This window comes from Apteryx mantelli, chromosome 10 (genome assembly GCF_036417845.1).
Source record: "Apteryx mantelli isolate bAptMan1 chromosome 10, bAptMan1.hap1, whole genome shotgun sequence".
Lineage (NCBI taxonomy): Eukaryota > Metazoa > Chordata > Aves > Apterygiformes > Apterygidae > Apteryx > Apteryx mantelli.
Window position 1 is genome coordinate 12,650,083 of NC_089987.1, and position 288,358 is coordinate 12,938,440.

Genomic DNA, 288,358 nt, shown 5'->3' on the forward strand with positions numbered 1-288,358 from the left:
CCCTGTTTTCACAGCACTTGGGAGGAAACTGAGGAAAAACATGGATGCAGTCTTCCTTTTGTGGCTCGGCCCTTCTTTTTTGCTTACTAAAAATTCCTATTAAAGGACAATTTAAATACATATATACACATCTCCCATTTGGCAATCCTGGAAAGTAAAATCCTGAAATTGTTTCAGATTAACAAAAGTAAACACATTTCCAACAGTGTGAAGTATTATAAAAAAAAGAATTAATGATTGATGGGTACTTTTCTCCTATTCCTTCTGACAGGAGAGAAACACATTTTCTTCTTTATGTACAGCTGAAAGAGCTGGTTTCCCCCTAAGTTTCTTCCAGATGAAAGATAAATCTTGGGCTCCACATATTTTTCATCTTGCATTTTAAAACTCTTGTTGTACATAGAAACATACTGTAAAAAAGTACATTAAAGTTTACTATAGACTGCTGATTTTAGGATTAGAAAAAGCATACAAGACAGGTGTTACACACAACTATTTCTTAAAACAAACAAAGAAAAAAACAAATATTAGTTTGTTCATTAAAACACTCACAGAACATCTAAAATTTGATTCAAAAAGAAATCCGGAAATAAATGCACTGAAATTAATAATAAAGTTGATAATATAGGTGTTAAGATTGGCTAGCTGGCAATTCTACTACTTAATATAATCGAACACAGAATCATGTCTCAAAAGCTAACTAAAAGAAATCACTTGGAGTTTAAGAGTATTACCACCATTTTTTGTGCTTAAGTTGGTCAAAAAGAAAACCAAAAGAAACCAGACCATTTTATTTGAGTAACAGAAAAAAAATAAATGAACCACTAGAAACAAATCCAGTTAGAGAAATTTTCTATTTTTAGCAGTTACTAAATCTTTCCAGCTCCAGAATTTTGAAAACAGGTAATTCTAAAAAGTGCAATTAAGGAGTACTTCACTGTATTATTTAAGAAGCAAAAACCACAGGGGATCAACACTGGGAGTTTATCAGTACATCTTGTTTACAGGAAATGAGATGCGTTTTTAATTCATCTCCTCCCCTCCACCCACAGTATAGGAGTCAATTTGCTTGAAAATGCCACCCAAGATAGGTGGTAAACTCTTAACGCCAGCACAAGACATGGTTAACAAGCACTGAACACTTATGACTTGTCATTACAATTCGAATGATATGCAGTTATGTACTATTTGAAAACTGGGGTTACAAAAGGGAAAAATTGTCTAGTAAAAGTTTGCTCACATTGGTTTCTAAGCCATTCCAAATACAGCAATAAAATGCCATGACAGAACGCAGTGCCCCCGCCCAGTCGCCGAGCGACACAACAGGATCGCGGAGGCATTAAGTGACATCCGCTGCAGGTGTAGCTAGGAAGGCTACAAGCCCAGCTGGCCTGGCAGAAGCTTTGGTAATACTTGGGAGTTGTGACTGAAGGTGCACAGAACAGTGACAAGCGGCCAGAAAACCCCTCATTCACCTAGCTACCAGGACTGTGTACAGTTTTAGTGAATATGTTTGAATTCATTCAATAAAACTGTTTTTTCCCCCTGTAATTTGGAAATGCGGTCCTTAGTCTGTCCTAACAGAACTAGGAACACAGTTGCGAAGTTTCATTTCATTGCAACTTGAATTAGGTAAATAAACCTGTAGTGAACCAAAGAAAAATACAATCTAGCCAACACAGACACTGAATGATAGATAGATAGGCAGAACTTAATTGTTCCCATGCAGAGGCTCTTTTATTTCACAGACTGCAAAAATACTTGGACTATTTTTTTTTCATATTTTACCAAGGAACACCGGCGTTTATCCAATCTTGATTCAAGCCAGGTCACTGGAACAAGTTACAGAGTACTTTGGTTCCATCTGAAAACAAAAAAATTGCAGTTTTAAATGGGTTAGGTTAGAATCTGGAAAAGAGAACTATTTTTTGTTAAATAATACCAAATATATTTTATCAGCCAAGAACGAGATTCATCCTTTTGGAATGAATAAGCAACACTCCTCTGGTATTACTTTCTCATTACAGATTAATTCAATAAACATGCATTGTCAGTGGAACAATATCTTAATACCATAATATGATAACCAGTGAATTTGATGTTAGTGCTGAAAAGTCTGCTTTGTAACATACTTTAAATTACGATCCAGTCAAGCAAGAGACTGATATAAACAGTGTTTCTGAAACTCATTTTACTTTAGCTGGAGAGGAAAAATGGACAGATTATGTAAAGGAGAATTAGGCAGGCAAGAGTCAATGAACAGATGCACCTCAGAGTGGAAAAATAATTCAGTTCAAGAACACTATAATCAGCAGTTACCAGGTTTGGCAACCAGGGACTTCACGTGAAGTGACTATGCAAGATGGTATAATACCATTTTAATCTTCTTTTTAACTGTCAGATATGACTGGCTTCCTTCCTTTTTTTCTCTTTATGGCCATACCGCAAAACCCAATTCAGAATCACTGCTACCTTGTGCTTCACATCCCACCGATTCTTCTCCACAGTTATATTTTTCTGGTTTTGTTGCAGTAGTCAACAGGAAGGTAAGAAAGAGTGGTGCTACCGAAGTTAAACAGGAAAAGTTAGAACAGGACTAGAACAGGAAAACGAAAAAACAGCTGCTGGTGCATGTTCTTCCCTTTAACACAGTATCAGATTATTGTAACAGAACGGTGTCAAGTAGTCCTTTTCTAAGTGAATTTGAGGTTTAATTAAGGATTAGTTATGGTCAGAAGACCAAAGGTGGTTAGCTGAAAGGAAGGGTATCATTTTCACTACAAAGCTGGGCCTACATTAATCTTCTGAAACTTCACTGTAGTAATGCATACGAACATGTGCAAATATTCCGAACATCTTTAATAATTACTGGTTCTCCCCCTCACTGGTCATATGATTTGAGTATCTCGCAATTCCTAGCAGAAGTACAAACATGTATTTCTCAGATTTTGATATGCAAAATTTTATCATTATATAAAATCTGAAATAAAGCAGTCAGAAGGATAGGGGATCAAGACAGCATTATAAAAAGTAGTTAAAAATTAATCTTTATGCCCTGTATTTAGCAATGACTAGGAATACCTAAGCAAGCCTAGGAAACTAGTTCTGACTACAACTATTAAGCACAGACACATGAACTAGAACTTCCTTGTAATTAGCCAAAATAAAGAATTACGTTAGCATGTCAAAACACACAAAAGATGTAAAGTATTTCAAAAGACCAATTTAAAGCCAGAGAAACCTTCAGCAAATAAAATAATTCATTGTACTACATCTGTTAGAAAACAGATGCAGAGGGTTTTTTTTCTTGTTATTGCAAACATTTCTTCTCTGATACACAAGCTGACTGAAAATCAGCTAAAAAAAACCCTGCCCATTCAAAATAAACCTTCATGTCCATACCAAAGGAAAACTAGTATTTTTATAGTGTTGAACTGCTTGGGCAATGAGATACCAAAGCAGGAGAAAGCCATCTTTGATGGCTAGTTGTACAGTGCATAAAATGACGAGTCTACAGTTATTAGGGATCATTACAGTGATCACAGTTCATTAAATGGTCTTTAAGGCCAAAACCATCAGTTTCCAGCACACGGAGGTTCTCTTTACAACATGATAAGCTTAGAAAATATGAACAGTTTCCAAACTGAGAACTGTTATAAAAAATGAGTATGAGAAAGCACAGAAAATGGGCAAGGGTTACAATACCAAGAAAGTAGCTGTTCTCAATCTGATTTTACTGTCTTTGCTGATTTCTGAAGTTTGCTTGGTTGCAAGAGGATGATGTGCTTTTACTAAGGGAAAATGTGCTCACCAGGTAACAGAGTACCTGACACCTGCTGGTTGTCTCTTTTGCATTTACATTATTTATCAGGCAACAACTGATACATGGTAAAAATCCTGCTAGCACCTGTAAAAGACTGTTCGGCTAACCTGTACCAGCAATACAGAAAGCTCTGCATTCCTCTTGTTTCAGCAGAGTAAGTAGTTAAACAAACAAGTAGATACCAGTGAAAGCAAACAAATGAAGCAAATAAAGGCAGATAACACAGTGCACTGTACTATACAAAATTCTTAAAGAATTATGAAATTGGAAGAGATTATTATTAGACATGATTGTAGTCTGATTTCCAGTTAACTATCAGTATCTGGTTATCTTACCTTTTTCCCCACAGAGTGAAAGAGGATTCCCAACTCGATAACGTATTACTTTTTTAAACACCCTAACCTTAATATTATACAATACTAGCTATTGATAAATTTAATTTTTCCCACTCCCAGTACTACTTGCAAAGATGCAATAGGGCTAAACCACAAGCAGGTGATTATCTGGCAACATTCAGGGTAGATTCAGCTTTGGAGAGAGCCTCAGGAAAATACAAAGTTACAGATTTCTTCTCTAATTAGCATGCGAAAACTAAGGAAAATACAAAGCTTGTAATCATTCTTCACATTTCTGTTAACATTAAGGATGAAAATAAATTACTCCAAGTAACCTTTGAACCAAGGCACTTTAAGTAATGGGATGAAGTTCATGAAAGGAAATAGCATTGGGAAAAAGTATTGAAGGCAAAATCTTTTGAATTGTGAAACAACCACCCAAGGAAAGTCAAAAATCCTGAAGCCTGATAAGAGGCTACATACCCTCTATCAAACACATTGATATTAATTCTGTTTCCTAAATTCCAAGTATTACCAAGTACTTTACGGACATTATATGGCTATTATAAACCATTGAGAACTGTAGCTGCTGCAGTAATCAAATAGACAAACTAAGGCCTATTTTCATCTCTCCAGCTGGCATAATTTGCATAGAAATCACTTCGTACATACCAAAGCACACACTGTGAATCCCGCTCAATATTCACAAGCCTGAACTCAAACCTTTCAAGATGTTTTCTACACACAATATCTCTGCAACCAAGTAAACTTTTCCTGATTCAGTCTATTACGCCTTTGAAGCTTTGTCAGTACAGTACGGACAAAGTAGTTGTTCTGATTTCTCTCGTGCTTGGTGTGGTTTTCAACACAGAATCTAGAATCACTGAAAAATGCCTTTGGAAGGCAGATTAACTGGGTCACTACTGGCAGGCGCTGGTTTAATCTTTCATTAAACGTGTTGAGCAATGGAATCCTTTTAATGTCTTCGGGCAGTATATTCTAGCCCCTTGCCATCCCTACCATTAGAATGGTTCTCACAGTGTTTATCCTAAATCTTTCTTGCTTCAGTTTAGGTGCAAGAACTCTAGTCCTATCCACCACGGACAGGCAGAAGAGATTATTCCCTTTTTCTCTCCAGTTTATGTTCTACCAAGCATCCACTTAGTGTACTCTTTAAGCTAAAGCACTTCAATTGAACAGTTTTGTATGACAAGCTTTCCAGACCAGGGATCATTCTTACTACCCCAGCAGACTATCCCCAATTAGAAGTTTCAAACTGCTAAAACGAAGACGACTTATGTCCAAAACTAGACCCAATTTGCCAGCAGAAGCCCTAACAATGCAAAAGATAAAGAATTTTTTGCGTGTTTTGCAGACTCCACTCCTATTTACAAATACCAGCATAATTGCCTTTTTCACAAAGCACAATGATAATAATCATTCATTTTTGGTGAAATATTAAATCTCTCTTCTCCAATCATGCCACTGAATTTCCTGAAGAACTGCTACCTAACCAGTTGCTCCCATCCCCGACTTGTGCAGTTGGTCTTACCTACACACTGCACCTTGCAGTCATCCTAATCACACCCTTTTTCCAAGCTCCAAGATAATTTGAATTCTCATTTTGTATTACATGATTCTCCCTATTTTTTCCTGTCCACAAATCTACATATTCACAATATTCAAAATTTGCACCTTCACACTATTTTCTGTCAGCTGCAAGACAAACAAGACCACTGAACAGGGCAAACTCCTGCAGAACAGGCCTTTTCCACTCTAAGAGTGAGCCGCTGACTTTTTCTTCTTGAGGTTTTTCAATTAGTTCTTCATCTACTCTATTACAGATTTTTTTTTAATATGTAGTTAGGCCTTGCCCCAGCTTGCTGGTGAGAATGTCATGACAGTCAGCAATAAAAGCCCTGCTAAAACTGATATATACTTCCCTGCTTCTTCCCTATCCACTTGGCTTATTACTTTGAGAAATAAAACTAGATTTAATTTAAAAGGCTTACTGCTAAATCCCTGCTGGCTGCAGCTCACTCCTCTGTGGGCCAGGGTCATGGTTATGACCGCTATGCACTACAGTATTACCAAGAAACAAACAAAATTCGCTTCCTATTTGCATAGGAAACACAACTTTTACGCATCTTTCAAGTGCTGAAATGAAGAATAAACTATCCTGTTCTGAGTAAATTATCACCTTGTAAACAGACACAAGTTCCAAACGCTCTAGTGTGAAAATGCTTAGGGCACTTGTGTTGGAATTTTGTATAATCAAGCAAATAAATGAACTTGGTTAGTATCCGGGTACTTAAGAAAACTGTACCTAAAAAACTCACACCGTATCAAGATATTTTATTCATGTTACTTTGCCTTGTTTCATAGATACTACACTTCAAAATAAACAATTTCACTGTTTTATTCTACTACAAAAACTTTACCCATGCCAAATTGTCTTTTTCCTGTTATCCATCTGACATTTGCAACTATTTTAATTCAACCAGTGCTGATAGAGAATACTAATTTTAAGCACTTTCCTTCCTTTACAGCATCTCTCTGTCTGTAAGCTGAACCAGTGAAGTTCTGTTACAGCTTCCTTCCACAAAACAACCTAAAAACAGGGAAAGGGTTTCAACTCCTATCAAGAAACAGGAAAAACAATTCAGAATTTGTAGAACTGGGCTCAAAGTTTTATCACTCAATTTACAGAGTATATTCAGAGTATGTGATTATAAACTGAAAAACAGGGGAAAAAAAAGGAAAAAAGAAAAAGAAAGGGAAATCTGGAATAAACTCAGTAATTTGGATGCATCTTCCAACTACTGTTAAAATACCTTGGCATTACCTCTTATTCGGTTGTCAAAGCAGAACACCACATACTTTGAGCTTCAGTTACTGCCTAGATAGCAGGGGGATTCTGTTACTCAGACACACCAAGACACACCGTATGCCTTACAACGTGTTGTGAATTGAGGGTCAACCGTTTTCTCTATTTCTAGCCTAACAGAAAATTGGAGACAAGTATTATCTACAGAGTTGATTGCAGATTCTCTGAAATGCTTACCATAAAAATCAAGGTGAAACAGAAGGCACACGTATTTTGTGCGATTTTGTAATGATTTCCAGAAAGCATCTTGTGAGGTACATACAACAGCAAAGAATTCCTTCCTGGAATAACTGTACATGTGCCATTTAAAAGTCATTTAAAAACAGCTATTTTCTTTTTCCCTTCCTCCATTTTTAAGCTAGGAGGATGCTGTATCTTTCTAGCCAGAACACTCCTCTTCATCAGCTCAAAAGAGAAAGACTCCTAAGATTTTTACCCATGAAAATTTAATGCTGCTGCACTGGCAAAGTGCATCAGGAGTTCTAAAAGCTTTTCCTTTGGGACTACAACTCCCTGGCTAGACAGACACAACTCTTCCATTTAGAAGAGCTCTGAGCATTCATCCTACTCTGCAAATCTAACAGAATTAAATGCAGTAAAAATTCTACAGTGTCCATCAGCTTAAATCTAAAAGAGCAGATGCACTTTGAAGGTCTCACTTTTAAAAGTGTGGTTTCTCAAGAAGTGAGCATCTCCAGATTTCTTTAGCTCTGATTTTCTTTCTGCAGCTAAATTAATTTCAGCATGTTTACATGCACTATCTGAAGTACTACTGTAGCACTTAAACCTTGTTTTAAGTATCAAGTGTTTGGTTAATTTAAAATTAAATTCAAAAGTTAAATATTGGAAATGTCAGAAAACAAATCTGGTTCCTAAACAGAATATAGGGTACTACTTATTGGTGGTGGCTGTTAAATATATTCTGAATTTCAGCACAAATACACAGAAAATCTTTATTATGTACAAGAACTTTAAACTAACAAAGAATTATGATGTCAAGAAAAGGTCTCCATATCCTGTGAGGTCAATCATCAGAGAATGAGTGGATTAAGAAAACACAAAACCCCCAAACCTGAAGAAAAAACACTCAAATTTATACAGGCAATTATATAATTGTTCAGGAAATACTGCTCCTAGCTAGTCTTCAGCTTTATCTTTACTATGTTGTAACATCATCTGAGCACTTCCTTTGCTCTAAAAAGATGTTGCTCATCTCCTAACATGATCTATGCTTATATTTCTTAACAGAGTAGAAAGTCTTTAATGAATGTACTACTTAATTCTGCACTATATTAGAAAAATCCCATAATTCACCACAGTATAAGCTACTGGGAGAAAACGCAAATAAATGAAGATCATAGATACAAAATAGCAGGGGTTTTTTTGCTTGCTTTAAAATTTTAAAAGGTAGCTTTGAGAGATTCACATTTGTTAGAAGTTTCAAGCATACCATGCTGTCAAGATGACAGTAGCAAAATGGTGAGTATCTTGAAGAATGAAAACAAGCATAAGAGAGAGCCTTTGCTACAGCAAGAACAAGTGTCTCCAAACACAAAGAAATAAGCTAAACCCATTAAATACCTACCATGATTTACAGACACTTGCATTGACTTACAGACTGAAGGAGTTCAAGAACGTACAAGCAATACACTGTCTGACAAAATCCACCATCTCATTATCTAATGCAGATTTTCAAACTGGAAACATATAGACTGATTGGAAAACTCTGAAAGGTTTCTAAAAGTGCTTTGCCATGTAGAAACAGAAGGATAAAGTTACTCTAAACAAAATGACCCAGTGATTTAGCTAAACATTAGTTTACAATACAAACACTGAAAAGATTGAGAGGGTCTTAAAAATAAAAAAACCCTAACCACTTACTATTATATATGCAAATTACTCTAACATGGATCACTATCTGTGAGAAGTAGTACCTCTTTACAGGATACTTAGTGTTGAAAATACTATTAGCCTTTGCTTTCACTCTTGATTATACCTGATTATTCGATAAGAAACTGAATAAATCCTTGCATAGAGAAGTTTACTTGTGCCTCCATCAAGTAAAGATTTCTTGAAAGGTTTGGAAAAGCTCTGGAATTAAGTCAGCTCCCTTGCCTACATATATTCAGCAGGCTAAAAACTTAAATGTCATTCCATAGAATCCCATTCAACAAATGCATCTGAGGAGGAACATTCATACATACGGAATTCCTTGGTAACGTTTTCTACAAGAACGTTAAGACTATGCCACACAATGAAGAGGCACATGCTGCTGTAACAAGTTTTCATGAAATACATCTCTGAAAAAGGGGAAGATAGATGGTATGAAGGAAACAAATGATCTAAATACAATAGGCAAAACCAGTCTCAAATGTCTGCATATGAAACACCTGCTGAATTATTTGGCCTTCTTCAAGACCATCAAGGAGGTCATTATTGATAGAGGAACGGATATGATCCTTTAGCTGAGAAGTATTCATCAGACAAAAACGTGGGGGCATCCTTTGCACTCTGTTAATTAAGTATATTCTGATGACTCAAGTTCAAAGACACACAGATATTTTTCTCAAGGTATCAGCAGGATTTGGAGAGAGTTTGTAAGAGTGATTGTGGTTTGCCACACGCTCTTCAATGCAGACACCATGAACCCAGGGTGAACCCTTAAAAGTATGAACAATGTTGCTCTCTCCTTTCAGAAACACCATGTTGCCATAACTAGTTCTGTGCTCAGGGATTTTAGTGCCACAAAATCTCCTCCTGTGCTAGATCTCTCAAAGTCTGAGATTTCGGAAGTAGCATTACAGATGCATTATAAGCACTACCGAGACTCCAGTGTCCATTGCTTCCGTTCTCAGGAAGAAATGGGCACACTAGAGATGCAATCCGCCAAGCCAATGGTTATTTGGTAATTCTTCACTGTCAACACACCAGTGAAATGCAACCTGAATTTTAGGTTCTCTTTCTTCAAAGAACAGAAAAAGCTGTGTATTAAGGATGTTTCTAATTTTGAATAGGCTCTGAAAACATGTTAACACTTCAGCTTTCTGAATGCTCTAAATAACTTCATATAGCTAGGCACAATTTTCTTCAGAGGCCATCAGAATTCCTTTAAAATATCCTGGAGAAAGGACTCCTTGAATTTTCGTGTTCTTTTGGATACAGCAATATACTTTGCATTTACAGCTTTATGAAGAGTCTCTAAACTCCTGTGCTCAAGCACCTTACAGAAAAAAATTTCATCTTAATTAAAAATGTGTACTACCAAGGCAGATCTAAAGCAAAACCTTTACCAAACTTTGAGACCTTTTCCACAGCCTTATTCCTTTCCCCACTTTTTTTGTTATGGGAGCAAAAAAATAACTACATTTTAACCAGAAATTAACTAGGAAAATAAATGCAAGTATATGAAAAACACATACTTTGGACATTAAGAACTATGTTGTTATCCCATCTTTCCTACTGAACAGCCACAAGATGTCAAATATCTTGCAACCCATAATCATGACCCAACTGATACAGCTATTCAAGAAGATTATGTTCTCATATCCCACTTGCAGCATGACTGCAATTACTCAAAAAATAACTGAAAAGCATTTAAAGGTGACCTCAGTAGAGAAACAATTTCTTAAAGCATGTCTATTAATGTTAGGATTCAGAGTAGAGCAAGTGCAAATAAACAAATCATTCACCTGATTAAAATTAAGTCATCTGTTAAATGGCAAGATTAGGATGGAAAGTACTGATTCTGAGACACTGTTCACACTGCAACTAAAATCTACAAGTTAGAAGAGTTGTTACAATTTGCTAAAGTATTGTTGTCAATCCAAAGCAGAACACGTGCATTACAGCAAGCAATAAATACCAATCTTAACAAACATTAACCTTTATTATTAGTGACTAATGATAATAAGAGCTGTATTTATACACTCTGTCTTAGTTATTTCCTGAATTAAAGTTGAAAATTACTTTTTATGATTTAATTGGTAAATAACATTTGAAAAGGTTCAAACTACGCTGTTTAGACAGGACCAACCCACACAATGTTTGCTTCTGCAGCCCCTTGGAATTTGAACTGCTTGATCTCTTCATCTACCTATATATTTGAGAGGAAAGAATTCTTCTTCCACAGCTGTGAAACAAGATTTCTCTTGTCCAGGAAGAACACAGCAGTGGAATCCTTGAACTTATTGTTTACTTTTTCCTTAAGCGGCTCAGGAAAAGATGGATTGCTGGTAGAAGTGCAAATCCTTTAACAAGCTTATAGCATCCCCAGAAGATTAACCCCTAAAACAAAACTAGACAATAAATGAATATACTTTTCCATTTCTATAAGGAAACAGGCTAGTTAAGGTCAAGCCACTGGCAGAGATCTAACACCTATATTCAACAGATGAACACTCTCCAAATACATGTCCTAAGCTGACTCAAGAAATTGGTTGCTTTGTCAAAAACTCAAATAATTTTCAATGTTGCCTTTTCTGTACCTGAAGAAACAAAGCAGAATACACGTTTGATGCAGAAGAAAAATCTGAAAACATCATTAGAAGCGTAGGACATGCACCTGCACACAGTACTCTAAAGATTCCCTACGCAATACTCAAGACTCCCCACTCTAATCACTGTAGACTGTCTCGATCACATGAACCCTCATCTCTAAACAGCTTATATTTTTGTTCTTAATCTAAGAAAATTCCTAAGCAAAACCTTCATTAATATGGAATTAAAGATGACATAGTCCATTATCTTTCTACCAAAGTTACCTAAGAATTTGTAATTTGGGGGGGGGGGGGGTGTCTTTGTTTTTTTTTCCTAGAAATCCCAGGCTATGGATTATGTGAAAGCTTTTTTTTCCCCCATTGTTTTTCTTTTCACATTAGCTATTTCAATAGCCTCTGTGGCATTTCGGTAAAATCATAGGAGTGATTACAAGATTCTAACTGTTTAATTTCAAAATAATCAGGCCTAGAGAATACAAAATATATAAAAATATATAGCATTTAGGATACCAAACTCTAATATCTGCAGCTGATGAACAGAGAAAGAGTTTACTTCATCATCATCAAAATTATCATGAAAAAATACTAAAGATGCAGAAAAAATGAGGAAGCTTAATACTTTACTTTCTAATATGCTTTAAATAAGACTATCATTTTAGCACCCTGTATTCTCTTCTCCTTTATCTGTAGAAGAATAAGAACTTTTGACTAACCATCATTCAGATGGCAATAACAATTTTTGTACAAGAAGAGAAAAGTTAATTGAGATGGATTTTTTTTTTTTTTAAAGGCTGTTCAAAATGTTGTGTGAGTACTAATACCAAGCAATGTGCACGTGCATACTTTCAGATGTCTGCTGAACAGTGGGGGCTAAATCTGGAATTTTCAGGCTATGACTTCTATTTTGCAAGTATTTTAGGGATGACTACCAGGAATGAATGAAACTATTTTATTTCAGCATTCAGGATAACAACACATTCTTCCTAGATATGCAGCGCTATAAAAATAGGGTGACATTTTTCACTGAAGCAAGATTTTAAACATTTACAAAAATGAAAAATTAATTGGAACTGCAAGTGAAGGGAACACGGCCTGCCTACTCAGCTGCCTTCAGGTTAATGAAAAACAAAGCAAGGATTTCTGTTCACACTTCTCTACATTCTCAAGATAAAAACAATTCAGCTATTTCTATGGGATGCAGCTAACATCTGGACAGCTTCTTTAATGCACCCACAATAATGCAATAATTACTTCAAGGTTATCTTCCCACAGTGTTTCTGAATGAGAAATAACTTGACATAAAATCATCAAAATAGATTCTTCAAATTATGGTTCACTCTCACTATGTAATATAATACTTAGGTACTGGACAAACATTCTCACAAATGTAACAAAGACTTTTTTTTTTTTTTTTTTTTTTTTTAAAGATAAACTAATTGGACTATTGGTTTACCTGTGGTTCCTATCTCAAAGCTTCTTGGCTGAGAATGGGTTTAATAATTACCTTTTATAACCTCTGTACTTAAGCTGCTGCTGCTTCTGCGTATTCTGGCTTCAGACATGGACGTGTCTTGCTGTCTAACTGACTGGTAAATCTGGATGGAGAAATAAAGAAATAAACTGTACAAAGATTCCTGAAGCCTGATTTGCACCAAACAAAGATAAACAAACAAGGTAAGTGAAAGTATGAGTTGCTAGAAGATAATGATTAAAACATTCTAAATACAAAACTTTCAAGAGAGAAGCTGGGCACCAAGCTTTAACAGAATTCAGTGACCCAAGCCCTGCATTCCTTACATGCACAATTTTCTATTGTAGTTTGAATCTTAAATTGGATTCATGATGGATTTTTTCATCTTTAATTCAAAACATAAACCAGTTATGTATATAGACTAAATATTTCTAAAGACCATCAATACCAAGATAAGCGTTCTGTTAATTTAAAATGCTACACAAAAGCTAAGAATTATTAAATGCTACTTAAGTTGCTTAAATATGAAGCATTCCTGAATTACTGTCTATGTAACTGCAAAATGATCTTCAACATTCTGATTCTAGGAAATATAAATATAGGGTCTGAAAGAGACTTGTGACTGAATCAGCTGTTCAGAACTGGGAACTAACCTGAATCAAATTCAATTTTCCTCACTATCTCAAGTTGTGCTTTATTCCAGTATTGTGGGAAACAAGCAACATTCTGATGAAAAAAAGAGAATTCAGAAGTCTGAATTTAAAGTAAAAAAATCTGTTTGCATTCTAATTCTAATTAGAATGTAAAGTTGAGTAGATACTCACCCTGAGTCAGCACTGAGAAGAGCGATATCCTTTTTTGAGGCAAGGAGCTGTTAATTAGTCAACTACAGGAGATGACACTTGGTCTAACAGATACTTGCATCTCTAAAGAATTGAGATGAGGCCTATTTTAAACAAGATCAGACAGAATGTCTCCTGGTTAAGAAAACAAACTAGTTTCTGGGAGAAAGATCAAATCTGCCTGGACCCCTCGCCTCTGAGGGACTCAAAGGCAGCCTGGGTTAGGCAAGCCTAACTTGTTCCAATGAGTTTTTCTGCAATGAATGCAACCTGAGACTAAGATACAGAGAATCGCTACTAGGCGGGTGTCAGGAATATCTACACTTAAGTCTGATAGATGAAGTAAAGGAGACATAACTCCTCATCAATTTAAACTCCAAGTAAGTAGGTTAGGTGCAAGTCCTCTGCAATTTATTTTTCAACTTTCTGGTAATACCTAAATATGCTGTCCATTATGGGCCACATATATCAGCAAAACTCAAAAAAACACCAACAAAATAAGCTAGCTGAAATTTTGTTTCCATTTCCTTAGAGATTTCAACAAATTACCCAAATGGGTGAAGAAAACTTGAGGAAAAGAAAAGGCAAGGACAACAGAGAAGAGGATGGACAATCCATCCAGAGTGAGAAACCCCAAACTATGAACCTACAGAAAGAGGCAAAGCTTGCTTTTTTTTCTTCTCCTCTTCAGTATGTGTGCGCGCATGGTGCTGGCTGAGGGAGGCAGTAGGGGCAACCTGTGCACATGTAGAAATTGAAGATGTGTCCCAATTAGCACTGACGTACTAATGTATTATCATGACACTGTGGTTGGTTCTCACGTTAAGGAATGACTTACTACTAGGTAAGCAGCTCTGATATAAAGGAATCAGAAAACGAGTTTTTTGTTTTTTGTTTTTTTAAAGTCTTTGAATTATCTTTGCATCTGATAACTTCAAATTTGGTCAAGTGACATTTTATAAATGCTATCATTTCTTACCACTTATACGTCTCAGAGAGCCTGAACTGGGGTGTTCAGCTCACCGCTCCATAAAATATCCACTAGGCAGCACTAGATATTCATACATCTGGTACAGAAACACAAAGGGTAACCCTTCTACCCCAGAAAATTACAGAAAACATTTTGGAAAAAAAATTATGCCCCTTTTAATCTCAGATTTATACTTTATTGCACTGCTCTTGCATTGCCTCAGTTTATGAGCATCTTTTTGCACAAGTGTCTTACAGGAAAAGTTTAATTCCTCTTTCAATTTATGTAAACTGGAAAAAGATTCTCCATGTCATTTGAGTGGATCTCAGAGGCACAGACTAAGGAGATGTGTCTGCAGCTCAGTTTGGTGATAAGAAAAAGAGGGACTGGCAAAATATTAAATCATTAGACTATCCATAACAGGAAAATCTAATCCATTGCATTTTTAGCAGGAAATGCCTGAAAGTTTCAGTAGTTCCATGTCACACTCAGGTCACTTCAAAGTCATGAGGAAAACAAGATATATTCACCAACAGCATCAGAATAATTCCTATGCAAAACTACCTGAAGCAAGAAGAGGAATTGATAAAAGAAAAATTATATACTCCATCCAAGAAAGCAAACCTTTGAAATTCAGAAAATTCAAAAATTGACAGGTGCTCAGAAAAGATTGTCAGAGTCTAATCAAAAAAGTAGGAAGGGGATGTTCAATTGTACAAAATTAGATTTGGACCCACATAATCCAAAGGATGGTTTCATGAAGCCAAACATTCAGGCAGGCAAAGTCCAAGTAACTGCACTTTTGGAAACAGCAGGATTATGCCATAGAATATGCATCTTGGAAGAAAAAAAGGCAAGTTTCACACAGTTTAATATATTACTCAGTAGAAGCTGTATGTGAAAAGCTGAAAGAGAATCAGTAATGACAACTACTCTCATTGTATTAAACTGAAAGTAATTATTACGAATTACCAAAATGTCTCCTTTTATTTAAAGGTGGGCCTGATCAGTGGAATCTGTATGATTGTTGGTACGATTATTGGCTCAGGTATCTTTATTTCTCCAAAATCAGTACTTGCCAATGTTGGAGCTGTGGGTCCTTGTTTAACCATCTGGGCAGCCTGTGGAGTTCTTGCAACATTAGGTAAACAAAACAAATCAACGAAGACTTTGAATCTCTGATTAAATCTTTGTTTTTACCATTTTTACATACCATTCTAATTTCACAGATTAGGTATCGGCACCTAGACCCAAATCCATCATACACTGATGAGTGCAATGTTTAGGCAAAAGTTTAAAATATGTAATGCTGTTTATAAAAGGTAAATTAAATTTTAAAACTCTAAAGCACATTTTCATTTAATTTGGAAACCAGGTTTTACTTTTGCTTACTCTATCCGCTAGCTGTAATAAACAGAATATATTTCTACTTAAATCAATGGCAAAATAATATGAGAAATTTACTGGCAGTAGGCTAGACTTCTGCTGCTTTTCTACCTATATAATTGCATAAACCTTTTCAAGTACAACCCATCCAGCATCTGAAAATTTAGGGCTAAGTAGCCTCTTAAAGTACTTCAATAAATAGAACAAGAAGTTCTTTATGCATCATGTCAGGTACACAGCACTTTGACAAGATACCAGCTACAGTAATAAATTTAGGAATGCCACTGCACTTTAAACAGACCTTAATAGACATTTTACTTTGATTATTGTGCAGCAAGATTTTTTATTATTTTTTTCTCTCTTACACTTCCAAGTGCTAGGTCAGCCAGCGCAGTTGTCATTTGGATGTTTCTAAAAAAATTAAAGAATAAATAAATAAATGTCTAATATGAAGTTGTAGCTTAAACGATCTTATGCTATTCAAAAATTTTTAAAAATCAGAAGATGAGAAAAATTTGTCTTCGCTTTAAAACTGAATTCTGATACATTTAAAAATGAGTTCACTGTACAGCATTTACAATATAACACAATATAAATAACAGATAATTAGGAAAAGAGGTGCTAGAAGTAACTACCCCTTAAATACCGCATTTATTTGCATGCACTTGCAAACAAACAAACCTGCGGGACTTGTGCTTCATTTGCTGAAGTCTTAAGTTAGACACAAACAATAATAAATTCTGGAATGTAACTTGATAGTTTCAGTGTATTTTTTCCCCCAAACTCACACAACTATTTATCACAACTCTAAAATTTTATTTAGCACATGCAGTAATGCTGACAAATTTCATAAAACATAGCATTATGTATATCCAGTTCCTTAACTTCGTGTCACCTATAAAAAAGCTGTTCAAAGCAGTCACAGTTTAAAAGAAGTGTATAAAGTAAACAACCAGTAATAAGCGCATTTCTTGTTGCTCAGGTGCACTTTGTTTTGCTGAGCTTGGTACAATGATCACAAAATCAGGGGGAGAATATCCTTACCTCATGGAGGCGTTTGGCCCAATTCCAGCATACCTCTTTTCTTGGACAAGCTTACTCGTCGCCAAACCCAGTTCTTTTGCAATCATTTGTCTCAGCTTTGCGGAATATGCATCAGCTCCTTTTTATCCAGGGTGTGATCCACCCCAAGTTGTCATCAAGTGTCTTGCAGCAGCGGCCATTGGTAAGATTTACGCTGTTTTAAAAGAAGGGACAAGCTCCCTAACTGCATAGCCAGTTTTGTTTAGCCCCATCAGCAACGGCCTTTCAGGACGGTAAGGCTTCCGTGTGTTACTCCTCACGGGGACATCAGGAAGCAACCTTACGCTGAAGGGGACAGGAAGCTTCATAACACGAAGCAGGGAGTCCTCCCCTAATAGCTAGTTCAGCAACATATAGAAAGTATAGACTTAAAAATTGTTTGTTCTTAGCCTGTATTTACTTTTTTTTTTACACTAAGAATAATACAGACACATAATGAATGCTTACCAGAAAATAAAAATTGCAAGTGTGGAGATGTTATTTCTGTAATTTCCGCATTTATTGAAAACCAACGTCAATTTTCTTTTCTTTTTTTTTTTTTGGCTAAAGGTATTCTAAATCTTTTGGAAAAGATTTTTCCTCACTACTTTTTGAAGTCCTCCAAACACAGTACATTAAAAAATATTAAAATACTGACAAACAGACTGGAAGGAAAAAGCAGTGCAGTAAATAAGGAAAATGTTTTAAAATGCAACTATTGTTTAAATTATGACAAACAATGTGAGAAATATGAATTTATTTCTTCTAGTGGTAATTGCAATAGTGAATGCACTGAGCGTGAAGCTGGGAAGCTACCTCCAGAATATTCTCACAGCTGCTAAAATGATCATTGTCACAATCATTATTGTAGCTGGAATTGTTCTTCTTGCACAAGGTAATTAAATACACATTAAGTTGCAAGTTATTTTAGTTCCTGCTGTAATCATTTTTAAATCTTTCACTGACAAGAATGACATAACAATAATGCTCTTTATTTATCAGTATTTTAGTGCTAGAACCATTATATTTTCTTCTACCAAGGGCATTCAGTTCTCAAGATTAGAGACTGAAAAACAACTCAAGTTTCAAAGCATTCTGTGTGTGTGCACGTGTATGTGTGCACGTGCAGTGGGAAAACTGGCTCATAAAAAACAGTGTAAATAGACTTTAAGAGTAAGATGTTTCAAAAATGAAACTGATGTTGGAATATTCTTTAATCCAGTGGTGAAAAAAAAGGAATTAATTTCAACATCGATCAATAACCAGTCTGTTTTGTTTGCAGGAAAAACGGAAAATTTTAAAGATTCTTTCAAGGACAGTAAAATTTCTCTTAGTTCTATCAGTCTGGCATTTTATAATGGACTCTGGGCATACGATGGATGGTAAGGTATCTTTACGAGTGTTATCAGTTACACTTTAACAGTCTTTAATGGGTTTAGTCTCTCCCTGTAGCACTAAAAAGCTGTGATGTGAAAAAATTAACATCTGACTTGTTATTGAGAATTCCTTAACGAATCCTGGAAAAAGAACACTAGTTTCTTTAAAAAAAATCCTCAAGTTATTGTTTATTAGGGAAAAAAAACACATTAGATCCTAAAAGGGCTACTTATTTGCTGCTGAGGATACTTAAGATTCTGTGGGAATGAGATAAGTATAAAACCAAGTTTAATTTTATCCACAATATGAGTAGTAGTGTTCCTGGAGCCCCTACCTGTTACCCAATCAGGTTCTAGTTTGTGAAGCGTGTATTGATGTTTGATTTGTGGTGTTTGATCAGTACAGGACAACACATAAAAATACATTTCATGTTAGAGTCTGCCCATACAGTTCAACTTTTATATTTTTTCTTGTTCATGTTCATTTGGTATTAATATAAAAAACCTGGAGTCTCCTTCCCCAAGAAGCCTTCCATTAAATCCCCACATCCATTTATCCATTATTTTCTATGGCCTTAGTTCAAAGTAAACATTTACACTTAAAAAATAATCAGAAATACAAAAGCATTTATGTTATACATAAAGCATTTATATTCTACATATATAGGACACTAAGCAGAATGCTTTCAGGGTATTATTTTCCTTATACTAAGCTTATTTGCTGACAGGAATATGTAACTTATCTTTGCTACACTCCAGAAAACACTTTACACATTTCAGACCCTGAAACCAAAGTGAATGTCATTTGCCCTAGGGTTCTGTTGGCACAAACCTATTTGTAAGATCAAGGCTTTAGTATGGTCTGTTTTTGCTTAAGGCACTTTGCAAAAGGCAAGTTCACATTTTATTCAATAATTCCTGATCCATTAAAGCTATTCTTAGTGCTCAAACTTTGAAAGTTTGAACAGAGATATGTATTCCAAAAGGAATTAAGAATACAGATTTTAACTTATCGTTAAGCAAGCCTCACTTACATGCTTAAAACTGATTTTAAATTTAAACTGATTATTCTTTCAGGTTCTCTTTCCAAGCTTGAGTGCCTCAAGTCAGGCATTGTAAGTCTACTGTTCAGACATCTACGTAGAATTTGGGCAGTGTAGAAGAGCTGATGCCTGAATAATGACTTAAATATTTCTCAGGCACTGAAATTTGGAAACTAGCCTGCTGAACTGTAAATACCTACTATTCACATTTTAGGAAGTGGAAGAGTGAAAAAACTGTTTCAGTCTGGTCTACATGGTCTAGCAAAAGACAGTACTTGAAATTTATAATTCTGACAGGTGTAACTCAAAGGTTTTTATGCAAGTTTTGTAGACAATACAACTTACAGAACTACTGTGAAGTGTTAGCAGGCGCGCTTGAATTCTTGCAATGGGTATGCTAGTGCTTTTATTTGAAAAGTCTCAAACATTGCAAAGTTTAAAGGCAACCTCATGAATTTCAGTTAAATGTCTGCCAAATTTGTTTTGTTATTCTAGAGCATTGATCCAAGAACTAAATCTTATTTCAAAATCTTAGATAAAAGACAAATCTAAACTTTGAATTACAAGTGCAGAAGAAGAGAAATGTCATATAGTAAAGCAAGAGGCTGACAGCTGGACAGAAAGGAACAGTTTCTGCCCTGCCATTTTACCATTTAAAGACCTCACCTTTTTTTTTTTTTTTTTTTAAGAATTGAAAAAGTAACAACAACAATACCAGAAATAACACCCAACCCTAAAATATATTAGTATTTCAACATCTGACTGCTAGTGACATGGTATGATTTTTTTTCCTTCCAGGAATCAACTTAATTACATCACAGAAGAACTTAAAAATCCTTACAGGTAAAAATACCTAGGAAAGCACTATTTCTAATGACAAAGTCAAGCATTTAATATTTTTGTACAAGCATGCACGTATTTTGGTTTGTCTTTTAAAGGAATGGTTATTCCCAAGCTTTGAACACTAGCAGACAAAAGAGCTGTTAGTATCTCTTCTGGGTTTCTGGGCTTGTGAATTTTTCTTTTTCATCTTGATTTTCATGGCTCTGCAATTAAAAAAAAAGTAAATATATCTAAAGAGCATATTGGGAAAAGAAAGTAAGAGCCCACAGTTTACTACCATAAAGCTAACAGTGATATAGCAATGCTGATACTGTATTACTTTTGTATTCTTTAGAAATCTACCACTATCTATAATTATTGGAATCCCCTTGGTTACAGTTTGTTACGTTCTGATAAACGTTTCATATTTCACTGTAATGACTTCAACAGAACTCCTGCAGTCCCAGGCAGTTGCTGTGGTAAGCCACTTTTTCTTTTGTAATAAAGCATCTAATAAAAGACTGTGAGCATTGAAGTATCTTCAGCAGTAACACAAGTAAAACAAAGGTTTCTTCTTTCTTAAGACATAACTAATTTCTGTCCATAACCTGTCAGTGTTACCTTGATTTTTCCCTCTGTTATCTACTGTCATTTCTTAACCTAAAATTTATTCCAGTAAAGCTTAATTTAAAAACTAGTTCTATCATACCCCAAGAAAAAAAATGCAAGTGGAAGTAATGGAATCTTCATTTAACATTTTGCAAACACTACAGCTCAGAGGCTGACTGTTTTGCATAAGCGCTGAAAGGATAGAAGGAAATAACACTTGACTGCTGCTTCGTCCTTTTCAGTGTTTCCAATATTTATGGGAGACAAGCACATGCAAAGTGACAGTAGATCAAACTGTCATTCTGAAGATAATGGCAAGCAGTCCATAATTAACTTCCCCTTATTCTTGCTTTTTTCTCAAAGCAAAGAAATATCCTTCTTACATTGCTGCAAGATAGTATTACAGAAGAAATGCATTAAAGATTACATAGAATTCTAAAAATCTTAAGAATACCCACACCTGTCCCTTCAGTTCGCTCAATACTCTTCCAGGCCAGTGGGACACCCGTCTACAACACAACAGTTGACAAGTCATGTAGCAATTTTATGGGAAGTGTCTGACCAGCTGGCAGTATTTGTCCTCATGTCAGTTTTAGGGGAAAAAAACAGTATGTAGCGTGCGCGCAGAATGCAGTGTAAGACAAGAGAGGTGCGCTAATGTAGAAATACTTAAGAACATGAAAAATAGTATCTTGCTTTTAAATTGCAAATTTTGGCTGTATTTCTGCATCTTGTTTGCACCAAGAGGCAAAGCAGTGTATATCTAATTGTATCTTAAATTACGTCAAATTTAAGAACCACTCCTCTTCAGTGTACCAATAAACATATGCTCTCTAAAGAGCATACACGAGCTAGTGCTAAAGTGATCAGACTGAATTAACAAGAAAATGTCAGAACTGCCACTGAGCAGTATAAAGGTGGCACAGCAAATAGACAAAGAAATGGAGGGCACACTATAAAGAGGTCTAATACATCAGAAGGTAGCTTTCTTGCTTAGTGCCGATGAGTGTCCTAGCGCTGGATAAATATATCATACTGTTCATGATGTTATGCTTATGAAAAAAATCTCTTATGCTTCCCTTTTACAAAAACTTAACAACTCCCTACCAGAAACCCCCAAAACCACCTGCCAAAAAACTTTTCAACAAAATTCATTTAACTACATAAACGTACCTACAATATATCTAATCCATCCTGCAGTAACAATAGCCAACACATGGCAGCACAGTAAAAATGAAAACGTACTGAAAGACCTCAGCAAGTTTGTGCTTCGTGTGTTCACCGATGACAACGCCCAGCTTATCAGGCCTTCGCTACTATTATTATTCTTTCTTTATAGGTTGAAACCAGCTTGCGTATGGCTGGCTCTTGCTGCAGTTATCTTTTGTTTTGATTTACAGACACATCCGCAAAGCAGGTGCCTTTAACAGAATCTATGAGAATTAGAATACATGTCTCCCAATGTTTTCAACACATGCTGCATCTTAAACACTAAGACAGCAATATTCCACTTTTCTTTAGAGTGTTGCATGAATTAACTCAGGTGTTCATTTGGCAAAGTATTTTTGGATAACAAAATGTACAACATACAAATATAGATTTAATGATAAAAAGTTAAGTATATATTTATGTATTTATGTATTCCTTTTTAAGAAGCTCCAACATTACTGAACATGCCGAATAGTAGTAAAAATGACTCATTTTAATCCCATATCCCAGACATTTGGGGATAGAGTCCTTTATCCAGCCTCTTGGATAGTTCCTCTCTTTGTCGCCTTTTCTACAATTGGATCTGCCAATGGAAACTGTTTTACTGCAGGCAGGTAAGCTCCCATTCTAAATAGTTTGACTTTTTTTTTTTTTAAACAGGTGAAAAAAATCTATACATACATCTATCTATATACCTCTACACACACACATATACATAGATATATACATTCTTCTGATCTAAACGTACAAGAACTAATTAAAAAGTACTTGCAAATCTAGCCATATGGTATATCCTTTGAAAACAAGCAGTGGCTATGCAAGTTCGAAAAAAAGTTCGAAAAAAAGGTCTCTGATTCTTAACTCAAAGCAGGTGTGGTGCAAAAGTCTTTCTCTGGCTGAGTTTAAAATTAGCTGTCAAAAAGTAGAAGAAAAGAGTTTTTAATAGTAAGAACATGATTTTTCTACCAATGGTCAAGGTCAGAATTGGAGAGAGAAGCTATTCCTTTTTCTCAGCTGTTCAACATCTCCATCTACTATTCTGAAATAGCCTAAAGACTGATTTTGACAGAAGATCATTCAGGTAGCTTTTTGATATGAAGCAAATTAAAAAGGAAATACCTAATTAAAGGAGGATCTAACACATTTTTTCCAAAATATTTTTAGTCAAATGAAATGTACAAATTAATGATTCTAAAACCAGAACCAGTTTCAAGCTCATTGCTAGGCTATTCCTGAAATCCCACTTCATTCCAAAGCAGGCCCGATGTACACAAGAGAAATTCTAGTCAGTCGTAGCCACATAATAAAACAAACCTGAAAAGTAATGGTACTGAAAATATTAAGGTTCTCTGATTTTTTTTTTTTTTTTTTTGGTAAGTAATAGCACCTAAACTTTAAGTACCACACTAACTAGATTGCCTTGTTTTTGTTTTGTCAGACTTGTTTATGTAGCAGGTCGTGAAGGGCACATGCTAAAGGTGCTGTCTTACATTAGTGTTAAGCGTTTAACACCAGCACCTGCTATCATATTTTATGTAAGTATGCATCCTAAGTACAGAAAAATATCAACAACAAAAAAAATCTGAAGTGATATATGCTTTTCAAAATTTCTTACCCGCAGCCTTGACATAGAACTCTATCTTTGCAGGATTATGATCTGTATATGACTATCTAAACAGAAAAAACTGCTAAATACATATTAGAAAAAAGAATATATAGTTAGAATATATAGTTGAAAGTCCAGAACTGGATTTTCAAATCAAAAAGCTTTCAAAAATTCACAGCATGAAAACAAAATTAAAACAAATATTAAACAAACTATTAGTACTGGACAAACCTTTATTCCACAGGATGTGTCTGAAAGAAAGCTATCACTATTGTTTCCTCCTTGTAAGAATGCATTTACATTTCTCCTTAAATAAAAAAAAATCTATAATTTAGTAAATTTATTTTAAATTAAATCTAGAAAATCTTACAACAATTGTTTTATTTATTATCTTACCCATTTATTTTCAAGATGAAACAAGATCACTTCAGTTCTGGAAAATTCAAAATTCAATTGCTTTCCCTGCCCACAATGACTTTAATAACCCCCCCCCCCCAAAGTCGCGTAAATACTCTTATAATCAGCAGATAGACAGTCAACAAAACAGATTAACGCAGCATTAATACTTTTAATGCACACATAATTAAGTCTCTTGACTTCAAAAAAAAGAGTCATGTTAGCAGGATATAGGCGCTATCTTTAAAGATGCTACAATTCACACCCACCCAAAAGTTGAAGCGAAAGCACACACAGAAGCCATTCTGGAGCACTGTAAACATACACCCATACCTATGCATAAGTGAAGTTCACCCACAGATCACTTTCTGGAACATTGTAAACATATACCCATACCCACACATCAGTGAAGTTCAACTCTCTTTTATAATAGCTATACTAATCCTTCTTTTCATTTTAGGCAGCCATTGCTATTATTTATATTATCCCTGGTGACATTGACACGCTCATAAACTATTTTAGTTTTGCGGTCTGGATATTTTATGGCTTAACTGTACTTGCACTCATTGTTATGAGGTTTACACGAAGAGAACTCAGGAGACCAATCAGGGTAAGTTCAGCATTTGACATGGTTTTTCCTCTACTTCCATAAATACTAAAACATGCATTCATCCTAAAAGTTTGGCTATGAGGCAGACTCCTTCCTTTGTACCTTTAGAATTATAAATAAATAAGTAAATAAAGGAAAAAAGGAAACCTAACCATTTATTTGAGGTTCTGGTCTTTGTTAAGTTTTGCACTAGAACAACAATACAAACTCATGATGGCTGGGGAAGACCCAGACAGTGGTGCTTTTTACTTGTACAGACCATGGGCAGAAATTTAGGTGCAGATTTTCAGGTCTGGAAAACTGCAGTCAGAGGACTAACACTGAAAGAGTATCTGAAATAAGACCCAAGGTTCACTGCACTGGAGTCAGGTCCTGGATTCATTAAACTGTACGAGAATTGTTACACTGCAATTTGCAATATAGGCAAAGTGATCTTGGTCAATGCTTTAGCATAAAAGTTTTTCCTATCTGTATTCTTGCTACTTTTTCCAACTGCCTCATCTAATTCCAGAAACTTTTAATGGAAAAAAAACACATCATAAGGCAATGACAATAGCCTTCTACGTTATGGGGTGTCCTTCATATACATTTATAAAAACAGTTGAAGAATTTGCTAAGAATTTTTATGCTTTATATCTTGCAGATACCCATTGTCATTCCGATCATAGTGACATTAGTCTCCATTTTACTGGTACTGGCGCCAATCATCAGTGCACCTGAATTGGCATATTTATACTGCGTCTTATTTATACTTAGTGGACTTATATTTTATGTACTTTTTGTTCATTTTAAATTCCACTGGGCTCAAAAAGTATCAAGTAAGTATACTGCAGATAGCTTAGCAATGTTTTATTGAGTTTGGAGGCTATAGATAACAGTCCTTACCCTAATAAAGCTCATTATATGGTCCATCCCATCTAAATTGCATGGGGGGCAGGGAGGGAGGCAATTTTCCAGATTGATAACACAAGGTACACATAGTGAGCTTTAGTAAAAGTTACATTTTACTTTTGTCCTGTGAAAAAAGTTACATTGACTTAAAGAAAAAAAAAATTGGTTTTCAAAAAGCTTTGAAAAGTAATACATCGCTGTAGTAGCACAAAGAAAGTGAATTTAATGAACAATATTATTTTAACTCTGGAGATAGTTTTTCAATTCTTATTTCAGAAAGTTGTTCTAGCCATTAACTGAAGATCAGCAGACATGCATGATTATTTTATGCCACTACGTACTGTGCTGTCAGCTCAAGTTATCAATTTTGCAGTTTAATAAAGGGAATGTTAACAGCATTAAGAGCAAAATTGATCGCAGTGCTGTTGAGTGAAGTGAAAGAAGCAAGAACAATACCAAAATGTGACTATTTATAAAACAATTTTGCATAAGCTCACAAGAAACTCTTTGCCTTTTTCCCAGGGAACTAACAGGATACAGGTATTGCTAAAGGGGAAAGGGGAACTGGCTGCACAGAATTGACAGAATTAGCAGTTTTACAGACATTAAAAATCGTCTGTCATCTGTTTTTTCCCTGTGGCCCCTAGAGTTCTAACATACTATGCAGTTATGAATTTGAAGCAGTGTAGTCTATTGAGATCAAGATTAAAAACCCTGGAATTTCATAGCTTGGATCTTAATATCATTTTTACCTGATTTTTTTTTTTTTTTAAGTTTGAGATATCAGTACAGAAAAGCAAAATAACTACTTACAGGTTAATTTTCTCATTTACAAAAGTAGCGCAAAACTGAATGGAAATAAGGTTCTTTGATAAAGCCTCTAACAATAACTTCTTCTTCTCAGAACCCATCACTATGCACCTTCAGATGCTTTTGGAAGCTGTTCCAGCAGAGGAAGCTACTGAATAAAATATTTGACTAGTTTGTTATTAAGTACTATATTGGTTGAAGCAGTTTCAATTTAGTTTGGCACACACTTATACTTTCTGAATTGGTACGTTCATCCTGGTGGATATTATTTTTGCAACAGTATTTAGTATTTGAAATATGTTGAAGATATGAGAATAAAAGATTTATAAACCAGATTACTGTGGATGGCAGAGCTGTTTTTTGGTTAATATGCTAAGGTATCTTGTTTTCTGCATTAAAATGACTTAGAATAAACATGAGGAAGTTTTCAATTACAAAGATAGTTACCAGAAACACTTTGGCAGGATGCCCCTTGTGTCCTGCTGCTGAAAGAACTGAGCAGCTACTATTCACAACATTACCTAAAACAGGCCACACAAAATCAGAAGTAAAGACAGACTGACTGTTCTCAGTGTCTCATATCAAATGTTGGAAATCAAAAAAACTAAAGACTGAGGAATTGGGGATTATATAAAAATGGAAAGCACAGTTGACAGGAAGAGAAGAGACTGAAAAACTCTTAGAAGGTAATAGATTAAAGCTTAATTTCTCAGGTATTTGTATTTTTTTCAATGCTATTTAAGTTACAAGATATTGAGTAGGTGTAACAGAAGTTATCCTTAGCACACCTGTGACTTTACAGAGGTAACTTCACATCCTAAATATGCTCTGTTTGGTAGCTGAAAAAAATACAGAAAAAAAGATTAGATGGTAGATTTGCACACAAACGTAAGCAGCTTTTGCTCTCCCTGCCCAGAAAACTGACAGATTCTGGATAATATCTTTCACTTTTATATTCCCTCACTGCAAAGGGAATGAAAAAAAGAAAAAAAAGGAATCTTCAAGACACTTGTCAATATTTTTAACTGATCAGTTTGAGAAAGACTGAAGTGCAGAAAGCACTGGTCCCCTTACCACCAAGTTCTAAGTGCATTCATCCTAAAACAGAATTTTAAGTAACTGGTTTAAGTCTCAGGTTCATACTGACTCTAGCCTAGCAATTCAATTAAAGGAGCCTTTTCTATTTTTCTACAGTTACGCAGAACTGAATAAAACATATGTTCCTATATACTTCACTCTTCATTTATCTACATGGAAAAGCCCTCCCAAAGGTACATATAAAATGACGCGTCTAATTCACTTGAATGAGATTTTGTGGTTATAGTCAGCTCCATGAAAATATCAGCTCTGTGTGCAGCAGCGGCAAAACAAAAACCAAATGAAGGTTAAGAACAGCTAAGGGAAATGACAAAATTACAGTTTTGTTTTGCACTGTTATTATACATGCATACTTGATGAATACTGTGTTTTAGTCCTAGTCCCACTATTACTATATCTACTATAACTTTGAAGTCACATTTACTGCAACTTTGAAGGCTACAAAAAGAGATACCCTTTTGGGAGGGAAGGGAGGGAAGATGATGACAGGTCTATAAACAGAGTCTTGAGTGGCAGGAAAGTGGTAAAAGCAAGCTAACTGTTCCTATTACAGCTCAAGAGGTACTGGGCATCAAGTGGACTGCGCAGTGACAGGTTCAAAAAAACAGGAGGAGGTACTTCTTCACAAAACATGTCATTAGACCGTTGAGTTTCTTATTACAGGGGAAATGTTAAAAGTTGACAGAGGTTCCAAAAACAACTACACAAATTCAAGGAAAAAGTCCACAGAAAATCTCTTTCTAATGAAGAACCCGATCACAAACTGCTAGAGGCCAAGAGAATATTTTAAAACATACTGCTACATATTTTAGTTTTTTGATTGTTCTTTATACATTGGCTCTTGGCAGCTGCTAAGAATGTAAAGTTGAGGGAGTTTTCGGTTTTGTCTCACATATGAGCTCTTAGTTTCCAAACAAAAAATAATGTAATTTTCTGTGCCTGTTGAATAACCCACTGGATTTATCTACCAGCAGAAAAAGCACTTCACATTATATTTAGGTACCAGACAAGTCAAAGAATGTTTTCCTGCCAGGCACATTTTGCCATTCTGCTCCACTAGGATTTTTAAGCTGGTCATTTGACAGCTCTCAGTTTGCATGATAATGTAGAGCAAGATCAAAATAAAGTTGAATTAATGATTTCCATTAAATTACTTCTAAAGCAATTTAAACTTTGCAAATATCTATACTCAAGTGAAGGTTATAATTAAGTTCAGTTGTAATCAGGATCACAATAGTGAGTATTAAACTTTAACCATGCATTTAACAATTATTACAAGCTTTTTTGTTGCACTGCAGTTTTCCATTGGCATCTGCAATATTCTTAAATATTCAGAAAAAAACAGAAAAGCTTTCATTATTTTGCATGAACACTACAAAAAACATAAAATGTTTTTGTAAACATATTACTACAATTTTCCCCCCATTCTTGAAGTAAAGGAATCCAGTGTTTCTTGAAAGAATAATCCCTAACAAGCAAGTACACACTCCCTTGTTAAAAATACAGTAAGGTTAAACCTCTATTCTAAATCACCATGTAGTTATCATGGGAGGACTGTAAAGTCCACTGAGATCTGTGGATGCAAAGAGATCGATACCAGATTCATGTATTATGAATGGCTTTTACATTATTCCTTCAATGTAAAATATTCTTGATGTGTACAAATGTAGCAGTGAAAAATCATTTCCTGAAAGATGGTATATTAAAGGGCTAAGCATTAGGGCTAAGCAGAGATTTCATTGTTTATCTAGATGAGAAAGGAGGGTTAGATAAATTGAGATGGAATGAAGTAAGCAAGAACATTCATGAAAAGTGAAAAAGTCAAACTGAAAACAAATACTGAAACCTCCATCACAGTGCTCGTTCCACAAAAGCTGTACAATTCAACATTTTGTACCATGTCAATACATCTCCAAACAAGTAACAACAAAGGTTGTCAGCTGAGTTGAATCAACACTGGAATGGACACCTTGATGCAGAACTGACAAATGTGATTATCACTAACAAAAGTTATATTGTACGCATGCAAGGGACATGGTAGAAACAACTGACCACCAGAATTTATCTAAAAAAAGAAAGAAAAAAAGAAAAACACATAACCATTGCTAACACTACAAAATCATTCAAATAAGTAAACTAGAAGCTCTGTAATTACAAATATAAGTCCAACTGCTTCATAAACCAAGTTTATTCTTTGCATTTATTTTTACCGTTTGGACAGCACACATTTACATACGTGCACACCAGTAATAAATACCAACAATTTTAAGGTGAAGGCATTGAAAAATATACATAACGTTCTTCTTCTCTGGAACATTTCTTCAGATTCTGAAAGCCAAAAGATAAGGACTTTGTTTACTATTTACCTCCTACCTAATTATTCAGGTTGCAGAACTGTCCTTAATTAGTTCCACCAACTTGACTGGAAATTCTCATACAAGAAGAGAGATGCTATTTTGAAGGATAAATCTTAATAGAGGAAAGAGATTTAGCTCCAAATTAATCATCACTTTCTGTTCCACTGTCTTCAGAAGAGTCCATCAATTCTTCTGTTACTACAGTAGTGCAATGCAACTTTTTAATACCTACAAGCAATGAACAGAGACATAACATTATGAAGTGAGAAAACCAATAGCTTCACAACAAACGATATATAGAAGTATAAAAAAAAAAAGCACCATAGACTACAAACTAGACCAAAACACTACAAACTGCTTTACTAAACTACTTTTTATTGTCTGTGCTTTTCTAAAAGAAAAATGTCTTGCTATATGTGGCTAGGTACCAGAGATACTTTGTTTTCAGAAGACTTCAGTGATTCAGTCAAGTGTCACATATCTGAAATAACTCAATATTTCAGATAAAGTCTATGCAATAAAAATTAGCATGCTTATTATTTTATGCATGATAAACACCAACATGCTTATTTCTTACCAACTGGAAACGGGCCTTTATCTTCAAAATCTTCCCAATGTTCAAAATCAAAAGACACACGAGGATTCTGTTAACAAAAACATTGTTTGAAATACTCATACTGAAGCACAGCTAGTATGTTCAGAACATTCATAATTTTCAAACGAATTTGTTTCACCTTGTTCTTCAGTAACTTGCACCACGATTGTCTCTTCTCTTTTGTGAGGACAATAATAGCCTCTTTATCCTTAATCACACATGCAGACTTTTCTGCAAGTATATGCTGATGCAGCTCCAGGTCGGCCAAATAAAATTTGTCTCCTGAACAAGCACTACACCATCAAAAAAAGTTTTAAAAAGTTAAATGGAAGTTGACAGTCAAACTTTATCCTTATTAAACTTACATTTCTTAAACCTACCTGAAAACCACCTTCTCTTTAGAGAACTCGCATTTATAGTCAGCTATACTTGCTATTTTTACCTTCGCTGTAACAGTCTCTTCATTTTGAAACCATTTTATTTCTGGATAAAAGCTAAAATAAAGTTTAACAGGACTTAATCCAAAATAGAAAACAAGTGAGTTTTAAACAAGCTCTCTTACATACAACCATGGTTTTCCCATTAGGGTGCCAACAAGCAGCTGAGTTTTAGCATCTGTATGGGTACTCAGCCATAATAGTTTGACACTGTAAAACATCAGGAAAGCACGTTATATTCTGTCAGCCAAGCCTGCTACAAAAGCACTAGGGTCTCAGTCTTTGGAGGAGCATATCTATTAGCTAAAGTTGGAAGAAACACAGTGCATTGACTTTGATCAAACATATTGCCTCATTTAAGTATACTATCATAGTCTAATCTTGAAATGACAATGGAATAGATAACAGAAGATAAATCCTATAAGGAGACTGTGATGTCAGTTCATTCAGGTTGCTTCTCTTATCATATCTTCAGGCACATGTGAGCCCTCATGAACCTAACTGATTAGCCATACCTCAACTTACGTTACTTACTGGAAAAGATCTTTCACTGTGGTAGCAAAGCTGCAGAAGGAGATACATGCAGATTCAATCTTCAATCACCCTTTTTTTTTTTCCTACCAAGAACTTTTCCAATAGGCTAAAACACAAAATGAACGTTCTGATATTTGCACAAGAAAATGTTAATCACCCACAGCTAGCATGATAGGTAGAAGAGAAAGAATAAGCCGTCCAAGGGAAGCCCTGTCTGCTCCCAAAGTCTGTAAGAAATTTAAGAACATTTCGGGATCCACTGTCTGCTGGCTTTCCCCACAGACTGCATGTAAGATACCTCAGCATATTCATAATCACAAACACAAACCTTGGCCTAAATAAGCAAAGGATTTAGCATTCATTTCTACTGCATGCTACACAAATTGTCTTATCCACAAAGCACCTTACAATTTCTTCCTGCAAGGCATCTTAAAACCAGCTGCAAATCTGCATTAACTGGATCCACATTTCAAAAAGAAAATGGGCCATAATTCCATGTTGCAGGCATTCACAGTCTCAAAACAAAACCATAACTTTTTTTTCTTTTAAAGAACAGAATCACATTAAGGAGAGACAAACAAAACCAATTCATTGCATTAAATATCAATACAGTGCTCAGATGGGAGGGTAAGTTACAATTAAAAAAAAAAAAAAGGTAAAAACCTAGTAACAATTCACTCTTAATTTCTGTACCATTTACGCTGATGAAGAGTAGAGTCTTCTGCTTCCTTAACTTCAGGTGCACCATCTAAAAATAAATAAATAAAATATCTTTTGGGTGTCTCATCTGTACTGCAGAAGCCAGGCACTTCCAGAATATCGCAGTAGTGTCATAAAAATAACTTGTCAGCATCTGGATTAGTACTGCAAGCATATATTTGTATTTATATTGGGCACTTCCCATTCAGAAATATTTCATAAAGTCAGTAACTCATCTGAAAATTGTAACTAAAAAGAGACTATTATAATTGGTATTTAAAACAAAACAACCCCCTCCTCCCATCCTACTTTTCCAGGTCAGGAAAAGGTTTTCCAGTCTTCAAAATAGTCAAAGAAATCTAAATTAAGTGATAGGTATCATTTAAATTCTTATAACTGCTACATTTAATAGTTTGAAAGTGATACACAAGATTGCAAAGGAGTTAAAGCCTACGTAATTAAGTGCTTTGAAGCCTCCTCTTTTTCAGTAACGAAAGAGACTGTGATGGGTATTTAACTTTGAATTTTAGAAGAACTAGGTCTGCCAAATATTGGTGGTAGAACAATAACCTATTCCCTATTTAAGCTAAAAACAGTTTCTAGGCAGAGTAATTTCATCCTTTTTAATATAAAAGGCTTTTCAGTACTATTTTTTCTAAAGTTTCTTTACTGAAGAACACCTGAATCCCTCTCCTCAGTGAAACAAACTGCATCTTTTTTTTCAGGCTAATTTTGCACTGCCCCTTGTTTTAAAAAACTCTGATCCTTATTACTCAAAATACTCTAAGTGAATTTGGACACTTTCCACAAATCCTGTGGAACTTGCATAAAGATCATCCCAACTATGACTAGAGTTTGCAGCAAACTAATTTCAAGAATACATTTCCTGATATTATCAGACAACACTTCCTAATTGAGCAAAGAGCACTCTCTTTGATTTTTAACTATAATTTCAGATAGCTATATAAACATGAGAAAAGGACTAGGTTTGTGCTGTATGGAGAGGGAACGGGGCTGTGTATGTGTGTGTAGTGGTTCTTTGAGGGAGGCCAAGTTGAAGGTTTTTCCCCCCCCCCCTAAAGACAAAAGGCAAAATCCCTTCACAAAAACCTTGCAATAGAGAAGTAAGACTTCAGGGTGATCACTAACTGCTGTTTAACTCTGTGACTAGCATATGCAGACATTTCCTAGGGAAATTTTTGCAGTATTTATTATTTATTTGAAACATGAAACAACCTCCCAATGAACAATGCTGTTATTCACCTCACATATTTCAACAGGTTCCAGCTTCCTTAAACCCTATGCCTTTGACAGCAAAATGCTCAGAGTCTCCACAGGAGATATTTCCTGCTCACACATTCCATTCAGAGCCAAACAATTCGAGTCTCTCAAAAACAGAATAATCAAAAAAATTAATATAGCTATATTAATAAGACCCACAGCATCTCTAAGTCACTAATTACCAGATATTTGTGGCTCACTGTAAACACTACCTATATGGTTCTATTCTGTATGCGCAGAGAAGCCTGCCTTTGGTAAAATGACCTATAGGTTGACATATAATCACCAAACTTTCATTCAACTTTTTTTTTTTTTAAATGAAAATTTGTTTTTTGCAAGTTTTAAAGTGTTTGGTAAGTTATGAGGACATTTACCATATGGATGATTCTCCAAAGTCATTTTTGAAGAACTACAGCTTTCAGTAGAGTTTTCTTGTATATTCTGCAAGTTCGACACATTTTGTGGACTGACCGTTTCCTCCTTTATGCTTTTGGACATAAAAAAGGCATACTTTTAAAAGAAAAGTTTTAAACACATTTAATAGTTAAAGTATTCCTAATCATACTTGGAAATTCTGCTGAAGTTGAGTTTTCCTTCTAACACATACAAAACCCCCAAAACTTCTAAAAATGTACTTTTAGTATTCAATCAATCTCACCACAGGGTTGCTGAACTTCAGTCCCACAGAAAGAGTATTCATGCAGAAATCCAAGTTAAGAGAACATTTATAATTCTGATGGTAGCAGTACTTCCCCTGAATTGTAATCATAAAAACCTACTGCCATTAGTCTGCATGTTAAGCAGGGGGAGGGGGGGGGAAGGTGTTACTGATAGACCTAGATAGGAAACAATGATTCCCTTTCACAAAGGATTTTGATTTTCATTTTTCAACCTGATTGAGAAAGAAATAAAAATTTCAGAATACTCTGCTAAATAACAGTTCACTCATTAGTAAGAGACCTCTGGCTCTACAGCTGTACAGCTGGGGCTTCACTAGCTGGACTCCAGAATTTAGGAAGCACTGAAACAGAGCCAAGCAACTTGAGATCCCGGAAACCTGTAACCCTCCTCTCTGCAACAGCTGAGGAAGTTTCCATCAAAACACTACTGAGATGAACACGGCCCCACAGAATTTTTGAAATGCTGAGCCATCAGGTCAAATGAAAAATATATTTTTTCCCATTACCTCCACACAGCTAGTACTAGAAAAGGACTGAGGCTATTCTAGTGAGCCTTCACTTAATATTTCATTCCACAGAAGAAAGTATGAAAAAATACTAACTTTTCAATTAACCCATTTTGGAGATTTAGCATTAATATCTATGGCAAGCATGCTTAATCAGAACCAAAGCAGCTTACCTTAATTAGTTCAGAGGTAAATTATTAAGATTAGGCTCATTTTCATCCTAAATGATATCTTTAGGAATATTTTTAAGGTGTAAATGGTTATCAGCTTTCCCAAATATTCCAAATAAACAGCTCTCTGAGGTTAGGTAAAATATAGCACAGCATGTACAACCTAATAGCATTTTTGGGAAATTATTTCTGAGTTATGCAGTTGAACTAATCAAATACTTCTTTTCAAAAAGTCAATATCCTAAGTTTTTCTGAACCCTTTCAAAAAAAACCTGACTAAACTTTCAAGCTTGAATACCACAGTTGTACGCGCACTAGCAATACACTCTCTTGAGGTGGTGTACTGACTGGTAAGCACTCAGAAAAAAATATTGATCTTAAAGACAACAGAAATTGAGTTCAGACTCAAGGTTACCTACCTCAAAGGCTAGTTTTGTGGCTAAAGAATACAGTCAGAGAAAAGCAGACCTACCACAAACACCATTATCTGTGTCTAAATGAAAAGCATATTCAGTAATATTAATAACGTAAATATCTAACTAATTCAATGAAATTTTTTCCTATACTAAAATATATGCTGAAAAAAAAATTGTAAACACTTACAAAGTCTCCAAGTTTTCTTCATGAGCTAATACCTTCATGTGTCTGCACAACTTCTGAAGTTGTTTTATATGTTCCGGATTGTCTGTTCCCAGTCCCATAGACAAAATCTCAGATCGAACATTGTATTCATTGACAGATGTCTTCAAATTTGAAAGCCTGGTAACCCGGACCTTGAATTACAGAACATAATACATGAAAACAGTAGTTCATAGACTCTCTCTCTCCACTTCTAGGCTGTTCTTCAAATTAAACAATAAACATATCCCCATTTATTAATAATAATTTAGTAATAACAATTAATTTTCTCTAATTTTCAAAAGGGAAAATTTCTTACCTATGTTCTGTTGATTTCAAAGAACCACCATCTTTTCCACTCTGATAACAGCTCAAGTAACCAATAGCTAGTTCCATCTAACAGAACCAAGAAGGCAAAGAGTATGAAACCCTGGCCCTGATTACACAGATTTCAGCCAAAACACACACCATACAGTTAAAGTAACTAACTTCTAGGCCCCCCAAAACAATAAAACTGCTGGGGTGGGGGGAACAAAGAAAAACACAGAACACCAAAGAAATAACAGCATAAAAATCTAAGAGAAAATACTGAGATACACCAGATGGGAAAAGAAGCTATCAGTGAGAATTACTTCTAGATGATTTTTTCTTTTCACTTTTTACATCTACAATAGTTGATTGAAAGCACAGACAGAATACCTAGCAAGATACGTTCCAAAACACACGAATACCTTACTGCGCTCTTTGGCAAGACCCAGAAGCCACAAGAAGCACATCACAGATATCATAAAATGAACTTAAGACCGACATCACGACAGTGCAACTAGTTTGATCATGCCCCTGTTAGAAAGACTTAACAAGGCACGTGATTTTTGTTTTTGTCCTTTACTGTGATTTTCAGAATAGATAAAGGAAACCTTTAAAGAAAGGCATAGCCTTAAGGCAATCTCTACCAACAAGGTTTTGGGAGACTAGGAGACTATTTAGGGGAAGCATTACTGCATGCATGACTTGCTCTTAACTCCTCCCTAGCCATTCCCTTCAAGCCAGTACTGCAGACAGGGATACTTGGTCCAGCCCACTCTTACGGGCCAGAGAACTGACAGAAAAACAACACAAACATGGCACTGACCTCGAAGTTTTAATTCCAGGAAAAGCTTAAAAAGTCAGCTTTGAGAGAGAACCAATATTTAAAGCAGTAACGTCATTTGTCTGAGATTACTGCAATGATAAAACTTAACAAAAACTCTTAATCTCTTAAAGGGTCAGAATCACAGCCTTTATATCAAAATAATGGTTATGGGTCCTTTTCTGAATGCTGATAGAAATTCTGTTTATGTCCCAAAAGAGCAAGAAATCTTCCAGATGATTAGCATAAGTAAAAGGATATCAAAAAAAACCAAAAGCACCTCTTCTTGCTACTCTGATCAAGAAAACTCAGGGGGAGGGCTTAAGAGCTTCTTTCAATTTGCAAAAAAGCCAGGAATCAAACTTGCTGCAGGAAAAAGGATTGCAAAAAAACATGAAAAAAACAGAAAGAAACAACAAGGGCATTTAAAAAGAGAGCATCAAATCTAAAAGCCATCTGTGTCTGAATCACTGCAAAAGCAAAAATCACAATACAACTTGTTATACACTGACCATTGTTCTCACAATGTGGACAGGTAAGGAAGAAGCATCACCTTCCCCAATCTCAAGCAGGTGCAAGAACCATAAAAGACAGCAAAGACTTAGAAACATAGAGACTAAACCTCTAGAACATCTCTCTAGTGTAAGAGGTCTTAGACATCAGCACATAATGTTAACATTAAAGGACAAGCTTCATTCTTTCAGAGGAACGTCTGACAAACTACAGAACTAATTTTTACAAGAAAACAATGTGAAAAAAATTGTATTTCCAAAATACATTTTTGTTATTAACTTTTTTGGAATAGTCTGAATGACCTTTAGAATTCATTTGCTGCTCTGTTACTGGTGCAAATTCAGCTCTCCAGATTTACAGTTCAAGATATACTCAATCACATATTCTGTCTACACAAACACAAATATTAATGAATAGTGTTATGTGGATACTGAATAGAATAAAACAGGAAATAACAGAGGAAAAGAAAAGGAAGAAACAACATTTATAAAGGATTTTAGATAAAAAAATCAAATATATTCTAATGCCATAATTTCATACTTACCATTGGGTCAACCCAAACTGTATTTCCCAAAGTAAGCACCATTTTTGCTTCATGTGGTTTTCCTTTAATTTTGTGATAAATATGACTAGTAACCTAAGAAAAACAATTTTGACTCCATTGGAGATGTATAACAACATAATTTTGCAGTTATTTTAAGCTCAGAAAGTTGTTTCATTATAATTAACAATGATAAGTGTATTCAACAAACAAAAAAACCCCAATTTTTGAATTAACTGATGAAATACTCAAAGTATTAACAGATTAAAATAGTATCACTCCTTGAGGAAGGAGCTTCCTTAACAGGAGATTACTCAAACAGACCAATTTACAGAGGTTACCCTTCCCCTGATATTCCCCACAGATTCAAGAGTACCAATAATTTATTTTGGAAGAGGCCATATGCACTCCTCCCCCACTTAGAAAAATTCTGAAGAAAAGAGGAAAAAAGGTTTTCTGGCTTCTCCGAAGAGCTCTTTGGGAAAACATTTCCCAAAGAAACAGTATGAGATTTATCACTTGAATTGTACTGATTAAAGCATCACTTCCTGAAACATCCACAGTTGTCTATTGACAACAAAGAGTAAAGTAGCTGATAAGGCAGAGTATTAAAGATATTTTACTTGATTTCAATTTGAAGAAAACATGATAGCTTACTGTGACTAATATATCATTTATTAAATCATTTGGAAGAACAATCCTATAAATTTCACTTTAGTTTTCTTGGTTTTATGCCTACAGAATAATAACTTCCTAGAATTATCTGGCCCAGCAACACAGATATCTGTTGGTAGTATTAATAAGCAATGAAATCTGAGAACTAAGTTTACACTTCATTAACTGTTTTCCCATAGGAAATAAGAAACCAAGAAAACTTACAGAACTTAAAGGAAATACCAGGAAAAAAATTGATGAACATTACCCTTGGGTTCCATTCAATTTCATTATCAATGGGTTTCACGCTACAAACTATAAATTCCACAGCCTGAGGTGGCAGACTCTGAAATCTTGCAGGTAACTGAAGCAGTCGATGGCTCTCAACTTGACTCATTCTGCCTTCATCTATGTATTTAATTGTAACATTAAAGAATAATTTTTTTTCTTCTTTTGGGGAAATCTCTACCACCTGAACCCTTCACAGGAGTTAGAGAGGAAAAACTGAATTATTGTTATTCATAATATCAGTTGTAAAAAAATTTTATTTTTTAATCTACTCTTTTCTAATCTTTTAAAAACGAAAATTTCACAGTAAGTTAAAATAGAAAACTTTTGTTTCTGTATTAAAATGTTACACATTTTTATAAAATATTACATAGAAATACGTGTGTGTGCACATGTGCACGCATGTGCACTTATTCACTCTATTTTCCATTTGGAAACTTAAAAAAAAATACATGCTGGCTTTTTAAAGATTGTCCTTTTAAAGACTGATTTGAATAGCAGTAGGGTTCTTTCTTTGCTGTTTTCTTTTTTTAAATAGGAAAGGTTTTAGATTATTTTGTATTAAAAAATACACCTGAAAAAATTAATAGTTTTTTTTACCTGTGAAAAAATGTTTCCTCATACAATCCATACCATGCTAGCTTCTCCACCTTTTCAACAGAGACGTTATTACTCGGTTTCTTAAAATACTCATTCATTTCTTCAGCAAGAATTGCATATTGGTCCTTTTGTTTATCTACTATGCGACCAAAGTAGTTTGTTGCATTTACAATATGAAGAGGCACTATCTGAAAACATAATATAGTCCGAGATGAAAGAAACCTAAAGAACAAACATCCCAGAGATACAGTACATAATACAACAATATAAGTGTAACCTAAAAAAAGATTTAGTAATGTGCCAAATATAGCTAGTTATGATCTGTCCTCTTGATACCTGAAAACAAGATAAATACTAATAACTTACTGTCACACACCCAGGTGTCGGTGTAATTTTATCTGGCATATTCCGGGGTCTGTCTGTTTGTACATTAATGTGATGACGATCTGGACACTCTCTCCTATTCCTATGTATTGGAAAAAAAAAACAGTTTAGAAAAGAACCCTTTATTTTCAGTGGTAAGATATTTTGATGCAACTTAAAACACTTTAAACACTAAAAGTTTGCATCAGCCCCAAATGAGACAGAAATTGATTATGGAACATCACCAATGACTCAAGGAGATAGTTTTGACAGTTTTATCTGCCTATCTTAGTGGGTGAAGTTCGTAATAAAAATATCACCTTATTTCAGAGGAAGACAAGCACTAAAAATTAACATTTTTTTTTCATGACTCATAACAGTATCTACACTGAAGTCATACCTGAGAACACTTTAGCTTCCTCCCTCAGGAACTACTTACAATCCAGTTGTACACAGCTCGGAGATAAGTCTTCATCTACTTGCCCACCTTCGAGGGACAGGCGAGCACAGGGGAGAGGGTAAAGCACCCACCAGCCCTGTGGAATTGCGCCTAGAGTACTAATCAAAGCACTGGCTTGAAGCTCGCTCAAATACATCTAGGTAAGAGTTAGGATCAATTATGCTACTGTGTCAGACTATGTATTAGTCTTCACAAAAATATGTTAATATTTTTATATGTTAATATTTTTGTTCTTATAGAAGTACTTAAAGAATGACACAAGCAAAGCAGTGAAGAGAATCATGAGCAAAAACCAATCCGAATGAGAGTATTCAACAGGAAAACTAATCAAGTAACTAGTAGCAGTAATCATTCAGAGCAGATAATGCCTTGTTGTTTAAGTATGGGTGTTGGGAAAACTTGTCATTTCCTTACTTGCAAATCCCAAGTGTTTTAAGATAGGTGCACAGAGGCCTTGCAAGCTTCTTTTCTTCTTCAGCTTCTAGCACCCTGGCAGTAAAATCATGCAGTTCTGGCGGAATTTCAGCTTCAGCATGCTTCAAATAGCGCAGGACCCCAGGAGCATGGCATGCATTGTTTTCTGTTAGTAGTAAGACTGACCTTGCCTTTGTATATTCTTGATCTACAAAAGAACCCTAAAAAAAGTATATATATTTTTAAAACTTCTAATCCACTATGTAAGTATCAAATGTTAATATTAACTTGTTCATGATTTACTCAAACCTTCTCTATCACATTATGGAAGTTGTCAGACATGTTGTGTAGACGCTGACCAAAGATTCTTGGAGAAGAAGGAAAACTGAAATGTATCACGCAAGTTGCATCTGTAATTCCCAAAGACTGCATGCAGTCATCTGTTAAGACTAAAAACATGTTTTATACACACAATATATTTAAGTACTACAATTATCTTAAGTATTACATCATATTTGTCACAGCTGTTTCCTTTTCCCTATTCATTGCTGTAAGAAAAAGGTCTTTTCTAATACACTCACACAAGGTATTAAGTTTTTTCAGTCAAATTTCACAGGCACACGGCAAAGATACAAGATTACACATTAGTCTCCTCTAATCATCTCTTGTGTAATCCTGTATCTTGTATCAGTATCAAAACAAAAAAACAGAAGCGGCCACTGTAAAGTACTTTGCAATTCATTATCTAAGAATAAATAGAAAGTAAAGTCAAATTCAAGTATAAATCCAATGAGATGATCCTCATCTGCTAACATTTGACAGAACAGACTTTTCCCAAGATTTTAAAATCTTCAGAAAGTGTATTCTGTTCAGAGAGATAAAAGTTTTATCAAAACTTAGTATTCAAGAATGAAGCCTTACACTGAACGGGGATCTGCTGAAAGGTGTTGAAGAAAATTTCTGTCACTGTATTTTCTAACTTGTCTGAGTCATTAACAATATATGGGCTGTGCAGAAACCCCTAGCATCTCCAAGGCCTAGAGATTTATCCTGTTCTTGGTACAAGTTCTCCTATCTTGAGATAGAAATGAGGGAATGAAAAAGAAAAACAAAAAAAGAGCAAGAGAAAGACTGAATGAGAGACACTGAAATTCTGTAACTACTTATATACCAGAACAAGAATTCGGGAATTTTTCTTGGATTGGAAGTCCAAGAAAGTGAGACAGTGGCTATGTATGCTGAGAGCTGCAAACTTACGCCATTAAACATTGAGCAACGCAAGAACATGGGTAAACATAAGGTGGTCTAAGGATAATACAGATTAAAAGCCACTAATAGTAAAAATAAGTCCTAGGTACATTTAGACGAGAAATAAGAAGGTTGCTTTGTTTCATTTTTTTAAAATGCCATTTTGTTTTGAAAAAAAGACTTTGGGACCATTCATACCCAAACAGTTTTATAGTCTTGCCTTCTTTCAGTCAAGAGCCAGCACAGAAAAATACAGACAGTCACAATGAGGACAGCAAAGGCAGAAGCAGCTGAGGAAGAGATTAATTACTCAGAAGAAATGACACTTTAATTAACAAAAATATTTGAATTCCCAAGAAAACAGAACAATGCTTAATTAAAAAGAAGAGCTTATCCTATGATAGGATGCTGTTACGTTGGAAATATATCTAGTGTTCCCACTTATGCTTTGAGCCAATTTTGGCAACAGAGAGCTAAAGCAACTCACTAAAAACAACAAAATTTGTCAAAAACAAATACGAATTAATAGAACTTGTAATTTCAAGAAGTTAATCAGCTTCCTTCGAAATCAGAAAATATACCAGAGTTGGAACGGGATGGGTATAAACCCAAAAAATGCAAAAGAAGCGAGGACAGAGGAATAAAACCATGAGTGTTTCAGAAGGGTGAGCCTCTAGAGAAAAATTAGATCTATCTAGACTTTCTAGAGAGTTTCTAAAGGATAATCAGCTACTAAAAGCTATCATGCTTAACAAGGTTCTCTCTAATGAATGCAACCTGAGACTTTAGCTCTAAGGACTGACACATTCCTGGCAAGAGGATATCAAGGAAACATACAGCAAGTAAACTGGATAATGTAAGAAAGAGAAAGACCTTTTAAATTCTAACAGATATAACTTTAGCCATAAAGGTAGAAACAGTCTTTGAGAATCAAGTGTTAAGAATGGACAAGTTGTCCACTGAGACAGAGAAAAGAGAAATTAATCTTCACATTATTTCCCCCTTGCTTCATTTAGGAATTTTATGCCTGTGTTATTTTGAATGCTCTAAATATTTGCATTTTACTTAAACCTAATTTATTCAGTTCATCTTTAAATCACATTTACCATCAAAACATTCCTCACCCAAGGGCAAGAAAAATTATAAAAAAAGCAGAAGTAAAGACTTTTCTTTACAACTGTCTTCCCTGCAGACACTTCTAAAACGTAACAATGTATTAACCCAAAGAATCTGCACAATCTCTGGTCAAGAGCAGGTTTTCCAAGAACCAGAAGAGCAAATATCTCCAAATGACCAGTCTTTACCTAGAAGGTTCTCTGGGATGCTGTAGGTCATTGGTATTTGTAGAAGACCAGGGTAGAGGAGTAGAGGTTATTCAAGACTTGAACAAGCAAAACTCTCCTCAACTGGTAAGCCTAAACTACAGCACCATATAGAAATATACTAAAAACTAGCCAAGATCCTTGCAAGAATGACCATACAGATCGCACCAAAGGTTTGCGGCTTTGCTCCAGTTCGTGTCCTTGTTTGTGACACTGGCTAACAGAGATGCCTAGGAAAACTACAAGACCAGGGCAAGCATGTAGCAATACTCCCACACACCCTTTAGTGGCTTGTGTTTAAGATTCAGCAGGGTGGCGTATCTTTCAATATAACAGTCCAAGATATTATTCTGCTTTTTTTTTTTTTTTTTAGCAGTGGCTGAAATCAGCAGGAATTAAAATAATGAGTGGGTGTGCAGAAACAATGGTTTGACATTGGGCATTTCTATTTCCTTTCAACTTGCTGGGGGAGAGTGGCAAAGGGCACAAGGGAAGGAGGAGGGACAGGGAGAGGTAAGAGGAAACAAGCAGTTGAATCAATTAACAGCAACAAAGCTTGGGATAGTTACTAGAAAATAAGAGACTATGGAAAAACCTGACCAGGGCATTCTCTTAAGAAATACCTGGAATGAGTAACTGTCACAGCAGGTAGATGCCTACTATTACAACAAAAACAGTGAAGAAAGCAAGCACTCCTTTCAGAGTTGTCTGCCTCTAGAAAGACTGAGGCATGTGGAGCCCCTGGGTGACCAAGATCTACTGCTAAAGTGATGCAAACAGAACGCAAGTCTTTCTCCTTCAGTACCTAGCACCAGCCCAGACAGGCCAGGCATGGGTGGTCAGATCTTGGCTGCTAATGTTGGTTTCTCGTGAAGCTCCACAGCCCAGAACCTGACTAGTGATGGTATTTCACTGTCAACATGTAACAGGTTACGAGGTAGGAGGAAAAAAAAAGTTCTCCCCATACTGCTGAGGCTGAATATGAACCATCGTGAAAACAAAATCATCTCATTTTCAAACAATCCTTCTCACATTAAAAGAGCCTGCAAACACTTAAAAAAAAGAAAAAGAAAGAAAAAACATGTAATCACTTTAATCAAGTTTTAATTAACACAGATTATCAGACTACTATGGTATTAAGATGGCCTTGTAACAATACAGGAAGTATGATTATAGCTATTAAGGAAAACACCTGAAGTAATGTAGAAATGCTAACACAAAGTCAGAACAGATCAGATGTAATTAAGTTAATATTCCCGCCTTCAGTGTACAAAAGGAAAAAATGAAGTTTAAAACTGTGTAAGAGTCTCTTGTCTCTGCTACTGCAAGCAGCTTAAAAAATAACATTCTATCAGAACATATGGGAAATGTTTATGCCAAGGCTTATGAGCATCTAAATTGCTTCATACTGAAAGTACCTTTGTATTAGTACACAATTGTAAAATTGTGGAAGTTTTCTAAAAGTCAGTTACAACAACCATTTTTTAGTACTAATATTTCAAAGAACTCCCTTATGCTTCTTCTAGTAAGTATGGCTTACTGACAATTTTCTTCTCATCAGTTGGCCCTGGGGTCCAGAAAAATAGAACCTGCACTAGTTGTAACACTAACAAGTAAAGTGGTAGCTGGAAAAAAAAGAAAAATTCGTAGGAAACTTGCTCTGTGGAAGCAACAGCAAGATAAGCTAGTAGAACATAATTCACCATGAAGAAATAATAGCAAACTGACAACTAAACAGGAAGAAAATACTCACCTAACACAACGTGAGTGCCAGAACTATATTTTTTTGTCCAGTGTTCTAAAACATATTCAAAATTAAACTCGCTTTCTTTATGTATTTTCAAGGAAAATATTGAATTGCTCCTCAGTGCCTGATGATGAAATAAAAAGTGATATTGTCCCAATACTGCAGTAACTGCTCTAATAAACTCTAGTTTTAGTACATCTTGTTAGTCTCTAGCTTCCCTTAGTTACTATGAAGGGAGAGCCAATAAAGAAGTTATGAAATTCTTAGGTTGTTTGTATGAAAAATATTTAAGATTAAGCTTATTCATTTCCTGTATTAAAAGAAAATTAATAAAGCCCAGCTTCTTACAGATTTATGTATCACAGTTGTTTAAGAAGGTGCAAATTCCATTTGAAGTTTTCCCACCATTAAAAGCATCCTCCCTGTTCTAGGTGGATTCTATTACTTAACAACATGCAGGTTCATGTTTTCTCTCTCAGAAAAAGCACACAAATCCCTCAGTGATCTACCCACATTTAACTTGCATGAATGTAATAATCTTAAAAAGGCTCTACACCTTTGTTAAGTTCAAGGTTCACAAATTAAAAGGGGAAATACAAAAGCATTGGTTACTTAGTAAACTGGCATGTCTAATGAACTAAGTTAACACTTAAAAGATTAAACATTCCAGATACACTAATGCTTACACTAAAGTATCCTTAAGGATCACAGGATCTATTCCAGCTTCTGGAAAGGAATATATTCCCATTTTTCAGGACCTCTGACATCTATTCCTATTATACCTGAGCAGTCTAGCCATACATCTTTTCAATCCCTAATCCTTGAAGCCATCTCTAAGGTTTCTAAAGGTTTTAATTTTAATATTCTCACAGCCTGCCTCCCTTAGCAGTAATATCCTCATCATCCACACCTCCCTGTCCAGGCTTAACAGCACTGCTTCCCATTTCCTGCTTCCCAATCAAATCAGACTAAACACCACTCTTACTTCATACCATCTGAGGACCAGTAAAGAGACAAGTACAGAAGAGATTTTTTTTCTGTTTACTGCAGAAAGACTAATTGCAGGGAAAAGTCCTTAGTCTCCCTCTCTGAAATACTCTGTATACAATCCCATTAAGAAAAAGTCATAAAACCAGAGCACGTTCTATGGGGATAAGTTTCTGAAGAAATTTTCTGCCAGTTTCTAAGAAAACCTCTACTGAGCACGGTACCTTCCCGATCCCCCAGGACTTGAAGCTTAGCTAAATTCTGGTAGATTTCACAGGATGACAGAAAATGCTTCTCTCAAATCAGAGCAACAGCCTTCTACAACTTTAACTATCCCAAAGCAGAAAGGCAACAGAATAAAACTTCTAAATGCTGTGGCTTAATTTTTCCCCAAATCACTCTTGTAAACAGTTAAAAACAATAATGGATGCTTTCTATGTAAGACATTCCTGCCAGCTATGCTTTTTTAGAGCTGGCAGAAGGGTGGGGCTGGGAGCTATTTTTAACAGAAAGAAACAGCTAACTTCCAAATGTATAGTCCTTTCTTCTCAGAAGCTGAGATATTTTAACTTGTCATAGTAACATTTTAAATAGCATGTATCTATGTAAACTGTTACCTGATGAACCATTTCTGCTTCATTTATTGTATTAGTGAATATCAGCATCTTTTCAACACTGTTAGATGTAAAATCCAGTATTCTGAGCAACACAGCAATTCTCTCACTGTTCAAGCAAAGTTGCACAACCTAAAAGCCAATACAAAACACAGGGCTGATAATTCATGTAATATATACACATTTTGCTACATAATTCTTCCTTTTAATAAGCACTAAGCATTGTTATGTAATACCACCTAAATCAAAGAGAAACCAGTACACCCTAGCTCTTCTGCTAAGCTTACAGAAGATACAATTCTTGGAAAGGAGATCAATTTAGGATAGCTTTCAAAAGCATATATTCACATAGCAATCAAATTCCCACATTTAAGCACCTAAGTAAAATGCTCTGTTAAAATTGCTAAGAGTTTTCATTTATCTCATTTTTTATCAAATTTATATTGATAAGTTTGGCATTTTCAAGTATCACTCCAAAAAACCATACTGCCCTGCCTGAAATACTCTGTTAATAACTAAAGCATCAAAACTGTGACATCTTTCAACCCTGTCAAACCACAAATTCAACTTATCACAAGAAGGGATAATTTTTCAGGTTTATGCCATGCTTCAAGTGTCTAATCATACCAATTTCCCAACATATTTAATCTCCAACTTATGACAGTCTTGGACACAAAAGAACTCAGGTCAGTCACAACATTTTGTATTATTCTTAATGACTACAGCATATTAACTGGAAATTAAGTGAGAAAACACCTAATAACATTTAGTAACTTTGACCTAACGTTCCCAGAAAGTACGTTCCATGTTGTGTAGCACACGCTACATAGATTAGTAAAACTAGCATTTTACAAGCACTGTCTTAGAATAACTTACTTTGTAGTTCTGCCATTCACAATTAATGACTCCAAACACATTCCAATAAAATTTTTGTCGCAAACTATACCATTTAAAACCACTTCACATTAAATTCAAACCTCTTTGCACTAATAATGAAAATAGTTGGGGGAATATCTTCATCTCAGTGCTACAAACTAAATTAAAAGACCTTCAGCTCATTCAGTGATTAACATTATACAGGTTTTCTAAGAATCACCTCAAGCTGATATATGGGAAATGCATCTGAACAGAGTTTTGAGTTATGATTCCAACACTACCTATTTAAAGCAAACCACCCAACCAGCAGACTTGTATACTGAGCTTAATCAGCACACAAACAGTAAAATATTTTAGTATACAAACAGTTGCAACATTCCCAAATTTCCACCTGTTGCACATTTCCATATATGGAAGCTTCTTCCATAGCGGTTATCACAATGTAAGGATCATTCATGAACTCCTTTAGCAAATGTGTTATATGTTTATTCCAACAAGTTCCAACAGCAACAACCTGATGTGGTGAATACAGCCGTTCTTCTATAATAATAGTTTTCCTGTAATAATCCAGTATGGTAAAAATCTATTGAGAGAGGGAAAAAAAAAAGTTTTTTCTATCTTTTTATTCTATTCCAGTGAATATGTAACCACAGTGAAGAGGACACTGTTTGATCAAACAAGTGTTTGGTTTGTGCACTTTTATCCTACTATTTGAGCACTTTCTGAAGTAAAAAGAAAGTGACAGAAGAGCATGAAGGAAAAGTGCATGCACGCTCACACACACACACATAAACACACACTATCTTCCCTAGAAGAGATTGTAATAACCTATTAAGGGAGGTAGCTAGCACAGATAAAAACACAAAGGAGAAGTTTCAGTAAGCCTTTTACAAAAATCTTCTAGAAAAATTAACATTCCAGTATTACAGTTTAACCTGCTAAAAACCACCAATCTGCTAAACAGAGAAACTGGAAAATATACAACCGCATTTGTACATTTAGCAATGCCTCTGCCTACAATAAGTTACCCCCCTGCCTTGTATAGGCATACGACTGAATAGAAAACAACGAATAGCACCTTAAGACATACACAGTTGCCACAGAATTTTCAGCGATTTAAAAAAAATAAGTTTTCAGTCTTTCTATGAAGTTACAGACAGCATCCCTTCTCCAATATGGTTCCTCTAGACATCCAATTAAGAGCATTGTCTTCTCAAACTCAGTAAAAAATCTTAAAGACATCTTTTGGGATCATTATAAAAAAAATTTAGTTCACAAGACTAACTGTGACCAGGGCAGAACTGTCCTTCTGTGGCTCTCCAGAAGATTTAAGGAGCAGTCCAAGACAATATCTGAAGATCTCCCTCAAAAGACAGGATCATAATGCAGGATTGCCACTGAGAAGGCAGCAACTTCAGGAAAAGGATTTGTTCAAATATGAGAAACACTAAGCAGAGCCGAAAGCAGACCTAAGAGGTCAGAGGCAGTCAGCAAAAAGTAAAGTTAAGAAGATAAGCCCAATTTGCCAAATACACTAATTTGTTCCCCTGCTTCCCCCTCCAAAAGGGCTAGAAAACCATTTATTAAAAGAAAGATCACAAGGGCAAGACAGAATGAATGCGTTTCTAATGACAGCAGCACACTGTACACAAGAGTCAAGCAACCCGGTGGTGGAATGGCATCAGAATTTTTGGCACATAAACCATTACCATAGTAAGCCATTTTCTACAGTTCTGGCACAACTCTAAAAAGCAATCTCTCTCAACCTGGCATTAAACCTGTCCACAGCAGCAATGACATCTCAATATTCTTAACATTTCTGTAACACAATGCTCTGGGAGAGCTGTAATAGCTCAACCATTATCATATGACAGCTTCCATTTGAAACATCATCTCTTATTTTCTTTCCTATTCAAGACCAATGTTTTTTAGCAGCTCAGAAGAGCCTACAAAATGCTACACTTCTACTCTGGAACACAATAGGAAAAAAAAAATACAATTTTTGCAACTGGTTAAGATCAGGTAGATACAAGCACAATATTTTATAAATTATCTTTTCCACAATCTTTATGTGGTACATCTGCACTCTGTCTCAAAAGAAAGAAGGGATATCCCACTGGATGAGGATCATATTTCATCTCATTTATGATGAGATCGGCTGCTACAAAGGCATATTGAAGCAGCTTTGCATACAGCAAACTGGGCAATCTATCCCTACTGAGAGATTTCGCTTACTTTTCATTAGAAATTTGTTTAAGAACTGGAAACGTGGCCCGTTAGTCTCATCACCAAATTTTAAATAGGTAATATTAATAAATCAAGGATTTTTTTTTTTAATCCATGACAGTGAAAAAACAGATGTGTCTAAGCTCTTTCTTGCATGCTGATGATACAATATACTGCAATACTAACAGAAAGCATTTACTCTATGAAGCCTCAAAGCAGCAAGAAATTTCACACGTTCCACCAAAAAAAGTTTTAGCAGGTAAATACAAACTAAACTGCCATAATTCTGCTCTTTTCCTCCCACTGATTAAGACATACTTTCATCAAGAAGAAACAGCAAGACCTTTGGAAAAAATTTACGTGAAGAACATAACTGTATGGCTGGCACAGTTTTACACATAAACTACTATGTGGTTTACTCAAATAAGCCACTGTTTGAAGATTAATACATATTTGTTAATTAGGAACTTAATAATGTTTTTTCAAACAAGATTCTCCAAGTTGGGATCACCTTCTTGCTTGTGCTGACCCTAAAGCCTAAGGCTAAACTTTTATGATTATTTCCAAGAGCACAGATGTTTCGTAAAGCCAACTTCTGCCTTTCTTTGGAGGCTGAGGAGCTTACAGATAAAGACAGTTATTGGACTGAAGTTGCTCATAACAACACTGATGGAAGAGAAAGAGAGGCTCCTAAAGGCAGAAGATGCAAGTCTTCAAATTAGATTGAAAAACAAAACAAAAACAAAAAACCCTACACTGAAGCTACAGCTACCATGCTGAAAGAACACCTCTAAGTCTTTGAGAAATCATCCATGGCAAATGAGACACAATATAATAAAGCAGCAGCATAAGACAGGACAAGACAGAGCACTTCCATTAAATAAACAAACAAACAACACACCTATGGATGGCAGGAAAAGTAGAATAGGTTACAACTCTACTTTTCTTGTATTTCATTCTGCTAGAACTACAGATTTTTCTAATTCTCTTCCCAACTTATACTCTGCCATGGGGTTGAGAAGAGTTGGTTTTTTGAGCATCTTCAAGACTGTTATGGGCACAGAACTGAAATACCATGTCACCATCTGAATGTGTAACCCATTTACCTGTTCACTAGCTTCAGAGAACAGTACCTCAATCTCATCAAAAATAAGATGGCAAAGTCTGAGAAATAATAAACTGTGATGTTCAAGCAGTCTCAAGAGGCTGTATGGTGTAGTCACGATAACTTCACCTACACATTAGAAGAAAAAATTGTTACATTCTTAATTCCTAACTTGAAAGAATACAAGTAAAAATGCTGTAGACCATACTCATTTATTAAAAAGGGCATATCTGCATTTCATATGCATCATCTTGAATATTTATTTACACACACGTGTATACATATACACACACAAGTGTATATGTTATATATATACACACATACACAGCTATATTTATATTTAAAAAAAAAGAACACACACACACACACACACACACCCCACACACACTGAACCCCATTGTCCGACTTCTGGTTGGCAGTCATTTTTGGTCTGCTGGTGCAGTCTCCACCGCTGGAGATTTTCAGGACCTGACTGAATAAAGCCCTGAGCAATATGGTCTGATCTCATAGCTGAGATTGTTAAGGATTAACAAAAAGCCCACACAAGATTAGCAAAACTAAATAAAGTGTTTTTAGTAAATACAGAGTCAGCAGGGCAAGTCTCTCAACAGCTTTTTTGTTTCTTCTACACTACCTCTTCTCTGTGAAGTATCCTCCACATACTACTACAGTTAAATACACAAATTATTTAGAAGTTATTGCAGTAAGCAGATTGCAATAAATGATGGGAAATTGCCATAAAAAAAGAAAAAAGAAAAACTTCAAACAATATTAGATTGGTAATTTATGCAACTTTGTCTTCAGTGAACTATTATCTCCTTTTAATCTTTCACTTTTCCAATACCACTTTACCAATACCTTCACTTTTCCAATTTTTATATTAAGAGTAGAGCAGAATTGCATCCAGTGTGTATGCTGTAAAGTAGCATCAGACTTCATTAGCAACAGATGCTTACACATCAACCAAAGCTATTACAAAACTGGTTGTAAATCAAGGAAGTCCAGGATTAATCCTAGCTCAGCAAGATCTTCAGCATATCCCTACAACTGATCTGACTCAAGACTAATGGTCACGGAGCTTAAAACAAAGATGCTGAGTATACAGGTGTGAGATTCACAGGCAGAACAGCGCAGAATAGCTTTAATAACATTTACTGTTAAATAGCATTACTGGAGCTCCATACACTACTATGGAGTCAGTGTTAAAGAGACAGAACTATCACTTTATAGAACAAGAGACCTACAAACTATTAAATGCTTCTTTCATAATTTCCTGAAATTAAGGCAGCCCACATAGCTTTCAAGTATGATTAAGTAAATAAATAAATAAAATTCTTACATCCTCGATGAATTTTCACGTTTCTAGCTTCTTCTTTGTTTTGCCCAACTATTATCAACATGGGATGAAGCGGTCTGGAACATCTGCTGTATGTTTTCAATAATTCAAAAACAAGTTGTGCCTTCCTCCATCCAGGACATACAATTAATGCTAATGGCTACATACATATACAAACAATTTTACATGGTATTAGACAGCAGTTCAGAATCTTAAATCATACTATTTCAGTATTTAAGGCAAAAATAAAATCTGCAAAACAGGATTTTAAATACTTTTAAACTGAAGCTTTTAGTACTATAATATATCCTAAATGCAGATGTTCTAGACACAAGGAATCATAAGTCAGGCTACCTGGAAACAAAAAGAAGGATGCGTGCAGCAACATACAGTGAAATGTCCAAAAATTTAAACACAGAAACAGCAGCATCTTATTTTATTTGGGGTTGTACTAGACAATCTCCAGAGGTCCCTTCCAACCTCAATGATTCTATGTTTCTATGATCTGATAAAAGTTACAAAAAGAACTCAGATATTTAAAACAGTTAATACAAATCTGAATTTAGTGAGGACAGATTATCACCTTGAGAACAAAACTTCATGGAGTATCTAAGTGATACATTAATCACTTCTTAGACTTTACTCAATAAATGAGTTTTAGACCTCCAGATTCATGCAGTCTGTAAGCCTTTAAGCAGGGAGCTTATATAAACTGCCAAACACTATAGAGCTATACAAAGATTACTTAGGATGCATATATTATAAAAATTCAGCAGTTTTGGGATCATTTTTCTAAATGATGTACTTCTACATGTGTACTTTAAAACAGAAAATCCGATACTACTCTAATATATACATACTCCACTCCTATTCGGCAAGGATTTGTAGCAACTTTCCGATTGCAAAAACGTAAGAATTGGTGGAATATATAAGAGAGGATCATTTCCCTGATGTGAGATGGCAAGTACATCACATCCTCGAGCTATTGGTGGCCAACAATATGATTCTGTGAAGTTAGGGCCTAAAAATTTTTTCTGAGTAAGTTCCTACAGAAAGAGAAATTAAGAGTTCCACATGAAAATTGGGTATTTAAGTGTTAATACTAATAAACAAGACAAAGCAATGAATGTTTTAAAGACTTTTCACCCACCTCCCAATAAACATCCTTAGCATGCAGTATGAAAAAAATTCGTTCAGGTGATGAGTTAAATTAATAAGCTAAAATTAGATTCAAATCCTATAATATGTGGCAGTGGCTGATCTATCAGAAGAAAGCTGTACAAGTCTGACTAGTCTCTCTAAAGTTTCTTCATTTATATAAACAGCTTCCTAAAGATTCCTCAAGCAAAATAACATATTACCACAATGACGTATCATCTGAGGTCTATGTTGGGGCATGATACTAGCCTTAAACATATTCAGTGTGATACTAAATATTAGCATTACCTTTTTCAGATCATCAAAAAGTGGTGCTGTTTCCAGAATTGAAGATGGCTCTATTTTGTTGCTAAGAAAAACAAAGTTTCCTTCTGCACTAACATTTTGAAAATTCTGAAACTGTATGACAAATAGAAGACAGTTTTAAGGGCAACATGTAATAAAAGGGTTTTAGTTTGTATACAATGACACAAAAGCATTTCTTGTATTTTAAAAATGGTATTTTGATGAAAATAAGCAAAACAAATTGATCTCATCATTATACATGGATCATATTTAGTGTATTTACAGTTACACAGACCACAGTGGTGAGACAAATTATTAGCATCCCTTTCTTAATAAAAGATTTAAAGATTGTCATAACACAGCAACTGTCTTAAACTACTCAAAAGAATGCATTATGTGTTCTGTGCACAGTTAATTCTCAACTACAGCATCAAAATACAATTAAAAAAAAAAAATCGACTAGTACAATTTGCACAAGACAAATTAAATGAAAGTTAATGCCTAAAATACCTGCTGGTCATCTTTATTAAAGTGAGTCTTCAGAGGATCAGAATTTAAGAACTGCAGGAGTCTGAGAAATGTCCAGACATGAAATCCAATATAAATGAAAGAGTAAAATATAATTTATAAATACCACCAATATTTCTAAAATCTTCTCATAAAGCAAGAATTCATTCACAAAGTATTTCTGATGTATTATAACTGTCAAAGAGGAAAACCCTCTAACCTAACTGCAAAAAAAAATCAAGTAAGCATCATTCTGAAAATAATATTCAAATTTAACACTAGCTTTTCAACATCTGAAAATAACACAAAGGAAAACTTCATAAAAATTAATTGGCAACTCCCTCAAGTTACAAAGAAAAATAAGATCTGAACATAAGAAAAGGGTTTCTTAAAGTTTCAAGGAATGGGGGGGCAGGGAACCTTCACATCAGTTAGAAACTGAATTAAAAAAAAAAAATCAGTCTTATTACATATTTGTCAGCTGACATGCAGCCTAGGAAATCAGCAAGCATGGCACAAATCAATTCATGTTCTCATTTCATTAACTTTGAAAACATTATAACTTATGCTCAGAATCAACTGAAGCAACTTAACCTGTTTAATGTGCAGAACAGTACCTCTTCAAAACATGTTTGTTAAACTATTTTTTAGAAGGAATTGCTATTTTTGGTGTAGTGTGGATGAACATCAGCAACTTCAAATTCCCCTCTTCCTCAAAAGCATATTTATAAGGTTTTTTTTTTAAACTTCCTCAGAACAGTAACCAAAAACAAACTACAGCTCCTATGAATTTGGTTACATAACTATTTTAAAAATTCTACACATTGAACCATACCTGTCTGTGTGAACAGGAATAGCTGTGTTTTCCTCGAAAGGCAAACCTGGCATTGCTTTGACAATCTAACAAGAAAAGACAAACATTTTTTAAACACTAAAATACTGCTCAAGACCAACATTTCAGAAAAATATTTAAGTCTACAGAGTTAAAACTGGATTTCTTACCAAACTCCAGAATTCTCCAACTATTTGGATTTCTCTTTGTACAAAATTGCAAGCTTGATTGATTATAGCAAAAATTTTGATGAAACAAACTTCAGAATAAAAATGTCTAACTTGTTACACCACAGCATTTTCTTTATTAAGAATCAAGAACAATACAAGAACATCACCCACACAAAGTTAAAATTAGTTTACAGCCACATCTCAAGCTACAGCTCTAAACGGGGACTCAAATCAACATGATTTATAGCATGAACACATACTAATTAGTTCTTACACATATTCTGTGCCTTTAAAACAAAACAAAAAACCCCAAAGCTTGCACACCACAAACTGGAGGAAAAATAAGAATAGGTTGATCTGTAGCTGGATTTCAGAGTAGGCTACCCACACGCGTATTTACAAAGTGAATGTGCCTGGGCTTAAGTTGCATGACAGAGCAACTCCTCAAGGGAGTAAGCTGTAGCAGGTACTAAGTCCCAAGTCACCCCAAAGATCTTCAGTCATCATGAATCACAAGCAATCAAATAGGTACAACTTCAGAAAGACCTGCATCACCCAAGTGGCTAGTAAAGGTAATTCGGCTAGCTGTTTGTGGAAGGGTATAACAGTAACCCTGCTCTGCTCCAGTAACAATCCACACTACCACTTTCATCGTGATTGTCTTCAAAGTCTTTTAATAAGATATTCCAGGGTAAGTCCAAGAGTGGTTGCCATCCTCCAATTCTCAGCAGAGCTAGAAAATAATTTCTGTAAAACTCCTTTTCCTCTGAGTTGAGGGGAGAGCTAGTACCACTGCTAACAAAAAAAGCAAATCTCTCCTTCAAATCTCTCACAGAAGAGGACACGGGACAGCACACGAGATATTTAAAGAGAGAGACTGGATACACCAGTCATTATTTGTCTAGAAGGTATTGGTTCATTTTCCTTTCCTCCCATGGAAGTGTCATAGTTCCAATTGTGTAATTCAGTACACAATTCAACACTCAAGAACAAACGCTGATCTTTTGAAAACGATTCAAAGAAGAACAGTAAGAAAATTTACAAGGTTAGACATCTAATCTAAAGTACTAGAAGACATGGCAAATAAGAGACTCCAAGAACACTTACCAGGGTATAATGTAAGGACTATTTTGTTTACAGAGAAACATTAAAATTTACCTTGCTATATATTCAGAGAACTGAAAATCCTAGTACAGACAGCTACCATCTTCATAAAACTATAAGCAAAGAAGTGCATAAGGAGGGGTAACTTTTTAAAGGCTATGGTGCATTCTTATCTTCTGCAATTTAAAAAAAATTGAAGCAGAATGTTCTGAAATGCATCAAGAATTTGTTTAGTCCCAGACCTATGTTACACAGAAGAACAAGCTAGATGATTACAGTAGTTGTTATCTAACTTTGATAATATAATCTGAAATATAATACTTACAGATTCAGTACCTCCATTTAGACTTGTGCTTGACATTTGGTGACTGTGCAGCCCTTTCTTGAAAAGAAAGGAACTGGAAACAGCATGACCTAGGAAGAAGATAATCAGAAGAGTGTTACTGAATTTTTAAGTTGCCTGAGCACATACAAAACCAGTATTCCAGTATTATTATTTACAGTGGGCTGCCCCAGATTTGTCATTGAGTTTCTTGCATCATTTCCTCTCTAATGAAAAAAATTCTACACAGTTAGCTTTACAGTTCTAGAAGATAACTATGCAGATAAACTAAAATATTGACTAAAGCTGCATATATTTTTTTAAAAGATTTGAATCACTGTAAACAACTTAGCATAAATAATACAGTTTTAAGAGTACCTCTGCTCAAATAATGCCCTCCAAACTCAAAAAACAACCCACTACTGATCAAAGCTAAGAGTAATTTAAATAACATCTAATACTATTAGACATATCAACAAATGCCCACATCAACTCATCCTTAGCTTTCTTTTGTCTTATGCACTACAAAAAGCTTTACAATATTCCTGCATCTGGTGATTTGACTGCTCTTCTGATACATAAGTATCCTTTGTTAGGGGGAAACCATTTGATCCAATTGTTGGACTCAAATCAAGACACTAGGTCCAGGTTCAATATATCCAAGTAAAGATATATGATACATTGCATATATGATTGTTTCTGATTTACAGGGTACTCACCTGTTTCAAGATTCTTGGACACCTTCTCCTGAAACACCACTGGGCTGAAAGCAAGTGCAGGATTAACAATTTTCAGTGGAAGAGGAGACTCAACATTTAATGATGTCTGGCTCTCTTGATCATTTGCAGGATACTCTGTATTCTCTTTACCTTCCTCAAAATGAGCAAAATTCTTTGAGACAAGATCATCGTTAACGCATACCTACAAAACAAGGTATTTCTTATCTAGTATCAACAGGCAATAAACTACAACATTACATACTTTTTTAGTATGTACAGTATTTGAAGCTTTAAACAACAGCAAGACTGAAAAGGTGTCCATGAATGCTTTCCGAAGAATAGAAAGTCAGGTCTTCATACATCTTCTCTAAAGCAGCGTTAGTTACTTGTCAATATGATACTTCTCACTAAAATTCTGTATTCCAGTATCTCTTTCTGTGACCCCCTAAAAATTCAAAACTATTAAGAAGTCAAGCCAATTTAATTCTTTTTGATTCAACATAAGCATAAAAATCAAAAAAATGTCAGGACAAAATACTGCTATACCTAAAAATCCTAAAACCATGTTGCCTCAAACAAGATCACTGACACTACTGTTATTTGGGATTCCAAACCGATAAAAGAGATTAGAATTAGTATGCACCTTCAAAGTTACTGTCTGCAGTACAGACCACAGCTCCAGTGTTAAAAGCCTTGGTAAATCCCAATTCAGAAGCAATGTTTAAATAAATAAATTTATACATATTGAAGGACTGCTTAAGTTACACAGTAGCTACAGTGGAGATTTAGCAAAAGTCAAGTTACCTGTTTTATGCAAGTGGATCTAGTTTTTCCAAAGGGTCGAGGACACAATCTTATGCAAGAGAAAGTGTGGGATGGTATTTAAAGATGCTTCATTAAGACAGTTGTGTAATAATATAAAAATAAGTTAGATAACACAAAAGGTGCACAAAAATAATTCACGATAGCCTTTCATCTGAATTACTGCATATTTTTAAAGTGACATCTCAATGTGGGGTGCAGACTAATTCAATGTTAAGAATTGCAAAAGTTCTTTAAGAACTCAAAGACAGTATTTCACTTTTTTTTTAAGCAAAGACAAATACTCCAATGCTTAAAAATAGGTATTGGGTTCTGAAACATGTACCATTTAACTGAGTATTTAAGAGCTGCAACCTCCAAAATACAAATGCTTATGTATGAATAGCTGTGCATTACAGCTATAGGAATCCAAGGGAAAAATACAAAAAATTCATTCAGGATAACTCCAGATCATTTAAAATTACTTCTAATAACTCCACCTTAAAACAAAAGTGATCTGGTTTTAACATTAATATTAGCTTTCACACACTTTTCTATGTATTTAATATGTTGTCTGGGCAAAGAACCCTTAGTTTTTTATTCAAGTTTCACACTAATAGAGATATCTCTAAAATTCTTGCTTCTCTTATTTGCTCTCTCTCTCTTTTTTCTTCTTTTAAGGCAAGAACATGATATTTTACTTTAAAATTTAACATTTCACTGAAATTAATGAGATTTAGGCAAGAAGGAAATAAAGGCAAAAAAGGCTGGTGGATAAAATGGACCTATTCAGATACCTGCTGCTGTTCAAATTTTTACCAGGCTAAGTCACCGGGAAAACACCTTCTGGAACCTATCACTCTTTTCCTGTGAGCCTCACTTATGGTTTCGTTCTTGTAATCTATTCTGTTCTTTTGTATTTGGACCTAAACCAAGCTAGATCATAAATGATAAATTCATAAAACCAAAGACCTTCATCAGAAGCTGATAGAAATTAAGTAGCTATTTGAAAGGGCAAAACTGCAGAGAGAACTGTATATTCTAATTATTCTACAAGAATGTGTACTTTATTTTGGTTATGCAAGATATCTCCATGCAGTTCTACAGAGCTGTACTTCACTTGTTATTCAATAATTTCAAAAGAGAGGTGCACTGGAAAAAAAGAAGTAGAATTTTTGCCTCTCAAAACTCCTCCAGAAGGTTAAGAGCAATACAAATATAAAACAAAATCTTTAATAAGTAAATGACTTAGCTTTTACTGTACATGACAGAAATTATAAAACTCATTTAGAAGTAATGCTTTTTCAGTCTTATACTGATCACAATTTTATGATTTACATAGTGAAGTGTGTGAACAGATTTGTAGATATAAAATTCTTACCTTTTCATTTTTTATTGTCACATAAAGAAGAACATCAAATTTGTCACCTTCGATAGCACATAACTGGGCTTTGATTTGGGTGGTTGCTAGTGTAGTAACAGAAGCACAAAAACAAGCAAAAAGATTAATCTCTTGTCAAATTATCAATATTTCTACTTGTACTTTCCAAACTAGACAAAAATTACATGACAAAAAACAATCAAATGTGTAACATATTTCTTTGAAGAGAAACTAATACAAGTGTAGTAACTTTTTAATGAAGTAAGAGTTTAACAACGCAATAAAAAAAATCAAAAACAAAATTATAAGAATTAATTGCCCTTGGTTTTGGAAGGAAGACTGAGAGCTGAAACAGACAAACAACCTCGCCACAAAAACTAGTTTTAGTTCTATATTAAAAGTTTTAGTTCATCTTTTAGCCTCAGACAATCTTTAGTACAAACGTATACTTTCCAATCACAAGATTTACTTTTCTTTAAGGAAGAAGTATCTGCACATTTAAATAGTTTGGTTAGGCTCTTTATTTGAACAATAAACTTCGCTATTATATCATTATGCTTGTCAGAAAATTCTGAAGCATTCTTCTGCATACGTTAATGGCGTACTAGTAAAAAAAGTTATGTTAGTTCTCAACAGTATAGTCTGGGGATATCTCTGAAACTAAACTTAATGTTATCATTGCTCCCTACTGACCTTTACTTTACATAATAATCTATGACACTTAAGATGTGTGAAGAAACAGTATAAATCACGAAAAGCACTATGTTCCCAGTAGTATGTGACATTATCAGCCTAAAGACTCTTTATTACTTTCATATTCATCCTCTTCCCCTCAAACACCTCCTTACTCACAAGTAGAACAAACTCCATCTAAAAAATATGTATTTTTTCAGACAGAAGCACATTAGCAAGAAGATTAAAGATTATGTTAGTATATATTTCTTATTATAAAAAGACCAACAGCTGCCTCACACCAAAACAGAAGGTTAGATATGAGAAAGACTGGATGAGCTACTGAAACACTGAATGTGGGAAAGGACAAGAACAGACTGGAAAACAGGTAGTTCTAGTTTACTAAATATCTACTTGAAGTACAATCTATTAAACAGCACAACTATGATCAAGTTACACACCTGAAGGGGTAAACTGGTAAGCCAGACCCTGCCATCTCCATACTAGACTACACAACATAAGCAGCTAGCTAAGATGACTGTGAGGCTGATTCAAAGGTCTAAGTTAAGGCACAGAAAGGTTCCACTGTCCAAAACGGATGTTATACATCAGTGCTACACTATTTAGCTTGCCTGAGAAACCCAGAGCCAGATACCATCTAGTCAACTATCAAAACTTCCGTGGCACAGAAGCCCACAACACTCAAGGTGCAGATTCATTCATAGTTTTGGCTTGGTCAAATGTTATGCAACTATTTTCCCTTCGTTTTTAATTTGTATACTTAAGAATGTTGTGAAATTTAATCAAATACATAAACCCGAGTATTTCATTGCTCTGACAGTTTATTTTTTCCAAAGTAAAAATGCCAATTACGATCCTGACAGGATATTTTATTTACCTTTGAGAAGGCTTTGAAAATACCGAGTAGCAGCAAAATCCCATCTTTTGGCTGGTCTAGGAAAATAAACATAACCAGTTAGATCATAACATCAACAATTAAAATGGTATTATGAAAATCGATGCATATGAAAAATGATTTTTCTCAAATCATGACAAGTCTTAAAAACTGCATCCACCAGAACACATTAGCAGAATCTTACTACTTACAGTACAAGTTCAGTCTTTATAACCATGTTTTACAGTTTATCAATAAAATAAACTCTGATTGAAATTTACTGGATATGGCTTTGTCAAGACACGATGGCCTCCATCCAACATAAAATAGGATACTTAGAAATTAAATAGAATAACAAAAATTTGAGCAAGAATCCTCCTGCAGAACACATTAATTATTTCTAATAAGATAACTAGTGAGCAATTTTGAACAAGCACTTTACAAACATTAAAGTGCCAAAGACTGAAAGGCCTATAACATAACATAAAATTCTTACCACATTCTGCAGCTGCAAATATAAAAATATATTTAAGGAATCAAATAAAGAGCACTAAGAAAGACACATCTGAATCCTTTATATACCTGTTACCTTTCTGATAACTTACAGAGCTAGCCCAAACTAGATATACACTATTCCAGTTCAAACTAGGCTAGTATTTGTTCTGTCAGAGTATCGAAATCAAATGCTCATTTCTTCTTCCAAACAAAAGTATAAAAATAAACTGCTTGACTACATGTCGTTCCAAATATTCTTTAATAATATGCAAACCCAAGTAGGTTTCTTGCTGTTGAGCCATATTCCCCAGTGAACTAATCATGTCCCTCTCAAATTGGCAGGGTCTTCAACATAGCTTCCTGGAACTCAAGGATACAAAAGTATTTTGCATTACCACCAGACTCTAGTGAAAAATTTATTCCAGTCCTTCACAACTGCAATTAGATGAAACCAATAGTAAAAATAAAAGGGAAGTACAACAGGAATTCAAAAAAATCTCAAGTGGAGAAGTAGAATGGCGAAAGAAAAAGCTATCTAAAAAAAACACTGTAGACCTTCAGTTCAGCTAAACATAGAATTACCACAAAAAAGCATATTGAGAATAAGCAGAGCATGTGCAAGAAATAGCACAAAGGCATGGACTGGTAAAGAAGCTCATGTGCAAGATATCGAGAAATACAGTTCAAGAGGGTGGCAGAGGAAGGACAAGAACTGCCAGAAGCTTATCTAAATTTTCTGAAGTGTCTAAATAAATATCAAAAGGTTCAAACAGATCAATGACAAAGCCTTAGTCATTAAGGAAGTGAACAACCTGTACAGCAATCTCTTACTTAACTTACTGCAATCAAATTGGAATAAGCAGACAACGTGCATTCCAGAATTCTGAAACAGCAGATACCTACTCGCTTGTCTAAAAGTAGTATTTTCACCAAGTCTGAGATTCATGACATCATGAAACTGGAATATAAACTGGGGGGGGGGGGAACCAGAACAACTACAAACTTTTTTGACTCCATGTAGATCAAACAGCTGGGGTTTTGTTTGTTTGTTTTAAGGAAAGAATGCATCAAAACCATAAAGGAAGAAAAACTTAAACACAGATAGAACTGTGAAAGTAACCTCCTACTTCTTTTAGTAACTGATTATTCTAGCTATGGGAAAGATGGCAGATCTCCTCTCAGGCTTTTAGAAAATATCGGACCTTCATGAAAAGTTCTGAATTGCGCAGGCAGTTCAAGGCACCTATGTTCAAGAAAATATTAATTTAAATTTCAGCAAGTTCTAAAATCTAGGAAAACAATCAGAAGAAAGAAAAAACAACATATAAGCAAAGATTAGGAGTGCTTTGATTGTTTAATGCAACAAAATAAAGGCTGAAAGCAGATATGATTGTTTTTTTAAGTATCCTGAGGAAAGGAAAATGAAGAAGAGAAATATGTTAAAGAATACGGCTGGCACAAGAGCAAGTAAGTATGAACTAATTATGAATAGTTAAAATAAATGTTACATGATTCTAACTATCAACATTAGGAGATCCTGAAAGCTTCCAATGGGGTACAGAGAAAAACTCAACTAATTGGTTTTAAAGTGGGGCTTGTTCTGTTAACAAACCGCTCATCTGATATAGGAGATCAGATTTGGGAAACTTTTTCTATGTTCTTCCTAAAACAAAATCTCTTCTAAGAAAATTCTGCAACAAAGTTTCACATCTAAAAGATCTGATTATAGTACACTTATTCTTAAGCTCTACTTACACTATTTTTGCAGTATTTTCACAAAAGTTGATATGCAAAGTCACTGGCTTTGTGCGATACAGTCCACATTGTTTTGCTCTATACGGAATTTGCATAAATGCTTCCACTGCAACTCGAATGCTTAAAAACAAAGCAGAAATAATACCATTTTACAGAGCAAATTTTACTCTCCACACATCATTGGTCCCTCATACACATCCTTCCACTATCCTGTACCTGACAGCACAGTTGTTCTAGAATTTTGGCTTCTACTGGCAAACTTCCTGGAACCATTGTTTTATTTTTCTCCCCAAGAGAGGTGCTGTCAGCAGCAATTAGTGAATAGATTTGCTCTGGAAATGAATACACTTCCCATCTACTGGAAAGTTTTCTGATCCTCATCCTCTCCAGTTTAGTCTTTTCATGATATTTAGCCCTCACACTATCACGTAAACCATCTGGTATTGCATATGCCATTTGGCAATTCTTACTTCTGAGTGAGAAACCAGATTTGATTAAGATCAACAAGAAGTAAATTTAATTTAAATACATTGACTTCCTTCATTTGCATTTGTATTTATTTTCCTAAAAACATTACTATTTGTAAAGCTATCACTAAAATGTTCATTGATAAGTAATGATCGCTGACACCCAGTTTGCTGAGAGGCTTTTAATAAACAGCAAGATACAGATCTTAAAAACATGTTATATGTAGTATTTCAAATTTTTATTAAAAAGCAGTAAATTACGCAATAAGTTTAGTTCTATCAGAACACACTTTTAAACTCCCAGCAGTGTCAAGCTGCTCTTTGATAAAGGGACATCCAGTTAAAAACTACCATTTAACTTGTAGGATTTGTTTTAAAATAAGCTTTCTTCATTTTATTGAATACTCCAAAAGATATTTATTAAAACTTCTTGTACTGAAAGCTGCATATTTTAAACAAGGGAACTGTATCTGAAGCTGAGAACTGAAATAGGCTTGTTTGTCATATTTCAAGATTTTAGAAACAGTAGGTTTCATACTGGTTTTATTCAGAACTAGAAAAAAAAAGAGAAAACTCACCTTTTTACACCATGCCAAGTCAGACTGTCAGCTCTTATTAAAGTAAACAAGTTAATAAATTGAATTTGAAAACAACAACAACAAATCACTACAATGTGTGAATGTCAAAGATGTTCAGCAACTGAAACCCTGCTTCCATGTGTTTTGCCAGTGGATCTTCAGAGGTTATCATTTTTAATTTTGGTAGTATCTAATCTCTCAATAAGGAGGAGAAACATTTAAATAATGTTAATTGGCGACTGTACATTTCAAACATAACATAAATTGCCACTTTCTCAGCTTTTTCTTCCCCCTTTTTTTTTAAATTAAAGAAAAGCCCGCAAAAGAAAAGGTTTCAAAAACACAGGACAAAGACTGGTTTGCATACACACTGGCAAGGGTCCATCATTTGCCTAGCAGTCTTTCATGGACCCAACCCACACCTTAATTAAACCAAAGCCTTGTGACAGCTAATCTTTGTGCGCGTTAATTAACAAGTATATTACAGTGACAGTCTCAAAGAAACAACTAACACTTACTCATTTGATTTAACGGAAATATATTTGGCATAATCCACAAGAAAACATTCTGTTAGATAATGATCTGTACAGGACATGATTGACTTAATAACTGCTCTACACCAGCATTTCAGTTCCTTGCTAAAAACCACACAAATCTGAAAAAGAAAAAACAACACAGTAACTTCTTGTAAAGAGAGCTTATTATACTGCTAGGTTTTTTTTCAGAGGCGAGAAAGTCCTATTTATTATGCAGACCTCAATTTTCTTTTTAATCTGCGAACATTGCAGCTTATGTAGCTATGAAGTTTACATTTAAGTACATATAACATACGTGGATGCCACTCTCTACCTTACTAAATACCAATATTCAAAACAGATTAATGCATATCTAGGATACTTTACTCTCAAACCAATGGAAATGCCAATTCTTTCTCTGTACACAATGCAATTTCTCTCTCTGTGTACATAATAGAGTAATGATTTTACCTGGCCTTCTTCTAACGTTAGTGGCTTTATTTCATCCGCATCTCGACAAGATTTGTCATAAAACTGATTCATTTCAGCATTCAGGTTTTTATATTCTATTTCGTTGACTACATAAGGCCCACATCCTTTTACAGTAACCCAAAAGCAACCTGGATCTTCAATCTAATCAAAAAGTGAAATACAGGGAAGGGGGGGGGAAGACAGATTACAATAACAAATAGTATTATCTCCCACCAAAACAATAAGACTTTGTTAAAAACATCTGAGCAGTAAAAGCTAAAATAAGACTTAAAGACAGGCACCTTAAAATCATGGCAACTGACAACATACAGGATGTTAACAAGCAAAACATCTTTCAGCTTCAGATCATTAGTTCATTAAATGATTTCCCACCTTGGAAGTTTCTTTAGCACTCCAGTTAACAAAAATGCGTGTATTATAAAAGATAAAAACATTATTTAAAAAGTTGCTTAAAATGAACACTAAGTAAAGTGCAAAGACAAAGCTTTGTACTTCCAGATTGTCTTCAAGAACTATGCCAAAAAACCTCCACCCAAGAATAAAAGAATTCCACAGATGGACTTTTCTTCACATTCAAAGAGCCTAAAAGACAGTTTCTTTAAAATGTGGCCAAAGGTTTCTGCTCAGGCTTTGTAAACATTTATATCCCAGTATTTCAGCTAATCTGGGTCCCCACTGGGCCGGGGCAACAATTTTTTCACAACGTTTTGCAGAATTCAATAGAAACTAGTACTATACCATATTTAAGATTATGCAGAACATCTTCCATTTCAGATTTTAGTAGTGTCCCTATTGATCTCTTGAAACGAAACCAAGATAAACACCTAAGAGAAATGAGAAAACACATACAACCTATATTTGAACCCGCATGTATAAGAAATGGCTGCTGAAGGGAAATATAGAGGCATCATCTTATTACTAAATCTGTCTTCCATAGAGTTTCACTGAAGTAAACAAACAGCAATTCTTTCAACATTTAAAAATATCAGTATACCTCTAATATCAAGACTTCCATCATTCTCAGCTACTGAGTCTTCTTCAACACTGCTGTAAGAAATCAATAAGCATTTGATTAACCATTTTTAAAACTGCCATTAGTTTTGAAGCATATTCGAAGAGTGTGCATATACAGCAGGCCCAAAGATTTTTGCTACTTTTGAAAAGGGTATTAATATAGGCAGCTGATTTACACACATTAAAGGGTTTAAATCTGTTTTCTTGATAAGGCACTATTCTGAAGCCTAAGACTCACCACCCACGCTTACTCACATACAACCACATCAATTTTCAGTACATCAGAACATATCTATTATCTTCAGTCTATTTTCAGTATATACGCCATTGTCTTACATTCAAAGGTCAACAGAAATATTACAGTTGAAAACAGGGTTGCTACAATCTAGGTACCTGACCAAATGGACAGAAACACCACGGGGAGATGCTTACATCACTAAAAACATGATGGAGTTGCAACCTTGGAAAATATTTTAACATAAGGGAAATTTTACTGATATTTGACATTGCCAAAATGGAATGCAAATTGCTTTAGCTTGCAGATAATACATTCTTCCCTTGTAATTCCTAGGTATAATATGTTGGGTTACAGACAGCAGATTTGCACATCACAACTTCATCACTATAATGTTTAGCCTACCACTTAGAAGAATTTACACTAGAAGCAGGTGCCTAATAAAACATTTGGGGAGAAGAAAGTCAAGACATTGGGCATCCACTTCCAAAGCTAGCGTTGAACAAGTTAGTGCTGAATCAAAAGCAATACAGCTGCACTATGGTTGTATTAGCAACATGCTTTGCTGAGATGGTGCTAATTACTCCAAGTTCAACACTACAACAGAACAGCTAAGCTTATTTTGGAAGCTCTACCTAATAACATACCACACAAGCATACCAATGAAATCTCTAGCATCACACTGTAATATAGTCTATGAAGATACATATCCCTCCCTTGGGCACCTAGGGACACTTTAATTTCAAGAATTACATGAGACACAAATAACTTCCTTTCATCTCTCACTCTGAGAAGCGCAGAACTGATAAAAGAAATATGAAAGTATCACAGATGAAGCACACCCACAGAAAAGGTTAGCTCTCCTAACCTATTTCTAGTAGCCATACACATCCACTTCAGTACTAACAAGTAAATGGAAATAGGAATGTTTGCACAAATTCCAGGGCCATCCCATTGCCATAAAGGCTGTTTACCTTGGAAAGAAGCAAGAACTCACTGACCCTCTCACCCCAAACCACTGCCTTGAGGCAAGCACATGGAAGGAAGTGAAAGGAGGCCTAGCTCCATAACAACATAACTCTCATACAAACACTCCTGGAGAGGGAACTGACTTACTTTCCCAGCCTCTCTCTCTCCTCTCAACCACACCCCATCTCATAGAGCTCTCAGGAGGCACAAGTAAAGGAGAGCAAGGCAGAAAGTGAAGGAAAAGACAGCTAAGACTTTTTTTTTCCTGCTTTATTCCTCCCACCTCCATAGCTTTCTTCACACCCTGCCTTCGTTCTACGTTCCTCCTCAGAGGAACAAAACCTCTAACCTTAAGAGCCAGCAGCATTATGGCCACGAGCGCCCAGACGAACGCCGAGGCCGACGCCCTGGCGCTCCCCCCAGAAGCTTCCAGAAGCAGCCAACTTCCAGAAGCAGCCGACTTTCCCGCGCGCGGCATCGCCCCCAGCGCGCAGGCGCAGTTCCGCCGAGTGCGCACGCGTACCCAGGGAGCGCGCTGCGGGATGAAGCCATTGCGCATGCGCCACCCCGCTGCGGGGCGGCGCGGGCGGGGCAGAGCAGAGCGGTTGGCGCGGCGGGAGGGCAGCGCTGGCGCATCCTCAACTCTTTAAATGGATCGTTGTGGCAGAAAAGCCTTAAGCGAGAGCCCTCCCTTTCTACGGCTCCTGCCCCGGGCGGGGCAAGGCGCGTCCGTGCGGCGCTGGCGGGGCGTGCGACTGGGGAGGAGCGAGACGGAGCAGCTGGAGGGCAGCGCCCGTCCCGCGCCGGGCGGCCGTTACCGCCACGGCCGCTGCGGCACCGCTTCCTGGAGGACCCGGCCTCTGAGGCGGAGCGTGCTCGCAAAAGCTCTGTGAAACTAGGCAGGTAGGCAGAGCAGCGGGCACTTCTCCATTGACGTTGAACTCTACTCTTTAAAAAAAAAAAATTCAGCTGAAAACAGCTGTTCTGAGTGCCTCATAACGCCTAGGTTTCAGAGAAAAGAAAAAACTTCAACTGAAAAGAGCGTGTTGCGAGTGCTTCATAACACCTAGGTTTCAGAGAAAAGGTTATTTCATTCCTACATCTCAAGCTCTGTGATAAAACAGCTATCAAGTTGTTCATTCATTCTGCTGTATTCTGTCCCTGTTTTCATTCGGGCTTAAAAATCTTTCTTCAGCCCGGCTTAGCTTGCTTCCTGCATCTGCGCAGACACCGTGCCAGCCGGGGAGAAGGGGCAGCATGCGCAGCTGGGGAGCGAAGACCACCTTCATTGGCAGCAGCCCTTACTTAGACTGGCTCAATATGCTGAAACTTCAGCCTTAGTCATCAGTATTTTTAACTTAGTACTGCAAGATATTTATTGTACGTACATACCAAGACATTTATGTTTCCATTTAATGATTACCTTCATTTTCTGTGTAGACGTAGCATCTTTTTTAATTACCTTTTTTTTGTCTTTTGACCTTCAAGCTCCCCCTAGTGGATCGTGTTGCTTTTATTAGTGCAAAAAGAACATTTTAAGTTACATGAGACAATCTGAAGGTGGAGAGGCAAACTATTCACTTAAAAAATAGAAATTACAGATTTAGTATTGTACTGTTTTTGACACACAGCACAAGCTAAATTAGAATTAAAGGCTAATACAGAAATAACTTACAGCATGCTGGTGTGTAAAAACTTTCATAAGAAAATAACCTCTATTTAGGTTGCTGAATCGTTTACTTTCCTAAAAATATTTTCTCCTAATAGCCACTTTCTACCACAGAAGTAAACTAGTAGAACACCCACAAAATCAGCAATGACAGATCAACGGGAAAGCTCTCCAACAACTCTGAAAGACTAGATTGCAAAATCAAAGCGGTTGGAGATTACATAATTATTTTCCATTGTCAATTGCCACTTACAGAGACTAAGGGATTTTTTTTTTCTTTTAAGCCTCTGTCTGCAGGAACAGAATTGAGCAGTTGACCATTGTTACTACAGAATAGCAGTTAAATAGAAGTAGTTCTGCCAGTTACCCTAAATTTTATTTTTTCCTGTTTCTGTCTGTCTTCCTTTCCTGGACTGACAGAATAGCATCCATTTACTGCATCACTGTCCAGCAGCTCAAAAAAAGGAGTCTTTCTTTCTACACAGAAGGTGCAAAAACAGAGCCCAGCCAACACTAGTTCTTTATCAGTGCTGTATCTTTTTGTTAGATTTGTGTATCTTTTCAATGTAACTTGTAAAACAGCCTAGAAATTACTCTGACTTATTTTGTCCATTTATAATGATAACTTAATAAATAACTTAAAGATCATGTTGAAGCCAAAATATCTGTTGCCACACACCTCACAAACACTATCATTAACATGCCTTTCCTTTTCATCTTTCTAATACTACAGTGGCCAGTGTTAATCTCTAGAAGCTAAAATCATGTGAGACACTAATAGAGGGTGCTTTCTTTGCTTCCTCTGCCTCCCATTTTTCTCATTTTACTGTCTCCTTCATGTTCAGAAGAATTAGTCAGAATATTCTGAATGAGATTTTAATCGTAATACACTGTTTCATTGGATCAGGAATATTTACCAGAGGTATAAAAATTTCAACAGGGTCTGCAAGACCAAGAATGGTCTGAGCATTTTCAGATATAAGAGAAAGATAGAAACACATTTTTCCAGTTGAAATTAATGCTGCAAACCAACTCAGTTTAGTGAAAATATTGTAAAGTTTTTATTTTAATTGAAATACAGAACACAAAGCTTTCTGGTCAGCTCTACTGGCTAATGTAAGTCATCATTCATTCTTCTTCCATATAAAAGAGATCCCACATCACTGCCCCATTTATTCCACTTGTAACACTGAAGAAATAAAACAGACCAAAAGTCCTGGCACCAGCAAGCAGCAATGCTTCCTCTGAAGTCTTTAAATCTCTTAACAAAGATACATTTAGGAAAATAGTTACAAAGCAAAATGTGGGATGTTGAAATGTGTAAGCAGGTGTTTCCAAGGTAGTAACTCTGAAGTTCTTGGTATCTTTTTTCAGCAGTAAACAATTTATTTTTCCTATTTCTTAATTGCCAACATTTTTAAAGTAAGTATGATAACAATAAAGAGAATGGTTGCACTCAATCTGATAGCTGACTTAGATTATGTCCAAATTATTTCTACCTTTGAAATTTGTATAGTTTTGCATAGATTACCATTAATAGAAACAATTCACATGTATCAAATATAAACATTAAGTTTAAAATCAAAATCAGAAAACAGTCAGTGAATTTTAGCTAACAAAGTTATATATACACATATACATGGGCTTTCCCCAAAATGAGAGAGAGACTAGACTGGAAGACTTCAACAGAAATTGAATGAAGGATTTCATTGATTTCTAGACACACATTACAGTTGTTCAGTTGATAACTCTGGGAAGCATAGTAAAATAATTCTTGAATTCAAAATATATTTGTTCTAAACATAAGTTTACTTTAATTCTCAGTGAGAAAAGAACCTGTGTGACCCAAAGGACCAGTGTTACAGCATATTCCACTATGAGTATATAAGTAGAATAAAGTGGTAATGGTTCAGTACAGTTACCATCTAATCACTTTTAAGTTTAATCAAGTAATTAAGTTGAAGGTTGTGTCGAATTTTCAGTAGTCACATGTATATCATAACTGGCACAACTGTGCAGTTTCAGAGAATCAAAGAATTAGATACACACAAATCTCAAACCTATATCCAAATGAAATACTTTGGCAGAGCAATGAAATATTTTAGTCTCTGTCTAAAACTAGTCTCCTGACTACTTGGCAACTGTTAGAAAGGACCAGAAACACTAACAATGAATACATATGTAATTAAATATATTCTAGCTTTAAACCAAATGCATACTATAATCTGCTGTTGTAATCTGAATTATTAGAGTTTATCATCACTGGATTCATATGTTTATATTTTGCTTGAATATTAACATAAACAGCAAGATCATTGATGTTTTTTATTACTATCCTGTGAAATATACTACCCTCTTTCATTAGATCTTCAACCTTCTTATCTGTTGACAAGGTTATTTTTTTTTCCCCTGTATAATCTGGATCTTCTGGATATAACTCATCTCCTGGGGAAAAAAAAAAGTTTTAGTTATACATTGCCCAGCTTATTTTTCAGCTTTTGACTGAATGATACTAACAAATTTTAAATCTTGAAACTCAGTGGGAACAGATTTCACAATATAAATGTAAATTGCCTCCGAACTTCTCCATATTTAACAATACAGCCACAAATTTTTAAAGTATCTGTCAGTGACACAGCGGAGTACATTTTAGGTGTTGTAATAAGTGTTCCAGTGCTCTCACTAACAAGCCTTAATCACAGTCTTGTGAGACAGGAATTTATGTCACTGGGGAAAACAAGACAAAGACTTTTCCAAATATATAAAGGTAACCTACAGTAGGACTAAGAATAGAAACTGTTATTTCACTCCATTTTGTTGGAGAAAAGAATGCGTTTTGCCATATAAATGTAAGTGACTCTATACAAGAGCCAATATAATAGTACAACACAAAAATTTTAGAGATCAATTGTAACAATAAAAAAAGAGGATAGGAGAAAGCATTAAAAAAAGCAAACCAATGAAGCAGAAAATAATAAACGATGGAAGCAACTGAGACTTCTTTTTTTTTTTTTTAAAGGAGAAGAGGGCAAAAATGCATATGATTCATGAAATGAAAGACATAAGCAGGAGGAAAGGGGAAAAAAAGAAGGAATGAGTCTTTTTAGATCACTACGATTGTGAAAACTGATGCTGCACCTATGCTTGATCTACTTGCCCTTACAAAGTCAAATGGACAACTGAAGTAAATGAGAATTCCAATTAAAAAGGACCAAATAGGAAGAGCTCTGATATTCTGCAGATAAAAATGGAAATAAGTTGAAATGACAAAATTTCTTCATAAATTAAGATATTAGTGGCAACCATATGATAGCTGAGGTTAAATGAAATTATGATTAAGTGCAGAAATAACTATGCTTTCTGTGTGGTTGAATAGCTTGTCTCTGACAGTGGCCAACATGAACTGTATCAGAAAAGACAGACAAACAGCAGGAATAACTTGACTTCTAAGAATATTTTTCTTCACAGTTATAGACTGGTTTATGTCACGCGGCATGAACCCCAGTTTTTATTATATTTAAAAGAACTTTCACTTAGTTTCTTACCTGGTAATAGCTGAATGTAGCCATCTGAAGCAGTTAAAGTCACTGGCATCCAACGTTCACATCCTTCTAGAGCTCGTTCAGAGCTGAACTTATGTAGCTCATGAAGTGAAGAAAAGTTGCACAACCTACACAATTCATAGAACTGAGGAGGAGCAAACCATATTTCCTGAGATTTAAAGCGTTCAATGGCTTCTGGAGGTGATGACCACTGTAAGAGGAAAACAAACCTTGAAATAATTGTTTCATCAGCAGATACTGAAAGTATCAGTAACTTTAAAGTCCTTAGCATTAGCAAGAAAGCCTTCACAGAATAAGAGCATGAAACAGTAACTTTTCTGAACACAGTGAAAGCCACATATAACCTGTACATATACACCAAAATAAAAGCAACAACAAGAAGTGATTCAAAAAGTTTGAAAAAACGTAATAAAAAAATCCGTTAAAATTACATTTTTTTTCTATAGATAATCCTTCATTTTACATGTAAGCATGCCAACTTTGGAACCTAAAATTTAGTCAAGCTCTTAAAGCCAGATTAAAAGTCTACTGAAATAAACAGAAAAGCCAGAACCTCAGTGTGAACTCAGTTAACAGAGGTTGCTACCTATGCTTCAACAATTAATTTAAAGTTATCTCTAAACAGCTGCTTCCTATACCCATCGTTTTCAGAGCAAGAATATCCAATTTATCATATTTAATAAACATGGAGTTCTTCTAGGTGTGTAAACTATTCCTAATCTTGATCTCATCTCCTATGATGACTTTGATAATGTGAAACATGTGAATAAACATTTACAGTAGATTTCTGCCATTATTAACAAATAGAAAGCTATACCAAGCACAAGCATTTTGAAGGTAAGATCTCAGGTGCTTTTAAATTTCTATAGCAAGATCAGTTAAACAAACAAACAAAAAAGTACAGAAGCATTAATGCTACCAAAAACATTAGGTAGAGTTTTACAGAACTGCCTGGTTTGTCATCAACTTTTAACTTGCTTTCAAACTTTTTTCAGAAGCTTAAAAAAAAGTTAGTTTAAAGAGTCTGATGCATCCGACTGTGAGTTGTTTTTAAAAAGATCCATTAATCACCAGTTCTTACTCTGTTTTACCCTTTCCAATTAAAAACATCAAAAATCAATATGGCTCAATCATGTTAGATAAAATATTCCATCTAACTCTACAAGACACTACAATTATTAGCAACTCTTGCAGCCCTGGAAGGCTCCGGAGACGCTACCTGGGTATCTCCAAGCGTACAGAGCGTGAGCAGGGTGAGAACGGCAGCGCCCCGTGGATACCTCAGGAACCGAGCGCATGAACAGTGTTCTGCGCGAAGGTGGTCGTCCACCTTCCAAGCAGAGGGTAATTCAAGGTGTAAACGGTACGGAGGCCAAACAGTTCCTCCAGCATAACGCTTTGTGTAACGTAACCTTCAAGAAACGAATCCTCTTCTACCAGATATTCCAGCAGCACGTTTGATTGAAAGGGACAACTGCAGTTACTGGTTAGAAAGGGGAACGTGCACAAGGGGAGGACTAGCAGGAAGAGGAGCACGCGCTTGCGATGGCTCCCACCGGCAGGAGAGCCGCGAGGTCGCGCAGACCTGCGGGTGACTGCCTGCTCCCCTTCCCGCCTGCAGTGCCCCCTGAGCGCTCTGCGGCCGCGGCAGGAAGGAGGGCGAGCAGGACGGCTGCGCGCGGCAGAAGCCAGACGCCCCGCTGCTCGCCGCCGTTAAGACGCCCGCCCGGCCGGCCCACGAGGCGCGGCACGCAGAGGGGGCAGCGCGGGGGCCGCAGGCGCTCCTACCTGGAAGGCCGTCACCTCCCGGTCGTCCTGCGAGGCGCGGGGCGGCCGCTCCTCCAGGCAGCACAGGTAGAAAGCCGTGTCGTAGCGGCGGCCGCCGCGGCCAGCCCTGCCGACGGGCGTGAGCCAGTTGCTCCACTCGCGCAGCGCCCAGATGTTGGGGGCGCAGGCCAGGCGGCGGCAGAGCTGCAGGAAGCAGCCCGCGTCCTCCTGCACGCGGCGCCGCCACTCGCCCAGCTCCGCGGCGGGCGGCAGGCGCTCGGCGGGCAGCGGGCGCGCCGGGCCGCTGCCCGCCGCCGGCCCGCGCCCCGGCACCACCAGCAGGACTCCCGCCTCCTCGAAGGTCTCCCGGATAGCGCAGATGCGGAAGGCGACGTCCCCCGGCAGCGGCGAGCCCAGCCGCTCCCGGTCGGTGGCGAAGAGCGGGGCCCGGCTGCCGCCGGGAGGCGGCGGCTTCACGAGGCCCAGCCCGCCCCGCGGCGAGGCGGGCAGCAGCCGCAGCCACTCGGCGGAGAAGTCCGCCGCCTCCACCAGGCCGCCCGGGAAGACGTGGGCGCTGGGCAGGAAGCCGCTGCGGGAGCTCCGCTGCAGCAGCAGCAGCTCGTAGTCGAAGGGGCCGAGCGAGGACGGCGGCAGCCGCGCCGGCGCGCCCGCCGCCAGCAGCAGCGTCGCCGCTTCCCTCCAGTGCCGCAGCCGCGAGTTCATCTCGGGGAGGCGGCGGCGCCGGCGGCGATGGCGATCGCGCCCTGGGGCCGCCCGGGCGCCACCGCCGCCTGGGCTCCCGGCGGAGCCACTGCAGCCGCCGGCAGGCGCCCGGCGAGCTGAAGGCGCTCGGCGAGCTGAAGGCGCCCGGCGAGCTGAAGGCGCGGCGCAGGGGTAGCAGCAAGGCGCCGGTGCCGGCCTCGCCTTAACCCCGCGAGCGGCGTCCTCGGAGGGCGAAAGCGTCGGTGAAAGCAGGGGCGCTACCGGCGCAGGGCCTCTAAATGGCGGTGAGAAATGAGCCGCTCGCTCCCGGCCCACAAGCCCCTTTACGCTTCCCGCGGCTTCGAAGCACCCTGTTTGCTACGGCGCGATAAAAGAGGTGCGAACGTCCGCTGGCCGCGGGCCCCTAAATCTTCGCGGGGAGTGCTGAAGGCGCTGTGGAATCATGCCTGGCAAGTGCAGGCCGCGCCAGGAGCTCCGGCTTGTAACGCTGATACGTCCATTGACCCATGGGCTGCTCTCAGAGGAATTTTGCCTCAATTCCGCATGAACACATGTTGATAACACAAATCATTATACTTCCTTAAATCAATTAAACAAATGGAAGAATTTTTAATTCCCATCCAGAAGCTGTTTGACATAAATCTCAAAGAAGTAGTCATCTAGTAAGAAAAGTCATATACCTTCTCCAACTATGTAATGTGAAGAGTATGATTAAATGTTGAGCAGAAAAATTTTTACAGGGAAATAATATACCCTCTTGCCAGACACATAGCAATCCTTAGTATATCTAAACCTTAGATATAGGTCCCTTAGAACTTTAGTATGTCTAAATGGGTACCAACCAGTGAGACTCTATTAGTAAAATACTGAAGATTACAGTTAATTATTTTAACAGAGATTTCTTGCTTAGTTAAAATCAGTTCAAATCTGTGCTTAATTTTTATATAAATTACTGGCATGTGTCATACAGAATCCTCCTGCTATTCAGAATCCTTCTGTTGCTAGTTTAAGGTAAAGGTAAAGATTCATCATTTTAAGTTTCGGTATTTTAAGTAGGAAGTACTCATGTACAGATAATGAACACCATCATTTTCAAATCAACTGTATGTATAGGAAACTCTTGTTATGGCAAAAATGCAATGTATGATATCCCTGGAACATTATTTTATAACGTCCCCTAAGAAAATCTTATAATAGACAGTGGTGCAGATTATGTTGTCATCTTAAAAGAAGTTTCTAAACTTGCTCTGCAGCTTTTTTTTTTTCCCCCAGAGTAGTCCAAAATCTCACCAGTGCTAGTATGTCAGGCAAGAATATCCTGGAAAACAGTTCCCCTGGCTTCATTGGTGTACAGTGGTCCTAAATTTGGCAGATCTGGCTTCGCAGACATTGTTGCATGGGAGGAAACTTTAGAGCGTGGCTGCCCCATGTACTGGTGCTTGCACCCTCAAACATAATACACAGGGTCTGTGGCTAGAGGAGTAGTTGTGTGGTTGGTTATATGTTGCTTATGGCTGTTCTCAGCATCTGAAGCAGTCCTTTGGGATCAAATACCACCAAGAGATTATCCTCCACTCCAGGTCCTACCTTTTTCCAGACAGTCCCAGGGTAAGGAAGGCATCTTTTTCTCATACAAAGAGTAGTCTTCCTTACTCAAGGGTCAGCGTATAAACTGTTCCAGCCTATTGATGGCAATTTCCTCTCAGTATCACCTTACAAAAAAAGTAGTTTAATATCCTTTCATGACAAAGTTGAAACTCCCTCATGCAAAGTTCCAGAAGCATATGAGCATGAGTCTTTAATTGACCCAGTTATCAGGACTGGAGATTGCAGGAGGTCAGAAACTCTACTAACAAAGATCTAGGGTGTAAAGGGATATTTTACCCCTGCCAGTTTCCTACTGAAAAAGGCAAAGCTTAAGCACTGTGACTGTGCAGGGGTTTGCATCTCCTCCGTCAAAGCTGTGTGAGTAGTATCTAGAGCTAACTTGCTGGAGATAGCTCATATGAATATAGAAAACATCCTAAAGCCAAACTAGACCTAAGGTTATCTATAAAGCATGTTCTATTTCTTCATCTCCAACTTAGATGACTTCTTTCTTCAATTTATTCTGCTAAAATGCAGAGCTTATCTCACTTGTACTTAAAACTTGTATAGTATCAAGAGTGATTTCAGGAGGACTGGAAAATCTGAGATATTCTATTCCTCAGGAACATTGATTATAAACCAAGAATACTAGTTTATTCCATTACTGCAGTATAAGCATTCCAGCACAAGGGCAGTCTACATTCATCTGGGCTCTCCTGCACTATGCTTCAAGGCCCAATGCGTAGACGGGGAATACAGGAGACTAACTTGGAGAGAAGTCTCCCCATAGCAAGAGTTAGTTAGAAATATTCATAACTATTCCTGACACTCAGTAAGAGGTAAAAGAGAAGGCTGGAGAGTCAGATCTCCCTCTAGATATAAATGATTTTTAAAAAGTGCTTTTGCTAAAAATTAAGAATTCAAACTGCCTTTCATGCAGCTTGTATGCCAGAACATACAAGTGTCTCAGCTCAATGGACCCTGAATACTTTTTGTATTTCAGTTGGTTGTTTTCAAAAACAGACTGTGCTGTACTGAAAAATAAAGCATTCTGAAGCTATACAAAAATTATATCAAATGAAACACTAAGATTATTACACTGATAATGATTCTTTGTGGGATCATATTTCAGCAATGTAGAGATTATTTCAGTGCTTTTCTCTCCACTTCAATTACTGCTTATGAGACTTCTGAAGAATGAAAAGTATCGATTCCTTTAAAGAAAAAAGACTCAGGTCACTAGAGATATAGAAACGATTGTAAAACTAGCTTTCTATTTTTTTCATGTCTAGAATACTTAGCAATTGAACCACTTAATTCATTTATGTTGCATCATTGCATAAGTTATTTTGCGTGTCTGCTGAATGACAGATCAGTGCAAATCACACCATTGTAATAATTTTAGATGAAAAACAAGGTCCACCATTATTTCACAATTTAATTTGGCTTAAATAATTTCCTGTGAGTTGCATACAATTATGGTAAGTCAGTTCTTGGTTTAATTTAATTGCATCTGGTAAAAGTTTCCATCTCCATGCAGATATAGTGCCTACTAACGAAATGTTATAACCACAAGTATCAAGTATCAAAAAGGAAGAGTTTAATGAGCGTGTCTACAACTTCTTAAACTGACTTATTTCAAAATAGCAGATTTTAAAGCTTTTAGATTGGTTAGCTCATGTCATACAATGAATAGCCAGAGGTCATGAATAGTAAAAAAGTAAATAGATTATTCATAGTACATTTTACCAAGTATTGTTTCCAAAATGTGAATAAATGTCAAATATAGAAAATGCGGGGTTTTAATTCTAGTGTCGTTACGGAGACTGGCTAAAAATGAAACGAATTTATAGCTACCTTCATATAAAATAATATTTCAACAGATCAAAGCAGATCAGAAAACTAGGTTACAGATAGTATTAACAACACTGGAAATATTCTACTTCCAACAGACGCATAATGGATTACAGCTTTCATGCAAACTGAAATTATGGTTCTAATTCTGCAGCCTTTAATTACATGACTAGTCTTTACACATATAATTTCCCACTAAACTGAGCAATGGCTTGTATGAATGAAGATTCAGACTGTTTCCTTTAGGTCCCAGAACTCAAATGCCTGTCTGTCTGTCTGTCTCTCTAAAATATATATGTATATAGTTACACATGCAGTTAGCATACTAGATTAAGTTGATAAGAGGGTATCATGTTTTGTGGGTTCAATAGTCCTCAGGCATTTTATATGGTATAGATACTTAAGTATTTTCTTTTGTGTTCTTTTCCTGTTTCTGTCTTTCTCTCTTTTTTCCCCCAAAGGATTATGCTATCTATATTATAGCTGCTTCAAGATCATACAAAGGAATTGCATCTGAATTTTTAAATTATTTTTTCCTAATATAGCTGTATGACCTAATGTTTGCTACTTTTATAAAGAAATCCCTGATTTTTAAATTCATATTTTATGCTATATAATTTTTTTAATCACAAAACATTAGTCAGAGTGTAGGTATTCTTTGCATATTTGTGTGCAAGTGACAGACTTGACTATTTAAAAACATAGTGGAAAACTGACCAAAAGAAATTCCAAGAAGGTAAAAGGCACAGTTTATACATTTATACTATGATTGGGACTTCCTTTTCTGTGCATTTGAATTAGGGGTAGCTTTTAGAAAATTTATTGGGTTGTTTAATTTGATGGAAATGTTATTAATAAGTATATGATAAATAATGTCATGCAGCAACAGTGTAAATACAAGAAAACATGCAGTTTTGTCAAAAAAAAAAAAAAAAAAGATTGACACTGTGGTGGCTCCAGAAGTAGATTTCTGACACATAATAGAACTATAGTAGATATTCTTGCCAAATTATGGGCTGTGAGTCTAGAACAGAGCAATGAATGTAATTGCTTTTACTAACTAGTTTCTCTAACTCATAGAATTTCAGAGAAGTTGTGATTTTATATGTGGTTGCCCACATGGCTTCTAGTCACACTACTTTCAGCATGAAATGCTGTTTGTGCTTGGCTTCATAAGAAGGTGAAGAAGAACCTTTACATCAGTTAGATGCCATGTGACTTTTCACCTTTCCAAAGGTTTAATCAGCTACTGATTAAGCTACATTTCCAGCTGCATCACAACGCTGCATGGAACAAGGTGTCAGAACGGATGACAGAACCCAGCCTTCTGGGACCACCTTCTTCCAGCAGAAAGTCTCTTGTGCTGTGAAACCAAGAGAAGAGGGTTGTCTTTCAAATAAAATTGACATCAACTTGTGACAAGTCAAAATATTTTTACTCTTAGTTCTGTATTGAGTTAATCAGAGAATGGGTAGACAGTTTCAGAGATGCTATATTCTCTGTCACACCGGCTATAAGACACTACCTTCCTACAGAGAAGCCATAGCTGAACATTCTGATGCCGGTGTACTATATTTAATAAAAAGCATACTTCGCTAACATAAGATTAAGACATATTTGCATACATCTTTGTATGTACACATTTGCATACCTCTACTTTGCTTTTCTTGTCCTTCCCTCAACACAGATAATTTTGTATGAGAAAAAGACATTCTTTTCTAATCCCACTTTTACTGTATGCTTACCATGGCAAATGCTGCTCACATGTAGACTACTATTTTGTCCAGATCTCTTTCCGCATTAAAAGACTTACATAATCGTATTGAGAGAAAGCACTTAGAGATCCATAATCCATTGGTCTTCCTGAATGACTTTTTACATAATGAAAATCTGTGAAGGGTAAATATGTTGGCTAGGAGTTCCATTAACACTTCATTTTTTTTCTGGAAAATGTGAATAAACAAAACACACCTTATATGAGAGGAAAAAAAGCCCATAACCAATCCTTTCAGATTACAAACAATAAGCACTTGTTTAACTTTTAATCCAAAAAGTTAATGACATCAGCCAATTTACTCATTTTTCAGTAATTGCGTTCACATAAAAAACACTTTTCATGTTTACATGAAGAATTTTGAAACTTTAATTTTATTTCATATTCATAATGCTATGAGTTTCATGTTACATTCAATTTACAAGATGAGAATCATTTTAATTATGGTTCTGTGTTCATTTTGTTAATAAATTAAAAATGAGTCTATAAATTTATGCTTATAGACTGTGAGTCCCAGAATAAAATTACAGATTGCTGCATTTAACAGAAACAGTTTTGATAGTTTGATACAATTATTGATAGTTGTTGCTATCAATACCACAGACCAGATTTCACCATCCTTAAGTTGTGTACATCTTTAGTTGCAGTGAATGCAAGCTTTGCTGGATGAAAGAGTGCAGAGTTTGGACGCAGGAAGAATCCAGTGTGTTAGTCTTCTCTAGCTTTCAATCTCCCAAGCCAGAGGCCCACTTTTACCTAGGCAACGATATTGAACAAGCAGTGCTGAAGGCAACATCATATCTGTTGTCCTGAATCCTATTGGTAGCTGTTTCCTAAGGCAAAGATTTCTTGATTTGTCAAGACCAATGATTTCCTTGCAGTATAAATTAACATATATCACTCTATTCAAGTTTGGTAGTTTGAGAGGGGCATGTTTATTTAAATAAAATTTTAATTTGAGGGCTTAGCATATCAGTTCAATGATTTTGGTTGAAATAGGAACTTCTTGTTTAAAGGAACTCTTTGACAAGCTGTATTAATATTACAGTTTTTATTTGATTTTAATTACTGCTGCAATCCATCCAGTAAGTTATATGAACATACTTTATTTTAAGGTAAATAAAAATGACAGTAACAAGTTTTATTCTAAGTGTAGAAAATACCACCCATGTGCAGGCAAAAACCAATGTAATTTAAGTCAGTGATAAGATTTTAGTATATAACAAACTTATACTAAAATGTATATATCTTATGAATACAGACAAAAGAATTGAAGCAGAACAGGACTGAAATTAAGCAATGAGAATCTTCTGTTGTACTGAAAACACAGTAAAATTCTCAGTCACTGATCAGCATCAGAGTATTTGTATTTTTTATCATACTATTTAAGTACGGAGTATTTTGATGTTTGACCTTACATTTTTTTACTTACAAAAATAGTACTTCCAATCTCTTTCTGGTTGCATTCCAATGAGGAAAAAATCTAAGGCTGCAAATCTAGCACATTTATTTATGTCTTTATTTAAAAGAAGCATCAGTTTCTTCCACATAAAATACAGTTTCATTGCTAATTCCAATGTTTTCATGGTTAAATTGATAAAGACATTTAATCTTTTTCATTTTGGATTGGAGAATACCAGTCTCTTGGTATCCTTTATAGTAGAATATTCTGAGATGATTCAAAGCTGTCTAACAATAATAATTGAAGAATAGTTAAGGACAGTTTCTGCTCCCAGTTCAAGCACAGACAAACATTATTTGGTGGAAAGAGTGTCTTGCCCTGTGTAGCCCAAAACGCAGCCGTGAATTGTAGTTAGCAATTATTTATTTCAGAAAAAAACCCCGTGCTTTAGAAGGAAGTTGTCACTGTAGTACAATAAAATAAAATCAATTCAGGGGAAAGTACTTCTGGGCAATGGTGGTTTCACGTTATTTTGAATTTGTGTACCGTTGTGTCTGACCTCTGTCACATTGAGTGTACACTTGTATCAAGTGGGTTTTTTAGGAGATTAATGGCAGGAACATTATCCATTTAGATGGTGCCAATCCTCTGTTAGAATTTTACTTAATCTTTTAATTTCACATAACCTAGATATAAGATAGTACAGATTTTTAGGAACAAATTAATGATGAATATACTTGCAGCCATCTTTCTCTGAAGATTTGAAAATGTATTTTTCCAAGGTCCAGTCCTTTAAATACTAATTTGTATGCATACTCATAATGAAGTAAGACTTACATAATTATAGGCTACTTACATGAAGTCCTGGGGTCCTGTATTATTCAAAATCCAAACAATGCATAAACTGAAAATTTACAGCTCATCAGCTCACTGAGGCTTGCTTTTGAAGATGAAATTACCTATTTTTAAAAATTCTTCTATACAGCTAACCATGGATAAACAGTATACCCACTTCAGGATTTCAAGATACAAAATAATGAGTGCTGTAGGTGTTACCATTTACTTATCCACCCAAAACCAGACTTGCATTACTTGCATTTTCAGAACATTTGGTTAAATCATCCGATCTCAGAAGGAATATGGATTGTTCAAGAAGCACAGAATAGAGTCCAACTTCTTATCTATCTTCCTGTGAACTAAGTAACAGGAGAGTGCAGGCAATGAAAATACCCACTAATCCTTAGTGACTGGTGGTGGCAGTCCAAATCTGTACATTTTCCCACAGCTTTTGCTGTATTTTCCATAAATATGTTTACTTGATATAATTGTGAAGGAGATCTTCACACTTAATACACAGCAATTTCACCATGTCTATGAAACAGTAGCACCAATAAATACAGACTTGATTTTGTTAGAGTGCTGTTTGGTATCTCTAAGAATCTAGATTTGCTACATACTAAACATCCTGTAGAATGATAGAAGAGAAAGGAGTGTGGAGTCTTATTACACTGTGAATCCCCATAAGAAGGGAGCCTAGACTGGATTGATGTGCAGAACTCACATTATCCTTCCTAGTAACGGTATCCTATAAATTCCAGCCTCCCCTTTGCATTATTTTTTCCCACCTACAAGTGACCAGATTCAAATCTGACACACACCTTTTCCCTCCCAAATCCATTTCTCTTAAGTTTTAAAAAAGCTGTTTGCTACAGTTTTTCAAATTATGCTTAGTTCTCAGCTCAAAAAATTTAGCTCTTCAAGAATGCTGTCAACATGATTTTGTTTAACAAGCATAAACTAGTAACTTCACCAGATACATCTGACTTTTTAATAATTTGTCCATAATAATCAATGCACTGGAATAACTACTTATTAAAAAACCCGTATTACAGATTTGTAATTGTAATTGTCTGTAGAGTGCCCCATATGTCTATAGCACTATAAAATATGTAAGGAATATATGTACCCATTCTTGAATGGGTAGTGTGTGTTCACTTAAACAGAACAAATTTCCATAAATTATGTAACAGAAAACATAATACATAGGTTCTTAAACAAGACATTATAAAGCTTCTCTGCAAGTTAGTGTCAGTTCTCACACTTTTACATGTAAACATTTCTAATGCTTCCCCATAAAATTGTCAAAGTTTTATGCCGTTCTTGTATTTACCTCCCAAAACTGCAGTGTATCAGATTAATTGGACCAGTTATGGGTCCAGTCCTCCAGGCTTTCTCTTCCCCAAATGATTAATCAGATAAAACTGAGATATATTTCTTTTTAGCTTTTTCTGGTTTTCTGCAAATAAATCAGGAGCTTGCAGAAATGTGACTGTACATATGTAAAACCCTGCCTGTCAACATGAGAGGGATGTTTTCGGATGTTTTGAAAGGTCAGCTTCTGCCATGGGTAGATTCATTGCTTCTAGTTTCATAGTTAATTGTGAAGTTCAAACTGTTTGCTTCTACAGAAAGAATAATTTGAACCAGTGGTAAGAATTAGCCTTTCTGCAGGGGAAGATAAAATCACGGTAAATATGGAAGAGAAACATGAGGCTTGTTAGTATTTTTCTGAATAAACAACTCCCCGTTTTTTCTCTCTGGATCTGGAAAGCCATTAGTCATTAGCGTATGCTGTGCCAACCCATGCAACTGGGTTCTGCACAATCCCATCTACATCTACAAACAGTATTTGGTATCAAACATTGCTTGTTCTGTTTTCTCCATCCTCCTCCACACTTCCCTCTGCCCCAGCCACTAATCTACATTCTTTTATTGGGGTTTTCATCCTTCCCCTCCTCTATAGTATCTCGTGTATTTGATGAAAAAATCTCCAGTCTATTCATTTCATCAGGCAAAACACCTGTGTTAGCCTCCCAGTTCGTGCTACTCTCAAATACTGTAAACAATGACCAGCAGCAAACATCAGAGCCTATTCACGAACAAAAAATACAGGCCTCTGAGAAGAGTGATCTATTAATAGCAGACAAATCCCTGTTATAGCCAGTAGTGATAATACCCTGATACTTCATAGTTAACCATTACAAGTCCAGCAGATGAATACATCCTATTCTGCAGTCTGATTTGCATCTTTTTTCTTTAAAATACAAGAAGAAACAAATCGTGCATTTAGGATTTTGAGAGGCAAAAGTTTTGTTTTGTTTTTTTCAAGTGCTAGGTTTGAATTCTCGGCTCATCCAAGCGACCTGTTTCAAAATTAATCGTGAGGCATGAAACACTCGAGACGGACTTGAGAGGGATGGCTCTTGTCAGAGCCCACAGCAGCCTAGGAGAGTTTTACCACACACACTGCCAGGACAATAGCGATAATGAGCACAGCGGAGAAGATAATCCCAGCTAGAACTTTGCTGATATCGCAGAAGGATTTATTCTCCTCCACAGAGATCATGCCAACAGAAGAAGCGCCCACGCTCATGGTGGATTTGAGTTCAGCCCCAGGGTCTTGCTTAGCCTCTACCGTCCACTGCGGGACATTGACCTTCATTTCCATCTCGTGCATCATCTCTCCTACCTGGTTGATTTCATTCTCTAGATCTTTCAAATCCACCACGTCTATATTGTGCTCAGCCTCGTACTTCATGTTCTGGACACTCATCGCCCTGGCAGCCACGCCAGAGGTTCCCCCACTCATGCCTGTCTGGATCAGGTACTTTTTGGGAACATTTAGCGGGAACTCGTGGCCCAGCTCCAGGGCTCTCCTCATATCGATCTCCAGGATCTCTAGGCACGTGGAGAAAATCACCCAGAGCCTCTCGAACTCGGCTTTGTCCTCCTTACTCACGGTTTTGTCCTTCAGCACCGTGGTCAGCTTGTTCCTGTTGGCCACCGCCAGCTCCTGGGCTTTCTGCCGGGTCTTCTTGAGCTCCTCGCGCAGGTTCTGCGAGTCCGAAGTGCCGCCGATGGTCAGCACCATGTGCCGGTAGCAGGCGGTCACCCTGCTGAGCGCGTCCAGCAGCGCTCTGCACTCCTCCTTCACCATGATGCCGGGGCTGCGGGGGGCCGCGCCGCCGCCCTCCTGCCGCCCTCCTGCCGCGCCGCCGCCTACCCGCCACCGGGCGCGGGGAGCCGCCGCCGCCCGCCGCCGCCCGCGCGCATGGCCCGAGTCACCGCCGGGGCGCGCCCGCGCTCAGCGCCCTCCCGCGCGGCGCTGCTGCTCACGCGGCGCCTCCGGGAGCGCGGGCGCGCTGCGGGGAAGTTTGGGGCGCCGGCGGCATCGCCGCCGCCGCCGCTGCTGCTGCTGCTGCTGCTGCTGCGATGCGCCTCCTGCCTCGTCCAGCGCGCCGCGGGGACCGGGCGTCTCGCTCCTCGCGCCCCGCCGAAAGGCGGCGGCGGCGGCTGCCAGCGGCCGGGCGCCGCTCTGCCGGGAGCTGCCAAACCCCGCGCGGAAGCCGGCCGCCGCCGCCGCGCTCCCGGCGCCGCCGCGCACGTTAAACGCGGCCCAGCTGCGCGCCGCTGGTCACATGGCGCCGCGCGGAGCGCCGCGGCCCGCGGGCGCGCCCGGCCCGGCCCTATAAGCCCTCGCAGGCTCCGCCCCGTCGCTGCCGACCCGCCGCCGCTGCCGCCTCGCTCCGCGCTCGCCGCCGCCCGGCCATTGGCTTCGTGCGGCGCCGCCGCCGCGCCGGGCCCGCCCTGGATCCCGGTAGGGCTCGAGGGAGGCGCGGCGGAGAAGGGGGCGGCCGAGCGGCTCTCCGGGAGGCCGCGGAGGAAGGGGAACGATGGGGTCGGCGGGAGGAGCGCGGCCGGTCCCGGGCCGCTCTGCAGGGGGGGGGGCAGCTGCCGCGGGGCCCCGGCGGGGGAGCCGGCGCGCGCGCCCCCGCGAGGCCTGCGGGAGCCGCCGCCGCGCCGCCCCGCGCCGCCGCGGCCTGCTCCGCGCCCGGCGCCGCGGCCCGCGCGGGGCGGCGCCGCCAAGTTGCCGCGGAGGAAGTTTGTGGCGCGCCGCTGCCGCTGCTGCGCCGGCGTCCGGCCGCGCGGGCGAGTCGCGCACGCTCCCGGCGGAGCCGCTCGCCCGGCTTTGGCGCTGTGAAGCGACGGCGATACTGAGCACGCTGCTGAACTTTAATTAGCCCTGCTGCCCGCGTTATTTACGCGAAGCCAGTGCTCTCCGCTTCGTGTCGCAGATAAGCCGAAGCGCTGCGGATACTTCGGCTGGTCACTCGGGGGAAGAATGTGCGTTTTTGTTCCTGCTGTCAGGGTTATATAAGAAGGCCAATAGGAAGTGTTGGTCTGCAGTCGGGGCTATCTGCAGTTAGCTCGAATCAAGTACGTGCGGAGGTGCAGAAAACACTGAAGTCCCGTGCTAGCCAAAATGATGCTTTGCAGGCTTCCCTTATGAATGTGTTGAAGGGTGGTTATGATGATCAGCACTGAATGCTAGGATACTCTGTAGTGTGTGTGTGTATTCTAGAGTATATGAGTAATCTAGAAAAACAGATGAAGTTGATAATCTTGAGCACTACACAGCAGACTAAACTATGTTGTCTTTGTAGCACATGGTATATCTTTAGCAAAGACAACTTCTGGAAAACTTAATCATTGTAACATATGCTACCACATATGTCTCCATGGGTAAGTAAATGGCTTCCTGATGCTGCAGTAACTTGAAAAAGATGTGGATACCTAAGAAGGGGAAGAGTAACCCTCTCCCTTAACATGCCACCAGGGTAGTGGAAGGTGAGCTGTAAGCAAGGTAGGTTACTGTGAGGAGCAGACTTGCGACAAAGCGGCTTTCTGCTGCTGAGCCCACCTTGAAGACTCTGTCTAGGTAGCCTTCCTTCTTCTGGCTCTTGGTGGCTTGGAAGTTCAGTCATCTACCCCTGACTCTGTTTTGCTCTGCTTTTACTTTGGCCCTAATAAGTCACGTTCAGCTTCTCTTGTGAGTTTGCTACTTGCAGAAGAAACTGCTTTAACTTTCATAGGTTGCCAAGTTACTACAGAGTAAACTGAGTAGCTCTCTACCAGTTTGCGTGTTGTGTTAGTCTAGAAGTGAGTTGATAATGCATGTTTCCTAGCGGGAATGAAGAAACAAGCGATGATTTTTGACCTTCTTGTAAGCAGAGTCTTGTAATTGCTTAATCATTCTGTCAGGTGGAAAAAGGATTAGCCCTTGGTTTGAATCTGGAGTCTTATGTGACTTGAGTGTTAAGCTTATTGCTAACTAAATTATGCATTTATATATAGTAGCTGCGTTTAAAGTCTGCTGTACATACTGACGTTACTATTCATTGCAGCACATCACACCTTTGAAACTATGCTTCTCTAAAACCAGCTGAAAAGGGGGGCTGTATTGTTTCAGGAACATGTGACTCCTTAAACCTGAAGGTGGCAGCATCTATAATCTGTATCAGATAATGCCTAAATACATCTTCAGATGTACTGTGTGGGAAGAAAGAGACAGTTCATTAGATTAGTTCTAAATTAAGTTAGGTTGTATGCAATTATCCAATTCAGACAGACTGGGGAAACTCTCTTAAAATTTAGTTGTAGCTTGTCAGATAGGCATGCTGTTCTGAAAATCAAAATCTTGATACCAGTTGCAAGCAAGATGGTGACTAGCTGAAGTCTTCTTGTCCTGGAAAAAGTATTAGGATGAAGTATAAAAAGTCCTGAGAAGTGAATGAGGAAGCAGTATAATGGGTAGGAGAAGAAATGCATTTCCTGTTTCTATGGAAAGGCTTAATTATAACGGATGTTAAGAGCATATTGTTCCTATGCTAGTACCTTTAAAAATGTTTGCAAAGTACTCTGCTTCTGGAACATGCTTGAACTTGTTTAATTCCTATGTCTCATTTTAATAGACTTAAGTAGAATTTTAAGTAAATGCAAGTCTGTTTTGTGCATAGTGCATTATGTAGTATCAAAAGACCATCAGTGGTTAAAATCATTTACTTCACTAGTTAGAACAGTTTACCTGTTGAGTTGTTTCTCACCTTCCTTCTCCTCCATTTCCCCCCCCCCCCCCCCGGGAACTAGTGTAATAATACAACATGTTTTTCATAACTAGATATTTTAGTCTGATGTTTAAGCTTTTAGCAATGAAGGGGTAAGACTAGTGCTAGCCAGGAGGCTAGCCAGTTTTTGTGTTGAGATGCACAAAAATCAGCAGTAATAAACAAGGAATGGATAACATTCCTGTCCCCTTGTCTGATCTAAGGGCAATCTGAACTCGGGTAATCAAGGGAGCTCATAACTTCTGGCTTCAAATTGTCTTACCTTTCAGTCTTGCACTGAATTGATATCAACATTATGTAATCTGCTGTGAACAGTGGTGTTCTCTAACTCTGTAGTCAAGAAACTATTAACTCCGAGACCCAGATCTCCAACTGTGCAGCATTCAGGCCCACTGCAACACCAGTGCGTAGGCTGGGGAACTCTGCTACTATCTTGCCTCAGTAACTAAAGGATCAAAATAACTGGCTTAAGTAAAGCATTCTTTATCCTTGTATTTCAACCCTGTAGTTTGTGTTGTGTCTCCCCGCTCAAACTGTGCATGTCCTGACTGCTGATAAAGGTTCTGCTGTGCCAGCTGCACCTTCAGATGCCCTCCCTGACACCTCTGCAAGCCCAAGGAGATGGCCTTATACGAGTACAGCTCGCTAATATATGGAGGAAGCTTTCTTATTCAAAAACCTGTTTTGAGAACTTTATACCTTCTGTGGTTAATATTTTTCCTCTAAATGTGTTCCTTTTAATTGTTTGCTTGGTTCACTGCTCGGCATTCCTGTGTTGTCTGTTCCACTGCTTGCTTGTGAATGGCTCAGGGTCTCCTGTCTGATACCTCAATGCAGCAATGATAATGACAAACAAAATAAAAATAGGTGAAGGCAACAGCTACTCCAGTATTTTTTTTTTAAACCTGTGAGAATTCAGAATTAGAAATGTGATCCTCATTTTCGTGTGAAGAGAAGAATGCTGTTTGTTGCTAAATATGTGGCTATGGACTAGAAAATTTGTCTCCAAATCGGTAGAGGCGACTGGATAAAAGTGGTAAGCTCATCTGAGTGATGAGCTGCTCATTAAAACACTGATTCTCTGTAGAGAAGAAAACTAGGTGATTGTTAAGAGTCAGGCCTGTATGTTCTTTGGCCTCAAGTCTGAGACAAGTAAGACTTTCACATCACAAACAGTGACGGAAGTGCATTATTAGAATAAAGATGAACATTCTTATTTCTTTATAAGAGTAATCTCTCTTTGACAGTTTGCAAAATGGGATTCGTAATACAAAGCTGCCTGAGAACTGATAGATAACTCTAGTTTCCGCAGTGCTCTGCTGTTGCTGACGGGTGCTGTGGTGTCTCTGTGGGAGGCCAGGTTGCGAATGGTGGGAGGGGTGGTAGGAAAGCCTGTGGGCCCCAGAAAGGGAAGTAGGACTGGGGGAGGCAGAGACAGACCGGGGGGGGGGGGGGGGAAAAATCCATGAGATCAGTGTCAGCTCTTAACTCCTCACTGGAAGAAAAGTGTGCATGTGTGGAAGCTAGCATTATCTTCCTGAAATTCCCCTGCCCTCTCCTTTCCAAAATATGTTCTGTTGCTGCCAAATTCTTGCGTTCAGAACTTAGTTTTTCCCAGGTTGCTAGGAAGCCTTGAGCTGACTGAGGCAACTTTGCCGCTCTAGAGTCTGATAATTCAGAGCTGTTACTCTGACATCATTTTTATAGAAAGCAATATAAGCTGCAGCTGAATCCAAAAGGGATGGACGTAAATTGTCTCCTTTATTCCCCGCTGCTGAGCAGAGTGCAGTGGAATTGCCTCAGAGCTACACTTTAAGGGACGAGTGCTGAGCGTCTTGCAGAGGAGAGTTTCTTGTGTACTGATAAACTGAGAAAGGAGCTTCTGTTTTTTGTTTTTTGAGGTGAATGCTGATTTGAGGACTCAAGTCCAGATTGTAACCTTTGCCCTGAAGTAGTGTAAATATGAGGAATAGTAGTCCAGATAAAACAGTGCCTGAAGTGTTAACTAGCTTTTCATTTGGACTAAGACTAGTTAAATTGCACTGATGTTAAATTCCTCTCTGTTGCTCATGAAAGCACTTTAAGATATGCTTAGCTTTCAGCTGTTCTTGTTAACAAGAGATGTTCTTAAAGAGAAAAAAGCATCTCTGTAGAAGAGAAATTCAAGCCCTTTAGAACTGGGGAACAATTACTTCCTCTTGGTTTTTCTGCAGAGGTCTGCAGTTTGGTGTGATAAATACCCATACAAGCTTTGTGTGTCAAAAATGTGTATCTGGCTGCTTTTCTGAACTAAATATCTTATAATTATGGATAATGAGTCACTGCCTGTTCTGCTTTTTCTCATTCTTTTGAGCCTTTCACAAAGTCGCATTCTCCTAGCTGTTGGTTTGCTAAGCCTTAGTTGTTACTGCTGTAGAGTCTACAAGTTAAGATCAGATGTCAGTATGTGAGGTTAAGGAGTAGTAAAACTTCACAATGTTAGCATACAAGTAAAATTCAGTGGATTTATGCTTCTTGAATGGCATGCTAGTGGATGTGATGTTGAGGATTTTGAAGAATTTGGCGTGACTAGGAACCATTCTGTTTCTTTGTAGTTGTGCTCTTGTAGAGAGGTCATGTCTATACTTGATAACTAGCATCCTAGTGTAATATCCTAACTTACTTGCTCTCTTACAAAAAATGTCAAGTTACTGTATTAGGCCAATCATTTTTCTACCAGTATCAGTCTTACTGTCATTGCTCTGCTGAAGTATTATTAAAATGTGTTAGTAAAAACACTGAATCTTGTACTGTTCAACATTATATTCAAACACTGTTTTACATTCAAAGTCCTTAATTCTGTTATGAGAGGTATTTTCTCTGCGGTATGTCTTGTTAGGTCTTTAATTGCGGTGTAGCAGAACATTCAGAAGATAATGTACTTAAGAATTAAGTAAATAGCTGTATAGTTTGACAGTTATATCATGTCCACATTCTTCAAGTAACCATGTAATGACATCTAATCTGTACTTTTATGCCTGCCTGTCTTTTTATTTCAAAATGCATGTTAAAAGGAACTGAAAACCAGACAGGTCTGTAAAAGGCTCAGTGTTAAAGGAAAACTCCAGTAGTGACAGACTTTCACAGGGAGGCCCCACTCACTGTATTCAGTACTAAAAGTCATAAGACTTCATTTCCAGTCTTTTGGAGAAAACAGTGACATGATTAGATTCAATGATATGATTTTTCACTTTAGCTATCTCTTCTGCTAGATGTATCATTAAAAGCTGTTGTTCCACTGTTAAGCTAGAAAGGATTCAGCTGTTTTTTAAAATTGTGATCATGCTTTTTAAAAAAAAAACTAACAATGCTTATTTGATCCTCTGATCAGCTGTGCTCTATTCTTCCAGCAATTTCTGAGCTATTTCTGTGTTTATAGGCATGAAGCCACACACTTAAGTGATAGTTATATCTTCCATTTAAACCTTTTATATGAAATTAGTACTCATGTTTTGCTTTACAGCTCAGCATGATAGAATTTAATAAAGGTCCGAGTGAATAAGGTTTATGACAATTTTTAATGGACTTTCTGTTAAGTATTAAACAGTTCTGGTAATGCATATATAGCTTTGTGCTTTTTCCTCCTTTCTTAATGTAAGTAAATCTAAAGCTGTCCAACAGGAAGGTAGAGGAATAAGCCTCCTCCACCCCACCCCCAGTTAAACTGGATTGAAGTTGGATATTGTGTTCTGCCAGCAAACTCTCAATGGAGTATTCTAATGCATTTCTAGGATTACAGCAATGCATTAGGCAGTATTTTCAGATGCACTTAACTTTTGAGGTGGAAAGAAATTGACTTAATCTTAAATGCCTGAGCCAAAATTTGGGAAACTTCAACGTACTATTTTGATTCTGTAGCTTAAGCTGTTTAAGCACGGTATGGAGGACTTAGTTGGTTTTGTAATTACTTAAATTGTACGTGGCTTGTACCTCCCAATTTCTATTTCTCTCCACAGAGAATGCTGTGGATAGGTGAAAGAGGTCCAGATAAATATAGCAAATGTAACTGTTTCAGTTAACCTTAAACATTTCACTCTTCTACTGCATACCCACATTTTAATCAAGTATGGTAGCCATCCACCAGTGTAGCACTGACTGAGAGTTGAGCAGGTGCAGGGGTAAGGAGAAAATGTGAGAAAAGAGAAGGAAATTCAGAATTGTGATTCTCAAGATAGTACTCATTTGGCTAATGGTTGTTATTTCCTGCTGTGTAGGAACACGTGTGCACTGCTACATGTGTTCAGCTAGCAGTTCAGAGTCCTCACAGTCAGCTTCTGCTCAAGGTGAGTGAGAAACATTCTTATGAACTAACATTTTAGTTTCCTTGTTGAGGTTATAGCAAGTTGATGGCATCTTAGGTACATTACAGTAGCTAAAATGCTAGGGTTCTGTGTTCAAATGCTGTTTCTTGTCATATGACTTTTTGCTGGACCTGTTAAGTACGATTCAATGCAATCAGTAGTTTTGTTTGTGGTAAACGAATCTACATGGCTGCTGCTAAGTAATCTGAAACGAATTATTTGTGGTGTGCACTCTCATGAACTGGGAAGTGAAGAATATCGCTTTGAACTCTTCTTGTAACAATCTCAAACTGAAATCACTTTTGAAGCACTCTAGTCTCTTGTATTTTTTTTGGATGCAGGCAATGACTTAAAAGCCACATCGTAAATAATCGTAAATAAGGTAGCAACTATAAATAAAGGTAGCAAGCTTCATAAGCTCTGGGCTTATGTGGGAGTTTTTTCACCTTCAGTACATTTCTTCCACCTGTTTTTTCTAGGGACTACATAAAATGTTGTTCTTAACTTGCCTGTCTAGACAGTGATCAGTCTTTTGATAGTATGAGATAAAGATTTCTAGATAAAATTTGTGGGATGTCCTTCTTTCCCCATTTTCTCTATACTGCGAGAAGACTACTTTGGATGTAAAGATTCAGTAAGCTGAAAAACTTGCAATATAGACATGATAGATGGAAGCACTCAGTTGCATACTGCAGTCTTGCCTCTACAATCACTAATACTTGGTTGCCTTCCAGTGTCAATGCGCTCTTTTTTCCCATACACTATATGGTGTCCTAGTACATCCTCCATCACTGTCCGGAGTGCTGTCTTGTGGGGAGGATCATAGTCTCATTGACCGCTTGACCAGATACTGAATATAAATTCACCAAATGTAAAGGAAGATGAGGATACCTCAGTGAGCCAACTTCATCAGTAAAACCTTGATCTGGAAGATGTCTTGAGAGATCATCTAATCCAGCCTCCTGGCCTCACTATATCCATATCACTTCATATCACTTCTAGTAGTGGTTTGTCTAACAGGTTCTTAAAGATTTACAACATCAGAGACTTGATATTTTGCCAAGCAATCTAAAGCACATGTTTATCTTCCCTTTAGAAATGAGTTCCTGATCTGTAATCTGAGTTGTCTTAACTTAAGCTAAGGCCTGTTTCTTATGGACAAAATCTTCATTGAGAGGAGCTTGATACATATTCAGGAAAAACCTCTTGTGTTTCATGCAGTTTTTTCAGCTTAAACAACATCTACTTGTCATGTTCTTTTAGGTCCTGCTTCTTAGGCTTTCTTGCCTTTCTCACTTAGGTTCTTCCTCAGTCAGTTACATCTTCCCTGAAGTGCAGCACCCAAAGCAGGACACAGGACTCTAAAGTAAGTCTTGCCACAATTGAGCATTTTGCAGGTTGCACATGTTTGTACAGCCCTCTATGGCATTTGACTTACAGTAGTGGCTCTGATTCTTGTTTGGACTGTGATCTGTGGCCAAGATCTTATTTGGAATTGCTGCCTAGCCAGTTGTTCAGCGGACAGGTTTATGTAGCTAGTTAGTGCTGCTTATTGAGGTCTGGCTTAGCTCTTTTCTGTGGATGTGTGATTAATTATCTGTTCTTGCAGCAGACCCACCACTGGATTGCCTTGCTACCCACCGTCTCTCACACAGGTTGAGGAAGCCCACAACTTGAACTTTCTCTGCAGCTGCCTCTCTGGAAGTGCTTATAGCAATCGTCACTTGGGGAATTGCTAGTGGTAATACTGTGTTTACATAGATGTGATATGACAGATCTTATGCAAAGCTCTAATTTTACTGAATTTGAAGTCCTTCATAATTACTGAACTTGGCTAGTCTTGTAAAGATGTCAGTGAGCAACTTTCTTGTCCCATTTGCGTAAGTAAACTTCAGATCTGTACTCCAAAGCCTAAAGTGTTGAAACTGCTAAATTAATATTCTTTCACAGAAGCTCTTAATCTTATAATTTTATCTTGTTTTTAAAAATGACTGGATCATTTTACCTGGAACTTCACAGGTAAACTCTGCTTGTGTCAGTTATCTGCCATCACTAAACTTCAGTGATTCAGGCTCAGGTCCATGCTTTAAGTAACTGGTGATAATTCTGTCCTGGAAATTGCCTGCAACTTTAACGGATCATGTTTGTATTTAGCTTTCCAGGTGAGATCTCCTTGCACCTAATTATAAAGAGGTACCAGACTGTAGATCAGCTAACAGACTCTAGATCAGTTAACAGCATAGCTGAAATTGAAATACTATCTAGAAATCTCTGGGAGTTGGGTGTACTTTTTTCCACTCTACTAAACTGCCATAAATATTTTCATGTCTCCTTGATCTCCAGAGAAGGACATGTTTCTGCTACCAATACAGCATTAGGTAGTAAGATATTACAAGTAGTACAGAATAAGTGTAAGAAGTTCACACTGAACATGTAATGTGTTAAATGTAACCATGCATTGAAGAAAACATGGAAATACTAATTAGGACAAGGTCAACGTGTTTAAAGTTCTGTTACTGCTGTCACCTTCTCCTAGGGCACATAGCTGAAATTATGTGAGGAAATTGTGCAATTTTTTTATTCCAAAATGGAGCTGGGTGAGGGGGGAAAAAGACACAGGGCAGACATCTCCAGTGTTTGTAAGCCTGTTAATCTCCGTTCTTCTGAATAAAATAATTCTGACCTTGTTCCAGAAAGGGCCTATTGTGGCTGTGCCAGCTCTTGTGTGTCTAGAGCATGTGCCATATTTATTGAGAATCGGAACTGAGGTAGGAAGCAGAGTTTAGTGCCTCTAGAGATCATCTTTTCCTTGTGACACAGCTAGTGATAGATCTGCAGCCTGCAGGTTGGGACTTGTATTTTCAGTCACTTTTTTACTCACTGATTTGTCAAATATTGTGCATCTGCCTTACAGCTGAAACACTTCTGTCCACAAAAGTAGTCCCCGTGGTGATACTTAACAGAAGTGTTCCAGAACTTAGTTTGATTTCAGATCGTTGAGACTGTTTCCATGGGAGTACAGATAACCATAAACTATGAATTTCATGGTGTCCTTTTAATTAAGACTTGGATATTCATATCTGCTTCTTGTATGTCTTTCCTGTAACTTTCTCTGGAAAGTTGAGGATTGCCTTACACAAGGGCTCATGTTGCACTCTCTGGGTGTCTCATTGTGTGCGAGTCTTGCATGAACTTGCTGCAAAAGCGTCAATGTCTTGTGATGCAGTAGAATCTGCTGTAGAGGAGCTGCTAATTCATGTCTCTTAACTTGCATTGCGAAGGTCTAAACCAAGCTATCTTGTGTATCAAAGTGGTGGTAATGTAAAAATCCCTTTGTCCCCTAAGCTTTGTCCAAACATATCATGTGGTGTTAGACTATAGCACTGGGAACAGTTAAGGAGACACAATAACTGTGTAACAGGAAATGTCTTATTGTGAAAACTATTTTTTTCTGAATAATTTCTGAGTAACTATTTTTACGTTCTTATTTGTGAGCTGCCAAGGGCATGCTTAACTTCAAAATCTGAAACTGCTTTTTCTTTTCAAACAAGAGGAAACAAACTGCCCTCTATGTATTTCCAAATACTATGCCTTCACAGATGTAATTTGTGATGCATTAACCATTCTCTATATGCATCTTAGAAAATCTCCTTGGAATATCTGAAGTCCATATGGCTATGTATGATGAAGATCTCTTGAAAAATCCCTTTTATCTGGCCATTCAGAAGCGGCGTCCTGATCTCTGCAGCAAAGTTGCAGAATTTCATGGTATTGTAAGTATAAATATATTCAAAAGCTGCTTATTAAACAGTAGCAATATGTATCTAAAACACATGCCTGCTAAAAACTTGTGTAAAGATTAGTACGAGCCTACACAAAATCTGGACTAAAAGTTATTCTGCTTAACTTGAAGTTGTTCATTATCTACAAATATGGACCTTCTGATATATTGTATGCTGGTAAAGGATCAAAGTGAGTGTTGTTTCTAAACTTTAGAGGAGTCTTATTTTCTTTGCTATTAACTAAAGTTACATATTCTTCCACTTGCTTGTAATTTAAAATGAAATTGACATCTTAAAACCCTGGTGAGCAGATGATTGCTCCTTTCTGACAGCATTTTATATAGCAAAACACTCATTAAACCAGGCTGCTGGAATAAAAACTAGTACTTTAAGATTTCTAATTTGAGTATTTTGCATTTAGTCTTGATCCAAAACTAAGTGTGTAGAGACTCTTAAACTTGGAGCATATCACTACCTGATTATGAAACTGAGTCTTGAATTGGACAAAGCTCTTTGAATTGCATGTTATTTAAGGTGATATCAGCAGAACTGCTAAAATCTGTTCAACGGTCCTGTTTGTTTTTTAAGACTTAGTTATTGTATCTCTAATATTGTTACTTCCCTGTATTAATTATACTGCAGACCCATTATATAAGCTTGATAAGTTTTATTAGGGTATGGCTGTCCCAGCATTCATGTGGAATAACAGCATACCTTAAATACCTATATACTCAGTTTTCTTAAGTATTTGTATAGGGTCAGAGGAATAGACAATAACCTGAACAATGAGTGACTGAGCATTTGTTAAAGCAAAATTTTGTTGAGTATTTGCAGAACTCTTATGTACCATTAACCTTCAGAAACAAGTCTGATCTCTGTATATTGGTGATTCTGGTGCTGATAATGTCATTACTCTTTATGTTTCCGGAATAAGTGTTTGAATTGTAGGTCATGTTGACGTTTCTGAAGAAGGTTCTTAGCTCTGGAGTAGAAATGGTTAAATGGTTTTTTTGAAGACACTTTCTGAAGCTTTCCTAGTACTGAAAGAACCATTTGCTTCATGCTCATTTTCCCCCTTGACAATCAGATGTATTTCTTTTCAGCACATATAGTCTTTCTTGTATTGAAGGGAGTACCAGTCTTCTGTTACAGAGCAGAGACCTCTTGCTTCCTTCATAATTTTTTCATAATTGCATAATATTTTCCTATAACTAGAAAGTACTGATCCATTGCTTTATTCCAAAGCACTGAAGTTTCTGGAACTGAGGAAGTGTAGTCCGAGTGGAAAATACTTGGCTTAAATTCCAAGATTAGATCAGAACAAATTGGATTGATAATAGAAATTTGTGCTGCTTAACTTCGGTAAAATTCTGATGATGATATTACTAATTGTTAGATAGTGCTATTTATTCTGGTCACCTCAATACATAGACTGAATGCAGTTATATGTTAAATTTAAGTGTGTCTAAAAATGTATGTTAATAACATACTTTAACATACACATTTAATTAAAACGTAGCCATGATGCTAAAGTTTGAGATGATGTATCAAAAAGGACTTTAAAAAAAAGAGTGAAGCTTTACTAACCTTTTGCTGTCCTGTTTATTAATATAGTTTGGTTTTGACTATGCATGGAATATTCTTGAATAATTTAGCGCTTGTGAGGTTGTTGAGGTTGAAATTTAGACTAACAGTGTCTACAGATATTAAAACATAATGTGCTGCTTATTAATTAAGAATTCATCTCAAACTGTTAATTTGTTAGTGTACAATAGCTCCAAGATACTGTTTCTTACAGATTTGATTTGTTCCTAGATTTGTTCTTCCTTCAGATAGATTTTAATTTTTTAAATTAAAAATATACTCTGATAAATGTTACTAGCTACCTAATATCATTCAGGTCATTCAGGTGGCTGGTGCTAACTACCTTAAATGGTGTTTAATCTGCTTCTCTTTGTAATGCCTGCTTCAGCTATGTCACTCCTCTTTAAGATAAGACACAAAATGAAACTTCTAGGGTTGAACTGCATGTCTAGCAATGGTCTCTTCTTTTTATTTAAAAAAAGTAAACACCCGTAGTTGCTATACAAATATTTACCGGCTAGTGTAAGCCCGATGCAGTTGTTTGCTCCTGAAGGAGCATAAAGGGTAAAAGCAGTCTGGGTCTGACTGGTGACACTACATTTTTCCTCTAAAGAGTGCATCTAACTTTTTTCTTTAGGTATTAGTTCCCTGCAAAGGAAGCCTTTCAAGCAACAGTCTCTCTACCTGCCAGTTTGAATCCTATGTTCTAAAACCACTAGAAGAAAATTTTCAGACCTTCAATGGAAAGGTATTTCAGTTTTGATATCTGAATGTAGCTTGGACATTCATGAATCACTGCAGATGATGACACACGGTGTGAGCTAATGACTACAGGAAGTAGCTTAGATTTAGAGCTGACTGGCAAAATAAGTATGTTGCCTAATCTAAGCCAAAGTTCTTAGAGATGTACTGCTTTCTAGGAAGGGCTGTATTTTGACATGTCAATGAGAATAGATGTACTATTCAGATGGTATCACTGCCTCTTTGATTTCAACTTGCTTCTTCGCTGAAGCAGCTTTGTAAAGATTAACAATGTTTTTCTGTTATGACATCTTTGAGAATACGTAAACCAAATAGTAGCCCCCATTCGTGGCTGTTAGGACTTCTGATTTGTGGTAGAATGAGCTTTATTTTTAGTTAAGAACTCAATGTCCCTCTTAATTTCAGGCAAATAGCAGCCTGCCTATATACAGATGCAAGTTCACCAAGACTTAAGACAAAATTAGGATGGTGTCAAATTATATCTGAGGCCTGATATACAAATTCAGTTCAATAAGTCCAGTAAAAACTGACTGTAATGTGGCACCAAGCCATGATAACCAATGCTAGCATTGCATCGGTCTTGGATCAAATCTTTTTTCCTTCTCATTTTGCAGTAGAGACTGAGTGCTTGGTTTGTGGTCTGTCATCTAGATATTCCTACTGTAGATGTACTCACAGAAATTGTTTGAGAGGATGACATTGAGCTTGAGAAATGTAGGCAAGATACATGGCCTCTTTCTGAAGCTGGACTTTAGGCCTCAATTGTAATAAATTTTCTCAATTCTTTGCCTCTTCTAAAAGTACCTTAAAATCTTCAAGCAGTCACTTTAACACCTTGGAGAATATCTAATACCTCCTCCAGGAGTGGACTTGTGAGGAAAGCAAGTATAAGCATGATTTAGCTAGCCATTGTAGACTGGAGTCTCTGCCTCAGAGTCCACACAGCCCAAGAATGTGAAACCTCTTGAATCTGGGGCTTTCTTGTCTTGCAAGATTTTTTTCCTCAAAAATGTAATTATGCAATGTCAAACAATAACTCTTTGTTTGGAGGAGTTTTCCACTTTCTTTTTTGTTTCAGGAGATCTTTATACAAGGAAACATCATCATTTTAGGAACCGGTTTTAATTATAATCTCTCAGTACCTGTTCTTTTTGAGGAAACATTTTACAATGAAAAAGAAGAAAGCTTTAGTATATTGTGTATAGCCCATCCATTGGAAAAAACAGAAAGCTCAGGTATGTATTGAAATGTGAACAGTTGGTCTTGTCTGCAAAGCGAACAAATTAGTGTCTTTGAGGTTTAATACATTTCCTTCATTCTGCAAAACACTGTCTTGGTTGAAAGCTCTCAGCACTTAATGTGCTGGGCAGTTGCTGGTATGCTGGTGGAGAGAAATATTAAGTTGTTGCCAGCCAAACTTAGTTCTGTAGGGCTTATGTTCCAGTCTAAGCACTAGAAATCATCTGCAGAATACTTGATCCAGTTTGATTGTTAAGTCAATGCATCTCAGTTTAGTGCTGACTCCTTACAATTAGGATGTAGCCTTTTAAACATAATGTCTGTCTTGAGATGCAAGGTGGGATGCACAAAAACTGGATTGAGGTAAATTCTTTTATATGATCACTTTCAGTGGTTAGAGGTAGTGTAGCATAGTTAGGTAGCAGCTCTTCTGGTGGTAGTCTGTCTCTTTACTATTAATGTTTTCATAGTATTGAAGGTGCCTTGATAAGGTTGGGGAACACTATTCCAAGGCTATTACTAAAGCTGTGAATGCAACTAGATTTCCTTGCTGATTATAAATAAACAAGTAATCTGTGTTTACTGATTAGAAGGTTGAAGGCTCTTAAAACACATGCTTTTTCCTAACATAAAAACTGTCTAGTCTTTCTAAATTCATAAGAATCCCTGTTAGTAACAGACAAATGATGACAGAGAAGCTCAAAACAAAATAGCTGGAATGCATATAGGCTTAAATATTAATCTGTGTCTGAAAAATTATTCTTGTGGTATGCTTTTTTGCACCCAGTTACTTGATGTAGTTGTATAGCAATCTTTCAGCAGTGAGGTAATTTGTAATTACAAAGTAATTTGAAATCAATGAGACCTGAGCCTGTTAGTTTGCCTTCCTAGATTGCAAATGAAAGGTTTGCCCAGAGGATGTTTTTGGAGAAGCTACGTGAATTTTAGGTGGGTGATGCAACTGTCTTACTCAGAAGGAAAGTGGATTTTGTTTAATAATGCTTACATGGAGTAACTTGGCTCTCTTTTCCAGAGAAAAGCTTGCCTAAGTAAAGAATAGGTTATGTAAAAATCAAAGATGAGATTTTACTGCTCACTTAAAGCACACTGAGTGTCTGCATGGGCATTCCAATTCAGTCTGTGGCTTGCTTCTCTTATTGCACTTTCAAGCCTGTCTCTCTCTCAGGTTATGGCTGTGGCAATAAATTACCCTGGGGTAGAGCAGCATGCAAAATCAGTTTTGTCTATTCCAAAGAAATGCTTGGGATAAAAGGCAAGAGAGCCTATTCTAAAAGTGATTATTTAAATGCATTAAGTTCTTTTAATGAAAAGTAACATCTTCAGTTAAGCATGGTAGTCTGAATTAATGTTGTGTTGCATACAATTTGGCTGTATGTCTAGGGACAGACAGTATTTTATTATGCATATGTATTAAACTTGTGCTAACTGTTGGCTTTCATTTCAGCTGAATCTACAACTTCATCAAATTCCTATTCTCTTAGAAATATTGAAGATGTTAGGGAATTCTTGGGAAGGCACTGTGAGAGATTTGATAAATACATAGGATCTTTCTACAGAACACTTAAAGAACATGAAAGGAAAAGCCTGCGTCACTACATAGTCAGTATCTTGATATTTGGTATTTAACTTACTAAATATAATTCACTTCATTGCTTTGGGTATCCTTCTCTTTTTGAGCTTTTCTATGTCAGAGCAGTCCAAAGTTGTGGGGGAGGCGGGAAGGGAGAAAGAATTCTTAATTGTGAATTACTAATCTTAACTATTGGGGGAAAAGTGATTTTTCCAGTTATAAATCATATCTTGGCATAGTTGAGACCTGTATACTTCTCTAAGGCAGGGAAGACTTCCCTTGTTTGTTTGTTTTTCCTTCAAATCAGATTAACTTGGATCTAAAATCTTTTTTCTTCTGCACCCCCTCCCCCCCAGGATTCTGTCAGTGCACTCTATACCAAATGTCTTCAGCATCTTTTGAGAGATTCACACTTGGTAAATACTTATTCTTCTAAATATGTAGTGCATAGGTAACTTACTGCTTAGGTAACATTAACTTTTTCTTGCTTTTTTGTGTGGCTTTTCTTTTTTCAGAAGATGCTTGCAAAGCAAGAAGAGCAGATGAATCTGATTAAACAAGCAGTTGAAGTAAGTGTCTGAAACTGAAGAAAATGCTTAGTGAGCTATGTCACTCCCTTTCATGGCTAAACTACTGCTTTTTTCCACAGATGTATATTCACCATGCTATTTATGATCTGATTTTTAAATATGTGGGGACTATTGAGGCAAGCGAGGTAAGTGAGGTTCAGTTGGTTAATTGATTGCTGCAGATTACATTAATGCATTTTTTTTTTAAAACGGCTGCCTTTCTATTGGTTAGGATGCTGCTTTTAACAAAATCACGAGGAGCCTTCAAGATCTCCAGCAAAAAGACATTGGAGTAAAGCCTGAGTTCAGGTGAGAGAGATGAGACAGTGGACTTTTTGAGAAGTCGTCAAGAGACTGTTTTAAATAGGACTCATTGTAGACAAAGTAGCTTCCTAACAGGCAATATCAAGTTTCTTTTATGCTTCTCATTCCTTTGAGACAGAAAAATAATGCTTGGCAAGTGTCACTTTAAGGCAGTTGTACTGACCTTAATCTTCTTGGCTTTGGTGTTCTTATGCTTCTCTCCATCTACAGGCTATAGAAGTGCAAGCACACTTGGAAGGGGGGGATAGAAATCTCTCAATACCATTACTCATTTCAGTAATGAATCAGTTTAAACTGAGTTTTGCACATCCTGCACAGGACCTATCTGATGTATCCTAACCTTTCTTTCAAAAATTATTTCATAGTTTTAATATACCACGGGCGAAGCGAGAACTGGGTCAGCTGAACAAATGTACTTCCCCTCAACAGAAGCTACTCTGTCTACGAAAAGTGGTACAAATTATTATGCAGTCTCCTAGCCAAAGAGGTCAGTAAATAGTGAATTAGTAACTAATTTTAAATCTGGATTTTGCTTTTCGTCCCAAATTACTTCATGTGTACTGGCTAACAGCTGTTCAAATCACCCACTTGTGGATTAAACGCGTAATTAAGTAGAGTGGGGTCTCCCTTGCAGGTCTCTAAACAAAGATAAAACAGAGGCAAAATAGAAGATCCTTCAACATTGCTTCTCATGTGGTGAGATGGGATACTCTGTTAGCTACAAGCTTTTCACATGTTCTAAAACATATGTATGTGCTAAGACTCTTCTCATGTAGAACTGAGGATGATCCATTTTAACGCTGAGTTGCTGCTGGATCACTCTTGTCTGTCCCTGCTTCATCATAATTTTGTGTATACACTACTCGAGATGCATCTTTTTGCAAAATGCAGTGTTGATAGGGGACAGACAACTTTTTGTTTGCTGCATTCAAAGGGCTAGCATGGATTACAGGTATAATTCTGTTGTGGGAAAGCTTGAGCCTCTTAATCTGGTACTCAGTTTACCTAGCCTGGAGAGAAGATACTTCCACTAAGCAAACGGAGTAGTACAGTGAATTTACACTTTACACCTTTGCATCTCTTATTTTCTCTAGGAAGACTCGTGGGCTATGGAGAGGCATGTTGACTGAGGGTGGTTTTTTGCCATCAGGAACTTCAGAATTTTTGAGCTAGTGCTCTGGCTCTTTCTGTACGGCAAAGAGAATGCTGATCAAATACTGCAGTTGTATTCGTGTTTTTGTTCCTGCCAGCCTGTTCTGGAGGGAGATTGAGAGCATACCTTTGAAAGGCTGCGTTGGCTACTTAGTGCATTGGCTACTAGGAGGGCTGGCCCTTAGTCTTAGAAGGCAGAACTTCATAGATGGGTGTAGCTCTTGGTTTGAGCCATTGCATGACTAACATCAGATGTAAATTCTTTCTTTTAGTTAACATGGAGACAATGTGTGCAGATGATCTTCTCTCTGTTTTGCTATACTTGCTTGTAAAAACAGAAATCCCAAACTGGTATGTAACTTCTTTGGCTGTACAAAGCTAATCATATTGTATGTAATGTTGCTGTAGAGGCAAATGTTTCTGGACACTTAGTAATAACTTAGGACTGATGTAATGCAGAAAATCCTATTTTTAATAGGACATTCAGCAAAGATGTTAGTATTACAGGTGTGAAAAAACTAAGTCCCTACTTAAAAGAGTGGAAGCAAAGCATTCTAACTTCCAGTCTGGGGAAAAAAATGGTAATGCAAGGGGTTTCTTCTACCAAATCTGCACATCCAATACAGACTTCAGAGTAGACTGGTCCTTCCTCATTTGTGTTGGAGCTGCTAAACTTTCCTTCTGCAGCTTTTCAGATGTTTGCACTTTATACAGAAACTAGAATTTAATGGTTTTTAACTGCTTGCTGCTAGCACATGCCATTGTATTAATTTTACCCCACTATCATAAAGGTATATTTAAACCTTCAAACTATATCTAACACTGCAATTCAGTTCAGGTATACCATATGATCTCTGATATTAGCATATTTTTTCTTCAGTTTGTAGCAATCACTTGACACTGCTTGTGATGCTTGAAGGGTATATTGTATGAAACATTATCTCCCACTGCTGTCCTTGCCCTGTCTTTGATATTCCTAATATTCAATCCTTACTTTCCTTTGAATAGTTAGTGTAAAACTATAACTCTATTGATGTGTAGAGTTCTGATCCATCTCCAAAGCTCAGAACAGCCACAGTACTGCTAGCCTAAAGTCTTTTGTTTTGCCTTAATCCACACCTATTGTCTGCCTGGATTGTGTAAGATGGGTTGCAGTATTAAGATGCATCATGCTAGTGCCATCTTATCTTTAATGGTCTATAGCTTAACTTTGTTTATTACAGGATGGCCAACCTGAGTTACATCAAGAACTTCAGGCTTTGCAGTTCAGTGAAGGATGAATTGGGATACTGTCTAACATCAGTTGAGGCTGCAATAGAATATATCCGACAAGGCAACCTTTCTGACAGATCAACAGTAAGCTACTCTTAGTCTGTCACGTGTATTTGATAAGCTTGTGGGGCTGTGTACTGTTGAGTGGAGAGTGAGACTGAGTAATCTAGTTCAGAGGCTGCTAACAGCTGAACATAAGAATTCCTTTTTGCTATTTGAAGACTGGATTAAGAGTAACTACATCTGAAGCAAATGCTGAAATGATCTAAATGATAATTCTTATCCTAACCTAGCAATACCTGTACACTCCAAGAGGAAATAGTTAATGTCAAGCAAGTCTGCCTTTTCATATGATTAGAGGGAAAAAATCACAGCACTGTTTGACAGCTGAGTTTTCAGTAAGATTTTTAGTACCTCCTATTTGTCCTCTTTGTATCATGCTTGTGAAAGCAATGCAGTATTTCAGAGTAGGCATAGCCTAAGCTCTGAAACACTGAGACTTCTTTAATAGTTTTATAAAGCTTAGCTATAATAGCAGAATGGGAGGCTACAGAATAACTTAGAATTGTTCAGTAAATCTTGGTGTAGTGCAGCCTAAAAATCAGTTTATTTGCAGTGCAGATTATTCATAGCATCAGGCTGATAGTCTTGGAATGCAGGACTGCATGATATTAGTGGTGTTTGAAAGTCACGTTGGCTTTCAGGATCTCTAACCTGGCAGGGGTAGGAAATTTGTGGATGCATGAATTATTTCCTACTGGGCAGCTGGACTTTCTGTCAATCAGGTCAAATTGCTGCAGGGCAATGAAGGATGACATTGATGTGACTTTAGAAGCTTCCATGATCTTAAAAACTCCTTGTAGCTTATTTAGGGGAGGGATCCAGTCTTACTGCTTCTGTAAAAGTTTCTACTGTTGCAAAATTAGGTGTTCCTGATCTGATGTGGAAACCAAAAGGAGTGAGCTTGGAACCAGAGGGAATTCAACGTGTCTCAGTCTGCCCAACTGCAAAGCGCTGGAATCTAATTGCAGGGGCCAGACTAATGGCTCAGTGTGCAGGGCTTGGGATGGGACAACCTGGGGCACAATCTTAAAGCAAAAGCACTAAAAGTAACTTTAACATTTTAGCCTTCTGTTATTTCTGGTTTTGCTCTTTTTCTGGGATCTTTCCATGAACCTGTCTGTTTTGTACACTTAAAAAAAAAAAAAAGCACTCTTTAATTTTGTGTAATGACTATTTCTTGTTTGTAATACTGTATTGAATTATGTTTAAAAAAAAATAAAAATATTAGTTTAAAAGGAGAACCCTGCCAATCAGTTTGTCTTCCTGCAGCTATCACTAATCAATATGCAAATAGCAATGCTGATGTCTGGATGGAGAACTGGAACCAAAGTAGGACTTGGTCTCTTACAAAAATGTCAACAAGCTGAAGAAAGGAAAGATTGCTCTTAAGTTCCTAGAGTAAAAACTGCTTCCTCTAGAATGCCTGGTCCTATATCTCCCTGCACAGCTAAAGATAGCAGTAGCTTTTATACTGGGATTGCTGTTAAGTGGTTATAGCTTCTTGATAAGTACTACTGTCAATAAGGTATTTCTTTGGGAGACCTCTACCCTGAAGTGAACTATATCCTTTAAAGGAGAGCAGCCTGATGCTGCTTAAGTTAGAGTATCTGCACCAACAGACAATGTTTGTAAGAGCAAGTAGTGTTTCCTTCAGTTAATCACTCTAGGCCTGGAGTTAAGCCAGCTGTTAGTCTCCCTCTACTTTCTCCCTCCAGTGTGTGTTGTGAGCAAGCAGCAGGCACTCTCTTCTTCTGCTTTGGCTTTCATAGGAATCAACGCAGCTTGGAGGCAGCACTAAGATGAGATGGTGGGAAACAGCAGAACCTTGAAGACAAGGAAACGAGTGACCCCTTGCTCTCTACTGCAGCTGGAAAGGAAGGAACTAGACCATTTTCCCCACCTGTTAGGGTGAGGGAGAAAAGTTAGCACATAATGAAGAGGCAGAAACTGGAAAGCAAGTAGTCACTTGACAGGAATAGAAAAAGAAGTAAGGAGATGCAGAGTACATAGTAGGAACTTCAGGTAACATTGCTTGCTCTCCCTTCAAAAACTATCAGTTGAAAGATTTCATTTATTCTCTGCTAAAGGAGATCAACTTCCTGCTTAAAACAGTAGTTACCAGGTTGGTGTTCTGTGGCTCAACCCCTTCCAGCACAACAATCTGGAAGTGATGGGATGTAACTGAGCAGGAACATTGCTGTGCCTTGGGGCTTTACTACAGCCACTCCTGCAGCTACATTTAATTTCATAGCTGGCTTCAGATGGAGCTTCTGGCAAATGACTATTGTTCAATTCCTGATGAAGCTAACTGCAGAAGGAAAAGTCTGCAGGGAGCTTACATACCCTGTGGGATAATGGGCAGTATTATCACACTAATGTCAGTAAGAGAACTGCAGGTGGAGAGACCTGCCAAATCTCTTCACCCAATATGATCCAAGTCTGGAGAGACATTTAGAGTTTGGGTCCAAAGGAGGAAAGAAGCATGTAACTCTAGGTGACAGTGAAGTTGAAACTTAAGTGCAGGTGGCAGAGGGAAAGGAAGACTTCAGTGCAAAGTGAGGCTAATCAAGTGTGATGCCTGTAATAAAGTGGGGAGGGAGGGGGCTTTCCAAAGTCCTAAACTGTAATCTGTTAAAATCTTAGGTAGGCTATCATGTGGTTAAGCCCTCAGAGGTACAAATATCTGTATTTTTTTTTTCTACATATAGAGATAGTATTAGATAAAAAGGTCATTAATCTTTAGATATATCTTATTTTCCAGACAACAGAGATTCAAAATAGCTCTGTCATACCAGAGAAGGGCTCACCCTCAAAATAAATTATTTATGGTTTTACTCCCTAGAACAGTTAGGTTGATGTTAAACTGGTACAAGCAATTTTGTCTTGAAGCCATTTTCTTGCTTAATACTTCAACCAATACCTGATTCTTCTTCTACTACACTAGGATTGCTGCCTCACGTGGCTTTTTAAGTTAATTAGCACACATGGGGGAAATCTTTTCTTGTAAAATCCACTGTGGAAGGAATACTACTAAAACTACACTAGGTTTCACTAGTTACTTAGATTCTGAGTAGTAGAAGTATTAAACTGAGCATTTGTATTAGAAATTCTGACTAGAGTTTTCAAAAATTGGTATCTTCAGTAAAGCATTAACATCTTTTTCTAGTTAATAAAATTTTTGATCAATTAATTCTTACAGAAGCTATTCCTGATCACACTGAAGAATCTATCTGAGGGTACACCTAGGGATTTTTAACTAAAGTACCTAAGCTTGAAAAGATTGGTGAATAACTTTGTCATCTTTACATCTAAATACAGAATTAGAAAAAAAAATTTCAGGTCAGCCAACAACTCTTGTCTTTATAATAGAGTATATCTGTACTGATGTTTTAATTTTCCCTTCTGTGCTTATTTAAAAAAAAAACTTGGTTTAGCGTAAATAGCTAAATACAGTGTTCATAAATAGTTCATGCTTTAAAAACTGTTATTTAAATGGAGTATGCTGTAAGGGAGAGAGCTTATAAGCACATAACACATTAGGAATCTACAAACTTGCAGACTAGTGAACTTTGAAGAAAGCATGCATTTTATGAAAGAGATTCTAATATTGTCATAGGGAACAGATCTTTACTATTCCTTTTGCAACTTCTCAGTTTCTGCTGTGATCTTTGATTATTCATCCATTTTAAAACCTCTATATTAAAATATTAATTGTGGAAAAATACTGTTTATAGATAAATTGTGAAGTACAAGTCTGAACTTTTATCTCTGTAAACCTCATGTAGGCATGCTTCTAACAACATTGGTTCTAGCAATGGGTTTTTTTTAGACATCTCTACAAGAGACATCTTTGTTGATTTTGAAACCTTAGTGATCCAAATTTCTATAAATATGCTGAACTCATATTTCTAGTGTTCAAGTGATGTTTTTTATTTGCAGTTTACTAATTTCTTAAAGTTCATTTTGACAAGTTGACTTACTATTCATGTTAGGAGCTGAGTTAGACTTTTTGATTAGTTTATATCTAGTATTTACAGACTTAATTGTAGAAGGCTACAGAGTGGATCCTAAACCATCATGGAAGTTGATCTGATGATGGATGTCCATCTTGACAGCAGTAGTCTTCACTTTGGATGTTGGGGGTCTTGGGGAATAGTTGATTCTGGTTTACCACCACCTGTGGCTGACAGTGAATAAAATTTCTTTGGATGTTTTTTCTTTTGGATGACTATGTGCAAGTGTCTCCATCTGCTTTCTTAGAAAAAAGAAAGTGGTTTCTTTAAACTGTGGTCTTATTTCATGAGAGCTTCAATACAGCCATTTCAAAAGCTGATTCTACTTAAGAATTTTCTCCTGGTTTTGAAAGCATATGCGTTCTTAGCACACCCTAAAGTGTATCTTGGGATTGCTGAGAAAGTAGAAACTGCCATGTTGAGTTGCACTACGTGTCGGCTTAGCTGAGCCTCCCGTTTGCAACAAGTGGCCAGTAGGAAGGAGTACACGAATGAGTCCGCTATAGAGTTCATCCTTCACCTGGCACAACCTTCTGTTCTCCAACAATCGACAGAACAGTTATGGGGAGTCTTTGAGTCGGCGTTGCATTTGGGTCATCCTGTTTAATAGCCACCAATAGAGATGGCTGAGATGAATTTGTCTAATGTGTTTTTGAATCTTTATACTTTTGACTTTGGTAACATCCTATGGCAATCAGTTCTACAATTAAAAAAACCACCTCTGTCTCTTCTTTTTTTCTACCCAACCTAATCTACCCTCCCTGTGATAATTTTTGGGGGGTTCTTGAATTTTGAGGAATAGTGAATAATCATTCTCTGCAGGTTTTCTCTGCACTTTTTGTGCCCTGCTGTTGCAGTCAAATCTCTTTCAGAGTGAAGAATCCTAATTTCTCCTCACAGGGCAGATGGTCCATATCTCTCATCTTTCTTGTTGCCATTTCTGTATCTTTTCTAGTTTTACTGTGTTCTTTTTTAGATGATTCAACCATAATTTCACTAATGCACAGTCAGCTGATGGGGAATTTTGGTTGAGGAATACTCTGGTGAACATCTGGTTATTTTTTCTTTAAACAGCAGTTGTGCAGACCTTTAAGTCTTGGAAATAAAATCCTAAATATGAAACTGAATTATTAGGATTATGTGCATCTTACAGTTAACAGGTGGTAAATACAGTGTTTAATATTTTCAAAAATCAATTTTATTTTTAAGGTACTTTCTTTTTACCTGTGAATGAATATATAGGTAATTGACTTATCCACTTTATTTTCAGGAATCTGAGAGACTGTGTGACAAGTTGTTTTTGAGACAAAGGATGAACTTGTTGTCCCAGATGTCTACAACTCCTATAGATTGCTTATTTAAGGTAAATAAATTGCTTATTTAAGATAAATGATTTTTATGGCAGAATTCTGCATATATTTACGTAAATCACATTTATATCCCTTCCTTTGTATGATTTTCTGAAATTCAATGCAGTGTTAATCCAGTATTAATTATGTTAGCGCTGTAAAATACGTTTTAATAGATGATAAAAGTGTGCTTGTAGTCTAGTGCACTTCTGTGCCAAAGCTTCAGCAAGTTGTTAATATGGTCTTATAGATTTCGGACGTCAATGAGGATGAAATACTGCTGCTGCTGTTATTGATCAGTCCATTTAATGCACAGACATGATATTAGCAGCTGGTTGTCTCTTACAGCTTTCATTGCTTAAAAATAGAGAGTCTGCTGGAGAAACGTCAAGTGTAGTCACCTGACAATCCCTTCGTGCTATGTATTAATCTCGCAGTGTCGTTCTAAAAGAATTGTGCCTATACAAGGACACAGAGCAGAGCGTCTAATTATATGTGTTCACAGCTTATGGCGAGAGACTTAGTAATTTTATAGTAATGTGTTTGCACAGAGGGAGCTCAGTTCCGTGACTGAGTCTAAAGAGAACAATGGGAATTGTTTTAAATTTTTTTTTATAGAAAGTGAGGTAAGCCAAGAACAGAGCCTTTTTAATACTAAATGCCCATTGGGGGGGTTGTGCTGTGGCATTGTTCATTTCTGCTTTTTAATGCTTGAATACATTTCTTTTATAATCAGTTTCTTTGGTTTTGTGCTTCAGTAAATTACTTTCTTTTCTTCTTCTTCTTGTAGAAGGCCTTTTATATCAGTTCCTCATTCTCTTTCTTCTCTTGACTTTTTGTAGCATATTGCTTCAGGTGATGAAGAGGAAGTGGAGCGATTATTAAGTCAAGGTGACAGTGATAAAGATACTGTACAGAAAATGTGTCACCCGCTCTGTTACTGTGACAAATGTGAGAAGCTAGTTTCTGGGTAAGGACTCTTCATCTCTGCAAACACACAAAAAGCTATATGAAAGCCTTGATTTAAGATATCCTTTAGAAAATATACTACTTTTGGTTATTGAAGATGTTAGTAGCAATTCAAGATATAATACAGAGCATATGTTCATACAGTTTGAGAAGAGAGAAGAAATAATGAGTATCCTCAGAAATACCCAAGAGGATATGAAAAGGAAACAACTGAACAGCTTGGAACCAGGCAAATTTTGTGATGAACATTGTATGTCCTTTGGTAGACATGGGAGGGAATGCTTCTTGTCATGAACCTAATTTATGTGTCATGGACAAAAATAGATCTTTTAACTAAATGTAAAACTCTGTATAGAATAATTTGTTGATGTGAAATGAAACGATAAAAGATAAAAAGTTTTGAAATCCATTCCTTGTCAGCCTTGGCAATTTCTCTCTCTTCCTCTCCTCCTTATCCCTGCTGCATAGATAACAGCTTCTTTTAAACCACTGTATTTTATAGGAAGCTGAACGATCCTTCCATTGTCACTCCATTTTCCCGAGATGACAGGGGATATACACCCCTTCATATAGCTGCTATTTGTGGTGAGTCTTCTTGTTTCTCTTCACTAATGTTTTCTCCTTTTTATACTCCATAAACAAGGAGGCATGCTAGCATATTTTTTAACTTTACATTATACAATGAATTTTGCATTAAATGATTTTCCTACTTACAGGCTATGGAAACTGGTATCTTGGCCCTGACTGAAGTTATTGTATTTTCTTTTAAGCTCAGTTTATTATGGCTAAGTTATTGTCTGTTTGCTTGTTTTCTGGCTGTTTAGTTTTACCTTAGCGACTACCACAGTAGCTCTTTTTTCAGTCATGAAAAAAGTACAACTGTGTCATCAGAAATGAGTCTTGTTTTTAAAGAACTGGCAGATTGAGATATTAATCTTTTATCTTTCCTGCAGCTAGCTATGCATGGTAGGTCTATACTATCTCCTGTCTTGTGATGTTTACTGATTATGACATCGATTTTGCATTTATTAGACATGTGTTAATTTACTTTGAAAGTTTTTTTTAATCATCTCCTTTTTTTTAATTATTATCCTGCCTCCCAAAAGGAGAATATTTTTTGTGACATGACTTTACTTTCTGTCCTTTCTTACTCTCAAGATGCAAGCATAGCTTGCTTGTAGCTGGAGGTCCTTTTATGGAGCTGTGACCTTGAGTGATCTTCAATAGAATAATACACTTCCCCAAAGAACAAGTTCTCAAAAAGTGAATATACAGTATGCAGAAGTGCAGGGTGTCATGGTTTATAACTCATGTTGTGATTTGAAAAGTAGCTATGTTCTTGTGCAAAGTTTACTTCTGTCTTTTAATGATGGTATATTTTCCAAGGGCAAACATCATTAGTGGATTTACTGGTAGCCAAAGGAGCCGTTGTCAATGCTACAGACTACCATGGTTCGACTCCACTTCACCTTGCCTGTCAGAAAGGATATCAAAATGTTACAGTAAGCACCAAAAGGATTAATCAGAAATAAAAACAAATACTTATCCTAAGTAATAAATATATGACTCTCATCCAAGCTGTTCTATTGTTACTGTCATTTAGGTTTTCCAGTGCTTTTACCAGAACTGTGTGTGCTGTCAGAATTAAGGATCTTTCAGCTTTTAATTTGCATATTTTATTTTCTTCCTACAGAGCAAGGTTTTCTGTCATTTGTATTAACCAATAATTGGCAACTATGTATGCCTGATAAATTCATCCGCTTTATCAATAAAAATCTCCAACACATAGTACAAGTGGAGATCCTACTAGCTTCTCTGCTCCTGATTAAGGCAAAAGGGCCAATGCAGTCATTGAGATAAATTAAATTACTTCAAATTGTGTTGAGGATAGATTAAATATGTAGCTACGTTAGTTAGTGTGTACTTGAATTTTGTATATATGATCCTTGAGTTACCTTTGCTGAAATTAACCTATGTCTTCACTTACATAGGCTCTTAAAATATAGGGTAAATTTTCATGTAGAATATATATTGCAGTGTTTGCTGCAGTGGATAATTCAGTTTTTCAATGGCAATTCTGAATATGTAAGAAGCAGCTTTTATTTGGGTCATGGGCTAGGGCATAACAGCCCCGCCTGGTCTTACAGCACTGTTTACAACTTGCTGTTTGAAGCAGAAGAGACATAGCTAGTTTTTCTGAAGTGCTTTATCATGCTAGAAACCGAAAGCAATCTTCAGAGCAACAACTGTTTGTCCATTAATTTTTTAGTTACTTAGATGTCCACTCTTATTTTTCTTTTAAGCTCCTCTTACTGCATTATAAGGCAAGTACTGATGTTCAGGACAATAATGGAAATACTCCACTTCATTTAGCCTGCACTTACGGTCATGAGGATGTAAGTAATTGTTTTATAACAAACTAAATGGACGTCCTATTGGAATGGAATTAAACTGTGATGCCAATTTGCACTAAAATTGCATATTTTAAAAAGTAAATAAAACAGATTTGGAGGGTAACTATTCTTTGCTATAAATTCGGGCATTATTCAGAAGTTCATAGTGATTTTTATTGTGTATTCACATTAAAATTAGTATTATTGTGCAAATTTAGTTATTTGATTTTTAACTCTGTTTAGTGACACTGAGCCATAAAAGTCTGCCCTGTAGGGAATGGATTATAAGATCAGCAGTAAAAACAAGATAATTATTTAGGGTTGCATGTGTTGTATGAACTGACAGACTGATATTATTGATGGCATTCTTTTTCTTTCCAGTGTGTCAAAGCTTTAGTCTACTATGATGTGCGTTCCTGTAGATTAGATGTTGGTAATGAAAAGGGAGATACTCCTCTCCATATAGCTGCTCGTTGGGGCTATCAAGGGATCATAGAAGTGCTTTTGCAAAATGGGGCCAACCCAGATATTCAAAACCGGATGAAAGAGACTTCCCTACAGTGTGCATTAAATTCCAAGGTATTCCTCTTTATCATCTAGCTTGGTTTTTGTTTTGTTTTGTTTTTCCTAATGCAGTTCCACAGAGGTGGATGCTTACTTGTTAATAGGATTTTGTGGTTTGGTACTATTAAAATTAAAATGTATGTTTGCATTTGAGGAAGAATGGTCACATTTTAAATTTAATAGCATGAATACAGTCTCTCTGTAGTATAGAACGTAAACTTGTAAACTGGTGCTTTTAATCTGGTCAGTTGTTGTTGGCTAATTTGTTTCAATCAGTGAATTTCTCTAAGTGGAGTTACACTGGTTTTCTTAATATTTTTTCTGCAGATTTTGTCACTGATGGAATTAAACTATCTAACATTTGAAAGGGGAAAGAGCGCTTCTGAGGTAACAACCAGTGCAAATTGCTAATCTTTTTGCATAAGTTTTACCTGCTTAATCTGATGATGCAAGTTTTTCTGTTTGTTTTTTTGCTGACTTACTTAAGTCACCGCTTAGGTCTCCTCAGCGCTCAACAGAAACTTTCAGCAGAGGATCATCTGTCTCAAGCTTGTCGTCAGTGTCACTTGATATAAGACAAGAAGAAGTAAAGAATACTTATAAGGAGGTAAGACTGTGAGATATAAGTTTGATAATAACCAAAGTGAAGGAAACAAGGAGCAGTGATGCTTTGCAACATTGTTTTAAGCTGCTTCTTCAGGAATAGCCTTCTCTCTGGTTTGGAAAATGATGTGCTGCTGTCCTAATGTGCTTGTCACCTAAGTATCTAAACACTTATTTTTCTACGGTATCAACTGTTCTGCTGGATCTTTTGGGGTTTAAACTTACTGTAGTTATCTACGTAATTTGAGAATTTGCTGAGTTTTACAAAATTATAATGGTAGTTGGTGCCCCAGGGACCTTGCTGTCCCAGAATTAAATGCCATTGTCAGCTTACGAAATCTCTCAGGGGTAATAGAATGGTACCGGCATACTGGCAAACAGGACGATAAACTAGAATGTTAAGACAAGTTTTCAAAATAGGCATAGGAAACCAACTTTGTAACATTCGAAGAAATATATACTGAACATCTTGCACGTACATTTGCTCGTTTTCCTCTTACCAAACCGACCAAGATGCCTTTCTCTGCGTTTTCTTTCTCGTCTTTCTCTCACGTGGCATCTCAAATTCATACTTTCCATTTATCCTTTCTTAAGCCCTTGTCACCACTGCTTCTGATTCTTCTCTCTTTATTTTTTCCTTATTCTCCTGTTCCATTTTTTCCAAATTGACCTCCTCAGTATTTTTGTTTCTGTCCATATCATCTCTATGTTCAAATTCTTCCTTTTCCTTCTATTAAACAATTCTTCTCTTTCCAAAAGTTTCTGTCTCTTAAAACTGTTTATTCTAAGAAACTCAAAGATGTGAAGTTTGACTGGACAAAATTAATTCATACTTTGTTATCAGTTACTCGGTGAGAGGCTTGATGTAGGAGTGTACCTCCCTGTTTGTACAGGGCCAAGGTCTGTAAATAAGGTATAATGTACATGAAAGTTCGCCTAATAGCGGATTGAGGATTTGCTTTTTTTCTTAAGGAGACAAATTTATCACACCCTGGAGCTGAGACCGTAATTCAAACCAGGGAAAAAGATTACAAGCAGCTTATACCTTAGATCCTTGGGGTTAATGACGTCTTCCTGTAAACCAGCTTTAGCTCCTTACTGTTTGCCAAGTTTCACACGGGCTCTCTGTTATTATTTGTATTAAGCAAAGACACCAGGGCCTAATCCTGAGAGTTCTCTGTGAAGGAATCTGCCACTGGAAGTAATGGAAAACTGACCTTGCCAGCTTCCCAGACTTCAGGGCTTAGACCACGGATTAAGGGGACACAGTGCGATCTTTATTAATCCACACTGCTGGTGGATTAAATTCTTTGCTGAAATGAGTCAGTCATGATGTATGTCTTGTCTGTGGCTTATTTACAACTTAGAAAAGAGAGAGTGAAGAGCCAGGCATGTAAATTTGGAAACTCCTCGGTTAGGACTTATAGCCTTCAGCACAATTTCTGTACAGCAACAGAAAAACTGAGTACGTGAGTGAATTGCAGTAGATTTCATCGAATGGCCGTTTCTCCTGTATTTGCATTGAAGGAGGGTACTACTCTTCAATGAAGGATTGAGAAAGCCAGCTGGAAAGATGAGGAAATGCCGGTAGCAGACTTTTTTCTAAGTACTCTTAATGAATTATATAAAAACTGCATAACAGATGCTCTATATTTCTCCACTGCTAAGGCCTCAGGCAGTTTTGGGGAACTGTGGGGAAGTTCTTACTTTAGGAAGAAATTATCAGAGCCTTGTGGGTCACTTATTACTGTTAAGCATCTGTGTGATAAAATTGACCCCTGACAATCATCAGGACCTTCACAGTCTCTGGTGACATTATCCTACGTGATTAGGGAATTTTGTTAAGGGAAGTGTGTAAGAGGTACTATTATCCCTAATATATATTGTCCATTCTAGATATATATGTGCAAAGTTTGGGATTCAGCTCACCTAACTTTGGATGTCTGAAAGAGAATTTTCTCAGTCACCTGTTTTCCCTCTGTAGTCAGTGGAAAAAAATTGGTGTCTCCAGAGAGCAATTAATCTCAGACATATTAGATGCTTAGTTTGAGCTAGGTGTCCCTAAAAAACAGATAAAAATGGATGGAGGGATTCATAATCTAGCCTCTGATATTTCACCTGCGGTAGATGTGTCCTGTTCTGCTAAAACCCTGAAGAAGTGATCAGACCAGTCAAACAGGACTTCCTTTCAGTCTCATTCTTTGCTGGTCCAGACGGTGCCCTCGGAGTCGGCTTGCCTTTGGTCTAAGGTCCCATTCCTGCATTTGCATAGTTGCAGATTGATTCTTAAGTTTCCTCAAAAGTCGCTTGCTGTTCGTGAGGGAGTTCACCACTCTGTCCTTTAGCAGTATCTGGGCCTACATATCCATTCTGTTTATCTAAACATAATGCTGTATGATCTTAAAATTTTTTGTATTTTTAACCTCACATAAAACAAAAAATTGGTATGATTCCCTCCAGAAGTGTTATAGAAAGAAGCTAGTAGTTTATGCACAAAATATAGAGTTGATCACTAACATTTTATGTATATGCATGCTTTTTAAAAATTAAAAACTGTATTTTTTGCTATCAGCTTATCCAATTCACAGGCTATACTAAAGCTACAATGTAAAAACCAGCTAGTTCATACTAAAGTGGACTATGTTCAACTTAAGCAAAGATAAACAACCAATTTCCATCTTCCCTACCCTTCCAGAAGGGTGAAGACTACTTGACATTCTGTAATGGTGAAACATAAACTCCAGTGTTACTGATGTAAGTTGTCGTTAGTAACATAAGTAAGGCTCTGAACTTTGAAGGAGTGTCCATTTATTTCCGTTGTATGCAGAATAATACGTTGATTTGTGCTTTATAAAAAGACTTTTCCATGAACAGTAGCATGCTCTCTGGAACTGTGGAAGGTGAAAATATTTTATTCTGTTATCAGTTCAATCCTCCTGCCCAGCACACAGAACATTTGTCGTGAATGTGTTGTGTCATAGATAAGGAGTGAAATGCAACTGTTATTCCATGGCACATTCAACTTACGTGATGTTTCTTAATACTGAAACAACTTTGTTTACACAGCAGCATCTTTGGTGATGGAGCAGTGTTCCTATAATGCTGAAACAGTCTTTCACAGCTTATTAAATAATTCTTCAACAACCTGCAGAGGCCAGACATGTTGCCTCTCGATAGTGCTAATGGATTCTCCCTGCCCTTCTACTGGCACCGATCCCGTTTCTGTCAAGTCAGATCTCAACTCTTCCACGTGAGAGCAGAGAATCGGAGGACAAGTGGCGGGGGGGAGCACGTGTGCCTCTCCTGCGCTCACAAGCGAGAGGAGGGATCAGGGGATGGCGTGGTGCGCTGCAGAGCACCTTCCAGCCCTTCTGCACAGGAGCACGTTGTGCTCCCCTTCCCCAGCTGGCCTTTCCCTCATGCGGCAGTGGGAACAGAGCTCAGAGCAATACCGGCGCCAAGCAGACGCGCTTGCGCGTTAACTGTTCTGTACATACTTAATTGGTCTACTTCTGGTCCCTTGGAAAAACTACCGCAGCCAGAGACCTGCCTTTTGCTGGTGCTACTAAAATACTGTTTGCTTTTTTTTTTTTTTAATCTTTTCAAATTTTAAGTAAGAAAACAAACTTTGTAATTATATTGAAGTTAGATTTGTAAATGTTTGTTTTTAACTTAGGAATAAATCAGTGATCTGCAGATGTGCATGTGAACAGTCTGAAAGCATCTTCTTGATCTTAAACTGTTGTTTATCAACTAATAACATAAAATAAAATAAAACAACCTCCCATTCTATGTGCTTCTGCTAGCATATAGTAGCTCAACAAGAGTCCAAACAGTTGTAGTATTCATCAGGTGGGAGTTTGTTTTGAGTTTTTTTGGTTTTTTTTTTTTTTAGTGTTAGGTTCACAACAAAAGTATGTGCTCAGCTGCTGCACAATAATGTGGTATATCAGCTTACATGGTTTTGCTTGTGTGTGGACTGTGTGTCCCGTAGTTAGGCAAATACTGCTTAGCGTCAACCAAGCAAGTCAGAGCTCACCAAATGGCTATGGCCTTACACAGCTTCTGCATTTTATAAACGTTTTTTTCCTTTCCTTTGAAACTTTATCAATAAATGTCAGATGGGCCAGCAGTAATCCTGTCACTCAAGCTTAGAAGGTTAGTAAAGGACACTGGATTCTCAGGGTGCAGCTTAATACCAATAATAACAAAGCAAATCTTGTTTTCTTCATGAATAGGTGGAAAAACTCCTAAGAGCAGTTGCTGATGGAGATCTGGAAATGGTAAGTCTTAGAATGGTTGCTGAATATTGTTTAAGTCCAGTTTATCTAATTCAAATTGGGGAAGCTGTCTGTGAATAATACGAAGTGAAGAATGTGTCATCTGCTTATTTCAGTAACAATTAATCAAATTCATCTCACTTTCTACCAAGAATATTCACTCTATGTCCCCAAATTACTTTACCCACAGTACTTTAAGGGTCATTATTGTAACAATTCCATGACCTCTTACAAAAAAAAATTACTTAAATTTGAGTAGTATAACGCAGTACCAACTAGAAGAGAGCTGTGGATTTAATTAATTTAAATACAATCCTTTTAATCACCAGCTTGAAGTACATTAGCTACATTTATTGGGGCACCCTTCTGATTTTGAAAAAAGGAAAGTACCCCAGACTGAGCTATGACTAGGTCATCCTGATGAGAATTTTGCTTGGTAGCATTTTTTGCAAAAAACAAGAATTTTTCATGACCTGCAACAGCTGGAGATTTATGTCAAAAGATGGGATCAGTGCATACTAGAATCCATTGTAGTCCCATTATTTTCCTGTTCCCAAGCTATGGTTTAGATAACAGAGCTCCAGATTTCAGTTCGTCAGAAGAGTTAGAACTGATCATGACCAAAATACAAGGGGAGGAAAGGGGATTTCTTTACTTGCTTATCCTGGTTTTGTGTTGGAGCAACTCTGAATCTTGGTGGAATTACCTTGGTTTACCCCCAGTATTCCCAATAGCCAGGGTCACCTCTTCTCTGTTTTATTTTTACGATCGTTGTTCCTTCTGCTGCTCCATAGCGTCATAGCTGCGTTCTTTGAGGGCATTATGTGACCAGAACATTGTATTTTCTTCTGTGTTAGAATCCTTTTGTTTTTTATTTTGGACAATTTAAGCAATTTCATCCCTTGTGAAGTAAGGCCTGCCCTTTAAAAATGTCTGCATAGCCCCTGCTAGGCAATGCAGAGAAACTTGGGAAGAACACAATTCTGGACAGGCATATTGAAATGAAATATTGTGGGAAAGAGCAATTTATTTGCTTGCAGGTGCTCACGCTGCGCTGTTGGATGCCATTGTTAGGGAACACGGTACCTTGCAGAACTGTGAAAAGATATGTATATTGAGGTGACAATATTGCATTGATTGTACAGGAAGCACAAAACAAACAAAACCAAACAGGGCAAGATAGGTGAGATTTTAGGAAAATCTGATTTTTGGCATCAAATCCAGTATCAAGTGTTATTCCCTGCTGCTTGTTCCTATGTCACAGAAGCCCATCGTATCTTTTCCCATATGTGAATTGATGCAATTATTTGAGTGGCAATGCTGTGAAGCAGTTCAGGAAATCAAATGGTGGAATTTACATCTTTTTGACTTATGTTGCATTGTAGTAATATAATTTTTTAATCCACAGTTGCTCTTTGATCCCCAAATAACCAGACTCTCTAACACTTTGATCGTTGAGTATTCCTTACTGTGTGTAGTGCATAGAATAATTGTGTATGCACAGGTGCTGTGTACATGAAAAATGGGCTTCTGTTAGTTTGTTGTAATAACTTTTTTTTCATATTTTGTGCTGGGAGGACATTTAGGTTTTACTAGTCAGTACAGAGAAGAAGTTCTCTGAGAGACTTTTAAATTTCCTGTATTTTGGTTTTCACTTCCAATAGACAGTTGATGGCTATGTTCATATCAGTTTCAGAATTGTTGTCCTGTAATTTGTGATACTTACCATCTGTCTTGACATATTTTTTGACTTAGTACTGCCATTTACTTCTGGAAATTTGAAAAATAAGGTCCAAAGTCACTCTACTGAAAAATGAAGAAGATGTACAGAAATCGTAGAAGTATTGTATTTGGAACAATGTATAAGGTTGTACATTTCTTGTTTGTTTTGTAGGGCACAGGGCAGAATTATGAAACTTTGTGTGACTGTGCAGGGTTTCTGTGCTGGATCTGTGTTCTGAAAAATTCATTTGGGTGATGCATACTAGGAATTACAGGTGTTAATGAAGCATCATACAGCTCTGTACATAATAAAATACATGTTGATTCTATAATGTGTTTTGTTCCAGTTGGATGATAGGAAGGAATTTATTTATCAACTGTTAGAGGAAACTACTACAGGAAAGGACTGTGCAGTTGCTAAGTAAATATCATTATCTTAGTTTATAACCTAACTTAATCTTAGTAACTATTTCCTAGTCAGCCCTTAAGTCATTGCAAGAAGCAGCAATACATTCAGTGGTGGCATTTACCATCTTCCTGGTTAAAATGCATATGCAAGTAGTAAACATGAATGTATTACAGTTAAATTTTCACAGATCTTTTGAAATCTAAACTGCATCATAAAAATGTTTAAGGAAAATCAGACATTGCTATCCTTAGCTGAAAAACTAGTATCTACCACTGATCAAGAGATATCAGCAATGTAAAGCATAAAGCTATGCATTTGGATGACAGAATCACCTTATTTCTTGTGGATTTACTTTCCACATTTCTCAAGTTCATGTAAAAGTGTTCATTATGAAAAGAATTGTCCAGTTGGCTGGCAAAGGTTACTGCTTGCATATCTATTTAAAAAGAAAAAGATTATTTAAAAATTCTTATCTTGTTTTGACAGCCTGAGATCTGTTTCCATGGGAACAGAAGCAGCAGTAGGGTCATTAGCCCTGTTACAGATTTCCTCTGTGACAGCTAGCTGAGCTGTGCAAGAGGGGGCATTAAAAAAAGTGCCGTGGAACTGAAAGATTAAAAAAAAATGATACTGTGATTGTTCAGGAAGAAAAAAAACCTTTTTCTTCATCATAGCACCCGTACATCTCAAAAGCAAGTATTTTTTAGATTGGAGATAATGATGTTAATCAATAACAGTGATGTTAATGGGCTGACCCAATGGCAAATACTCCTACGCTTTGAAAATAAAATTTATCTCACTTGGATAAATTTTCTGGATCTATAGTGGAAAAAAGAGTATTTGAGGACAGTGTGGAGGAAGGACCTATATAGAGAGGACTAAGCTTAATTCCCAAAATATGTTTCAGAGTTATGCAGCAACTTTTTTTTGGGGGGGGGGGTGCAGGGGGAGACTATGCTTTTTACTTTTTTACTGGTTGCTGCATTGGTAGAAAAAGATATCTCTATTATTAGCGGAGACTGCTAAGAGTCTTAGATGGCCCATTGCATGTTGCTTTGAAGAAAGCTTTTACGTGCCTCTAGGTCAGTGAAATATTGTGTAGAAATAGTCGATATTGCTTAACATAAGTTTTCAGTGTTTCATTCTTAATGCATGGAAATAGTGGTTGTGTGTACTCCATGGCAACCCCATCTATTCAGCTTTCAACAGGATACTTAGATTTAAAAGAAAAAAAAAGTGCATTTAACCTTTTGACCAAAAACCTTCAGATGAAAAAAATGGTTACTCCCCTGTAATTATAAATAGGTACGCATGGGAGAAGCGTGTTGAGTTTTTTGGTGAGACACTGATGTTAGGATGTTGAGAGCTGCCAGGTAGCGTTATATTTGGATAATAAGGGCACCAATATTGAGTTGTGACAGAAGCAGAAGAAGGTGCCAGTTGCCAGAGTCTTGGTGAATCTGCAGGGAAAGGGGAAGCGAAGTGAAAGTAATCACGCTTGTGTGATGTTTTGGATGCATACAAATGTCCCAAACAGTAAAAACTTCACTTATCTGGGCTTTCATATACAAATACAAGCTTGAGAGAAAATGTATTTTTACTTCAGAGAACAGTGTGGATTTTCCAGGGTAAGTAATGTTCCCTATGAAGCATCCCTTTTCTGTTTCAGTTATGTTATTATTCTGAAACAGGGATCTGGCCCTTCTTCATTCTAGCTTTCTGCAGGAAATTCCTTTCTTCCCACTTTTTTCCTGACCGGCATCTGTAGAGCTCTTGTATTGGTCTTGTTTTGCACCATCAAACTCAAGCCGCAAATCCAGCAAAGATGCTTTTATCTTCATTTCAGTAGAAAGTGGTTCCTCGGCTTTGCTTCGTGCCACTGTTCAGTGGGAGGCAAAGGGCTGATTTTTCTCTGTGGTGACAAGACACTGATGCGTGTTTCCACATGCCCTGGCGGAGGGTTGGTGCTGAAACAGTACAGAGTCGCTGGCTCTCATAAAAGCTGCTAAACAGAAAAAAACCTCAGTAGGGTGATGTGTATTACAGCTTCATACCTGCCACGTAATCCTGTAACCAGCTGTGTCTGGGAAGTCCCAGAAGATGTGGAGGAGCTCTGAGCGCCACCCTCCGCGCACAAGCGAGCGAGGACAAGTGCCCTGATCTGCCTTCTGCCCTGTTTTTTGAGTGCCGTGTGATGTTTTGCCCGCATTAACCCTTTCCGTGCACCTGGAAAAAGGTGCTTGTTAACATGTTGTCTCTTGAGTTACGAGACCAGTTTAGTTCCCACTTCTGTTGCGAGTTTTTGAAAGTCTTGACTCACTAAGCATGATATGAACTCACAATGTTACGGTAGATGGATGTCAGGTGTAACACTGCCAGATGACTTAGGGCAGTTGCTCTAGTTCTAAGATTTCTTTAGTTCGCAGTGGATTAATGAACCTCAGTGTAAAAGTGCATTTCTTAAATGGCTTTTTTTGTTGCATCGAATTTAATGCAAAATTAACATGCAGTAAGAATCACTGTTTGCAGATTGCACAGGCTGCACCGAGTTCTGAGACTAATTACACTGAAGGGGCTGTCAGCCCTCCAAAATGAGGGATTATACATTGAGACAAAGTAAAACTGTCAAGTTTGGGAAGTTACAGGTCTAAGACAAGTCAGTGTCCCTGTACAGTTTTTGATGGTGGTAAAATGTTGTCATCCTTGTCACTTCTTATATTTGTTAAAGCAAGTAAAGAAACAAAATTCACATTGACATGAGCTGGCACAAGTCTTTGTCTAATCTTCATTATCTGATCTAAAAGGATTTGGAGGGTTTGAGCAGAGGTGAACACTGAAGTCTTGATTAGGTGGCAGGAAGTCATTTATAATTTACTTTTCTGCTATACTTGGTGAACTTTCTAGCTGCTTTGTCAACAATATATATATATATTTTTAAATTTGGCCTGTGGGGAGCTGATGCTGGGAGGTGATTCTATATAGTCTCCCTGAGTTATTCACAAGCGTATGTTTGTAAAATTTTACATGTGCACATATGCAAATTTATTAGGACATGGAACCTTTGGGCTCTATAAAAGAGGACTTGCTTTTTATGCCAGGTGCGTTATCTCTTGGAATGGATGGAAGATGACTTAGAAGATGAGGACGACACCGTCAGTACATCAAAACCAGAATTCTGCCATCCATTATGCCAGTGCTCAAAATGTGGACCAGCACAAAAGGTTGGAATATTAATTCTTTAAACAGTATAATTTGTATTCTTGTAACTTTTAGCTTCAGGGAAGTAGCACTCATATTGCTTTACACCTTACACCTCTATATCTCTGTCTAAAAAGCAGTTGAATGTATACAGACCAGAACAGTTGATGTGATGACATGAAGTTGTTCTCTCTTTAATTAGACTGTGGGAAGGTTGGGATACAGGAGCAGTGTTCAGAAACTTGTTTCGCTATCTAATGGAGTGCAAAAACTTTGCAGTTGACTTTTAGGATTTGTAGACCGCTGTCTTTAAGGTTTGAACAACTTTGAATAAATGGGGACTGTTTTTTTTCTAAGCCTCAGTTTCTTCTGGGCCTCTTATGACTTACATTTTTAACTGTCACAGAGTATCTACTTAATCGATTAGTAATCAGATTATCTAGGAATACCTGCTATTCCTATAATCAATGTAATGCTGATAAAGCCTTTTTTTTAAACTGTGTAACATCTTTCATACAAACTGTATCTAAATGCTCTTCAGGGTTAAAATATGATTGCAGAGACTTCCTTTACAATTGCAAAGACTTCCTTTCCCCTTATTTATCACAGAGTGTAGAGAAAAATCAGGCTTTACAATACATCATTTTTTTTTAAATAAGGAATGGTCCCAGCTTCTTGGAAATAGAAAACTAATTACTTGCACTTCAGGAAGGAAATTTATTACTGTGTCTGTCTGAAGGTTCTGGATAACTGGATAAGTTATTGCAAAATAAAACTATGTATGAATTTTCAGTGTTTTGGCTGAAGTTTTTGAAGTAACCATGCCCATAGAGCTAACAGAGAACGTGAGATGTTTTAATTTATTTCTTCTAAATTCCTCATTGTTACCTTATGTTTATTTTGTGCAGGGTAGAATACGCTAGTTGTCATTAGATGCTTCACATTCACACCATGATTTATTTTCTGATAACTTGTGTCCTTTACCCTGAGTACTGGAATCATGTGCTAAAGACACCACGGCTTGAGACCCCGATGTTCATCTTACTGATAACAGGGAAGGAAGGGCACTTGCCAGTGAATTTACTTGCCTCCTGAATGAAGAGTAGAAGGAACTTGTTAACTAATTTTACCACTGTATTAGGGAGGCACACATTTAAAACCTACTGAGGATAGGCAGAATGAGAGATTATTTACCACTGTGAGTCTCGGGCACCTATGCAGTTGGAGAGAAGAGTAAAGCAGGATGTTTTGTACTGCTATGTAAGCTGTGGGCTGGGTAGTTTCCTTATCTTGATTCCCTGTAGGAGTCAGTGCCCTGGGCCAATGTTCTTCTACATGAATAAAATTAATTTTAGTTGTACTTTATCCTTAATTCTCAGGCTCCATATAGCAGTAAAATACATGCTTAATGTCTGTCTCCAAGAACATAAATTTATGTGTAAATAAAAGGTAACTTGTAATATTAACACCCGTTCTCTATATGTAAGGAAATCCTAACAGCTATATAGAAACTGTCATTTTTACTTCCATCTCAACCTGAGCAGCTTTAGCCTTCCCTAATAAGATGAATACTTTGCCTGGAATTTCTCTATAGGAAGCTATCATGTTGGAAGAGAGAAAAATAAAACCATTGTTCCTTTGAAAAACACGACCAAGCTGCCCTGGTTTACTAACTCTCTTCCTGAAGGTCTCAAGTTTGACCCCATGGCAGTAGTTCTTGTAATGTCCGTCTATCTGTTTTGTGTACTTAGTAGGTATTTGATTGCTTTTTGGTCAATAGCAAGTAGCATAATTAATTATATATAATTAGCTTTGTTGTATATTTTCCTCAACAGAAATTTGCAAGGATTCCTGCTAATGGGCTTGGAGTAAATGTTTCAAATCAAGATGGTTTTACACCACTGCATATGGCTGCACTGCATGGACACTCTGAACTTGTCTCTCTTTTGTTGAAAAATGGAGCCAATATCAGTGCCAAGAATGCAAAACATGCAGTTCCTCTTCATTTAGCCTGCCAGAAAGGTCACTTCCAGGTAATTGATCCTCTTCATAAATGCAAGCCATTTAACACTTAACAACCAACAAAAAGCTGTTTTGTGAAATTATCAACATAACTAAACCAGTAATAGTGCAGAGAGTCTGGGGATTCTCTGTTTTTATTTTATTTTTTTAATTCTAACTCCCCAGAGAGAAAGGGCATCTTTCTACTGAAGCAGTTTCTATAGGCACCTTTTCTGTCTTCATGTCCTATAATAATGGTTTAATGAGAGTGCTGGCAATAGTGGAACCATTTACATAAGACACTACAAGAATACCTCATGCAGCTGAATATTCCTGTGTAATTTTAATTTTTTTTAGATAGGCATAAGTTTGAATTTAAAAGTCTGCTCACACTTAAAGTTTTGTAAAGAAATAAACCTGTAATAACTAGTTCCTGTTAGCAGAATTCTTGCTAACAGGTTTCATGAAAATAGTCCTGTTGAGTGTAAAATGACAATATTTTAATTAGTTTTTCCTAGATATTTTGCGTTCAGTTTGTCATGCTTGTAGTTATCCCTTGGAAGGAATATGTCTCTTGTGGTTACATATTCATATACTTTGAATCACTTCAACATTTATGGAATTGCAGATCTTCTGAGCTGGACAGATCTGAATTTTGAAAAATCCCAACCTAGGGAATTAATTTCCTTCCTCTAGATGTCCAGTTACATGGCTCTGTTCATTTCAGAGATATACGTCTGTCTGTCTCAGCTCTTTGATGTTCTGTTAAGTTTCGCTTAACTGTTCAGAAACAAAGAACAATCTTTCTCTCTCCGTGTAGCTCAAGGAGGAGATATATACGCAATCTATTGGTGCAGTAGTCTTGGTATCTTCAATAGCCACAGTATTAAATACCTATTGTACCTTCAGCAGAGTCAGTCGTGCAAGTGTATGGGCCAACTCATGGGCCTGTTGGAGCTTTGAGGGTAGTAGGGTAACCTCATCCTTTACTTCAGGGTGAACATAAAGCATAGGCACTGAAGGAGAAGCGTGAGCTAATGAGAGGAGGACATTAACACAGGAGAGAAGGTAAATGAGAGCGGAAAGATACTGGTAATGAAAAAGCAGTTGCGGATGAGGGGATGGGAAACGAAGATACAGAAAAGTGGAAAATCAGGTGTAGGAGGAAAGCTGATGATTGCATGAGGGAATAAAAATTGAGAGAATTGCAAAGGTGATGGTGAGGGAAAGCGCTAGGGAAGCAGGAAGGACACAGAAGAATACAACTCCAACTTGGAGGTTAATGAATGTTAATTCATGGGGTCTTTACAATGTAAAGAACTCCTTGCCAAGTGCGTTAGGAAACTCTGGTGAGTTAGGAAAGGAGGATAGGATGCTGTTGCTGTGGAGGTTTGGTTTCTATGTTTTGTAAAGTTACTGATTAGGTATATTTTTCACATATCGCAGAAGCAAATTTGCTTGTATTTTCATTTTCTGACTTTTTTTTCCAGTTGTTTAGGGCTCTTTTAGGAGTTTGAGGTAAAATACGAAAAACAGTATGGTAGGAATAAATGTTTGTGGTTATCTGTTCGGCCAAGATGAGACTTGCTTTCTCCGTCCTTTTTTCTTCCATCTATTTTTCATTCTCCATTACCGAAATTTCCCAAAACATGCTTGAAAACAGGACTTTCACTGCACGTTTGTGGTTAGCTAGTGTCTTAAAAAATGTTGTTACTTCTTCCTATAGGTGGTCAAGTGTCTGATGGATTACAATGCTAAACAAAATAAAAAGGATATATATGGAAATACTCCATTAATTTATGCATGTTTGAATGGTCAGTATGAGACTACTGCCTTGTTGTTAGAGGTAAGATCACTGAAAACAAAATGTTCAGAATAGTATTTTTTCATACAGTATTTGTGTTTATCCAGTACTCAAGATTAGTGTTTTTAGTTGTGCATTTCTTCATTAAAACTTCTCAGGAAAAATTGAGAGTATTTCTTCCTCTCTCTATCCTTTCAGCCCCTTCCCTTCATGTTTTTTATTAGATATTTTATTAGATAAATACTACCTTACTCTTGTACAGCTAATTCTTTTTGTGGAATTCTCTTGTGGCAGGTGGCAGGTTTTGTTGCTTGTGTTTGTATAGTGTAGGATGTTTTGTGCAGGTGTTTTTCTGTTTTGTGTAGAAATCTCTCTTAAACTTGGAATATGTAGCAGATACATGAAAAAATGAAATGAGCTGATCCATGAAATTGTGTGTATGAGAGAGACGAGGAAATGATACGGTTGGGTGGCTTATTGTTGAACTGGTGATTGCTAGCATATGCTTTCTGCTTTTTGTATATAGCTACAAGGATTCTGTTGCATTGTTCTCATTCATATATTGAAAATAAAAGGGGAGAGAAAAATAATAGTAATGCGCTATCTCCATTTCATTCTACTCTTTATTTATAACTTCAATTTTATTTTGCTGTCCAGCATGGAGCCTCTGTTAACCTTTCTAATGCCAAAGGAAATACAGCACTGCACGAGGCTGTGATAGGGAAGAATGAAGCCCTGGTAGAGCTGCTGCTTCGGAACGGTGCAGTGACGCACCTAAGGAATGAGAGGCATTGCACCCCCGCAGACTGCGCTGAACCGGTGAGTGCAGAAAGGGTATTTTTAGGGTTAGATTTTGCTAAAATTCAATGTGCATCATGTGGGGGGAAAAAAAACCCACAAAAATGTTTATCGCAATAACATTTTCAGCCCATCATTAGTCAAGACTTTTGTATTTAACAGTGGAATGTGATATAAAGACTAAAATTCCTGTTTAATCTGCTACATTGTAAAAATAGACAATCCATTTATAAAACACTAAAAACCATGCACCTATGAAATTATCTGATGTTGAGTATGGTGCACTTGAATTTATGAGGTGGTTTTCTTTATGGTCAAGGTTACCATAAGTACTTACAGACATACTAATGTTAAATTTTACCTTTTCCCAAAACTCTTTGCTTTTTAAAAATGAGATAAAATGGCATGTAAGAGCACAGAATTCTGTGCATCAGAAATGCAATGTTTATTTTTGAAGGTATTTTATTTGCTATCTTGCCATTGAATTTTTTTTTTCCTTTTATCCCTCTTCTTTCTCTCAAGTGTTTTGATAGTATTTGGCTAAACACCTCGATGTTCTTCTTTTGATGAGCTGCACTTGAGCTCTTAATTCTGGCTCTTTATTCAAATAACTAAAAATTAACTTAGAGTCATTTAATTCAACGTAGTTTCATTAGAATCCTTGTTACAATATGAAAACAAAACAGAGAATGTACTGCAAACACTGTGAATAAAACGAAATTAGAACCAATGTACCACTCTGTCAGCTCCAGTTTCTGAAAAAACTGCTGTGTGAAATCCATACACAGCAATACACACCATCTAATGAAAATCTGCCTTCATGTAGGAGCTGAAAGCTTTGTTTATTTCAGAGTAAAATTACCAAGAAGTTGCTTCCTGCTCAAAAATCAGAGCAGCTGAGGAGATGATAGATACTATGTACAATGTGTGTACATACTATGTATGACTAGTACCTGTTGTGTTTCTAAAATAAATTATCCAAGACAAAAAAATGAGTATAGAAAGAGTGAACGCACAGATATACCATGCATGAAAGAAAGTTAGGAATGGCAGAAGGAGCAGAAGAAATGTCCAGTGTGGGAAAATGAATACCTTTTACTAATCAGCGTCACTGCTAGCAATCTTTTGTTCTGCCCACCATATTTTCCCCTTCGTGCCTTTTGATATCTTTTATCAGGTCATCCAGAACTCTGACCTTCCCCTTTACTAACAGCAATAACATACTCTGTATACTACATTATAAGGGATTGTTACACAATTTGAATGATTTGATGCTTGGTCCCCAGCTTTGTGCACAGTAATAGCCTCTGAGATGTAGGATAACGGCCCTAAAATGCCCTACTGCATTAATTTCAGTATGCATATTATCATTTATTCATAAATTAAATTAACCACAAATAACACAGCTTAAAATAATAGCTCAAGACTATAAAATCATCACTCTGGTACAGTGCAACTTGTGGAACAGTGTTTCTACCCCTACTCAAACTCATGTAATTTCAAGTTTGTATTTAGAAAGATGTATTTTTTGTGTGGTACGTTCATTTTGGCAGCAATTAACACACTCTGCCTAGACTAGAATCCTAAATTGTACTGATGTTTTTCTTTTTTTTAATAATGGTGAAAATGGAAACTTTTAAATTTAAGAATTCAAATATCATTAAGTTGCTGGAAACAGCACCAAGCTATGTACCTACATCAGAAGAGAGAGAAAAGGATTGTGAGCAGCATGCTACTATCAAGATAAGAAGAAAAGGTGTGTGTTGTATTTTCACAGGTATAAATAAAAAGAGATTTGGGAATTAATGCATGACTGCATCAAATATTTGATATACTTAATTTATATACCATTAAAGAACAGTCAGCTATTTTGCGTATTTATTACAAGTAACACCTAAAATATACAACTAAATGTGGCAGACTTTGTATTTTATTCATGACATCTTCTGCAGACTCAGTTTTCACTTTTTTTGTGCATGGGGGAGAATTTTACATACAAAAGCATTTAAAAGTTAGAAAACATGGCACATTTGAGATGATATGATTAACCGTGTAAGACTTGACCTTTTCAGTGCAAAGTTAAAAGAGATTAAATCACCTCCAGTTACCATTTAAGTTGCCCTAAAACAGATTAGGGAGTGATCTTTCAATTAGTTATGGTCCCAGATTTTGGGACAGAAATCAAGAGCTGCAGAGGTGACTTCCTCACTCAGTCAGCAAGATTTGCAGAAGATTTCTTTCTGTCAGTGGCAGCATGTAATACCGTCTAAACAAATACGTTGAGACACTCGGTACAATTTGACAGTACCGAGCTGATGTGCTGGATTATTGCCACTTAGAAAGGGATGGTGTTATTCCTGGTCTGTCCTCACCTCTTTCCTCCCTCCCTCAGCTTCTGGTCTTGCTTATCCACTATTCCCTTTATGCTGGCTCAGACGTTTGTCAGATCGGTTTCCAGGCTGCTCCAGTTCACTAAGCTGGGACAGCGGGAGTAAGGAGTTTTGTGGTGAGCTGGACAGCTCGGCATCGTAGAGTATCTGCTGTCACCAGCGCTGTGTAAAGAAGAAGGTGGGACTCCATGACCAGGAATTGGGGAAAAGTAGGAGCAGGAGTGCCCATTTCAGCATCAGTGAGTTTTAGTTAGGTTTCTCAAAATAACTCTTGCCTGCTTCTGTGAGAAAGACTGTCAATATTTTGTTGATTAATACAAAAAATATATATATCACAGTATGCTGACACTAGAGACTGATACAGTCCTTTCAAATATTATGGAAATAGTTTTAAAAGAATAGTAGACAATGTGAGTAATACAACTAAGAGGTGGAATAGCATGTGTGTCTTAATTCAGGTTTGTAATAATTTGAATTTAGAGCCTCAAAGTCCAGAATTGCATCGTTTCTTCAGAAGCTGGGCTAGTCATGTTAATCTGATGAAGAACACTTACTCCTGCAACTTAAAATGCTGTAAATTTTCCAAACAGAAATTGTGACTCTGATTCAAATTATTACTATTGTAATTTTACTGTGGAATTTTAAATTGAACGTGAATAGGGATCGCTTTTCATTCAGAGCTGTGTTTGTTTAATTCTTAAGTTGTAATTTTAGCTGCCTGTTCTTTTAAACCCCTAGTGAACTCTAAGCCATGTGGGAAAGCTGATGATCCCCTAAGCAGACAACTGCAACTGGTGCAATCAATTAACAGATTTAACAAGTAAGCACAGAAGCTGCCTTGAAAGTATGTTTGTTGTTTCCCATAAGCCAAAAAGAAATATAACATACGGTAAAGGCCAAAAGTGGGTCCAGCATTGTTGCACATCAGATGTGACTAATTTGACAATTAAGAGACTACTCTGAGGCTTACACATTAATAACACCAGACGGGTGTTCTGGATATGAGAGAGTCGCTGGTGGTGAACAGCAGTGACGTGCTGGGTGGCAGGAGGGAAAGCTGGCCAGCAGGGGAGTACTTGTAAGCTTATTTAAAATTGTTTTTGCACTGCTAGTACTTGGTGTACTATAAGGTAGGAACATTTATGCCAGACCAGTTTAAAAATATCATGTTAGTGCTTCACTCAGTGTTTGGGTTTTGACTCTGGTCTCTTTAAACTTTGGCATATATTCTGTGATAAAATATAGGAAATACTAGTAGGCTATCATTCTCAGGGAAAAAAAGGTGTTGTCAGATAATATAGTCTTTTTATGTTGAGATAGTGCCATCTTGTGGATTTTCAGTGAACAAGGCTTTTATGGAAAGACTTGCTGAAAGTATGTTGCTTTATGTAGTTAAATTTAATTCTTTTAAAATATATTTTAGAGCAAAACATTTACGGAGAACAATAACAAGAGATAAAAGTGTCCCTAATTTTGATTATCAATTATTGCATCAGGTAAGAGGAAATATTTGTTTGAATTATTTGTATAATATAGTAATTATTTGTATTGTCTGCTATTAATATAATACGTCTAACAGGAAAGATTCTTTACTAATGGTGGTCAGTGAATCCAAAAGGCCTGACCTGTTTTGCTAAACTGCTAACGTTTCTTCATTGTCCAAATTTCAATGGTGCTTCTATACCACCTCTTAAACCTCTTATTCTTTGTCACTTATTGCAGGCTTCATCTCTTTGTTGTCTGTGTCTTGTCCAGCAAAATCTGGGATATACCAAGGCTTGAAAAGTCTACAGCATGTAAGAAAAGCTGTAGTCAAGCAGAGATGCTACTGACAAGAGAAATTTTTCAGTAGGTTGAAACAGAAGGTTGGAAGAGAAAGGAACAGCTAGACACTGAAATACCAGATTAAAATTGGGGTTTGCATGATAAGCCTGCTGCGAGGAAGGGATTGTTTGCAAGGGAGACAACAAACTGCATGTTGCATTGTCAGCTGCACCACAAATGTATAGTGTGATCTTAGATAAGTCACTTCATCTGCGGTTGGGGGTACCATGGCACCCTAAGCCAATCTAACTGCTGGCTGCTGCCCTCCCCCAGAGCATGTGCTCCCCCTCCCTTCTTTGCACTGGCTGTAGCTCTCATTGGACCTTCTGCTGAGCCATTTCAGCATGCTAAACAGAGAGAAAAACTACCCTATTCAAATGAAAATTAACAATTTTCTGCCAGTTAGCTCAGTAGCTACCCATTAGATTGACTTAGGTAGCCTTGGAAATGCAGTCTCTTTGCTTCTCTTCTCCATCTCTAAAAAGGAATGCTGTCCTATTTCAGAGATCCCTTATGAGATTTAACATTGGCAAAGAAATTTGAAAATGCCAGATGAAATGCCATAAAACTGTATTATTCTAGTCTTTCTAGTATTAATGATAATACCCCATTTTAAATGTGGGATTTAGATTTTATAGTTGTGGATAACTGAAGGCAGTACGTCATGAAAGCATGGTAGGTGTCAAGAAGCTACTACGCAACAATGATATATAGCACTTAGACCATGTGTGACTGTCATGGCTCTGTGAATTTACTGATCATACAGCTCTAAATTATTAGTGGGCTTAGTCATGCATAATCTTTTCTGAAACTTTTTCAATATTGTTACTATTATTTCAGTAAAAGGATACCATAATTAATTTGTGCCTTTAATTCTTCTTATCTTAGAAAGTCTCTTTTTAGCATGCCTGGACTCTCTTTGGTACCTTAGTTATGTTCACTTTTGCAAAGTGGCCAGTAATCAAGGAGAGCCACACATTCTGCAGAGGAAGAGTCAGGAGCAGATATGGAAATGGAAGACAAGAATAGTTGGAGTGACCAAAAGAGAGTCTTAAAGAAGAGGGACTACAGGGGCCTCTTCCCTGAGAGATAAGATCTGGAAGCAGAGTTTTGCCTTTAGAACACCGTTCAGCAGTGCCTGGTTGAATCTGGCTGCATTATTGCTTACGTATTACTTAATGGTAAAAGAAATGGCTGTGAAATTCAAATATCTTGAGACTTGCATTAAAAAGGTGTTTGGATGACAGGATCCGAATGATTAGGATGATACTAGGATAGTGAAGGGGAAAAAAAAGTTTTGGAATGCCTTGATTATCTTTTCAGTTCTGGTACTGATTTATATGTAGCCTGGGGCAAGTTGGCCTCTTTTCTCCTTGTTTCCTCATATGTATAATGAGGATAATTACTAGCCTACAAAGTAAGCTATTTTTAATCATTGGCTGTGTTCTCATTATCAAGAATGCCATGAAATTAATGTGATAATTATATTCAAGAAACACTATATTCATTTTACTTTTTGGAATGAAGAAAAATAAAGAAAATAGACAATGCTTTAACATGTCCTATTTTTCCACCCTCACAGTTAGCTATTAAAAGCTTTGATAAAACCAAGTTAAAAGCTGTTGAAACGCTGGACCAGAGCAAAGTTAAGATTATTGACACAGGCTGCAGTGGTGAATTTGTGAAACATGATGACGTGAGAGAAGCCCCTGATAGGAGTAAACTAATGCACCGGAGACACACTGTTAACGTGCCGCTTTCAGCAGAGAATGTCAGCGATAAAAGCGGTTTAGCCAGTCCCAGAAATCCAAGTATGTCACAGTCAAAAGAGTGCAGTGATGACTTGTTTTCAAAACACTGACAAGGAAGTGTGAATTTGATGACAAAAGCTGAAGAACTAGGTGGTTTTAATTTCAATATCCCGGTGCTGGATATCAAGGAGTTCAGGGATGCTTGCAAGCTGTGCCTTCCGAACGGGACACACGGATGATTCGTCAGCAGAAGCAGAATGTTCCTAGCACTGTTGAAGACTGAATCCTCTGGTTATTTTGGAGATAACTATTTAGCCAGTTTGTTATTGATCTCAACAAACAGGGACATACTGAGATGCAGATAGCAAAATTACTTTCCTATTCTACTTAGCACTTACTAAAAAATTATATGTAACGGTAAACCAACAAAATCCTGTATTGTACTTTTCAGCCACCCACTTTGTTTTTAGAAGTCTGAATAATTTTTGCATTTTCAGTTTTTATCACTACATTGGATAAATATATATAAATATTTATATATATAGATATATTGGATAAATACGTATTTATTGCCAGAAGTAATTCAAATGTCTCTATTTTTATTGTAATGTTACAAACCATTATAATATATATTTCTGTATATTTCAGTAGCTGGGAAAACAACAGTTGATAAAATCTGTGACACTATGTTAGAGATTTATACATGCTATTACCACAATGGGAAGTAATCTGCGCGGATTTCTTTGCAATGCACCCCTGTATTGGGTCTGCAAGATCATGGTCTTACAGGAGCCAAGATGCTGAGAAAAGGTAGAGAGCACTTGATGAAGCAAAACTTTGCACTCTCTGTTCACAGCCTCATTAAAAAAAAAAGTATGTATAAGGACATGTAAAATTGTTTTAAGTTTTTTTTTTTTTCTCTCTAAATCAAATCATGCAAAAAACACAGAAATACTCATGATTCTGTACATGGGCAAAACTGGTAAGACAAGACCGCTGCTTAAGAGCCTGTTCCTATCTGACTGCTATTTAAACAGGTCGACTTCTTGATTCTGAAAGCTACTACTGACATCAGTAAGCATTTGTTGGAATAGACCAAATTCTAGAGGTGATCACTGCTGAAGAATTGAAAGCTCACAAATACCTACAAGATGGCAACTTAAATTTGGACTTAATTTTCTACTATTTCCGTTAAAAATTTTTAGAAGTGGTTATGGTAGGAGAAATGTGTAAATAGCAGCATAAGCCAGGTTTCTAACTGCAATATTTTTTATTTTTGGCTTATTATGTCCAGCTTGCAGTTTATTTCATAAGATATTTTTATGAATAATTCTGTTTCTTTTAACTGTGGTATTAGTAAAATGCCTGGGAAAGTACAAAGCTGGAGGACATACTGGTGATTTTTTTCAAGTAACTTTTTAATCTAAGGGGTAAACTGTGCAAGAAGTGCATACATGGACATTTGGAAATGAGGGTAATGTGTTTATTTTTCTAATAATTTACGAGTTCATCTGATTTTTCTAATGTGCCTTGGGATTTGTGCCAAATGATGGAAAAGAAAAAAAACAGTAAAACAATTCTTGAAAAAGCTGTTTGAGTGCTTATTTAAAACATTTTATCTTTTATCCAGTTTTCCTTACTTTCGTTCTCGTAGGCATTTGAAAATTTCACCTTGTGCCTATGTGTAAATTGAGGGAATCCATTGGAATTTACTGTTAACTTCTGTATGACTCTCTTCTTCCTCCTTCTGTCCTATGTTTGTGGATTGCCACACTTGATAGTGTGTACAATACAAAATTGTTAGAGAAACTGAACATTTAAAGAAGGGTATTTTACATTTATACAAAGTTTTCTTCTCTAGCCTTGAATTCCAGTTAAAAACAAATTGTATGATGGATGTTCAGCTATTGCAAGCCAAAGGGCAAGAGGGAAGAGGTGTGGGCCAGGCTTTTTTCTTCCTGTAACTCTTAAAAACATGAACTAGAGCAAGTCAGTTATCCTTACCTGTAATAAAAATAAGAATTATTACCTGTGTAATACTAGGGTATGCTGCTTATGAAATACCTAGATATTACTTGTAAAGTTTAAGATACAGGTAAATGTTTATATAACTGATTTCCAACCTAACTTGTGAGAAGTAATTTAACTTGTGTTTTAATTACACCATGCAATTAAATAAAAGACTGATTCTCATCCTAAAACTGTTGACAATATGGATGAGGAAGAATCAGTTTATTAGATTTTTAATACTGGTGGTATCTTGCTACAGAGTGGAAGTACCAATTATACTGCTGTATCTAGTTTTACAGAACATGAGTCAACACAGCGACAGTAAGATCAAACAGTGTCAAGCCAGTTTTGTTAGTCCTTAATAATAGGCCCAGTATGGTTAACTAGCTTTGGAAACACGTTTTAAGATACTGTTGATTAAATACCTTTGAAAAGGGTTAGAGAGAATTAAAGAGAGGGTTATGAGAGGATGTGAACTGCTGAATTTAGTTACTTAGTTTCTATTTAAAAACATAGGAATTCCTTACACCTGGAAAACAAAACCTGCTAAGTACTGTTATACTTACATTTGAAGCATAAAATGTTCTGTTCCATTCTATGCAAGCAATGAAACAGCTGCAGCAGTCCAACTTTCAGCCTTGATATGAATAATTATATAATTGTTTGGTAAACTTTATTTTTTAAATTTATAGACTATTTAACTAGAGGACTATTCATATGCCCACTCTACTGGGATACTCATGCACCTACCAGAGGAAGCTCTGAAGTTTTAGTCACCTTATAATGGCTTTTTTTCAAGCAGGGAGTTGTACACTCACAGTACATAAACAATCCACAATATATCCCCATGTCTATTTGCTGTTCTTCTGTCAGCAGGTAATAGAGTGTGTGTAAGTAAGTGTGGCACATTAAGCCCAACTAAAATTATATGGGTACAAGGAGTTGGGCGAGTTAGGAAAAGCATTCCTGATGTATTTTACAGTGTTAAACTAATGCTTGCCTTTGAAATTTCTTTTTTTCCTGAAAGAAATGAGACTCACAGGAAAAAAAAGTAGCTTACTAAGGCAATTTAATGCACACCTGGTGCTGTGGTTTCCAACAAAATTTATATTTAAATATCTAACAAATATTTTTAATGGAGAGTTTTAAAGAAAAAGTACACATTTGTATTAGAGTTAATTTGAATTTTCTACTCTATTACAGTATCAGCTGTCCTTGTGAACCTGAGACTACTTAAATGACCAAATCATGCTTCAGTTTATAAAACTGTGTTCAGTCTAGGATAAAATTATATGTCCAGTCATTTTAGATATATATGTATAAGAAAGCACTTAAATCCTGAACAGTTCCACTATAATCCTGCTAGAAAGATACTGCCTAACAAATGATTGAGGTAAATGAAATAGTTTGCATGGTTCCCTTGACGCGCTTAACCAAACCTATCATTACAAAATACCTTAATTTTCAAAGATACCATGATCAGAGGCTAAAATGGAAGAGGACTTGAAGGAAGTACCCCTGGGAGGTTCCCCCAGCAATTTGTACCGCAACTATGCTAAGTCAACTTCAGGACACTTATGATCTGTCTACAAAATATGTTGCTGTACAATCTAGTTAATTTCCAAAAGGTTAGAAATTAAGATAAATTAGAAGTGTTATTTCTTGTCTTTACAACTGAGATTTTGGAACAGCCTTCTAAGGAGAAGGCAATAAAGCTTACATTGTTGATAGCAGAATTTAATAAGTTTTTTAGCCACATTCACACAAGGTGAAAAAAGCACCCACTCCTGCTCACTTTAAACAATTTTATTCTGTCCCCAAAACATTGCATTTGGAATCATACACGCTTCTCAGGTGATGTCAGAAAAGGGTTTTCTGGTGGTAGAATGTTTATCAACACAATGTTACAGCATTTATCCTCTATATTTCCATAACCATATTTTTGAATAAAGGTATAACACAAGTTCAGTTTTATTTTATGCATGCAGGAGCTGCAGAAAGTTTAGGAAAACTGTCTTTTTTTTGCAAAATAAGAAACACTCCAGCCATTTGATAAAAATGGAGGTAGTTTAAAGAACATACGATACCAAGTGTCTGAACAGTGCTGTATTACACACTAAACTTTAACTTGCTTTGTTTTGAGACAACCTGATTATTTCATGGGGGAACAGTTCATGCTGGTTGCAATTTCTTTACACAGACTGCCTGATAAGAAATCCTCCGGTCCAAACTCCAATCATCAGTACTTTGATACCAAAATACTTTATTTTCTAAATTTCCAGTAAAGACTCGAGAGCCAGTGAGCTGCTGGATAGGACTCCTTCATGGACTCAGGAAATCTTGTTTCTATATGAACTTCTGTGATTTAGACTTGGAGGTAAGTTTTTAAACTTCTAGTTGTTCCCAAGTTTGTACTCTGACTCCTCATGTTACGGTATCTCCAATAGCAGCAAGTTAAGGGTGTGCATGTGCTGCAAGCATAGCTTACACACTGAGTAAGGGGCAACAAAACGTTTATGCTAAGGAAGCAGTGGGGAACCCCACACTACTCAGGGCTCTTATACTGCAAAAATTTAAGTTATAAAATCCCCTTCTCAGATTTATTTTTACAAGACAAGTTCATTTGTTGGCCTTTATAAAAAAAAAAGTAACGTAAACATTTTCAGATCTTTCATTCTGCCTGATACAGTATATTGCCTTTTTTTCCAGGCAGGTTGTTTGGCAGACAGTCTTACAGTGTATTTAATAATCATCCTCTTCATCAGAATCCAATACTTTTCTTCTGTTGAACTAAAATGAAATATATGAAATGAAAATACAAGGGTCATAGTCAATCCAACATAGAGCAAGCCTTTGAAACTCTACACGTTTGACAAAAGGTACAAAATTCTCAGTGCCTTCTCACAGCATGCATTACTGCAGCTTACACAGGAGCAGATTTCCTCCCATTGCAATGGTACAGTACAAAAGCAGAGCGTTACATAACTAGTCTACCTGAAATAATCTAATTGTCAGAGGTCATATTTTCCTTGCCTTGTTCTCATCTTCCTTCCCCAACATTTGCTTCTGGCAAATGCTAGATACAGGATACGGTCCATGACAAGTCTTTTGTCTGACTTGGTACAATCTAAGCATTATCATCTACATCCCCTCAACCTCTTTAAGGTCACTCAGGCACTTTTCTTGAGACTCACTCCTGTAATAAGGATAGAGTCCACACACACAGAATTTCTAGGGCCTGAATTATGCTGCAGAACTATGGATACCTTTGCCACATTTCCTACATTTTTAGAGGATGATATCTTCACCACTGGGCAGGTATCTACCCAATGAAGAATTTCAGACATTTCTCAATAACATAGTTTTGAAATTCACATAGCCTGCTTTTCTGTTACAGTTCTGCTGGTAATTGCACTAGCTATTTTCTACTTACTATAGCCAAAAGTACTTTTCTAGTGGTCAGTGCACTACTGTGACTGTCCGCTGTTTACAAGGTTCTCCCTGTTAGTCTTGCAACAGAACCCTGATACCCCAGTGCTAATATCTGCAAATTATCTACTGATTAGGACAGCTATGACTAAATCCCAATACTTATCACTGTGGGGAAGAGGGTGATAAACAGAAAGCAAGTTCTACCCTTAAGTGAAATGATGCAATACATGCCATTTTCTACTCATTTGTTTTCATATTGGATTATATTTCATATTCTTTAAACAAATTAAAATTGTATTTATGAAATGAAGCTTACCTTTACCGTTGTTTTCTTTTCCGTTTGCTGACTCACTTTTTCAAGTATTTCTATCAAACCCTGTTCTGACACCTAGGAAAGCAGAACAAAAGCCATATAAACACATTCTGAGATGCTTAGTTTCAAACAACCGAGTCACACTTTCCCTTCATATAAAAGGTGTTTGGCTGATGGAATTGTATAGTATATAGTAATTAGAAACTCTCAACCATCTCTTTCAATTAGGTAATTTAGATATTGAAAACATCAAATACGCTTTTTTGAGGGCATTAGGTTTGAAAATGAATAGATATGAGAAAGAGAGAAGTAGAGAAACATAACTCACCTTTCCAGGTAGCTGTCCAAATCTTGCCATCTGTATAAGATAATTCTCCACTGCTTTTGCTTTATCTGGTTTCACAAGTGCCAAATTGCTTACTGGAAAAAAAAAAATAAATAAAAAGCTCTGTTCTTTTTAAAATGAATACCTTTACCAGTACTAAAAAAGTGACAAATGCCACTATAAAACTGTTGTTCATTGTCACTTTCATTCTAAATATTTTTTTCCTCTCACTGTTATTAATTCAAGAAAGCATCTGATTAAAAACATTCAGATGTCAGTTAACCCCATCCCCACCAATCACTGATATTATTGCTTGAAAAGCTGTAAGAGTTCTATCTTCCCATTGATTACAGTATTTTTTTAAGCAGCACAGGGGTATAGTAGAAGAGAATTTTTAACTAGAAAATTACTTGAATACTTACATCTTGCACGAGCGGCTTGATCTAGAACTTGAGCTAAAATAGTATTTCTTATCTCTGCTTCCCTGTAAATGAAAAATTAGTTACATATTAGAAGTGAAATTAAGTGCTTAAAATAATATGCACAAAACAGCCAAGCTTACAGAAGACTTTCAGTTCCCGTAAGTGGCTTTTTGAGGTCCCTTCCAATCCTACATTCACAATTTCTTTCATAGCACTTTCTGTCATGGGTAGCTCTATGTATTTTGAGGATGGGGTTAAGTAACTGACATAATCTTCAAAAAAAAAAAAATCAAGACAGAGTTTATTATGTATAGCTTATTACAGTTTACTGTTACATCTTGCTAGAAAGACAAATGCTCTCCACTTTAAAGATTCTGCATTCAGTTCCATGTGGCGCTTCAAAGGCAATATTTTTTAGAGCAGGCATAAGGAATAACCCGTGCAATTGCAAGACTCACCAGAAATTGGTATTTACTTAGCATTTTTCAGTAAGTCTTCACATACTTAAAACATTTGACTAACAGTTTGCAAAACTAAAATTTATGTATTTCAGTTAACAAATTTTGACTATGTGCTTGCACCTTGAGTTCTTCCAGAAGTCTGGCTTTTTAATTTTTTTGTTTTTTTAATTTCTACCTAGTGCAAATGCTAGATGTTGTTTTCACAACTAAACTCTGACATCAAGCATTTTGTTTCAGCTTTTTTGATTGATTTGATTTTTCTGGGGTTTCTATTGCAGCTAGGAGAGCATGTTCCCATAGCACTAGCAGAACCAAACCTCACTCAGAAAAAACTCCCAACAACTTTGGCTTTGGCAGGAATTCTGCTTTGGGAATAAGCTAAAGCAAGAATAGCCAGCCTTCCAAACCACGTATCAGGATTTTCTTGTGACCAACACTCACTAACCCTGAAAAGCCAAGGTTCCTGAGCTCAAGAAGCAGAAGACAGGTGGGAGTGACAATGACTCCCCAAATCATCCCATTATATCCCTAAGGATTTTGAGATTATCATATTCAGCTGAAACCCAAGATAAAAAAAAAAAGAGCAGCTCTTGCTGTTTTTCATAGTCAAAATTCAGATTGCCTGACATACAAGCAAATAGAGATATTACGGATCATTCAATATAGCCATAGCATGGGAGTCACACTTGGACCACTCAAAAATCAGATGTTAGTTGCCCTTGGATCAAATCTTTACCTTTTCAGTTTATTTATTGGTATCTTTTCCAATAGCAAAAGTTCATTTGAGTATTCCAAAGAAATTAAATAGTCAAAACAGTTAGTACAAAGCAACAGATTTAGAACACTATTAAAAAAAAGTAATAAAATCAACAGCTCCCATTTATACCTCTGTTTTGCTTCCTGTTGCGATGGATCACCAGAAGGATCCTAAAGTGTAAGAACAGGATAAATCATTATCATCATCCAAAAACATTCCACACAGGACTGTAAATTTAAATATTCCAGCAGAGATTAACATAAACCAAACCTGCTTGACCATGGACTAGATCCTGAAAAATAAGAATTGGCTGCCCTGGCAAATAAATATGCAGTACTGGTGGTTGCTCTCCTTACATTACAATAATGTAAGCTAGTGTAATAACTAGCGCTACTGGATTTATCCACAGACTGCCATAGATTTGGACATATGAGGTCTTCTCCTTAGATTTAAGGCAACAAGCTTTCCTGAGGCCTAGAAAACAGCCAAAGGCATTAAACCTGTTAAGGTCAGCTAGCAACACCTGAAATTCAACATAACACTTCATATTTATTGAAATACAAGAAAACACAATCCTAACATGATATTTTGGGATTAAAATAGGCAGCTGTAGCAAAAGAAAAAAAAAAGCAAGCAAACAACTTTATGCTGTATCTGTACGCCCCCTCAAAGCGGCCCCTGCCCGCTTCGCTGAGCGCTTCACCGCGTTTCACTGGAAAGCGCCCGTTACAATGGCGCAGGCCCTGCCGCTCCCGGGCAGCCTCCCCCCCGCGCCGCGCCGCTGCCGAGGGAGCCGGGGCCGGCGGGGCTCGGCCGGGGCGGGGGCCGCCGCGCCTTACCCCGTGCTTGGCCTGCAGCTCGGCCAGACGCTGCTGCCGCAGCGCCTCCAGCTCCTCGTCCGCCATGGCTGCGGGCGGCTCGCGCAGCCGCAGTCGGGGCGCCGCTCACTGCACCGGCGCCGCCGAGCCAGGCGTTACTAATCCAGCGCCGAGCGCTGAGCGGGGCGGGGCGGGGCGGGGCGGGGCGGGGCGGGGCGGGGCGGGGCGGGGCGAGGCGAGGCGAGGCGAGGCGAGGCGAGGCGAGGCGAGGCGAGGCGAGGCGAGGCGAGGCGAGGCGAGGCGAGGCGAGGCGAGGCGAGGCGAGGCGAGGCGAGGCGAGGCGGGCTCGGGGCGGCGGCCGTGGCGTCGCCTCGCCTCGCCCTACCCTGCTTCGCGCTGCCTCGCCTCGCCGCGCAGCAGCTCTGTGCGGAGCCGCCCGCCGCTGCGCTCTCGGTTGCGGGAGGGCCTGAGTGGACATACAGGTGGCGGCCAGCAGCAGTTGTGTGGCCACCGCGCTCTCCTCAGCCCCGGTGTCCGCCACCGCCTTCCCCGGGCTTGGGCCGGGCCGCCTGTGTCCGGGAGCTGCTCCCGCTGGCGCCTCTCCCGCGGCGCCGCAGTCAGAGCCGGCCCCGTCCGAGCTCTGAGCCCTTCTCCGTCCCCACTGCGGCCCCGTCCGAGCTCTGAGCCCTTCTCCGTCCCCGCTGCGGCCCCGTCTGAGCTCTGAGCCCTTCTCCGTCCCCGCTGCGGCCCCGTCCGAGCTCTGAGCCCTTCTCCGTCCCCGCTGCGGCCCCGTCCGAGCTCTGAGCCCTTCTCCGTCCCCGCTGCAGTTCGCGGGGCTCGCAGACCCACGCGCGGTTTAATTTCTCTAGAGGGGTGGTCGCAGCGGCAGCAGCAGCGATCCGCTGGAGAGAAGGCGGGGGAAATGGCCGCTTTTCTGAGGAGTGCTGGCAGGCCGCTGCCGGGGAGGCCCCGGCGGCCGGGTCGGGCCTGCTTGTTGCCCGGCCGTGCTTCCCCGCGGCCGCGGTGCAGGGCCCCCGCGTGACGCCAGGCGAGCTGCTGCCGGACTGGGGAAAGAGCGTTGCTCTGCTGTGTCTGTTTTCCTCCATCCTCGTAGCTTACTGCCATTCTCATATCCACTGAATATAGTTTATCTGCGCTTCAGCAGTGCCTCCCCGACAAGCTCTCGGTTATGCTATCCGCATGTGCGACCTTGACTGGTATTCCCCAAGCTCTGATCAGTCGTGACTCCCCAAGAAGCAACTTACCGTGCTGTAACCGCTCCTTCCAAGTCCAAGTCACAGCTGGCCATCGGGACTGTGAAAAAAGAATGAAGCGACGCTGCCTCCTGTCCCTCGGTTACGAGCTGGGACGCAGCGGTGGAGAAAGCCGACAGCAGGTACTGGCCTTCCTCTGAACTGCTGCAAGGTTGCTCCAGTATCAGCTCCGAGGGACTGTTACGGAAACACTCACTTGACAGCTTCGGTCTTGCTCAACGAGAGACGTACACATCCCAGATACAGCTTTTAATGTTGGTTGGAGTTGCACCTCGTTAAAAGCTGTGCTTGCTTCATCACACTTTTAGATTTTATTTAACCAAAAAACAAAACAACCCACAAACACTAGAAGCTATTCTACGAGGGTAGATAAGTCATAACTTCCTGAAAAGAGAAGTTTCTATAGAAATATTACCAAATATTTCTAGCCTCGTTTTTAAAAATAACAGAAAGTGAAATTGTTTCATTAATGATTTTAGTTAAGAACTTCTGCAGTGAATGCAGAAAAAAATGGTAGAAAGAAAATTTTCCTTGAGTGGAGCTTTCTACCCTGCGTGCCCAATATGGATAACATGAGCCTATCAATCATAACTTAAAATCTTGCATCCATCTGAATCACCTGTCAAGCATGCTTAAACCTCCCTAAATTTAAAATCAGAATGTATTTCAGGAGCACGTTTTTTAGTGGATTTAAAGTAAGGTTCTTTTTACTTTCATATTAGCAGCAGAGGGAGCCCTAGTTCTACAGAAGGGTGTTTGTTGCTCATTACGCTATAAAGCCGAAAACACAGTAATTGTTGTTTTTTGCTGTACAGTATGTTCTCACAGATGAAGCTTTAATCTATATCGTACATCTCTGTTGCTGTAAATTCATGCTCCATTATACCACCATATGCTTTGATTCAGTCGGAGAAAGCTGCAGTAATCCTGATACTTCGTCTAGCTTCACAGATATGTGCTGCATGTTTGATTGCGTATTGTTTTCTCACAGACTTAAAAGTTATGTCTTAATAAGTTGTTTTTAAATGAGTTCATTAGCAATGAGCTGGCAGCTGATGAGTTTGTATGTCTTGAGAAGGTATTGTAGTTGACAACTACAATATGAATTTCAGGAGACAACAAAAGTTCCATCCATTAAAAAAATCTGGAGGCACGAATAACAACGTTTTAGGTTTTATCTTGTTGTCTAGTCAGCTGCCTATTTTCTTTCTCGTCTGCTTACAGGTATCTATCAATACCTCTACAAAGTGGACAGTTAATCTAAAAACATGAAGGTATAGATATAGGTTTTTCAGAACTGGTTGAGTACCACTTCAGTACTATTCAGGATTTTTAATTATGATACGGAAATACTGGATTCCTGAAAGTCTTATACACACTTAATATGTCCACAGAGTTCTATGTGTCACTTCTGTTGATGAAGAAAGCTATAATGCTATAAGTAGGAAAAGAAATGCTTTAAAAACTCTTTGTTCTAATGCTTTAAATGTATTTTCTAATAACTGTGTCTTCTGCAAGTGTGATCTAGTATAGATTTTATATATATTATATAAATATTATATTAACTACCATATATCAAATGTATATACTGAATATGTAATATATAAAATATGACATGTAATATATAGAGATAACTATATATACTATATAATGTATATACTTACATACAACTATAATTATATACCATAATATATACCATAGATTATAACTACTATATATAATTGTATATACATATACAGAATGCATTTATATAGAGATATTTTTATATAGTGTAATTTTTAATTTTTTAAAAAAGATTTTAAGAGCCTCATGTTTTTATTTCTGTTTTGAGGTACTTTAACAGATGCTATTTTCAGATTTGGAGTTCTCCACTTAAAGGGTCCAGTGTAAACTGGGCTCTTTTAAAGTGCCTGAAGTTGAACACCCCAAATTGCATAATCTTTGAAAGCTTTGGCTTTGTTGCTTGGGCAAAGAGGGTTTAAAAGGTTAAAAAAAAAAAAGAAGAGGAGTTTGTTGTGGTAGTTAAGTTTTATATAGCACTTTGTAGCTACTGTTCTGTCCTACATGAGACCTCAGGTCAAATTTCACAGATATGAATGTCAGCAAAATCAATGGGAGTTAAAATTCATGTAATTGAAAAGAAGTTTGATTTATAAGGAATACTTCTGATCTCCTAACTACTATAGTATTTTTATAAAATCTTCAGGATTCCAAACCCTCTCAAGCTGCTTAACATTACATATGTTGTTCTAACAACATTGCATCTTGTGTGTTCTGATACCATATTATTAATTCTTCCCATTATCTGTCACATCAAACCTTGCTAAATAGCATAAAGTTAGTTGTTATAAGCTTAGATTGTTGTAAAAATACTGATCTGACCTGAATAATACTCCGTGTTTATTGACTAGATCCTGTCTGTCTTGTATTGTTAATAAGTCCAGTACTCATAACATTCTGTACTAGCACTTGTTATATTCTGTTGGTGTAAAGGCATTTGAGGTGAATGAGCAGGTAAATATAACAAGATCGTGGCCAAGCTACAGGGCAGAAAATGGATAGGCTAAGTATGAAGAACAGAACAGTTGATGTGGGAACTGAGACCCTTCATAAAAGTAGTCACATATTTTTTGTTGAGATTGGGACACTGGAAGCATTCACACTTGAGTACATGTTTATTTTGGTTGTATTATATTGGTTAATATTTTATTTTACTGAGCTGTATGTATAATGTAGTTACTCCATTTGAAAATGTAGGTTCTGATCATGCAGGAAGGATTCAGACTCATGTGTTAGGAAAGAGGACAGTTTCCTCAAGGAAATATTTTCTTATGCTGTCTGTTACTTTGATTCTTTCATCTTTAGTATACATATGTATTTTACTGAAAGTTGAATCATTTAAAAATTAATTCTGAAATTCTTCTAACAGAATCTAATTTTTAAATAGATAAAATAATTCATTCTGGTACTCAAATAATAATATTTTTGTAATGACTGGAGAAAAATAATAAACCAGGGGCAGTACTGTACTCTTTAAAAATATATTTGTCAGCTGTGAAAGGTGCTCAACATCAGTTGGGTTGCCAGTGATAATGATCTATAGGTATATTATTAATCCAGTAGAGTGACAGGAAATTTTTGGTACTATCTATTCAAATTACTTATCTTCAGAAAATAATTTTGATAAGCCAGTTATTTCCCAAGACTTTTGAGAATTTCAAACACTAGAGGGCTCAAGAAATGTTTCTATTACTTACCCTGGGGTTTTAATCATTATAAAAGCTGCATCTCTTTCAATAATGTTTACATTATCCTCATTATCATGTTTAAAATAATACCATATTATAGTAATAACAGAAGAATAGCAACACATTATGAACAAAACATCTTTCTCAAGCAAGTGTAAATAAAATAAAATAAAATACCTACAGCTATGGCACCATCTGCAAGCTCCAAATATAGTATGGGGAGATATGCAGGAATTCCTTGTTTAATGAATTCCTAGCTTAGTCATCTCTCACCTAAATTAAAATTTTAGTAAAAATCTACCACATAAATATTTCTGTAATGTAAAAGAAAAAAGCAAAGATTGCAGTGCTTTCAAAATAAGCATTGTAAAAACCTTATAAAAACTGAAATATGACACTTTCTAGAAACTAATTTTAAAAAAGAAAAACTGAATTCAGTATTTAATATGAGAGAAATGAAGAAAAACTTACATTAATTTTGAAAACTAAATATATTGTCTTAAATTATTAACAGCTAATTTTAGCCATCTAATTAGATATTATTATACATTTGGTCACATTTACTTACATTGTACCTAGTCCAATGCTGACTGAAGTGATAGAAAATTTCCCCTTTAACTCCCATTTTTAATAAACAAACACATTAAAGCTAATAACGATTATTTGCAATGTAAGAGACTGAATAGGTGCCTCAGCAGTGGGTTCTAAATAAATACAGTCTTGAGAAACACTGTCCATTCTGCCTTGTGAATTTACAAAGGTTGGTATGAAAAAATATAAACCTACAGCAGAATAGACGTGGAAATGGAATGACATGGCTATGTGAGTCAGAAATGTGAGGAGATCTCAGATTATAAAAGACAGGAGTGAAAAAGAGGAAAAAAATTGTTAGTTGTTTGTAGTTACATTTCCTAAATGTACATTGTACATTAGGAAACGTAAAAACATTTCCTAAAATACAAAACTATGTATCATTGGCTTTTTGGATTACATTTTTTTTTCAACTCTGACCATCCTGAAACAATAAACAGCAAATGTTTTGCAGGAATGTAATCCATACAGTGCCATCAGATCTGCAGAGTACATTCAACCTTCTTTTTGTGCTATGTGTATATTTAAAGTCTCACACTGAAGCCCGTGAAGTCAATGATGGTATCTTAGAAATTTCAGTAGAATCTGAATCAAGACTTAGGTCCAACATCTTCAAAGGACTTGAATTTATGCATGACTTTCAGACCATGAGAAAACCCATTAAAATGAATATATATATTTCCTGTTTATATATATGTATATTTCCTACTACAGGATTGTCACTCATGAATTTGTTCTGCTACGGAAGTGCTAATAGTTACTTCAACCTGGCTGAAGCAATTCATGTGATTTTTATTGCTTAATATACCATCTTGGAGTGATGCCTGATTTTTTTTAAAGCATCTGCAATGAATGTTTTTTGTTTTGCGTTATGCTGAATGTAGGGCATGAATGCCTTTGTTTTTGGCTCTAAGCTCATACCTCTGATTGTTTATTTTCTTTCTGGCTAATGTATTTTTGCCCATATGAAGCAGCTGTGTTTAATGAGCTGGAGCACAGCAAGGACAGTGAAACATGAACTCTGCATTATCAGCACATACATGAAGTGAGGGGCAGGGTATGGATTAAAACAACTTCCTGTTTTTCTTTTAGAATTGTAATCACATTAATCATATTCCTCTATAGTAGTACTTGCTGTATTGTAAGATTTCTGCAAGCCAAATCACTTGGTCATGTATTTGTTGGTTTGGTGATGACTATACTGTCTTATTGTCCTATCCTAAGAACTTTTATTCATACTATATTTCAGATTCAAACTAGGAATTAATTTGAACAGAGCAACTGTATTAAGAGTCCAGACCCATTGTGGTCAGACTAGCTGATGATGTTAAGCACTTCTGGAAATAGAAGACAAGGGTTGTGCTTGTTCATGATCTGTGTTTGCAGCTAAACATTGCTTGTGCTCAAACACTGATATTCCACAGCTCCCATGTACATCACTGAACCATGAATAATAAATATGGAGTCACCAATCTAGGAATATCTGAGTTAAAGCAAAGCTATTGTAGTTGCCAGTAGTATCAGTTTATGTAATAAAATTAGATACTCTCACTTTTAAAAATGTGTTAATTTAGGAGTTTTAGAACTCTTTCTAAATGAGATATGTTAGTATATCTTTGATCTCCACCAAAGCGAATTTTAGTTTTTTAAAAAACAAGCTCCATATTCTTTAAGTTTGACAAGGATGATATTTGATGGATGGCTCTGCTAAAAGATACTACTGTATAAAAGTGAAATGCATTTACGCAGCAGTTCTTTTTTTCTATGTATTGAGTCTATTTGCTTTCTTTAGTAAAAAAATAAACTATTTCTAGTTTTTACTTCTTCTTGGAAATGACACAGAGATAAGCAGTGAAATAGATCTTTTTTATAACAGAATTATATATTTTTATTGTTAATAGAATTATATATTGCATTCCAACTATTTTTATTGTTCTCCAGCTTACAGAAGAGAATCTACTTCAGATGATGTGGAACAGAGAACTCTTGTAAAGCTCTTGGCTTGGAATCCTTCAGGATATATGGGTTGCTCAAATATGGCTTAGGTTTCTGCCTGTCTTCTAGAAGAGAGGGCTGCCAGATTTGAAGAGGTGTTGCTGCCAAGCATGTATGTGAAATCTGTACAAAACCCTCAATATTAATTAATTTTTATTTTACTGTTTTTCCTGTTGATCACTGACATGCAGAAATGTCATACTGTGGTCACAGGCTTCTGTAGACTTAACCTCAGAAAAAGTTAATCGATGCATTGAAACCTTATTTGGGCTTATTCTTTAACATTCTGGGCTTTCTTCATGTAGGCACCTTCATAGCTAAGAAGAGTTATAAGTCTATTAATAATACTAGTTGCTTCCTTATTGTATGTGCATGTTCATGAAGTTTGATCTCTCTTTGTGTGGCTCAGCTTTTTCATATTAAGGACGAATGATGTTTTCAGGATGGAGGAGGACTCAGGCATTAAGATTTCAAATATTTGGGTAATCCCACCACATTGACAGTTTTATTATGATGCTTATAATCACTTATGACTGTTTCTAGTAGAGAAAAAAAGGCCTTACCTGTGTTTTTAAGTTACCTCTGAGACACTTCCTCACTAAAAATCTATGCAAATATTGGAACAGTTGCTGTGTATAGCAAGAAACAGCAAAGTATGATTTGTAGCGTGATAGGTGTACAGATAACTCAGACTTTCTATTCAGATTACTTGTCTGTATTAATCATCATTGCATTTATGTTCAAAATGCTACTGCAGAGAAAAAGATAGTCTACAACAGTATAAGTCTGTAACAGGATTCTTGATCTTTCAGCCTTCCCTAAATATCAGGAGTAATAGATTAGGTACATACCTAAAGCATATATTCATCATGAAGCTGAAGAAAAATTTATAAAAATTGCAAGAATATCACAGTAGATGAACTACTGTCATAGGCAGTACATGACATATCACTGCTGCATGCTGCATATTATGACTCATGGTACTTATAGATAGTAATCGGCTCTTTTTCCTCTTTGAAAATCCACCAGAATCTACCTGTTTTGCTTTTAATACTTGTCAAGGCGTAGGTGGTACGCAGAAGGGTGCGCTGAGCTCTAATACTGAGCAGTTATGAAAAAACTTATGAAAAAAGGAACTGAAAAGTTGCATTGTTTCTCACCTGCATGACATGGCACAAGAAAGAAGACACAACATGGCACTGGGAATGCATGGTGGATCAAGGTTTTAGAATGTATGTAGGTCTCTTCTTTAAATCTTTCATATGTGATTGATACTAAGGCCACAGGGAACTCCCTGATCGCCCAGTCTGATCTGCTTAACAGCAGACGTGGCATTTCTCCCTTTCTTGTGTGATGGAAGAATTATTCTTACCCGCTATAGAAGTAAACATTCTTGTGTCTCGACGGTTCTGCTTAAACAAGCTTATAATTACAGTACAGTGAGTAGGACTACATTCCTGATTCTTGCTGCCTTTTCAGTTTAACTTAATTTCAGCGCTGCTCTTCAAGAAAGAAGCTACTTGGAAAGATGGATTTTCCCATTCCATGTTCTGTGCTTAGTTATCCTCCATGACATACACCTAGACCTTCAGGATTTTTCTGGGGCTGTGGTTTTATCCTGATGAGTACGGGAGTGATTTCCATTGTTTTCCATGCATTGGGACTAACTTGGAGTTGATTTAGAGGTCATTTTAGAGACCTCAGCCTTCCCAATAAAGAGTTGCACAGACCAAGAAAAAAATCTATAATTAGTCCTTTAATTGACTTGTGATATGTTGTAATTGACAATTATAGAAGACAAATTCAGGGCAAATATAACACAATTTTCTGTTAGTGGAGTTGTAGGAGTACCAATGTAGAAGTAGCAATATGGAAATTTGGAAGTCCTGCTAGGACCTTTCTTTGTTGTGCTTTCCCTCTGTGCGGAGCGAAAGCATGGTATTAGAAATTCCACTGTGCGTGTCACTGTATTTTGTTCTATTTTGGACCACTGTTCTCTTCACGTGTTTATAATACCAGTCAATCAGTCTTGAGCTAGACTCTGCAGTCCTGAGAGATTTCTAACTAAAGGCAGTATGATTTTTCTGGAGCAGATTTTTGCTTTGCTTTCTGAGAGGATTCTCAGTTATATTCTGTATTTTGCTTCTTATTGGCTTTCTTGGGAAATATATTGAGAAGTATACCTTTGTATACCCTTATCCTTCAGCAATCACTAACATGCCCAGGCATATTTCCTCTGAATTTTGGTTCTGTAGGATCCCATTAATTCCACTAGAACTTCATGACTAGAGAATCAAAACTGTTTGCACATAGCAAGTATACTATAAACCTGGTAATAATTTTGTTGGTGTCCAGTTGTGAAGCCTGTGGTTAAAAGGCTGTGATTAATACACAAAACAGCTATGATTCTCATGATACAAAATGCAATGAGAAATATCTGAGTCTAATGAAAAATGTGTATTTTGTATAGGTACTGAGGGCATGGATTTCCCTTCCTTGGTAAAGCCTTATTGTAACTTACCTATAAAGAAAACATTAGCAGCGATCTATATGAAATACATGCACAAAAAAGTCAAATAATGAAATGCAGTAGCACTTATTACATCACCAAAATATTATTCTCTAAGAAAATTATTCTTTAAATGTGCTTATGTGTGATATTTAAAAATTCAGTTTGTACCACTTAGGAGCAAACCCCTCTCAAATCTAGAAAATCTCTATCAAAGAGAGTTTTGTGTTGGATCTAGGTCAGTCCATCTGTAGCTTTCAGGGCCACAGACCTTGGCAGCTGTGGGCTCCCTGATTTTGAAACAGTTTGCCTGCTCCAGACCCCGGAGGCCTTAACATCCATCCCAAGGCATAGGGCTGCAGCCCACATGATGTGCTTCCCAGAGCTGCAGAATCTGGAAGACCAGGATCCTCAACAGCCCTTTAGGCAGGATGCTCAGCAGCCAGCCAGAAACCTGCCTGGGTTCTGCTGGAGCCTGAGCAGAACGGGATAAAACACAGCATCTTTGCCGAATCTGCAGACTCTGACAAACAATGTAACATCGCATTTTTCTGTTTAGTTCTGCTGAGGTGGAAAGAGTTGGGATTCTGAAACACAGAGAAATGTGGAAAGAATAGAAACAAGAATGATTTCATTCCTTTTATCTGTTTACTGCATCTATACAAATAATTGAAAAATACTGTGAGTGAGGTGTGCCAAGATTTAATGTCATATTGCACATATGCATTCATTGTGTTTTATGTACCGAATGAAGAAACAGCAGTCTGCTTCTCACATAGACATATTATCAAGACAGTTATAAGGCTGAAGCATATTTTTGAGAAAAATAGATGTTTAGAGAGTAGTATGAGGTCATTTACAAAAGTCATTATTTCAAAACATGTAAAACAGATCTTTCATATCAATCACATGTCAGAATTCTGATGAATAGAAAAATTTAATCATATGAAATCTTTTTTTTTAATAAAAGCTTTTCTTTAAAGATTTTCAAGCTGTTTACTGAGACTTACTAATAATGTAATTAATTCAGTAAGTAATAATGCACCAACCAGGGAAAATAGAATATAACATTAGACTGTTATCCAGTGAGAATTTACTGTTACTGTGTTGTCTGATTTCAACATACATGATAAATGTGATTCAGGTTTCATGTTTTTTATGCATGTATAACTCTAGTTAAGAGTTATATAGGATATGTTCCTGACTAACACAGACTCAGTAAGAAATATGTTTGTTTACACAGATTATTGTGCTTAAAAAAATTTATTCTAACCTTCTTAGACTTGCATACAAATACACCATGTTTAACAGCAGAAAGGGTCTTCCTGCCTCTTGAATAAATGGGCAAGTAGTTGTTATAACATACTGAGAGATATTGAAAATGTCATCAGTTTTTCAGTTTTAGAGGAAGGATTCTACTCTTAGCGTGACAGAAGGTGTTTCTTGCACTCATTAGACTGCTAGATTCCAAGAAAAAATTGTGAAGTGTAGTGAGAAAGCAGTATAAAGAGATAGCAAGGATTAGACAACAGCAGCTGTACTTCTGAATAATTTAAGTTAGTTTGCAAAATTATACAGGAAAAGATTATCACTTATACTTGCATTTGAGCAAATGGAGCTACAAATGTTGTTATAAAAAGGGACAATGTACAAAATATCTAAAATAGCACAGGGACTATCTTGTCACTTGGGACTAGATCCTGCAGAGCTGTGTGCCAACAAACTTGTTAGAGTCAGGAGTGGGAAGTAAATAGTGTAGAAGGAGCTTACTTTGTCTAGATGCACAGCTGGGCACAATTCTTCCTGAAAGTTTAAACTAGTGCTTGAGAATAATGTCTGGCAGGTGTATCAGATTATATATTTATCAGCTTGCTCCAGAGTGGTATATTTGTTCTCTTATTGATATACATTTATAGTTATTTATAGTCAAAGATCCTAGGGGACTGTACAGCCCCTTTCTCCCCCTTAAAAGCCATCTAGTGATTATGCCACAGTCACAAGCACTCACTGCTTCAGGCATATTTGCCTTTTGATCAAAAGCGAAGCAAATTGTGCCAGTTTTCCCTAAGCCAACCTGCTCTTCAGTTACAAGGTACGTGTAAAACAAGATTGATTAGCACTGTTCTCTCCTGCCTCAGTATTTACAATGAAATTCCATAAGGTTAAGGTAAGATTTTCCTCAAACTATTTACTGTTTGTATTTTAAAGGAAATCTAATTTGTAAAATACAAATGCTTGATTAAATAATTGATATGATTTTTTAATTAATAACTTCCATATTGTAAATCACTAAGTCAAAAGGGATGCATATTCAATAATTTTCAAACTTGAACTAATAATTTCTGACAGAGACTATGACTTTGTCATGGCCTTGCCAGCACCTGATCACACAGATGAATTTAAGTGATCTGCAGGCTGGTTGTGCTTGATGCTGTGCATGCCCACGGGATATCCTTGGTTGTGTGGGACCTCTGGAGACTGCACTCAGCTTGCACTCCATGTTTGCAAGCTAGCAACCTCTACAGCCTGTGAGCCTGGTCAGGAGACATACGGAGGCATGTAGGTGTACCCTTAGAGGTGTAAGCGGTGGCCTTTACAAGATAAAAAGAAGTTAACTTTTGATTACTGTACTAGTAAACACCTACAGGTAGTTTGAGATAGGAGCAAGAGAAGAATCCTTGCTTTAGTGTAAGAACAGGTGCTTCTTAAATGCCAGATAATCTGAAATTAGAGCTAGCAGAAACAGATGGGAAGGAAGGGAGTGGCCATAAATTGGAGAAGGGTCGGAAGAATTCAGAGGGTTTCAGTGTAAGCTTGGAGAGAGCTCTTGAGTAGTAAGGGAGAGGAAACAAGTCATGCTCTGTAAAGTGTTTTTTTTTTTCATTCTAGATCTTTTTTTTCCTCAGTAAACTTGTGAAGTGTAGACCATGAAGAGTTTGAATCGTAAAGTCAGTGTCTGTGTTGTGAGGACTCCTGGAGAAGTGTTGAAGTCAGAAGGATTCTGTACAAGTATCCAAAGCACCACTCTGGGTTCTCACTAGTTTTGTGGAGTTGGTAACAGGATTAGAATCCTGAATATTTGTCTGTGATTATCGTAAGGTAATGAACTGTATACATGAGCAACCTTTTATTTGTTAATGAAATATTATAAACAGTGTCTCTGTTTTCCTAGTATAAACATATAGAAGATGTTCTCTGATATATCTATGTATATGCTGATAAAATAACATAGGTAGAATTCTGCCCCCATGATTAGGGCTCATCTTTAAAGTCAGTGAGAACCATATTTGCGTCTAAATTTATTTCTGCATTAAAAATCCAAATGTAACTTTAATTAAAAGCCTTTGAAAATGTAGTTCTGTTCCTAGTAAATTTTCATGGATTTGTATAGAGAGAAATCCTGGTGGATGTAAAAAAAAAAGAACTCACTGAAGTGATCCCACACCATGGTAAGCCCAGTCCAGGTGCATGGACTTTTTTTTTTTTTTTCTCCTCATAGATTATTTCAAGGAACAGAGCGCACAGCATCCAGCACTGGCACACAGGTGGGTGGGCAGCAGTCCAGCTCTTTCTGATCATATTCTGCAGTGTTGGCTGTTCTTGATTATGGGTAAAGTTTATTTATTACTGCCTGGGACACCCAGTGTAACTGTGTTCTTCAGGATGTTTATATTTTGGAGCCTTTCACCCTTAATGAGGGAATTCTTTAAGTCATTACTGTTTGAGTAGTTTTGGGGATACATCAAATCTTTTCTGAATGCATTCTCCCATTTTTGAGACCATAATTTTTATTTTTAATTCATAAGCATAAATACATGAGAACTGTCTGAATAAATTAATTGTGGCAGCTAGATCTTGGTATTTCTGATACATTTTTCATATTTGAGTCATGCATAAATTGGGTAAAAAGGACTGGGATTTTCAGAGCATCTTTTGAGTGCAGAAATCATTCACTAACTTTGATTATAAATGTAGGCTTAGTAAATAGAGATTTACAGCATAATAGAATAGCTAGATGTTTTGAAACTATTCTAGCTCTCTAAGGTTGTTCTGAAAAAATGAGAATTGTTTGGAGAAAAGGACATCTGATAAAACTGCTGCTGTGAATTGTTTATTTTTCAAAAGCTGAGTTATAATGTAATACTTATTTCAGTTTTAAGCTACATGGCGTTCTTTTTTTGATGAGGGGGAGGTGAGGAATTTGTTTTACTTGATTTTCTAAAATTAAAATCCCTACCAAATGAATAAATAAGATCACCTCTCGTTAATTAAAACCTTCACTTTGTGGTAGAGGCATACAAACAAAACAACCAATTATAAGATTACATTTTGGAAGTAAGAGATGTTTTAAACAATCAAAAATGACATTTTCTTTCAAAGAAATCTCCAAACCAAATAGGCAATTAAAAGTAAATAGTAAGACCTAGTTTTCATCTTTTGTCTCACATACAGAAGAAAGTAAATCTCCTGGTGAAAAAGCAGTTTACAGAGCCTTCAAATCAAAAAAACCCTCTTTGTGAAGACCTAGAGACTCCTGAGACAATGCCAGTAAGTGTTTTTTAAATCAGATTTATATAATCCAATTTTGTGGAGTAAGTAAATGCAAATCTACTGTCTCTATAGACAGTGGTAGATTGCTGTTTTTTTTTTTTATTCCATGTGTCACTCTTGAGTAGGTTTTCTGGACTAGCTGACATTGGAGAAATTTTTAACAAAATCTTCAAATTCTCTGAAGAATCACAGTTACTCGGGGACCAATATTAGTGTAGAGGGAAGGAATTCCGTACAGGTGGAGTTATTTCTGATTGATTGCTGACCCAGGCAGATCTATATGTTGTTAACAGCAGAAATATATTTGTTGCATATTTGCACAGAGCTACTGTTTCAGGAAGGCCTATTTTACAAAACAATTAATAAAATGTTGATTAGTTATCTAAGATCTATTTCAGGAGATTTGAGTCTGCAAACAAATGTTAGTTTAATTGTTAGCTCTCTTCATATATTTTAAGTGATAGCTGAAGGCTTGAACTAACCATGTCCAAGGTATGTATCATACAAATTGCTCCTTAAATTTTTGCTAGTGAAGTAAAGGCCAGTCTAGCTATATGTTTACTATACAAGACTTGCTGGAGTGTGCCAGAATTTTATTGTTCTTTGTAATTATGCAAAAATAGGGAAACTGAGATAAACTCCTGGGTGTTCAAGTACATAAACACGTATGAGGAACTTCAAGGATACTTCAGCAGTCCTGTTGAAGTCCAGTTCATTAGTGGCCTCTCTACGCTCAAAGTAGCTGAGCAGGGAAAGTCAGCTGGCTTTTTGCCAACGGAATAGGACAAGCGTTGGAATTGGAACAGGTTGTGGTTTCTCTGTAGCATCTTACGGTTTGGGGGACTGTTGGGAAAGCTCCTAAATTTAGTTTAGAGCCATATAAATCTTTGTGACAAAGTTATCCATTCTTCCCATCCCAATCTGTACTCCACCTCACCCTCTACATGTTCTAGAGACCTCACAAATTTCATTTTATAAGACTGACAAAGCACGTATGCTGCCACAAGAGCACTGAAGATAACGTTTCGTGTAGGAGAGTGCTTGTATACACACATTTCAAGGTACATGTTCGAACTCTGTGGGGAAAACCTCTCTTAATTTTAGTTTTCTTAAGAAGTTGAGCTTTCTACATCAATATAACGTAAAATTTCTTGTAAAAGGTGCATTCATTATTATTATTGCTAATTATAATGAAGATTTTATTTGGTTTGAGGAATGGATGAAAGATAGATCTATTTATTATTTCATTCCAATCAAGTCATACCTCCCTATATTGGAGTTCAGATACACTAAGATTTTACATTACATTAACTCTTCAAAACTTCAAACATAAATGCATTTTTCTTATAAATTTTGCTTTCTCTATGTGGTCCCCCAAAAGAAAGATCTCATGAAGAGGCTGAGCATTGTAGTGATTGCTTTCTGAATGCAATTCCAGAAGTAATAACAGCAGTTGATTTGTGATCCCTGGAGTCGCTGTGCTTAAACCCGTCTACCCCACTACCATATGGAGGATTTGTGTACACAATGTACTGACGACTGAATGGAAGAGAAAAACACTGACTGGGAGAAAGTGAATTCCTCATTAGGCAGTGCTGCTTTGAACTCCACTGGTGGGAACTGACTGCAGAAGACCTCCATATGGCATTGTGAGGAGATCTGAGGCATGGCAATGGGGATAGGATAAATCATTTACTGTTACTGATGTTGGAATGTGCAAGTGTCTGATTTGGATGTATTCTTTTGGATGGTCTGAGATTTTTCTGATCAAGAAGGAAAAGAAATAGGGATGAGCATCATTATGGGCAAGATTGTTTTGTACGTGGGAGTACAGCTTCTTTATCAGTTATTGTCTCTGTCTTTTTGCAGCCTTCAGTAACCACTTGATTTATAATCCTGTTAGATGGCTCCTAAAGTTAATTTAACATGCATTTCTATAGTGAAAGAAACTAAAGTCAGATGTAAACATGGGAAATACCACTTTATATACCACTTAGCCAAAATGAATATTAAAATTAAATATTCAGCAATCTGTTCCTCAGAGATTCACACTCACTGCTGTTCACCTGTTAGTGTTGGACTAAGACTGAAGACTGCAAAGTAAATAAGGGTATTCAGATTCACAGTTACGTGACAGACTGATCAAAAGAGACAGACTTTTTGAGAACACTGTTTAATCTTTTCCTTTGCTCAGAGACTTCTTCACTAATTCTATTAGTCTGCCTTTAAGTTGGAAAGTGTGTAGAACTTGAAGGACAAAGGAGAAAAATAATCTTGTTCATCAGCTAGATTCCCCTTTCTGAAGCATTCCCTTTGCTAGAAAGGTGTCACTGAGAAAAGAAGCTGAATTGGCTCTATCTGCTAGTATAACTCAACCTGCTTGAGTTTGAATGTACTTATAGCTAAACTGTATTGGCATCAGTTCAATGTTATTGGTACAGAATTTATTTGTGAATACCAAGTTAGAGGAATTATAACAAAATTGATCATATCCTCATGGGAAGGAGAGAACAGGCCCAGAGAGTCTGTGCAAGAGGTGGTTCATTGACTACTGAAACTTCAGAACACCGATCTCCAAGGGCTTTGAGCAGACGGGGGACTGAAGTGGGGACCTGACGCACAAAAATGTTTCTATTTGACTGCTCTCATTCCCTACCTCTGGTTCTTCAATTCCCATTCTCACTTTTTTAAAATTATACTGACAGTCTGTGTCCCTCAGAGATGGTTTTTTTTTGGTGGAGGAAACTTACTTCACAGGTACCCACATATTCAACAGAAATGATCATGCTAGAATTCAGAAATTCTCAAAATTCGTGACAGTCATTCATCCTACAGCGTAGTTTTTTAGGCATTCACCAGACAAAGTACCAGACTATAACACTGCTCTCCTTGTTTAGGACAACAGCTTTAAAACTAGATAAATGCTGTGAGCACTGCTAATTCTTGTTTCTTCAATAAATGCTGTGAGCACTGCTAACTCTTCTTTCTTCAGTGTCTCTGCACAAAGTTAATCACGAATAGCTCTTCCTCTTTACATTTACATCTAACCTGAATCTGAATTTGCTTTCTTGTATAAATGAGCTTAGAGTAATCCTTGTCAGAATTACTTGAATCTTGGCCTACTTTGTCCAAACTGAAGATCTTTACTGTACTTTTAGATATTCCAGAGCCTTCCTCCCTGCAGTTTTTCAGGGGAAAAAAGCTGGAGATGTCTTGGGTTTTGTACCAAACTGGAGTTGAAAATGCTTACAATCTCAGAAACATCTGTGGAATGGGAGAAGCAGTTGCTGTTTAGTACTAAAGATGAATTTCCTTTATTTCAGATAAGCAGTTCTGCCTTTCCGATGTGCCATGGGAGGCCCTCCAGAGCTTTATCAGTAGCACAGCTCCACCTCAGATAGCATTTCTAAGCCTGTTTTCCCTCTTTTGTGGTTCAACTGATATTAGGAACTGATATTTTATTTTTAAAAATTCTTGTGCCTGCTTAGCTCCATGGCTGAACAGAAGAGTGTTTCTGCCCTGGCCCCCAAGTGGGTTTGTTGGTCTGAAACTGCTACTGACTGTTGGTGTGAAAGGGGAGGGAAGGAAGGGGAATGTGGCTACTCTACGACTGCCAATTGCTTGCTGTTTTGTTGGAAGAGGACACAATATGAGGCATAAATGGACATAATACATTAATGTATGAAGCTGATGATTTGTATATTCTTAATTACTTTTAGGATGAAATGGAGAAGGTTGGCCTTGTGGTACTAGTGCAGCACTTGGATTTTCCTTCTCAGTCTGCTGTAGGCATCCTGTTTGATCTTGGCCTCCCATTTCCCCACCCAGGTAATCGCTTCTCTGAAAGGATATCGGAAAGGTACAATAATTTGCTTATAAGGCTTTTCACAGTCTTGGGTGGGAGGTATAAGGAAAATGTGTTGTCTGTTTTGTAACAAAAGTGACCATTATTCACAATCTTACAAAATTTGAGTAATGTGACAAATACATCATATTTTTTATATTTTTTACCTTTCTTTCATCTCAGAATAAGATGATTTGTAAGGTTAAATAAGTGATTTATTTACAACATAAAAATAGCTGAAAGTCTGCTCTATGTTATGTTTGACTTTATTCTTGAAATGAAAGCACAATTCTGTTTTGAAGAGGAACTGTCTAATATGGTATCTTTTAATGCAATGTGTCTGATTTTGGAAGCCAGTTATTAGTTAACTGTAATGGTGAAATTTAATTTTATTGGCTTTTGGGTTTGCTCTCTTCTATGCCAAAAAGCCAGCACCAAAGTTAAAGAAACGCTGGATTCTGTTTCTTCCTGGTTATCCCCAGAAACGTTCACTAGTTAAACTAAGCTTTAAACTCAGTTTTACCTACAAAATCCTAAATACCTAAGTTTTAGCTTTGCAGATCTGGAGGTGCTGGGCAGCAAACCCTGGGGGCGTTCCGCACGCAGGACAACTTGGGCTGACAGGTAGAGCGGTGCCGAGCCGGCGGCGCGGCACGGCCGCTTTCGGGAGGTGCGGGCAGGGGGCGGCGCGGAGGCACTGCGCGGGCAAGGCGGGGCGGGGCGGTGGGGCGGGCGGTGATTGGCCGGCGGGGTGGCGGGTTGCGCGGCGATTGGCCGGCGGGGCCCGCGCCCGCGGGCGGTGGCTCCCGCTGCGCCCGCCCGGGAGCCCGGCGCCTCGCCGGCTGCCTGCTGCTCCTGTGCTGCGCGCTGGCGGGGACGCGGGTGGGCGGGGTGAGCAGCCCGCCGGCGCGGCCGGAGCCCGAGCCCCGGGGCGCCACGGTGCCGGGGCGCCGCTGGCGGCTGCGGGGCGAGCGCGCGGCGCGCTTCCAGGTGTCGCTGCAGGCGCGCAGCCCGCTTCGAGCTGGTGTCGCCGCTGCGCGGGAGCCGGCGCGCGGCGCCGTGGCGCTCGCCGCCGCCCTGGGCCGGGAGGCGGCGGCCGCCTGGCAGCTCCGCGGCCGCCAGCGCGCAGGTAGGTGCCGCGGCGGCCGCGCAGCGGGAGGCGGCGTTTTGCCCGCGGCGGGCCGGGGGGTGGTTGCTCTGCCCGGGGCGGAGGGACCCGCAGCGGTCGCGGACCTGGGGCAGCTGCGTAGCGCCCGGTGCTTTTGTCTTCTAGAAGGCGGTGTGGGGCTCTTTCGTTGGGAAATAACAGTAAAGCACCGCAGGTGCGGAGAAGAACTGTGTAGTTTAGTTAATGGGGACGCTGCAGCTGTATAACGGTGAAACGCTCGCCTGGGAGCGGCTGTAAGGCTGTTACCAGGACTTAACTATTAAAATTACTAGAGACATTAATGAGCAGCATGGAAAATTTGTAGATAATTACATAATAAAAAGGGTGTGTTGTTTATATACATGTTGAGGCAAAGAATGTTAGATATACTGCGCTTCTTCCCCTGAACTGTTTCCTCCCAAGATGTTTTCCATAGCCCCGATCGCATAAACGCTTAACTTTAAGCACGTGGCTGAAGTCATGGAAATTTGAGTTGCTATTAAAGGTAAGTGTGCTTGACTCAGGTATGACGGAGTTTTTTTGCAAGACTGGTGTCTTTGTGGCTATCGGTTTTTTTAATCACAAGAGTCCAATGCACGCCATCAAAATTACTTGATGATGGTTTAAATTGTCACCAATATTCATGGAGTCTTTCTCGGATTAAATAAATAGCTTATTTTATTTTATCTCTGGCTGATTACTTCTATTACTTTAAAATTCTTATTTTAATTTTGAATTTTCTTCTTGGTTAATATTTTTCAACTAAGAAAATCCAACTTAGTTTAAGCATATTTTAAATTCATAGCTGGTGAATATCTGTGTACATTCACCATGCTTTTTTGTTATCTTTTCCCTTATAATATTCAGTGTTTTTTTTGTTTTTTTTAGTATTGCTTGTCATTGTAACAGTGTTCTGAAGATGCAAAGTGACTGACATAAAAATAGATTATCTAGAAATGTGGGTAGTTGGGGAAAAATTACATCAGCAGAAATTGTTTGGTCGGCTTGATTTCATCTTGGAAATATTTAGAATGGCTTTTATGTTATGTGACTTCTAGTGCTTGTGGAAACTGCTAGATTATCAGCACTGTAACTGCTCAAAGTAACTTCTGTTATCCGCAGAGCAGCACGGACAGGAGAGCTGAAAAGCTGCTGATACTATTTTGTCCCTCCTCTTTTCTGTCTTCTGACTGAGGGGCGACCTGTAGGAGTGCGAGGCGGCTCGTTCCTCGGTGTCTGTCGAATCCCCGAGTGCCCGCAGCGTTTCCAGTTAGGGCTGACAGCTCCCGTGACGTGGGTGCTTCTCCCTGTGAACCGGGCTGGGTCACAGACCCGCTGCGCTCGGGTCCTTCTCTCTGTGCTCATGTCACGCCTGTCGCTGTAGCGTATTGATGCCAGTCAGCTCGTACTGGCTTTGAGCAGTGCTCTGACTTGGGCTTCAGCTGCGAACCTGGAGGCTGACAGAGCAATTTCTGAAACACAAATGCTTTCTGTGTCCCGTCTTCGTTACTCGGTGCTGAGCAAGGCTGTATGCCAAAGGGGCTCTCGTTGCTCGGAGACTGTGACAGAGTCTATCGGGTCAGTCAGAGTGTGCTGCTGGGATTTTCACCCAGTCTGTCATGTAGCTCAAGTTTCATCGCTTTGTTGGTGTCACAGCTCCCTCTGTCAGTATCAGGAAGATGTTGTTAGAGAAGTGCTAGCTAACCTTGCCCCTGGTTGCTGCAGATCTCACCTGTGTGGTGGTTTTTACTCTTACCTAGTCTGAATAAAAAAGTCTGAGATTGCCTGGAACAAACCTTGTCACTCTGTCATGCCAGAGACCTCTTCAGAAGCAATGTTTGCTAACCCAGTTAAAATAGCTAACCAACTTTATTTTCAGGGATTTTTTTTTTTTAACCCATCTTGTACTTTGAGTAAATAGCTTGGTGTGCTTTCTACTACCTTGATGTACTGTTGATAGTAGTGCCAAGTAGATAGTAATCTTTAAGGAATATCTAGAACTATATTCTGACTGACAGAGACTAGGTAGACAGTTATTAATTGTGGGTAGCAAAGGGGGTTATTAGGTGCTAGTGATTTTAAGTTTCTTTGTTTACAGGAGCCTAAGTTCAAAAATAGAACTTTATTAGTGCTAGTTTCTTTTGATCAGGTAAAGGTTAATAATGACATAATCCCTTTAAGATTCATGAATTGCACAGTGCTTATTTCTTCATTTTAGAGGACCTAAAATACATAAGTATTTGAAAAAAACTTAGTCATGTGTCTCATAAGAAACAAGTAAAGGATAGGATAGGAGAGAGAGGAAGGTGGCTAGCAGAACTAGGTGTTTTAGTTAATCTGAAATGAGGATGATGTGAGAGCTTGTAAATACTGCTTTTTTTCTGGAGCTTTTGCAGAAGTGAATTTTCAGAGTGAATTAAAGTGTGGAGATGGTAGCGCTGTGTTTTTTTGTGATAAAAGTGTCAGTTCAGGTTGTTTCTCCAATTTGTTTGCTTTGCTTGCAACATACATGCTGGCTTATTTGAATCATTGTACATAGCCATAAATATCCCAGCAGTAAGGGTTTTCTGGTATTAGAGCTTACAATATCTCATGTTGATTTATGCTCAAGTGGTATAAAGTTGCATTAATTCCTTTAGCTTATTTTTCATTTTCTGCCCCTTAATTCCTGCTGCCTGTCAGCTGAGATTTGAAAACTAACCAGCAATTAATTCTGGAATTAGTCTCTTCATTCAGGCAATGTTGTCAAGGATAAGACAAGATTTTTAGATGCTTTACAGTATAAATTCTACCCTCCTTGTCCTTATTTTTTCAATCTGATTTATTATGATTCATTTGTGATGTGCACCTCATTATATTAGCAAATAATGCTTAAAAGCGTAGTAAGATTAAGTTGTTTCCAAGTATGTGGATACCATACTATTATGTACACCCAAAATGTGTAGTAATGTGACAAATCTAACTAAAACTGACAGACGGAAACAGATATTATTCTGTGGCTGCAGCTATTTATAAGTATTACATACATGCATACAGCATGGAAAATCATTATTTTTGAGTAAGGAAGCTAAATAAGAGTGAATGAATGTTGCTATGTAGTGTAGATCTGTTTAAGATCATTTACATTTCATTGATATGTCTGAACTTTTCTATATGTTGTTATTCTCAGTGTATATCCAAGGCAATCCTAAGAAGTGCTGGGAGAATTGATTACTAACTGCAAGTGTAGGGAATACAGTTTCAAATAATAATTCTAAAATCAACCAGTTCATTTCTTTAAATGTTTCCTTGGAAGTTTTGATTTGCCTCTTTGTAGCAAGTGAATGCAGTAACACAACTGGGTAGAAATCACAGCTCTAAGTGCATATTTTAGAATGATGTGCATGTAAAAACTAAACAAACCCCAGGCATATATGCCATACTGGCATTGATAAGACTATGTGTTGTAGCAAAAGAAAATGTTCTTGTTTAAATCACATTTAATAATAGTTTTGGAGTTGGGGGGAAGGAATAAAACTCCAAGCTGCTCAGCTGGGCATCAGAGACTGTCTTCGCTTCAGGGTATGCTTTAAAGAAGAGGGAAGAAGTGAAAATAAATGTTTTCCAGAAATTACTCTTGCTCCATAAACTCAAGCAAAGACCCAGCGTAAGGCTTTTTACTTCTTTCTTAAATTACCTTTGTTACTAAGATAAAGTACCACAGCATAGTTAAGGTTGGAAGGGACCTCTGGAGGTTGTCGCAGTCCAACCCTCCCCCCCACGAAGCAGCCCAGCCCCCTCTTCAAAGTATTGGAAAGATAAATTCCAGTCGTCTGCCTAATATAGCTATGATACTTAGTTTCATGTATAATTTCCAGATCTTCTGAGAGTCTGTTGTATGAAATACGGCAAGAAGGCTTTCGTGGTAGCTTCATGTTTTATTTGTGTGTCTATTTCTAATGATAGTCTGAAACTTCTGCATGGGTCGCTGGAGGGCTCCAAAGCCAACAGCCTTTGGAACAAAGCAATTGGTGCTTTTGATTAATGTAGGTACGTGGTAGTCAGAAAGAAATTTTATGTTTATAGTGGTCCAGTGGCCCTCAAAATCTAGAGACCAGTGTTTTTTAGCATAAACTGTAGCATGTTCTTAGCTCCTTACCAAAACACTCAAAACTGGTAATTAGGACCATCTGTCAGTCAGCTAACAGTACTATTCCGGTTTCTCTAGCTTACCTCTTAATTTCAGGTAGTAAACTCAGTGGGGAAATCTAATTCTTTGAAATAATAAATGTTTCTATTGTGTATTTTAATGTTACAATAAAATTAACTGCAATCTGTAAAGAAAAAAACCTGCATTATAAGGTTTTTTTTGTTCACTGCCTATCTTTTCATGTTTGATAGTTTATAGACTTTGTTTTAATATAGCTTAAATGTTTTCTGGAAGCAATAGAGACTAGAAGATGGTACCAAAGAAATCTGGACATGTTGTGCATAGTCTCTTCTTCATGGTGTGAGTTCTGCTGTACATGTGGTAGTATTTCCAGACCCTGAACAAGAGAAAGGAGGTACTGTTTTGTTTTGTAGTTCAACTTCAGGTGAGTTGCTTGAATGAATTCTCAGCAGAAAGGTTTAAAAATGGGCAAAAGTCAGTTTTATGGCATGATCTAATATAGTAACAAAACTGGAAACAGAGAAGAGATAGCAGATGAATAGAGATTACTAGATTTCATAATCAGTCATCTTTTACCTTTCAGAACAGGGCTGACACATTGGTGTGACTGATGTCAGGTCCTTGAGTGCACCAACAGGCCCTGCAGCCTCTTCGCCCCGCTCCCCAGGTTTGACTGCCTGTGTTCAAGGCCAGCTCTGATGCAGTGCAGCCAGGTAACCTCGGCTTGGGCAGCTGGTTGTGAGGAGCCTTGTCTGTGGCCTCTGCCCCATGTCTTAGGAGCTGTATTTAAGCTCAGGTCCTTGCCTCAGCTACACTGCAGCTGTGCCTGTATCTGGCTGTGTACCTTGCTCACCCTGACCTTGCTTTGCTGACTTGGCTTCCCAGCTCGATCTTGGACCTACTTCATCGCTGCAAATTTGTCTGGTGATCACTGGACTGTTGGGTGAACTTGGTTAATGTCACCAGACCTGCACTCTCTTCTTCCTCAGTACTGTGGGATGGCATTCGGCGACAGTGACATCTCTGCCTGCCTTGCTGTCCCTCTTGGCTCCTGTCTTGCCTTCCCCGGTGAAGCAGCCCACTCTTGCCGCCCCTTGGCAGTTGAATTTCGCAACTTCAGCCACAGCATGCATGCTTTTGTATAAAATATTATTTCTACCTGAATACCTAGAGGACTCAAATTACTTTGCCTAGGCACTAGGAAGAAAATCTAATCTTAAGAGAACTGAAACCACTAATTTGAAATTGAAGTAACGGCTGAACAGTATTTACATTTTTCATAACTTACAAATATGTTGACCAAAAAAAAAAAATCCAAGGGAAACACCAGGAAAAACTTGTATGTTGGAGCAACCAGATGCTAAACAGAATTGCTAAATTTAGGGGCTTAAGTTTATGAACACATTTTTTGGTGCACTGTCCATGATAAGCAAATTCTTCTAGTGATCCCAACCGGTTAATCAACCCTGAGCTAGATTCTTCAGCTAACCTAGCCTGGAATAAGTGATGATTATGCTCACGTTTTCTGTGGCATTTCAGATTATATCTCATTTATTGGGACACAACATTTATTTATTCTTTCCAAAAGTATAGTACTGTTTTAAGTTTTTCCTCAGTGAACAGAAGGTAAAATATCTTAGACTGTCACGCATGTGAATTTTAACATAAAGCTAACAATTTAAGAGGGAGCCATTGTTACTCCATTAATGCCTGAGGGAAGTGCTTGAGAAATTCTGTCTCTTTAATCTTCTGTCATTTCAAGCTCTTATGACCTGGCTTCATCCATGGGCATTAGCTGTGTAATCCCTTCTGGTTTATTTCTTCTTATCAGAGGATTTACTAAGAGTGATGTTTGGCACTCCTTCCAAAGTAGTTGCTTACATTTTAAGTGTATTTGTTGTGTTTAAATGGACAGAGTGGAGATATCAACAATTTTAGTGATATGTATATTTTAAACTTTGAAGGTTTTCATTATTATAAGCCAAGGATCATCTGTTTCAATTTTATCTGAGACCTTGGTCACTTACTAGCTATGTTAATTCTTTGTGGTTCATCCCAAAGAATTAAGTAGCTTCTGATTGATGTTTTGTCTTTTACAACTTTTATTACCCATTAATGAATTACAGCCATTTTAACAGTTATAAATCAAGCTTGGCTCAAATTGGAGTCATCACCTGTTATCAGGCAGATGTATTTCTTTAAACTGCAATGATTCTTATGCTATTAAGTTGAAAGAAAACATACATTCTCTGTGCATTCAGAACGACTGTGGCTTTTTACAACCTTAGAATGCTACTTATTGTTGTAGGAAGGAATATCTCAGGAAGCTTTTAAAGAACCATCTTGATGTTTATTCAGTCTGAACATTTTGATGCTACATGCTTTCTACTGCAAGCAGTCAGATTAAGAAGATCTTTGTGAGGCTCCTGGGACTTTAGCACCAAAGCTATTTAGATCTTCTGGCTGTTTTTTATCTCAAACATTTAATATCCACAAAAGAAATCAGCTTTTTTAAAGATCTAACTGAATTTCAGCACAAATTTTTTAATCTGATAGAAGTAGTAAATTGCAGAACATATGGACAGAATCTTTCTTAAAGCTGGTTTATAACATTTCCAATTGAATGTTGATTCTGTGGCTGATGTGGCAATTGTGTTACTCTTCATTTGATTATGAAATAGTTTTTTTTCAATTTTTCCTAACTTCTCTTTTTTTCAGTTAGTGTCCTAAGTGTAGTCTCCAAATCTGTAAATAGAGTATCTTTAAACATTTTTGGTATGTTTGAGTAGAGGTTTTAGAATAAAATAGAAGCCGTTGCTGAGACTTTTATCCCATAGCAAATTTTTCTTTGAATTCAAAATGCTTTGATGTAAATGGTATGTTGAGTTATATTTAGTGTTTGGAAGGCTGTTTTCTTTTGATTCAGTTAATAATATACAACATTTCAAACATTAACCCAATCTGTTTTTCCTTATTTCGTTAAAAGAGATGATAATGCCCTAAGTTTGGAAGTTTGATTGCCTTAGGTGATTAATCTTATGCATATAAAGAACTTCTTTAAATCAAAACTGCATATGAAAGTATTAGATTGAGAAAGCTGGTCAATTGGTGTGTCCTTGGTTTGACTGTTTGAAAATGCATACTGGGATACAACCCTTTAATAATAGTAACAACTATTGTTGCCACAGTATGCTATGTCATATGGCATGGGAGTATTTCACTGTTCCAGGTTTGTCACTGTTTTTTGGAATTGCAAGGTCTGCTGTAAGATGCACACCTCAATGATGAGCATGTTCAACATTCCTAGACCCTTTTCAGGGGTGGAGTTTGCAAAAGTGTCTGGAAGAAGAAAGCGAATAGGAGGGGTAGTGAGGTTGGAGGTTATCGTGAGGAATCCATGTGAAGCCTGTGGTATAGGAGATGAATGAGATGACAGATCAGATAGTAGAGAGGAGAGCTGTTGCTGTTTGGGTTTGGTTTTGGAGTGTAGGAAAGTGGTACTGGCAGTGGATTGTCAAGGCTATTTTGGGACTGAGATATGAGGGAACATCAGAACAGAATGGAAAATTTGGTGAGAGAGGAGGAGAATGGGACTGGGACAAGTTAGAGATAAGGAAGTGCCAGCTTTGGGACAAAGGCAGTTTGAGGGCAATGACCAGAAGAGTTGGAATTTGATAGGAAGGGTTTGTTTGTATGATAGCTAGCTCCTCATCACAGTGTGAAATGGAAACCACACTTCCTGAGTCTCACTGGTCCCTACTGCAAACAAATACTTGCGAATCTTACAGCAGAGGGTTCTTTCTCCCTCCAATAACAGTGTGCCTAGAAGATACCACTTTATTGCTTTTTCTTACCTCTAGTGACAGAGTTTTCTGTGGTATGAGTAGGCTTCAGCTTACTGATGATGCACATAAATTTTAATATGTGATGTGCCATGATAAGGTTTCTCTTTTTCATTTGCCTTTTTTTGAAAATTAGAATTAATCACGATTTCCTGTCTTTCCTGTGCTTGGGTTAGCAGTCCAAATAATGCTAGTTTAAAAGATTTTCTGTGCATAAGGATATAAAGTAGTACAGCAGGCTGTGTTGGTGATGCTACTGGTTGTGATGGCCTTTTCTTCTTATGTGTGATGGGCTACAGAAAAACAAACCAGATTACTCCAAGAAATTCTAGGGAAAATTTCAAGAAAACTTCCCCTCTTGAACTGTAGCTGCTACCTATTTAACTGATGTAAGTTCTCTCATTATGATAATGCTTTTTGACAATCGATCATCATTTATTAAGACACATGATTCCTTACATGAAGATGTCTGTTGTGATTATTAACATGCAGTCATTTATTTCACATCTAGGCCAGCTTGCTTTTTCTGTCTGCCAGTCTCAGCGGATGGATGCCACACTGGGAAGTCCCTGGTAGCATGGTTATCACTCTACTCTATTTTAATTGGTGATTTATATTAAGATCCACCCTGCCACGATCATTTAGTTCCTTTGATGTTTTCTTTACTTCTGTTTTCTGGTTCATGTTATGTGCTTTAACTTTTATTTTAAAAGCTAGATGAGGGTAAGGAACAGAGACATGACAGACTGTCATAATTCTATCTACAAGCGAGATAAGGCACATGAAGAGGCTATGTGGGCTGTCCACAGCTTGAGCCCATCAAAGTTATCTCTTTAGGTTTATGTTTTCTGAATGAGCAAACTACTGTACTTAAAAATAGCCCATCATATACTTCACGAATTCCCAGAAATGACAGTAGAGTAATGTTTGTGCATGATTGTTCTATTTTTTGAAGGGTATACGGAGGGATTGGGTACAATAACCAGTAGCTTTTATATCATGTTATATTATGGAAATGAGAACAAGAGTTCTCCTGATTGCAGCTAGAGGCTTAGGACATTACCAGTTTTTCTGAAAATGTATCTTCCCAAACTTGAAATCATAAGTATTTTACCTGAAGAAGTATTATAAAAGTGTGGTATTAAAAGAACTCAGTATGTTTGCAAAGTCCCCTCAAAACAGCAATACTCCTTCAAACAAAACCAAATATTTTCTTTGCACAAACCCAAACAATTAACAAAACCTTACGTTTTCAAATGCATTTGTGTATCTAAAGCAAGTATCTTATAAGTCAAATCAACTTCAAAAGCAAAAAATCAATACTACTTTGAGTACTTAATTGCTGATAGATTGCACTTCTGATGTAGACTAGAATGTAATAGCAATATTGACCTAAAGACTTGTAATATTTTTTACAAACTCATAGTCTCCTTTTGTAAATGAATTGAAATGACCTAAAAATGCCAGGAGCAACCTAGCTTCTCATCCATTATTGTTTAATCATACTAATACAATACTACTTCCCTTAGTAAAGTCAAGGAACGTAGAATATTTTCTACAATTGCAGAGACATGTTCACTCAAATATTCTGTATTGTCAATTTTTTTTATTGGAATATCTGCCACTGTCAGTTTTATCAATTATAATGATGCAGAGAAGCCTACATATTTAATGAATACAAGTATTTCATTTTCAAGTTATGGCTTACAGAAGCATCCATTTGATTTTTGAGAGAAAAGGTAGTCATATAATCCTAATGAAATCAGAAGTCTGAAAATATGTTGGATTTCACAGATAGACAGTATCTTTTATAATTTGACATGGTGAAAAGAGATGGATTTAGAGGCAACTCTAACCTACAGTATTTAAATTCACAGTCAACCTAATTCAGCATGTATGATTTCCCAGGCCTGGTTTAACCAGTACTACATTCAGAAGTTGTTAACTGAATGTTTAAGTATTAAAAGCCCTTTCATCCTTTCGCCCCCCTCTTTCCCTCCCTTCCCCCAGCCTAATAGTATAAGTGCGTGGGGGAGTTTATTTTTTTCTCTGTTGCTGGATGAGATGACAAGGTTTATTAATTTGCAGTATCTGGGCGAGGTCCTGTGAAGCTTTACAGCCTGATTTTGATACTAAGTTGAAGAGCCATTACTTCACATTAAAACCTTTTCCTGCAAAGTTCATGGAAAACACCATGAAAGAGTTGTTTTAGATAAACCTGGATTCAGTAGAAACATAAAATGATAGTGAAAAACTTAAAGAAAGAAGGAACCATTATGCTAACTGATCAAGATATTTGATCACTACTAGTAATTTTGAGTGCTTTCTTCAATTTTGGTAAGACTTGCCGTTTCCTAGAGGCTCATGATTTTGAGAGGGCTTTGTTTTCCTTTTAGATACTAAGTCCCTTTACAATGTCTTAAAGCTGGCATAAAAATGACTAATTATTTTACAAGATTGTGACATCTAATTTGTTAGTAATTTTCCTGTGCTTTTTGGACCAATTATGTAACGCAGCCTTGATAGGATATATTTAGCATTTTGTATTTTTTATTGGGAATAATTTATTTAATTATACAAATATAGTTTGTATCTCAACAAAGGATCAAATTTCTAGCTTTGCGTAGTTAATTAAAATACTATTTTTTTTCCTTATGTATTTCACTTCGTCTTTATTAACACTGCTCAATCTTAGGAACTGTGCTTCATGAGGCTCTGTCTGCCTTTTGATCTCAGAGATTTGGAAGAAGGAATCTAGTTAGACTGACAGCTGACTTGCTCCTTGATCTGTGCTCCTGCTTGCTAAAAGACATTTGAATAACAAATTATCATGCTTTCTCTTGGTGAAGTGGTTCCCTTTCAAAGAAGTGAATTTTGTCTTAAATTAGGAGGATTTAAGATACTGCACAAATCCTCTCTATCCTTATGACTTGGACCTTAATGGACTTGAAGTCATGTTTTTGGATATATAGCAATTCTGACCTTACTAAATCAGTTTCCTTGAATAGCTGAGATGTCCATATGCTTTTATACATCTCTTGAAAGGTTAACTGGTCTAACACTATTAAAAAAAATGAAAGTCTTAACACTTAGGGACATTATGTGGATAAATTGTGACATTCCTTGAAGTACTCTTGTTATAGAAACCAACAGTTGGATTATGTTGATACATTATTTTCATGCGTGGTTGGTCATCACAGTTGAAGATTTGTGTTTGGTAAGCATGTGTAGTACAGTTCTGCAAAATCTGCTAAGAAGCTGGTGCTTAAAATGGAGCCAATGACAGAAATAAAAAATCTAAAGCATGGACACTATATGCAGAATATGTTGGTAGAAAACTGACTTTCTTCAGTTTTATGGGTCTAGAAATTCGCCTCCAGGCAGACTGAGGAGAGCTATTGTTGAGACTCTTTCTCTAAAATATTGTTTTATTTACTTCATTACATATTACTGCTCTTAAAGAACATTTGTTCTAGGGTAAAACTCCCCAACAAATCAATATTTTGCTTCAGGATTTTTTTTTTCCCCCCCAAAGGATGAGAGCCTTGAGTCATAGCTTATCATATATTTTCTGTGGGCCTGTGAGTTTAGTGTTTCTAATGTAGCTTGAATTCAGAGTATGTAAAACAATATATGAAATCCTTCCTGTGTTTGCTAGTTTTTAACCACAGATAAACATGACAAAAGATTATAGATACATATCTGTAATGAAATTTTAGCACTGGATTAGGGAGATTGGTTTTGGTGGTAGGGATTGAATTTCAGTATTGCTGTGTTTGTCAGTAATACTAAGTTAAAAAGGAAGCCCTTCCAACTGAAGGGAACACCAGGGAAAAAGCAGACTTCAGAATGAGTCAGAGTGGTAGGCTAATACAAATCAAGATGATGATGATGATGCCCTTTTGGCCCTTTGTTTAAATAGGTTTACAGTCCAGTATAAACTCATGATTCCTCTGCATGAGCTTTCTTTCATCACAGTGATCCTGTATCTCAGTTATGAAATGCTTAAGGCTGCCACTCTGTCTCATTTTGTCAGTTTTTAGTTTCTCCTTTTTAAGAGACCTCTTCTGATGACTTGAACTCTTCTGTCCCTATATTTAATGTTCAAAACTTTTGGAATTACGGTTCATTTGCCTTCCTGATGCAGGGATAAGACAATGTCCTGAGGATTGTGACTGAGCTAAATCAGAATAATTTAGTTCTCTTATTTCATTGCATATTAAATGGGGGGAGAAAAAAAGCTGTCTCTACACAGGTTCCAGTGAAAACACACATATATGGGCAGCAAAACTTAAGGAAGAGGTTTTCTGTGTATCCATTTTCTTTGTCTTGGAATTTTATACTACTGTCAGTATAATGGTGTGGAGGTGTGAGAGTAACTGACTTCATCTAACAGCTGTGGTCACTTTGACTATATTCACAATGAAATAAGAAGAGTGCGTTCATAAACAGACTTGAGCACTCTGAGCCCAGTGATATACATGTATTTTATTTATATTGCTGTAGTTTGTTCTTATGGCAGAGCTTTGGGATATCTACTGCGGACAAGTCTGTAGCATGCTTAGTCTGGCCTAATGCCCAATCCAGTCAGAAAAAATAATAAATATTTGGGACTTTGCTAAAGCAGGAGGCTCTTCTACTCCAGAGAGCATTAATCTTAGGCTGTTAATGCCTCTTAAGAGCTTACGATGAGAGTGATGTGTCTGGTCTTGAGAACAGATTTTTTTTTTTTTAAACTGACATTATGCGTACGTCCTCCAGAACTGATTCTCATCTTAGTTGTGCTGATGCAAATCCACAAAGAATACACTGAAAGCAATTTGACAACTTATGTCAGAAAGTATGCTACAGGAACCAATGTTTTTAAACTTGGCAAGTGTTTGCTTTGATTCTGTGAATTATGTATCTCACTCATTTAAATAAAATGGTGAGTTCTGCATATAGCCCAAGTCTTGCTGTGAAGGCAAGCGTCAAAGCTTCAGTACTCCTGAAATTTGCAATGGAAATCTATAGGAGGTAACAACAGAAAAACATGGATGGATTAATATTGTTTCATTGGTTGACAAAGTTTGTAAGTATAATTGTATTACTCAATAAACCTATGCAGTACCCTTTGTACAGGTAGTCAGTAAATGTCAGTAGATGTTGTTGTAGAATGTAGTTGTGTGTATATATTTTCTGTCTAAATTTCTAAGTATCTTGTCCTAACTTCTTTTAACAGCTACAGGAATTTTGTTTCTGAAGATGCAGGCCCAAATACACTAGTTGCTACAGTTAATGCTGTTGACCCTGATGGAGATGGTATAACATATGATATCCTATCTGGGAATCAAAAAGGGAACTTTGTTATTGACCATAAGAAAGGTAAGGATACATTAGCTTTTTGTTGTTGTGGAGTCACAGCTGTCTGTTGATCTTGATGTGATGCACATGGAATTTGGTCTTTGTTAGATAACAATTATAAAAACCGAATAAGCATATGTTATTTTTGGAGCCTCTGCTAATCTAATAAAAATTGCGGGAGAAAAAAATACAGTTGTTCTAGTTTTTCTTCTGACTCTTAAAATTTGTGTATCATTTTCCTAAAAATTTTGTACAATTCTCTTTCCAATTTGCTCATTGTCTGATTTCCATCTGTAACTTAATCGACAGCATTAATACTGATAACAGATAAATGTCATGTTCCAAAATGTCCAACAAGGATTTGAATAACACTTAATCTAGGAAACTAGTTTCAAAGTTTCTGTTAGGGAGTAACAAGAGTGGGCCGATTCATAGCGGAAGGCAAGTCGGGAGCCAAGAGTGGCAGCAAGGCAGGCGGAGGTAGAGACATCACTGTCACCAAATGCCATCCCACACCACCTGGGGAAGAAGAGAGCGCAGGGGCACTCAAGGACCTGACATTAACTTACTGAGAGTGGCCAAAGATACTGTTAGTAATCATGTTGCCACAGGAGGAGAAAAAACTGTTTTGAAGAATGATTTTTGCATATTGATACTGAGGATGGAATTAATACTAAGTGTTTCAGCCTGTAGCTGATTTTGGTTCTGATGTGTGATGCTGATGACTACCTCTCTACTCAGTAGAGTAATACTGAAGGAGAGGTGGAGAAAGCAGTCATATACATCTTAGTCTGATGTAATTTATTTCTCTGTGTTTTCCTTGGTTAATAGTCTTCTACAAAAAAATGGAATTATTTCAAAAAGCACAATATTCATTCTGCATATGCAGCGGTCGTTATACTATGTGTGGATTGATTAAACCACAGAGCAGGCTCACGGCACAGTGCTGCAGGAAGATGCACAGCTCCGCGTGACGTGCCGTCTCCCTTTTCATTCCTCCCAATTGATATGTGGGGTTGAGGGGCTAGTGGGAACCTGTGATCCTGGGCAGGGGGAAAACTCCCTGAATCTGCCTGGTATATACACCTATATGTTGGGTCCAATTTTGATTTGGCCTACTAAGAGTTATGCAGGGCATAAGCTTGTGTTCAACCTTTTACATATTTTTTGTTTAAGGCAATAATAAACTTCTCATATAACTGGATCCGTGTGCAATTCTGATATATGGCAAGTCAGACTGGAGTCATTTTCTTTATATGCAACGCTTTCAATAACTCAGTTTGAACTGATTTAAAGTGAGCATTTATGTTTTAGATATATATATATATATTTTTCCCTTGTGTTTGTCCTGTCAATGTGGGTGTGAGCAGACACTTTTCAACCAAGTTTACTTGTGCTTTACTGACACAAGATGATACACTTGTAGGCAGAATCAGGCTATTGCTGCTTTTTTTTCTGTTAAGGTGAAAGTATGTTAAAGATATGCTAAATAAGTAAATTTTTTGATTTAATCCTTTTGAGCATTGTCACATGGGTTTTTTTCCTTTGGTCTTTTAAAGATATAACATTGGTGTCTTCGTCAAAAATCCCACAAACACACATCATCTGAGTAGGTTGGCATATCCATTAAATTAATAGGATTTGTTTGATGTTTATTGCTTGGAGGAAAAAAAAATAAAGGAGGACTTTGAGACAGAAATAGGTGACTAAATTGAAATCCCATTGATGCCAATTTTAAATTTTGAATAACTTCAATGAAACTATATTTAACCTCTTTTGAACTCCAATCAAAATCGGAATTTAGATTTTTTTCTCCTTTTTTTTTTTCTCCTTTTATTCTTTCTGACTTCAGAATAGAGTTGTAGGTTCTCAGGGTTAAACTTCTAAAGATATTCGGCACCTAAAGAGGAATGATAGTTTCAGAATATCTGATGCTTTTGAAAATCTATATTGCAAGTGCTCAAAAACTCTTTAACATTTGTTTGGTAGCATCTCTTAGGGTCAGATCTATAGTTTTTATAATAGAAGACTATCTAAATATTTTTTCTTCCCAATTAAATCAGAAACATTTGCATTGTTTTAAAAACACTTTTTGGCTTTTGTCACTTAATAAAATGATAAAGGTTTATATGGTGGCTTGCAACAATTTATTTTCAGAGATCATGTCAGTGGAATAGTCTGTACCCCCTTGTCACAAAAGTGCCCAGGTGAAGCGGAGATGTGTCAAAAATAAGTGCCGCAGCAAAGACAGTACACTTACAAGCAAATTGAGTGACACTGATGCTGTGACAATATTCTACTGTAATGACAATTGCTGTTATACCTGATGAATAATAGTGTTGACTGATGGATGATGGCGCAAAAGAGTGACAGCTTCTTACTGCATGTTCTCAGATAGCTGTTGTCTGTTTTGCTTAGGTAACAGATCTTTCATACATCTTTCTCTGACAGTGCCTTTATGTCCCATCTGGTAGGAAATACCATTTGGGTGACTTGGGAGAGGAGCAAAATAAAGCTTCTGAGGATAGGTCTATGTAGCCAAATGCTTCAAGATAAGGATGAGTGAATAACTTTTGAAGGTTTGGTATGACATCTGAGGAGGAAATAGATGGGTAACATCCTTTATCTGGTCCACTTGTTACAATATTCCAAAATTCCTCTCTCAAGTACATAGACTTCCTTTGATGATTGTGTGACTGGGAAAAGGAAAGAAAAGAGTGAATGGGTTTTGGCTTAAATTATGAAGTACTTAAAAACATATGCAACCATTTATTTTTTTAGAAAGCTGATTCATATTGAAGATCTCATGTCTAAACATTTTGAGTTTGATGCTGATGATAGATGAGTTGATCAGCAGTGTTGCATGTTTTGAAAAGATAATGACTGTTCATGTCAGTCTTGCAAATATCATTAACTTGTCCTTGACAAAGTTACTTTGTAAAGAAATTGCTTTTTGACCAAAGCAATTCTGTGACTTATTAAAAAAACTGTGGGCAAGTGCATGCCCCCTTTATGTAAGGTTTTTGCTAATATAGAAAAATATTTCCATTTGGAAGCATTTGCAACTGTAACATTTTGTCCAAATATTTTTGTCAGTTGGAAATACTGAATGGCTTCAGATTGCATTTAGTTCATATAATCATAGAACAATAACTGAAGTCTGTAAATTAATCATGGTACAAATAAGCATTAACATCACTGCATCTGAATAGAAGTGCAACTAAATACTTTTTAGTCTGGTATATATTTAAATCAAATGACATGGTGATTTTTTGGCTTTTTTTCCCCCTCTTAGTGTCAGTATTATCAGGAACACGCTTCTGTTTTGGAAAACCAGCCTTCAGAGACAGTTGTACTGCATGTTGAAGCCGCTGATGCTGATGAAGGAGCCAATGGTATAGTGAAATATGGCTTGATGCACAGAGATGGTGTCCTACCAGCATTTAGTATTCATCCTGACACAGGTAAAGTGAATGTCAGAACTGATAATGACACAATATATAAAACATTTTGTTACACTGATGAAAGACAAGCTTAAATAAAATCAGATTTTGCACTTTTCTTGGAGTCTCTTGATAGCAGACAAAATATAAGCTTTTTTAACTGCATGAACAAATATTCTTAGTTTCATACATGTCCGGTACTTACCTAGAATTGATGTTTTTCCTGAAGTGTGGAAGTTTTGCTGTGTGAAATAACTGTGTGGTTTTCTAAGTAGATTACAAAATATTTAGATTTTATGGACACATTATCTTGCAGCATTGCTAATGATATATCCATATTGGATAATGACTTATCCAAGCAGCAGAGTACAAAGAAACTATATGCATGGAAGGGCAAAACTGTAAGCTTAGACTGAGCTTTTAGAGGATAAAAGGCATGAAACATGCCTTACATTGTACTTACATTGCTCCAGAAGAAAATATAATTTTTATAAACTCATTCTTTTAAAGTCAGTTTGGTACTTATCTCTGTTTTCTAAAATAAAGTCCAGTTTTGCAAAGTTGTAAGTATATATGACATTTTAACTGTCTGAGCAGTACCGTTTAAGTTGCTGAAATTTTGCGATTGGAGCCTTGCACCTAAAATTCACATTATAGGTGTATTTAACCTATTACATTGTAGCTCAATGTGTGAACAGTCAAATAAACCTCTGAATGCACAGTATTGTCAAATGCATGGTATTTTAGCTCTTTGGTCTTTAATTTGTTTTCAGGAGTCCTGACAACTGTTCAGGTATTTGATTGAGAAAAACAGAGAGAATATCCTGTCACCATGACAGCAACAGATCAGGCAGCAGAACCACCCGTTGGAATATGTCAGAAAAATGTTGTTATCCTGGACCAAAATGACAATGATCCCAGATTTGAAAACACCCACTATGAATGTAATTGAGAGTCATTGGATAGAGTTTTGGTGCTCTGAGTGTGAGCTTACCTGGTGTCTAAGATTTTTGGGTTTGCTCTTTCCTGACATTAGATCTTGTGACTAGCTAGATGATAATAGCCAGAGGTGCACTTATCTTACTTGCAGAATTGTCGTTCTGTGTAATGTGCAACGTAACAAGTACAGTCTTGATTTGTAGTCCTTGCTGAGTGCTGTTATGGGCAAACCTGGAAACAATAGCCATGCCAGTATCTTTGCTCACTTAAGTACACCAAGCGCCTGTGCTACTGCTCAGAGATGTAAAGGTGGTAATAAGCATGAGAGTTTGCAGCACTGAGCAGCACCTGTATGCTTTCTTTTCTGATTAACGTGTTTTTGTTATAACTTTTGATTACAGTTTTCCACTTGAATTTCACTATTTTGCATTGTTTGTTGTTTTACCTTTCCTGCTTGGTTCCTCAAAAAACCCTTCTTGTTTATAGATAAACTCCCAGAGGCATGCGTAATATTCATTAAAAAAAAGTGAAAAAAAGATATTTTTCAGTTTGTTATAATATGCAAATCCTAGGAAGTAGTTTTTGACAATGTGGTCCTCCCCCCCCCCCCAGTTTTATGCAATAAATTAGAATGCCATTTATGTGTATTTCATACACAGCACTTAGTCCTTTAATGAAAAATATAAGTTTAAAAAAAGACTTAATATCTTAGGAAGAATAAAAATTCTAGGTTATGAATGTGATAATACAAAGTTCAAATGTGATCCATAGTTCAGGAGTGATAGCAGTACTTCAAAATATCCAGTTTGATTTTTATGGACATCGTTACAAGGTGAATGAAGTATAGTTTCCATCCATTTTTACTTTAATATTTCTTCATGGTAGAAGAATGTTCATGATGCTTTAATGAATTAATGATCAGTCTGAAATCTCCTTTTTTTGCATTAGGTCTCCTAAAAGAGGACACAAGAATTGGGACCAGCTTTCTTTGTGTTGCAGCCCATGATGTTGACTACAGCTCAAATGCTGCTATTACATACTCCATAGCAAATGAAGAACTTGGTTATTTACAAATTAATCCTGCTACAGGCTGGGTCTTTGTCAGCCAACCCATATCTTGGGTAAGGTGCTTGCTTCCTTTATAAGCCTGACTGCTATCTCAATATATTGTAGGAGGGACTAAGATCACAACTTTGTCCCTACCTCCACGTTTCCTCTCTGCTTTAGAGGATCTATATGGCACATTTAAATTGAACCTGAGTTGAAGTCTTTTAGCTGATGACTCTCTGAACTGCATACTGGCAAGCTCTGCTCTCAGCTGGAAAGTAGCAGCTGCCAGCACTGCCTATGAGAACCTGTTCATCCTGCTCCAATTTGCTCCAGCATACTAATGTTGGAGCAAGGACTGTGGAGGGCTGGCACCCTAAGCAGGGGAACAAGAACCCAGGTGTAGGACTTTGTACTAACAGGCAGTGAGTTAAGATACAAACCTGGATACGAAGGAGTGAAATACTGCTTCTGTTACGGATTCCCAGTTTGATGCATTTTAGTCACGCTGGGCTAAGCATAACTATCTCTCAGGAAGGTGAAGGTATAGTGGACAAAATTGTTTTACCTAGCTGTCTAAAATTTAGCACTTTCAGACATTTCTAGATAAGCAGTTTGATATTTTCAGAGTTCTAAAGTAATTTGTGCTGAAGTGAAAATAAATACAGTTGCTGATGTCAATCTTTAAATACCTGTTAGTTTTTGTTTCTATTGTTGAAATTTAACTTCTAAGTAGCTGACACAAAATTTGAATGAAGGTGTATTCTTTTAATATATTTGCTTTATTGAATCTAAGAATCCTATAGGCCTGATAACAAAAATGTTGATAGGTAAGCTTAAGAACTCGGGGATTCCACAGACTTTTTTTTTTTTTTTTTAATATATATATATACTTAGTGTGTGAAATTTGTTCAGGTTTATTGAGGCATATAGCAGCATTTTCCAACAATCTTAAATAAAAAAAAAGAAAAGAAAGAAAGAAAAATATCCACAGTAGAGAAGATTGAGCTCAGAATATGAAGTAGCTGCAAGGTTGTAGGAAAATTCTGCTATTTGCTTTAAGTGTGCCTTTAATTTTATGTATTCATTTATTTTGCAAAAGAAGCTCATCTGAGCCCTGATCAAACCTCCCTGTAATGAACCTCTTCTTGTTGTTCAGAGGTCATCTATAATTTGAGAGATTATTGCTACAGATGGAGGCAATAGGAGCAGTAAAGTTGAACTTGCAGTAACTATTACCAGTGCAAAAAACCAGCCCCCACAAAGAGACAGTTATGAAGTTGTTATTGCAGAGAATACTACATGAGATGCATCAATTTTGGTAAGTTTGGGAATTGCCTGTTTGTTTGTAAGGCTCTAGAGTATCTGAACAAGCTTGTTTGCTTAAATTTAGTAAACTTACTGTAATGTTTCTGTGTATTGCAGTGTCCAATGATCTGCTACCAGTTTTCTTTCAACAATGCTAACAACAGTAGGCATTTTTTGCTCTAATTCATATGTATGCAACTGCTATTCAATTTCTCTCCCATTTGGACAACGCTGTAGGTAAACTAATTCCAGGTTTTTGAATGCAGTCTTACCTGAGATGGTTATTGGACTCAAAATACTTAGACTCGTTCACTTTGCTCAGAACTAGTAATTGGATCAGTAACTGTAAAATACATGATTTTAGGATAAAACAGTGAGTGACCAAACCTGTGATGAGTGGTAACCTTTGACTGCAGCTGTTTGTGGCCTGGAGGTCTATCAAGTAAGCTTAAAACTTCATATCAGAAGATATTTCTGCTACTGTTTTCTGTTGAGATCTGAAAATCTGGGACAGTTGGTACACAAGAGCTTTTAGAAATATTTCTGTACTTACAAATCTGTTAATTATGCAAACATTTTGAACTGCACAGACAATCAAAGCAACCTCTCCCCTTGGTGATCCCCGTGTGATTTACAGCCTAGAAGAGGGACTTGTTCTGGAGACCAACACACCAGTTCGTTTCTGCCTGACTCCAAACAGAGATGATGGTTCTGCTTCAATCCTGGTAGCTGAGCCCGTAGGTTATGAAACAGCAAGGAGCTTTCTGCTGAGAGTTCGAGCACAGAATGTTGCTGCAGTTCCTCTGGCAGCATTCGCTACAGTCTATATTAATGTAACAGGTGTGTAAGCTGTGTAGTGATGCTGTAATGTAATCACAGTATACATATATTTTTAAGTTTCACAGTTTTCTATTTATGCACTCTTTTTGATGTCTCAGATGTCAATGATAATGTCCCATTCTTCATCTGTTTATGAAGCCTTGGTAACAGAGGGAGCTGGTGTTGGGACATCTGTTGTTCAAGTCTCTGCCACGGACCTTGACCTTGGTCTGAATGGTGAGGTAAGCAAATGGAGACCTACATCTTCAGGTATGTATAGCTCTGAAGAATAACTAAACAGACTAGAAGTCATCAGCCTGGAAAAGGTGTGACTAATAGGAGAATGTGATATAAAACAGTGAACTGCACGTGATATAAAACAGTGAAAAATGCAACTAAAACTAGCAGATGTCAAATGTAAAAGAAACAAGAAGAGATATTTCTTTATACAACCTGTAGCTCAGCTGACAAACTCTTCACGACAGGATGCTCTTGTTTGGAAAGGTTTACATAGATCTAAAATGTGATTGGATAAATTAATTGAAGAAAAAACATATTAAAGGCTTTTGTGAGCTGTAAATTAGAGGCACTGAAAACTGAATCCCTTTAAAGTATGTTAAGTTCGCACCCAGAAGTGGAGAGTACTCACTACTGATTTCAAAAATCTTCAGTAGGCATATTCTTAAAAGTAATCTTTCCTCTGTAGGATGCACATCAGTAGAAGCACACCAGTGGAAGTGAAAGTCAGGTACACTGAAACATATATACAATAGAGATCAGAACATGGTCCGTAATGCTGAGCAAGTTCGAGTTCAGCTCACCTGTGGCTGTTATATTAGTACCTGGGATCTTCAGCTGAGTTTGAGTGCTGTTGCATAAGCAACAGCAACATATGAGGCATATGAGCATGGAGTGCAAACATATGAACTAATTAGACAAGACAAATTTATTTCCGTTTACAGATGGACAGTCAAAACACAAGGAAGTTAAATGACTTAACTAAATTTGATCAAACTGGTAGTTTTACTCAGGTTTCTTCCACCTGGCCAAGTTCTTAAAGAGATAAGGAAGTCTTGTGGTTAAGTGCTTCTTTAATTATGAGCTATCCAACTAAAGGAAAGTTTAGATTAACAAACTTCTTTTTAATCTTTTAGATAGCTTACTCCCTGTTACATGATCCTAATGGAGACTACATGTGTCTTTGCTTAGACTCACAGACAGGCTCAATATACACTACCTCAGTATTTGGCGGAGAGAAGAAGGGGTCTTATCTTTTAGAAGTCAAGTCAGCAGATGGCTCTGAATCAGCTTGACCTGGAAAACATGGGAAGCCAAAGTCTGGTAAGAAACTGGTGGCTGTGACAAGCATATTTTTACATGGGTTGGTCTCTGAAAAGAGAAGAAGCTCTGAAATGCAAGATTAAATTTTAGTTTACTTTTATTCAGGCAAATTTATAAAAGTTTTTTTGTTTTGTTTTGTTTTTTACTGTTTGTCTCTGCATGAGTTGTGTCAAAGCTGGAAGAGATGTTTTATGATGATCATTCAAGTTTTTTGTTCTAAAACTAAAAGAAAACTAGGGCTTCATGATTAGATTTTGGAGAGTATTTTCTAAGTAGCAATGACACTCCTGTTATCCATAGGATGCAAACCTTGTTTGGGTAGTGGAGGAGTTTCTCAGAGCTCTGCATATGGTACTGTTCAGTCGAAAGTAATTATGAAGTATGAAGCAGAAAAGTTCAAGACAAAAAATCTCATTCTCAACTGACAGGGTTGTGCTTAGATAAAGACTCAAAGTTTGGCTTTTGTGGCTTTAGGACAAAAAGTTATGACTTAAAACTGTACAACTGCCATATTAGGCATCAATTACATAATTACTCACATGTTATCTGTTTAAACAAATTGGATGTGACATTCATTTGATATCCAAATGCTTTTGAGTAATGTTGGTATATAAATTGTCCACAGTCCTAAGGGTTTGTTTCTGTATTGTCTGCATATTCATCTTCATTTAATGTACAGCTAGACAGTTTAAGGAATTGTAGCTGACAGAAGTGACACAGCTGAATATTTTAATCTCTTGTTTCTTGTCTCTCTAGACACAGCCTACGTGTGCATTTTTATCAGTGATATGAATGATAACAAGCCTGTCTTCACTCAGTGTCTATGAAGTAAATGTGGATGAAGACCAGGATGTGGGCTCAACTGTCATTACAGTCAGTGCTAATGATGATGATGAAGGTAAAGTATTGGAATTCCCCATAGCTGTATCTAAAATATTAACGAGTTAATTTCACCACACCAAGACATATATAGTGATGTTAGGAGGAAAACGTCTTTATGTCTCTACATTTTAAAACTTCTTTGTCTGAACTGATGGGGCATGAACATTAGTTTGTAATGGAGCTGTGAGGCATAAGCCAAATAACTTATTATGTGAGGCAATGCATTAATGTGGGATGATGGGGAATAATTTCTATGTCAGCAAATACAAATTTATTATAGATCATATTGTTTAAAAATGGGTGCTGATAAAAATGTCCTGGTTAATTAGAATGAATCAAACTTGGTCTCAGTGAGATTCATTTGCTTTCTCTATGGACAGGGGAGTTGTGGTATTGGGTTTTTTTTTGTTTTGGTTTTTTTGATCTTTTTCTTTTTTTTCATGCTACAGAACGGTATTGTCATATTTGAAATTGGACGTCCTAAACCAATACGGCAAAGACTGATACGCTTTTATCTCCAAATCAGTAAGAAATTCAGTAGCAAGTCATGTAGAAACAAGTCCATAACCACTCCTCATAGCTGAGTGGGGAGGAGATGCAGATTTCCATCTTTTGGCCGTGGTGAACTATAAATTTGACTTGGCTGATTGGTTAAACCATACCTTTTGTTGCACGAGTCCCAAAGGATTGTTCTAGCAGCATGTCTGTGAAGTGCATGTACATCTGGGCTGCGTTTGGCTCCTTACCCGTGTAAGGAGGTTAAGACAAATGTGGCTAAGCTGTCACCGAAGGATTTCCTGCACAAGGGACTCTTAGTTTGTTACTTATGATGGTTGTAAATCTACTCTATAGTGCTGGGTCAGGAGACCTGATGTGATGGATATGTGGCTGTTTATTTCTGTCCTCTTAATAAAATGGATGATTAAAGATATAGCTATGAAAGAAGGGAGGAAGAGAAGAACAGTAACTTAAAGGTAAAGCTTGCAGAATGAAAGGCTAAAAAGTCTCCACTTGATCTAAAATAATCTGCAAACTGGTACTTCATCTGAAATTTTGAGGTCTTCTGTAACATGGTAAGCCAAAGTAGGCAGTCAGAATTACTGTTTTTGGTAAAATCTAGGGGGATGTGTATGTGAGTGCAGAATGGTTCCACTGTATGTAGTATTTTGTGATAACTCATTCTTACACACTGGGTGTTACCAAGTACAAATTTTTCATTTTGGTCCCATAGCCTTGACCAGTCACAGTGATCATTCAGTGAATTGGAGGGATCATAAGTAAAAGCAGCATTAATACTTCATTACAAAGGCACATTTTTATAATTAGACACAAATTATAATTGGATATACCAGAATTAAAAATACTGATAAATGATCTAATGTAGCTATAAGTTTTGAAAGACCACTGGACTGTAATACCAAAAATTAAAGATCATATTATTTGTACTTCATCTTAACATGCCATGTTTTAACGTACTTTAAGAAATGTATATTTTCTAACACTGTTGGTAATTGACAGGAACAAATGCTAAGTTACGGTACCAGATCACAGCTGGAAACACAGCAGGAGTACTTGATGTAGAACTGGAAGCAGGAGCCATTTTTATTGCCCAGCCACTAGATTATGAAGAAACAAAAATGTATGAGATTCTCTTGTTGGCATCTGATGGGAAGTGGGAAGATTATGCAGTTATCATCAATGTCATGAATAAAAATGATGAGGCTCCAGTTTTCTCCATCAATGAATACTATGGAAGTATAATTGAGGAACTGGTTGGGTTACCAGTCTTTGTCCTTCAGGTAGCATATGTAATTTCAGAGATTATAATATTTCAGTGGAAGAACACAGATTACACTGCTACAGTTAAGCTAATAATAGTCCAATACAAATATATTAATGAAGTTTAGTTCTGAGTATTTTTGTCAGCGGAAGAAGAAAAATAGTTTTATGAAAAATAATTATGAAGATAAGCAAGATAAGCAGAATGGATCATTTGTGATCCTAAATAGCAGATCATTAATGCTTTAAAATAGCTAGTAGAATAGCATGGTTAAATTACCTCTATAAATATGAAAAAATAAAAGATAATTTTAATATTATAATATGCTACATTGTTATTACAGTGCAAAGCATATTCATCTACTCTCAATTGTCCCTGAGCCACCTCTCATTTGCCAGTGATCTAACATGCAGATATTAATAGTGTATCACACACTTTTTCTTGAACTCCTTCCTCAGACTGTAGGACTGCATTTTTTTTATAATTCCTATGTCTTTGTTTTCAAAACTTCTGTAGGTTGTGGCAAATGATCCTGATAGTAATGTGAATGAAGATGTGAGATATTCACTACATGGGCACAGTGCAGCTGATGTTTTCACAATAGATTAGAACACAGGCGGCATTTATTCACAGAAGATGCTGGATCGGGAAGAAAGAACACTGTGGAGATTTGTTGTATTGGCTACTGACGAAGGTGGAGAAGGACTTACTGGATTTGCTGATGTAATTATTAATGTGTGGGATATAAATGACAATGCACCCGTGTTCACATGTGTGCCTGGTAATTGCAATGGCAGTGTCTTTGAAAATTCTCCTGAAGATACGTTAGTCATGGAAATGAGCACCGTTGATCTTGATGATCCAAATGTCGGTCTTAATGCAGTTCTGACTTACAAGATAATGGACAATGTAAAAAATCAGTTTGGTACCAACTTATTTAATATCAAGCCCAATACTGGTACAATCCATGTAGCAGAGGGAATGCTGGACAGAGAGGACTGACAAATATTTTCTTACTGTTGAAGCAAGAGATGGGGGAGGGCTGACAGGAACTGGCACTGCCACTGTCTGGATTGCAGATGTTAATGATCATGTACCTAAATTCACAAAAGAAATGTGGCAGGCAACAATTCCTGAAAACAGCATCATTGACTCAGAAGTTCTGCCAGTGTCTGCTACAGATGCATGTGTTGGGGAAAATGCTCACTTAACATTCAGTATCACTGGAGGAGATCTGGATCAGAAGTTTTATATTGAGAATGACAAAGAATGTCAATGTGCTACTATCAGACTGAAAAAAAATTGGATTTTGAGAAAGCACATGAAAGACAGTTTAATCTTACTATTAAAGTGGAAGATCTTGATTTTTCTAGTATTGCATCATGCCTGATTGAAGACTCTAATCACCACAGCCCAGTTTTTCATTCTCAGTTTATTCAGACAAGACCCTTTGAAAATATGCCTGTAGGTAGTACAGTAACCACAGTGAGTGCTACAGACAAGGATTTGGGTTTGAATGAGAACACTGTATATTCTGTTAAGTCAGATTTGGATCCTATGAGACAGTTTTCAGTTGACCAAAATGGTCATGTGATTGTGGTGCGTGCACTAGATTGTGAAGTCATTCAGAAATACAGTTTAAGTGTGCACACCTCAGACCAAGGGACTCCTGCCCAAACTGGAAGTGTTACAGTTTTGGTTAACTTGCTTGATGTTAATGACAGTGGGCCAAGGTTTGGGGCACTATACATGCCTGTAGTTTGGGAAAATATGTTGAGGCCTGAAACAGTGTATGTGAACCATACATCAAAGTTGCTTCATGCATTTGATCCAGACAGTGAGGAAAATGGGTCACCCTTTACATTTTCATTGCCACCAGATTATGAGAATTCTTTGGATTTTTCTCTTACTAACAACAGAACTAACACAGCAGCCATTACAACTTTGAGGTCCTTTGACAGAGAAAAGCAGAAGGTGTTTCATTTGCCAATAATTATAAGAGATAGTGGGATTCCAGCTATGAGCACTACAAACATGCTAACTATAACAATTGGTGATGAAAATGACAACTCTCATGAACCTGGCCATAAGGATGTCTGTGTGTACAATAACAAAGGTAAGTGCTATCTAGATATTGTATCAGATTTGTGAATAGTACAATTTTACACATTATTTCTCTCTTGCAGTTTTTTGTGGTTTACATATTTCCAGACTAAAGCTCCAGTTCTGTAAAATATTAAATGAAGTGTATAAAATATAAAATAAGATATACTACATAAAGAATGAGAAAGATGGGCTGTACTGGTTTATCTGTTTACAAAGTTTGGACCCTAATGTGTAAAATATAATCTACCAGAAGACTGTTAGCTACAAACAAATATGTTTGTTTTTTTTTCTGAAATATATATTTGTGGTTACAGAAAAAATAGTATTTTTATAAAATAATAAAACCTCTTTTTTGTTCATTGTTTTTTTCAGCTACCCAGAGGTTGGCTTGTGTGCACAGCATGCAAAAAGCATCTGGCGCTAAGAGGTCTAGAGATGAGAATGGCTGAACTGAAGCAACTTAGATTCATAGAAGAGCCTTACACATACATTGTAGACCAGTCCCACCTCCGCTGTGACAGACACTGTGTGGCTGAGGAGGATATAAGTTTCGGAAAAGGAGGCCTTCTGCTGGCAAAAAAATATTTAAGAGAAAGCTGGGTCAGTGCTTTGTTAAGACAAGATGTAAAGACAGATCTTCAGGATACAATAAACAACTGCTTCCTAGAACAGGTTGTCTTAGAACTGACAAAAAAGACGCTATTCTGGATGTTTTCTTGAGTGGTGCACAGAATCTAGTGCAAGAAACAGTAGTAGGAGAACTGTTCTGTGCTGTGAGGCCTCACAGCAGCCACAGTGCTATGAGGTTTAACATTGCAGTGGGAGGGAGCAGGCCAAATACATCCACCAAATGGAAGTGTAATGTTTCTTGTCAGAGTGCCTTAACAAAGCAAAAGAAGTTGAACAATGCTTTCTAACATTTGTCTTGACCTTCTATTGCCATGTTTTTGGCTGAAACTCCTGTAAAAATTCACTTGAATTAAAACTAGTCCTGGTGTCCCCTGAGTGCTTTATTAAGCATTTCCCCAAGTCTAGTTGGAATAGAATATCTCAGTTATTACAATGTTAGAATTTCTGATAAGAAAGAGAGGAGAAGATTAAGCTACAGAAGATATTTTTGCAATTAATTATTTTTGCTAAATTCAGTATGCCTAAATTAGAAATAGATGTGACCAGATTCTACCATAGAAATCGGAAAATTAAGTTTCTGTGGTGGATTGGCTTCACATTTGAACTTACAAAATCTTGTATGTTGGTGGGTCTTGGCTGCGGGGTTTACCTTCCTTGGAGTAGTTCTCTATAGTATTTCTCTATATCTCTCTGTTTTTATGATAGCCCACAGGAGCCTGAAATGCCCAAAACTGGCACAGCTTAGTGGCTTCCTGTCCATGTCCTGTTCTCTGTCATATCCTTTTCTCCCAGCTGCACCCCATGAGATGCTCTCCCTCTTTCGCTGGATTCCACTGGTGTGTAGTGTAAAAGAGCATAGTAATGAAATGTTTGGGATTTTAACTCCTGATATGGTGATCTATTTATTTTTTGGTTTGAGAACTTTATGAAGAGTTGTATTTGTGTATCATTCTGTTGTTGTTCTGGGTTGTTTTTGGTTTTAATTCCTTCATGTGACATCCATAGGTCACTCACCTTTCCAGGGAAACTCGAAGCAGCAATCACATGACAGACTATGTGTTATTTTAAGAGGCTTGGATCAAAACCATCACCAAATCAAGCAGGAGTTCGAAAATGATAAACTCAGTAATGAATGAAGTGGAATTTAAAGCCCACTGAAAAGCAAAAATGAAATGCAGATTTATTATAATTTATTTCAACAGGAAAATGGTCAACAACAGTGCTTGGGGAAGTGTTTGCACCAGATCAGGATGACTGGGACAATAAAACATTTCTCTCTGAAGGAAAACTGCTCAAGTGAGGTTTGTATTTATGTAAAAATAAGTAATATTTATGCTTCTTTATTTTATTCACTATGCGTTTCTCTGTGTTGAGGGTGTGCTTAAAGCCAGAATTGAGTGTGATAAGGGATTTACCTTCTGAATGCTGCTCTTTTTAACTTGGGTAACAAGATATCAAGAAATTAATGCATGCAATATTTTTCTTTTTGGACAATGCAGGGTCATACCATGACTTTGATTTTTTTAATCAGATCTCCTCATTAATTTATTTAAATGTGTGCTTTCTGTAAGACCCAATTTAAAAATAGGTCGTGTTTTTAATGTGTGCCCCCAAATGTTAGAGTTGATGGAATATAAATAACAAATGTAAAAGGGAATCATTTAATCAAACGTGAAAGTGAGTTTGGTGATCTCCCTTGATGGCTAAATTTACAACTGCATGGGCAATCATAACTTAGTAGAGTTATTTCTATTCACAGAAATACTAAATTAGATCCTTCACTCCTACTGTTACGTTATTTATCCATATCATAAAGTAAGATGGCATAGAGTGTAATTATATACTGTCCTGAAATATAGAAGGTTCTATAGAAAATGAATGTTTTTGTCTCTGCTGTGAAGAATGAGAGTTTTAAAGCCTTATCTAGATCAAATTAAAAGATTGAATTTCTGTCTGTCAGCAGCCACTGGACCCATCTTCCATTTTAAGAGGTTACTGTTGCATAGTAATGGTCATGGAATATTTCCATAATTATTGATTACTGTCTCTTTGAGTTGGCACATACAAATGATACGACAGCTTGTATACAGAACTTTTCCAGTTTTAAATGGATAAATGAGAATCTGGGAAGACTTTATTTGTTTTTGTCACTTTTTATTGTTTACTGTATGGGCTTATGCATGATTACTACATTGAACCCCAAGGTTACACTGACTCCTATGGACTGTGTGCTTTTATTCAGGAATGGGAAGGTCTAGGGATTTGGAAGTTACAAAAACATCTTTTTATAAGCTCTGCAGATTGCCATTTCACAATTAAGGTGTTTTTAGTCCTTTTCTGAGGTCATTTGCTGATTTTCATAAGTACTGATCCTAGAATCTTCACAGTAACCTTTTAGGCCTTTTGAATTATGTCAATGAATAAAGAATATTTTCAGCTTTGATTTATTAAGCTTCCCTAATTGAAAGTTTATGCCTAGATCTTTCAGATTAAATCAGAGGACTGGTTCTCTGATGATGGTGGATAATGGTCCCAAAGGAACATACAACTTAAAAGTTAGAATTTCTGATGGAGTTTGGCCTGACGTTATATCTACAGTACAAATCCATGTCCAAGAGCTGGAAAATGAAGCCACTGTGCGTCTAGCAGGTTAGTCTTATTTGCCAGGTGAGAGTTAGATCAGGTGCTTATATACTTAAATGATTATGTGATTTTAGGTATTACTGGTGATTCTTTGATTTAGATATCATTGTAAGGCATACGCACTTTCCAGTATGTTTCCGTATTCTTAAGTAAGAAGTAAGTTGAGGGACTAACCTGTGGTCTCCCTGTATTTCATGTTTATGTATTTATGAATCTCAAACTCAGATGTCACAGCAGAGGAGTTCATGCAGAGAGATGAATATGGCAAAAACAGACACGATAAGTTCAAGGAATTACTGGCAAAAGTGTTTTCAGCTCAGCTTCATGATATTGCTGTCTTCAGTGTGATGAACATTGATGGAAAACAGACAGATATAAGATTTACAGTCACTGATGGCTCTGCATATTACAGACCAGAGAAACTGCATGCTGAGGTGGCATCATTTAAAAATGAGGTATGTATCTTAGTGTTTTCATGTAAACTTGATATTTGGTCCCAAACACCAAGCAAACCTCCGTGGAAGAACATGCTACATCTACAAATAGCTTTTTTGCTTCACTCAGCACTTGTTTCACAAATACTTTTGTCCTTCTCTTTAGTCCTATATGCACGATATCATACAGTTGTATTCATTTCTGTTTCAATAGGTATGACCACTTTTTAGTTACGGAAAGATGATCCTCCCTTTCAGATCATGGTACAGTCACCTGTGTTTTCCAGAGTCAGAGTCTCATTGTACAATTTATCTAATTTTGAGCATGAAATCAGAAGCCCTAGAAGTCAAAGTGGTATTGTAATACAGAGAATGTCTTGAAAATGACAGCTTTTTGGACATTGCAGCTGCTGATGGAAACATCCAAATAGTCCACCTGTGGTTAGACGTTTATTTTATAGTAGAGGCTTGATGTCACCCAAATTGAAATTCCACTGTACAAAGAGACTACAGTCCTTAGAAAAGAATCCTTCTGGAAGGAATATGCAGTTTAGAAGATGAGATACAGCAGATGAGTGAGATGGAGACAACCAGTTCCATCAGTGTATTTAACTAACCATAGGTCAGCTCTAAATATGATGTGACCTACTCCCTTTTTTCTATTTTAGAGGAAAAATAGTTTTTGAATGTAAGATGTTGTCTACTTCCTGATGACCTAACTGTCCTGCTCGCTTACCACATCCTGCATGCCTCCTAACTCTGTTACCAGATTCCATCTGTCTTGGCCACACTGTTGTACAATTTTCTGCAGTCCTCCTGATTTTGGCTTTTGCTGGAGTCTTGCAGATGCGGCTGATTAAGCACGTGCTGCTGAGTAAGCTTCGTGCCTTGCAGGAGGGCAGGATGCTAGTGCTTAGCTGACCAGCAGTAACTTACCCTAGTCAAGACAGCACTTCCTGGCTTTTTGTTTGTGGCTGTTGGGATGTATTTGCATTTAATACCTCGTACATCTTATGGAGGATTTTTCCTGAGGAGAGAACAACACTTTCTGTTTGTGTAAATATCATAGCATCTGCATGGTTCTGGGAACCAAATAGAATATCTTAAAATAGAATATCTTAACTTGCCACCTGCCCAGCTGCTGTCAGACAGCAAAATATGTATTTTGCTTGTATCTTAAATAGTTGTGTAGATTATTAGAACCTTCAGAATGACCCAAGTTGGAAATATCAGAGGCAGATACTATTGATGTAGCATAACTGCAGCTTCTTATGCATATTTATAGAATTTTTATAACAATAATACAGAAAACTGCATAGATTTCAAATATTCTGTGCCATAAAATATGGCTGGTAAATTCATCAAAGTGGTAACAAGGGGTTTGGTTCACATATTTTAATGAAAAAAATGTTTGTATTAATTATATATCACCTTTCAATATTTAATGAATAGCTCTGGTGAGTAATCACCGATAGTCTACAGAAACCAATCATAGCCAGAGAATTTCTCCAGTAGTTTTTGTATATGTGTTTAAATATAGAAAATAAGTAATTAGCACTGGAATTATTCATTGAATAGCTAAATAAATAAAATGTTTTTATTAACCTCCTTGGTGTATGGCTTTACCACAACCATTTTCCGTTAGCAGCAAAAATAATCCATCCTAATACTATAAAGGAGCCAAGACTGTTTATATACGCTATATTTTTTTCTGTAACAGTACTACATAGCTGTCTAAAAGTGCAATATAGACTCCCTACTAATGGTTATAGATGTGGACAGTAGACCCCAAACTGCATTGGCGGGATACATCATGTCATTATATAGTATGTTTTTATACCTTTGGGAGTTTGTTTCTCAAGACATGTTATCATATTTGAGGACATCCTGACAATTGGTTATAAAGGTCAAAGTTCTTAGAGTGGTGGATTGAATTGAAAGCACAAGTAAAGTGAAAAAACAAAGAGCATTAGTATTTATGTATTTTGGTCTTTCCAAAGCTTGTTGTTAAAATATTTGTCATACATTTTACATTGGGAAAAAAAAAAATTAAATATATAAGTAATAATGAGAGTCTAAATCTGATCTCACATTGTTAGTTTTTCATTGGTATATCTCTGCCCATGATTTACTTTTGACTTGCGCGATTGTGAGAGTAGTGAGTCCTCTAGTATTGAGGTCTGGGCACTGAATACAGCATTCAGTGTGTTTGAACCATCGAATCATCAGAGAAGTTATGAAGTAATATCTAGATGTAACTGATGAAAAAACTTGTATCCTGGCTTGAGCCAAATCATACCTGTTGCTATCAGAGAGTGCAGAGAAGTGTGACTTGGGCCACACAGTTCACAAGGTGGCATATAACTGCTATCAGAGGTTAATTCTTAGAAGTAATGTTAGTAGGTCAGTACAGATTTAACATGTTCACTATCAGTCGTGTCAATGATTAAGTTCTAAGAAATATTGCTGCTGTAACTTTTTAAAATATTTCTGGATTTGTTAAGTTATTGTGCTTGCACTTTGCTTGTCAGGGATGTTACTGACTAATATTCAAGAAGCTAAAGCATTCTATTAAGTTTATGATGGCTTAGATATTTCAGAAATGAAGTAAATAAAAGCACTTTTTAGGAAAAGATTGGTGATTTCTTTTAAACTGTATTTCCTCTTAGATCCAATCAGCTTTACAAGTGAACATTTCACAGATCGATGTAGACAAATGTAGGAGGGCAAATTGTAGCAATGGCAACGGTTGTACAAACTACTTCAGTGAGTGACATCCCAGCAGTGACGGATACTGGAAGTGTGTCATTTGTCTCTGTAACAACCACCATCAGTACAGTCTGCACCTGTCCAGCTAGGGACTGAATTCATCAGTCTTGTGCCTCATACCCTCGAAGCCCTTGTCTCAATGGTGGGAGGTGTACTGACACTTTGAATGGTTACAGGTGAGGAAACTTGTATTGCAGCTTCCCTTACTTTATCTTTCTTTTGTTTTTAAAATGTCAAGTGTAGCTAACAAGATTCAGGTCTAGAAAAAATGATGAATGCACTTCTGACTGAAGGAGAAGCAAAAAACCTACAGGTGTACTGGAGCGTAAACTTAATGACAACAATGTCAAGGGCCCAATGATAGTGCTGTAGTCCTGAAGCTGATGGGGATCATGCATGAGTAAGAACTAAAACCTGGGAATCCACATGAAAATTCCTACCGTTTTTGTAGTTTTCTCTCTCTCTGCGATTTCCATTACCTGATATATATACTCTTATACTCTCCTACACAGTTATAATGATTTCATGTGGTTCCCAGACCCTGGAGATGAGAGAAAGTCTGGAGAAAGGAAGACTTTCCCTTGGTGGAGGAGGATCGGGTTAGAGATCATTTAAGCAAACTTGACACCCACAAATCCATGGGCCCCAATGGGATGCACCCACGAGTGCTGAGGAAGCTGGCGGATGTCGTTGCTAAGCCACTCTCCATCATCTTTGAAAGGTCATGGAGAACAGGAGAGGTGCCCGAGGACTGGAAGAAAGCCAATGTCACCCCAGTCTTCAAAAAGGGCAAGAAGGAGGACCCAGGGAACTACAGGCCAGTCAGCCTCACCTGCATCCCTGGAAAGGTGATGGAGCAGCTCATCCTGGAGGCCATCTCCAAGCATGTGGAGGACAAGAAGGTGATCAGGAGTAGTCAGCATGGCTTCACCAAGGGGAAATCATGCCTAACCAATCTGATAGCCTTCTCTGATGGAATGACTGGCTGGGTAGATGAGGGGAGAGCAGTGGATGTTGTCTACCTAGACTTCAGCAAGGCTTTTGACACTGTCTCCCATAACATCCTCATAGACAAGCTCAGGAAGTGTGGGCTAGATGAGTGGACAGTGAGGTGGACTGAGAACTGGCTGAATGGCAGAGCTCAGAGAGTTGTGATCAGTGGCACAGAGTCTAGTTGGAGGCCTGTAGCTAGCGGTGTCCCCCAGGGGTCAGTACTGGGTCCAGTCTTGTTCAACTTCTTCATCAATGACCTGGATGAAGGGACAGAGTGCACCCTCAGCAAGTTTGCTGACGATACCAAACTGGGAGGAGTGGCCGATACACTGGAGGGCTGTGCTGCCATTCAGAGAGCCCTGGACAGGCTGGAGAGGTGGGCGGAGAGGAACCTCATGAAGTTCCACAAAGGCAAGTGCAGGGTCCTGCACCTGGGGAGGAATAACCCCAGTCACCAGTACAGGTTGGGGGTTGACCTGCTGGAAAGCAGCTCTGCGGAGAAGGACCTGGGAGTGCTGGTGGACACCAAGTTAAGCATGAGGCAGCACTGTGCCCTTGTGGCCAAGAAGGCCAATAGTATGCTGGGGTGCATGAGGAAGAGTGTTGCCAGCAGGTCGAGGGAGGTGATTCTCCCCCTCTACTCAGCCCTGGTGAGGCCACATCTGGAGTACTGCGTCCAGTTCTGGGCTCCCCAGTACAAGAGGGATGTGGCACTACTGGAGCAAGTCCAGCGAAGGGCTACAAAGATGATTAGGGGACTGGAGCATCTCTCTTATGAGGAAAGGCTGAGAGATCTGGGCCTGTTTAGCTTGGAGAAGAGAAGGCTGAGAGGAGATCTTATCAATGTGTACAAGTATGTGAAGGGAGGGTGTTGAGAGGATGGGACCAGACTCTTTTCAGTGGTGCCCAGCGACAGGACGTGAGGCAACGGGCACAAACTGAAACACAGACGCTTCCATCTGAACATGAGGAAGTACTTTTTCACTGTGAGGGTGACAGAGCACTGGAAGAGGTTGCCCAGAGAGGTTGTGGAGTCTCCTTCTCTGGAGATATTCAAAATGCGCCTGAATGCAATCCTGTGCAATGTGCTCTAGGTGACCCTGCTTGAGCAGGGGGGTTGGACTAGATGATCTCCAGAGGTCCTTTCCAACCTCAGCGATTCTGTGATATGAAAGTTCCATGGCCAAGAAGACCTTCTTTTATGGTTTCATCATGTCATTGAGCAGGTCACCGTTACAGGAGTTGAAAATATTTACAGTGAGATCTTTTAAAAATGAGATTGGGTAGCTGAGGATGTTGATAACTGGATAGGGAGCCTTTTATTTTGGATATGGCTAATATCCAGCTTGAGTAAATAACAGAATTGTCACTATCTGACACTTATTCATTTGAATAAGTTGGTGGTTTTATGCCTACATCTAGGTTGACCAGTATCTTTGTAATACCATTCACCAAAATAAATCAAATGGCTTTTTGGTGGGGTTAGCTGAGAGGTCAGAGAGTTGACTTGGTAGGAACCATGCTGTTCTTTCAGCCCTGGGCTATAGTCTTTCAGGGAAAGATTTGGGAAGACGTAAAACTTGGAAAAGCAGCAGTATGGTTTTCTACGGCTCTGAAAAAACAGTGGCATTGCTAACATCTGTCATCTTTCAAGAGCACTTAATTCAGGATAAAAGAATGGGAAAAGTGCCCTTCCCCCCCCTTCTCCCCCCCTTCCCCCCTTTCCCCCCCCCCCATAAAGGAAAATACCAAAAGTAGCAATGCTAGTGGGGGAAAGTGAAATGTAGTCTAAACCATGGATATAGGGAGGTTAGAAAATATTAGATAGGAAACTTGCTTTACTATAACATCAGTTGACATACAACAGTATTTCTTTAGTTAAATTATATAGGTTTATTCTAGCTGGGAATTTACCTCCCTGGGTTTTCTCTGTAATAAATTGACCAAGCAGTGTTTAATGTTCCATCTTACTTACCTAGTAAAGTAATTCTTTGTTCCTTTTGTTGTATTATTTTGAGTATTCTCTCTCAATAATGTGGTCTCAAAAATACTTTTTTGAAGGAAATAGCATGATGGATAAATATGCTTTATACTCATAAAAATAATTAATGCACACTGTATACATGGAACCCAACTAAAATCTGCGTTGTTTCACTGCTGTTTTTAGTGTGATTTAAGCACTAGTTTTGTTGCATGTAGAACCAAAGAAAAATTGAATATGAGAGAATCTTGACTTTTTTGTGTGTGCTCTCTTTCAGATGTCTTTGTCCTGCTTCATTTCATGGACCAGACTGCCAACAGACTAAGCACGGTTTCCATGGAAATGGTTATGCATGGTTTCGTCCCATCAGGCCTTGTTTTGAGAGCTCACTCTCTCTTGAGTTTATTACTGCGGTTCCAGATGGACTTTTACTATATAGTGGTCCTTTATCAAATCCAGAACCTGGGAGTACAGAAAACTTCATTGCAATAGGTACTTCTGCAAAAGCATGTGAGAAAATTAAATGTCTTTTGGGAATGGGTGTCGCATGAACAGTGTAGTAGTTAGTGTGAATTCTGTCTTTCTATCTTAAGAGATAATTTATTTATGAGAAACTTTATTTTCTGGGTTGAAAATGTTGGAAAATATTTTGAAACATTCTTTAATAGGTCATTTTGCTTTGATGTATTGTATTCTTATAGCCTGATTTAAGTTCATTAAAGAGCTGTAGAAATCAAGGTGAAAACAAAGCAGCCAAATTTATATATAGGAAAAAAAAATCCCACTAGGAAAACTCTGGTGCTATAAAGAAATTTAGGCACTTTGAAGATGGGTGTTACATGATTAATGCAGTCTTAGTCTTATGTCATTCTTATCTAGCTTGGTGAGCAAAGAAATCCACTTAAACTGCTTTCGATCTTAGGGCATTTTTGCGCTCTTCTTTTTAAACAGGCAATGATTTGATGAATGAATCCAGGCCCAATGCACCATTGTAGGAAAATTTATACACAAATAGAACTCATTGGTTTCAGTTGATGCATATTTAAGACTTGCTTACTGCTGCATATTTTTTGCAAATTAGTATACAAGATGCATGGTATAGTTGGTATTTTATATTTTCCTAATTATTTGAAAAATTATCTTGTTGGATATTGTTAATCATTAATTTCATTTTTGCTTTGTTTTGCAGTTGCTTGGGAATTTGGGTAGAAGTGGGGAGGGTGTAAAATCTGTATATATTAGTTTTATTTTAGAGCATTATAAAGGTACAGATTGCTTAAAATTAGTTAAAATTAGTTCTAGTGCTTTACTCTTGATAAAGAAGTGGCACAATCTAAAGTATAAAAATCAATACTATATTGAATGACTATTCCTACATAATAGAGGTCATAGAATGTAATTCCAGTATTTCTATACTGAATAGTGCTTTGTGTGATTAGCAATAACCATTAAATCAGTACATTCGCTAACTGTGTTAAATATCCAAAATGAAAAGATATTTGTGGGTGGATTTAATTTCTTTTCCTTGTTGTGTTAGAACTCTCCAGTGGTATTCCTGTGCTGAAGATGAGCCGTGGTTCAAGTTCAGTGATGCTGCAGTTACCAAGTCGCCTGAATGTAACGGACTAAAAATGGCATCATCTAGAAGTCAGAACCAGTGGTCGGGTCAGTTCTTTGATTTTCCACATCAGAATATTGATACTTTCATACCGCTTGCCCATGCGGAAACAGAAGGGTAGAAAACTGAACCTGGGCAGTTATATACATTAGTCTAACTGTGCCTGCTTAGACTCAATGAATAGTGTGAATTCTGGGGAGACTGCACTGTCAGCTCTAAATCCACCTATGTTGTAATCTTTTATATTTTGGGATCAGAGGGTTTTTTGTTTGTTCTGGAATTTTTTTTTTTAAAGCTCTGCAGCACATATGGAAGGTGCATACAGGGTTAGCTATAATTTGCACACACGGTATATACATTTGAACACTGAAAACCTATGCACAAAAAGCAGAGAATTATTTATTTGAAAATACAGTTACCTGTTTTGTGAATGTGGTTAAAATACTCAGAAATGCAAATTAAATGCTGAGGTAAGTGCCTTTTTCTTTTTTGTTAAATGGGTCTGTTTTGGCTCTGCTGCTTGTTGCAAGGAGAAAAAACCCTTTTTGTGTAAAAATAAAAAAGATGGTGTCATATTTAAGAAGTCTATTGAATTATACTGAAATTCTTAATTCAGTAATCCTATGTTTTGGTATAGGATATTCAGTTCACTTTGGATCACTGCAGCGCAGCTGTTATTAATGACTAGGAGTATTTGTTTTTCTCTTTTCTGGGCGAAGACCTGACCTTGAAGTACTAAACAAATTTTAAGGAACCAGAATCACAGAATGGTTGAGGTTGGAAGGGACCTCTGGAGATCGTCTAGTCCAACCCCCCTGCTCAAGCAGGGTCACCTAGAACACGTTGCACAGCATCACGTCCAGGCGCGTTTTGAATATCTCCAGAGAAGGAGACTCCATAACCTCTCGGGGCAACCTGTTCCAGTGCTCTGTCACCCTCACAGCGAAGAACTTTTTTCTCATGTTCAGATAGAACTGTCTGTGTTTCAGTTTGTTGACTACAGACCTGCTCTTGAAAACCTCACAAAATTAGGCCAGTTGACTTTTTAAGGGCAATAACTCTGGATGTTTGAGCAATCTTACTATCTCATTCCTATAAATCTGAGGGCTCCTACAGACAAAATTGAGCAAATGTGTTAAGGCAGACTAAGATAACAGTGTCTCCAGTTGATTAAAAAGGTTACTGCCTTCATATCAGAATCAGTCTAGACGTTATTTACCTTTCCTATTCTATAATGTCTATATTTGAAGCTAAATTCAGTCTGTTTTTTAAAATTATTATTATTATGCATACCATTTTCAAAGGTATTTGAATGTGAACCATGTTCTTCAGCTGGGTGGTGTGTAAAAGAATCATTACCATATTCCTACCTGCAGTTGCTGCACGAACATTTTTATGGTTGTTTGCGCAATTTCATCTTGGATACTCAGGTAAGAGAAGTGTAACATTAATAAACTTTCATATGAAATTTTTAGGAAACTTGTATGGCATCCAAAATTCATTCTATGATGACAGTTATATCTTGGTTCTGATCAGTAATGGCTTGACAGCACAAAGTGATGGGCACTATAGAGCCCATTACTGTCGATGAATTGAGCTGTTGAGTCTGTATCATGGGATTCACATTAAGCCTCCACGGATTGTTTTATAATCATTTTGCTTGGCAATACTGTGAGATCATAGATACTCACCACCATTTGCAAAACAAAACACTGCAGCATTTTAATTGCACTTCCATCTCTGGGCCTTGTGCTGGCTGGTATCTGTTTTGCTCAAATGTCATGTCATCTTGTTTCTCTGGCGGGGAGGAAACTGGTAATAGCAGCCAGATTTTCAGTTTTGCTTTAATAATGTTCAAACAAACTTTTTAGTAGATCTGCATATTGTGCCTACAAGTTAGGTACAGGTAATTACTGCTTCCATTAATCCTATTCCATGCCCATGTGTGTCAATGTATGTTATAAGAAAATTCTGCTGGATTTTTCTATTGTAATTAGAATAACTACCTTGAAAAGTTGTTTCTCACCTACAAAAAGATGTATTTGTGAGCCAAAAACTATTCTTTTGTTTCTACCCTACTTCATGCATGTGTCTTTCAAGCTTTTTTGCCCATTCAGGGAACTTTTGAATGGCAACTGTATGACTCTTTACTTATGCCAGCTGTTTGCTTTGTTATGAAATACTAGGGTTTTTTTTTACTTTCATAGTCAGTTGAGTTCATTCAAAGGCAAAATATGGTCCTGATGGTTAATATTTAAAAACTGGTCTTTAATAAAAATGATTTAAAGTCCAAATGTCAAAAAGCAAAGTTGATGTCTTGAGAAATACCGCATAACAGTTTGTTCTTTAACTGTATAGCTATTACTATTTAAGAATGAAGTGTAAATGTTTCTCAAATGATGTTTTGTTGTCATATGATTTTTCTCTTGAAGGTGTATGACCGTCAGTTTCCTGCAGGGTCCCTGAATAGCTTCTCTGGCTGCACACTTACGGGTGGGAGCTGTGAGACCATGGGGTCGTCTTCCTGTGGCGTTCATGGGAGGTGTCGTGGACACTGGGGCTCGTTTGCTTGTCATTGTTTGCCAGGTTACTATGGCTATTGATGTGATAAAGGTAAAGCCTCTGTTCTTCTCTTGCATTATTAATTGTTAGGCTGGTTCATTTTATAATACAGAAAACTTAAAATGTTTGCAGGTAATGATTGCTTAGATGGTTCCTGATGTTTTAATTATTTAAGGCCATGTTTCAGTGAATTTGTGGACATTTTAAACAATGTTTTGTTTTCGATTCCCTTTGAGAAATAGCTTTCTCAGTATCAGGTCATTTCTTCAGTACTGAAGATGTTTGTGCATTAACTGTTTAAATGGGAACTGTTTGACAAAGGACTAGTGAACCAAATGGTTTGTTCTCTTCACAGCTTCAGGGATTTGCATCTGTTACACTTTCAGAAGTATCTAATAACCTAAAACTTAAATGTGTGTGTGCCAGTACTTACTGTGCAGAATTAGAACTACACAACTGGAATTCAAAATTATTGCCTGTGGTGTCTGAAAGAGGCTCTGCTGGCCTAAGAGATCTATGCTTTTGGTACAGTAGGATCCTTCCTTGCTGTCTCTTAAAGGGCCAAAGTGTGCAGCAAAATGACAGCTATAAAATCTCAGGTTTTGAAAGTTGGTTATGGTATTTAACATTTTGTCTGCACTCTTCTCCTGTTGTGATCAGAGCTGCTTCTTTCCTGCTGTCATCCTGTGAGAGCATTGTAAGGAGGAATATTAGCAGGATCAAGTCAGGAGGGAGATGACCTGTTTATGAAGAAAGATGAAGCAGGAGAGTGACTGGGAGAGTTGTGGGAAGACATAAAAGCATGTGTCCCAAAAGACAACTTGTGTGTTATGGGTCCATGTGGTGCACTACAGTAATTTCTTTTATTTTCAACTATTTCATTATGAAAACAATGGAAATAGTAACACTTCCCTCTCCCTACAGAATGATTTTAAAGGTCTTTATCCTCTCTTTTTAGTTGCCAAAGAACACGCATTTGGGCTGGGAAGTCATATTCGCTGTCAGCTTCCTGTCAGTGTGCCTGCCCGTAGGACACTGTTAGAAGCCATGATTAGGACATGACAGCCTGACAGTGTCATCATAAGCATGTTGTCTCGAAGTAAGGATGAATAATACATGAGCCTACAGGTGACATCCTAGAGAGTATTAGCATAAAGTTAAATCAATCCCAGCCAATGCTCAACCAAGTGAAACATAAGCCTAACAGTTGAAAATAAAACCAAAACCCTCATGCCAGGCACAAAATCCCTGGAATTAGAGTTCTTATGGATCTGATCCTTCACTTGTGACATTGATTGCACAACCATGGAATCCTGTTGGCTTCAAAGGAATTTATTGCCCGTTACAGTGAAGTATCCAGTTTGCCATATAGAGTAAGATGAGTGGTCTGTCTGCTCTGGTATCCTCAGCAATGGCTCATTCTACATAGTTCACACCCTGCCAAGTAAGATGCCTGTAGCAGTTTTAATGATGTAGGCTTCTGAAAATTACATCCTCTTCATTTTATACCTATGATTGTATGGGTCACCTCTTGAGCCAAGTTGGTTTGATCTGTCAATGTAGAAGTGATATACCAGACTCTGAACCACTTGAATCCCATAAATTTGTCTAAGAGACCTGTCGTAATCAGAGAAGCCAGCTAAAATTGCTCAGAAGGAATTACATGCTACCACTGGTACACTGCTACCAGTATTTAGGTTGCCTAGTTCAGTAGCACCTCAGGTATCTTTATAGTATACTGTAGTCGTTTTTGTATATGCAGTGTAAATGTACCCTGAATTTAAATAAATGTTTTATTTAATGTTGATGATTATGTACAAGTTCTGGTTCAAGTAATGTGACAGGTCAATAGAAAATACTAGGTGATGACTTTTTCTTTTCTTTCTTATTACTCCGTTAATTATCCACAAGGTGGTTCAGGGTTTCTTAATGGTCTCTCATAATCTGGGTGATGGAGACTATTCTGTAAGCCTTCCCTCCTACAACATTGATAATGGTGAATGGCATCATATCATGCTGGAGAGAATTGAAAGTGAATTTACCCTTTGTCTTTATGAAGGAGGTGGGAAGAGAGAAATTCTGAGAGCAGGAGGAGTATACAAAGAGATTGTGATTGACCCCGGCAGCTTGGTCCTTGGAAACACCTACTCATTCAATCAAAACCAGAGTTTTCAAGGTGAGGAATTCTTCATCTCACTGTTCATAATATGGACCTATAAAAATGAAAGTTTATTGGTACTACACGTGTGTGTTGTGAGAAGTTCATCCTGTTTGTATAGAGCCCAAATTAAATGGAACTTTTGCAAGACACTTTGCAAGAGGGACAAATCTACCATTCTGCTCAGGAAAAAGGTACAGCAGGGAATTATGTGCAAACACTGTTAGCTACTGGACTTAGAACAAAGATGGTAAGCTCTTCGCTATTTAAAAGATATATATATATATATAGGATCCATGAGCTTCTCCCAGGTGGACTGTGGATGGCTCATTGCATTAGATATGCAGAACTGGTTCATGTCCAGCCCATTCTTCTGCTGTCTTTTCTTACCAAATAGAACTGTCCCCACACTGAAAGGAATGTTTCCATTTTATATGGGCATTGCACAGCATACAACAAACCTATCTTCATGCACTTTGGATTATTGGATTTTACAGTCACTCACTTGAAGCATTCTAATTTTAACTAAAGTCAGAAATGGTGTATTGAAGTAGAGCTAACAATTCAAATTTTGAGCAACTGAGTGGACAAAGTCACAATGTCAGTTAAAAAACAGATCAGTTTTATCCTGGAAAAATAGCACAACACTGTTACAAGAGGAGGAATTAGAGAAACATGAGACTAAGATATCCAAAACAATTTTACTCTGTCCTCTGGTAGCAGCTCACCCTCCACCTAAAATCACAATATGATTACTGCCTTGTATGCAGCATGTTTTCTGTATTGACAAGGCACATGCATCATTACCCTGTTAAATGTGCCTGGTATCTGTGTATCAGCTCCCTCTCCCAGCTTTCATGTCTTTAACCAGATTCTAATAAATCCATTTGGAACAAGACAATAATGTTTTCAAACCAGATAAAAAATATTCCAGTGTATAACACCAAGTGCTAGGAAAAAACACATAAAATATATATACATTAAATAGAATAACAACTTACAACATTAGTGTGTCACAGACTATTTTAAAAAAAGATAAACATTTTTTCACTAGAGATAATTGCACAACTGAAATTTATGCTGAGAACTAGAGACCATATTTTGTATTTTTATTTATTGGATTAATAGTAAATGTTTTGAAGTAAATAGTTAAAGTCGTCAAATAGTTTATTGATAATCATTTTAATTAGGACAACCAATGCTGTTGTCAAGCAGCTGTATCAATGTTGAAATGTTAAGGGCCGTGAAGCTGTAAAATGTAGTTAATTCATTGCCGTATATGCTTTTAGGCTCAGGTATCTCATAGATATGAAATTGATGTAGCATCATAAGTACAAAATCTCCCATTTCTATTGGTAACCCAAGGATGTTTCATCCTGTTTTTTTTGTTTGTTTGCCCTTCTAAAAAGGTGAGCTGTAAAATACAATTAAAAATCAACCAAATGCATTTATACTGTTATACATTGAAGAATATTACAGATTTTCCACAATATTTGGGCTTTTCTTCTGAAAATGTAGTAAAAGGGTACCTGTTCTGCTGTCTTGAACACAAGCAGATAGTGGCCTGCAGCAGCACTTGATTCTGGCTGAAAACATTGAGAATCTTGATCAAAACTTTAACACATTAAGTCAAACTGGAGCACAATACTATAAAAGTTTAGGGAAATTCAGTCCTAGATTTGAATTTTGGCAGCCTGATCCTTCTTTAAATATAAGTTATGCCAAATCTTCAAATCATTCTTGCTGAATGGATTTTAAAACAATCTCTTTTGTTTCTTGCCTCAGAATGTATGAAGGATGTCAGATTTAATAACTACAGGTTGCCTCTGGATACTCACATGAAGGAGCTGGTGTCGGTGAGAGAAGGCTGTTCTTCAGAGGCTTGTAGGAATAACCCTTGTAACCAGAATTTATTTGTATTGATTTGTGGATGATGCATGAATGCAGGTAATTGGTGGAAATAAAAACACAAGAACCTCCAGATTCAGGTGAGGAAGGGTGGATGCACACAAAGTGCGCAACGTGAAGGCTGCCACTGGCAATCTTGTCAACCAGTTGAACTGCAGTGAAACACGGGGCAAGGTGTCTCCATAGGTATGCTGGCTTCAAGGTTACTCAGGGAACACTGCCTTTAGGCACTACTGTTAGCTGATGTAAATCAGCATATCTCCATTGATTCTGTAATGATTTTGGCTGTTTGTCGTAATTGAAAAATGTTTAAAGAATATCAGCAAATCCAGAATGCTTTAAAGACTGAAAATTAGGAAAAAATGGTGTGCTAGCTTGGGTGGAGCGCAGCACTGGCATGGCTACCTGTCTTTTGTGGAGCATGTGCTGTGCAATGTAGATGTGCTTTCTTTTGTTAGTATTTGACTTTAACCATCTTAAGCTGTGACCTCTGTTCCCTTATAGGCTGCTCAAGTTGAATTAGAAGCACCACATCATTAAGCTAAGAGTTCTTGTGTGTGGCTGGGGCTGAGGTTAGGACAACACTTCACTGCATAGCTAACTTGGATTATAACTGAAGAAACCCTTAAAGTGTTACTAATTGGCACTGTTCACACAAAGAGAATTTTCTAGAGATGTATTTTTTTTTTCTAAATGCTGTAAACATCTGACTGGCTGGAAATTCACTCTGATGGAAACACAACATAGCATAACTTGTCCCTGCTAGGCAGAACTGCAGACCATGGTCCTAATCCAGCAATTTTTTATACAGGTAATCTTGCAGAAGCCAGTGGAACTACTTGAATTGTGAAAGCTATTGATTTAAGGGTTTAAAGGTCTCATCCCTGTTTGCAGATATTGCTAAGTGAATCAACATTCATCAGCTGTGGAAAGCCTTTGCAGTTTTATTTTCTTCATGTTTTCACTTCCTTGCTAAGAAACTGTTCAGATGCATAACTGGTAGCAAATTCAGTTGAATAGGAAGAAAAGAAATTACTAGCAGTTAAGCATTGTTTAAAATACTACTGATCCTGAAACAGATTTTTCGGTCTAGGAGAAATGTACTGCCTGACAGGAATACATCTGATCAGACAGAAGCAGTCTCTTGCATCTTACCAACTTTGTCACAGCTCCTAACAGCTGCTTTTGGCTTCTTGCATCATTTTCAGGCTAAAGTAGGGTCACTCTATGAAGAAGGATCTGACTATTGAGGAAAGATCACATCTTTTAGTCCTGTTGTTTAATCTAATCTCATGAAAGTTTACCTGAATAAGGACATAGTATAAAAGCCATGGGAAAAATTCTGCTTTATAAATCATTTCAGATTTTGTAGGAAGACCATAGTCTCAGTCATTGTGGACTATTTTGAATTTGTGGACTATTTTTGAATCTGTGGCTACCTGAAAAAAACATCGCTTTACCCTGTGTATTATGTTTGCCATGCAAATATGGACAGCAAATAAGGTGGGAAGCTAACTGGTTTTGCAGCTTTTGGAATCAGTTACTTAAAATTGATAAAAGATCATTATGTTAAGAGATTTTTTTTTTTTGCTGTTTCATAGTAGTCTTATGGTGAATTGACTGTGTTGTTACCTGCACTTGACTGAATGAAAAAAAAAATTGTTTTTACCTAATAATCCTGCTAATGTTTCTGGTTTAAATTAAGGGTTAGAAATGGTTGTTTTTAGCCAAATGATATGCATTGCTGGAAATTTTAATAGCTCTGGTAACTATGGTATTATAAAACAACTGTAGGTTTCAGTAGGAGAATTTTAAATAAAATTATTGTTCTTAAGACTTCAAATGCCTTTTCTCTTGCGTAGCTTCCAAAGAGTGGTAATACACTTATGAAGTGATTAATTCATGCAATTTTAACTATAAGTGTATAAGTTTACAATAGATTAGAAAAAAGCTGCTTTTCTGACATCTGATTGTATCTTCTAAACTCAAATGGGGAACCATTCTGCACTTAAAGCAATACTGGGGTGGCTTCACATGGCTTGGTGCCGCATGAAACTTCCCCCAACCCTTCCTGCCAGGAGGAGACTTCAGTTCACTTTTTTCAGTTAAAGATGGAGTGATACTTTGAAGTTTGCAACTGCCCTAACGCTAATGCTGTGGACCAAAGAATCTATATACTTCATAGGAATACTTTTAATGACAGTCATGTTTTATAACTCAGGATCAAATTTTGGGCTGAACAGAGAATAGGACATGAGATTACACTGTTATCTGTATGGAAGAGATACTTTCTTCAGTGGGGATATTTCTGATTTAAAGTCTTGTTACTGAGAACAGGCTTTTGACTCTGGAACTTAGTCTATGTTAAGACTTAGCACATTAAAAGACTTATTGAGTATGTCAAAATCAGCTCAGTTGAAAAATGACTTTGCCAGATTTACAATATGTGGGAAAATCCTTGTGTCGTGTTTTTGTAAATTTGGAGGAGGAGGAAAAAAAAAAAACCCATACATCTCAAAACCGCATTGATTTGGCTTGAGGAGTATAGCTGCACAGCACAGGGCAGGGCGGAGATCTCAGTATACGCAAGTTTTAGTTCCCAGCTCATCTAGATACTGCTACACAGAATTGCACTCTGGTGTGTAGATATTTCATAAGGTCTCTGTAATTCACCGCAATGTTAGTTTATTGTATCCAATGGTTTGAAGTCTTACTGTGAGCTTTTATCTATCTTTATAGAGTTGGTAGCAGACTGGTACACAAGTTTCTATTTACATAATGTTCAATATCTGATATTGCTGAAGCTTTATAACTGTCAGTGTGTAAAGACACCTAAGCATTTAAGAAAAATGTTTAAATTCATGGATGCTAAGGCAAAATATGTGCCTGAAATTTCTTCTAATTATATGTATAAAGCAGTCATTTTTCTCTTTTGTCTCATGTCATCTTATACTTCATTTCTGTTATTTATATAACTGCATTTATTACTTTCAACTCATTGTTATTTATGTGCTACGCCTTTGTATACATTTTCTGTTTAAAAAAAATCTAAGTCAATACAGTAAATAGGTCTGTGAACACCACTTGTGTCATGCAGTTCAGTAATTGTTACACTTAAAACAACTTAAAGGTACTCTTTAAAGGCCTTTTCTTCTGTCTTTGCTTGTAACTACATTGATGTTTAATGAAAGTAATGCTCAAATCAAGGGCATCTACAACTACAAATGCATCTGTACTACAGCTGCAAATGATCTCATTGGCTTGACTCCTTGAGGATTTAGATCTGCTTTCTTTATGGCTTGAATGAAATTGCATCAGCTTAACTTTGCTGAAGTTATTCCTAGCTTATGTGACTGTGAGTGCAAATCAAACACTTACTGAGGAACACAAAACTGCAGTCTTACTAGTTCAGACTGCAAACCAGTACTGCAGTACTCACGTAGAACAGCTGTTGTCTTAGCCATATTGCAGTACTTTTGTGTATAAATGTTTTGTTTCTGAATGATTCTCAGTTTTGCTCCTATGTGTTTACACAGTTCTGCTTAGTGCTGTGTTCTTGTGGGCTTGCTGGGAGAGTCGCAAAGGTCTGAATGGAGGAGTTTACCATGTACCTGCACATCATGAGGATTTGGAAGACATCAGAGAAAATATCCTCAACTACAATGAAGAAGGGGGTGGGGAACAAGACCAAGTAAGACTCATTCTGTTACATTACAATAATAAGTGGGTTGGTGGCTCACCGTGCTAATAAAAACACATACTATTTTGTTCTTGATGGTTGAGGACTTTAGCCTTAGTTATGCTGGTTCGTTATTGCAATTGATAGATGAATTGTTTGCAAGGGTATGTACACAAGCGTGCATATTTTTTAAACAGAGTTAAGTGCCTGTCAAATTTTAATTTGTCTTAAAGGAAGTGATCCTATGTCCATGATTAAAAATGCTTATAGAATGAGTTTAGCAGTGAAGAGCTAACAGCTGATCCCTTTTTGGTTTCATGGCTCAGGAGACGCTGCTGTTCTCCATGGCAATTACTGCTGTAGCAGTGAGGGTTTAAGAGAGCCTAGCATGAGCGGCTCCTTATGGACTCTTCCTTTTGGAGACTGTTCATATGGCGTTGTGTCTGCTATTCCAAACATCAGACTTGCTGCCCCAAAGGTCTTAAAGTTATCCAGACTTTACTTGTTAAGAAATTCGGGTACTACATTTGTTCCACTTAAGCCTTTAAGCACTTGCGGGGCAGGAGGAAGGAGGAAGAATCTTTCTGCTTTTGTCTGTTTTGGACAGAAATATAGTAGGGAATACACCTTGCCATTATACTTGAAGCACACCAGACTGCCTGAAACAGATAACGTTAACATTTCTACTAGTTGTCTTAATGGATTTCAACATGGCAGCGTAAGCCAGAACTTTGGTAGAAAACTGCAGATATTCTAAAACAGTGAGTGATTTAAATGGATTGTTTGCTGACCCATGGATGTTTGCTATGTTAGAAAATGTAAGGAGCTTCATTGCCTTCTTTAAAACAGATCAAAAGGTGCAGAGATTCTGTAAAGCTAATAATTGTCGGATGGATCAGAGAAACAGTGATTTTAAAAATTAAAAGTGAATATGATGTGTCTCAGAATTCCAAGCATCTTCATCAATTTTTAGTTATATTAAGTGTTTTACAAGGCCACCTGAAGAAATACACATCTAATTGTAAAATGTCCTTAATTCCATGATGAATAATTGTGAACATATTAAATGCAACATTTTTCAAGTGATGCATAGACACCTATGTCCATACATCCTATTATTTTTAATAGGATTAACTCTATCTGCAACTTTGCAGAGATACCCCTAGAAGGTCTATAGATGGAGGAAATCCACAGTTACTGTAGGACCTGTTTAGTTACTTTTGGAGAGACTTCCTTAAAATACCCTCCTTATGTTAAGTAGTAGCCTCAGATTAAGATCATTAAGTCATTAGTTCATTTGATTCTATTACACAGTCTTGAATAAATGTTGGTTTGAGTGAAGCCTCTATGGGTTCTGTGTACTGCTCCTAAATTATTCAGATTTTATGTTGCTGGGATTACAGCTAAAACTTTCCAGGATTTTTTTAATGCCTAATTGTTTGTCCAGATTTTAAAAAACAAAGTACCCAGAATTACAAAACTTTAAGCACATTCTTACGTTATCTTAACAAAAGGATTGCAAGCATAGTTAGACAAGAGAGAGCCTGGTTGTTGGAGTGTTAGCTGAGGGCATGACTACTGGGACGAGGGACTGTTACTAAGGAGTTTCTGTGTCTGAAATAAATAGAAATATGCCTCAGAAAATTAGGATGTCATAAAAATTGTAGCAGATTAGTGCACCGCTGAGTATTTACTTAACATCATTTGGTGCTTAGTCGTGTTAAAAGCAAGCTTTGAAGCCAGAGGCAAGGACGGTCTTGGGTTTGTAGACTGCCAACTAATGATGGTATATAATCAGAAGAAACGTTGTGTCATCTTAATGAGCAACTAATAACAGTGAAGGATGATTAATATCGCCCAGTTCACTGAAGGGGTGATCCTTAGATCTTTATTTGGATAAACTCCCATTTAAATTTGGTACAAGTAAAAGTCACCACCTTTCATTGATTATACTGGGAGCCATGCTAATATAAGATACTCGGAATGGGATCATACATTAGTTAATAGTTTACGCTTACTTAGAGCATGCCTAAGATAGGTATGTGCTCTGTAGGTCTTGCATTGTCCATCACTAATAGTATTTAGTCTCTGGATGAATGGAAATGAGCAGCTATTCTGTGATACAGTCTTGTCCCAAAGTCTAGTCTTGTCACGGACATGGCTTCTTGATCGCAGAGTTGTGGCAATTTTTTTTAAACAGTTCTCTGTCTCTGATTGAAATGCAGCAAAGGGCTCACCAAGATTAGCTAGGCTAAACTCTTGTAAAATGGTTATGTGCAATTCAGCAGGTGAGAGCGTAAACGTAACCTTTTGAAAGGTGCTGATTGACAGCTCTGCCACTGATGGCTACTATTTACATGAATAGCATGAGCAATGCCAATAATTACTTTTTGCTGTAATGAATTCTGTCTCACACAGCCTGTCAGCATTTTTCCTTTTTCTGTCTATAAATATGTCCAGAGACACAACTGTTGACTGCAGGGACATGGAGGACGCTGTAGGATAAAATTGTTCTTTTTTCAGCTGACATCAAGGTTTTGATCAGTTAATGCAATTAACGTGTACTGTACTGGTAGCTTTAGTGCCTGAAGTTGCACTTCAGGAACTACAGAACAATTATCAGATAGTGTTAACTGTTTCTTCACTAGAAGAGGGGAAACAATTTTTATGATAGGTTGTTATTTGGTTTTTACAATTGTTCCACTCCCACAGAAGATAACTAGCAACTGTCCTACAGATTGACTAAATTATAACAGAAATCTCAGTAGATGTTTGAACTATTTGCAGAACTATTTGTTCTAAACTGCTGTTTGTGAATCGCGCTCTCTCATCTTTGTTGCTATTTTCAGTATCAGTGTGTAATAAAAAAATACTCAGATCTGAATTTTAAAACAAAAATTGGGGCATTTTGATCATTCTTATTTAGTTTCTAATTACAAAATTAGATTAGAAATCAAATTTGACATTGAACCCAACAGTAGTAAAGCAGGCTGCACAGGTGTCCGTCAGCCATTCTCACCTCCTGGATGGCTCTGGCTTTCTTGCTAAATGCAGGTGGTGGAGTTAGCTGAACAAGCCAGTCCTTGATCTGGTGTTCAGGCCAAACAGGCTGCCTCGGATTTTTTTTTTTTTTTTTTTTTTTTTTTTTTGTCCACTAGAACCTGAAAGTTTGGGACCTACAGGGAATATTAATTTAACATGAATGGTTTCTCACTCCAAGATGCCTACAACATGGCAGAGCTCCAAGTGTCTATCCAAACCAGTCCAGACTACTGCTTCTACAAGAAGAAAGGAAAAACAGCAGAACTGAACAGTTTTTTTCAGTGATGTGTCCCCGAGCGTGCAGGAGCACACCAAAACATTAGCAACTACAAGAAGAGCCTCTTTTACTAGTGGAGACTTTGGTTGGTACTTGTTGGATGTTGTTAGAGGTGCTGACCATCAGCCCCAGGCTTTACCTCATGATTCACTGCAGGTGTTTTGCCCTGAGGGAGAAGGCTCAGTTGCTGGCAGTCTCAGTACTCTGGGGTTCTCTGGACTGGGTGAGGATACAGTCTGTGATGACATTAAAGAGTGGGGACCAAAGTTTGAGAAACTAAGTGAACTGTACTCACATACAGATGCATAAGACATGTAGATTACCAGGTCTACTATGTCGGAAGTTTTGGAAGCAAGCATGAAGACTATTAAGTTTTTAATTCTCTTGCTACTTTTTTTTTCAATTGTTTGAGAGTTAATCCAAATTCGCACTAAAACATTTAATAGGACCTAACCTTGGGACATTTTGAATATTTACTACTTGGGATATAAACTAAATGGAAAGAGTAAAGGCTGATGTGGGACACTTAGTCATTCACATACAACGGTTGAGAAATAATAAAAGTTCCTGTCATTCAGATAAAGGGCTTAGCTTATGCATAGAGGCTCTCTCCAACATGATGCTGAAAACATGCTCTATGTACTGTTTTCAGTGCTTTCTAGGAGTTTTAATGGTTTTTTTTTGGAAGAAAAAAGCAATTTGTTTTTTTCTTTCATGTGGAACTAAAGGCTGTTTTGTACTGTATCCATGCTGCTTCCCGGACTGAGCCTCAGTTACAGGGGCTGCTCATGAGCACAGTGCTTGGGGTGCTCAGGAAGGTCCATTGGGTCCAGGTAAAGCAATGGAGCAGCATGGATGGCATTAACTTCGGTTATAACTTAGTGAAGTCCCCTTATACTGTTGTACAAATGAGAAGACAATGTAGGCGTTACACATCAAGTCAGCTGCTTGCAGATAAATACTTTTCTCAGAATAAATTAAGAGGCCAGGTTCTCTTAAAAAGAGGAACCAAAGGTCAGCAGTTAAAAACTTCAGTAGCGAACACCACAGTTCACCTTAATCTCTCATTTCTAATGAGCTACTAAGCTGAGCCTAAACTAAGGACCAGCCTGAGACATGTAATTTGCATCTATCATCTGTTCCTCATGTTACTGTTTTGCTAAACCTTCTTTCATAGAATCATTCCAGTTACTAAGAATGGGGTTTGAGAAGCTGGAGATCACCTGTTCTAGCAGAAACACTGACCAACTACAAATGTAACCTTGCTAGGGAGAGCAGACTCTGGGGGTATGTGTGCATATGCCTGATTAAAAAAAAGACTGATCATTTTCAGTGAAGAAGAAAATCCAAGATCCCTTGGATGTTGTAAAAATGCCTTAAGATCTTAAGATCTTTCCTGTCTCCAAAAAATAATTTCATTCAGCACTGACTTCTGAAACTAAAAATCCTGTGATAAATGAAACCCTGCTAAAAGGCTGATACAAAGATGGTAATTTTCCAAAAACTGTAAATTAACTACAAGAATACAAACATTTATTTTAGCAATATGATAGCACACAGAACAGGACTCAAGGGTTTTTTGGTAGAAAATCATGATCAGTTGGGGAGAGAGAGAGAGAGAAGAAGAAACAGCAGTTAGAGGGTTGAATGCTGTATTCTAAATTGATCGGTCCCTTTTTCAGACCATTTGCTGTCCAGCTAGTATTCTGGATTTTTTTTAAAAACAAAACAAAAATGTGTTTTAAGCAGAGGAAGCTCTCTACTTTTTTTTCTTTTTTTTTCCAGTTGAGACCACTTCTATGTATTTAGTCAAGTGCAGCAAGAACTTGATTAAGGATATTCTGTGCTGTTACTTTGCCTTTGATAATATAAATACATTCAACAGATTCTAAAATTTACACTTGTTTCATTAGAACAAAGCATAAAACGATGTATTGTACAATGACGTATTGTAAAACTAAGATGCTACTATTGCTTTGCTTACAGGTGCATCAGTAGCTGTTTTGGGAATGCCAAACATGTTACAAAGGTCTGGAGCATATATATGTATATGTATATCTATATATAGAGAGAGGCTAGATTAATTTGTGCATTTCCCAAATTAAATGTACATGCAGTATCTTGTTCTCACACACATCTGATCATTTGTGACACTCTTTGGAAAACCTTGAGTGCACAATCAACACATGGTTACATGCTCCAGATAATGCATTTTTCATCTGGAAAAGATAAAAACAGAAATATGTTTTTTACCCATGCCTAGTAATTTTAATTTACAGATGGTACATAGTCTATGATTTTATAATTTTACTAGTAACAGGATCTGCAGGGAAACATAGGTTAGAATATCTTGTAATGTTCACAAGTCAGATATGTCAGATTATGTATTTCCTGATCATAGCAGTCACAACCAAGGTATAAAAAAAAATCAAGTAAATAGATAATATGCACAAAAATCTATCCCTTCCCCAAGAGCAGTAATTGTCTGTATTCCTTATGTTCTCTCTATTGCTATGGATATGCTGTCATTTTGATTGGTTTTAATCTAATTCAGCTTGTAAGCTCCTTGGGGCAAGGACTGTCTTTTTGCCATGCATATCTGCAGCACCATATAAATAATAAATAAGCCTTCTGTATACGATGTGTCCTTCTTGCATATATTTTAAGTTGACTAAAGCTTGCACTGTCTTGAATTATTTTTCTCAAAGCTTTGATCAGACACTGCTGCAGACATCACTCAGGCATGGTGTTCTGGCTGAAGATGAGCCCAGGAAAGCAGCAGTTGCTTCTAGGTGGTTGTTATTTCCATTTCAAACCTGTCAGGACAACTGCAGGTAAATCAGTCTGTCAGGTTAGTTTAGAAGCTTTTAGAAGAGTTTTTCTAATCAACATGAGCTGAGCAGTACCAGGCAGAAAGCAGAAGCAATTGCGGTTATGCTGGTACACCTGATGGGACAGTAGGAGGTGGGGGGTGATGGAGAAAGGCAGTTGAACAATTGTGTCTATGAATAAATGTTTTGTCTTGCACTTCATATTAATTTGAATTCACATCATGATTTCAGTAATTGTAACTCTGCATACCCTGCTTCTAGTCTCCATTCAGTCAATAATGGAAATAGCTTCTACTTTCTTAACAATACACTGATCTCTAAAAACAGTAATATATGTCCTTCTTAGGACCTACGTGGAAATTCAGACATATGGTGGAATTCAACCTAGGCCATTTCACTGCAGGAAGATGTAATTAAAGGACAGGACAGTACTCATCTATTGCTTTGCTGGGATCAGTAGCTCTTCCAACCTTGCTCTGTCCTTCAAGCCACTTTGTGTGGTCCATGATGCTCGGTGGTCATGTGCCCATGCAAGATCACTTCTGTCCTCCTAGCCCATCCAGCAAAACTGCAACAGGTCATTAACGAGGTATTCTTTCCACTTATGGAGAAGCAGAGGCAAATCCAATTCCTGTTTTTAGAGCAGTATGCTCCACTTGCAAAATTAGTTTTCCTCTCCACCAGAGGATGCAAGACACTTACAGTGGAAGTGGGATGATAAAAAGCTTGGAACTAAAGTCACAAGCAGAAAATGTTAGGCACTGCAACTCCAGTTACCTTCATATAGCAGCAGACTGTAGATTCTTGACATTTGTGGAAAAACGCTTATTCTTAATGCCTTAAACATACTCAGCCAGAAGACTGAAAAAACAGAATGCCAAGGTTACATCTGAGGAGGGAACTGGGTTCTTACCTGCCCACCTGGTGCGCTCACATAAGTGTGTAAGCTTTGAACATCACATGGGGGATGAGTATGACTCCATGGGCTTTGTCTGCATTTGCACTGCTACCATTTCTCAAAGACCTACATTTCTAGTTGCAGCATCAACTTCCAGCTCAATTATGCCAAGCCCTTAAAGCCAACTTGCAAGAAACCTTGACAAAAGCAAGAAACTAGACAGTCTCTGTAAAGTGACTGGAAGCTCACTGCACTGGGTGACAGGTCTCAGACCCTCCCAAGTGGTTATACTCAGCAGCTGAGTTCATGCATCTTTGCCACCACAGAAGATGAACATTAACACTTCCACAAGTTTGCCAAGGGAATGTCTAGATAGAAGGACTAAAGAAATACCAGAACGGACTTGCATTTGCACATCTATTTTGTATCACCCTGCCAATATTGCTTCAGCAACAGCAGAACCCACCTGAAATTGGCACCTGTGCTCAAACTTAGGCACTCATAAGACATGTTCCTGTTTCTGAATTTTCCAAGCAGAATGCTGCAGCTGGCTGGGGCCATAGCCTGCCATGATTTTCCTCAGATGTCAGAGTTCTGCTTGCACATGGTATGGTCATAGTTTTTGCAATATATAGACAGCTGATTTTTCTAAGGTGAAGGAAAATAATAACTTTATATTCAACAGAGTTAATCAAGTCATGTTAGCCACAGACTTACTCTGCAAGCAACCCTCTGCCTGGGATTTGAGATCTGAGAAGCTAACACGTACACATGCACACTATTTGCAGCAGGACACATGTACATGTGCAGAAGGTAGATGGTCAAAAGATCTTCAAGCTAGACAGGCAGGACAAACTGCAGCAGATTAATATATCTCAAAAGCCTGTCAGTTATTTTAAGAGAAGTAACTTCTTTTTCCTCTTCCTCCCTAGCCTGTTATATTAATTCATTCCCACCATGAATACCAGGTTGAGGTTTGTAACAAAATACAATCAACAGAGGAGACACTGGTGCCTTGCTACAAGTTCTTTGCAGTTAAGCCAATTACTGAGCATCTGGAAAAATTTAACTCTCACCTTCCCAGACGAGTGACTGTGATCCAGAGGTCTCTGTTCCTATCCCTTTTGTTGAAGCTCTTCTGTCTGTCCATGAAGTACTTACATAGGGTGAGCTTAAAAGCAAGCTAGAACCCAGGTCTGTAGCTTGCTGAGGAGAAGATGCACAGGGACTGGGTTGCTTAACATAGCCATAGAGTTGCTCAGGTTGAGCTCTCGCCTCTTACCACACCCAAACCATTCCAAAACAGGCAATTTAGAAGCCAACCTGAAGTTGCTGCTCTAGTACCATTTCTTCCCTAATTACAAGCTATGGCACTGCTTGCAAACACATATAAATAATAATAAACTTACTCAGCAGGGCTGCTTGTGTTTGTAATTGCAGTTAGACCTAGGTTTTACAGCCTATACAGGATGAAATAGAAGGGCAGAAAATGTGAAGAAATCAAAATAAGTGCTATAGGAACTTACCTTGTATAGATACAATCTCAGTAATAGGACATACTCATTTGCTGGTGCCATGGCCTATTAAGACCTACCTCTTCTCCTTCTAGGGATTACTAATCAGTTCATTTAATTTATCTGTGTTAGTGCCACTGGTCTAATTACTGTACAAATCCTGACATCACAGCTCTTTGCTTCTTCCACATTTACAGAGACACATACAAACATTTTGGTGTTTCTTTACATAAAAAGCTTATCACAGTGTGGCACTGACATCTCTCAAGAGCAGGGACAGCTGGCCTGACAACAAAAAGCTTTGCAGTGGGTAAGAGGGAAGGAAAAACTTAAATAATAGTTTAACCCCCCCCCCCACAGAAACAGTGGGTCCCTAGGTAGCTGGATTTTCAGTAATCTGGTACTTTTATTAATCTTCTTCCAAGTTCTTTACAGACTTTAGCATGTAGTAAGACCATTTTATTTAGTATAAAATATTTGTAAAGGTCTGAAATTCAAATAATCTTGCGGATACTAGTATTTAATCTGTCTGCCTGTCAACTACATTAATCTTTGTGTTTTTTCCCCTTTTAAAATAACATTCCAAGTATAACATGTAGCCAAGCCATATGAAAGCTGCTTGTCCGTAAGTCTGACCTACTGGCTAGTACCAGCAGGTTTAGAAGGGAAACCTAGGCTGTAAAAGGAGCAGGATTAGGAGATTAGGAGGAAGCAGTTCCTTAATTATAGAAGTGATGGGAAACATGGCCATTTTGGGGGGGATTTAAATAAACAGCTTGCACTATGCTGTTGATAATTGTTGATGGGTGAGAAGGTTTTGAGAAGCTTGGCTCTCTGTAACATAGCATTCCATCAGCAGACCACCTTATGATCACATCTCATTAATTAAATTAATAATCTTATGGAACTCCTGGGTTTGTTCCTAATTAACATTGCTGACCCCCCCCCCCCCAAGTCTCTTAAGAGTGGCATTACATGCGCAAAGATGTTGTACTCTGGCACTGGAGATGGAAGAAAGGCGTGCTGGAGAATCATATGTATACCTCTGCGCATCCCGTTTCTACCCGCTGAGAGGAATTCTAGATTTTCAGAAGTGTATCATCTGTATCAGGACATCCCAATTCAAATCATCCTAATTCTCTGAGTAAGATTACTAAAGCTTGAGCTACAGTGAGGAAACTAGCAGCAGAGCTCTATGAGTCAAAGCAAATTATATTTACTTAAATTAGTATAAATCCCTCAGTCTACCGACCTTCTTAAAGCTAAGCACATGGGGTGAACTGGTAACAATTGACTGATACATCTTTAACTTGTAATAGTGAAAAGAATTCCAGCAACCTGTAAAACAAAAAGATGATTCAAAAAAAGTCAGTGATATATATCATGTAACAAGCTTGAAAAAAGTCAAGACTTGCTGAAAACTTTGTTTTCCTCCATATGAACTGATACAAGGAGTGTTAGATTCCCTAACTGCTCCTTTCTCTATCCATCCCACCATAAGAAAACCAAACTTGTGATTTTCCAGTGACACAAGTTTATTTAGTATACAATAGTCATTACATCTCTGTACAACAACATTATAAAATAGTTGTATGTTAGATTTCACCAGCAGAATACTGAAACAAGAAATGAAAATATAACTGTGGATCTCAAAGGCTTTTCTCTCCTTTAAAACAGTCTGGCTACTTGATAACATTTTGGCTCTGTGATCTAAAAAGGTCCTTCACACCTACAATTTCACTGGTAATGCACAACTTACTTAAAAGTCCTTGCAGACAATATATAACATATTGCAGAAATCAGGATGGTGTCATTCACATAGTTAGTTACTTTTAAGATTGTTTTAAGTGCACTGCCACAAGTGTTGTTCATGGGGGTGGATCATACTTAATACGATGAAACAGATGCCACAACAGTCACTTGGAAATAAGATGCATTGGGATGATGTGGTTCAAGACTAGGCAGAAATTATTACAAAAAATTACATGGTTTTAATGCAATGAACATGTATCATAGAAAGACACGGGAAGCAGAGAAAATAATTCTCAAACAAATAAAACACCATGTATCTCCTAGAATATCTCAAAGACCCTTATACCCAACCCCTAGGAACAGAAAACGTAGCCCTTTTTACCATCAGTCCCCGCAGCCCAGCACCTCAGCCACAGCTGACAACTCACCGCCACCCTCCCCAGCGTGCTCCGCTCTGGAGCCAAGCCCTTAAATCAGGGCAGAAAAGCTGCTGCTGCTGCTGCTGCTGCTGGGGGGTCACGGTCCTGGTGTGCTGTGCTGATGAGCACCTTCCCTCTGCTGAGCTGGTAAGTGGTCTGCTGCTTGGCATTTTCTGTTTTATGGAGATTAGTCTTTTGAAGGTTGTACTAATTGGTCACTGAAATATGTCTCTCCATTTGAAATGAATTTTTTCAGATACTGGAATGGTTGCAATTGTTTAAAAGTGTCACAAACTATGGAGGCCTTAGTGACTGCTAACTGCAGAAGCTAAAGCAATTTCAAAAATACTGTGATTCTAACATCTCTAATTTCTACTAGGCTGTTTTGGGGGTTATTTGTGTTCCAAGGAGATACTATGCTACTGTGGTAGTTCTGGATCACAACAGCTGTGTATTTAATGCTTTCTGAAGAAAAAAGTTATCTTAGGTTTTCCTTTGTAATTTTTTTTTCACTCTATTTTCTACAAAAAGCTTAAACTTCTGTTTTGTCAATAACAGAGACTCTGCTGAAGAAAAACATTTACTCTGTTAAAAATAACTATTGTTACAGTCAGGACTTCTTAGTTTCAGCTGTTATCTAGAAATAAATTCTGAAAATCATAGGCTATGATTGGATCTTGGAATCTTTCATTTCAATTGGAAGAAAGTTAATGCACCTTTAAGGAAAGACACAACCACATTTCAAAACAAGACAATACAGCCTAGAGATACTTTACCTTACATGTGCTTGTTTTCAATTACTGTAAGGCACTCATTGAGGAATTCACTGACCCATGCTTTCAGCAAGAACAGGCATGCATCATTACAGGCCTAATTAAAGTTTTAATACTGATTAAAATGTTTTATTATTGTATTATGTTAAACTGCAGTGGTCTCCAACCTCATTAAGGGATACAGGATAGAAATTATTCAGGAGTTTCAGTTGCTCAGTTTAACAATCTAGCTACTGTCAATGTTTGATTTAAATACGGTCTGGTTAAAGCACACTTTCCTTTGTGTTAGCATGAAAGTGCAGGAAGATGTTGAATGTTGTTTAATGAGTATTTACTGAGTATAAAATTGTTTGAGCATGTGACATAACTGTCTCCCATCTCTTCAGTAATTTACCTTACTACAACTGAAAAGGGAAAACATTTAAATCATTTGGAATTGGAACACAGCTCAGTTGTGAAAGTTAATCTCATTACACATCTTGATTAAATTAAATGTGGAGTTTGCTATCGGTAGCACTTTAAGTTTCTCATCATTAGAAATTAATTGCAGTGGTAATTATTGTAACTGAGTTATTTGCACAGGCCACAAACACTCTTAATAGGTGTTCAAATGTTAATTCAACGTTGGCCTAGAGGCACTTGATTATTACAATTCTGTTTTTCATAAGAAACAAATGATCCTAGTAGATATCTAATTAAGGTTGGAGAGCACTGTTAGACTTTCAGTCAGACTTAATCTCTAGTTTCAATATAAAACCAAAATAGCACTAAATTACAGTAAAAGTGAGATGTTATCTACATAGCAGTTAAAAAGTTAATAGAATTCACAAAGTTCTAGCCTGGAAAAAAGACAAAGGCTACAAACAAATCACAAAGTTCTCGGAGACTGAGGCCTGCCTTCACTTAATCTTCCAAATCAATTCAAAAAGAACCCCTGTAATCTATTTTTTAGGATAAGGAGCAAGGACATAATGACAGTTTTTAGTGTGCTAAAAATGTAGCTTTGTATCTGGAATACTGTAAAGCAAAGCTCTAGTACCTGAACATATTCTAAATACCCAAATTTCTTGCCAGTTTGAGATGAATGTTTCTCCTGCAAGGCTGGCAGTGTTCCATTTTGGTATCCTACTTCTGGAATACATGTGGGGTGAAAGGGATCCCTGCGGTTTGGAAAGCAATACAGAAAATAGTGTTGTGAGAATCCAAGCAGAGAAATTTGTTCTTTGTTTGTCCTGAGCATTGTAAGAGGCTACAAACATGCAACATGTATCAAAAGCATGCTTCAACCTTAATTCTCATTAGAAATACATAACACTCCATCATTAAATGCTTAACATTATAAAACAGCATGTTTCTGCATCACTAAAAAATGCTGTGCAGTCACTAAAGTTTTATTCTTGAAACTTGTTTGCTGATTCTGCACACACTGATTCTGCAAACATAAGCTTGGAAACTCATGTCCACATGTAGCCCCAACAAATTCAAAAAAGAGGCACTGAAAGAGCATAAAGGTTTGTCAGAAAGGATCAGATTGTAAGACTAAATCCAATATTGTTATAATTTTAATGGTTCACAAAGATAATGCATACTTAGGAATGGAGTAGCATGGCCTGCTTTCACTGAATTTCTATCATTTTTATAGTAAAAATCCAAAACCCTGAGCAGAACTTCATAGTTTAGCTATTCTGCAGTGGTCACACAGGCTGCTCATTTCATGTCTTTTGGTTGGTTAAAAATCAGAAAAAATGCATATCCTAGGTATTCAGAAAGTCAGACTTGATAATCAAAATGGTCCCTGCTAGCATTTATTTATGAATCTATGAAAATGTTGGCAACATCAAAGAATGTTATCAAAATGAGGCCGTCTTAAAAAAAAAAAAAAAAAAAAGTAATTAAACGAGAAACCATTAATGTAAAATATATTACAAATGTAACACATTTGTAAACTACTGCATCTTCTAATGTGGGCTCTAGCATTAAAATACTGAACTTGAAGCCATTGTTGGAAACGTTATTTATGCCTAGCAAGTTTGTAAACATGGAATGTTTTGTTTTGAAACACTCTAGTGAAGTGTACAGTATAAGAAGGCAGATTTTTTTTAATTTCCTCACAGAAGCGAGGATACAATGAAGGCTTCAAATCGGGTTCATTCTCTCCCAAACCATCCATGATCTGTAATGAAAGTGAACAGATTTGTGAAATATCTTTAGCCAATTCACTGTTATAAGCAATAATAAGAAACTAAAAACAACCTTGGCAATACATTCAGAGGGTTGGACTGGTCAGATTTGTTAACAGTGACTGTGTAAAACAAGTGGGAGGAAGAAATGTTAAGATTACAGTATCACTGTCTCTATTATTCGTAAACGGCTGCTGTGTCAGTGGCACCGATCTGCTCTTGGTTATGTTGCCTGCCATGGCTCCATGTTAACACCAGAAATGCTTGAAAATTCCCTTGACGCATGGGCGCAGCACAACTGTCTGCTTGCCTGAGGGAGCTGAAGCTATGACATGATTTACTCTCTGGAGGGGAATGCTACGTGTGCACTGCTAACCTGATGCTCAGCAGCAAGTGATTACTTATTTTCCCCAGGTTAAAGTCCTCCTTGTTAATTACCAAATACCATTAAAAGCAAGCAGGGTTCATTCTGGCAACTGTGAGCGTGTTTAAAGGCTCCATTAGATCTACTTCCCACTGTCATAATGAAGGGGAAAAATCCAAGCTGCTTCAAACTGTAATTACAGTTCTTCCACAAAAAGCTTAACAAATATATTTTATTTCTAAAACTTTTATATAATACTTACATGACCATTAGCTATATCAAGCAGGTCACGTAAGCGACAGCCTCTACTATGTCTTCTTTCGTAACATATGCTGTCTTCTAGGATCACATAGTCTGTGCCAAAGGATTGCAGTATTCTGTAAACATCTCCGGGAGATCTCTTGGCATAGATCTGATAAATCTATAAAGGAAGAAAATTAACTTGTAAGACAATAAGTATATTATCACTATGCATTTGTTTGCTCTTTCATGATTCCTTTACCTTGAGCCAGAGAAAGAAATGGGATCTATAATCCACATGACTTAAGTATTTTCAAAATGCATATGTTGTACCCAGTAGCAGTCTAGAGTTTCTATATTACAGCTACTATGATGCAGAACAGCGTTGCTGTTGACTACAAAACTGGAAGATAATGACTCGTGCTGCTGTCTGCTGCTTTCTGCAGAAAGTCCTTGGTAGATACCTGTAAAGCTCTTGGAGACTGTCTAATTTACAGGGAATGATAGCTTAAAACTATCTCTCCAGCTCTGTGTAGAGGTGGTTTCTATATTAAATGTAATGTGCTAGTTTGGGAACTGAAGAGAGTATTAGGCAAATCAAGGAAAAGCTCTGTATAGGTTAAAGAACCTGGTTGAGAAGCAGGATCTATTAATGCCAACAGAACCCAAACCTGTTCATTCAGAACTAGCTTGAGTATCTAGGTATAGTTATTCAGACATATACCAGCCACAGAAGCGAGTTAGCAGATGCCCAAAGTACTATGAATTTCACAAATGAAATTAAATCCTGGGACTGTATCTGAAAATAAGCTAGAGCAATGGGTAAAGTGTGAGATGTGACCTCTAATGTGTTATTAGAGGTGGCAGGTGTTTTGTGGAGTGGAGCCAGTGACAAGGATGAGTATTAGCTGAAACAATCAGAATGTTCTTACCTGTTTTGTTCTCTCTCTCAGATTCTTATCTTCATAATGGGGATGATTGGTTAAGATCCGTCCAGTGCACAGTTTGACTCCTGCTAGTAGCTGCATGCTCCCAGCAAACACTGCTGTGTTTGGAGTGTTTGACCTAAACAAATGTTCACAAGTCTGACAAGTCTCTGTAGGGGCATTTTGGCTTCAATTATTACAGATCAGAAGGAAAAAGACTGAAAAATGTTTTTCTGCCTCTCCTCTTTTCACAGACCAAACTGCCAAAGCAAATGTGTGCACCCTTCCCCCCTCCCCCCCAAAAGATGAAGCCTTAAATTCCAATATTCCCTTTAATGATGTACTCTTAAAAGGCATACATTGGTGAAGTGAATAAATTGCAATAACAAATACATATTCTTTACACTTAAGGAAATATTTTATCATACCTAATGAAAACATTTATGGAAAACACAAGCTTGAAAACTTTAATCAATTTCCATGTTTGGTCTATTTCTTGCATTCACATATCTGCTGAATATTTATAGATTTCTATATCCTAATTTTTTCTTTATTGCAAGAAAATTATTGTGACTTAGATTTATATCTCATATAAGACATTCTACATAAAACAGATTAGCTAATCTGAATGCAAGCACTTCTTGTTATTGTCCTGGCATTCACTTGAAAAATGAATGGAATAAAAATTTTCCTAATGTGAGACAGACTGATCTTCCTATTTGGTTAATCATGGGAGAGAAATAATGTACAGTCCTGAAAAAAGTCACCCCAGTTACAAAAAGTATGGCTGTGGGGAGATGATGCAGAAGATGCTAAATAGAAATACTGTTGTATTCTGTTGTGATCTCACCTACAATCAAAGCCAGCGCCTGGAATTGTTAGCTAAATGACAGTTCTGGTGTTTCAGGATTGTCTAAATACCCATAACGAAAAAATGATCTCTGCCTCCCACCCTCATGAGTTTGCAACCTAAAATATATGAAAAGGCACAACAGTAGGACACAGCAGAGACGCAAAGTAAAAATGCAAGGCAGTACAGACTACTACAATTAGGCTAATAAAAGTGTGTCATAGTATGCCAATTGCTTAGCTGGTATCTATCTAGTGGTCAGTAGGCATAAAACTGAAGGGTGTTCTGTGAAAAGACTGAAACAGAAAGAACTATACATTAAACAAAGTAAAATGAAATTAGAAAGGAATGTGAATAGACACCTGAAATCCACACACATCCATCTATGATAGTCATGACTGCAACACACCAGGGTGCATTCAGAAGCCTTTTGAAACCACAGCTATAAATTCGTCTGCTTTAAGCTCCATGATAGGCTTGAAAGTGTTAAGAGATCAAGCATTAAATTCTACTATTGCCTCCCACGAGATAATGCTTAGAAACGAATTAATATTTATTACAAGCCCTTCCTAAATATTCTAGCACTAGTATGTTAATTTCATCTAGAGAGGACAGAGATAGTATTTTTAATATGCCACTTGAACTTTACTGAAATACTAGTTTTTCAGCAGTTTATAAAACCAGTTTCACTTTAAATTCTGAAAATATGAAATCTCTCTTTAATATTTTTTTACTTAAATCATTCAAAGCCATAAGTGTCATGAAGTAAGTGTTTCATCAAAAGAAATGAATTAATCAGTCTTAGAATTTAATGCTACACATATGTAACGGCCCCGATCGATAGGCTGTCAGCTAGGACTGATCCCTGAATCTGCAACAAACCACAATTCTTTAGACTAAGCTGAAAGAGCATGGACTACATTCACAGAGGGGCTTGGTAGAGCTCAGACACCTAAACAGAAAATGATGATTCTGAAAACACCTTCCATAAGCAGGTATGTTCATGCCTGGTCCAGCAAAGTTCTCTGGTGCTAGGCGTCTGTTTCTGTGCCTGTTCAAGATTAGTTTAGGTTTTGTAATGCTCAGCAGTACTCATCTCCTGCCTCGGCCTCATCATCGCAATCCTTCACCTATGATTCCTGAAGAGCCCAGTATAATGCAAACTTGCAGGATCAAACTTTGTTTGAAATGAACAACATCCCCCCCCCCCCCCCCCAAAACCAACTCCCCCAAATAGCCTGCAGGAGTAGCTGCCTCTCTTCTCCTTTTGAAGTCCCTTTTCCCTAACTTACTGGTTAAAACGCTTTTCAAAGATGAAGACGCAGGCTCAGTTCTTCCCAAGAGCATGCACTCTTGCCCAGAAGAAGTGAAATTATTGGTGAATGTGTTTAACTACCAGGTATTAAGAGAGCCGTGCCACCTCTTTCTCTTCTGCCTGTCTTTTAGAAGGGAGCACTGCCCCTTGCTCGCCTTTCAAAGCAGTGGCTTACGTGCCTTGTTCCTGGATGGAGCCCAGAGCTGGGTGTTCCCGGGTAAGGCAGATGTAAACCTGAGTCTCGGGGAAACACGTATGAAGTCGCAGGAAAATTATGCAGCTTAGGACATATCACTGTCCCTATCTTATGGGGGCCAGCTCGGACGGTTCCCAGACCAGCACGTGGCTATTGCCAGTGCTATTAGATGCACTCTGTTCCTGTGCTCTCCTGGTAATGCCAAGAAACCAAACTTGGCACTGGGCTACACTGCTGGCGACAGACACCTGGGAACTGACACTGAGCTTATGCGATGTCTGCCCTTCCGATTTCTAGCTTAAAGAACTGGAGCTGGTAGCAGTTACCAAGTTTTTATCTTCTGAAACAGCCACTAGAGGGAGACTTTACAATTAACCAACAGTTTTCAGGTACAGCATGATATCTGTATTTCATGCAAGCATCTTTCTCTAATGCTCCTACCTGAGTCAGACACTAACTGCAGCGGTCTGTATCCAAGGCAGCTAATGTGCTTCAAACTACTGAACGACACTTCTCTATTATAGAAAAACGAAGCAATTTTTACAAACGTCTGAACAAATGATGTATAAAATGAAAGGATAATTTGTTTTTATAGCTTTCTGCCAAGCTCCATACCACACTGCTCAACCTGCAAACAATTTATTCTGTACGAAATGTCACTAAATAATGACAAGGACTTGCAGGTCAAACTGATTTACATTATATAATTTAAATGTCATTCCAAGCAGACCTGATGGCATTTTGAACAAATAATCTCATTTATTTTTGAAGCTCTAAGCTTTCAACAAGTTAATTACAGCTGAACTAATGGGTAAACTAAGACCTATAATGAAATGTGTGAAGCCTTTTTTTAATCTGTGCTTAAGAATGTAGAGAATTATGTAAATACTGAAGAATAACTCATTAAAAAGAAAAGTGTTTTACAGGAATTACAGGTCTATGCTTTACTTACACAAACTTTAAAAAGTGGTAGTAATTCTTTCTTTTATTAAGCTGCTAAAGATATATTGTGAGTTTGTTTTAAGGCAGTCCCACTGGAATGGCAAACATTGCAATTACAGGTTACATCATTAGAAAGAGAATGGCTGTTTCTATTAAAGAAGTCCTCCAAAGTTGAACTCTGTAGTCAGCTTTCAAAGCTGTAATATCTGACAAATCTCAGATTCTTGTACTAGCATCTGGATGCAATATGAATCTACAAAGCAAAGGGGTCAGAGAGAAGGAGATTCTGAAAAGGGCCTTTCAAATATGTCACTCTAGAATCATTTTTTAAAAAAACCCCTCTTTTTAATTCCAGAATATGATATTAAAATATTACAGGATTAGCTGAAACTGATAGGCAGTAGAGCATATTCAATGAAACTGTCAAGGTTCTTTTCCTTCTCTGGTTTAGAAAGACTGAAAATAGTAAAAATGGGAAAAGCCACCAAGAAAGAGCAATAGGATGTGTCAGTCCCAGCCCCAATTTTATGCATGGATATTTTGCTCTCATAAAGGAGTGCACCTACACAGTGGCTATAAACCTGGTTCTAAGGCACTATTAAGTACATGCCTGAATTTTACTGACAAATCAAGAGTTGATCACAAAGGATAAGCCCAAGAATTTAAGAAAAAACATTTAAAAAAAATTAGTAGCATTACCTTTAAAGTGTGAAATATGTATTGATTTTGGTATGATTACCCTTGAGATCATACATCAGGCACATAGGTAAGTAAGAGTGAAGAGTTAGAATTTATAGTTGGCTTGAAATTAACGGATAGCCATTAGCAGAAATTAACGAATAAAAGAACCATCAGTGAAACATGGGTATTCCATTTTCGTAACCTTAGCTGCTTATTTTTAAATCTGTGGGGTCTCCATAATTTAAAAACTTGCCTGATTGGCCCCCACACCTGAATCAAATACACTTGACACAACCATGCTCTGCCAAATCTCAGTCTCAGTTAACTTTTCCACTGGTTTGGCTGTAGTTTGAGATTTGTAACAAGCTCTTCTATGCTCTTAGTAACTGCTTGTGGCCCTCCAATGTGGGACCAGAGCTGTGAACTATCCTGGATCACTGGTACAACTAGAATACATTAAAAGTGAGGTGGTAGGCAGAAAAAAGAGAGACCGGGATAAAGATCATTGTAACAAAAATTGTGCTCTATAATAGATGCAATCCAATACTATGCAAAAACTTTATTGTAAAGATATAAACCAGTAAAACTTCCTGGAAATGCTACAGTAATTTTAGTAAGTGGAATAGTGTTTAAAAAACAAACAAAAAAACCCCCCAAACTGCAGACACTTTACACTGGACAGATGAATAGTTGGCTATTATTCAGATTGTATATTTGGAAAAGTTAATATGCATTTAGATCTAAGCAGATAGAAGGGTCTTCTTGATGTGGAGAGACTGCAATACAGATGAGTTATTCCTAACTCAGTGCTACACATGACAAATTGGAGCTCCTCATACTGAGTGTTAATAATGAATAATTAGTTCCTGAAGCATAATGCAAACTTGACAGATCATTAACTATAGCAGAACTATCAAGTGTTAGTACAGTAAAATATTTTTCTTACACATCAGAATTTAAGTAAAGAAAATGAGTCCCACCTTGAGGAACTTATCATAAATTTCTGTTGACTGGTATTTAATGCATAGATAATTAGCTTTTCTTTACATGAATAATATTTCTAACCACAATAAATTCTAAAGAGAAAATTTCACTCTGTAATTGTCTGTCATGACTTAAAATGAAAAGAGGACAAGCATCAGTTTAGCATTCTCAGCACTAAGAATATAAGAAAAATTATTCTCATTGGATCCAGTCAAATCCAGTTCATGGCTGGGAATAACTCCACATGCATATTTTATATATAAATCTATATATAACTCCATATATTGTACACAGGAGACCTGACCTATCAGACATTTACCATCGCTTAATAAAACAGTAGTGCTAAATGGAACTGGCTGGTAAACATTAGTCATGAGAACATGTCAATATGGCTACAGAGATACTAAATGATGGAAAAAATATGGCCTGCTTTCAAAATAAGTCAGTGAAGGTTTGCCATATATTTTGCTTGTAAATTACTCTTCCTGGCTGATGGACTAAAGAAATACAACATTACAGAGCATAAAAATGTTGCTCTGGGTGGAATGGGCTTTAACTGCTGGTTGACCAGTTTTACTTAAGTTCACTGTATGCAAAAACACAACACAGTGCTCCAAGGAAATATTTCAAACAGTTCAGGGCTAAATGTAGCAAATTCAGATTTCCTTTCAGAATATTTTCCTCAAGAAGGAAACACCTTCCAAATAGATCCAACTCCCAGGAATATCTCTGTTCAGAACTTAACCTAAGAGTTTTTAGTGGTGACCTTATTTCACAGAACATACCCTTTAAGTTCACAGTCCTCCAGAGAATGCCCTACCTGGCCCTTTTCTCAGGATCTTCTACATGCAGTGCCCCAAACAGTTTCCACCTTATAAATACTTTCCTATGCTCTGTGAGAAAGGCTTTCTGAGAAAGCTTAACTGATGAGGTGGGATTGAAATGATTAATTCATATTCCTGATATAGACTTTGCACCTATACTGTGTCTTGGGAAGTTCAAGTTTGATTACAAATATTTTGTTCAAGTCTCAGAACACACATTGGGATTAAATCTAATTTCAGTGTAATTAGGTATAGTGAGAGCTCTGAATTCAGATTTCTGTCCACTTTGCACACCAGAATCACCATGTTCTGTAACAATGAGGTACTCTGTCAGTATGAACAACTTGGATTATTTTAAAGTCCAAGAAACAGACTGCAGAGTAAAGACTTTCCAGCCCTACAACTCTGTACATCCAAGATTTTTAAAACTATAAAGTTGAAAAGAGAAGGCCATCCAATGGAAGAGGTAGGGAGGGAAATTATTTCAATGCAAAGTATTATTGATGTAATGAGGTAAATACAGTATTATGGAAGAAACTTGGTACCTCTGAATTGATACCTCTTTCAACTGGGAACTATGTGTGCTTATAGGAGCAAGTGGAGTAAACTGGTTCCAGACACACATGCAATACACTGCCATGATACTGAACCAGAGCAGAGCAGGCTGGAAGACTTTACATCTAACTGTTGTCCACAGCCATTAATATGCTAACCTCTAGGTAGCCCATTCCTCCTTAACTGTCCCCATGGGTCACTAGAGTTCACTGACGACCTGTGACAAATAGAAAGCACTATAACTAAGAACATTAGATCTATATAAATAGCATTTAAATTAAATAGAGAAAAAAATCCTCTTACTTAATCCAGTTCATCAGCTCCACAGTGTCTGGGTCATAGAATTCTCTCAGCTCTGACAGTTCATCCATTATTCCTGGCCAGAACTAAAACAAAAACAAAATAAAAAACAAACTGAAGGCAGAATGAACAAGAAAAGCTCTGCATGTTGGAATGGATGTCTTTATTTCCTCTCAGTTGGCAACTGATCTTGTCTGGCTCATGGATAAGTTGCAAGTCATAAGCATTATCTACTCTTCTTATGAAGGATGTGTGACTGTCATCATAATACATACAGACAGTTTTGGAGCTTGAGATCTGCAGCTCCTGCCAGATGACCAGAGAGGAACAGAATGACCAGTTGTGGTGAGCCTGAGAGCAGCTTTTCTCAGACACATGTCTCACTGGAGGGTCCCGGATTCTTTTAGCTGGTAATTGGAGTATACACCTTAAAGTCAATGGGAAAGTAAAAGTTGCTACCGAATGTTACTCTTATGTATTACATCTACATTACAACAAGTTGTTTCAGTTCCCTGACTGGAGAATAAGTTTAAATGTTTTATTTCTTGATAGAGTGAGCTTTAAGAAGAAAACCAAGAGAAAGATGCAACCTCTAACAGTTCAAGATATAATAGTCAAGCCATCAAATAACAACTATGAGGCAGGAGAAAAGGCACTAGAATTTAACACGGTGCCATTAACTTTAGAAAGGCAGCTTACAGCTAAAGAGAGATTTGGAAAACGTCCCAAAATCTGTATCAGAACCTAAAATCCTTAGATGTGCTGTGGATGCCATTAATGCATTCCAAAAAGTTGAATCAAAAGAGAACCATGAAGGCAAAAAAAAAAAAAAGTATGATTGTGCAGTAACATCCAATAGACTATTTGGGGAAAACATATTTCAAAATTTACCAAAGACAAAGAATACCTAAATCAAATATGGAGGAAGGAAATAAGAAGGGCTGAAATGGATTTTGAAAAACTAACCAAAAAAACCCAGCCAACAAACAGAACAAAGATTTATTTAAAGGGTTTCTTGTTGCTTCAGCAAGTGAGTATTCAAAGGCAAAAGGAAGCAATTAAGAAAGATAATGACAATGCTAATAACAAACTGATGGCTTTGCATCAGAGAATGTGGTGGTGAAACCTACTGCAAACCTGCTTTCTTTAGATAAAAAGGATCCCTGGCTTGCAAAATGAAATGTCACAGGAAAAAGTACAAGAAAACCCTTGTGATCACATAAAAAGCCATAAATCATCCAATCCAGTATTCATCCAAGAGTTCAGAAGAATTTGAATATGATGCTGCTGTGCTACTTAGCAAAAATATGTATTTTTTCATTAAAACTGTAATTATGTAGGAAGACTGGAGAGCAGTAGATATAATTGGACCACTCAAGGGATTTATTCGTATAACTATTTAATATATTTGTTAAAATTATACTGACTGGTAGACCGAGAAAGACCTAAAAGGTACCTGTGGTAGTACACCTGTCAGAGCGTTAGTACAAGTTTTGGAAAGTACTATAGTATTACAGTAGACAGATTTCTGCTTTCAGAAGATCCCTCAAAACAGACTAACAAAGAAATTAAGCAGTTGTGAAGTGAGACTCTTCGGCTAAGCCACCCCAGCTAGCCAAATCTTTTGAGAGCTTGGAATGCAGATTGCCTGGAGCCCTTAAGACTAGTGACAGAAGAGAATGCGCTCTGCTTTGCTTCTAGGTTATACTGTGAACCTGCCCTGCAATCTACTGCAAATCTAATGACACCGTGTTATCTACTAAATGCTGGGACTATTATACAACAATACCTAATCTATATAGGTCTTTCACGTCACAATGTGACACTACTGCAACTTTTGAATGAATAGAAACAGCTGCCTTTCACTAGAGGAAAATTTTGGTAATGGGGCTTTCTGTAATTGAATTTAAAAAGGGAATTCTGAGGTAGCAAAGTTTTCGATAACACTACATTTAGTCAAGCCTAGAAAAAACTGAGGAACTTCCGGAGATTCAAATACAATAGAGCAACAATGACAAAATAAATACCGATTAATGCAAACTAAAGCATGTGAACTGATACAACAATTTAGTGTCGTAAATCATGTATGTCAGATCATGAAAAGCAATATCATGACACATATGTAAGGGATATCAAAAACAGATGATGTATATCAGATTCCTTAATTAAGTAAAGGAGGATATGACAAATTACACAGAATAATGAATGGGATGTAAAAGAGCTTTCAAAATTGTAATGTGCTGGTCTCTGGGGGCAAAGTCTTCAGGAAAAGAAGTCTGTTGTCAGATGTCTTAAATTAGTAACAGGGATTTCTGTCCGGACTGAAAAAATTTTAAGGGCTTGTTGTTTTCTTTTGTTGTTTCTTCTACACACTGTCAAGTTTACAAACTTTAGTTTCTGTTGACTTCAGAATTGAATCTGACAGGATTCAGGAACTTCAGATCTGCTCATGAAGAGTAGTTGGAAAATTCTTAATTGATATCTCACATTTGACCATCTGTGAGAATGTCACGCTCTTGGCACCACCCACGTCAAAAGAAATGGCAGTATTTCAAATACTTTCAGAGATGGAGTGGGTAGATGATTTCCCCAACTAGCATAGTGGGGGAAAAAAAAAAATTCCTAAAAAGACCTCTAGCAAAACAGTAAGGAAATTTAAGTGGAATACCTCAGTATAATTTTACTTGATAAACTGTTATATTTTTCTGTTTGACTTTGTTTCCCTATTTTAAAGAGGGGAAAAAAACCCCAACAGACTTCCAAAGTTCAGTCTATTAGCAGCTTTCTTAACTATTACGCTTTACTACTACCTTTTTAACTTTAGTAACAAAGCTCACCTTGAGTTTCTGTGGAGGTGATGATTTCATGGAAAACTTCTCATCTTTTGCTAGGCATTACAGAAACAATTTCTGCATCAAAGTGGCTTCTGAATTTTGTCTTTGTAAATACACATTGAAAGAATGGTCTGCCTATTCATTAAATTAATGTTCTAAACCTTACGGCTGTAACAGATTGACAGACTAAATCTTGAACATGTCGTTATTTTAGCTTGGTGTTCCGTAAATATGTTGTTTCACATATTTTCATATAAAAGTTTGACTATAACAACCATTTGCTTCTGGGACAGACTGAAGATAACAGAACTATTAAACTAGTTTAATAATTCTGTACATTTACCTTAAAACATATCAGATGAAGCATGTTAGTATAGAACACTAGGATTATTTCTGCTCCTACAATAAATCATTACACAGTTTAACAATCTGTACCTTACCTGCAACTTAGTAATTAGTAGTTAAAACTGGAACAGACAGCTTACCCTTTCAGAAAATTATGCATGTAAATCACACCTGGTAACTTACACATGCAACTAGACAAACACTTTTATCTATGAACAAGTATTTTTGGATCATGAGCTTAAGTGACCCTTTAGGTACAATTCTGTACGCATAAATGCATATGCAATTTGAGCAGGCTATCATAATTCTTAAAATTCAGCTATAAATCTTGTATTTAATTGTATATAAGACAACATCCCTTTAGCAGAAAAGCAAAATCCTATATAACTAAAAAATGCCAGGATATTGAGAGAAAGATATCTTACCTTATATGAAATGTACAGTAATGTAATTATTGGTAGAGAATATCTAATCACATATGTCTAAGAGAAATCACAAAAAAACCCATTGGTTAGTTCTGGTGATACATTTATTTGGATAGACTTAATTTTTAATGTACTGATACCCGATAAGTTTGTTATGGAGTGGAATTTTAAGATCCTATTCTAATTCTGTTTTAAAGAAAACCCTATTTAAAATGAGTAACATAATCTCCAGAAAAACTAACCTACCACAAACTGATAGTTTATATCTGCATACTTAAACTACGAAATGAAAAAAACACTGCATCATTCAGTATAAGAGTGTAAATTTCTGTTCAGGCTGCTGCTTTCTTAACATAGCAACTAAGATATTTTAGTAAAATTGTAGTTATTTTTCATAGCTGCATCTATATTGCCATCTAGTGTATTCAAATGGAATTGTTTAATATATAAACACTGGAAAATACATTTCACTTATTAAAATTAGTTTATACAAATACACTTTAGAAATATCTAGTCTAAGGGGACTACAAAACATTATTCATCTGATACATGGCTTATAACTCTGAGTCTTGACTGTTTTAGCTTTGCAGCAAACAATTTTGTAAAATGCAATAAGCATAGCGCTAACCCTTTGTGATGTGTAGAGACGAACACATTTCAGGATAAGTCCCCAAACTTCTGTACTACACAGACCAAAAGATGCAAATACACACATGTGGGATGTCCAGAGGTACTTCATTCTGGAAGAATACAGACAAGTTTTTGCTGATTATCCGGAGCTCTGCTAAACTGTGTTGATGAAATCAGTTATGTTAGAGAAATTTTGAACACGACTTTCTTGGACTTTCAGGACGCTGAAAGAACTGAGTGAAAGATCAACTTTGCACTTTCCCATGAACTCTTGAGCACATCTCTGCTCCCAAAGACTTTGTGGCAGGACTTTTGGGAAGTGTCTCAGTATAGAAGAAGTGCACCAGGGGTAGCTAGAGAGAAGGAAGGTTCATGGCCATAACAGCATATTTTATACTCTTATTAAATTACTTGTTTGCAAAAACTTTCAGTAAAATGATTAAAAAAAATACCTCATTGTGCTTAATGCCAAACATCCAAAAAGAACTGTGTGAACTAAGTTGTAAGCAGCCCCAGGCTTCAGCGCTATTGTGCAGTCTTCCATTTTTTCCATTAATTTTCCAACTTTAGTTGAACCACTGATTAAATACAAGAAATAAAAAGTGTTATATTAAGTTATATCATTGTCATACACTTCAAATAGTACAGTTGCATGCATTTTAAAAAGTATTCTATCCTTCTGATGCTAGAGAGAAATACTGCTGCTATCAGTCTACAATCATTTATTCTTCTAATAGGAAATACTGTTTCTACGATATAATTAAGCCTGACAGCACTAACTTGATACAGTATCAGGTATTTTTTTCATGGCTGGTTTTCTGGAAGTGCAATGGGCTTAAATGAGCTATTTTAAAATCAGATAAAAATGTTTACAGAAAGGCATGCTTGAACAGCTTGGTTTATTGCTTGAAGCACCTAATCTCACAGGACTTATCAGAGGGCTCTTGATGCAAGTGAAAAACTTAACTGTGTTTTGTGGGCTGTGCTGGTGTATCTGGATTCTATTAAAGCCATAGAATGGAAGTTAGCTTACAGAAAAGAAATGCTAAAGGGATTGGTTATTGCTTGATGTAGGTGGAAGGCTGGTCAGGAAAAAAAAGCTACTTTTTTTTTCTTTGTGTGTGGAGGTAATTGAGATAACTGGGCAGTGTATAAAAACCAGCGTAAAGTTTGGGATTGTATTTACGATTACAAAAACGAAGAGCTGCAGGGTCTTGTTTGTTTGTTTGTTAAATTGACGGATTCAGTTAGTTTGCAGAGCTTGGCTAAATGGTACAAAATGCCTTACAGATGGCTGACTTCACAACTACTATTTTACCACAGTTTTAGGACCATAATAATAACCCTGTGTCCTTGTCTCCTTTTCTCTTATCCTGTCTTCCATAAAATCTGTAATTATTGGCACTAGTTACATAATTTTCCTTGAATTTTTCATTAATCAATTCTTATATCATTCCTTCTAATTTTTGGCCAGGTTCAATGTAAAACTGAGAGGGCTACAATTAACCATTTACTTTTAAGTAACAGTTTAGCACTCATTTTCTTCTAGTCTTCTGTAAATTCCTCTGAATCCTAAAGACTAAAAGTAAGTTGATCAAAGCAGCACCTGAACTATCTGGCTAGGGAGACTCCGATTAGGTGGCAGCTGGCTGAGCAAAGCTGCAGTCTGCCACTCTTGTCCCACCTTTTTACGCAGATCACAAGGAGTTCAGCATGGACTATGCTAGCTCACCGCTGGGCAGCTTGAGGGCATCTCCAGAGGAAATCTTTAATTTGAAGTGCTTGACGCAGGGGAAATGGGGTGAAAGAAACTAACTTTTTTTTTTTGTTAACAAAACAAAAAAACCCAGACACCCAATGAGCAAAAGAGTTTGGAGAAATCTAGGAAAGATTTTGTTGTTATTGTTTAATCTTGAAACACACTTTACATTTTTTAGCTTTAATAGGGAGTTACTTATTTCGCCCAATTTGCATGTCTCATGTACTGCTGTTTTCTCAGTACTTGTGGAAAGGAAAACTGCATGCTACTGCATTCAACTGTCAGTTCCTTAGCCTACTGAAGAAAAAAAAAAAGTGATAAAAATCTGAATTTTTAAAACGTACTGTACCTGAGGTTCTGAAAGGCAACAGTTGCAGCTGCTACTGTCATAGGGAAGAGAACAAATATGTAGACGTAAAAAAGTAATGTATCCGAGAGTCTTGAAAAAGTATTTAATGGTAGTAAACCAAAAGCTTCTTCACAAAGATACAGGTTAGCATCAAAATCTCTAAAGAAAAAAGAATAATCCTTGTCATCATGCATCTCGTAACTTGATGCCAAAAAGGACCAAAGTTTCCTTTTTTCCAAGCAATAATGAAGCCACAGATGTGATTATTAGGAGGAAAATATATGACATAAACACAAGGTAAAGATCTATGATTTATGACCAAGTTTTTAAATGAGTAACAATGTGCAGGCTTTACTTAAGTCATACAAAAAAATTAAAATTGCAGCTGAACATATCATACCTTGTTGCCCCAAATCCAAATTTTGCTTTCAGGAATTTGAATATATGTTCATCTGACTCAAGATTTAGAATTTTCTATGAAGGAAAAAAAAGTAATTATATTCTAACTATAAAAAAAATTAAACTTTACATAGTAAACAGATTGTGGGTTTTTATCATTATTTTTACGCAACTGCAGCTCAACACAGGCTTACTGAAATGTGGAGCTTTGCAAACAAAAGTACACCATAAGCATTCAGTTTGCAATCACGGTCCTGCGGTCTAAAGGGCAAGCTATTTACCTTTTAAAAAAAAATAAAAATACTAGGGTAGGTTTTTTTTAATTACAGGTAAAGTTTATCTAGGACAAGTTGGTTTTAACTATATTTGAGTTCAATGACTTATCACATCTTACTGTGATACTTCAATGTGTACTAAATTTTAATCTGCTGTATATGCAATCTCTTGTAGAGACTAAAACTCAAAAGCAGAAAAAATGTTACTGTCGCTAACGTCTGAAGATCTCTTTGCACAAGAAGCAAATAAAAGTATGGGATATTCTACATCATTTTTATAACAAGTACTCATTTTTAAGTAGACTCATTGAAAAGTAAATAGAATTAGATGAAAAAATTTGCAAATGCTCAGCAGCATCATAATGCAGGACAGATCTATACTTGCTATAAAACTGCAGGTGAACTTCAAGATATGTGTATGTATTTGATTAGGTAGTGTTAATTTATGATAATATTCTTGAATATATGCTTTAAAAAAGATTAACAAAGCAGTCTTCAATTTCTAAAGCCTATTCTCTCAAATGCAGTGGAAACCACTGTAAATTTTTGTTTAAAGACACTATTGAGAGGAACCTCATGAAGTTCCACAAAGGCAAGTGCAGGGTCCTGCACCTGGGGAGGAATAACCCCAGGCACCAGTACAGGTTGGGGGTTGACCTGCTGGAAAGCAGCTCTGCCGAGAAGGACCTGGGAGTGCTGGTGGACACCAAGTTAAGCATGAGGCAGCAATGTGCCCTTGTGGCCAAGAAGGCCAGTGGTGTCCTGGGGTGCATGAGGAAGAGTGTTGCCAGCAGGTCGAGGGAAGTGATTCTCCCCCTCTGCTCAGCCCTGCTGAGGCCACATCTGGAGTACTGTGTCCAGTTCTGGGCTCCCCAGTACAAGAGGGATGTGGCACTACTGGAGCAAGTCCAGCGAAGGGCCACAAAGATGATTAGGGGACTGGAGCATCTCTCTTATGAGGAAAGGCTGAGAGATCTGGGCTTGTTTAGCCTGGAGAAGAGAAGGGTGAGAGGGGATCTTATCAACGTGTACAAGTATGTGAAGGGAGGGTGTCGAGAGGATGGGACCAGACTCTTTTCAGTGGTGCCCAGCGACAGGACGCGAGGCAATGGGCACAAACTGAAACACAGACACTTCCATCTGAACATGAGGAAAAACTTTTTCACTGTGAGGGTGACAGAGCACTGGAAGAGGTTGCCCCGAGAGGTGGTGGAGTCTCCTTCTCTGGAGATATTCAAAACGCGCCTGGATGCAATCCTGTGCAATGTGCTCTAGGTGACCCTGCTTGAGCAGGGGGGTTGGACTAGATGATCTCCAGAGGTCCCTTCCAACCTCAGCGATTCTGTGATTCTGTGATTGTAGATGACCTTTTAACAAATAGCCTTTAATATAATAAATTTGCATAACTTTTACAATAAAATGATTTGTTTACCTTGATGAGTTTATTTACTAGAAGAGTCAAGCATGAGACGAATAGTACATGGAGGAAAAGTTTCCCAAGCCTACTAAGCAAGCCTCCCTTTTTTAGATTTTTCTAGAAATAAGAACATATTAGCATTTTAACATACTTAGGATTTGTACGTATTTGGAACAAAGACAACAAAGACTATTTGAAATTACTTATCTGTTAGGTCTAATCAGGATAAAATTTGTGTCAGGCTAATGTAAGCAAAAAATTTAAACATAACCAAGTATCCAGACCCCCCCCCCCCCAATACATTTCTTCTCAGAAATTGAAGGGACAAAGTCATAAATACTGTCCAGCTTTACTCATCTGGCTGAGTCTTATGACTAGCCAAATGGGCCTCTTTCAGAGATGGCCCCATTATGCTTACAGAACTGCTGAAACCCAGTGAAACAACTGGGATCCAGGATTCCCCCAATTCCAACAGCTTTGTGTGCCTTTCCATGTATCTATTTGATAGATCTTCCACCTAAATATGGCAAAGGCATGTTCTAATTATAACTGCCAGGTGATACTATTTTGAGCAATTCAGTTCAAAGCTCCAGATCTGAGAATTGTCTTTTGTCTGCTTACAGGCAATTTGGAATATGTGCAGACATTGCCTAACTATAAAAAACACAGTCCTGTTTTTAAAAGGAGATACAGAGAGACTGAGAGAGATGCAGCACATATGGCTCTGTAAATTCACATATTCTGGTTGGAAGCTGTCAACAATGACCAGTATCAGAAAAAAAGAGCACTGTAATATGCCAAGAGAACTTGACATATGCCTACTTCTCATAGAATATTTTGCTGGAGGTGCATCTGTAAGTTCAAGACAAGCCCTGCTGAAACAAAGTCCATTTGCATTTTTTTTTTCCAGAAACCAAACTGCAGCTCACACAATCATAAATGTTAATAGCAATCACAGAATTATGGAGTGTGATGTACTCATTTATGCTGCAGTTAGTGTAGCTGAATTCATTATTATTTGATCATGCAATGTTTTTGTTCCTTTATTCTGTAGTAATTCCTGTATTTAGTAATTTAAGATTATCATGCAAGGGGAGAGATTTTTGAAGATTACTTCTCCCTCTCTTTCTCTCTCTCACTCTCTCATTGTTTATTTATTATTTCAAAAATATTTCAGCACATACCTGAATTGTCCTTGCTATCAAGACAGAAGCATTAAAACTGATAAGTAATGATCCAAGAATCATAGAATTAAAGAACTGCAGGACGCAGACTAGCAGTAATCCAGAAAGTTGAATGATATAGAGCCACGTAACCTGTAATAATAATGATATTTTATGCCTGCAAAACTTTACAGTCTTAGCTGCTTTTTCTTGAATATTTTTAAATTTTTTCAACAATATTTTTACAAAAATATACTGTCTTGCACTAAATCGTTATGCTCGTAGCCATTACCATATCCTTTCTCTATTTATGTCCAGAAGTTGTTAGATTAATATTTTATATTTTTGCTATGGAAGCCTGATGCTATAACAAACTGGACATGCTGAACACTTGCAGAGTGTGGAAAAGCTAATTACTTAATATTTTGGGGATGTTTTGTATCTTTTTCAGTCACAGTAAGTGCTTCTGCAGCCCCTGTAAAGCCTTTATGACCCAAGAGATACAACTCAGCGCAGCTAAGCAATCAAACATTAGCTGATTTCTGTGCAACTTTTTTATGTCTTATCAAGCTATACTAATAACTATTATGAATGTTCAACTGAATGTATACACTAGAAAACAGCTGATCTTCTGATGCAGTGGTACGGAAACATAAATTTTAGCTGGTACAAAGTAGATCCCGAGTTCAGCCCTGTATTACAGCAGTGGCCTAGTCAGTATCAAATGGGCCAATAAACTCCAACAGTTTTAAGCTGTACTTCTTGGAAAATTAATATGGAGCAATAGTGGTGCAGTAAGTCCATTTTAGAACAGTTTAAGATGAAGTTGGTAACAGGCCAAACTTCAAAGTAGCTGATTAGTCACATTAATTGCTAACTTCAGCTTACATTTGCACATATAACGAGAGGAGTTTAGAAACTATTAAATAAACCACACGTTTCGACATGCAGCCATCATACTAATTTTCAGTTAAACACAACCACTAATATTTATGTCAGCTTCAAATTTACGATGAAATTAACATGAGCTGCTCTTCATTCTGCTGTTACCTTCCTTAAAGTTTGTGAGAACCTTTTTCAGATAGCGTAGTATTTAAATGGGCTAAGACCATTTCAGCAGAATTCCAGATTGACACTGAATTCAAAGACAATGTTTTCATCTACTACAGCATATTTCTGTTTCTTGGGATTGACAGTAAAGGCTTGCCTATCCTCCTAATAACACCTGTTTTACTTTTTGGCTCATTCAGTTCAGCAACACAGCAGTGATAATGTTGCTATTTAATGGTGAATTTCAATGTAGAAAAGATACTACTTTTCTTGAGCAATCTGGCCTATTCTATTTCTTTTGTGGTACAGTGCCTACACAAGGATGCACGATAGTCAGGACAAAAGTCATACATTGTTATGACTTTGTCTTAGGCAAAGATTTCTTGTGTTTCATTTCTTTCTGGTCAGTTCTAGAGGAGATGCTCAAGCTGTGGTACAATTGACTTATATCTACCATTATGATGGTGGTTAAAAGTGATCCCTTAACAGTGTCAAAACATAGCTGTGTCTAAACATCTTGCTATTAGACTTCAATAGCATGTAATAAATTGGAATAAAATTAGACAATGAAGTGAATTAGACAAAATGAAATATAATTAGCTGGAAAAACGGAAATGGTGTACATTATGTTTATTCATTTCTACACTTACAGTAAATATACTGTGATTATTTAAAAGCATATCAAAGACGCACAGGGTATATTGTGCATTACTTTTAACATACAGATCACTGAAGAATATAATCTTCCAAACCTGTTAGTTATATGACAAAAAAAGGAAAAGTTCAGTCATTTCCAATCATGATCTTACCTTTGCTGTGGGAAGCATGTCAAAGCAGTCCAGTATGAATAATACCAGTGCCTGTATCAGCATCATAAACTGATTAAATTGCCAAGTCAGGCTAAAGAGGAAGGTTGCTATGAATACAGCCAGAAGTGTCAGTCTCTGGGAGGGGGAGGAAAGAACTTTTATTTAACTTTAGTTTCCTTCAAAAAAGAAAACCCTTTTTAGAAAGGTACTCTGCTTTTATTTTTAAATACGTTTTAAAAACATAAATGAGTTCTCTAACTACAATAACTGCTTTTAGGATAATGGTAATTTTTTTTAGAATTCCAGGTTCTTGTATTCATACCTACACTTTACTGTTTTAATACCACCTGCAAGAAAATGGTGAGTTCTCAGCTCCTTTCAAACCATAGATTAACATGCAGTATATATTTTATTAGGTTATAAATATTAGTTCACCTAAACAAATTGAGGAGTAATGACTTAGAACTGTTAGTCAGAGAAACTGTATCATGAATCTGCTTTTATTCCTGCAGATGACGAGAACTTCCTAATACAAATGAAATCAAAAGAAAAGCTTTAATCCTTGAGCTTTACAAGCTTTTCTCCTACCCGCTTTGTGTCAGCCTCTTATGTTTTCTCAAATACACAGCACTGTCTTCTTGTACTCTTTAGAGCTTCCCATTAAAGTTAAAAGCGTCCCTTTAATTTTCTTCCAAAGCTGAGCATATGTATTTCTTCATATTTCAACTACATCTAAATTAATAGAAGGTTTGTCTGGTTAATGTTTTCATTTTTACAAGTGATATCTATCTATATCTATCCACTGCTATAAATGCTTATTAAGTATTTTGTCCTTAAGTTTTACAGACAGTTATCTGCACTACATGTTTCAACCACAGACCTGATGTTTCTGATACTAGTTTTACTGTCACACTTGTTAGGAATACTCACTTCGTGAGCAGGCTGTAAATGAGTTCTGAGCAGGTATGTGATGGCTGCTATTTGAACTGCAAAGAACGGTAGTGCCCAGTTCTCTCTTAAAGGAATGGTGAATTCTACTCTTGTAGTATCTATTCTGTACGAAAGAAACAGTTTAATCAACGTAAAACAAATACTCCCAACCTGGTGATAGAGAGGTTGCAATGAAAGCCATGTTTTCTGGTATTTTAACTACAATTGTCTTATCCTATCAATAAAATTGCAGGCTCTGCAGTCTATTCCCTTCAACATGTCTGACTGAAAAACCATCAGTATGAAAGTTCTGCAAATCCTCCATTCTTTTTGTACCTCAAATCTCGTACTTTAACTTACTGTTAAAAAATGTATGCTATGAATTAAACCTTCCTTACAAAGCAGAGCTTCAGTGATTTAAAAACAAACAAATTCCAAAACAAAAACACCCCCAAAATCCAGCATGTGGAGTTTTCAGGTAACCAGTAATTTTACTCCATTTTTTGGTTTGTGTAAAGCACATATAAGAATAAACTGTTATTAATCTCTTCCCTGTTATCCTAGTGCATTGGATTTGAATACCACTAAACTGATCAGAAACTTCTGATTGTTTTTGGAATATTCTAACATAAAAATGCAACAGAAGTTAAAGCTCGCCAGAGGGCAGTCATTTACAAAATCTCAATTAACAGTAAGGAAAAATGTCCTTTTTTTCTTTTGTAGAGAAAATGTTTGCTAAAAATGAAAACAAGCAGCACATCTGAGACATGCTTAGGTACAGGAAGAAAAACAATTTCTAAAATGGAGTTAGTCCATAGCGTCAGATATACTTAATTTGGACAGAAAGTCTTTTTCCAAATCAATTCCATGTATTTATTCTATTTGGGAAAAATGGTAGCAAGCTTCCATTGTCCATGAATTATTAGAAAGCTGGACAAAACAAATCTGTTCCAAATCTTTTATGAGTGGAGAAGCCCTCATGAAATGAAGATGCGACTATTGCTCTTTGCATGTATTTTTCAATTACTTTCATCTCAGGAGAAAGAACACTAGCTTCACCACTACGTACCTACAATCCTGCTGTAATTGACATGCTTGCAGATTAACTTCTTTAGAGTTGCTGATTAACATATCAAACAGTTTTGATAGAACTGACACTGTACTTTCATTTCCTTGATTAAGTTACAAATAACAGCCTATGTTACCAGTTTTAGCCTCATTCCAGCTGCTTTGTGCTGGCCTAAAGCCAGTTCCTTAGTGTTTCTCTCTGAACTGAGAAATCTTCAAGTGATGAAGCAGCAGAGCAGTTCAATTGCCATCTTTTTCTGACTCTTAGTGCAGGAGATGTCTACAGGAATAATGGAATGGAGAAGCTGAACTTCTGATGATCATAGGTTGTTGAAACAATCCCTGGAGGTTAGGTGTGGGGTGGTGAGGAGAGGCATGAAGGGCATGTAAGAGGATGTCTGTAACATCTAAGGGATCCTAGGCTGGAAAAGATGGGATACGTCATCTGAGGATCTAGACATGTCCAAAAGATGTCTATTTTTAGACACTGATTTGACCAAAACTTTGTACTCAAACATCTTGAAACTTTAAAATCCAAGTCTGCAATTTCAGCTCATTTCTAATTTTATTATCTAACTTTCTGTTATATAAGCATTGCACTGTTTTCTGGCTAATCTGGAAAAAGACCTTGTAGGTTCATTTTTTCTCTAATTAATCATGCATTTGAAGGTTTAATGCCTTACCTTTGACATAAGGTAAAATTTTAGAAAGACTGAATGTTAAATCTGACTTACCTGTTTGTAATATACCAGAAAGCTGCCAACAACCCTGAAAGCCACGTTCCACTAAGAAGCCAGCTTGTTACATACAGAGCAATGACATAAACTGCCTGAAGTCCAAACAAAGTGTAGATATAAAAATAAACAGGCTCTAAGTATTGCTGTAAAACAGAAGGATACTGATGTTGACATAAAACACTTGGGGAAAAAAAGTGTATTTAATATGAATTAGGTTTTGCCTTTACAAATTAAAAAGGTATCAGGAATATTTCTAATTAGAATAAACTGAAAAGGGGAGCTATGATTCACTGGGGAATCTTCATAATGCACTTACAGTCTGAAGCCATAAATAAATGCCTACCTGAATTGGAAGAATCCTATACAGAATGCTGAGAAACACCTCCTGGTAAACATTCATTCTTTCAAGTATGTTAATTGTCCTCACAGATTCAGTTTTATTGTCATATACTAAACCATGTAAACCTTAATGATAAAGAGAAATTGAAATAGGAGATTGTCATTTTTCCCCCTCCACCTTCATTTGAACAGTGAAAAACTTTTCAAAGGCACTTTAGAATCTTTCACCACAAACTTTGGTAATGTTGAGTCAAGGATTCAAATCACACTGCCTCTGAATCACTAAGACCTTCTGAGATCTTCAGTTTCCCTGCTTACAATGTGACTTAGAGTGCTAATTCAAGTACTGTATATTTAATAATGTATGAAATGTTTATTACACTTATATTCCTAATGTAGAATTTGTGGTACATCCTGGATCTTGATCAATGGACTCTGTGTTCTGGGCATTTTTAATGAGACAAAGAACCCATCTTGTCACTATTTTGAGCACAGGTTAATACTGACAAGTGTGTAGTATAAGCAAAATTACTAGGGAGCTTACTTAGGTACCTAGAAAACATGAAACCACTACAAACATGATTTGCTTGGAAACAGCTTGTGTCACTGACTGAACAGTCACACAGCAAAAATTGCCCTTTTCCACAAATGGCTCATAATTCAACTATACACTGAGAGGAAAAAAAAAAAGAGAGTACGAAAAAGAATGTATAAAAAAAGAGTAACACATCTGATCTGATGAATAAACCAGTAAGGCTGAAACCTAACAGATATGGAAGTTGTCCCTCCAAGTGACTGCACAATCTCAAGGTGAAGGTGTGGCACAGAACCAATGTATCATTGTGCAATTGCTGTGTCCATAACTTTGTGGCTCTTTAGAATATGAGCAGAACTGATCTGTCTCTAGTACAATTGTCACACCATCTTTCATGCTTATGGCATTCCTTGTCCTCAACTGTATTTGGAAAAATATTAAAAACAGTCAGCTGGCATCACAAAGTAAAACTTACTTTACAGATTACAATACCTTGCTGGATGGATGCAGCCTGAACCATCTGTTTGTAGTAGGAATAATAGAGTCCACATTCTGTTCTGAACGAAATTTCTCTTTCTACTTCCTGTAAATAAGTTCAGCAATAAATTCACTTTATGTTTGCATTTCACTATCACATGAGTCTGCCTTTTTTCCCCATTTAGTCAATCTGACAGATACAATACTTAGCCAGCTTTGGTCCCAATTGTGTTAAATTTGCCTACATAAGCAGTCTTCTACTATTTTGATCCAATGAATTTGATGTGTTATTCATCCAAACAATAATTACTGAGGTGACAACTTCTTGAATAGGAAGTTTATTTCAAATTTCAGTATAAATAAAAACTAGAAACTCAGAAATTCTGGCTACACTGAGGAAATTCACCTATACAGTGGCTTGAGTCTTTGGGTTAACATATTCTGTGCAACTCATCTAAATGAAGGTAAAATATACGGACAAATTAGGGTGAGAGGCAAATGGCTGAGGTATTAATACCTCTGTTAACTGCGGGAACATATCTGACTTTTGTGATTCTGATGTGTAATTCTGAAATATTTTGGATTTTTTTTTTTTTGTCATATGAGATGTTTAGATAGGAGCAGCGGCCAACAGCTGAATTTTAAAACTACATGTGTTTGCTACATGCATTTAACTTTTTCTTCCAGATGTAGACACCCAATAGTGTTCCATGGCTTTACCACCTTCAGGCTTGATTAATCCCATGTGCTATACTTGGGACCACACTATAATACCATTCTGAGATTTCAGCTGGCAGGGTATGCAGCTGCCCACTTGTTAAACACCATTTCTTGCAGGAAGCCAGCTGTTCACCACTCCTATATTTAAATAATAGGTTAAAGGAAAACTGATTCTTTACTTGTTTTTAGGCATAAGTAGAAATATTATTAATCTTAATCTAGAAATGTTTAAATTATTTGGGTTCAGTACATTTCAAACTCTGCCTTTCCCTTTGGCTGATATTGCAGCAGGTGAGGCCTACTGAGACATGAAAGCTCTTAAAGTCCTAGAGAAAACTGCTTTCAGTACAGGATCTCTGCTTTCGAACTCACCTCCTTTCAGTAGTGCATTAGATATGAAGACTTAATGAAATTTAACCAGTTCAGAGCCTTGTATGACCACATTTACACAAACTAAGACTGCATAAAGAGCCAATTTGAAAAGAAATAATACAGCATCTTATCCAAAATTATTATTAGAGATTTTTTAGTTTCAGTTTATATAAAAACACCCCAGCAAACATCTTTGTTAAGCAGTTAATTAGAAAAGGTTTAATCTCTATTGGAAAATCTAGCAAGATTCCCATATGTGATGTAAACAAGTCATACATTAAGAAATCTAAGTGAGATTTCTAAAGATAATCTTATTAATTCATCCTTCTTTACAAAAGAACATTACTGAAATAATGGAATGGTACTGTTTTCCCAGATTTTTATGAATGTTGTTCTGGGTAATGCAACCTTGCATAAAATCCTAAGACTTTCATCTTTTTTATACAGTCCCATTGATTATCTCATCTCTTATGTTGGAACAGAATCAATACTATTTCAGAGCTAACATAAAGCTAGACAAAGAATCCTGCCCCTCCTTCCTCTACTGCCCAGTATAGAATCTTATCTGAAGACATGTGTTTTATTGAAGTCAACTGTTGACAAACTAAACCAATATAAGCTCTGGTCTGAGAAAAATCAACAGATAAAAATGCATCTGATTAAAAGTAAGTCCACAATTAAACACTCCAGCTGCTTTGCAGTCTACAAAACATTATAATACCAGCAGAAGACACTGACATTGGCACTAAATACTAAAAGCCACATACTTAGCAAAATGAGAATGCTAGATTTTGAACGAGCTCTAGTTTCAAATTCATCACTACTGAAAAGTTTTCTAATAATACCAGAACGCGGCTGCTATCAAACAGAAGAAATGTTAACATTTGGAATTTATTAAGGGGGAGAGAGTAGTCTCAGAGGGGGATCTAATTAGCAAAAATGCATTCAAACATGATTAATTTGTAATCCTGGCACCAGCTGTATTCAACCAAATGCTATACTTTACGAGACAAACACTAGTGAGTTTTACATCTGTTTCATGCTAAGACAACATCTGCTTTATTCACTCACAATACTTCTCCAGTTCTATAGCAATTTATACTTTTCCTCGTACTCCATGTCAATGGGTAGGCATTATAAGAACACATGTTTATCTTACTGTATATTCAGTTTGTGAGTATTTAACAAAGAAGCTACCAGTGGTCCAAGGAAAAAAAAAAAAAAGAACAATATATCCTCCAGGATACGTAGTTGTATCTGATTTCAATTTATGCAATTGTATTCCAGTAACATTAAGTATTCAAAACAAAATACAAAGGAGTCTAGTTACAGCTGACATTCCCTGCTCCTCTCAAAGGCAAAGCGAAATTTTAAAACTTAAGTTTCCTCAAACTCCTTAACCAAGTCATTCAAAATATTATGGAAGCAGCCAAAGTCTGAGTCGAGGATTTCTACAAATAAAGAGCATAAGCAAAGCTCTCATTACATTGACTATTCTCACTAAAGTTTCTTCTTTCGAAAAGGCTAAAGCACAACTTGTATCACTGAGAATGTTTTTATTTTTAATTGTTAAATTTATCCAGATTTAATCCAGATCAGAAAGATTTTCAAATAACATAGAAGAGGAAATGCAATACAGCCAGCTGCTATCAGTGTTCCAGGCTGCAAATCATGCCTTCAGCAAATGTATTTAATCCACATACATGGTCTCTTGGCTGGTAACCTCATGGCCATCTGTGAGAATGGCATGGATCCTACTCAGATGTTGATCAGACTTTTGATCTAGAGTAAAAGTACCCAACAACCACTTAATGGGTACTTCTTTGGAAAGATATCACCAAAGCATTGGGCTGCTCTTCTTCTGTTTATGGCTTACGTGTTTACTTCTGTGGCGTTTTAATTAGCTGGCTACTGGTTTCCCCACTTCTTTTTCATCTTTGATATTTAAAATATAAAGACAGAAAATATAAGCACCTCAGAAAAAAAATCCCTTATCCTGCATGTGTAAAAGATTTAAAATTTTGTATTTTTATTCCTGATTTCTTGCAAGTAGCAACTCTATTAAAGGAAAAACGGTTAACAGTAGTGTAAATGCTTGCTCAGGAAGGATGAAGAACAAATGAAAGCTCTGATGTTTAACTGCTTGTGTTACAGTATTAATTTGCTGTGTGGCCTTTGTCCATTCCTGTTCAAGGCTTCTTCAAGTTTGTATTTGAACAAGCAATACAACAGCTGACAGGAAAGGTGACGCAAGTCCTTGCCTCCCAATTTTGTTCTTTTCCTAGTGCAACCTGTTCCCAAATGATACTAAACTTGAACATTCAATAACCTGCTACTGAAAATTACTGAAAAATACTGAAAACAAACTGGTCATTTTATATGTGTAGTACCAGAAAATGTTGAGGAAACTGAGAAAGGAATTTTGTGTAAGAAACCCCCTTTGGCTTGCACCACCATAAAGAGAAATCTTTATTGTTTTCATGAATATAAGAAGAGATTAAAACTTTTTTTTTTCTTCCAAACTGTTTGACCAAGATAAGTGATTGTAACCTCCTATGACTTCCATTGGAAATTTTTGCAAATGCAACTTTTGATTATGTGACATGGTATTCTGCATTCTGATTTCTTTTGCAGTTCTTCCAGGAGCTCTTGGAATCAAAAGAGAATACCAGTCATGCACCACCTCCTTCATAGCATAGACCACTCTTCAGAGATGTGCTTTTTCTATTTTTGTGATGAGGAAATGATATTACTATCTTTCCCCAATGCTATGGCAAATTTATAATATTGGGCACATTTATTAGCGAATAAGAACAAGATTCACACATACCAAAGCTGCTGAAATCACTACCTTATTGAAAGCAGTATTGAAAACAATACTTTGTATGACAATCACAGCATAAAATTCTTCTAGTTGAGTAAATCATTGCTGGAGGACACCTGAAACTGAGCTAGCTTTCCATTAACTGTACTGAAATTACAGAAATGCCATCACTACAAGTGTATTCACAAGTTGTGACTCCAATTACCCTGAAGTTAAGATGAATACATTCACATGATGAACTTTTTACTTTCAATTTTTGAATACAATTGGCAAGCTTCAAAATGTTTTAACTTAGCAATTGTGATGGCCATATATCAATGGAGTCTTAACTCAGAACAAAAATTCCACCTTTCTTACCTAAATAGTATATTCAAAAACCTCCATCTAGTTTAATGTTGCAAGATGAACCACAAGTGTCAGATAAACAATGCAGACTTCCCTCTACTGCTGTACAAAGAGAGCAGTACCTTCACATAAAGGGAAAACCAGCAAAACAAGTCTCCCATCAAGTCTAATTCATCAGTAGCATGAAAGCCCTGGAAAGCCTTTATTCTAATGGTATAAGTGAATGCTCTTCTTCAGCACACTGATTCCAATGACAGCCTCTTAAAGCATGAATAGAAAACATGTAAACAGTGGGAAAACAGAGCAGACATTTACAGTAAAGTATAAGTATCTCCTAAAAAACAGTACATCTTTCAGAAAGCCTTGGAAGAAGCCTTGCAATTCAGGAATCTCTGAATTTATTTTTAAAGTTATTAATGTACACAGCAGAGACTGTAATTATATTCAAACTATCAATATCATTTCCAAAATTAATGTCATTTTCCTTATGTTTTGCCTTATCATTTGAGGTCTGACTCAGTAACTACTGAAATAATCCATTGCCTTTATATCCTTAAAGACAATAACCAGCTTCAGAGTTAAAAGAAAGACTTTATTAACCAATAAGACAACAGTGAGTAACTCATGGATTAGCAAAATACTCATGCTATTTGTCTGTATAAACCCAGAGTAAAATTTAATGATGTACAGTTTCATATTCTTATTCTTATTTTGTACTGCTTTTGTCTGGAATACCCCAAATAATTTTGTCAGTATAACTTACCTGGCTATCATTTGTTATCTTACTTGCCATTTAGCTAAGTTTTTCAATTTGGATCCTTTAACATATTGTTACAACCCATTAGGCATGTAGGCCATTTCTTAATTTCTTGCAACTTCACCACCTTTCTCTGACCTTGATAAAGCTAACCCTGAATGCAGCAGTCTTCTCATACCCATAAAACGATGATTTTAACCACAGCCCAATGTCATTAATTTGATCTCATCCCACATTCAAACTCATGATCAACTTGACTTGTCAGTATTTTTGGTTGCAAAAGCTTTCTAAATATGCATGTTTTAAAACTTCTGAATAAGTTGTCTCCGATTTACCCCCTTGTAACCTACATTATGAGAGATAAAGCTAAAGGAAAATTACTGCAAAGAATTAAGCATCATGTATATACAATTTTTTTCTAGCCTAGTTTGACGTTCTCATCACAGGGTGACTGGCCTGTGAAGGGAAGCCACCCCTCACCACACACGTGAATGATAACCCTTGCAGGCAGTTCTGACTAACTCGTTACCAGCCTGTGCTGAAAGAATCAAGGGAGAGAAAGCTCTCTAGAGGCAAAGGAGCAGCTGCAGAAGGGCAATCGTCTTACATTATTAGCCTGGAATAAGAAAGCTTAACTGGGCGGAAGCTCTTGGACTGACCATTCTAGAAAATGATAAAGGACTGCTATCTTTAAATTTTCTTTGGAACAATTCTATTTGCACCTTGTGTTGGGAGCACAGAGAAACATTATCAGCTGATGAGTGACGATGAAGAGAATAAGTAAGGAGACAGACCCTGAAGGCTTTTTAAACAAGGACAGCTAAGACTGTTGAAGGAACTAAGGCCGCATACAGCTAAAACTGACTTCCATCCTATTTTACTGTTTTTGATACTTTGTGCTCCCTTAATGCCTGTACTATCTATGAATACAGCTTTCTCTTTCAATAGGATCTTTCATTGCATTGCAGATAATTTGTTAGTAGACCATTTTATGTATACATTTTTTTTCCATCTGATTAATTGTACCTCATTGGATGGAAGGAAAAAATGTTCAAAGAGATAAGATGTCACTATATATTTCTTGTATCAGAGTTCAGTAATATAACCCCCCCAAACTTGCACTATTTACAGCCAATTCAGAGTAGCTGAAGTTACTAATCTAAAATGTAAGGAAATATGACTAATTTAGAATTTACTCTCCTCTATTTCAGAGCAATGGTGATTCATTACTGTTTCACAGGTATGGGGGTTAATGAAACACTGAATGTGTGTTAGTGTTGCTTCTGTCTCCTCTATATGTCATGTTTAATAAAAATAAAATAAAACAAAATAACTTCCGCATTTCATTAACCAAGGCACACATTAATTGTGTGTCAAAGATTAAGTTACGGTTCCCTTCTGGGAATTAGTGTTGGGGTGTGCAAAGAAATAAAACTTATTACTTCACAATTTTGAGAGGATTCAGTTAAAATATGCAGAAATATATGTATTGACAAAACTATAAAATGTTAGAGAAAAAAATCAGAAAATTTCCATTTATTTTCAAGATAATTCGTAAGGTTCTAAAATTGTTACACAGTATACTTTATTGTTGTCTTTTTGTTAGTATATGGTATGTGTCACAATTAGACTAGGCAATTTAGAAATGATGGAAAACATGTACATACGTCTACAGATACTAGTCCACTGATGCATTTAGGCACATAGATGTCCATATACTGTTTCATAGATGTTAGGATGAGCTCTCCTGTCTCAGCTTACCAGCAAATTTCACAAGCTCTTCATATATATATATATATAATATATATATATACACACACACACATAGTTAACTATATATATATAGTCTTTTCTTCCCATACCACTCATAAAACAGTATTTTGTTCAAACTTTATCTCATCCTCATATATTCTAATGTATTATTTCTCTGCTTATTTAAGAGAAAGCATATCAAAATACAGTCTAGACTCGTTATCTTGCCAGTATCTGTATTGTAGCATTTTATGGCCAGAAGTGAGATTAGCAAGATAATGAGTCTAGACTGTACTTTAACACTAAAACTTTTGAAAACTTTGTGTTAACCAAAGTGAAAGCACAGTCAGTTTCTGATTTTGCAGACAATCACAATAAATTTTGTAAGAGACTTGAATCATTCCCAACCTTCCTCTATTTGCAAATAAACCGTAGGGGATACAATCTGTTTGTTCTTAAACTGTATTAAATAATTTGAGAACAAACCTTTAAAAGTACCTTCAAATCTTGCTTGTAAAGTAAGTGTTTACAAGTAACCACTTCTTATCAACTTACGCAAATGCAAAAATAAACTGCATTTGTCTGACAGTTCAAGAGTTACATAAGTTGAGAAAGCGCACATGCAAGACACCTAAATAGGATACGCACACTGGACATACAGTTCTGAAAGCAGGAGGATGTATGAAACCTGGTCACTTTTGGCTCTGCCTTAAAACCGGTTATTTTATTTCTAATAATTTAACTCTCATTAAAGTATTTCCTGTTATTATCATTTTAAAATTAACACTGCAGCCACACGGATTTTCTGGCATAGTAAACACCTCTGATCTCACATTATACCCTTTTTCACTGAGAGTACCTTCATCTCTTTCTTCTTTACCCTGCTGGTAGATGAACTTGGTATTTTTGAGACTTTTATCTTTCCATCAAATTGGCTGAAATTGCTCAACAGGTTCCAGTATTACTGGTTACCATACCAAATTCTTAGGATGAAATGACAGATAGAGACAGCAGAAACCAGACTAGAAATATCTGAAGTTTGTTTTTTTTTTCAGTTTGGATATTTAATGGCACTAGTGTGTACTTATAATGAACAAGATATTTATCAAATAAAATGGGCATTTCATCCATTTTTGGGCAACTTAATTTCAACTACAGACCTACTACTCTTGGTGTGCTTTGTGTCACTCTGTATTAGTTAAACAGGAGAACATAAAATATTCTGTTATGTTCAGATGTAGACTTGTGGCCACATTTACCTGTATTTTTTTAAAAAATATAATACCTGTGGAATTAATCAATACTGGCTTTAGGAAGGAGAAGGCAAATCTGAGGGGCACCTTCAGTATATATCCATTCTATCTATACATTCAAAGAAAGATGAGACTGGGTACAGAACAATATTATATGTATAATACAGTATTAATTGTTTCATTAAGTGACAGCTATTTCTATTATCACTTTGCAAATGTTTCTGGGGTATGAAAAGTGCATAGTGTAGGAAAGAGGCAGACCACAATACAAGCATTCCAGTTAAATATATATAACCTTTGCATAATGTAATACATGTAAACCTATCACAGAGTGAATTTAGGCTTCTTCAAAAGGAAAATGACTCACCTCTTTCTTTTCCCTGGTTAAATTTAGATGTATGTATAATTGCATTATTCTCCCATGCAAGGATTCTGGGAAAAATACTAGTCAGTCCTGGATCCTGAGAATTAAAGTTCTCCTATATTGCGGATGTTGGTTTTACATTGGGAAATGTCTGAAAAATGTTTTGAGGTTTGCAAATTTAGGATAGTATTATATAACATTAGTATTGAATACTGAGAGATTGTGCCTAAGCTGTATTAGAAGATCACATGATAAATACAATTACAGAATTGTACGTCAGGATTTTGCATATAATTTTTAAAGTTGTTTTTTGCTTGTTCCATGATCACTTTGGATACAAGAAAAAATGATTACAGAGCAACATACAGTAGACTGTTGAAACTCTAGGTAATGATCAATGGTTGGAAGAATTTGAGTAGCTATTTTTCAGGCAGGAGAATAATGGCACAGTTGTATGGCAATGAGTGTAGAGCACAGTTGAGAAAAAGTCATTTATGGAAATGACTGAGTACATGAAAAGCGGTAGGGAGTGAAGCACAGCTCCTGATTTAACATACAAAATTTAAAAAAAAAAGGAATATTCTATGTTTTTGAGCAAGGTACAAGAAAAATAGGTAAATAAATGGAATTTCAACTAACGCTCATATTAATGTTCTACGAAAGCACTGATGAAACTATGAAAATAACTGTTACCTTAATATTGGAAAACCAGAGGTCATTTTCATGCAGCGTAGCAACATAAACAGAAGTAAGAAGTCCAAGACAGACGGCAACAATCCCACCAACTGTTAGTGAAAGTATGTTCCACAGCTTTCCACCTGTATGATCTTGGAAGAAAAAAATTTTCACTTTGTAATTGCAAAGTGAGTAATTCAACTTAAATGGATTTTGGAAGCCCAGTTATATAGTGCCTGTGCTGATATAATTTACATTTACATTCTGTAAGTAATAGGAGACTTGGTTTTAAGAGTTCTTTATGAAGATGTGTTTTTTATTTTCTCATATAGGCAAACTCAGGGTACTTCCATGCGAAGTGAAATAAGGTGTGCCTTAATTGGAAGAATGTAGTTATAATTTAAGAAAGAACACCATGATCATATACGGATCTAGATGAATACCATATCTGATTTATAAATCTAAATTACAAAGACATTGGAATATCTTCTGGGGCATCATTTTTAATTAATGCTGTACAGGATGACAGTTAGGTCACAAAGCAAGACATCAAATTCTTCTTCAAACTTCTTAACATGGCTTTTTTTTTTTTCCCCTCCAGTCTCACTAAATATCTACACAGAGGCTGAGTACTGGTCAAAGCAGTCTCTGATAATGATGTCATGCTTTCAATTGCAGATATCTCCTGTTGACATCAGAATGAGATTACAGATAGAATAATGTGGAAAGAAAGATTGCTTTTCTAAGTAGCTCAATCAATTTATTGTATACTTAAGTTTCCATTTTAATTTTTTATGTTGACATAAGACTTAATATTAATCTTAGCGATGTGGAATTATATTAATGAAATGTCCATTTCATACTGCAGATGACATCTACATAATAGGTAGCAAGCAAGCAATTCAATGGAGCCCAGGGCTGGACAAGAATCAAGACTGCTTTTCCACTGTGTATTTAGCCTAAATATACTGGTGCAAACAAATGGGGTAACTTTCCATTCGTCTACCCAAAACGCATACATAGAGAGGATCAGAAGTTATATGGGAATATCCCTTAAAACAAACAAACAAACAAAAATCCTATAAAACCCAACAAACTTTGCCAACTCTGAAGCTGTAATTCCAAGCAAGAATGTTGTTAGTATTTCATTATTTAAACAGATCCTCAAAATAAGACAGTTAATGCTTCTCCTTTAAATTTACCTGGTTAGTCTGTCCTATAAGGTCAAAACATAAAGGTTCGCAGTTAAATTCAAATTCATGCGTAATCTGCTTATATTTTACTACTACTGATCAGGGTCTTCAAACCCTTCTATATATTATAGGTAACATGATCTGTGACTCCTTTAGGAACCTATAGATAGGTCTATGTTACTAAATTGACAAAATATTTTTACTAATTTAAATTAGGATTTTAAAATAGAGATTATCATGCAACAGTCTAGTGTTTCATTCTCTTTGCCTTCTGCCTCATCCAGTTAAATTTGGTAATAAATAGTATTTGGTAAAATATGACAATTTATTCGGTACATACCTAGTTCTAGTCTGTGCTTAGGATGGGCACCAAAAGCTAAACGCTAGTAAAAAAAACGTAATGTTCCAATCCTTCCATTACCCACCAGATTGAATTTTTCCATCAGGCTTCACATTCTTCTCCTCTGAAAGCTGTTCTTCAGCCGCTTCTGCGAGCCTTCCACCCTTTCTTTGTCGGATGGTTGTCATGATGTCAGGCACTTCCATTCATTATTCTTCAGTCCAACTCCTAAAGAGACACATACAAGCAATGTATATTCCCACACTTTAATACCGTAGGAAATCTCTGAAAACAGAGCAGTATTTTACTGTGATTAGGGACTTCGAGCTTCAAAAGTGTAACTTAGTTGAAGTATATTTTACTAAAATGCAAGATTATTTATTTGTTTTTACAACTCAGACTTCAAATGAAAGCAGAGTAAACACTAACTCTAAACCCACACGGACTTCACACTTAATTTTACATACCCTTGGCAGGGTTTTCAGAACGCTCATAATTTCGACTGCCCTCACTTTTGGGTCCTTGACTCAAAATACACATCAGGCTCTTGTTCTTTGAAAACATGAAGCATAAACCCTTCAAGGAAAAATTGATCTTTTTAGGGTATTTCAGTTGGATACTGAAAATAAAGCCATTTGTTTTTAAATCTTGGCTTTCAGGAAATCCCAAAATGGAGAGTCATAAGATGCAAAAATATTGTCAAAGAACAGGTGCAATAACAAACTATATGAAGACGTACAGTATTAAATAATTCTTGGCCTTCTGTAATATTAAAGCATCACAAAATTCGAAAACATTAATAAAGACAAAAAGGAAAGAGGCGCAGCCGGTCAGTGCCTGGCCGATTCACAGTTGCTCTCTGCTCTATGAGCAGGGTTCATAAAACTAAGTGGTTTTAATTTGCCTTTCTTTACTTGAAAATCAATCACGCCCAGTTTTGAACGCAAGAATAAGCCACCGTTTCCAGCGCGCGGGGCTGCCGTTACCGCCGGGGCGGGCGGCGGGCACCGGCAGCGCCGTAGCAACGCGCCTCGCAGGCGCGACCTGCTGCACCAGCTCTGCCGCGTTCCGTCACGGCAGGGGAAGCACGCGGAGGGCGCGGCGGCGCCGGCGACCACCTGCGCTGCTTTAAGGCAGAAAGCGCGGTAAGAGCACGGCGAAGCACGGTCTTCCTGCCCGCCTGGCGCCTCCCGCGTGCCGCCGGCCACCTGCGCGGCGGGAGCGGGCTCGGCCGGGCGCCCGCTGCGGGCCGGGCCGCCGCGCGGAGCGGGGACGGAGCCGCCCGCCGCGGTGAGGCGCGGCCCGCGGCAGCGGCCGGGCGGGGGGTGGGGCGCGAGCGCGGCGCGCAGCGCAGGTGAGGGGCCGCCGCGGGCGGGCGGGAAGCGGGAGCCGGCAGCCGGCTGCGGGGGGCCGGGCCAGGGCGGGCCGGGCCGGGGCCGCGGCTCCCCCGGCGGCCGGGGCGGGCTCCGCGGGGCGCGGGCGGCGCCGCCTCCCCTTCCCGCCGCGCGCCTCGCTGCGGCCTGCGCGCCCGGGCCGGGCCGGGCCTGCCTCGCCGGCGGCGCCTCGTCTCCTCTCGCCTCGTCTCGTCTCGCTGCTTCCCTCCCCGCCGCCTCCCGCCCCGCGGCCGATACCTGCCGGCGCTCCGAGGCCGCGGGCGGCGGCGCTGCGTGCGCGGGCCCCGCCGTGACGGGGGGAGGAGGAGGAGGAGGAGGTGGAGGAGGAGGAGAGGAGGCGGCCGCGGCGCCCTTTGTTCGCCGCCGCGGGAGCGGCGCGGGCGGAGGCCGAGGCAGTCGCGGCGCGGGGCTGCGCGGCGGCGGAGCAGAGGGGCGCGGCGCTGGCGGGCAGCCTCCGCCCGGCGTGGGGGAGGCCGCTCGGCCCGGCGGGGAGGAGCCGCTCGTTGGGGAGGGGGCGGGCTGAGGGGACGGGGACGAGCTCCGCGAGGGGCGGCCGCGGGGAGCGGGGTCCGCGGCGGGGAGCGGGCGGCGCGGGCCTGGGCTGCCAGAGGCCCGGCCGTAAAACCCCACGTAACGTTGTGGCGTTAAGCCCACAGAGCGTGATGTGCTGTCCTGCGCGCTGCCGTCAGGGGCGATGCGCGGTTTTCCCGAAGAGCGGCCGGTTCGGGTCGCGCTGGGTAATAGAGGCCGGTTTGGGTTGCGCTGTCTCGGTGGACTTGCAACAGGCGTGGAGAAGCTTCTTTCGTAAAACAGTGAGGTGGAACTTGTTTTTATTGGTTTTTTTTCCCCCCAAATATATGTAGTTCCAAATATTTGGAAAGTGATTTTTTTTTTTTATTAGAATCTCAAAGCTTTGAGGTGTATTTTGTATTCTGTTATCAGCTCCGTTGTACCTCTTGATTACTTGCAACATAAACATTTAAGGGGGAAAAAAAAACTGCAGCAGAAAGTTAACTGCAATTCAGACTATTTTTTTCCTGCTTCAAAGGTACAACGTGCCCATAATTCTTTATTGTAATTTTTACTTGCAATGCCTTTAAAGAAGTTTACCATGGAAAAAAAGTCCTCTCAAAACCTTTACCAGCATGCTGACTCCCAGATCCTATCTCAGAAAGCATATTCCCAATAACGCATATGAATTCTGTGGAACAGGCAGAGAGAGAATTCAGTTTTTCAGGACAATATTCAGTTGCTTTTTACAGTTGCACCATTTTACAGTCCAGCAATACTTTTTTTTTTTAATTTGAAAATTTGATTCATTAGCAAAGTCAGTATTTTGAACAGAAAGAGTCATGACAATCATGCAAAATGCACTCAGACCAAACTAAAGCTGTTTAAGTAGTAATCACAGCATTTCAGAGCTTTGAAGCCATTGACTTAGGAAATCAGCAGAAAATTTTTTTAGTACCTATTTTTGCATAATTACTATGTTCTATAAATTTTTTTTTTTTAAGCGAACAGGATGACTGTTTTCTCTTCCTCTTTTAAGCTCCCCAAATAAACTCGGTCAAAATTTCCACAAGTCAATTTACAACAACTAGACTGCACATGTATTTCTCTCTCTCTTTTTGTTTTACTTTTAGCAATAAGGCAGGTGGTACATTGATGGGGAACGAGTACTTAAACAAAGAATATGGGAACTGAAGAGTTATGGACTTCACAGTGTATACCATTAGATTTACCTCATTTTTATCACTAATAGCATCAGAACTGCAGGCATGTCGTACAGGTCGGGTGTTTGATAAAGTACCATACTATAGTATGAAGACATACTATACACAGATCACACAAATGATTTAACTGCACTGATTAAGAAAAGATGTCTTGAATGTGTGCATGTTTTTATGCAAATGAGGCCAGATAATACACTTAATTTCTGAGAAAGGGAATTCTGTGGAAGATATTTCTTATAATGGAAATTCTGCTGTTTTTCTACTATCTGTTAAGAAGCTGATGCAAAGTAAAACCTGCATAGAGCAAATCACTGCAAAAACATTTTTAAAAACTTTATTATTTAAGAGCTTTAGAAATCTGCTAATTATAAATGTTCAAAACATTTTGGACCGCTAAAAGCCCATTCTCTACAGAACCACAAACCAGATATGTCTTAGGCAGATGTTACTTGAACTGAATGACAGGCTGCATAGCCTGGTTAACAACAGGTAGTACTACTGAGAAGAGTCCTCTTGTATGTGATGTACCTACAGGTGATAGATACAAGCCATCTACTAAGGCCAGTTGAAGAAATTTTCTGTTTTGTGGAAGTGATTGCAGATTACCAACAGTACAAATTCCACTGACATTCCTGAACTTCTAATGTAATCTGCTCTGTAAAATACAGCATTGTTCAAACAAAACAATTTGTATAATAGAAAAGTATTAGGCAGCCTTACATAATGGTTAATGTATCTAAGAGTAAGTAAATGTTAGTTAGCTTCAAGTCCTTTTAGAAAACTGATCAGCTGTAGCCCTTACTTTTGAAATATTAACATCTGTTGTTCAGTTTCAAATAGCAGAAGACTAGACAGTAAGGAAAATATAAATGCATTTTCTTTACAATTCTATGTAATTTAATTTTAACAAGACATATTTCCTGTAAGTGTTTTGGTACAGCGCTGGAAAAAAAGGAGTGTGAGACAGACCCCTCTGCCTTGATCATGTGTCTGAAAGTACTCAGGACAGATGAATCTGATGCTGTTTTGTGAGTAATATTCTAGGGACCGTGGCTGGACTACAGTAATAGCTGCAAGATATCATGCTACAGCATTCTTTATTGTGTCTTTTTACCAGGGACTGGAACAATGGAAACGTGTATTTAAAAAAAAAAAAAAAAAAAAGAGAGAGAGAGAACGAACCCCAAACCTATGCCATGAGGGAGTTGCACCTTGGAGTTAATATTCAACATATTCTTGCTGAAACAATGTATCAGTTAGGCAACCCTTCTATTGATAAGGGTCAATATACTGATAATGTTTTGAGTTGTTGGTTTACAGGAATACTGTAGAATTTCTCAATTGATACTCATCTCTGAAAACTGTATTATAAAATCTTAATTAAAACACATCAAACTAGCACACTCCTACAGAAACAGCTAAACAAAGGACAAATTATTTTCTTGGTTTATTTATTCATCTGTATATTGCTTAAAAGAGAATATGTAAACAGCTTTTAGATCTACTAGGTTAATCAACAGATCCACACAAAGACGATTTAAACTAGAATTACCTGCAGGCCAACACCCTACCGCATGCATACTGTAAAGATGGCTTTATACTTGCAAAAGGAACAAAAGAATATTCTTATTGCTCACTGTGTTCCAATTAGATGATAGCAAAATCTTAATGTTAGTAACATCTTAATTTAAGTTACCCTGAATGCTAACAAACATTAGTCAACCATCTACAAAATGTGTACAGAAAATGGTTGTTAAAACTTTAAATTCAGCTTCTTTATACTGTTTATGTGTTTGTGTTTTCTCTTGGATTGTCAGATTGAACACTGTAGAAAAGTTATTTTGAACTAGAAACGCAAAAGGACTCAAGTTCTGCCTGAGTAAAATTTTCAGCTTCTGTTCAGCTGCCATGTGATGTGCTGCAAGCATGTCAGATTTGTAGGTGTCTGTTTTCAACATTAAAGTTTGTCAGGTGCCTGAATTTTTGCTTCTGGGCGGACTCATCTTAGTTTTGCCAATTTTGAGTTTTTTGCCTAGCCAATATTTATTAAATAAAGTCAGGATTAGTGCTCTTTCTGAGGGGCTCAGTCTGACAGCTGTTTTACAAACGTGCCTATATGGGGCTGTGAAGAACAGTGGTGTGTTGCATTAACATGTACACAATAATTCTGTCTATAAATATTTGCCAAACATATAAGACATACTGATTCACATCCCACCTCTGTGTGGCAGGATTCGAATCCATTTCGCTTAATTCCCCAGAAGTGTGTTGCAAATTATCAAGCAGGTCAGTGTAGCTCTATCCCGACAGCTGTGCGTCCAGTCCCACTTCTGCAACAGCTGCAGCTTCCAGGAGCAGGCATGGTTCCCTCTCTGCTGGCAGCGACCGCCCAGCTCTGGGCTGGCCACGGCTAGCGCAGAGGAAGTTGGCTGTAAGACACTGTTTCAGGAAGGAAATGCGCTGCACATCAGATGTGGTGTTTTAGGACGCCAGCTGGATCACCTGACTAGGTTTTTTATGGGTGGAAATAACTTCTGCTGAGGCTCTTCTGCTTATTAAGCTAAAGCGAGCATGGTACTTTAGCCCAGTGAATAGGACAGTACCTGGATGCCCAATCCTACTCTAGAGACTTTTTTCCAGGTTTTACATTAGAGAAAAAGTGAAAAAGCTACACTGTAGCATTCGGTAGCACAGCAGTTAAACCCTTTTGAGGTTCCAGCTTTTTTTTACTTTAAGGTGTTTGACACAGGGCTGTAATTGTAACAAACAAAAGGAAGTAAGATACCCTGTTCATGTAAACCGTGATAATACCAGCAATGGGTACCGTGATGGTACTTTCTCCTTGCTTTACTTGGCCAGCAACTGAGTTATACCTTTTCCCTGAAAGAGATGGGGGGGGAAAAAAGCTCCAGCAAGGCCAAGAAATATGCTGTACTATACATTAAAAATCAGGTTGCAAGATGTTTTAGCTTATATGATGGATGAGCAAGAGTCAACCGCTTACCTGAAAAAAGCTGTGTAAGGTTTTCACTCCATTTATATCAGGGAGAAAATTCCCACTAGCTTCATTATGAATTTTGAAGGTACAGTTCTGTCTTTCAGCATCGTTCCATCATAACTGCATCTAGTTACTACTATATTGACTTTGTTTTAATGGTCTTGTATTTCATCACTACAGTTACTGTACAAAACTTACTGTTTAAGTTACTGTTACAATACTTATATTAACAGTATTAGCATCCTGTTATCTTGACACAAGAGGGAGAAATGGCAGTAAAGTATTCCAAATACTTTTTGATTTAAGCAGAGACCCATCTCTCTAAATATTAGTTCAGTGTTTGAATTTCCTGTAGTCATATTTTATCCAGGTCAAAAAAAGTGACTGCAGCATTTAACAAAAAAGGTTTATTACCAAAATACAATATTAAAGTCAATACATGACAAACTCCTGTAAAGCAAAATAAATTATTCTAACATTGTACAGTATTTCAGAAGGTAGTTAAAGTAGTACTACAGACTTTGCTTCATAGTTCCAAACAGACAGTCTTCTATCAGGAACATAATCCTAGAGAGAGCTTAAGGCATGCAGCTTAATGTGCTGGATAATTTTATAAATGAAAGTCATCCTATTTAATAAGATACAGTATCAGAATTAACTGCAGTCTTTACATGTCAGTTTTCTAAATTTTTTATACTTTGGCTATAAAAGCAGTGCCATAGTGTTACAATATGTTTTCTTAAAAAAATACATGTACCCATGTCCATGAATATCAAATGCAAATGTAAATTTCTATTAAATATATCTTAACAAATGTTACTTTGAGCACCAACTGTACATTTTTAAAATGATTAAATAAGTGCTTCTGAAAGAGGAAAATACAGTAACTCTGACTGAAAACCACTTTATTTTTCCAGACCAAGTATAAGTTGGAAAGATGAAATACCCACCTATTTATCAGTATAGTCTAGTATGAATCAAGTCTTCTCTTTAGTAGAAGTATAGGCATTTAAAATCAAAGCTGCAAGTTACATTTCACATGCCAAAAAAAATCTACTTAAAGCAAACAGCAAGTGAATTCCTGATCAACTGATAGTTTTGTGACAGAAGATCCTAAAATATTTTAAAATCTTAAAGAAAGAGGAAGACTGCAGTGTTGGTAACCTGGAAATGTTCTTGAAAAACTCTTACATAACATGCAGCCAAGCCAACCACACACTTTCTAAAGCAGATATCCTGAGGAATAATTTGCTTTCAAAAACTGCCTATAATTACTTCACATGCAAAACTTCTGATAAAATCCATGGGATTTTTGAGTGGATAACTAATGGCAAGCAGCATGGAAACAGTAAGTTAAAAATCTCTGTGCAGATGGGGAAGAATTATTTGTTGGCATTTGTGAGGGCTGGTAAGAATTTTCAGAGGCAACCAACTTTCTACTATTTTATAGTAGCACATGCTCAAACTGAAAAAAGCAACAAGATGGCAAAGAAAAACTGTAAATAGATATATCCTGCTCAGTAATTCCATTACAATGAATCTGGTGCGTTATACTTATTAACACTTCAGGTGTGGCCTAAACACATGCCAAAACTGTTAACTTTGATTCAAAGTTACTTGCTTTGTAAGTCTTGGTTCACTGCCATCTTCCTCTCAGCTTATGAATGCAAGTTTTTCACCTTTTTTTTCTCAGTAGCATAGCAACTTTAAAATACATTATCCTTTTACTGAAAAATGAGAATGTGGCAAAACATTGTTTCTATGAACACAGATCTGTAGTTTAACATTGCTATGGATCTCTTTTTACCTTTGAATTTTTCAGTAAATGGGATCTCTGAATGATGAAGACCAGATAAATTCCAAATAATTTACTGCTTTCACATGAATTCTCAATTGAAAATAAAATATTTGTGTCAATAGGACAATAACAATACCCCATTAAAAGTTATCTCAATTTAAACTAGAGATAGAAAATGAATCATATTTTTAAAATATAAAATCCATCTGTATGACTATAAAAAAATCAGCTTTTGACTGAGAATTATGTATACTTACTTCACATCTCTGTGTAAAGTATCTCAAATATCTCTGACACAAAAATGCTTTGACATTAGATCCAAACCAATTTTAAAGTAAAATGTGTACTTTCTGCAATTTAATTTATAAACAAAATGATAGATACTTAACTCAAAAGAACAAGTTGAGGATGCTTAAGGAAATCACTTAAAAAAATCACCAAATGTTTTTGGAATCTTAGAGCATTTTACACTGGCCTTTAGATTTTTGTGCTGCTTCATAAAGTTGTAACAAGACTTTTTTGTTGGTTTCTTGTTTGCCACTTTTAGTCAGCAATAGCACAACAGACTGTACACTACATATGCCACCTTCTTAGATTTATAGTTGGAGCTTATTTCTGCTAGCAGAAATGTATAAATAGGAAATAAACATAAAATACTATATTTTTTTTTCCTAAGAGTAAGTCATTTTTTTAAGCAATGAGCAACTAAAATGCAGGTAACTGCATTACCATGTCGTGAACTAGGCATGCTTCTGTGCAACTGCCATTCTTTAAAAGCAGAATTAAATGCCCAGACTAGAAAGTTTTAATCAAGCTGCTAAAGGGCTTCTTCAGAAGTGCTACTACTTCACTCAGTAGGAAGCATGTATTTCAAACAATTTAAGTAGCTGACTTTATAAATAATCTCAACAAAGCTGCCAGGTAATTAGCCTGTATAATAATATTCCCAGCTGATACATAGACAGATGTCTTCTACTGCAAATTGCTGAAACTGTAAGAAAGATCAGCGTTGTAATCTTTGAAGCTAAAGGCTTTAAAAGGGAGAGACTTTTACGTGTTTCTTAGAAAACAAAGTAATCCCTAATTCCCTTTATGAATCCATACTATATGCACTAGTAAAATTTGTTCTACAACTGATTGGATCCAGTTTTTACTTAAAATATTGTTTCCCATATTTTATATTTTGAAACAGAACATTCTACAGGAAGATTACTGTATCTTTCAGTGAATTATTTCTATAGATACAGCGCAGCCAGACAAGTAGGAATTTTAGACAGCAAGTGGGATTTTCAAAGAACTCCAAAGCAGGTAGGCACTTCTCAAAATCCCACTTTGAGCTCATCCACATCTTTAGGAATCTATGTAGCTTTAAAAATCTCTTCTTGGCAATTACATATGTGTTAATACCTTATTCTCATTTAAAAAAATGGTGCTCATGTACTGCAAAGTAATCACCACAATTAAAATGACATATGATCTGCTTAGTTTTTTGGGGGTCTTTTTGTTTTTGTTTTTTGAAATAGGATTCGCTAAGTGTGTAAAGAAAGCCATTAATAAACAGCAGGACATTATTATAAAGGATCCTTTACACACTTTTACTTAGACTGTATCTATCAAAAGATGTCAGATATTTAGTGAGGATCTAATCAACCAAATAGTTAGCAAAAAGCTTCTAGGCTACTCTGCTCCTGCTGTGCTGAATCAACATAGAGGATACCAGTCTTTTTCAGGAAGAAGGCTTGGAGTTTGTAAGGCCTTAGAAATAGACTGGGAGAATGAAACGCTCATGTGCACATGCAGACACACATATGTGCCCTCACCCACCTCCCCTCTCCCTTCCTTCCAAAATCTAGGCAATGTTTTATAAGATCATACTGTAAAATGTCTGTCTTCTGCCAATTAAAAAAAAGAGGGTAAAAAAAATTGTGTCCAAATACTTGTAAAACAACAAAAAAGGGAGAAAGAGAAAAAGCTTTTGAATTGATACAAAGCTTTTTTTACCTTTGGGTTTTGATTTACTGTACTAATGCATTATTATGGACTAGTACCTGACAATTAGGGAGAGAGAGGAAAAAAAAATCCACACTCTTGGCACCATACAGAGAAATAACAGGTTTAAATGGATTGTTCTACTACCCACACCTGAATTTTATCTCTTAAATGATTCATCTGTCCCTGGCTAAGCTAATGTTCTATTAATGAAACAAGGAATTGGGCTCAGAAATCAGCAACTTTTGCTTGCATTTCTTCTCTTTAGCAAGTTTCTCAGGCAAAATTAAAAAAGATAGAAAATATCCACTCTAGGAAATCCTGTTTTTAACTTACTCCTTCATCTAGTTTGTGCTCTGAGTTGTGCTGTGGTCCTTATTTAGAATGATGTTTATGATTTCACCCTCATGTTCTTTCATATGATCCAACAGATTTTCTTTGTTGGTGGACTCAAACCCACAAATGCAGCAGCAGAAGAGAAGAACACAGTATTCTGTGCCAAGATGGGGCAGAGTGGAGTTCTTTTCTAAGCTGCATGAGGTATTCATCAAGTTAAGTTTTTCATTTTCATCAGAACCTGAAATTTCATTAGTAGTTTGGTTAATAGACTCTGTAAAAGACACCAAGTTGTCTGAACTTCCTAGTATAGGTACTGTACTTTCATCAGTGCCTTCTAATAAGGTTTTTTCAGGAGGCTGTCCTTGAAACCTAAAGTAATAGAAATAAAAATAAAAAATGAAACAAATTTCAAAACATACTTTTTTGTTGCTTCTTGATAGAAACTCTTCTTTGAATCAGAGTTGGATCCTCTGAAAATTCTAGATGATAAGGCTTTAAAGTAAAACTGACATACCTGCTGCTTTGTGAAATTGCATCATTAATAGCCTTGTTCACTTGTTCATAATTATAATTTTGGTCACTTGCATGTTTCCACATGTGGGACTTCAAAGAGGGAGGATGACTACATACATATCCACAAAGAGAACATCTAGGAAAAAAAGTAGAGAAGAAAAAAGACAAGCATATAGAAATTTTTAAATTTTATGATTTTTAGTAATTCACTAGCTCTTCCAAAAGGATCAAAAAACAGCAAGATACATTCTTTCTTTCCTCTCCTACTATACAATGGGAAAAATTCTGCTTACTCATTTCAGGACAATAACACCACAATAGTTGTTTTATATTACTATAATGAAACATGTCAATCCCCCTCTCCCTCCTTCTGTCAAGTTTCATACCTCGTCACGTTAGTTTGCGAAGTTTCATTCTGAATTGTACACTGTTTAAAGGTTTGAGAATTTTTAAGGTTAGCTTTTCTGACTTCTTAAATAATTAAAATCCTATCTGTTTGGTTTGTTGAAACTGCTTAAATACTGCAAAAATGCAATAGTACTGATAACTGCAGAAACAGAGAGTATGTCTATGTGGTATTTTGCAGGCTGGTAGTGAGGCTCTCTGCTGTTGTTCTGAACCAAGCAGATGCTGCATGGGTATGATCAGCACTGATGAACTTAAATGAACTAATAGTCTTTCTTGGTGTAGCATATATTAGTTTATTTGAGGATAATGATTTGTCTAGAGAGCTTTCCATCAGCTTGGGGTACTGTAAGAATAAATTTCCATCTGCCTATAAAATATTATATAGCTGTATGCTGTCTTGTTCTTCAACTTAGCTTCAAATTTACACATAGAATTCAGAAAAAAATAACATCTGAAATAATCCTAATTATTAAACAATCTTTCATATTTTCAGGAAAAGCGCTGTTTGAAAAATGCTTTACAAGTTTTAGATGTAAAGCAATTTTTTGTCCCATTAAATTTAATTTACATTTCCAGTATTTAGCATATAGGTTTTCATGTATGCAATCCTAATTAACTCTTGTAGAAACAAGAAAGATTTTAGCATATACTTCAGTAAATTAAACACAACCAAGAATGTTTAATAAAGGTAATACTTTGGTATTTCTTTCTCTCATTTTCCCAATACTCCAATCCTTCTTTCTAAAACAGCTGCAAATTCATACTACTGAGGTATAAACATGTAGCAGAACTCGCAACTGAATAGAAAATGCAATTTTTTTGAATGGTCTGATAAAGCTGAATAGAAATGTTTGTTCCTCCTGTAGAATTTGGCTGGATGGTTCAAAAACTTTAAAAAAGAAACTCTATTTGCATACAGATGCATATTTATAGACATAAATAACTGAAGACTGATGAAATCCCACAGGACTTTTTTCATACATGAATATACAACAGTAGAGACTTTTAAAAGCATTTTCCAAGATGATAAATTAGTCACCTCAGCATGAAGCAGATGAGTGATAGTGTATGACATCACTCCAGAGCTGAACAGTATTCATGGTGAAGATGAGGTGCTCCTGCTACTTTGGAAGTCTTCAGTTTTTCAAATCACATGGAGTTTGACTAGGATCCAATTTTTTTTTTAGAAATCCAAGGTGACCTAGTTCTAATAAATTATAACTAGGAATCTATCTCAGTCTATCTCATTCCTCAACAAGAGCAAAATGGTTTTCCGCTCAAGCAATGTGGTCTCCTGATATGTTACATTATGATAATCTGTTAAAACAACTACTATACTAGTCGTTTTAATAGGTCATTACTTTAATTAAGTATTTACTAAGTTGTTTTAGTCAGTTTAGTTTTTCTAATTTTTTTAAGGAAAACTTTTTCAGAACTGGGACTTAGAAACTACATAAACCAGTGTTAAACACTAGAATTCAGTAAGCCTTCACCACTGCTCCTAATGACAGTAGGATCTAGGACTTAAATGCCTGGCAAATAATCTCATAAAAGAAACTTATTTCTACTCAGCAGAAGACTGTGGAGAGTAGCAAACATCTGATACGTTATGTGAAGGCATGGTACATTACCTTGCTTACGTAGCAAGATAATCCTATTCTGCTGGTGAACAATATGTCCTTCTCACTTCTCTCTATTACTTGATTTGGAATGTACTACTCTCTTTTTTCCTCCTCCTTCTAACTTGAAGCCTTATAAAGAAAATGGATGCAAGTTCACCTTCAGATTGAGAATTTTAATATGTCTAATAAGGCTGTTACAAAATAATGCCATCATTTTTAATAAGAAATAAAAACACCTTATAATTCCTCTTACGGATAAAATTAGGCCAAAATGATTTTCTGCATAACACAAAAATCATTAAATAATCCTAATTCAATTCTATACGCACATGTATTCCAACAGTCTTTTGGTATACGTCTATGATAGTATATACTTTTGTTACATTGCTAACAGAGATTGGTCAGTGGGTTGATACAAAATGAAGGAAGCAACAGTTCACTGTTTGTTTTCATCCACCTTTAATTAAAGTCTTGTTTTCTGAAGTACATTAATTTACTTGGCTAATTTACTAGTCAGATTTACTTTGCTGAGTACAATATCATGAGCTTAAAGCTGTTGACTACTTTAGACTGGCACGCAGTTCAAATCAAAGATGCAGAAACTCAACAACTTTTAATCTGATGCACTTACTTACTTTATGATCATCATCCATAATACAATGTATATTAAACAAAGTGATCTCAAGGGAAATATATAAATTAAAATGGGAGGGCAGAAATGGAAGTGAAGGCCGTTTACTGATGTTGCTCAATGTTCTACAGAGTTTGGGTGTTTTTAAGTAGTGTTTTCAAAAGAAATATCAATTAAAAACTATGGAACTAGGAGAATACCTGTTCCTACCTGAAGTCTGAATTTGCTGCATAGTTACAGTATATGCAAGACATTCTCAGAGAAAAGAAATTATTTTTCCATTGAGTTTTGTATTTTAGTAGTAGATTCCTTTCATTTCTATAGCACGATTTGCCCTACTGATTGACCTATGCTGAATTATTAAACTATACTGTTCAAGTGTATCCTAAATTGGTCTACGGAAGAAATAATTATCTTGCAGCTTTTGATAGAGTATTTCCTCAGGGACACAGGGGCCAAAGTGTGGAGGTTTGCAGTAATCTTGGGTAATACTAAGAGTATTTAGTGATAGTGTGTGAAGTATGATAGCAGAGCACACAGAACTTAGTGTTGCTTTCTAGTACATTTTTGGGGAAAAATGCAGTGTAAGGACTTTGTTTGAAGTTACAGAATCAGATTTTCTTGAGAAGAAACCCCATATGTGAATGTACTTTATTTGGATTATTCCTGTTCCCTTTAAAATTCTTTCCTAAGAAATGTTCAGAATCTTCCTCATTTTTTTTCCTTTCCATGCTTTTATTTTTTGTTGCAAATTAGTAGTAAACATTTACATTTTTATGCCAACTCTTCCTGATATATATTTATATAACATATAAATAAATAAAAAAATAAATAAATATAAAAACATATCAATGGACAGACTATCCCTTAAACATAATGACCCTTCATACTAATTCTTAACTAGGGCATTGCAATGCAAATCTAGATTCTAACTAGTACGTACACACAAAGGCTGTGCCTAGACTAGGATATTAAACAAAGCCAGAGAACATTCCTGGGCACTGGAATTTAACAATCTGTAATATTAAATTGTTAGAGGTGCCCCAGCATGGTTTTGGCACATGCATTCCCCCAAACAATTCCAGGCATGCTTTGGTAATTAACATGGTCCAGAACCACTTGCAATAAGCAGTTTATATGCAACCATCCCATTCTGGAAAGAAAGGGTTGAATACTGTACCAGAGGGAGGTCATAGACATGTTTAATTTACTAGCATAAACATCATCTAGGAATGCTATATCAAATCAATCAATCGATCTCTCTCTCTCTCTCTCTCTCTCAAAAAAAAAAAGCGTCACTGGAACAAAGAATGAATCCAGGAGGAAAAAGAATAGAATCTGAATTCTGCTTTCTTTCATAACATAGAAAAATCACTACTATCACAGCTTTTTGCCAGATTAGAACTGTTACATACTTGTACTGTTCCATTAGCTGCACTGCCTGATGCTCCTGGGGGTGGCGCCTCATATGGCATTTCAAGCTATTCATATTTGTGGTGGCAAAGTCGCATACTCGACATCTAAAGAGACAAAAACAGGTAAACTAATCTGATAATTAACTGCTAAAACTATTCCACAAATAAAAATCTAAGAGAATAAAAAGGTATCTGGAAAGACTACAATGAAGACTAACAACATTTACAGATGTCCAAGTGGTAACATTAACTTTCAAATTTTGGACCATGAGGGGTTTTTGTATCCAAAAACCCCCTCCACCTTTGAGCAAGAATCATTAGGCACATGGAGCATGTTCTGTCCTGAAATCCATCTGGTGCACCTCTACTGAAGCTGGCAAACATCACTAAGTAAAAGAGAGATCTGGGTGCTCTTGAAGCAGCCATGATACAAGTTGCTTGGCTATGTTATGCAAAAGCAGAATATGATCATAAGAGCTACAGGAGATGTGGTACATGTCAAAGTGGATCTTATTCTTCAAGAATACAAGTTCTACTTAATGCAACAGCAGTGTTTCTCATGACACTTTAAATGCCAAACTATTGGTAATAAAACTTTTATGTTTCAGAGCATTATAGTTCAAATAGAAGTCAGGGACAAGATCAACAAATTAAGATTCAAGTGCCCTAAGCCAATAACATATCACATTGTCTAAATTTTTATTTTTTGACTTCTGTCACAGCATTTTGTATAAAAACAATATATAAAACAGCTTGGATCTAGATCTAGGTCCCTGGATTTAGATCTCAAGGTATTACACAAAATACTATGCTATGCATAAATAGCAATATACTACCAGGTAAGCTTCCTATACATAATATATAAAAACAGATCTAATGGGAGCCATCAAGCTCAACTAAAACTCTGCATATTTATCAGGACTTTAGTTGTTTCATTTTGAAATGATAAGATATTCAGTAATTTAAAAAGTCTGGACTACAGTGTGAAAAAGTTGGAGAATCCAGGATAGTTGATTTGAGATTACTAATACTACATTTTTAAAGGGGTTTAATTAATATACATCACTATAATGCACAAAATCAAAAAACAGCATATCTTGGGGGGCTTTTTAATCAAAAGGGAAAGTCCCCTTTTGAGTGCAAGGTTTCAAGGTCTGAAGATGTGTTTCAAGAGTTTGTACTAAAAAGACAGAAGTGTATTAGCTCAAAAATTTTACTAACTCAGATCTATTTTTTAGCCACTAGAGAGGGACAGAGATCCACCCTGAATAAGAATAGATTGAATTTGAAGGAATTTTGCAGAAACCAATAGAAAAATACATGATTTATTTTTTCCTCTGAGGACCTGAACAGTAGTATTACAACCAATTTTAGATATAAAAATCTTTATATAAATCTATATAATGTCTTTGAAGGAAAGTTTATAAAATCTGATCTTAAATGAGTGGGTTAATATTGATAAAGATAAAAGGACTAAGGCAAGACAAAGAGCACAGTTTTGCCACACCCTGTAGGAGCCAATACATTATGGATATCCCTTGACTCCTCCTTCCTCCACTAAGGAGTGTGAACATGGTTGCTTGCCCTGCTGCTTTAAAACAAAGCGTTAGAAGTAGCAATATGATAATGGAGAACACCTTGCAATAAAGCAAATCCAAAATGAACTTAGTGTGCAAAGAGTTTGCTAAATATGTTGTTGTTATCTGCCAAAGATCAATCTTACAATGTAATTATTTCCCCTTCTATATCTGGATGTGTCAAACTGAAAACAAGCCATGGACTGCTATAGCTAAAGATGCATCCTGGAAAAGTCAGCAAATCTTAATTACATAGTTTGAGTTGATCAGCAAGCATGGCCCCTTCAATTTTGCAGTGCCTTGCAGTAAAATTATGAAACTGGCATTCTTTAACAATATCTTCAAAATTGCACGAGCAAGGAAGTAACCTTGTTAAAACAAGCAGACCAAGAGCCTAGCATTAGTCAGCAATAATTGGGACACTTACCTATATGGCTTATCAGAGTTATGAATTCGTCTGTGATTTCGTACACCAACATAAGTTGTGCTTGTGTAGTCACAAACATCACATCTATACAATTTTTGAACTGAAGCCTTATTTCCTATACAAAACAAAATGCATAATTTTAGAGATGCCTTCAGCATTTTAAGAAGTTCTCAGATGATAATTTCAGCACACAGTTGAATTATGAAACATGAATTAACATTTAAAAATGATACTTCAGTATCTGGAGCAAACTGGCAATGGACACAGAGATAATAAAGGTTCATTTACCATGCTGTTCTGCATTCTCCCTGCCATTTACTGGAATTACTAAAATTTTAGGGAAGTGCATTCTCTCACCATCCAGTTGCTTCCCTTCCTGGGTTACTGTGGTCAGGTCAAAATCCTATGTTATAGTATAAGGTACTAAATGATGAACCCAGGACTTTCACTGCTTTGCAGTATCAAATCAAAGGAAAAGATGGGCAAGAGAGATGTCTGAGAGAGGAGAAGTTTCCAACTGGCAAACATAGAAAAGAAAAACAGAAGGCTCCTGAAGCAAATCCTCTTTATCATCCAGATACACTCACAACCACTTTCAGAAGGATCTGAGATGATCAAAAAAATAGATAGTGACCAGATGTATTAAGAAATAATTTGGAACTTCTCCAAATTACCAAAAAGCAATTGCAACAGAAATCATTTTTTCTTTCCAGAATGAAAGAGACTCTTGAAAAATTAATAGTTGCAGAGACAAAGGCTAATGACTAATTTAACATAGGAAAATGTGTGCCCACAAGTGCACAGTTTGAATATTTTGGGATGTGACTGTGTAGGCCTTAAAAGCCCTATTCCTGCTCCCTCACTGAGTAAGGGAACTGATTTGAGTTAAAAATATGAACATTTGGAAGGAGAGAGGGTATTTTTAATGCAGGTCATTTTTCTGCTCTAGCCTGTCAGGCAGCCTTCACACGCTCCCAAATGAGGGAATAGCAGAAAGAAGGATAAACAGATTGGGGCTACTTAAATCAGCACTACTGCCAAAAGAAACATCAAACTAAGACCTAAGTTTTTTTTTTCTGCATTTGCATTCTACCTCTTCACTAGCCTAAGTTATTAAAATTTTACTTTTCTTTTTCCACATGTAAGGAACCCTACCTTTACACCAAATTCTTATTAGCTGACTGAACGGTCAAGCCATGACTCTCAGTAACGTATGTGGGCTTTGAAGAAACTGATAAGAGATCCTTGCAGAATTTCTCAGGTGGGAAAAGATCATTGCTAAAATACATGCCAAAAACAATAAATATACAATTCAACAAATTATGTATGGGAGACAAAGTAAAGCTCAAATCTTGCAAGAACAGACTTCAGCAACTCTTCATGCTCCTATGAAGTACAACTCCAGTACAAAAAAGCCATTAGTTTGTGTTGTGAGGAGTTTTAGTACTACTAGAATACACTAGAAGATCCTAGGTAGAACAGAAAAGGGAATATTAGCTGGGTGTTTTTTCATAGATATTGCCTTAAGAACTCTGATGATATTAACAAGTGATCTACTTCCCAGCCCTCCCAGCTCCTTCCCAAACCAAAAATAACCCCTTCTCCTCCTAGAATAAAAGTTCTGATTTCCCAGATTTGATCTCTGTATTCTGAATCCTGAAGAACAATTCTTTTAAAGGCTTGTCAAGGTCAGGAGCGCTGAAAGTCCATGTCAAGCTGAGAGGATGGCCTGCCACTGTTAGGACTGCACAGTTTGAAAGGAAATACAAGCTTGAACTTGGAAATACGAGACTGTTCAAAAAGATGGAAAGTAGACTCTTTAGACATATCTCTGCTTAGGTCCAAATACCACAAAGTTCTTGACAGTTTGGAGTAATAAAAACTGACTGAAACCCTCTCCTTCATCACCTCCTGCATGCAACTTCTTTGTAGTTAAGGAAAGGAGAGATGAGAAAAGCAGACTGAATTCAGGAGGAAATGTAGCATTTATCTTGAAAACAGAAGTTCTATCCCCTGCATCCAAAAAAATGAACATTTTTTATAAAGATTATTTTGTTCTGGAGTTTCCTCTTGATGATGCTGGGCTCCAACAACCCAGTTGAATCTTTTCATTATCAAAATAAAAATTAAGTATGTTCATGGTAGAACTCTGTTTTAAGGAGATATTTTGAAGTTTAACTTTTCACTTCCACCTTATTCCACCGTTGGGCACTGAATTATGTCAAAATGCTTTAAATATGTTATTTTGAGGGATACAGTGATTTAAACAGTAAGTAAAAATTACCACTACTTAAATTTTCACTCTAAAAATCAGCACTCTTTGTTCAAGGTGCAAAGTAATTAGTTACTGCTGGAGCTCTAGGCTGATATTACTGGAGGTTTATTCTGAAGAATATATCATATTCATTTATATGATCATATAAAATAAAATGACATCTGAATACAAAGAAAGTAAAAAAAAATTAATAATTCTCTGTGTGTGCAAAGATAACAAAAAATATTTTACACTCTTTAAAACTTAATGAATTGCTCACTGTTCTGGCATTTTTATAAAAACAAAACAATACAGAAGTAATACATAATATGCACTCTTTGCAATTCAGCTTTAAAGTTCTTAAAATATATCAGATTTTTTCCTATGTGCTCATATAGCTTTTTAAAATGTATTACTGTTCAAAAAATTCTCTCTGATGACAAATTATCAAAACAGTCTTAAGTATATACTTACAAACTTAAGAATTTATATTTCTACAATTATGCTTTTATGAATACACATTTATGCAGAAGACCTCAGATGAATACAAAGACACTTACTGGGCTGCAGATCTACAGTAGAGCGGGGTTGTGTGAAGGTTGGGCTATTGCATGCTCTACTTGAATGGTTCTTTCATCTTAAATTCTGCAGTTTTAGAATAAACTGTTTTCAAATGTATTTTCTGTTAGGAATTTGGTATTTAATTGGGCAGGCAGCTTAAAAAAAAAAAATCTAATGAGATTCTAAAAGCATTATGCAAACATATCATCTATTGCATAGTTACAAGTGCTTAACCACCCAGTAGCACACACTTAGGAGCAATTACTTACACCAATCACTACTTTAGATTTATTCTTTCAGCAAAATGCACATAAGTTATAATACATCATATCCTCTCTGGCTGTAGTGAAACAGCAGTTGTTCTCCCCCCATACTCCCCAAAAGGCTTATTTTCTCTGGTTGTGGGGGCTTTTTAGCTTTCTGGATCGATGATATCAGGTCTCTTAAAAGTAAACACGAAAATGAGAGATCTTTATTCTAGCAGCAGTAACAGGTGCTCCTGTAATGCTGCTTATTACGCTATTCCTTCATTATTAGACATTTACAATCTGATCATATTCAGTGTCATAATGCTCCCTTTTAATTTATTGTACAACCATGATGAATAAAGAGACTTTTAGGACTAACTATTTCATAAACAAGAAATGAAACTGCTCCAGCTCAGGCATCTTTCACATAAACAGATGCTATGCCATAAACTTCTTTGTTTTGTGTCGCTTTATAGGGATGACATCTGTTTGACAAGAGATCGCTGTACTGCAGTGGTGTCGCAATTTGATTATAAATTGGTTCTGAAATAATTAAAGCATTCCAAAGTATAAGTTAATAAAAGTTTAAAAGGAGAACTATTTTCATTCAAGCCATATTACTAAATTTGATGTGGAGTAAAAATTCAATTAAGGTGCATGACTGTAACATTTTTATAAGATAATAATGAACAAAAATTATTCTAAAAAAATCACTGAATTAAATCAAAATCAGGCAGATTTTGTGAGCAGGGGTTCCTCTTTCATGAAAATCACAAGATCAGGACATAAACTCTAAAACTACTCTTTTAAAAAGTAGCAAGCCATCTTGATTTTCAGTCACCTTAACGAGACCTAAGCTCAAAAGATACAGTATTTTGAAAGTCTGACATATTTCAAGTGTCTCAAGGCACGTATTCCTTTATGAGGAATTTATTATTTCCTTTAAGCCATCTTTAAAAATCTTGGTCTAAAACATTACAGACATTGTCAGCAGCATAGTCAGAGCTGTGCTTACAGACATTTGCAACTAGCTAAACTAACAATGTTTTATTTCCTATTGCTTCATTAAAACATTTAAGCTGTTGCTTCTAAAGAAAAAAGATTATAATCAGTAACTTTCTCAGTACCAGTAGACCCTCCCTTGTCTTTTTTTCTGCCTCCCCCTGAGTCCCCAGAAGGCCTATGGCCGTCTGAAGCTTTGGTCTTATGTATGTAATAAACACTACAAACTAGTTTCCTGAATTATGGAAGTCTAAATGCTCTCTGCATTGATGAGAACAAAAAGGAGCTGGGAGGGGCCATTTTATCTGAGGCTGATGAGATAATTAACTTTTAATTTTCTATCTAGTATACTGAAAGCCAAAGTAAGAGGCAGCATGAGCTAACAAAACAGAAGTCAGGAGTTAAGGTTCGCATTTTATCCTGACATGCATTTTGCTTTGGACAACTCATTAACAGTTCAAGCCATCCATCCTTACTCATGCTGGTTATACCTTTTTTCACAAGTAGTCGCACTAATTTCAGTGATTACTTTCACACTGATCAACTGTAGAGGCGAGAGTAGAACCACAAATTTCAACTGCAATCTAAGTACTACATTACAGAATGCATTCTGCTATCTAAACAAACAAGAGACCATAAGACAGAAAAGAGCTATGTGCATAAAATGGGAAATATTTCAACCCACAGTTGTTCAGAGGTGCACTAAAATTGCAGAGTACTAAAAATTACAGTGTTCCCTTCAGAATAAAAGCACTGTAAATAATTTCAGAAACTTTAACTCACCAGAGAAGAGGATGCACACAAGTTGCAATAATAAATATTGGGGCTCCAGGACAGTCACAGCATTTTAAGACCACATTTTCCCTAAACTTCAAAATTTGCCTAATTTTCACTATCTTAACACATCAAGTTTAAAAAAAATACCTATTAAATTATAAGCAAATACATAATTAACAGTAATTTAGAAAATGCATATCTACTACTACTCTGGCAACTATTACAGATATAGTTTTAGAACCCCTTACATTTGCCTCTCTAGTTCTAAAACAAATGACTCATTCTGGACTTTACCACAATTAAATAGTAATTTCTAAAAATGGAATGCAAAATTATATTGTATGTATATGGTGATAGCAAACTACGTTATCACAGTGAATTAAGAGAAAAACACCAAGGCTTTCTTTTATTTACACTAGGCAATTCAGAAAACATTGCAGCTGGTAAACAGAGGGAAAAAATGTTTTTTCTTTAAAAAAAAAAAAAAGTCATACTCCATACCACTTATTATCTGCAGGTATTTAAAATTTTGTTTTTCAAAAAGAAAATCCAAAGATATAATTAGGCAAAAAATGTTTTACCTACCAACAAATGCCAATAAAATATCTCAAAACTGAGAATTATAGGAAGTTTTGCAAACTGAAAAGAACATTTAGGTTAAGAACAGGCATGAAAATGTTCAGCCTAAAGGAGATCTTAAAAAAAGTAAGCCTACAAATACAGCAAACATAAATAATTTTATGAGTAACTTGTAATTTTAAGTTAAAATATATACAGTACCTTCTCTTTCATCTACTTCATTGGAAACTATTAGTTTGTTAGATGTAGCTGTTGAAAAGATATCTGGAAGACTGTGTTGCTCTCTCTCATGATTTCGCAATTGGCTCTGAAAAAACAATTCCTTATGTTTAAACATATAACGCAAACATACAGTGGTCACTTCAGATACTGCAGTAATTTGCAAAATTATTACTCAAGTTTGCATGACAACTATTATAAAACATACTTTAGCATACATACAGATTATCCCTCAAACTACAAACAAAACGGATTAAATTATACTTTAATAATATAAAAAAGGACCGATGAGAGTGATTAAGAGGTGATTATATGATTTGTGTTAATTAAAAAAAAAATACTGTTCACTAGAAAAGTGACTATATTCATTACACATTCATTTTTTTCAAACTAGGGCCTAACAACAGGACATATGGGAAAACCTGCACTACCGCTGCCTATGACGGTTTCAGTTGTAAGACCTGATACTGATGCTATCTGTTGTATTTTCCCGAGTAAAACGAGCATACTTGAGCTTATAGGAATGTACTCACAGGCACTAATGTTAAAAATGGAGACTATAAAACTGAGAGCAGTACATTATTCTGCTCTTGTATGTAATCTTTCAGATCTAAGTTCTGCAGAACGTCCAGCCCAACAAAGCAACAGAGGAAGAAATAAAAGAACTTCTATTTCAAAGATTCTCACACATTGCCCCCAAGCACCCCTGTTACTCTTGCACACACAACTACTGGGCATGTTTGAGCGTTCTTTTAAAGTTTCAACTTTTAAGTTCTCTAATGCTTCCATTTCTTCATTTAGTTACTACAGGTTGGTAGAATAACAACACGATATTAATATGTCCATAAGATGGTTCTCAAGAGAAATAACTTCTGTGAGGAAGCAAGCTTATTTCAGTGGGTAAGTCAGAATAATTATGGCAGAATATTATATTCAGAAAGTGCTGCAGGCAATAGTCTCCAACCATAATGACAATGAAGCCAGGGTGTCAGACTGAATTAAATTAGAAAGAGGGATCACGGGATCACCAGTTATAAAAAAGTAACAAACAGGTTATTTAACTATTATAAACAGACATAGGAAATAACTTTACCTTATAATGAAAGGATTCTTCACATTGCTTGCACTGATACATTCTTGTTTTGCAGTGGTTGATCATGTGGCTCTCTAGATCCTTACTATTGTCAGCAATGTGTTCACAGATAGGACACTGATATGGTTGCCTCTGACGATGGACTCTCAAGTGTTGTTTTATGTAGCCCTTATTACCACTGCTATAATGGCAGAGGCGACAGCGGTAGGGTCGATCTACATTAGGTATATATTCTACTAGGTTACTTCCTGGAATATTTGCATCATTTGCATTTTGGCATTGTGCGTTGTCTTGTAATTCTTTCAAAATGTCATCATCAGAAGCATTCTGATCCGTCCTCTCCTTCAATTTTTCAATGACAGTGAGTAGTGACATACTAATGCCCATTTTAATTGGTGCTTCCGATAACTCTGGCCTTTCTTTATCTATCTCCACTATTGCACAGTCACTTTGGTTTAAGCTAGTAAACTCTTCTGAAGGATTCTTAAGTGAGGATACCACTTTAGAATTAGCTGCATATGGCCCATCAGCGTCTCTCTGCCCTGTATCTGCATCCACACAGTCTTCCCCAGTGAGAGTCCTAAAGCTAGACTTTGTTAGTTCTGCAGCTCTGATAGGCATTGTAACAAGAGCTTCTGCAGCTAATGAGTGTAGCCGTAAAGACTCTGAATTTGTCCTTCTTCGTGCAGGAGGAGCATTTTCATCAGTTGCTATGTTTTTATTAGAGCTTAATTCATTATCTTTCTTCTCAGTATTATTCCATCCTATTATCACCTCTTGAATTTCATCTGAACGATAAACTTCAGGTCCTTCACAGATAACATGGGACCTCTCCGAGATTAATTTTTTTTCTGTTTCAATGTCAGTGTTCATCAAGAAAGGCTTTTGTAAGACACTTTCTTCAGCACTTGGCAAACGCTCTACTATTACATTAACATGACCCTTTTTATTTGGACTACAATTAATGATTTTCTGTGCTGATGAAAGTAGGCTATCAGTTATCAAATTATCCTGTTCTGTATCTGATACAGTCTCCTCTAAAACTTCTGTAGTAGGAGAGTGTGCCACTGACTGATTTAATGCCTCTTCCTCTTTTACATTTTCTCCTACTGGTGATTTACATGATATTTGCTCAGAATTGCAAATCTGAAGTTGAAGAGAATGTTCGCTATGGATATCTAGCTCATTGTTTTCCAACGAAAGAACAACTGCATCCATACTGTGAGGTGTATGAGTTACAACCGTCTCTGACAAATTTGTAGTTTCATTTTCTTCTTCAAAGATAGGATAGGAACAATCAACTTCGCCTGCATGTTTCCAAGCATGTGTTTTCAACATTCTTTGCTGACCACAGGTGTATCGACAAATTAAACACCGGTATATGCCATACTGCTCGTAAGTATACCATTTTCTCCTACCCATTTCAGCCACACGAGTAGACTGAGTTATATCTTTGCATTCCAGATTTCCTGTCTGATCAGTCCCTGATTTGACACTTCCTTCCACTGGCCCTTGCAAAAATGAACTTGAGACATTTACACATTGCTGTGCTTTTGTCTGGATGCTATTTTTACTGTCATTCTCATGGTAATTTTGGAAGTGAGATTCAAGCTCTTCTTGATTTTTAGAAGCAAAATGACATTCTGAGCACATTAATATCACTTCATTTTTCTGCCCATGTTGTTTTATATGTTCTTGTAGTGTTAAGAGAGATGGTGATAGAAACTTACATAGACTACACTGGTAGCACGTCACCTTTTTTTTGCTTTGTGGAAGACAATCAGTCACATAATAATCTGCTTGTAACTCCTCAGTCTTTTTAGTACCAATAACAGATAGCTGAATTGTTTTAGCTGGGATTTCACAAAGATCTTCTGTGTCAAAGGACTGCACAGAAGCATTAGGATGGGAACGCTTTTTCCCTATTAAAAGGCATCTTTGCGACTTCTCGCTTTCAACTATTTTGCTTAGCTTCTGAATAACGTGGATTAGTGGGTCAGTTTTACATTTTCTCTCATCTTCACTGTTTTGCAGCGTTGGACCAATGACTGTTTCAGAAATCAGTACAGCTTCCTGTTCTCCAATATTTGGCATCAATACTGCAACACTGCTTCCTTCTTCCATAATATCTAGGAGAAAATGTTTAGTAAAATATTAAAATATATACCTGCACAATAATAAAAACAGAATCTAGTACAATTTATATTTCTCTCTCTACTAAACGCAGAAGCCTAAAGCCATCAACTTTATAAAAACTTTCAGAATGAGAATATAAATAGCCAAAGATTTTGAGGACATTTAGTGGACAGCACAGATGCTATGTAATACATCTGCACAGAGTATTTTCAAGACATCCTGTAACTGCATGCCTCCAAGTTGTGTAATGGCAAGATAATTATTTTTCAACTATAGGGTAATTAGAGTTGTTACAGATACTCTCTATTTCTTTAACAGGACCACACATTTGAATGTTAGACATTTAAATATGCCAGTCAGTAGTAACTGGCATATTTATGTTTAAAAGCCATGATATGATATGAAAAATGTGTTCCTAACATACTTATTCTGATACATTGATATCTGAAGCAAATATCAATTTGCAACAACATAATTTAAAAACATAAGCAAAATCTTTCCTTGAAAAGTTAGGAAAAAAAAGTAGTTCTAGTATTCACTTGCATTAGTCATTTTGCTATGACTATATTAAAGACAATTCAAATGTCAAGTCATACTTATTATAAATGTCATTTCATAGAGAACCTACTAATTGTAGCTTTTCCAACAATTCCTTAATTGTAGGGGAAAAAAATCAATTGGTACTTAAGTTCTGAAGAGTAGTTTTTTCTGTTTTGAGGGAAAAAATAGTTCTGGAAGCTAAAGGCAATAACTATTTCCACTTGTACTTCCTTTAAACACATCTAACCATAAACCACAGGCAATAATGTGGTAGTGTTGGAGGTTAAATTAGAAGCCAATTCATATAAATTTACATGAAAACATATTTTGTGATGTGGGCAAGGCTCAGGGAGTGGGGAGTCAAGCAAAAAGTCTTACAGTGGAATTCACTTCTGAAAACTGTCTGAAAATAACCTATTCAAGTTCCACAAAATATATAATCTAGAACATAGAGAGATGCCAGATATTTCTTTTATCAGTCATCCTTGAGTGTTTATCATGATTTTTTCAAGTTGATTTTTTTTGCAAGAAAGATCTGTATGCCAAACCAGAACTTCCTTAAGACCCGTAAATCTACTCTTTTCTACTGAAACATTTAGTATACAACTGTAATATAAAAAAAGAGAATGTATTTGTAGATAATTCTATTATTATGTTGCCTTTGACATATGAAGAGGAATAAAAAGCAACACAGGCCTTATTTTGTCAACAACCAATATATTGAATAAACACATGAGAGCAGGTATTATTGTGCCCTTTTTCCACCACAACTTTTGGAAGTAGATTTAGGCATAAGCTGTATCTCTTCATGTGGTGGCAGCAGGTCTAAGCTCACTCTTCCTGCACTCCAAGCCGGCCAGATGCAAGCTGGTCCAGTCCATCAGCTCACTGGCTGCTGTCAGTACACGCCAGTTTACTCGGCCTCTTAGCACCCATCATCCATGTAGACATGTCAAAGAGACAACTGAAGCAGAGGAATCTGTTGCCAAGGGTGGCACTACGTAGAAGTGTTGTTTAGTCAAATGTAAAAATTGTTTTAGAATTTTTAGTTTGAAATACATTACAAGATATACAACAATGTTGGGGAAACATTTATTGTAATGCTGGAAGATTTCATGTGATTGCACAGTGTTAACACAAGATACAGGGACTTATTTGCTGAGGCTAGTTAAGGGTATACATGAAGCAACTTCCACTTATATACTCTGAACTCGAAGCAGTCGCATTTACTGTAACTTAAATACAAACTATAAGAAATTCCTTTATTGTATAGGAAGGCAGTGCAAATGTTATGGCTCTGCAACAAATCTAATCCTATTATTGAACACAACAACATACAATTGCTATATTTTAGCCTAGCATAGCAAATAAGCAGATTTTCTTCTTGTTATTTAATTATTACAGCTAATGAAGTTTGCCTGACACATGCCCTTTCTTCATATTGTAAGAATTTTATTTAAAAAATACTACTTCGAAAATACATGGAACTACAGTTGTATGGTAATATTTTTTTCTCATTATTTGATAGTGAACATAATCTTTACCTTGACATATTTTTCTGAACACATATATAGATTTTTCTTTGATCCATCAAGAATGGAAAAACATACAATAACCTGTAATTGTTTCACATTCAGAAATAAGTATTTCTACCAATAAAAATCAGGTTGTGACAAGATCTCTATATTTAAAGAGAAATTAAGTTTTAAAGAATTTGTTTAAAGTAGATACAAGTCTTGAAAGGTACTTCTGCAGTTGCCCCCTTCCATCTAGTACACAAGACCTTTAAACCAAGTTAAAACTTATTAAAATTAAGTGTGACTGCGTAAATAATGCCAATTTTTTTTCCATGTGGTCTTGGTAGAGCTACTCAGATTTAAATTTAAGCACAGGCAACATCTGCAGGATAAGGCCCTTTGAACATTCTGTGCTGTCATTAGTAAGATAAAAGACTTGCATATAGTTGAAAATAGTTCATAATACATAAAAGAAGGTAGAAATTCAGCAACAGATGGCGACTGAACAGAGCACTGCTTACATTTTCTAGGCATTTGTTGTACAAATTTATCATCCTTAAGGCAACTACAATTTTTTTTTCTTGTGATAATTCAAAGTATAAGTCATAATTTTGGTCTAAAGAAAAATTCTGAGCAGAAATACTGAAATTGCCTTTATTTGCCATTCAGGTTATCTACACAGTTCCTCTGACTTATAAAGTTACAGTAACTGTTGGAAGAACTCAGATTCACACTGAAGAGTATGTATTTGGAACACTTCATTGAAATAATAGTTCCAAATATGAATGGGTTTGTAACAATTTTTAATATTCATTTCCCAGTTGCATCTGTCCAATTTGAGCAATCTCATCTATTACAAAAGCATCAGAACTATCAATATAATCAGTTACTATCATCCACACTTCATGTGGTCAGGTAAAGTATTTCAACTTGAAAATGCAGCAATATTTGCCAAGTCTGAATTCTTAAGAGAGATGTCTCTTCAGTGCTATTATTTTCAATGTTAGTTTGAGAAATATTTACTTGGAAATGGCTAAAATCTAATTTAAAATTGAAAAA

The 288,358-nt window shown here is 37.0% G+C and overlaps 8 protein-coding genes across 13 annotated transcripts in view; 2 read left to right on the forward strand and 6 right to left on the reverse strand.

Annotated features, from left to right (window-relative positions):
- Window positions 1–13,091: 13,091 nt before the first annotated feature.
- Window positions 13,092–26,979, forward strand: SLC7A9 (solute carrier family 7 member 9). Of its 2 annotated transcripts, none has more exons than XM_013941109.2 (13): window positions 13,092–13,215; window positions 14,387–14,512; window positions 15,821–15,968; window positions 17,193–17,435; window positions 18,042–18,167; window positions 18,555–18,654; window positions 20,490–20,534; window positions 20,869–20,992; window positions 22,842–22,945; window positions 23,770–23,866; window positions 24,794–24,943; window positions 25,587–25,634; window positions 26,739–26,979. In XM_013941109.2, exons 2-13 carry the CDS (start codon window positions 14,408–14,410, stop codon window positions 26,814–26,816), a joined length of 1,368 nt encoding a protein of 455 aa, XP_013796563.1. In that variant the 5' UTR covers window positions 13,092–13,215; window positions 14,387–14,407; the 3' UTR covers window positions 26,817–26,979. The 2 variants fall into 2 exon arrangements, with proteins under 2 accessions (XP_013796563.1, XP_013796562.1); XM_013941108.2 differs by having other exon boundaries at window positions 13,093–13,215; window positions 25,587–25,761.
- Window positions 26,980–29,919: 2,940 nt separating this feature from the next.
- On the reverse strand, window positions 29,920–67,863 carry TDRD12 (tudor domain containing 12). Its single transcript, XM_067302894.1, is given in 29 exon segments — window positions 29,920–30,327; window positions 30,677–30,743; window positions 30,834–30,987; window positions 31,075–31,188; window positions 32,359–32,413; window positions 34,020–34,132; window positions 35,599–35,774; window positions 37,806–37,898; window positions 38,725–38,935; window positions 39,345–39,532; window positions 39,711–39,810; window positions 40,582–40,802; window positions 40,891–41,030; window positions 44,905–45,022; window positions 46,503–46,631; window positions 47,767–47,958; window positions 50,708–50,835; window positions 52,046–52,202; window positions 52,903–53,088; window positions 53,489–53,593; window positions 56,424–56,512; window positions 57,140–57,341; window positions 59,322–59,407; window positions 60,892–60,947; window positions 63,139–63,258; window positions 64,702–64,838; window positions 65,170–65,331; window positions 66,185–66,237; window positions 67,758–67,863. Coding segments are annotated over 28 exon segments (3,609 nt in total). The 5' UTR covers window positions 66,209–66,237; window positions 67,758–67,863; the 3' UTR covers window positions 29,920–30,241.
- Window positions 67,864–70,114: 2,251 nt separating this feature from the next.
- On the reverse strand, window positions 70,115–75,241 carry NUDT19 (nudix hydrolase 19). Its single transcript, XM_067302895.1, has 3 exons — window positions 74,429–75,241; window positions 72,623–72,830; window positions 70,115–71,522 (listed from the first exon to the last, which is right to left on the reverse strand). The coding sequence occupies exons 1-3, from the start codon at window positions 75,128–75,130 to the stop codon at window positions 71,296–71,298; spliced, it is 1,137 nt and encodes a 378-aa protein (XP_067158996.1). The 5' UTR covers window positions 75,131–75,241; the 3' UTR covers window positions 70,115–71,295.
- A 5,503-nt stretch (window positions 75,242–80,744) lies between these two features.
- RGS9BP (regulator of G protein signaling 9 binding protein) lies at window positions 80,745–85,829 on the reverse strand. Its single transcript, XM_013941107.2, has one exon. It carries the CDS (start codon window positions 85,742–85,744, stop codon window positions 85,031–85,033), a length of 714 nt encoding a protein of 237 aa, XP_013796561.2. The 5' UTR covers window positions 85,745–85,829; the 3' UTR covers window positions 80,745–85,030.
- A 492-nt stretch (window positions 85,830–86,321) lies between these two features.
- ANKRD27 (ankyrin repeat domain 27) lies at window positions 86,322–137,941 on the forward strand. Of its 2 annotated transcripts, XM_067302510.1 has the most exons (29): window positions 86,322–86,404; window positions 96,695–96,825; window positions 99,056–99,166; window positions 100,259–100,415; window positions 101,885–102,039; window positions 102,367–102,426; window positions 102,526–102,579; window positions 102,660–102,725; window positions 102,812–102,888; window positions 103,269–103,390; window positions 104,328–104,406; window positions 105,279–105,411; window positions 110,674–110,766; window positions 111,595–111,722; window positions 112,224–112,306; window positions 113,108–113,223; window positions 114,025–114,117; window positions 114,496–114,693; window positions 115,006–115,065; window positions 115,166–115,285; window positions 119,520–119,564; window positions 124,791–124,913; window positions 126,726–126,923; window positions 128,618–128,737; window positions 129,353–129,514; window positions 131,141–131,249; window positions 132,622–132,703; window positions 133,307–133,379; window positions 135,290–137,941. In XM_067302510.1, the coding sequence occupies exons 2-29, from the start codon at window positions 96,724–96,726 to the stop codon at window positions 135,566–135,568; spliced, it is 3,198 nt and encodes a 1,065-aa protein (XP_067158611.1). In that variant the 5' UTR covers window positions 86,322–86,404; window positions 96,695–96,723; the 3' UTR covers window positions 135,569–137,941. The 2 variants fall into 2 exon arrangements, with proteins under 2 accessions (XP_067158611.1, XP_067158612.1); XM_067302511.1 differs by lacking the exons at window positions 132,622–132,703; window positions 133,307–133,379; window positions 135,290–137,941 and adding an exon at window positions 131,886–132,121.
- Window positions 137,942–139,259: 1,318 nt separating this feature from the next.
- PDCD5 (programmed cell death 5) lies at window positions 139,260–144,126 on the reverse strand. The gene is made up of 6 exons (XM_067302512.1): window positions 144,018–144,126; window positions 143,308–143,348; window positions 141,961–142,022; window positions 141,542–141,633; window positions 141,217–141,288; window positions 139,260–140,258 (listed from the first exon to the last, which is right to left on the reverse strand). The coding sequence occupies exons 1-6, from the start codon at window positions 144,081–144,083 to the stop codon at window positions 140,211–140,213; spliced, it is 381 nt and encodes a 126-aa protein (XP_067158613.1). The 5' UTR covers window positions 144,084–144,126; the 3' UTR covers window positions 139,260–140,210.
- Window positions 144,127–221,609: 77,483 nt separating this feature from the next.
- Window positions 221,610–261,339, reverse strand: DPY19L3 (dpy-19 like C-mannosyltransferase 3). 3 transcript variants are annotated; one of them, XM_067302514.1, is made up of 20 exons: window positions 261,161–261,339; window positions 259,615–259,757; window positions 258,015–258,148; window positions 248,950–249,040; window positions 247,927–248,048; window positions 247,581–247,726; window positions 245,779–245,902; window positions 244,849–244,983; window positions 243,011–243,142; window positions 241,842–241,943; window positions 240,136–240,209; window positions 239,736–239,894; window positions 238,080–238,205; window positions 237,626–237,737; window positions 236,998–237,054; window positions 233,397–233,479; window positions 226,753–226,885; window positions 225,843–226,001; window positions 225,149–225,209; window positions 221,610–224,196 (listed from the first exon to the last, which is right to left on the reverse strand). In XM_067302514.1, the coding sequence occupies exons 2-20, from the start codon at window positions 259,733–259,735 to the stop codon at window positions 224,162–224,164; spliced, it is 2,106 nt and encodes a 701-aa protein (XP_067158615.1). In that variant the 5' UTR covers window positions 259,736–259,757; window positions 261,161–261,339; the 3' UTR covers window positions 221,610–224,161. The 3 variants fall into 3 exon arrangements, with proteins under 3 accessions (XP_067158615.1, XP_067158614.1, XP_067158616.1); XM_067302513.1 differs by having other exon boundaries at window positions 221,610–225,209; XM_067302515.1 differs by lacking the exons at window positions 221,610–224,196; window positions 225,149–225,209; window positions 225,843–226,001; window positions 226,753–226,885 and adding an exon at window positions 233,209–233,310.
- Window positions 261,340–266,046: 4,707 nt separating this feature from the next.
- ZNF507 (zinc finger protein 507) overlaps window positions 266,047–288,358 on the reverse strand; it is a 24,230-nt gene continuing 1,918 nt past the window's right edge. Inside the window, exons 2-7 of one of the 2 annotated variants that reach the window (XM_067302516.1) lie at window positions 283,107–285,235; window positions 281,996–282,101; window positions 276,374–276,488; window positions 274,370–274,474; window positions 270,295–270,429; window positions 266,047–270,149 (exon numbers count right to left, since the gene is read on the reverse strand). In XM_067302516.1, the coding sequence (XP_067158617.1) occupies window positions 269,786–270,149; window positions 270,295–270,429; window positions 274,370–274,474; window positions 276,374–276,488; window positions 281,996–282,101; window positions 283,107–285,230 (2,949 nt within the window). In that variant the 5' untranslated portion in view covers window positions 285,231–285,235 and the 3' untranslated portion in view covers window positions 266,047–269,785. The remainder of the gene's footprint in view (window positions 270,150–270,294; window positions 270,430–274,369; window positions 274,475–276,373; window positions 276,489–281,995; window positions 282,102–283,106; window positions 285,236–288,358) is intronic. The other variant, XM_067302517.1, reaches the window with a different exon arrangement.

Coding starts and splice junctions, on each gene's coding strand:
- SLC7A9 (XM_013941108.2), top strand. CDS start 14,408: ATGGGTGAAGAAAACTTGAGGAAAAGAAAAGGCAAGGACAACAGAGAA. Junction 18,655..20,489: donor CTCTGGGCATACGATGGATG/GTAAGGTATCTT, acceptor TTTTCCTTCCAG/GAATCAACTTAATTACATCA. Junction 20,535..20,868: donor GAACTTAAAAATCCTTACAG/GTAAAAATACCT, acceptor TGTATTCTTTAG/AAATCTACCACTATCTATAA.
- NUDT19 (XM_067302895.1), bottom strand. CDS start 75,130: ATGAACTCGCGGCTGCGGCACTGGAGGGAAGCGGCGACGCTGCTGCTG. Junction 72,831..74,428: donor GGGAGGTGACGGCCTTCCAG/GTAGGAGCGCCT, acceptor TTCCTCTTACAG/TGGTCATCACCTCCAGAAGC. Junction 71,523..72,622: donor CTACATTCAGCTATTACCAG/GTAAGAAACTAA, acceptor TTTTTTCCCCAG/GAGATGAGTTATATCCAGAA.
- RGS9BP (XM_013941107.2), bottom strand. CDS start 85,744: ATGGTGAAGGAGGAGTGCAGAGCGCTGCTGGACGCGCTCAGCAGGGTG.
- ANKRD27 (XM_067302510.1), top strand. CDS start 96,724: ATGGCTATGTATGATGAAGATCTCTTGAAAAATCCCTTTTATCTGGCC. Junction 102,580..102,659: donor TGATTAAACAAGCAGTTGAA/GTAAGTGTCTGA, acceptor TTTTTTCCACAG/ATGTATATTCACCATGCTAT. Junction 124,914..126,725: donor AATGTGGACCAGCACAAAAG/GTTGGAATATTA, acceptor TTTCCTCAACAG/AAATTTGCAAGGATTCCTGC.
- PDCD5 (XM_067302512.1), bottom strand. CDS start 144,083: ATGGCGGACGAGGAGCTGGAGGCGCTGCGGCAGCAGCGTCTGGCCGAG. Junction 142,023..143,307: donor CAACAGGAAGCAAAACAGAG/GTATAAATGGGA, acceptor TTTCATTTACAG/GGAAGCAGAGATAAGAAATA. Junction 141,634..141,960: donor TCAAGCCGCTCGTGCAAGAT/GTAAGTATTCAA, acceptor TTTTTTTTCCAG/TAAGCAATTTGGCACTTGTG.
- DPY19L3 (XM_067302513.1), bottom strand. CDS start 259,735: ATGGAAGTGCCTGACATCATGACAACCATCCGACAAAGAAAGGGTGGA. Junction 241,944..243,010: donor TGATAGCAAGGACAATTCAG/GTATGTGCTGAA, acceptor TCTTATTTCTAG/AAAAATCTAAAAAAGGGAGG. Junction 226,886..233,396: donor GAGCTGATGAACTGGATTAA/GTAAGAGGATTT, acceptor ACATTTGTTTAG/GTCAAACACTCCAAACACAG.